This window comes from Hypanus sabinus, chromosome 16 (genome assembly GCF_030144855.1).
Source record: "Hypanus sabinus isolate sHypSab1 chromosome 16, sHypSab1.hap1, whole genome shotgun sequence".
In the NCBI taxonomy this organism is placed as follows: domain Eukaryota; kingdom Metazoa; phylum Chordata; class Chondrichthyes; order Myliobatiformes; family Dasyatidae; genus Hypanus; species Hypanus sabinus.
In genome coordinates, this window is record NC_082721.1 from 270,715 (window position 1) to 559,072 (window position 288,358).

At 42.9% G+C, this 288,358-nt stretch overlaps 1 protein-coding gene and 1 long non-coding RNA gene across 2 annotated transcripts; one reads left to right on the forward strand and one right to left on the reverse strand.

The window, feature by feature from the left end:
* Positions 1 to 39,537: 39,537 nt before the first annotated feature.
* LOC132405933 (tyrosine-protein kinase JAK2-like) lies at positions 39,538 to 233,661 on the reverse strand. The gene is made up of 24 exons (XM_059990935.1): positions 233,534 to 233,661; positions 196,765 to 196,982; positions 182,831 to 182,954; positions 181,874 to 181,991; positions 181,501 to 181,646; positions 171,998 to 172,295; positions 161,057 to 161,179; positions 149,443 to 149,600; positions 148,957 to 149,068; positions 135,684 to 135,864; positions 132,651 to 132,775; positions 115,140 to 115,271; positions 104,742 to 104,829; positions 102,766 to 102,899; positions 101,452 to 101,590; positions 92,960 to 93,111; positions 83,959 to 84,109; positions 66,472 to 66,611; positions 65,302 to 65,491; positions 63,289 to 63,413; positions 61,957 to 62,129; positions 59,908 to 60,025; positions 47,350 to 47,457; positions 39,538 to 40,685 (listed from the first exon to the last, which is right to left on the reverse strand). Exons 2-24 carry the CDS (start codon positions 196,928 to 196,930, stop codon positions 40,581 to 40,583), a joined length of 3,306 nt encoding a protein of 1,101 aa, XP_059846918.1. The 5' UTR covers positions 196,931 to 196,982; positions 233,534 to 233,661; the 3' UTR covers positions 39,538 to 40,580.
* LOC132405934 (uncharacterized) lies at positions 71,594 to 78,918 on the forward strand. The gene is made up of 2 exons (XR_009515997.1): positions 71,594 to 71,830; positions 75,881 to 78,918. It is a non-coding gene; the product is annotated as an uncharacterized LOC132405934 (long non-coding RNA).
* Positions 233,662 to 288,358: the final 54,697 nt, after the last annotated feature.

A 288,358-nucleotide genomic window follows, 5' to 3' on the forward strand; every position in this document is an offset into this window, starting at 1 on the left:
GGATGAGAGGAGATATGATAGAGGTATACAAAATTTTGAGAGGAATAGGTAGAGTGGACAGCCAGCACCTCTTCCCAGGGCACCACTGCACAATACAAGAGGTCATGGCTTTAAGGTAAGGGGTGGGAAGTTCAAGAGCGATAGTCAAGGAAGGTTTTTCACTCAGAGTAGTTGGTGTGTGGAATGCACTGCCTGAGTCTGTGGTAGAGGCAGATACTCTATTGAAATTTAAGAGAATACTAGCCAGGTATATGGAGGAATTTAAGGTGGGGGGGGGGATATATGGGAGGCAGGGTTTAAGAGTTGGCACAACATTGTGGGCCGAAGGGCCTGTACTGTGCTGTACTGTTCTATGTTTTATTATCTGGGTTGAACTCCATCTGTCACTTCTCAGATCAGTTTTGCATTCAATTGATGTCCTGCTGTAATCGCTGACAACCCTCCACACTATCCACAACACCTCCAACCTTTGTGTCATCAGAAATCTTACTAACACGTCCCTCCACTTCCACATCCAGGTCATTTATAATAATCACGAATAGTAAGGATCCCAGAACAGATCCCTGAGGCATTCCACTGGTGACCAACCTCCATGCAGACTATGAGCCGTCTACAACCACTCTTTGCCTTCTGTGGGCAAACCAGTTCTGGATCCACAAAGCAATGTCCCCTTGGATCCCAAGCCTCCTTCCTTTCTCAATAAGCCTTGCATAGGGTACCTTATCAAATGCCTTGCTGGAATCCATATACACTACATCTACTACTCTTCCTTCATCAATGTGTTTAGTCACATCCTCAAAAATTTCAATCAGGTTCATAAGGCATGACCTGCCCTTGACAAAGCCACATGTACTACATGCTGGAGGAACTCCGTGGAAATGAGCAGTCAATATTTCAGGCGGAGACCCTTTGTCAGGATGGAGCCATGTTGACTATTCCTAATCATATTATACCTCTCCAAATGTTCATAAATCCTGCCTCTCAGGATCTTCTCCATCAACCTACCAACCACTGAAGTAAGACTCACTGGTCTATAATTTCCTGGGCTATCTCTACTCCCTTTCCTGAATAAAGGAACCTCTCCTGTCCCCACTGATGATGCAAAGATGATTGCTAGATGCTCAGCAATCTCCTCCCTCACCTCCCACAGCAGCCTGAGGTACATCTTATCCGGTGCTGGCGATTTATCCAACTTGATGCTTTTCAAAAGCTCCAGCACATCTTCTTTTTTGATATCTACATGCTCAAGTCTTTCAGTCTGCTGCAAGTCACCACTACAATCACCAAGATCCTTTTCCCTAGTGAATACTGAAGTAGATTGTTTATTACCTCTGCTATTTCTACCGTTCCATGCACACTTCCCACTGTCACACTTGATCGTCCTACTCTTTCATGTCTTATCCTCTTGCTCTTCACATACTTGTGAAATGCCTTGGGGTTTTCTTTAATCCTGCCCACCAAGGCCTTATCGCTCCTTCTGGCTTTCCTGATTTCCTTAAGCTCCTTCCTGTTAGCCTTATAATCTTCTAAATCTCTAACATTACCTAGCTCTCTGAACCTTTTGTAAGCTTTTCTTTTCTTGACTATATTTATTACAACCTTTGTACACCATGGTTCCTGTACCATATGATAACTTCCCTATCTCATTGGAATGTACCTATGCAGAACTTCACACAAATATCCCCTGAACATTTGCCTCATTTCTTCCATACTTTTCCCTGAGAACATCTGTTCCCAATTTAAGCTTCCAATTTCCTGCCTGATAGCGTAATTAATACCCTTACTCCAAATAAATGCTTTTCTAACTAGTCTGGTCCTATCTCTCTGCAATACTATTGTAAAGGAGAAAGAATTATGATCACTATCTCCAAAATGCTCTCGCACTGAGAGATTTGACACCTGACCAGGTTCATTTCCTAATACCAAATCAAGTTCAGTCTCTCCTCTTGTAGTCTTATCTACATATTGTGTCAAGAAACCTTCCTGAGCACACCTAACAAACTCTACCCCATCTAAACCCCTTGCTTTATTGAAAATAGTGATCATAATTCTACCTACTGTTACAAATCAGCACAATGAATATATAATTGAGACAGGTTTTTTAATAACAAATAAAACATTTATTAAACACTGTAAAAAACCCAAAAGTAAACAAATGACTAACTTAACCAGAAGTCAGCTGCTGTGTGGCAGCTTGAACAGTTCTTAAAGCGAGAATGCGAAAACAGTTCCTAGAAGTAGTAATGCGAAAGTCCAAAGTTTGACCCAGTCGCTTGGGAGAGGCTTTCTTTCCTGTACTTAAATCCTTTCCACATTGTTACTGCTAATCCCAGCTGGAGTATGTTATTTCCCGGAGGATTTACGGTCGAATGAAATAAAACAACTTAAAGGCACTGACCTTTCCTTGGTGAAATTCTGCATCCAACTCTTTCTGCTCTCTTTTAGCAAAGCAGGAGTTAACATGGTAACATGGACACAGGCTACTAATTCCTCGTGAGAAGATTAAACAAAAGTCGAATTTGTTTCAGCGTCGACAATAACTTTCCCAATCCTTTGGGATTTCTGAACTCCTTTAAAATCTTCACTCTCCACGGACTGGACTGGCAGCATTGGAGCGGAACTGCCGGCAATAACCTTTGAGACTTAAGGCAGAAAATAAAACTCCACTTTAAAATAAAACTGCATCATACATCGAAATACGCAGAAATGCGGAGTCTCTAGTAAAATCAACCACTGACTGCCCTGCGTCACAGGGAGGGGTTCTCTTTTTATACCCTGTTGAAAAAACTATCACATTACCTCTCACTGGCAGGAAAATGATGTCACTCCTCCATCTCAAGACCATTACCTCATGTCCAGCATAGCCTCAATTACATCACAGTCATGTGACAGGTACAAGACACCCACAGATATGTAATACCTCCCTCCAAAAAAAAATTTGGTCTGTCAAGAACAGAATTTTAACAATTAACTATTTACAAAAAAAATACAAATGTATAAAATTATCAACATACACAGCATATATAGTATTATCATACATCAACTTACAAATTATTACACAGGAGTATTACAAATGTTAAAACATCACTCCATAAAAAATTATATTGTACATTCAACATCGAGATAGACAATCAGCAATCACGTTATCTTTACGTTTAATATGAGTTATCAAACTATTGTACTCTTGTAACTTTAAATTCCAATTTAATACTTTTGTTTTTGTTTTTGTTTTTCATCTTACTCAGAAACACTAATGGATTATGATCAGTGTAAATGATAAGTGGCTTTAGAGTTGTACCAACATATACATCGAAATGTTCTAAGGCTAACACAAGAGATAACAATTCCTTCTCTATTGTCGAATAGTTCCTTTGATGCTTATTAAATTTCTTAGAAAAGTAAGCCATGGGATGATCAACTTCATCACCCTCATTTCTTTGCAATAATACTACTCCTGCAGCCTCATCGCTAGCATCTACAGATAATGAAAAAGGTTTTTCAAAGTCAGGTGCCCTTGAGCATAGGTTGTTGACATATCATAGTTTTCAATTTCTCAAATGTTTCTTGACAAGGCACTGTCCACACAAGCTTTTCATTCTTCTTCAAGAGGTTAGTTAATGGAAGGGCCATATGAGCAAAATCCTTACAGAATTTTCGATAATACCCTACCATTCCCAGAAATCTTTTGAGAGATTTTTTTTTCACTTGGAGTGGGGATCTCTAAAATTGCCTGAACAGGAGCTACCTTACCTTGACCCATAACATAACCAAGTAAGTTACAGTGGCATGTCCGAATTCACTTTTAGCTAAATTAATAGTTAAGTTAGCTTTGGAAAGCCTTTCAAACAATTTCTCCACCGCAATAATGTGTGCTTCCCAAGTATCATTTCCTGTCACTAAATCATCAATATAAGCATCTGTATCTTTCAATCCCTGAATCACAGAGTTAATCATCCTCTGGAAAGTGCCTGGGGCATTCTTCATCCCAAATGGAAGAACATTATATTCATATAATCCAGATGGAGTTACGAATGCAGGTATCTCTCTACCTTTATCCGTTAATGGAACACACCAATACCCTTTCAATAAATCAATCTTTGTAAGGAACTTTGCTTTTCCCACTTTATCTACACAATCAACTACTCTAGGAATTGGATATGCATCTGTTTTTGTTACAGCATTCACCTTCCTATAGTCCGTACAAAACCTAATACTACCGTCTGGTTTTGGCACCATAAAACAAGGTGAACTCCAATTCGAGTTAGAAGGTCGAATAATATTATTCTCTAGCATATATTTAATTTCTCTCTCAATAAGTTCACATTTTTCCATGTTCATCCTATATGGATGTTGTTTAATGGGCTTGGCATCTCCAACATCTACATCATGTGAAGCTATGGTAGTTCTTCTAGGAACATCGGGAAACAAATCCTTATATTTAAAAATTAATTGTTTCATTTGCTGTTTCTGCTCTGGTCGTAAATGTGCTAATTTCTCATCAATATTTTCCAGAATGGTTGAGTTTGGTAACCTGACAGAAACAATGTTGGGTTTAGAATGAGTTTCAGATGAATTATCCATTATGTTCCTTGTGAGATCAGACTCATTATCATTAACCACAACAGTCATAGTAGCAGACTGTTTCTCATAATATGGCTTTATTATATTTATATGGCAAAGTTGTGTTGGCCTTCTATGATTTGGAGTTTTTAATCACGTAATCCACATCATTGATTTTAGACACAATTTCATAAGGACCATGACATCTAGCTTGTAAAAGATTCGTTTGCACTGGGAAAAGAACCAGCACCTTATCTCCAGGTTTAAACGTCCTCATCCTAGCTTCTTTATTGTACCAGGTTTTCATTTTCTCCTGAGACAATTTTAAATTTTCCCTAGCTAAGCTACAAGCTTTATGTAATTTGTTCTTAAATTTCAAAATATAATCTAACGAATTAGTGTGTACCTCTTTATTAATCCATTGTTCTTTTAATAAAGCTAAAGGTCCTCTAACTCTATGCCCAAATACAAGTTCAAATGGACTGAAATCTAAGGATTCATGTACCGATTCCCTCACTGCAAATAGAAGTAAGTGTATTGTTACGTATTCAGGCAACAATAAATATATAAGTTCGGCAAGGGTTTCTTATAACAAACAACACGTTTATTAAACACAGAAAACAAACCCCCCAAAAGTAAACAAACACTACCGTAACTGGAAACAGCTGCTGAGCGGCAGCCCAAACAGTTTTTAAAGTGATATTGCAAAAACAGTTCTTAAAAGTGGCATTGCCAAAAACAGTTCTTTAAAGTGGTATTGCCAAAAGTTCGATATGCTCACGGTCCATTTTAAAAAGGAGAGACTTTATAGGACGATTTAGGTTCTCTTTCACGTCGCTTGCTTCGATCCCCGACATCGAACTTCCCACAAAGAATTTACGAAACAGAACAGCTTAAAGGCACTGACCTTTCCTTCTCCACTACCTTCAATCCTTTCTAGTTAAACCCAGGGATTAACACGAAGATAGTCAACGAAATCCTTCCAAATAAGGATCAAACAAAGGTCGGCCTCGTTTCACCGTAGAAAGCGATTCTCCTCGATCTTTAACTTCCGAACTTCCAATCTTCACTCTCCACTAATTTCTCGAACTAGCAGAATCATAAAGAACCTGCTGGCAATGACCTCTTAAACTTTAGGCATTAAATAAAAACTTCATCCTTCAACTAAACTGCGTCATCACTTAAAACACGCAGTGGCATGAAGTCAACCTGGCAAATCCAGCCACGAACTGCCCCTCTTCACAGGGTGGGGTCTACCTTTTATAACCTGTAAAAAAACCGTCACATGATCTCTACTGGCGGGAAAATGACATCATTCCACAATCACAAGACCATCACCTCAAGACCAGTACAGCTTCAACCCCAGTCACATGACAAGGGCACCACTGTCATGTGTGACGAGTACGTAACAGTATACCCTTATCCCAATCACTTTCATTTTCCACACAATATGTCCTAATCATATTCTTGAGGGTAGAATGAAACCTTTCCAAGGCACCTTGCAATTCTGGATGGTATGCAGACTAAGTGAATTGCTTAGCTCCCAATTTATAAACTATCTGTTGAAACAACCCAGACATAAAGTTATTGCCCTGATCAGATTGTATTTCCTTCGGCAACCTAAAATAAGTAAAGAATTTTATAAGATCCTTTGTTACTGTTTTAGCTGTTATATTCCTAAGTGGTACTGCCTCTGGAAACCTAGATGCAGTGCACATGATAGTCAACAAGTACTGATGGCCAGTTTTTGCTTTTGGAATTGACCTACACAATCTATAATAATTTTAGAAAATGGTTCACCGAATGCTGGAATAGGTTGGAATGGAGCCACTGGCATAATTTGATTTGGTTTACCCACAATTTGACAAGTATGGCATGTTCTGCAAAACATCACCACATCTTTTCTTAAACCAGGCCAGTAAAAATGTTTTAAAATCTTGTCCACAGTTTTCCTTACCCCTTGCTGTCCACCTAAGGGCAATCTATGAGCTAAAGTTAAAATCTCATTTCGATAAACTTTAGGAATAACTACGTGGTAAACAATATTGCATTCATCATTTGCAGGAATTGTAGGTGATCTCCACTTCCTCATCAACACTCCTTTTTCAAAATAATATCCTACTGGCACCTTCTCAATTTCACTATCTGATAGAGCTTGTTCTTTTAATTTTATAATCTCAGGGTCTCTACTCTGCTCTGCTATCATCTCCTTCTGAGACGGAGACAAATCTTCATGGTCAGACTTACTCCAAGAATCTTGTTCAAACAATGAAGGTAAGAAAGTTTCTGACACATCCTCAAAACTCGAATCCTGAGTTGAACAGGCACGAGTAACAACCTCGTTCTGCACATCAATATTTTTAGCCATAGCTCGCGTTATCACAGAAGAATCTGTGTTAGAATCCATTTGTGGTTCTTCTAATTTTATTGTCAAATGCTCTTCAGGAAAAACTTGTCCACCTGCTAAGTCATTATCTAACAATAAAGAAATATCCTTCACAGGTAAGCTAGGCTGTAATCCTACTTTAACAAGTCCTGTAACTAACCCTGACTTTAAATTCACTTTATGCAGATGTACAGGCATAAGGGCACTCCCAACACCTTGTACATAATTTATCTCATCAGTATCAGACTCATCATTAAACTTTAACACACTGTCCAACATCAGTGATTGAGAAGCTCTAGTATCGCTAAGGATTTTTAGTGGCACTGGAGTAGATCCTTCTTTCAAGGATACAGATCCTTCAGTTATAAAATGATCATATCCCCTTTTAACTTGGTCAGACTCGAACAAAACTTCATTTGTGTTTATCAAATGCTGTGATTTTACAGGTGTTTCAGTATGTTGCACACAAGCATCTGGGACTGCTTCCTTCTCCTTTTTCATTGGGAAACAGTTTGCTATTATGTGACCAGGTTTCTGTGGTAAACTATGTATACCTGTCTGGACACACCCCTCTGCTGATTACTCCTGTGGCTCCTCCCACAGACCCCTATATAAAGGTGATTGGAGGCATTGCTCCTCGCTCAGTCTCTGAGATGCTGTGCTCCGTTTTACTGCTAATAAAAGCCTAGCGTTCACCTCCCGTCTCCAGAGTTATTGATGGTGCATCAGTTTCTTACAATAATTACAAATGGGACCAAATTGTCTTTCCTTCACAGGTTTTCCTTCCTCCTTACCCTTCTCACTAACTTCTGATTTAATTTCTGATTTACCTTGATTCACTATGTTATTTTTCCTTTTAAAAGTTCTACCCTGACAAAATTTATTCTTATGAATTAAAGCATACTCATCAGCTAATTTAACAGAGTCCTGCAATGTAGCAGTTTATTTTAGTATGTCCTTATCTCATCAGGAATACTCCTTTTAACTCCTCCCATAAAATCAGCTCTTTCAATTTATTATAGTCCCCATTTACAATTTTAGAGGAAACCCATCTCTCAAAACACACAGCTTTATCATAGGCAAATTCCACATACGTTTTCTCCACAGATTTCTTCAAATTTCTGAATCTTTCTCTATAAGTTTCTGTGACTAATTCATATGCCTTCAATATCTGCTGCTTCACAATATCATAATCAAATGCTTGCTCAGCAGTTAAAGCTGTATAAACCTGTTGTGCTTTGCCTTTAATTACATTCTGCAACAACACTGACCATTTCTCTTTTGGCCACTCTGAAATCAGAGCAATAGTTTCAAAATGTTGAAAATATTTTTCTACTTCTGTTTCACTCAATGGAGAAATCAATTTAATTTCCTGACTAACAAATGTTTTTCCTAGAACCAGGAGACTGATTCTCAGACCTTAATTCCACCATCGCAAATTCAGAGTCCTTCTTTTTATTTTCAGCTTCTAACCTATAATGCTCCAATTCCGCTTTACTTTGTACCAACTTCATTTGTTCAATTTTTATCTGCATCTCTAGAGTACATCAGAAATGAATCTAAAACCGATTCATCAAAATCACCCGAATCTGCATAGTGTGACGCGACTTTTCTCTGTATTAGAGCCTTTGATGTAGACCTCAAAATACCTTTAAGTTCCAACCTACTAGCAAACTCAAATACAACATTATTTTCGCCTTCGCTAATAACTCTGCATTTGGTGAAGCCAGCAAGTCATCAATATTCATTGTTGCCGAATACCACTCACTAGTCAATCAAACAAAAGAATCGAGTATTCCTCTTTTCCAAAACACCGATCAAAAATGAAACAAGCATTTAAACTCAAAAATTGATTTAGATCCCACAGGCCCCCATTTGTTACAAATCAGCAACAATGAATATATAATTGAGACAGGTTTTTTTTTATAACAAATAAAACATTTATTAAACACTGTAAAAACCGAAAAATAAACAAATCACTAACTTAACTGGAAGCATAAATTGTAAACGGAAGAAATGTGGCAAATGCTCAGAGGATATTTGTGTGGGGTTCTGCATAGGTACATTCCAATGAGACAGGGAAAGGATGGTAGGGAACAGGAAACATAGTGTACAAAGGCTATTGTAAATCTAGTCAAGAAGAAAAGAAGAGCTTATGAAAGGTTTAAATAACTACGTAATGATAGAGACCTAGAAGATTATAAGGCTAGCAGGAAGGGGCTTGAGAATGAAATTAGGAGAGTCAGAAGGGGCTATGAGAAGGCCTTGGCGGACAGGATTAAGGAAAACCTCAAGGCATTCTACAAGTTTGTGAAGAGCAAGAGGATAAGACGTAAGAGAACAGGACCAATCAAGTGTGACAGTGGAAAAGTGTGTATGGAACTGGAGGAGATAGCAGAGATACTTAATGAATACTTTGCTTCAGTATTCACTATGGAAAAGGATCCTGGCGAGTGTAAGGATGAGTTGCAGTGAACTGAAAAGCTTGAACATGTAGATATTAAAGAAGAGGATGTGCAGGAGCTTTTGGAAAGCATCAAGTTGGTTAAGTCTCTGGGACTGGATGGAATGTACCTCAGGCTACTGTGGGAAGCAAGGGGGGAGATTGCTGGGCCTCTGGCAATGATCTTTGCATCATCAGTGAGGACGGAACATGTTCTGGAGATTGGAGGGTCGCAGATGTTCCCTTATTCAAGAAAGGGAGTAGAGATAGCCCAGGAAATTATAGGTCATTGAGTCTTAATTCAGTGTTTGGTAAGTTGATGGATAAGATCCTGAGAGGCAGGATTTATGAACATTTGGAGAGGCATAACATGAATAGGAGTAGTCAGCATAGCTTTGTCAAAAGCAGGTCATGCCTTACAAGCCTGATTGAATTTTTTGAGGATGTGACTAAACACATTGATGAAGGTAGAGCCATAGATGTAGTGTATATGGATTTCAGCAAGGCATTTGATAAGGTACCTCATGCAAGGCTTATTGAGAAAGTAAGGAGGCAGGGGATCTAAGGGGACATCGCTTTGTGGATTCAGAAGTGGCTTGCCCACAGAAGGAAAAGAGTGGTTGTAGACGTGTAATATTCTGCATGGAGGTCTGTGACCAGTGGTGTGCCTCAGGGAACTATTCTGGGACCCCTTCTCTTTGTAATTTTTATAAATGACCTGGATGAGGAAGTGGAGGGATGAGTTGATTAATTTGCTGATGACACAAATGTTGGAGGTGTTGTGGATAGTGTGGAAGGCAGTCAGAAGTTACAGCAGGACAGTAGGATGCAAAACTGGGCTGAGAAGTGGCAGATGGAGTTCAACCAGGTAAGTGTGAGGTGGTTCATTTTGGTAGGTCAAATATGATGGCAGAATATAGTATTAATGGTAAGACTCTTGGCAATGTTGAGGTTCAGAGGGATCTTTGGGTCCGAGTCCATAGGACACTCTTTTTTTAAGTATATTTTTTATTCAATTTTGTTAAGATAATTACATAGAGTGAATAGTATAATAGAATAGTAGAGTATAATATTATCCCTCCCCCCTCAATATCCCCATCTGAAAAAAAAAGAAAAAAGAAAAAAGAAAAAGAAAGAAGAAAGAAAGAAAGATTGCCTGGATATCGGAAGATCTCCACATGCTCCATGGAGTTGAAAATAACTTTAATATATATATTTATTTCTTTCCCCAAATGGCTAATAACTTTATCTTCAAAGAGCTTAAATATTTAATCCTATCTTTTGTAAATAAGGATGCCAAATTTTCAGAAATATATCATATTCATTTCTTAAATTGTAAGTAATTTTTTCAAGCAGCTAAAAATTTCATTATTCCAATGGTCCATAGTTAAGTATTGTTATGAGTGCTGAACAGACCTGATGGAAATGGGGTGCAGAGTTAACCATTCCCCCCCCACTTTGAGAACTATGAACTATTGCTATTGCTATGCTGCTAATGAGAGAGAGAGATGAAGCACAGAGGTAGGGACATCTGCTACAGATAAGAGAGAGAGACACACATTTAATTTATGTACTGACTGGTTGCATTGAGCTGGTCAGCAGACCAATGAGGAGTTGCCCAGAGAGTAACTGGGAGGATCACGGGAACTTGGAATTTGAAAGAGGGACTGGTATTGAAAGCCTAGAAGAGGCAGATGTCCCCTTTGCTTGTGTTCAGGTTGTGGAAGTACCTGCGGAATCACAGGGTACTGAACCTAGTGTTGAAGCTCAGGAAATGTCTGAGGGGTCTGACTTAGTTAAAAAGGAATGCAGTCTTTTTGGGTCAGATGGACTTGGTTCAGTGAAGAAAGGATTAACCTTGGCACCAGTGGAAAGTGAGGATTGTCAGTCACTTGTGTTAAAAGTTAATGATGAGGTGAAAGCTGGTGAGATGGATATTATTGAAGATATTGAGGGGAAAAGTGTTTCTAAACTTTTGAATAAGGTAAATTTAAAGTTGGGTTTGGTTTCAGAACTGTTGATCAAAGTGAAGGGACGGTTAACTAAACAATGGTTTATTAACAAGGTGCCTGCGAATCAATTACAGTTTGTTTTGAAATTTAAAGATAAACAACTTGGTGATGTTGTTCAAGTATGTGATTTGAGGAGACAGAACTTGAAGTGTTGTTTTGACCAAGAGGGATCACCTGCAGGTATTAAACTGAAAACTAATAGAATTAAAGAATCTGAAGATAAAACTAATGATTTGCTTAAAATTAATGAGTGGTGTGGAAGTTCAGCAAATGGGCTTAGTTTGGAAAACATTAGTGATAAGCTAGCCCCTGTGAAAGGAGTCCGTGAAGGCCTATTCCACACTGGTGAGCAAGCTAACCACGTGAGAGTTAAGTGGAAAAAAGGCAAGGGTTGACCAAATGCCACTTTGAATAACAAGATCTGGTTTTGCGGGAATTTGACTTTTTTTTTAAACAAAGCATGTGAAAGATAAAATCACCATGGAAGATTGACTGACTGAATGTTAAATTTAAAAATGAAATAGAGATTAGTATTTGCACAAACTTTTGTAATGCACTACATTATAATCACACATGTATTGGTTCACACTTTGTAAAATATATCTAAGCTAAGAACACAACACCCTGGTATTTTTGGCTAACATGAAGAATAAAAATAGATGGTTATTAAGTTGGAGTCTGTTGTTACAAGAATTCGATATTAAAATACAACGTGTAAAGGGGAGTGACAATGTAATTGCTGATTGTTTATCCAGGTGTTAATTTGAAAGTATATCTGTATTATTCTTGTAGTTAATAACCACTTCTGTATTATATTAGACTCTGTAGTGTGCTTTACTAGTTAATTTTCACCCTGGTGAAAATTCCTTGATGGATTGGGGTGTTATGAGTGCTGAACAGACCTGATGGAAATGGGGTGCAGAGTTAACCATTTCCCCCCCTCCCTTTGAGAACTATGAACTATTGCTATTGCTATGCTGCTAATGAGAGAAAGAGACAAAGCACAGAGGTAGGGACATCTGCTCCAGATAAGAGAGAGAGAGACTCATTTGATTTATGTATTATGGCTTCTTCACTGATAGTTTACCTTTTGCTGCAAGGACGTTACTTTGCTTGTTAACGTTCCTGAGGAGACAGCAGGAGTGGCCTGATTTGATGGACATGGTCATTTTGAGTTGATGGATGGCTGATACCCCGTCAATGGGGATAAAAGACAGGTGTGGAGAGACACTCTCAGTCACACCAGTGGACACTGACTGAGTGTTGTGTACCCACAGGAAGGTGGGGGTTTCGAGGACTGAATCAGGAGATTGGTCACAAAGCTCACAGTGTGACGGCAGGACTGGTGGGGGCTTGTGTGTGTCCACTCATGCCAGAGTGACGAGTCTACCACATAAGAACGGTCTAGCCGAGAACGGAGGGTCATAACCGAATGACCACCACAGTACCACGGAACAAGAAGACAACAGGAAGGTTTACCCGCTGCAGCTGTTACATCTCGCTCGCTCTCTCTCTCTCTCCAACAAATTACAGTACAACAACTGCAACTACCTCAGCACACATGAACTGAACTGAACTCTATATTCTCTTACGACAATTCATTTACTCCTAGACATTGATAGAGCTTGTTTATTATTGTTGATTATTATTCCTACACTTCTATGTTTATTATTGCTAACATGTTTTATATGTATATTTGCATTTTTGATAATGTATTGCTTAGTTTACTAAAAAACACCTTTAGTTTTTGGTACCACCAGACTCCAACGGATTCTTCTATTTCTGCTGGTCTGTAAACCCAGTTACGGGGTACATAACAGTATGAATCTGATTTCCAAGTAACTGCAATAGCCTTTTTGGCTACTGCCAATGCAATTTTTATATATTTTTTCTGGTATTTGTTCAATTTAAGTTTAGGTTTTATTCCTTCAATATCACCTAGTAAAAATAATGTTGGATTATGTGGAAGTTGTATTCCAATGATTTGTTCCAATAAAACTCTTAAACTTATCCAGAAAGGCTGAATTTTAAAACAAGGCCAAGTAGAATGTAAAAAAGTACCAATTTCTTGATTACATCGAAAACATTGATCAGATAAATTTGGGTTTGATCTATTTATTTTTTGTGGTGTAATATATAATTGATGTAAAAATTATATTGTACTAATCTAAGTCAGACATTTATTGTATTTGTCATACTGTCAAGGCATAGTCTTGACTAACTTATTTCATCAATTTTAATATACAAATTATTTTCCCATTTTTGTCTTGACTTATGAATTCCTTGTTTAATTGTCTGTTTTTGAATCAAATTGTACATACAAGAAGTAATTTTTTTAATTTTTCCTTTTTGAATTAAAAAGGACACTCGAAGCTGCTACGAAGGTTGACTCCGGTTAGGAAGGCATATGGTGCATTGGCCTTCATCAACCGTGGGTTTGAGTTGAAGAGCCAAGAGGTAATGTTGTAGCTATGTAGGACCCTGGTCAGAACCCATTTGAAGTACTGTGCTCAATTTTGGTCACCTCACGACAGGAAGGATGTGGAAACCATAGGAAGGGTGCAGAGGAGATTTACAAAGATGTTGCCTGAATTGGGGAGCATGCCTTATGAGAATAGGTTGAGTGAACTCGGCCTTTTCTCCTTAGAGTGACAGAGGATGATAGGTGACCTGATAGAGGTGTATAAGACAATGAGAGGCATTGGTCATGTGGATAGTCAGAGACTTTTTCCCAGGGTTGAAATGGTTAGCATGAGAGGGCATAGTTTTAAGGTGCAGGTACAGAGGAGATGTCAAGGGTAAGTTTTTTTACGCAGAGAGTGGTGAGTGCATGGAATGGGCTGCCAGCAGCAGTGGTGGAGGCAGAAATGATAGGGTCTTTTAAGAGGCTCCTGGATAGGCTCATGGAGCTTAGAAAAATAGAGGGCTATGGGTAAGCCTTGGCAGTTCTATGGTAAGGACATGTTCGGCACAGCTTTGTGGGCCGAAGGGCCTGTTTGTGCTGTAGGTTTTTTATGTTTCTATGTAAGTTTTTCACACAGAGTAGTGGCTGCGTGGAATGCACTGCCTGCAGCGGTGGTGGAAGTGGATACAATAGGATCTTTTAAGAGACCCTTAAATAAATGCATGGATCTTTGAAAAATAGAGGGCTATGTGGTAGGATAATTCTAGGCAATTTCTAGTGTAGGTTACATGTTCAGTGTGACACTGTGGGCCAAATGGCCTGTAGTGTGCTGTAGATTTCTATGTTCTATATTCTATGTGTGAAGAATGGCAAAAAAATGGCATCAGATGTGGACCTGTGGTTCTAGTAGGAAAATTGGATTGGATCCTAACCATCTCTTAAGACAGGATTTAATTTTTATCATCACTTTCTCAAAATCCTTCATCACAGTGGATGTAAATGGAACTGGGTGATTGCCATTGAGGCAGGTCACTATGCTCTTCTTGGGCACCGATATAATTGAAACCTACCTGAAGCAGGTGAGAATCCTATATTGCCGAGGCAAGAGGTTAAAGATCTTGGTAAACACATTAGCCAGTTGTCAGCACAGGCCTTTAGTGTGTAGCCAGGCACCCGTGCGGTCTGGATGCTTCATGTGGATTCACCTTCCTGAAGGTAGCTCGCAACTCAATTTCAGTGACTGAGATCATAGGATCATCAGGGGATGTGGGAGTATGCGATGATGCCTCCATGTTCTGACAGTCAAAGTGAGCATATGAGGGGGGATAAGATTGTGGCCTAAGGTAGAAGGAGTCAATTTTAGAAAACCCAGCACATTTATTTTCCAACATGGTACCTTCCTACATTTACACACTTAGACCAACAGTCATGGAGCATAAGGATCTTGGACCTCCAGAAAATGTCCACAGATGGGTGATTGATAAGTTCATGGCCTAAGGTAGAAGGAGATGAGTTATACAGCTCTTGTTACATGCACATGTAGGTCAACTATTTGAGTGATTATGCAGGAAGTTTGAAGTAATAACTCATCTCCTACCTTAGGCCACAAACTTATCAATCACCTCTGATGAGTTAACTGATGAGTTATTAACTTCAAACTTTCTGCATAATCACTCAAAGAGTTGAACTGCATGTGCATGTAACAAGAGCTGTAAACGCATCTCCTTCTACCTTAGGCCATGAACTTATTAATCAGCCCTGCTGTGAACACTTTCTTGATGTCCAAGATCTGTATGCTCCATGACTGCTGGACGAAGTGTGTAAATGTAGGAGGGGACTATGTTGAAAAATAAATGTGCTAGGTTTTCTAAAATTGACTCCTTCTATCTTAGGCCACAAACTTATCAATCACCCCTCGTAGAATACATTGAACTTATTTGGAAGCTGAGCCCTACTGTCTCTCATGTAATTTGATTTAACTTTGTAAGAGGTCACTGAATTCAAGCCCTGCCACTGCTGACAAGCATCCCTTATTGCTTCAAGTTTGGTCCAGAGTTTGGTAAGTTTTCTGATGATGCTATCGTTGGCGATGTAGTTGCCAGTGAAGAGGATTGTCTATGTTTAGAAAAGGATTTTGACCAGCTTGAAAGTGGGCGAGAGAATGGCATCTGGAACTTAACTTGGACAATTATGTTTTGTTGGATGTTGGGAAGTTAAACCAGGACAACACCTGCACAGTAAATAGTATGGCCCTGGAAATGTTATACAATACAGAGATCAAGGGGTCGAAGTAAAAGGTTGTCTGAAAGAAGACACAAGGAGACAGGACAGTGAAGAAGGTGTGTAGCATATTTGCTTTCCTTGGTCACGGCACCAAGTAGGAGAGTCCCGATTCATATTGCAAATATACAAGTCATTGGGTGTAACCACACTTGGAGTATTGTGTACATTTCTACTCACTTTGAAGTAGGAGGGATGTCACCTGCCACAATAACTTCCACTGTCAGCTCATTCAATATACTGGCCACTCTCTGGATGAAAATGTTTCGCTGTAGGTTCCTAATAAATCTCTCACCTTAAAATTATGTCCATTAAATCTTGATTACCAAACCCTGGGAAAAAAGACTGTGTATTCAGCCTGTCTATTCCCTTCATCATTTCATACACCTCAATAAGATCATGTCATTCTCCTTTCCTCCATTGAAAAACATCCCAGGCTGCTCAACCTCTCTCCATAACTCAGTCCCTTGAACCCTGGCAATATAGTTGGAAATCTCCTTTGGACTCTTTCCAGCTTAATGGCATTATTCCTATAAAACAGTGATCAAGACTACACAATATTCTAGAGTAACACATATAAAATGTTGGAGGAATTCAGTAGGTCAGGCATCATCTAGGGAAAGGAATAAACAGTCATGTTTTGGGCCAATAGCCTTTATCAGTACTGAACACACTTTTGACACTTTAAGTCCCAGTCTATGCTAAGAAAGTTAAAATGCCCTCCTGTGACCACCCTATAATTCTTGCAACTTACTGCAGCCTCACTGCATATTTATTCCTCTGATTCATATTGACTAGTAGAGGGTCGATGGTACAATCCCAACAAGTCTATATTTCTCAGCTTTACCCATAAAGCCTCAGTGGATTGCCCCTCAGCAATTTCATCTCATACTACTGCTACAATGTTCTCCTTCATCAGAAATGCATTTCCTCCTCCTCTCTTTCCTCCACCTCTATCCTGCCTGTATCACCTCTACCCTGGAACATTTAGCTGCCAGTTCTGTCCTTCCCTTAGCCATGTTCCTGTAATGGCTATAAAATCCTAATTCCACATAGCTATCCATGCTCCGAGTCCAACTGGCTTACCTAGCAGGCCTCTTGCATTGAAATAAATGCAACTTAATTCACCAGTCATAGACTGTTAAGGTATGGAAACAAGCCCTTTATTTCAGCTGGTCCGTGCCAATTGTGTTGCCTAGTGAGCTGGTCCACACTTGACTCATAGCCCTCTAACCCTCTCCTATCCATGCCTATCGATCACAGCAAGACGACTTTTAAATATTGCTAATGTATCTGTGTCAACCACTATTTCTGGCAGCTCATTCCAAAAATGCACTACACTTTGAATGAAGAATCTGCCCCTTTTAAATCTTTCCCCAGACCCTGCCTGTCTTGTCTACTGACTTACTATCTTTGAATTCTATTGCAGCTTCCAGCCTCCCACCTGCTTCACCCCTGCTTTAGATTCCACACCCCTCCCTTTCCAATCTAGTATAAACACTCCCTAGTAGCATTAGCAAATCTGTCTGTTAGTAAATTGCTCCCCCTCCTGTTCTAGTGTGTTCTGCTCCAGCTCCAGCTCCTTAGTGTGGTCAGCTAGGAGTGAAAATGAACACACTTCCCAAAAGTGTAGTCCTCATGGACACTAAGAGTCTCCCTGACTTCTCACATCCTGCAAGATAAGCCTACTGCCCTACCTTCCATCCTAACTCACCAAGTGTGAAGATTAAACTTGAAAGACCTTGTCTGTGCTTATCTTGACTCTTATCTCTGCTCAGCTTCTTTGCAGAAGCCTCTCAGCCAAGGCCTCAGCACTTTGACCTCAAACACTGCAGTTAGAGCTCATAGTCTCTCTCAAAATAGTTACTTCATAATAGACATTCCATGGGAGCCTGACTTCCTGTTATACCTGCAAGGCAAATTTAAATCTCTGCAGGGTTCCCTCCTCTGCAGCTAAGGCTGCATGGCCTCAGAAAACAACAAGTAAGGAAGATGCTTTTATGGTGCAACTGGTAATTGTCTTAAGCAGAAAGTGAAGAAATTGGGGGAGATAAGGCAAGAAATGAAGAGGAAATGGCAAAGAAAAGGACCAAAATAGAAAGAAACATAGAAATCTGCAGCACATTACAAGCCCTTTGGCTCACAATGTTGTGCCGACAATATAACCTACTCCAGAGACTACCTAGAACTTCTTGACTGTATAACCCTCTATTTTTCTATGGAAGAAAAGTCAAAGGAAGATGAGAGATGAAAAGAAGGAAGAAGGGTATGAATAAAAGAAGTTCAAGGTTCAAAGTATGTTGATTTTCAAAGCATGTATACTACATGTAACTTTGAGGTTTGTCTCCTTACAAGCAGCCACAAAATAAAGGAACTCAATAGGACCAATTAAAATAAGACCATCAAATAGCCAATGTCCCACACGGAAGGTTAGTTAGGAAGATTCAGTTGCTAGGTATACATGGTGAGGTAGTAAATTGGATTAGACATTGGCTCAATGGGAGAAGTCAGAGAGTGGTAGTGGTGGATTGTTTCTCTGAGTGGAAGCCTGTGACTAGTGGTGTCCCACAGGGATCAGTGCTGGGTCCATTGTTATGTGTCATCTGTATCAATGATCTGGATGATAATGTGGTAAATTGGATCAGCAAATTTGCTGATGATACAAAGATTGGAGGTGTAGTGGACAATGAGGAAGGTTTTCAAAGCTTGCAGAGGGATTTGGACCAGCTGGAAAAATGGCAGATGGAGTTTAATACAGACAAATGTGAGGTATTGCACTTTGGAAGGACAAACCAAGGTAGAACATACAAGGTAAATGGTAGGACACTGAAGAGTGCAGTAGAACAGAGGGATGTGGGAGTACAGATGCATAATTCTCTAAAAGTGGCGTCACAAGTAAATAGGGTCATGAAGAGAGCTTTTGGTACATTGACCTTTATAAATCAGAGTATTGAGAATAAGAGTTGGAATGTAATGGTGAGGTTGTATAAGACATTGGTGAGACTGAATTTGGAGTATTGTGTGCAGTTTTGGTCACCTAATTACAGGAAGGATATTAATAAGCTTGAAAGAGTGCAGAGAAGGTCTACAAGGATGTTGCCGGGACTTGAGAAACTGAGTTACAGAGAAAGGTTGAATAGGTTAGGACTTTATTCCCTGGAGCATAGAAGAATGAGGGGAGATTTGATAGAGGTATATAAAATTATGATGGGTATAGATAGTGAATGCAAGCAGGCTTTTTCCACTGAGGCTAGGGGAGAAAAAAAAAGAGGTCATGGGTTAAGGGTGAAGGGGGAAAAGTTTAAAGGGAACATTAGGGGGGGGCTTCTTCACACAGAGAGTGGTGGGAGTGTGGAATGAGCTGCCAGATGAAGTAGTAAATGTGGACTCACTTTTAACATTTAAGAAAAACTTGGACTGGTACATGGGTAAGAGGTGTGTGGAGGGATGTGGTCCAGGTGCAGGTCAGTGGGACTAGGCAGAAAAATGGTTTGGCACAGCCAAGAAGGGCCAAAAGGCCTATTTCTGTGCTGTAATGTTCTATGGTTCTATGTGCAAAAAAGTACAACAAATCATGGAAACAATAAAAAGCAAGCAAATAACATTCAAAACTAAAGTTCACTTAAGTGAGTTTATGGCTACAAACCCAGTTATCACTGCTCGAGGAACTCAGGCTCAAGGGTGATGACCTGCAGTCTGAGCTTCAAACACTGCAGCACATCAGGGAGTGGGAGAGTTACCTGGATTCTCTGTTTCAGGAGGTGGTCACACCAATTAGATTAGCTGCCACAAATTCAGTCTGTGATTAGGGACAAGAGGGTGTGACTGTGAGTGAGGCAGGTAGTGGGATCCAAGAGACAGTGCTGGAGGAGACCTAGCCCTTGAGATTGTCCAACAGGTCTGAGATTCTTGCTCCCTGTGTGTATGAGACTGGGGGCCATAGGAAGGATGAGCAACCTAACTGTGACACTGTAGTTCAGGGAGTCATTCAAGAGGGGGGGAGACAAGGGAAATGTGGTAATTGGGGATGGTATAGTCAGGGGAATAGACAGAGTTCTCTGTCACGAGCATAGAGTGTCCTGAAGGCTATGTTGTCTCCTTGGTGCCTGGGTTCAGGACATCTTATCTGACTTACAGGGGAATTTGCAGTGGGAGAGGAAAGATCCAGTTGCCATGGTCCATGTGGGTACCAATGACATGGGTAGAATGAGGAAAGAGGTTCTGTTGAGGGAATTTGAGCTGCTAGCAACTAAATTAAAAAGCAGAACCAAAAAGGTGGTCATCTCTGGATTACTACCTGAGCCACGTGCAAATTGGCATTGAGTCAAGAAGATTAGAGTCTATTGTATTCATAACCTATTCATTATTATGTTATGTTTTTTTATATTTATATGAAACTCAATAAAAAGATTGAAAAAAAAAGAAAAAGAAAACAAGGTCAGTGAACTTGAGCCACAAATCAGTACAAAAGGGTATGATTTGGTGGCCATTACAGAGACGTGTTTGCAGGGTGGAGAGGATTGGGAATTAAGTATCCAAGGATATCAGGTAATACAGGAGGATAGGTAGGAAGGTAAGGGAGGTGGGGTAGTGCTCTTAATTAGGAATGAGATCAGGATGATAGGGAGAGACAATATAAGATCTAAGGAGCAGAATGCTGAATCTATCTGTGTAAAGTATTAAAGGGGAAAAAGTCACTGGGTGGGAGCTGTCTATCGGCTACCAAAAAATAACATTACAATGACATAGACAATAAACAGAGGAATATCTAAGATGTGTAAGAATGGAACAGCAGTTATCATGGGGGACTTTAACTTGCAAATAGATTGGGTGAATCAAGTTAGTTGAGGCAGACTTGAGATGGACTTCATAGAATGCATCCATGATGGCTTTTGTGAACAGCATGTTACTGAACCTACAAGGGAATGTGTTATCTTAGATCTTGTCCTATGCAGTGAGACAGGTAAAATTAGTGATATTGTAGTTATGGATTCTCTTGGAAAGAGTGATCACAATATGACTGGATTTCTCATACAAATGGAGGGTGCAATAGTTGAATCTTAAACCAGTGTATTATGCCTAAACAATGGAGACTATGACGGGATGAGGAAGGATTTGGCTAGTGTAGACTGGGAACACAGGCTTTATAGTGGGACAGTGGAAGACTTTCAAATAGATTTTTCACGGTGCTCAACAAAAGTATTTTCCAGTTAAAAGCAAGGACAGTAAGGATGGGGACAGCCAGCCTTCGATAACGAAGGAAATGCAAGAAGGCATCAACTAAAAGCTTGTGCATACAAATTTACCAAGTGTAGTGGAAAACTGGAAGATTGGGATAGCTTTAGAAACCAACGAAGAACCATTAAGTGAGCAATAAAGGAAGGGAAGCTCAATTATGAAAATAAACTAGCAGAAAAAATAAAAATAATTTTTTTAATGATTAAATAAAGTGGAACTGGGTGGCTAAAGTGAAGACCATAAGATATAGGAGCAGAAGTAGGCCATTTGACCCATCAAATCTGCTCTGCCATTCTATCACGGGTTAATCCAATTCCTCCAGTCATCCCCACTACCCTGCTTTCTCCCTATACTCTTTGATACCCTGGCAAAGATAGTTTCTTTAGAGGACAAGAAGGGGGAATTAATACTGGGTAATGAGGAAATGGCCAAGGCATTGAATGATTATTTTGTGTCCGTTTTACCATTGGAGGACACATCTAACAAGTCAAAGAGAGATGTTATGAATGTGATGGGAGGTGAGGACTCGATACAATAGTTATCACTAAAGAGGTAATGCTGAGCAAACTTGTGGGCCTGAAGATAGATAAGTCCCCTGATCCTGATGGAATGCACCCAGGGTGCTAAAAGAAATGGCTGAGTTTTTGTAGAGGCTTTGGTAATAATTTACCAAAATTTTCTGGACTTTGGGCATGCCCGGCAGATTGGAAGACAGTGAATATCACACCACTGTTCAAAAAATGATGTAGGCAGGTAAATATAGGAAAAATAAAGAAGAGATAGGAAGGTATCTGGAAAGAAATGGATCCATCAGACAGACATAGCATAGATTCAGCAAAAGCAGGTCCTGTTGGACAAACTTACTAGAGTTCTTTGAGGATATGACGAGTGCAGTAGATAGAGGGGAACAGATGGACATTATTTACTTGGATTTCAAGAAGGCATTCAATAGTAGAACATAGAACATAGAATAGTACTGCACATTACAGGCCCTTCAGTCCACAATGTTGTGCTGACCTTCAAACCCTGGCTCCCATATAACCCCCTCACCTAAAATTCCTCCATATATCTGTCTAGTAGTCTCTTAAACTTCACTAGTGTATCTACCTGCACCACTGAGTCAGGCAGTGCATTCCACGCACCAACCACTCTCTGAGTGAAAAACCTTCCTCTAATATCCCCCTTGAACTTCCCTCCCCTTAAAAAGATGCTAGCCAGAGGTTCAGCAATCTCTTCCCTTGCCTCGTGGAGCAGCCTGGGGAATATTCCGTTAGGCCCCAGGGACTTATCTGTCCTAATGTATTTTAACAACTCCAACACCTCCTCTCCCTTAATATTAACATGCTCCAGAACATCAACCTCACTCATGTTGTCCTCACCATCATCAAGTTCCCTCTCAGTGGTGAATACCGAAGAGAAGTGTTCATTGAGGACCTCAGTCACTTCCACAGCCTCCAGGCATATCTTCCCACTTTTATCTCTAATTGGTCCTACCTTCACTCCTATCATCCTTTTGTTCTTCACATAATTGAAGAATGCCTTGGGGTTTTCCTTTACCCTACTCACCAAGGCCTTCTCATGCCCCCTTCTTGCTCTTCTCAGCCCCTTCTTAAGCTCCTTCCTTGCTACCCTATAATAGGCCCATCTGATCCTTGCTTCCTAAACCTCGTGTATGCTGCCTTCTTCCACCTGACTAGATTTTCCACTTCACTTTTCACCCATGGTTCCTTCACTCTACCATTCTTTATCTTCCTCACTGGGACAAATTTATCCCTAACATCCTGCAAGATATCCCTAAACATCGACCACATGTCCATAGTACATTTCCCTGCAAAAACATCATCCCAATTCACACCTGCAAGTTCTAGCCTTATAGCCTCATAATTTGCCCTTCCCCAATTAAAAATTTTCCTGTCCTCTGTGATTCTATCCTTTTCCATGATAATGCTAAAGGTCAGGGAGTGGTGATCACTGTCCCCCAGATGCTCACCCACTGAGAGATCTGTGACCTGACCTGGTTCGTTACCTGATACTAGATCTAGTATGGCATTCCCCCTAGTCAGCCTGTCAACATACTGTGATAGGAATCCATCCTGGACACACTTAACAAACTCTGCCCCATTTAAACCCTTAGAACTAATCAAGTGCCAATCAATATTAGGGAAGTTAAAGTCACCCATGATAACAACACTGTTATTTTTGCACCTTTCCAAAATCTGCCTCCAAATCTGTTCCTCGGTATCTCTGCTGCTACCAGGGGGCCTATAGAATACCCCCAGTAGAGTAACTGCTCCCTTCCTGTTCCTGACTTCCATACTGACTCAAAAGAGGATCCTGCAACATTACTCACCCTTTCTGCAGCTGTAATAGTATCCCTGACCAGTAATGCCACCCCTCCTCCCCTTCCCCCTCCTCTCTATCCCTTTTAAAGCACTGAAATCCAGGAATATTGAGAATCCATTCCTGCCCTGGTGCCAGCCAAGTCTCCGTAATGGCCACTACATCATAATTCCATGTATGTATCCAAGCTCTCAGTTTATCACCTTTGTTCCTGATGCTTCCTGCATTGAAATACACGCACTTTAGACCTTCTACCTTACTACCTCTACACCCTTTATTCTGCCTCTTTTTCTTCAAAGCTTCTCTATTTATTGGATCTGGCTTTACTCCATGCACTTCTTTCACTGCTCTATCACTCCAGGTCCCATCCCCCTTGCAAATTAGTTTAAACCCTCCCGAATAAGGTGCTGCATAAAAGACTTATCCATATGATGAGGATGCATAGAGTTGGGGATGATGTATTCTCATGGATAGAGGATTGGTTAACCAATAGAAAGCAGAGAGTTGGGATACGTGGATGTTACTATGGTCAGTAATCAATGATGAGCAGTGTGCTGGTGGGCCCACAACTGTTCACAATATACATTAATGATCTGGAAGAAGGGTCTGAGTGTAGCGTATCTAAGTTTGCTGATGATACTAAATTGAGTGGCAAAGTAAATTGTGCAGACGATACGGAGAGTCTGCACTGAGATATAGATAGATTAAGTGAGTGGGCAAGGGTCTGGCAGGTGGAGTACAATGTTGGTAAATGCAAGCTCATCTACTTCGGAAGGAAAATTGAAAGAGCAGGTTATTATTTAAATGGTAAAAAATTGCAGCATGCTGCTGTGCAGAGGGACTTGGGAGTGTTTGTGTATAAATCATGAAAGGTTGGTTTTCACGTGCAGTAGGCTATCAAGAAGGCAAATGGACTGTTGGCTTTCATTGTGAGAGGGTTTGAATTTAAGAGCAGGGAGTTTATGCTGCAACTGTACAAGGTACTGGTGAGGCCAGACCTGGAGTACTGTGTGCCGTTCTGGTCTCCTTACTTGAGGAAGGATATAATGACTTTGGAGATGGTGCAGAGGAGGTTCACCAGGTTGATTCCAGAGATGAGGGGGTCAGGCTATGAGGAAAGATTGAGTTGCCTGGGTCTGTACTCGCTGGAATTCGGAAGAATCAGAGGAGATCTTATAGATACATATAAAAATATGAAAGGGATAGATAAGTTAGAGGCAGGAAAGTTGTTTTCACTGGTAAGTGAGACTAGAACGAAGGGACATAGCCTCAAAATTTGGGGGAGTAGATTTAGGATGGAGATGAGGAGGATCTGCTTTTCCCAGAGAATGGTGAATCTGTGTAATTTTCTGCTGAAACGAAGCAGTGGAGGCTACCTCAGTTAATATATTTAAGACATGGTTGGATAGATTTTTGCATAGTAGGGGAATTAATGTCTATGGGGAAAAGGCAGGTGGGTGGAGATATGTCCATGGCCAGATCAGCCATGTCTTATTGAATGGCGGAGCAGGCTTGAAGGGCCAGATGGCCTACTTCTGCTTCTATTTCTTATGGTCTTATGTTCTTATGTAGCTGGTCCAGGAGCCCATTAGTTGCAGAGATGAGTGAGCTGAAGACCACTCTGTCCCTTGCCTCCAGCTCTGACACCCTGACCTTTTTACAATCTGCCCTGACATATATTTGGCCAAACACCAGCTTGTTCCTTGCTCTTAGAAGAATAAAAAAAGTTGGAAGGAAGGTACAGAGGGGCTGAAGATTTGCAAAAGATTGCCTAATGCAATACACCCTTCACATTGCCAGGACACCAAAGCAGCAGGTGCAACTGAGGAGTGGAAACAACACACTATGTTTGAATTTGTAATATCTAAGGATACATCCATTCAGTTTGGAAATTGTAAAATGTATCAGGTCTGCAATTGACAACAGCAATCTTCAGTTTAAATCAGATGAAGGACTAGTCTAAGCAGGCTCAATTGTCATTTAAGCAAGAGCTGGGTCAGGTGCTGGACAATAAATTGCACAGAGCTCAAAGAGGAAGAGTGTGTGCAATGAAAGTAAAGGAAAACAAAATAAACAATGAGAAGGGATAAAGATAATGAATATAGTTTTCTGCCAAGGTAACGGGACAAAGAGGGCAATGCAGCTGGTGTTTGGGAGGAACATAATGTTTGTTAGAATATTTAAAAAAAAGTTGAGAACCTATGCATCACTCCTATGCAGTTACATTTCATATTGGCCCGCAAATGAACAGACATAGGGTTTTCCCATCTGTAAACATGTTAATTTGTTGCATCAGTGGCTGGATAGATTTCAAGAAATATGAGCCAAAACTCATAGGTGATTTCTATGTGTGAAGGTTCTCTAGGCCTGTTGAGAGCCATATGTACTGAAACTGTACATCACCAAACTTTATTACTTACCTTGCTTCTTTAAAACAGGAGGCAAGCCCAATCTTTTGAGATTCTGACATCTGGCCCAGTCCCGTTCTGTGGCAATGTCCAAATCTGAACATGAAATCACTTGGATCTTTCATGCAGGGATGATGCCAAAACAGATACATGTTAATCAGATATACTACCTCCCCCTTTCGGTGTCTTACCCGCCTCCATCTCTCTCCCCTTTTCTCTTCTGTACAAAGGAGAAGCCAGAGGATGGCATAGACACCATCCCTTCACTTATTGATGAGCCCAGAACTAATAAACTCTGTTAAGAATTCAACAAAAAGAGATTATTAAAAAATATTCACTTTCAATGGGAAGACAGAAATTTGTTGCCCATCTCCAGCTGACAAAGTAGTAGTTATCTGTCTTCTCGAACTGTTGCAGGTAATTTCAAAATTCTATTGCTCAGGGAGTTTCAAGATCAGACCTAGCAAAATGAAGGATATATTTCCAACTCAGGAAGGAACAGAATCTTCAGGTGCTACTGGTTTCATGCACTTATTGTCCTTGCTCTGTTTGGTTTTTGAGGTTGCATGTATCGGAGGGATAGGCAGGTAGGCAGAGGGGGTGGTGTGGCTTTACTGGTAAAGAATAGAATCAGATCAGTAGAAAGTTGCGACATAGGATTGGAAGATGTTGAATCCTTGTGGGTTGAGTTAAGAAACTGCAAGGGTAAAAGGACGTTGATGGCAGTTTTTTCAGCCCCAACAGTGGCTGGGAGGTGGACCACAGATTACAACAGGAAATAGGAAACGTGTGTCAAAAGGGCAAAGTTATGATAGTCATTGGAGATTTTAACATGCAGGTCAATTAGGAAAATTAATTTGGTAATGGATCTCAAGAGAGTGAGTTTGTTGAATGCCTAAGAGATGGCTTTTTAGAGCAGTTTGTCATTGAGCCTACTAGGGGATCAGTTATTCTGGATTGGGTGTTATGCAATGAACTGGAGGCAGTTAGGAAGCTTAAGGTAAAATAACACTTGGGAACTTGTGATCACAATATGAATGAGTTCAACTTGAAATTTGACAGGGAGAAAGTAAAATCAAACATAGCAGTATTTCAGCAAGGGAAATTACAGTGGTAAGAGAAAGAGTTGGCCAAAGTAAATTGGAAGGTGCTGCGAGCAGGGATGTCAGCAGAGCAGCAATGGCAAGCGACAGTGAGAATAGGAATAGGATGAGGTGGAGGATAAATGTGTGGCTGAGGGATTGGAGCGGAGGGCAGGGATTCAGATTTCTGGATCATTTGGACCTCTTTTGGGGCAGCTGTACAAAAAGGATGGGTTGCACTTGAATACCGGGGGACCAATATCTTGGCAGGAAGGTTTGCTAAGGCTACTGGGGAAGAGTTTAAACTAGAATTGTTAGGGGGTGGGAACTGAACTGAAGAGACTGGGGAAGAGGTGTTTGGCTCACAAATAGAGAAAGCTTGGAAACAGTGTGTGAGGTTGGATAGGCAAGTGATAGAGAAGGGACGCGCTCAAATGGACGGTTTGAAATGTGTCTATTTTAATGCAAGGTGTATTGCTGTTATGAATTAAAAAAATGACCTGTCACAGGAATATCATCTTTGAGTGGATACCACACAACATACCCAGGCAAGGGTTAACACATAAGTGGTTCCACAGGATATTCTAATAATCCACTCCTATGGATTATATGAAGTGACAGTCACTTTTCCGTTATGCACTGCGTGCCCGATAATCAACCCACCCTTGTGGCCATAGGAGAGTTCCAAGCCTCAGCTGCGACAAACTGAAGTTCGTTCCTTCCTTCCTTCCTCTCTCTCCCCCTCTTTCCCTTTCCCCCTCTCTCTCCCTCCCCCATCTCCCCCTCTCTATTTTTAATCTGCACAGACTGCGACAGCCTGTGACTGACGTCATAATCCCGCCTCACTTAAGCGCTCTGAAAGAAACAGTCTCAATAAACGACTGCAGGTCTGTAACGTTGTGAACAAAGTGGACGAGGTTAGAGCATGGACCAGTACTTGAGGCTATGATGTGGTGGCCATTACAGAGACTTGGATGGCTCAGGGACAGGAATGGTTACTTCAAGTGCTGGGTTTTAGATGTTTCAGAAAGGACAGGGAGAGAGGTAAAAGAGGTGGGGGCATGGCACTGTTGATCAGAGATAATGTCACGGCTGCAGAAAAGGTGGATGTCATGGAAGAATTGCCGATGGAGTCTCTGTGGGTGGAGGTTAGGAACAGGAAGGGGTCTGTAACTTTACTGGGTGTTTTTTTTATAGTAACAAGGATATTGAGGAACAGATAGGGAAACAGATCCTGGAAAGGTGTAATAATAACGAGTTGTCATGATGGGAGATTTTAATTTCCCAAATATCGATTGGCATCTCTCTAGAACAGGGGGTTTAGATGAGGTGGAGTTTGGGTGTGTTCAGGAAGGTTTCTTGACACAATATGTAGATAAACCTAAAAGAGGAGAGACTGTACTTGATTTGTTATTGGTAAATGAACCTGAATAACTATTTTTTCTTTTACATCCTTTTTTCTTCAGTGGAATATATTTTTCTTGATAGTTGTAAAATAACTCCTTAAGTATACACCACTGATCAAGTACCGATCTACCCTTTAATCTATTTTCCCAATCCATCTTAAGCAATTCCGCTCTCATACCATCATAGTCTCCTTTATTTAAGCTCAGTACGCTTGTTTGAGATCCAACCCTCTCATCCTCTAATTGAATATGGAATTCAACCATGTTATAGTCACTCATTCCAAGGGGATCCTTTACTAGGACATCTTTTATTAGTCCTGTCTCATTACACAGGACCAGATCTAAGACTGCTTGCCCCCTTGTCGGCTCAGTAACGTATTGTTCAAGGAACCCATCCCGAATACACTCAATAAACTCTTCTTCAAGGCTGCCGTGTCCGACTTGATTAGTCCAGTCAATATGAAAGTTAAAATCCCCCTTATTACAAGCCCCAACTATTTCCTGATTTATGCTCCGACCAACTGAGTTACAGCTGTTTGGAGGCCTCCCACCACTGCTTTTTTCCCTTTACTATTTCTTATTTCTACCCAAATTGTTTCGTTATCCTGATCCTTTGAGCCAATATCATTTCGCTTTATTGCAGTGATTTCTTGCTTTATTAACATAGCCACCCCACCTCCTTTTCCTTCTTGCCTGTCTCTCCTAATTGTCGAATACCCTTGTATGTTTAATTCCCAGTCCTGGTCACCCTGCAGCCATGTTTCCGTAATTGCCACAATATCATAACCATACGTAATTATTTGTACCGTCAACTCATCAATTTGATTCCTAATACTACATGCATTCAAATAAAGGACTTTCAAATATGTTTGACATTTATTTCCTACCTTTTCCTTTTGTACAACTTTACGCTTATCTCCGTATATACTTTCCCCTCCTGACACACTCTGTCTTTTTATTCCTCCACTTTTACCTACATCCATTACCTTCTCCATTGTCTTTTTAATTATTTGCTCTCTAGAATCCTTGCCCCCACTAGTTAGTTTAAAGACCTCTCTGCAGCCCTAGTTATATGATTCGCCAGGACACTAACCCCCGCCCGGTTCAGGTGAAGCCCGTCCCTCCGGAACAGTTCTCTCCTGTCCCAGTACTGGTGCCAGTGTCCCAAGAAGCAAAACCCACTTCTCCCACACCAGTCTTTGAGCCACACATTTAACTCCCTAATTTTATTTAACCTAGCTAAATTTGCTCGTGGCTCAGGTAATTATCCAGAGATTATTACCCTTGAGGTTCTGTTTTTTAATTTGACCCCTAGCTGCTCATATTCCTTTAACAGAACCTTCTTCCTTGTCCTATCAATGTCATTAGTACCGACGTGTACTAAGACAATTGGATCCTCGCCCTCCCACTGCAAGTTTCTCTCCAGCCCAGAAGAGATGTCCTTAACCCTGGCACCAGGCAGGCAACATAGCCTTCAGGACTCTCGCTCTCGGTTGCAGAGAACCCTATCTATCCTCTTGACGATATTGTCCCCTATTACTACAACATTTCTATTGACTCCCCCCTCTGGAATGGCCCCCCCCACTCCATGGTGCTATGGGCAGGTTGCTCATCCTCCCCACAGTCCCCGCTCCTGCCCTCACAGGGAGTTAAAGCCTCGAATCTGTTGGACAAGAGCAAGGCCTGCATCTCCTCCAGCCCTACCTCCTGGATTCCCCTACTTTCCTCACTCATAGCCACACCGTCCTGTGCTTGACTGCAATCTACATTAGTTAATCTATTAGGTGTGGCTATCTCTTGGTACACAGAGTCCAGGTAACTCTCCCCCTCCCTGATGTGTCGCAGTGTCTGAAGCTCGGATTGCAGCTCATCAATATGAAGCTGGAGTTCCTCGAGCAACAAACACTTACTGCAAATGTAGTCGCCGTGTCCCTCAATGGGGTCTGCTGGTTCCCACAGTTATATAACTGAAACAGTATCCTGCTTGATATTGGCTCATCTGCCCTCATATTTCATCTTTTCCCTTTTCACTATTTTAGTTGCCTTTTGTTGGATTTTTTAAAACTTCCCAATCATCCAACTCACTTTTGCTATCTTATATGCTCCTTCCTTCGCTTTTATGCATTCCTTAACTTTGTCTGTCAGCCATGGTCGTCTATCCCTGCTATTTGAGAACTTCTTTCTCTGTGGGACATATCTTTCCTGTGTCTTGTGAACTATTCACAGAAATTTCAGTCATATCTGCTGTCATCCCCCCCAGTATCCTCTGCTAATCCACCTGGGCAAGCTCCTCTCTCATGCCTCTGTAATTCCCTTTATTCCATTGCGATACTGATACAAGTGAGTTATGCTTCTCCCTCTCGAACTGTAGTATGAATTCAATCATATGATCACTGCTCACTAAGGTTTCCTTTATGTTAAGCTCCATAATAAGATCTGGGTTATTACACAATACCAAATCTAAGATAGCCTTTCCCTGAGTAGGCTCAGGCGCAAGCTGCTCTAAAAAGCCATCTCGTAGGCATTCAACAAATTCCTTCTCTAGCGATTCGACACCAACTTGATTTTTCCAATCTCCTTGCATATTACAATCTCCTCCATTACAATTGTGACATTACCCTTATTACATGCATTTTTCAGTTCCCTTTGCAAACTCAACCCCACATCCTGGCTACTATTTGGAGACCTATATAAGATCCCCATAATGTCTTTTTAACCCTTGCAATTTCTTAACTCCACCCACAATGATTCAACATACTTTGATCCTATGACTCCTCTTTCTAAAAATGTAATTCCATCTCTTACCAACAGAGCCACACCACTGCCTATCCTGCACTGCCTGTCCTTTTGATACAAAGTATACCTTTGAAGTTATGCTCCCAACAATGGCCTTTCAGCCAGGACTCAGTGAGAATAGAATTTGGAGAGCCAGGTAGAAAGCTGAGAAGCAGGACCAATTGGGTAGTAATTTCTGGATTGCTGCCTGTGCCATGTGCTAGTGAGGGTAAAAAAAGGATGATTTGCAGATAAATGCATGGCTGAGAAGTTGGTGCAGGGGGCAGGGCTTCAGGTTCTTGGATCATTGTGATCTCTTATGGGCAGGTATGACCTGTTCAAAAGTGATGGGTTGCACCTGAACATGAGAGGGAACGATATACTTGTGGGCAGGTTTGTTAGAGCTGTTGGGGAGGGTTTAAACTAACTTGGCAGGGGAATGGCAGTGGAACTAACTTGGCAGGTGAAGGGGCTCAGGATAAGATAGATGGTAAAGAGATAAAGATAGTGTGTAGTCAGACTGTCGGGAAGGGCAAGCAGGTGATGGGACTTAGCTGCAGCCAACAGGCAGAGTATCAAATCATTAGGGATGCAGAGTCAGAAAGGACAGCAAATACCATACTCAAGGTGTTGTATTTAAATGCCTATAGTATAAGAAATAAGGTGGATGAACTTGTTGCAATATTACAGATTGTTGGATATGATGTGTGGCTATCACCGAATCGTTACTGAAGGATGGTTGTAAGTTGGGAGCTGGATATCCAAGGTTACACGTTATAACAGAGGGATAGGAAGGTAGGCAGAGGGGGTGGTGTGGCTCTACTGGTAAAGCATGGCATTAAATCAGTAGAAATATGTGACATAGGGTCGGAAAATCTATCTTTGTTGGTTGAGTTAAGAAACTGCAAGGGTAAAAGGATGTTGATGGCAGTAATATACAGGCCTCCCAACAGTGACTGGGATGTGGACCACAGGTTACAACAGGAAATAGAAAAGGCGAGTCAAAAGAAGCAATGTTATGATAGTCATGGGAGATTTTAACATGCAGGTCAATTGGGGAAAATCAGGTTGGTAATGGGTCTCAAGAGAGTGAGTTTGTTGAATGCTAAAGACAGCTTTTTATTAAACCCTTTTGATAAGGATTTAAGCCTAAAATTTCTTTTTAGGCTTAAACAACTAAAAAACTAAAAAAAATTAGAAGGGAAAAGATGAAATATGAAAGCAAGTTAGCAAATAATATCAAAGTGGATAGTAAAAGTTTTTTTCAAGTATGTTAAAAATAAAAGAGAAGCAAGAGTGGATATAGGACCACAAGAAACTGAGGCAGGAGAAATAATGGGGGACAAGGAGATGGCTGATGAAATAAATATTTTACGTCAGTCTTCACAGTGGAAGACACTAGCAGTAAGCCTGATGTTGTAGTGTGTGAAGGAAGAGAAGTTGGTGTAGTTACTGTTACAGGAGAGAAGGTGCTCAAAAAGTTAAAAGACCTAAGGTACATAAGTCACCTGGACCAGATGAACTGCACCCTAGAATCCTGAAAAAGGTAGTGTTAGAAATTGTGGTGGCATTAGAAATGATCTTTCAAACATCATTGGACTCTGGCATGGTGACAGAGGACTGGAAAATTGCAAATGTTACTCCACTCTTTAAGAAAGGTGGAAGGCAGCAGAAAGGATATTATAGACCAGTTAGCCTGACCTCAATGGTTGGGAAGATATTGGAGTCAATTGTTAAGGATAAGGTTAAAGAGTACTTGGTGACACAGGACAAGATAGTACAAAGTCAGCATGGTTTCCTTCAGGGAAAATCCTGCCTGATGAACCTGTTGGAATTCTTTGAGGAGATCACAAATAGGATAGATAAAGGGGATGCAGTGGATGTTGTATATTTGGACTTTCAGAAGGCCTTTGACAAGGTGCCACACACGAGGCTGCTTACCAAGTTAAAAGCCCATGGTATTACAGGAAAGTTACTAACATGGTTAGAGCATTGACAGATTGGTAGGATGCAGCGATTGGGAGTAAAAGTATCTTTTTCTGGTTGGTGCCAATGACTAGTGGTGTTCCGCAGGGGTCAGTGTTGGGATCATTTCTTTATATGCTGTATATAAATGATTTAGATGATGGAATAGGTGGCTTTGTCACCAAGTTTGCAGATGATATAAAGATTGGTGGAGGGGCAGGTAGTGTTGAGGAAACAGGCAGGATGCAGAAGGACAGACAGATTTGGAGAACGGGCAAGAAAGTGGCAAATAAAATACAATGGAAAATCTATGGTCATGCACTTTGAAAGTAGAAATAAATGTGTGGACTATTTTCTAAATGGGGAGAAAATCCAGGACTCTGAAATGCAGAGGGACTTGGGAGTCCTTGTGCAGAACACCCTGAAAGTTAACTTGCAGGTTGAGTCATTGGGTGAGGAAGGCAAATGCCATGTTTGCATTCATTTCAAGAGGACTAGAATGCAAAAGCAAGGATGTGATGCTGAAGGCTTATGAGGCACTGGTGAGGCTTCACCTTGAGTATTGTGAACAGTTGTGGGCTCCTCATCTTAGAAAAGATGTGCTGGCATTGGAGAGAGTCCAGAGGAGATTCACAAAGATGATTCCAGGAATGAAAGGGTCATCATACGAGGAATGTTTGATGGCTCTGGGTCTGCACTCGCTGGAAATTAGAAGTATGAGGGGGGATCTCATTGAAAACTTTCTAATATTGAAAGGTCTAGAAAGAGTAGATGTGGAAAGGATGTTTCCCATGGTGAGAGAGTCTAGGACAAGAGTGTACAGCCTCAGGATAGAGGGGAGCTCTTTCAAAACAGAGATGCGGAGAAATTTCTTTAGCCAAAGGGTGGTGAATTTGTAGGATTTGTTGCCACATGCAGCTATGAAGGCCAGGTCATTGAGTGTATCTAAGGCATTGATAGGTTCTTGATTGGACGTGGCATCAAATATTACGGGGAGAAGGGAGGGAACTGGGTTTCAGGAGGAGGAAAAAAAACATCAGCCATGATTGAATGGCGGAGCAGACTTGATGGTCCAGATGGCCTAATTCTTCTCCTATGTCTTATTGTCTTACCTCCATCTTAAATCTACTCCCCCAAATCTTGAGGTCATGCCCACTAGTTCTAGTCTCACCTACCAGTGGGAACAAATTTCTTGTCTCTATCTTATCTGTCCCTTTCATGTCTCTATAAGATCTCCTGTCATTCTTCTGAATTCCAGCGAGGGCAGTCCCAGATGATGCAATCTCTCCTAATAGTCTAACTCCATCTCTGGAATCAACCTGGTGAGCCTCCTCTGCACCACCTCCAAAGCCAATATGTCCTTCTCCAAGTAAGGAGACCAGAACTGCACCCAGTACTCCAGGTGCGACCTCACCAGTACCCTGTACAGTTGCAGCATCACCTCCCTGCTCTTAAAATTCACTTCCTCTAGCAATGAAGGACAACATTCCACTTGCTTTCTTGATGGCCTGCTGCACCTGCAAACCAACCTTTTGCGAGTCATGCACAAGCACTCCCAAATCCCTCTGCGCAGCAGTATGCTATGATTTTTTACCATTTAAATGATAATCCACTCTTACATTTTTCCTTCCAAAGTAGATGACCTCACATTTACCAGCATTGTACTCCATCTGCCAGACCCTTGCCTATCTATAACCTATCTATATCTCTCTTCAGACTCTCCGTATCTTCTGCACAATTTGCTTTTCTACTCAATTTAGTATCATCAGCAAACTTAGATATGCTACACTCAGTCTCCTTTCCAGACCGTTAATGTGTATCGTGAACAGTTGCAGGCCCAGCACTGAACTCTGCAGCACACCATTCACCACTGATTGCCAGCCATAGTAACACCCATGTATCCCAACTCTCTGCTTTCTATTAGTTAACCAATCCTCTATCCATGCTAATACATCTCCCCTACCTCTATGCATCCTGAACAAGGGGGACTACAACAGGATGAGGGAGGGGTTGGCTAATGTGGATTGGGACCGCAGGCTATTTGGTAGGACAGTTGAGGAACAGTGGAATACTTTCAAAGAGATTTTTCACAGTGCCCAACAAAAGTATATTCCAGTCAAAAGAAAGGACAGTAAGTGTGGGGAAAACCAGCCTTGGACAACTAAAGAAATAAAAGATAGTATCAAATTAAAAGCTCATGTGTACAAAGTTGTAAAGAGTAGTGGGAGACTGGAGGATTGGGAAAACTTTAAAATGGTCCCTTGGAAGATGAGAAGGGGAAATTGATATTGGGTATTAAGGAAATAGCTGAGGCATTGAACAACTATTTTGTGTCAGTCTTCACGGTGGAGGACACATCTAATATGCCAAAGAATGATGTTATGGACGAAATGGGAGGTGAGGATCTCAATAAAATTACTGTCACTAAAGAGAGAGTGATGAGCAAACTAGAGGGCATGAAGGGAGATAAGTTCCCTGGTCCTGATGGGGTGCATCCCAGGGTGCTGAGGGAATAGGTGGTGGTTATAGTAGACGTGTTGGTAATCATTTACCAAAATTCTCTGGACTCTGGACAGGTCTCAGCAGATTGAAAGACAGCAAATGTCACGTCACTTTTTTTAAAAAAGGATGTAGGCATAAGACTGGAAACTATAGCCAGTTAGCTTTACATCTGTAGTCAGAAAAATGCTTGAAGCTGTCATTAAGGAAGAAATAGCAAAACATATAGAAAGGAGTGGTTCCATTAGACAGATGCAGCATGGATTCAGAAAGGACAGGTCCTGTTTGACAAACTTACTGGAGTTCTTTGAGGACATAATGAGTGCAGTGGATAGAAGGGAACAGGTGGATGTCATATACTTGGATTTCCAGAAGGCGTTTGATAAGGTACTGCACAAGAGACTTATAAATAAGATACGACTGCATGGAGTTGGAGGAAGTATAGTGGCATGGATAGTGGATTGGTTAAGCAATAGAAGGCAGAGAGTTGGTATAAATGGGTGTTTCTCCGGTTGGCAGTCAGTGGAGAGTGGGGTGTCGCAGGGGTTGGTGCTGGGCCCACAGCTGTTTACCATTTACATTGATGATTTGGAAGAGGGGACTGAGTGTAGTGTAGCAAAATTTGCTGATGACACTAAACTTAGTTGAAAAGTAAATTGTACAGAGGATGGGGAGAGTCTGCAGAGGGATATAGATAGGTTAAGTGAGTGGGCCAAGGTTTGGCAGATGGAATACAATGTTGGTAAATGTGAAATCATCCATTTTGGAAGGAATAATAGAAGAGCAGATTATTATTTAAATGGTGAGATTGCAGCATGCTGTTGTGCAGAGGGACTTGGGAGTACTTGTGCATGAATTGCAAAAAGTTGGTTTGCAGGTACAACAGGTTGTTAACGGGTTGCAAACGGAATGTTGGCCTTCATTGCTAGAGGAATTGAATTCAAAAGCGGGGAGGCCATGCCGCAACTATACAGGGTACTGGTGAGGCTGCACCTGGAGTACTGTGTGCAGTTCTGGTCTCCATTCTTGAGGAAGGATATACTGGCTTTGGAGGCAGTGCAGAGGAGGTTCTCCAGGTTGATTCTAGAGATGAAGTGGTTAACCTATAAGGAGAGATTGAGTTGCCTGGGACTATACTCTCTGGAATTCAGAAGAATGAGAGGGGATTTTACAGAAACATACAACATTTTGAAAGGGATAGATAAGATTGAAGTAGGAAAGTTGTTTCCATTGGTAGGTGAGACTAGAACTAGGGGACATTGCCTCAAGAGTCAGGGGAGAAGATTTTGGATGAAGATGAAGAGAAAATGTTTTTCACAAAGAGTAGTAAATCTGTGGAATTCTCTGCCCAGGGAAGCAATTAAGGCTTCTTCATTAAATATATTTAAGATACAGTTAGATAGATTTTTACATTGGGGAATTAAGGGTTATGGGGAAAAGACAGGTAGATGGAGCTGAGTTTACGGACAGATCAGCTATGATCTTATTGAATGGCGGGGCAGGCTTGATGGGTCGGATTGTCTACTCCTGCTCCTATTTCTTATGTTCTTATGGATAAGATCTTATTTTATCTATGCATCCTTATCTGTATTGAGGTCTTCACCTCCCATTGCATCCACAACATCTCTCTTTGGCATGTTAGATGTGTCCTCCACTATAAAGACCGACACAAAATAGTTATTCAAAGCTTCAGTCATTTCCTCATTAACCAACATCAATTCCCCTTTTTTTTCCTCCAAGAGACCTACATTCACTTTAGTCACCCTTTTCCGCTTTATATAATTCTAAAAACTTCTACTATTTGCTTTTATATTTTGTGCTAGTTTATTTTCATAATCTAGCTTCCCTTTCTTTATTGCTCACTTAGAGGCACTTTGTTGCTTTTTAAACTTTTCCCAATCTTCCAGTTTCCCACTACTCTTGCTGACTTTGTATGCACAAATGTTTAGTTTGATGCCTTCTTTTATTTCCTTAGTTATCCAAGGCTGGCTCTCCCCACCCTTACCGTCCTTGTTTTTACCAGGAATATACATTTGTTGAGCACTGTGAAAAATCTCATTGAAAGTCTTCCACTGTTCCTCAACTGTTCCACCATATAGCCTGTGTTCCCAATCTACACTAGCCAAATTCTCCCTCATCCCATTGTAGTCTCTATTGTTTAGGCATAATACACTGGTTTTAGATTGAACTATTGCACCCTCCATTTGTATGAGAAATCCAGTCATATTGTGATCATTCTTTCCAAGAGGATCCCTAACTACAAGATCACTAATCTTACCTGTCTCATTGCACAGGACCAGATCTAAGACAGCACATTCCCTTGTAGGTTCAGTAACATGCTGTTCACGAAAGCCATCATGGATGCATTCTATGAAGTTCTTCTCAAGACTGCCTTGACCAACTTTATTCACCCAACCTATGTGCAAGTTAAAGACCCCCATGATAACTGTTGTTCCATTCTTACATGCTTCAGACATTTCTCAGTTTATTGCCTGTGCCACTGTAATGTTATTATTTGGTGACCTATAGACAACTCCCACCCAGTGATTTTTCTCCCTTTAATATTTTAATCTTTACCCATGTAAAGGGGGTTTCTTCTTTTTTCTTTGTTACTGTTAGGAAAGGGTTTCTTTGTTTTGCTAAAAGAAGGAATGTTTCTTTGTTGCGAGAGAGTGCTGGTAGCTTGTTTGTTAAAATTTAATGGTATTCCTTTGTAAACCAAATGGGGATTAATGTTCTTTCTTCTGAGTCTGTAACCTTTTGTTGACGGGCTTTTGGGCAGATCGGCACGAGGGGGTCGAGAGAGAGGACGCAATGCTGTAAGCTGGGCGAGGATCGGACCCCAAGCAGGGGGTCCGAGGCAGGGAGGTACTCCGAGGAGGGGGGATGAAGCTAGATGTGCTTGGTTGACCACTCGGAGGGCCCTGAGCTGCGAGTCGAGGAGTTCAGAGGGTCCTGAGCTGCGAGTCAAGGAGTTCGGAGGGGATCGAATGGTAGCCAGAAGACTTCCGAAATTGAGCTCCAATGGTTGTGCATGAAGTGGTTTGGCGCCTTTTCTTTATTTTTTCTCTTCATATATACTGTATCGTTATTAATCAGTTAGTTATAGTAACCTTTATAAATTGTACTCATTTAATCGCATATGGTGTACTGTCTGTTTTTGGGCGAGGCGGGGACATCACACAGCATCCACACCAGCTGATTACCGAGTTTGGCGGGGCCGAAGGCTGCTCCCCCTAGACGAGAATGAGTGTGAGCGAGCCTGAGGTGACCCAGGGGGTTACACCCAGATGGATTCAACATTCTGCTCCTTAGATCTTATATCGTCTCTCACTATTGCCCTGATCTCATCTTGAATTAAGAGGCTACCCCACCTCCCTTAACTTTCCTGCCTCTCCTTTCATATTACCTGATATCCTTGGATATTTCATTCCCAATCCTCTCCTCCCTGCAAGCACGTCTCTGTAATGGCCCTTTGTACTGACTTGTGCCATAAGTTCACTGACCTTGTTTCAAATAACACAGACATTCAAATAAAGTGCCCTTACATTCATTGTGCTTTTAAAATCTTGTAATCTTTTACTCTTTTGCACTTGACGCCACTTCACTCCACTCTTATTTTTCTTTTTTATCTTTTGCTTTATCTTTATCCACACTTTTTAAATTTATCCATACTTTGACGATCTGTTTCCTCTCTTTTTTCTACTGTCTATCTCCCCTTTCCACTCAGATGTAGGATCTCTGTTGACAACTTCTTTCTTCCCCTTCTTGAGTTCCTCCAGTGCTTCGTATTGCTCCGTATTCTAGCATCTGCAAGTCTCTACATTTTCATTCAGGCTACATTTGGTCAAATACTGCCTTAATACAACTGGTATTTGGTTGGACAACATTTTATTAACCAGTGCCATCACAATGGAACAAATTGTCTCCTTCTGAATTATGGAGTTTCTATTATTCTATGCATGCAAGTCAATATTTGAATGATGGCTATTGACCTAGAAACTATAACTAAATTTATTTACCTCTGTGAAAACCACTTCTTGCTTAAAAATATACCTCCTGGGTTCAGTTTCTAATTTAAATTGTTTGAATAGAATATATCAGCTATTTCAGAACTAAATAGATGTCATATCATATTTGGGAATAATGATTGCATATTGCATTAAAGATCTGCCTTCACCTTATAATATTACAAGGTCAGGGCCCATGCTGCCAACAGTTTGCATTTTAATAAGACTCCCATTTTTGACTGAAGAATGACTGATCTCAAAATCCCCTGTCAACATTACTTATAATAAGAGGAATTCCCTCATCCCACCCTCAGCACCCTCTTGTTCTTTCCAAGCATAGTGCCATTGCCCTTCCAGTTCCCAGCTTTTGTGCCTAGGAAGGTATCGCCAGGTTTTGCAACATAGGACAAATTCTAAAAATTCATGTTGCCATTACTGCTCTCCAATCTCTTGCTGCTGTTTCTTAGTGGGTGAATTCAACTATTTCAAAGTCATAGAAGCAATGTAAAAGCCTGAAAAGAGACAAGATGATATAGTCCCAGGTCTAACACCTCCAGAAGTCAGTTTTGATCTGAAGTTTCCATTTGAAGAACTGAGCAACCTGATGATCACAGGCTGCACTGCTTAGCAATACTGGTGTGGCACCTGAGACAGTCCATCAGTTTCGCAAACAAAACACTGTTTCTTTTGAGCCATTCTGTGTTGATTCTAAGCTGTAGGGAGACAGGATTCCATAGGCTCAGAAGTGAATTCTTTATGAAGGTAGCACTGGTCAGCAAAGAGCAGCTTGCATTTCTTCTATCTTGTGCAGAAGTTCTACAAAGGTTGGTCTTTGAGCAGGATTGTGGCTCCAGCAGTTCAACATAACATTGTAGATCTAAATTAAAAATGTGACAAAGAGAAGGTTCTCATTGTAGTGCCCAGTATATTGAAATAAACACCATAGGAAGTATCAACAAAAATTGATGTGTTGCAGGCAGCTTTGAAAATGCATTAGGTATAACAGAAGGATGCAGCCATACTGCTCTTGTGCCATCCAGTCCATCTTTCCATGGTAACTTTACCCTCCAATTTTTTAAGTCCTTTTAGAAAGTTCCTTTGGATTTGCTATCACTAGTCTTTCATGCAGTAGATTGATAATAACTCACTGCATGCAGAATTTTACCTCACCTTCTCTCATAACTTTATACATCTCATTCTTGTCACCTCTCAACATTATTTGTTCCCAGGGATACGAACAAACCAATCCCACTTCTCCTGATAACTCAAGCCCTCCAATCCAAAAAACAAACCTTTTCTGCACTCACTTGGCTTATCAACATCCTGTGTACAGTAGGTGACTCCTTTGCTTGCATCTTTGGAATCTATTTCTATCTATTTGCATCTATTTCTATCTTTGATGTTTTTTTTTTCCTTTTCAAGGTTCTTTTGAAGACCCTGACCTGGAGTCACACTCTGACTTTGACTTTGTTTCTTTGTGGGAATGGGACCCACTCTCAGGGCCTCATGACCGGCCACTTTTTGATGTCAAGGATGCAGCCTGGATGACTAGTGCACCACCCTCAGAGTGTCGGATTTTTGTGGCTCTGGAGATAGACAATAGACAATAGATGCAGAAGTAGACCATTCGGCCCCTCGAGTCTGCACTGCCATTCTGAGATCATGGCTGATCATTCACTATCAATACCCAGTCCCTGCCTTGTCCCCATATCCCTTGATTCCCCTATCCATCAGATATCTATCTAGCTCCTTCTTGAAAGCATCCAGAGAATTGGCCTCCACCGTCTTCCGAGGCAGTGCATTCCACACCTCCACAACTCTCTGGGAGAAGAAGCTCTTCCTCAACTCTGTTTTAAATAACTGACCTCTTATTCTCAATCCATGCCCTCTTTAAATTGTTGATTTGGGCTGATTCAAGGCCGGTGCCCCTGACTGAAGCGTCATGGGAGAACACGGAACACTGGGGCAGTGGGTTAGCTGCCGGCTGTGTGTCCAGAGACCTGAGCATTTCCGGGGTCAATTCTCTGGGCGCAGAGCTTGGAAAAAGTGACACAACAGACTTTTAACATCATAAATCAGTGAGCTGTTTGTTATGTCTCCCCTCTTGCTGTGAAACGAGAACATGTCTCTTTCTCCTATTTGGGGGAGAGAGAGAGAAAGAGAGAGCCTGTGGTATGTCGAATTACTGGGTGAATGACTATTCTTTGGGGTACTGCAAGTCTGACTTAATTGATGCTTTGCTGCACACTTGAGTGTGGAGGGTGTCAATGCTTTTTTGCTGCTGGGGGAGGGGGTTCTTTGCCTTGTTGCTGCTTGTGTGTGTGAGGGGGAATATGGAGGTGGGGTTTTGGGGTTCTAACGTTTAACTGTCTTTCATTCTTTGGGGCACTCCTCTGTTTTCATGGATGTTTACGAAGGAAAAGAATTTCAGGATGTATATTATATACACATCTCTGACATTAAAACATACCTATTTAGATAGCAAACATGAGGAAATCTGCAGATGCTGGAAATTCAAACAACACACACAAAATGCTGGTGGAACACAAGCAGGCCAGGCAGCATCTATAAGGAGAAACACTGTCGATGTTTTGGGCTGAGACCCTTCATCAGGACTAACTGAAAGGAAAGATATTAAGAGATTTCCTTAGTATATAATAATCTCTTAGTATCTTGCCTTTCAGTTAGTCTTGAAGAAGGGTCTCAGCCCAAACATCGACAGTACTTCTCCTTATAGATGCTGCCTGGTCTGCTGTGTTCCACCAGCATTTTGTGTGTGTTATACTTATTTAGATGTTGAGTTCCTTCACCAGTTTGGTATTTGCTCCAGATCTCAGCTGCTACACTTGCTTGTGTCTCAATGTAGATAACGTTTAATCATTCTGCCTTCATCATTGCTCTCTGCTACTTCAGTGAGGAGGAATTTTGTCAAAACCTAAAGAGCTGTTGATGTATTGCAAATATTTAGTTTGGAGTCTAATAGACATTCAAAGAACAAAAGAATAAAGGGCAGGGCAAGAAACAAATAGGGAATTGGAGTAGAAGCTAAGACCAGATCAGCCCTGATCCAGTGGTGAAGTAGGCTTGATGAGCTTATTAGCCTGCTTACTGTTTACTTCCTTCGGAGAGAAGCTAGGTGATAGTTAGAACTTCTGTTGAGGTTACTTTAGAAAGGGAGCAGAATCCCTAACTATTTCTAAAATGGACACCAAGCATTAGTCTTGAGCAGCAACACTTTATGTGAAACCTTCATAAGTCATCCATAACCCTACTGCTCATATAATCTTTTCATGGCATCATTTCTATAACTTCTTCCATCCCTGCAACCTTATGGGATATCAAAACGTACTGCTCTCTTACAATTCTAATTCATTAGAGCTGTGCCTTTAGTTCCCTCATCGTTCTGGAATTCCTTCATAAACCCTTCCTCTTAATATCTCTCTTCCTCAAATTTTTCATTTTAATGTTTTTCATCAACCAAAATATGATGTAGAGAGTTCCTCATATCTGAATTGATGAAAAAATATTGAATCTTGAGAGGAATTTGGATAGGCACATGGATGGAAGGAATACGGAGGGCTGAACCATATGTGCGTCAATGAGAATAGGCAGTATAGGGTCAGCATGGACTCGAGGGACTGAATGGATTGTTTCTGATCTGTAGAGCTCTATGACTAAGTAATGAGTAGGAACATGAATAGATCATTACTGATTTCAATCTCAGTTTCATTTTCCAACAGTCTTCCCATAGTCCTGGTTTTTGTTAAAACCAAACAAAAACTATTGAATGGACTTAATGACTGAGCCACCACAACATACTAAGTTAGAGAATCCCTAAGATATATTGCCACTGAGTGAAAGATATCATCAACTTTACTTTGAACCAGTGTCCCCTGGCCTCCACCCCTCATACGGGCAGAGCTGGTGTCCCCTGGCCCTGCACCCCTCTAACAGGGGGAGCCGGTTACCCAATGCCCAGCCCCTCAGATGAGGGGGGGAACCTGGTGCCTCCCTCCAGTTCCCCACCATGTCAATGAGGGAATCTGGTAGCCCCGCTATTCCCCACCATACAGACAGGGAAGCTTGGTGTCCCCTTTGTTCTCCGCTCCTCAGACAGGGAAAATTTGTCCCTGAATCCTGCCTGTACAAGTTTCCAAGTGGCATTGAGCTTGTCCTTATTTTTCTGTACCCAGCAGAATGTTTCCCCAAATCACCTGTACTCTTTGTTCAGCTAACCTTCATCCTAGTGAAATAATCTGCAGAATTTTCACTGCACTCCATGCCACCTAAATATGCTAGTCTTTGATAGACTCATAGTTATAGAACAGTACAATACAGGGTGTCCATGCTGAACTATTAATTTGTCTTGTCCCAACGACCTATTGATCATATTGATGCAGTTATAAAGAAGGCAAAACAGTGGCTATATTACATTAGGAGTTTGAGAGTCTACCAATGTACGATGGACAGCACTCTGACTGGCTGCATCACTGTCTAATATGGGGGGCTGCTGCACAAGATCGAAATTTATTGCAGAAATTTGTAAAATTAGTCAGCTCTATTATGGGTACCAGCCTCTGTGATATCCAATACATCTTCAAGGAGCAGTGCCTCAGGAAGACAGTATCCATCATTAAGGATCCCCACCACCCAGGACATACCCTCTTCACACTGTTACCCTTGAGAACGAGGTACAGAAGCCTGAAGACACACACTCAGTGATTCATGAACAGCTTCTTTCCCTCTGCCATCCAATTTCTAAATGGACATTGCACCCATGAACACTAACTCAATGCTTTTTTTATTTCTGTTATTTTGCACTACTTATTTTAACTTAACTATTTAATAGAAATATAACTTTAAAAACAAACATAATGTAACTCCATTTTTTCTCTATTTATATAATCATGTTCTTCATTGTACTGCTGCCATAAAGTTAACAAATTTCATGACATATGCTGGTGATATTAAATCTTATTCTGACCTGACCTCAGACCATAGGCCTCCATACCACTTCCATCCATGTACTTATCCAAATTTCACTTAAATACTGAAAATGAACCTGAATTCATGACTTTCTCTGGCAGCTTATTCAACACTCTCACCACCCACTGAAGAAGTTCACCCTCACATTCCCCTTAAATATTTCACCTTTCACCCTTAAACTATGATCTCAAGTTCTACTCTCATCTAACCTCTTGGGGGAAAAAAAGATGCTTGCATTTACCCTATCACAATTTTGTATATAGTCAGGGTGGTTGTAGAGAATGCTTCAGGTACTGTTAATCGCAGGTAACTTGGCCCCTTTACATATTTTTAATTGCTGTCATTTTTGTATGGTAACTCTTCTTGTGATACAAAGGTAACTTTTAATATATCAAAAATGAATTATGGAATAAGAGTCTGTTATTTTGCGTTCTGCTGAAAATTTAGTTCTAGCTTTAACGCATCAGAATGAACTTTTCTTACACTTTTCTAAGTCCAAAGTACAAGTGGAGATTCAAACAAGAGGACATGATTTGAGAGTTAGGGGGCAGAAGTTTAAGGGAAACACGAGGGGGTATTTCTTTACTCAGAGAGTGATAGCTGTGTGGAATGAGCTTCCTGTAGAAGTAGTAGAGGCCAGTTCAGTTGTGTCATTTAAGGTAAAATTGGATAGGTATATGGACAGGAAAGGAGTGGAGGGTTATGGGCTGAGTGAGGGTAGGTGGGACTAAGTGAGATTAAGAGTTCGGCACGGACTAGGAGGGCCGAGATGGCCTGCTTCCATGCTGTGATTGTTATATGGTTATATGTCACCATATGCAATCCTGAGATTCATTTTCTTGCAGGCATTCACAGTATATAGAAAGAAACATGATAAATGAAAAACATATACAACAGAGGTGGATAAACAAACTGTATGCAATAGGTAACAAATTGGGCAAATACAAAAAGAAAGGAAAAAGAAAATAATAATAATAATAAATAAGCAAGCAATAAATATCAAGAACACGAGTTATACAGTCCTTAAAAGTGAGTCCATATGTTATGGAATCAGTTCAATGCTGGGGAGTCTGCGTGTTGAAGAGGAATGGAGGCCGGTGACTAGTGGTGTGCCTCAGGGATCTGTTCTGGGACCCTTACTCTTTGTGATTTTTATAAATGACCTGGATGAGGAAGTGGAGGGATGGGTTAGTAAATTTGCTGATGACACAAAAGTTGGGTATGTTGTGGATAGTGTGGAGGGCTGTCAGAGGTTACAACAAGACATTGATAGGGTACAAAACTGGGCTTAGAAGTGGCAGATGGAGTTCAACACTGTGTGAACAAGTGTGAGGTGACAACACCCACAAAATGCTGGTGGAACACAGTAGGCCAGGCAGCATCTATAGGGAGTAGCGCTGTCGACGTTTCAGGCTGAGACCCTTTGTCCTGACGAAGGATTGTTCCACCAGCATTTTGTATGTTGTTGTTGTTTGAATTTCCAGCATCTGCAGATTTCCTTGTGTTTGGTGGTTCACTTTGGTAGGTTAAATATAATGGCAGAATATAGTACTAATGGTAAGACTCTTGGCAGTGTGGAGGATCAGAGGGATCTTGGGGTCTAAGTCCATAGGACACTCAAAGCTGCTGCGCAGGTTGACTCTGTGGTTAAGAAGGCATACGGTGCATTGGCCTTCATCAATTGTGGGATTGAGTTTAAGAGCCGAGAGGTAATGTTGCAGCTATATAGCACCTGGTCAGACCCCACTTGGAATACTGTGCTCAATTCTGGTCGCCTCAGTATAGGAAGGATGTGGAAGCGATAGAAAGGGTGCAGAGGAGATCGACAAGGATGTTACCTGGATTGGGGAGCATGCCTTATGAGAATAAGTTGAGTGAACTCGGCCTTTTCTCCTTAGAGTGACGGAGGATGAGTGGTGACTTGATAGAGGTGTACAAGATAATGAGTCATTGATCATGTGGATAGTCAGAGTCTTTTCCCCAGGGAAAAGCATGGCTAGCATGAGAGGGTTTTAAGGTACTTGGAAGTAGGTACACAGGAGATGTCAGGTGCAAGTTTTTTTATGCAGGGAGTGTTGAGTGCGTGGAATGAGCTGCTGGTGGCGGTGGAGGCGGAAATTATAGGGTCTTTTAAGAGACTCCTGGATGGTTATATGGAGCTTAGAAAAATAGAGGGCTATGGGTAAAGCCTAGGTCGTTCTAAGGTAGGGCACGTTTGGCACAGCTTTGTGGGCTGAAGGTATGTATTGTGCTGTATTTTTTTCTATGTTTCTATGTTGCTACCCAACATTTAAGAGAAGTTTGGATAGTTAAATAGATGGTGGGGCATCGAGGGCTGTGATCCTGGTGCAGGTCAATTGAAGAAGGCAGTTTAAATAGCTCAGTTTGGACCACATGGGCTGAAGGCCTAGTTTCTGGGCTGTACTTTTCTTTAACTCTAAGTGATCTCAAGAAACTCAATTACAATCTTTCCATGGATTCAGTTTTCACATGTTCCTCCCCACCCAATACAAAGAACCAGATTTAGACATTTGTTCTACTATACAGCTGCTTACCTCTCTTGGACAGTCTTGGGGTGCTGGTAAGCGTCTGGTTTTTAGGACTTCAAGCATCTGGAAGACCATGTGTCCTTGTTTATCTGGACCAATCATTCTTTGATACTCCTTTAAAAAAAAGGAAAGGATGATTGTGCCTCCTGAGGCTTCTCCCTTGTTCATACTGGGTGGAGCAAGCAGACACATGCTACTTCTTCATCCAAATGCAAATCTGATTTAATCAGTCTCCTAATCCAGCTCATTCTTTCCCAGTACTTGATGATTATTCATACTTTCCTGACCAAACACCCAGAAATGTAACCCAACCACTTTCTATTGACCATCCTAGCTACTCTGCATTGTCTTTCTGTATGTTTAAAATTGATTTTCAAGTCATCTTTCACATTTTTAAAGTTATTAATGGTCTGGGACTGCAGAACATCACAGAAGCACTTTTGATTTACAATCCTGCTGGAGCTCTCAAATCTTCTTCTGATGGTTTATTTAAATTTAAGCAATTTCTGTCAATAGGTAATTGGCAGGTCAGCTTGTTTGAACTATGCAACTAAACTGTGGACTGCAATATCTTAAACTATAATGGATGCAGTCTCAGTTGACACTTTTAAACACTAGCTCAAAACCCATTTATTTCACCTTGCTTTGAACTGACATCTGTTTGTCTTTTATTTTCATGTTTATTTTTATTTTCATGTTTGCACTTTATGTAAAATATTTTGAACTACATTGCCTGCTCAAAAAGTGCTCTATGAATAAGTTATTATTATCTATGTTGCTCTTAAAACTGCCCCACTGAAGACAATTTGGCTCTTCCGTTGGTTTCCTCAGTCATCTGAGGAGTCAATAAACTGAAGACTCAGCAGACTACAGATGCTAGAACCTGGAGCAAAATACAATCTTCTGAAAGAACTCAGTGAGCAGCACCTATTGGATGAAAGCGGGTGGGTGAGGAGAGGAATTAAATGGATATTGGGGATTCCAAGGCTCTATTTTAAAAATAAGTTGTGAATTAGACCATAAGATATAGGAGCAGAATTAGACCATTTGGCCCATCGTCTGCTCTGCCATTTTACCATGACTGATCCAATTTTCCTTGCAGCACCAATCTCCTGCCTTCTCATATCCCTTCATGTCCTGGCCAATCAAGAATCTATCAAATACTGCCTGAAATATACATTAAGACTTGGCCTGCACAACTACCTGTGGCAAAGAATTCCATGGATTCACCATCCTCTGGAAAAAAAAATTCCTCCTCACCTCCATTCTAAAAGGACATCCCTCTATTTTGAGGTTGTGTCCGCTAGTCTTAGACTCTACCACCATAGGCAACATCCTCTCCATATCCACTCTAAAGAATTTCACTGTTCAATAGGTCTCAATTAGGTTATCCCTCATTCTTCTTAATTCTTCTGAACAGAGGCTCAGAGTCATTAAATGCACTTCATATGAAAAGCTATTCAATCCTGGACTCATTTTCATCAACCTCCTTTGAACCCTCCCCTGTTTCAGCACATCCTTTCTAAGATAAGAATCCAAAAACTGCTTACAATACTCTGGCTTACCAGTACTCTATCAAGTCTCAACATTACATCCTTGCTTTTATATCCTAGCCATCTTGAAACAAATGTCAACTTTGTATTTGCCTTCCTTATCACAACTCAGCCTGCAAATTACTGTAACCTTTATGGAATCCTGCACAAGGACTTCTAAGTCCCTTTGCACCTCAGTTTTTTTTTTGTATTTTCTCTCCATTTAGAAAATAGTTAATCCTTTCATTTCTTCTTCCAAAGTGTATAACCATACACACTTCCCAACACTACTCTATCTGCTATTTCTTTGCCAATTCTCTTAATCTAAGTCCTTCTGTAGCTTCTCCACATCCTGAAATCTACCTGCCCCAACACCTATCTTCATATTGTCTGCAAACTTTGCAACAAATCCAATGATTTCATCATCCAAATCATTGACAAACAACACAAAAACAATTGGTCCTAAAACAGACCCCTGTGGAACACTACTTGTCACCAACAGCCAAAAAGAAAAGGCTCCCTTTAGTCGCACTATTTACCTCCTACCAGTAAGCCACTGTTTTCTCCATGATAGAATCTTTCCTGAAATACCATGGGATCATAGCTGGTTAAGCTGCCTGAAGCATGGCACCTTGTCAAAAGCCTTCTCAAAATCCCAGGATACAACATTAAGCAATTCTTTGTCTATGATGCTTGTTATTTCCTTAAAGATTTGTCAGGCAAGAGTTTCCCTTGAGGAAACTATGCTGACTATGGTCTATTTTATCAGCTGTCTCTAAGCCCCTGAGACTTCATCCTTTTATAATCAACTCCAACATCTTCCCAACCACCGAGATCAGACTAACTGGCCTATAGTTTCCTTTTTTCTGCCTCACTCCCTTCTTGAAGAGTGGAGTGACATTTGTAATTTTCCATTTTTCCAGATTCATTTTTGAATCAATTGGTTCTCGAAAGATTATTACTAAGGCCTCCACAATCTTTTCAGCCCCCTCTATCAGAACTCTGGGGTGTACACCATCTGCTCCAGATGACTGATCTACCTTCAGATCTTTCAGTTTCCCAAGAAACTTTCCTCTAGTTGTGGTAATTTCACACACTTCACAACCCAGCATCTGAAACTTCTACAATACAGCTAGTCCTTTCCACAGTGAAAACTGATGCAAAATACTTATTCAGTACATCTGTCATTTCCTTGTCTCCCATCACTACTTCTCCAGCATCATTTTTCAGTGGTCCAATATCCATTCTCATCACTCTTTTCACTTTATGCAAGTTTAATATTATTGGCTAGCTTACATTTGTATTCGAACTTTACCTTCTTAATGACTTTTTTAGTTGCCTTCTGTTGTGTTTATTTCCCAATCCTCTAACTTCCCACCAATTTTTGTTCAATTATGCACCCTCTCTTTGGCTTTTATGTTCTCTTGTTATCTTGTTATCCATGATTGTGCCATCTTTCCTTTAGAATACTTCTTCCTCTTTGGAATGTACGTATCCTGTGACTTCCGAATTGCTTCCAGAAATTCCAGCCATTGCTGCTCTGCTGTCATCCCTGCTGTGTTCTTTTCCAATCGATTCTGGCCCAATCCTCTCTCATGCCTGTGTAATTCCCTTTACTGCACTGTAATACTGATTCATCTAAATTTAGCTTCTCCCTCTCAAATTTTAGGGTAAATCTGATCATATTATCATCTCTTTTCCATCAGGTTTCTTTTACCTTAAGCTCTCTAATCAATTTTGGTCCATTACACAACACCCAATCCAGAGTATCTGATCTTCTAAGTTGGTCAATCATGAGCTGATCTTAAAAGCTATTTGTTAGGCATTCTACAAATTCCCCCCTCTTGACATCCAGCACCAACCAGATTTTCCCAATTTGCCCTCATATTGAAATCTCCCATAACTGTAACATTGCCCTTCTAATTTGTAGACCACATCTTTGCTACTGTTTGGAAGTCTGTACTGTAAATAACTCCCACCAGGGTCTTTTTAACCCTTTTAGATTTTAGGTACTAGTTAGGAACCAAGTTAAAGGATGGGGCCTCCAGGGTAAGTCCTCTGGAAGATGAGAGTAGTAATCAATGCATTGAGCCAAAAGTGATGGGGAGATTTTAAGTGGATATTTGCATCTGTATTTACTTGGTAGATGGACAGAGTCTATAGAAATGAGGCAAAGCAGCAGTGAGGTTATGGACCCTATACAAGTTACAGCGATGGAGGTGTTTGCTGTCTGAAGCCAGTTAGGGTGGATAAATTCACAAGGTTTGACAAGCTGTTCCTTCAGACTCTGTGGGAGGCTAGTGTAGAAATGGTAGGGACCCTAGCAGAGATACTTAAAAGATCCTTTGTCACAGATGAAATACCAATGGATTGGAAGATAACTAGTTATTCCATTGTTTAAGAAAGGCTCTAAGTATAAACCAGGAAACTATAGGCTTCTGAGCCTGACATCACTGGTGGGAATGTTATTGGGAGGTACCCTAAGTGACCAGATATGAGTATTGGGATAGCATGGACTAATGAGAGATAATCAACATGGCTTTATGTGTGATAGGTCGTGTCTAACCTTTGATTTTTTTTGAGGAAGTTACCAGGAAAGTTAATTAAGGTAAGACAGTAAATGTTATCTACATGGTCTTTAGCAAGGCCTTTGACAAGGTCCCTCATGGGAGGTTAGTCAAGGAGGTGCAGTTGCTTGGCATTCAAGCTGAGGTAGTAAATGCAATGGACATTGCTGCAGGTGGCTACAGCAAAAAAGAGCTTTAAGTCATTAAGAAGGTAAAGATGGAACATAAAAGTAAGCTAGCCAATAATATTAAGGAGGATACAAAAGTTTCTTCAGATACATAAAGTGTAAAAGAGGTGTGAGAGTGGACATCAGACCACTGGAGAGGTAGTAATGGGGGACAACAAAATGGTGGACGAACTGAATAAGTATTTTCCATCAGTCTTCATGATGGAAGGCACTAGCAGCATGAGGGGTTATGTACAATCATAGTAATGTATAATAATTTATAATAAATTGAACAGTCAATATAATATAGAGTACACTCAAATCAGTGTGAGTTCATCTGTCTGATGGTCTGGTAGAAGAAACTGTCCTAGAACCTGTTGGTCCTGGCTTTAATGTTGCGGTACCAATTCCTGGATGGTAGCAGCTGGAATAGATTGTGGTTGGGATAGCTTAGGTCCCTAATGATCCTATGGGCCCTTTTTACACACCTGTCCTTGTAAATGTCCTGAATCATGAGAAGTTCACATCTACAGATGCGCTGGGCTGACCACACCACTCTCTGCAGAGTCCTGCGATTAAGGGAGGTACAGTTTACATACCAGTCAGGATGCTCTCAATTGTGCCCCTGTTGAAAGTTCTTAGGATCTAAGGGCCCATGTCTTTTTCACCACACAGCTGGTGTGCACAGACCATGTGAGGTCCTCGGTGATATGACTGCTGAGGAACTTGAAACTATTTAACCTCTCAACCCTAGATCCATTGATGTCAACACGAGGAAATCTGCAGATGCTGGAAATTCAAGCAACACATGCAAAATGCTGGTGGAACGCAGCAGGCCAGGCAGCATCTATAGGGAGAAGTACTGTCGACATTTCGGGCCGAGACCCTTCGTCCTGATGAAGGGTCTCAGCCCGAAACGTCAACAGTGCTTCTCCCTATAGATGCTGCCTGGCCTGTTGCGTTCCACCAGCATTTTGTGTGTGTGTTGTTCCATTGATGTCAATAGGGGTTAGCCTGTCTCCATTGCTCCTGTAATCCACAACAAGCTCCTCTGTTTTTGCGATATTGAGGGAGAGGTTGTTTTCTTGACACCACTATTTTAGAGAGGTGACTGGTTCCGTGTAGGCCACTTTGTTATTGTTTGAGGTAAGGCCAATCAATGAAGTATCGCCAGCAAATTTAGTTAGCAGATTGGAACTGTGGGTGGTGATACCGTTATGGGTATACAGGGAGTAAAGGATTTTGGAAAGATGCAACAATAACAGGGTTGTTATCTTGGGTGATTTTAACTTCCCTAATATTGATTGGCACTGATTAGTTCCAACTGTTTAGACGGGGCAGAGTTTAAGTGTGTCCAAGACGGATTCCTGTCACAGTATGTTGACAGGCCGACTAGGGGGAATGCCATACTAGATCTAGTATTAGGTAACGAACTGGGTCAGGTCACAGATCTGTCAGTGGGTAAGCATCTGGGGGACAGTGTCTATCACTCCCTGGCCTTTAGCATTATCATGGAAAAGGAGAGAATCAAAGTGAACAGGAAAATTTTTAATTGGGGAAGGGAAGATTGTGAGGCTATAAGGCTAGAACTTGCAGGTGTGAATTGGGATGATGTTTTTGCAGGAAAATGTACTATGGACATGTGGTTGATGTTTAGGGATCTTTTACAGGATGTTAGGGATAAATTCGTCCTAGTGAGGAAGATAAAGAATGGTAGGGTGAAGGAACCATGGGTGCCAAGTGAGGTGGAAAATCTAGTCAGGTGGAAGAAGGCAGCATACATGAGGTTTAGGAAGCAAGGATCAGATGGGTCTATTGAGAAATATAGGGTAGCAAGAAAGGAGCTTAAGAAGGGGCTGAGCAGTGCAAGAAGGGGGCATGAGAAGGCCTTGGCGAGTAGGGTAAAGGAAAACCCCAAACCATTCTTCAATTATGTGAAGAACAAAAGGATGACAGGAGTGAAGGTAGGACCGATTAGAGATAAAGGTAGGGAGATGTGCCTGAAGGCTGTGGAAGTGAGTGAGATCCTCAATGAATACTTCTCTTTGGTATTCACCAATGAGAGGGAACTTGATGACGGTGAGGAAAATATGAGTGAGGTTGAAGTTCGGGAGCCTGTTGATATTAAGGGAGAGGAGGTGTAGGAGTTACATTAGCACAGATAAGTCCCTGGGGACTGACGGAATATTCCCCCAGGCTGCTCCACAAGGCAAGGGAAGAGACTGCTGAGCCTCTGGCTAGGATCTTTATGTCCTCGTTGTCCAAATGGTACCGGAGAATTGGAGGGAGGCAAATGTTATCCCCTTGTTCAAAAAAGGTAGTAGGGATAGTCCAGGTAATTATAGACCAGTAAGCCTTATGTCTGTGGTGGGAAATCTGTTGGATAAGATTCTTAGAGATAGGATCTATAGGCATTTAGAGAATCATGGTCTGATCAGGGACAGTCAGCATGGCTTTGTGAAGGGCAGATCATGCCTAACAAGCCTGTTAGAGTTCTTTGAGGAGGTGACCAGGCATATAGATTAGGGTACTGCAGTGGAGGTGATCTACATGGATTTTAGTAAGGCATTTGATAAGGTTCCACAGAGTAAGCTTATTCAGAAAGTCAGAAGGCATGGGATCCAGGGAAGTTTGGCCAGGTGGATTCAGAACTGGCTTGCCTGCAGAAGGCAGAGGGTCGTGGTGGAGGGAGTACATTCAGATTGGAGGGTTGTGACTAGTGGTGTCCCCCAAGGATCAGTTTTGGGACCTTTGCTTTTCATGATTTTTATTAATGACCTGGATGTGGGGCTAGAAGGGTGGGTTGGCAAATTTGCAGATGACACATATGTTGGTGGTGTTATGGATAGTGTAGAGGATTGTTGAAGATTGCTGAGAGATATTGTTAGGATGCAGAAGTGGGCTGAGAAGTGGCAGATGGAGTTCAACCCGGAGAAGTGTGAGGTAGTATAGTTTGGAAGGACAAACTCCAAGGCAGAGTACAAAGTAAATGGCAGGATACTTGATAGTGTGGAGGAACAGAGGGATCAGGGGGTGGATGTCCACAGATCCATGAAAGTTGCCTCACGGGTAGATAGGGTAGTTAAAAAAGCTTATGGGGTGTTAAGACATACAAACAAGCTGGATCAACTCAGCAGGTTGGGCAGCTTAGCTTTCATAAGTCGAGGGATAGAGTTAAGAGTCACGAGGTAATGATGCAGCTCTATAAAACTCTGGTTAGGCCACAGTTGGAGTACTGTGTCCAGTTCTGGTTGCCTAACTATAGGAAGAATGTGGAAGCATTGGAAAGGGTACAGAGGAGATTTGCCTGGTTTAGAGAGTATGCATTATGCTTTTTCCACTGAGGGAAAAAAAACAGAGGACCTGGGTTAAGGGTGAAGGGAAAAAAGTTTAAAGGGAACATGGGGGGGGGGGGAGGGGGAGCTTCTTCACATAGAGAGTGGTGGGAGTGTGGAATGAGCTGCCAGATGAAGTGGTAAATACGGGCTCAGTTTTAACATTTGAGAAAAACTTGGACAGGTACATGGTTGAGAGGTGTATGGAGGGATATGGGCCAGGTGCAGGTCAGTGGACTAGGCAGATAAATGTTTCGGCACAGCTAAGAAGGGTCAAAAGGCCTGTTTCTGTGCAGTAATGTTCTATTGTTCTATGATCATATGTTAAGGGAGCTAGGGCTTTACTCTTTGGAGAGAAAGAGAATGAGAGGAGATATGATGAGGTGTGCAAGATATTAAGAGGAATAGATAGGCAGCCAGCGCCTCTTCCCTAGGGCAGCTCTGTTCAACACAAGATGACATGGCTTTAAGGCAAGGGGTGGGAAGTTCAAGGGGGATATTAGAGGAAGGTTTTTTTTACTCGGAGAGTGGTTGGTGTGTGGAATGCACTGCCTGAGTCAGTGGTGGAGGCAGATACACTAGTGAAATTTAAGAGACTACTAGACAGGTACATAGAGGATTTTAAGGTGGTGGGGTTATATGGGAGGCAGGATTTCAGGGTCATCATAGCATTGTGGGCTGAAGGGCCTGTACTGTGCTGTAATATTCTATGTTCCTTCAACAGAACCTCTTTCTTCATTCTACCTTAGTCATTGCTACCCACGTGGACCATGACAATTGGATCTTTCCCCTCCCACTGTAAATTCCTCCACAGGTAAGATAAAATGTCCTGAACCTGGGCACCAGGGAGGCAACACAGCCTTTAGGATACTCTAAGCCTGCAACAGAGAACTCTGTCTATTCTCCTGACTATACTATCCCAAATAACACTACATTTCTCTTCTCTTCCCCCCTTTTGAATTGCTGCTTGAACTACAGTACCAACAGTTAGGTTTCTCATCTTTCCTACAGCCCCCACTCTCAGCCACACAGGGAACAAGAATCTCAGACCTGTTAGACAATCTCAAGGACTGACGCTCCTCCAGCACTGTCTCTTAGATCCCACTACCCGTCTCACTCACAGTCACAGCCTTTTGTCCCAGACCACAGATCAAATTTGAGGCAGCTAATCCAAAGGGTGTGACTACCTCCTGATACACGAATCTAGTTAACTCTCCCACTCCCTGACGTGCCACAATGTTTGAAGCTCAGATTCCAGATAATCAACTTTGAGTCTGAGTTCCCCGAGCAGACAACACTTGCTTCAGATGTGGTCACCAGGAACCACAATGGGGTCCACCAGCTCCCACATGATGCAGCTACAGAACATCACCTGATCCTGAATCAACCCTTTATTTAATTAGCTGTAATTTAGTGACTTTTCATTCAACCACTATAAAGCCTTACTTGCTACTTACCTGTGCCTCCTTGCCAAAGCCTCAAGTTCTCACTTCTTCACTGGTCCCCTCACACAATGGCTGCCCTGCTTTGACCCTGTTTTACTTAAATTTTCTCTTGCTAATGAATCGCGAACTGATTGGTCCGCTGTTAATGCACTGAGCCCTGTGAAATGCTCCTTTTTTAAACTCTTCTCCCCGACGTGTGCAGAGCTCTCTCTCTCATCGTCAATTGGCCTGTCGCTAATGCTTTTCTGCACCCTTTCCAAAGCCTCTACTTCCTTCCTGCAATGGGGTAACCAAAACTGAAAACAATATTTGGGATGTAACCTAACTAAAGTTTTACTGAGCTGCGACGTAACAACCTGACTCTTCAGCTCATTCCTCAACTAATAAAAACAAGCGTGCCATGTGCTTTCTTTATACCTTATCAACCTGTGCAGCCACTTTCAGGAAGCTATGAACTTGGACCCAAGGTCTCTCTATAAATCAACACCATTATGGATCCTGTCACTAACTGTTTACACTGTCCCTTCACATTTGATTTCTCAAAGTACAACACTTCATTTGCTCAGATTATACTCCCTCTGCTCATATCTGTAACTGATCGATATCCCATTGTGTCTCTTGGAAATCTTGTAAACCAGAATTTCCCAATCATTTTTATGCCATGGACCCCTACCATTAAGCAAGAGACCTTTGTTTTATAACATCCACAAAACGATTCTTTGTATCATCTGTGAATTTACTAACCCACCCATAAACATTTTCATTCAAGTCATTTATATCTTTCACAAATGGCAGAATATATCTATCCCAGTATGGATTTCTGGAGAAGACTACAAGTCACAAACCTCCAGCTTGAATAAGCCCTATTGACCATTTTGGATTCTGTGGCTCTCCAAATACTAAAATCTTATTTCTATGAATCTTCTCCAATAACTTCCCTGCCACTTATATGAGACACACCAGTGTATAGATACCAGGATTATTCCTATTTTCCTCCTTCAATGAGGGGGGATCTTATTTAAACCTGTCGAATATTGAAAGGTCTAGATAGAGTGGACTAGGAGAGGATGTTTCCAATAATGGGGGAGTCTAGGACCAGTGGGTACAGCTTCAGAACAGAGAAAAGGATGTCTAATTAGAACAATCCTGTCCTGTCTCCCTTTCTCTTCACCATCTACACCTCGGACTTCAGTTACAACACAGAGTCTTGCCATCTTCAGAAGTTTTCTGATGACTCTGCCATAGTTGGATGCATCAGCAAGGGAGATGAGGCTGAGTACAGAGCTACGGTGGGAAACTTTGTCACATGGTACAAGCAGAATCATCTGCAGCTTAACGTAAAAAAGCCTAAGGAGATGGTGGCGGATCTGAGGAAGGCTAAGGCACCAGTAACCCCTGTTTCCATCCAAGGGGTCAGTGTGGACATGGTGGAGGATTACAAATACCTGGGGATACGAATGGACAATAAACTGGACTGGTCAAAGAACACTGAGGCTGCCTTTAAGAAGGGGCAGAGCCGTCTCTATTTCCTTAGGAGACTGAAGTCCTTTAACATCTGCTGGACAATGTTGAGGATGTTCTACAAGGCTGTGGTGGCCAGTGCTATCATGTTTGCTGTTGTGTGCAGGGGCAGCAGGCTGAGGGTAGTAGACACCAACAGAATCAACAAATTTATTTGTAAGGCCAGTGATGTTGTGGGGCTGGAACTGGACTCTCTGACGGTGGTGTCTGAAAAGAGGGTGCTGTCAAAATTGCATGCCATCTTGGACAATGACTCCCATCCACTCCATAATGTACTGGTTAGGCACAGGAGTACATTCAGCCAGAGACTCATTCCACCGAGATGTAACGCTGAGCATCATAGGAAGTCATTCCTGCCTATGGCCATCAAACTTTACAACTCCTCCCTCGGAGTGTCAGACACCCCGTGCCAATAGGTTGGTCCTGGTCTTATTTCCACTTGGCATGATTAACTTATTATTATTTAATTATTTATGGTTTATATTGCTATATTTCTTCACTATTCTTAATTGGTGCAGCTGTAATGAAACCCAATTTCCCTCAGGATCAATAAAGTATGTCTATCTGTCTGTCAAAGATGAAGAAGAATTTATTTATTGAGATACAGTGTGAAATAGGCCCTTCCAGCTGTGCTGCCCAGCAACCCGAAATTTAACCCTAGACTAATCACCGGACAATTTCCAATGTCCATTTAACATACTAACCAGTACATTCTTGGGAGGGGAAGCTGATGTATCCAGAGAAAACCCATAAATTCCACAGAAAGGACAGACTGGATCCTTACAGATGTTGTTGGAATTGAACTCCAAACTCTGATGACCCAAGCTGTAATAATGCACTAACAGCTATGCTACCATGGCACCCTCTTTAACCAGAGGGTGGTGAATCAGTGGAATTCATTGCCACAAATGGCTGTGGAAGTCAAGTCATTGGGTAGAGTTAAAGTGGAGAATGATAGGTTTTTTATTAGTCAGTGTGACAAAGGTTACGGGGAGAAAGCCGGAGAATTGGGTTGAGAAGGATGATAAATCAGCCATAATGGAATGGCACAGCAGATCCGATGGACTGATTGACCAAATTCTGCTTCTGTGTCTTAAGTTCTGCTTGAATGTCTTATGGGCTTCAACAATAAAACAGTTGATACTCACCAAGATTTTGTGTGCAATTAGAGAGGACACTAAGATCTTAATCATGCAGCAGCAGTCTTAACTCTTGCCTCTCTCAGTAACCTAGTGTATATTCCATCAGATATTGGGGACTTTTTCACCTTCATATTCTTCAATAGTTCTAACTCTTCCTCTTCCTTTATGTCAAAATGTCCTAATATCTTAGCATATTTCACAGTGATCTCACTGTCTTCCACTTCTCCTTGATAAATATCAATTCAAAATACCCATCTAGGATCTTGTTCACAGTCTCTGTTTCCAAGTACATCTTCTCACCTTTATCTTTGAGGTCCTACATTCTCTTGCTCTTAGTGGAAGTTTAGAATGCCTAGGATTTATCTTTAATCGTACATGCCAATGACATTTCATGGTTCCTCTTGTCTCTCCTGTTTTGAGTATTTCTAGAAGTTCAAAATATTCCTCATGCTCATATTCCTCTATGGCTGTAGAGGATATTCCAATGTTCCCAGTAGGTTAATAGAGAAAGCCTCTTTGCAACCAATAGTCAAAGGATAAAATGTGTATATGTTATCACAGGGTGGAGAGTCTGTAATCCCTTCCAAAATGCCCTTAATTTGAAGTTCTGTGGTATCAATAGTAAAATAACTTGTGGGGGAAGCAGAACCAGTGGCCAGTTCTCTCTCACTTGACATAGTGAGAGTCAGCTTATCCTCAGGCCTGTGATTTGTAAGAGAAGGCTGTCTAAGAAGGGATTTCTACATTGAGATCTTGGAACAGTCTCAGTTTTGTTTCCAGAGGCTGTCAAATAGAAAGCTGGCAGCAAGTAAGTTGAACAAGAGGAGTTTGGTTCTTCATAATGTTTCTACTCACCGTTGGTGGACTCCTGCTATGGTCGCCATATGTAAATAATTCATAAAGCACAACACCAAAACTCCAAACATCTGACTCTCTAGAGAATTTGCTGTCAGATAGAGATTCAATTGCATACCTAAGCACAAAGAGAATTTGATTAAAATTTTAGTCTAGACTTCCCACTTGGTACCATCAACATATTGGTAAAACTTCCACTGACCTGAAGGGTTAGCAGTGTACATCAACAAAATATACCAAAGTGCACCATTTATTAAATTTGTAATTTTTTTCAGTCTGTATCCATGTTCTGCAGTGGGGAGTTCCTGACATGGGCCTTGGTTTAATGATGCTGGAGTTACCGATGAACACTGATGACTTTGCCCAGTGGTCTTTTCTGTTTGCTGGACAACGTTATCAACCCTGGTCATGATGGACTGTAAATGGGGAGCAAATATGTATAAAATGGTGTTCCTATGTGCCTTCTGGGTTGTAGAACTTATTGGCTTAGAAGGTGCATATCCACCATGCATAGTACACTGGATGTGGAGGGAGTGAATGATTAGTGAGGTAAATATACTGTGGATTAAGTGGGGTAGATTGTCCTCAAGATCAAGTTTCAGCTGTGCCAGTATTCCCACAGGTGCAGCACAGCCATCACTTCTATCCTTGGTATCACTATCCTTCAACAGCAGAGATGTGCAGGAACTCACTGAGCCAACAGAGGAGGCCCTCGTTGTTGATTAAATGCAGTGACAGGTAGTGACAGATGTACAAGGAATGAGGAGGAGGCTATTGACAGAAAGAGCTGCAAAATCAAACATCGACAAGGCAATGAATCATTCTGGCCAGCTAGGCACACTGGTCTCCCTAATGGTTTTGATAAGAAAGATTGAATTTACAAAAGATACAGAAGCGATGTAATTGAAAAATGGCACTGGAGTTTCTCAGTGTCCTGTGACTGAGGGAAACCAGCTTATCTGCCACCTACTTGGCCTTTTCTCCTTGGAGTGACGGAGGATGAGAGGTGACCTGATAGAGGTGTATAAGATGATGAGAGGCATTGATTGTGTGGATAATAGACAATAGACAATAGGTGCAGAAGTAGACCATTCGGCCCCTCGAGTCTGCACCGCCATTCTGAGATCATGGCTGATCATTCACTATCAATACCCAGTCCCTGCCTTGTCCCCATATCCCTTGATTCCCCTATCCATCAGATATCTATCCAGCTCCTTCTTGAAAGCATCCAGAGAATTGGCCTCCACCGTCTTCTGAGGCAGTGCATTCCACACCTCCACAACTCTCTGGGAGAAGAAGCTCTTCCTCAACTCTGTTTTTAATTAACTGACCTCTTATTCTCAATCCATGCCCTCTGGTACTGGACTCTCCCAACATCTGGAACATATTTCCTGCCTCAATCCTATCAAATCCTTTAATTATCTTAAACGTTTCAATCAGATCCCCTCTCAATCTCAGAGGCTTTTTCCCAGAGCTGAAATGGCTAACACGAGAGGGCACAGTTTTAAGGTGCTTGGAAAGTAGGTACAGATAAGATGTCGGGGCAAGTTTTTTTATGCAGAGTGGAGAGTGTGTGGAATGGGCAACCAGCGACGGTGGTGGAGGCGGATACAAAGGGGTCTTTTAAGAGACTCTTGGATAAGTGGAGCTTGGAAAAATAGAGGGATATAGGTAACCCTAGATGATTTCTAAAGTAAGTAGATGTTCGGCACAGCATTGTGGGCCAAAAGGCCTGTAATGTGCTGTAGGTTTTCTATGTTTCTATGTTACTTTTTTTTTTACGTGAGACCATGACCTCCTCAAACTGAAACATCTGTATTTTGGATGTTATACAGCCAGACAGCAGAACTGAGAGGATATTTGGTGGGTAAAAAAACAAAGAAGCAGAACAAAGAACAAGGCAATGAACGATAGATATGAGTGGGGGTGTGGAGAGCCATATTGTGGTTTGCACCAGCTTCAATACATAATTGACAATGGGTTGCTTTGGAAAGAAATGAACATGAGTTTCCAGGAGTGGATACTAACCAACCAATGGACCGCTCTTACCAAAAGATTGGACTCTCTCCTGCCTCCAAAACTTTATAGTAATCCTTGTCTCCAGGCAGAATCTTGGTTAGACCAAAATCACCTATTTTTACACAGGTGCCACTTTTTACAAGGATGTTCCGAGTTGCCAGATCCCTGTGTACATATCGTTTTGAGCCGAGGTATTCCATTCCCTTTCAATAAGAACAGAAATGATTAGCACCAGGTTGTAGGCAGCAACACTCTTTTTCCAGCAGTCTCATTAATGCTTTGGCTAAACCATGTCTAAGAGAAATTTTTCAATCTTTATCCAGTTATCAGTTTGAAGAATAACTCAGAAACTCTGAGATTCAACAGCTGGACACTGATTCAAAATCTGAAAATAAAACTCACAATAGTTAAAAATTGAGAGTTCAAAAAAGTGAACACTTGGCATAAAGTCCAATTTCTGACAATGATGGCAATGTGATTGGCAGATTTAGGGATTGGGTAAGGTCTCTATGATTAACTGTCAGAAATCATTCTTTGGAGAAATGGAGAACTTTTCAAACAAATGGAAGACTTGATATTATCAAATTGTACTTGTCAGATGTACTTGTTTGATGGCAAATTCTACATCAATGAGATGGGCTGCAATGGCCTAGGTAAGTAGCCAAGAATGTGTCCAGAGTTAGAAACAAGAGAAGTATCTCCAAATAGCACAACATGAGACATTCATGGTGAGAGCTGCTACTTTAGGCTTTGTCAGGGTTCTAGTGTAAGATCAACAGTAACCAGTATGCAGCATTATCATTGATGTTAAATGTGTTGTTTTGCAGCAGTAGTTCCGCAGGTTTCCATACTGGGACCTCTGAAGTTTGTGAAGAGGGCGTGCTTGGATGGGGAGGGTCTTACAATAAACAGCCAGGTAATTTTTTTTCTTTCATAGACACGATCATCTGCTCTTTAATACTCAGAGAAAGTAAAAGGAGCCTCTGTTTATTTCCTCGGCTAAAAGGCTGTACCTGTGACAATGTTGCAGTCCTTCAGTACTGCAGAGAGAATCATTTGAATGAAGCTGATTAAAGCCCTGAAGTGGGGCTGGAGTCTATAACCTTCCTCTCAGAAGGGACAGTGCACTCTTGGAATAAGAGCAGACATCTGGGCTAACAGGGAGCTTTACATGGAGCTATGTGCAAACAGTTTATCTTGCATCAATTTATATTTGTGCTTGGGGTTTAGTTGGGGTGATACAAGGACCATGTTGACATTGTTCTGTTTACATGAGCTCACATATGCCACTTGACCTTTGTGAAGAAATATGTTTCTCAGCTGTGAAGCCACACACTGCCTCTCTGCTCTGACATACAGTACCTTGCATATTTGTGAGGCATACAACAGGAGCTTCTTGTGATCCAACCTATGCCGGTTCTTCTGCAGGTAATCTCGTAGACTTCCATGTGGCAGGTACTCCATGATCAACCTCAAGTTCCTGCGCCCTGTGGAAATAAACCAATATCTACTTTCTCAGTGGGTAAGTTAGACCATAAGACACAGGAACAGAATTATGCCATTCAGCCCATCCAGTCCGCTCCACCATTCTATTCAGGCTGATCCCGGATCCTACTCAACTCCATACACCTGCCTTCTCACAATATCCTTTGATGCCCTGACTGATCAGGAAACAATCAACTTCCGCCTTAAATATACCCACAGACTTGCTTCCACCACAGTCTGAAGCAGAGCATTCCACAGATTTACTACTCTCTACCTAAAAAAAAGTAGGAGGGAGATTGAAAATCTGGCTGAGTGGAGATGTAACAATGACCTCGTACTCAATGTCAGCAAGATCAAGGAGCCGATTATTAGCATCAGGAGAAGAAAACCAGTTGTCCATCAGCCAATCCTCATCAGAGATGGAGAGGGTCAGCAGCATTAAATTCCTCAGTGTTATCATTTTGGAGGACCTGTCCTGGACCTAGCACACATGTGCTATTATGAAGAAAGCTCAGAAGTGCCTCTACTTCCTTAGGAATTTGCAAAAATTCAGCATGACATCCAAAATGTTGACAAACTTCCATAGGCATGGAGAGTATATTGACTGGTTGCATCATAAGCCTGGTATGCCCTTGAACAGAAAATCCAACAAAAATTAATGGATACAGCCTAGTCCATCACGATAAAGCCCTCCCAATGACTGACCACATCTATAGAAACTGCTGTCACAGGAAAGTAGGATCCATCATTAGGGATCCCTCCCCACCCTCCCCCAGCAACCCGGATTACGCTCTCTTCTTGATGCTACCATTAGGAAGATAGTTCAGGAGCTCCAGGACTCTCATTACCAGGTTCAGGGATAGCTATTATCCCTCATCCATCAGGCTTTTGAACCAAAGGGGATGACCTCTCTCATCCTCACTTGCCACATTATTAGAATGTTCCCACAACCTATGGGCTTACTTTCAAGGACTCTTCATCTTATGTTCTCAATATTAATTCTTCAATTACTTATTATTACTATTTCTTTCTTTTTATACTTGCACTTTGTTGTCTTTTGCACATTAATCGAACAACCAACTTGGTAAATTCTTTCATTGATTTATTTATTGTGGATTTATTGAGTATGCCTACAAGAAACTGATAATACTTTTACTTTAACTTTGAACTATCATTCCAAAGAGAAAAGCCCAATTCATTCTACCTATGAAAGGGTATATGGAAAGACAACCCAGTCAATGTTTCAAGTCAATAACTTCCTCAGAACTCATATGAAAAGGTGACTTTGTTTCTCTTAACAGAAGTATTATTTGGCTGATTGAATTTTTTCAGCACTTTTGTTTCAGATTCCTGAGTCTGCTGCTTTATTAGTTTTCCATTATGTTCAAAGTTAGTTGGCTTCTGCTCTTGACTAACACCAGAATCCTAACCAATTATCTTTCAGCCCAAATGTCAATAAGTTTTTAGAAGAAAACTCAAGAAAGGAGTCATCAATAGCTTTCTTAGAGAGAGCATTTGAAAAATTCACTACCCCTCTGAATGCCTCCTCAGCTGTAAATGTTCAAACAGAATCCTAATACAGGGGTTTGATCTGAAACATGGACAATCTGTTTGTTCCCACTACCCAGCCAGGGGAAGTGGACCGGCAAAGTGCTCAAGGAGATCACCTTTTGTTCTTCTAAACCTCACTAAAGTAGGTCTGTTTTCCATCTCTCTCCTGGAGTAGTTCTCTCATCACAGGATCAATCAAATGAACAAAGATCCCTGCTCTGTTACCTCAGTTGTCTCCTGCACATTGACTTCTTTATTAAAAGAAACAGTAAACATGATGTCACTGAGTATTAAAGCAAAAGGACAGAAATGAGGACCAGTTGGACCAATTACACTCACCGACACTATAACAAACTCCTTTGTATTTGACAATATATTCATTATGGAGATTCTTGACCACTGCAATCTCCCGCTCAAAGTCCCGAAGGTGTTCTCTTGTGGTATGTTGCAACTTTTTTACAGCCACCAGGTCCCCTGTGTTGTCTCCAAGGGGATCATATCGACACAGCTCCACACTGCCAAAATTTCCCTGTCAATGAATCAAGCAGCCAAATTGGAAAAGATTGTCAATATCTCTAAAATTACTCTGGAGTCTCATCTGCATCTTGATGAAATTTCCTTTCAGCACACTCTAATCCTGGACAAAATCTTATGTTTCAATAAGGGCATATCTCTTTTTTCTATACACTAAGTGTTGACCCCATATGTTCAATCTTTCATCATTCCCAGCGATCAATCCAGGGGGCCTTTACCATCCCAATGCAAGTATATCCTTCCTTAGGTAAGACTGAAAGTGCTCCAGGTGCAGTCTCCTAGTGGCCACGCATCAAAGATACATCGAAGTGCCCCTGCTGTTATATTCCACACCCTTTGTCGTAAAGCTCAATACTCTGTTGGTTTTTGTAATGAGATGCATGTTGGTTTATTGTGATTCAGAGAATCAGGGAATGGTTGTATGAGACAAGCTCAAAGTTATGGATCTGATTGATCATTTCCTCAATTTGCTCTGCACTTCCAATAGCTTATGTACACGTAGTTCTGGCCCTCTCTGCTCTTGTACCCCACTCAGACAATATGTTTTATTCTGTTTGCCTCTCATTATTCCTGCCCTAATGCATCACTTCACACTTATCCACATTAAGGCCTAATGTGCACACTTTGTTCTTCAAATAAATTAACTTGGAGCTTCAATAGCACGGCAATGTCCCCAAATGCTTGAGCCCAAATCCCCAACCAGAGATCTGAACCCAGCGTTCAGCCTAACAGCCCTAGTTAAACAATGAGATGGCTGCTGAATCCCCAACAAAGCCAATGGCATCTTGATAGGGATTGGATTCTAGACAGAGAGGAAGCCAATATTATTAACCAGTATTGATCTGTGAATGAACTGATCATCTCATTTTGCTGTGGACATCACTTTGAAGGCTACGTGTGAAAGATGAATCAAATCTCTGATATAACACGTTACACTGTCTGCCCTCTCCCACCTTCCCTACAATCCAGTTATACCTTGCCCAACATAGAGATGAATTTAAGGTGCCTCTCTTCAAAGAAATTTGGATCCTCCTGTTTTCTCACAGCAAAACAGTGCCAGAAGTCATTTGTAACTGCGAGGTCAGCTGGGGACAAGTCGCACAGTCTTTCGTAGTCTGTAAGAACACAGCAAAGATTGTGAAGTAAACGAGAACATTTGCAGATGCTGGAAATCCGAGCAACACACACAAAATGCCGGAGGAACTCAGCAGGTCAGGCAGCATCTATGGAAAAGAGTACAGTTGACATTTCAGGCCGAGACCCTTCAGTGGATTGTGAAGTACAGGGGGTGACTGCAGCAAGGTTTTGTAGTTAGAAAGCTGAGCATAGCTTATTGGCCTGAAACACTAGTCCTACTTTATTTTTCACAATCACTCCCTGACCATTTTATAATTTCCACCATTTTTTGTTTATATTTCAAATTTTAATTATCTGAAGTGTTTCACTCATGATTTATGGCATTGCCTGTGAATTGAATGTACCAAATACATTTGCATTGGCAGAGACACAGCGTACAACTCTGAAATGGCTAATAACGAGAATCTACAACTATGTTAAGAGCAAAAGTGTAACTAGACAACTTGGAGTATTGTGTACAGTTCTAGTTACTCTAGTACAGGGAGGATGTGGTAGCAATGGAGAGAATGTAGAAGAAATGCTGTCTGTAATGGAGGGGCTATGGAATGTTCTGCCACAGAGGAGGTTGGAGCTGGGTTTATTTTTACTTGGAAATAGGAAATCATAAGACATAGAACCATAGAACATTACAGCACAGTACAGGCCCTTCAGCCCTCCATGTTGTGCCAACTCATATAATCCTTAAATGAATATTAAACCCACACTACCACATAACCTATTTTTCTTTCATCCATGTGCCTGTCCAAGAGACTCTTAAATACCCCTAATGTTTTAGCCTCCACCACCATCCCTGGCAAGTCATTCCAGGCACTCACAACCCTCTGAGTAAAAAACTTACCCCTGATGTCTCCCCTAAAATTCCATCCCTTAATTTTGTACATATGCCCTCTGGTGTTTGCTATTGGTGCCCTGGGAAACAGGTACTGACTATCCACCCTATCTATGCCTCTCATAATCTTGTAGGCCTCTATCAAGTCCCCTCTCATTCTTCTACTCTCCAAAGAGAAAAGTCCCAGCTCTGCTAACCTTGCTTCATATGACTTGTTCTCCAAACCAGGCAACACCCTGGTAAATCTCCTCTGCACCCTCTCCATATCTTCCACATCCTTCCTATAATGAGGTGACCAGAATTGAACACAATACTCTAAGTGTGGTCTCACCAGAGATTTGTAGAGTTGCAACATGACCTCGCTACTCTTGAACTCAATCCCCCTTTAATGAAGCCTAGCATCCCACAGGCCTTCTTAACCACCCTATCAACCTGTGCAGTGACCTTGAGGGATGTATGGAATTGAACCCCAAGGTCCCTTCGTTCACTCTTAAGTAACTGTCCATTAATCCTGTACTCAGTCTTCTGGTTTGTCCTTCCAAAATGCATCTCCTCACACTTACCTGGATTGTACTCCATCTGCCATTTTTCTCCCCAACTCTGCAGCCTGTCTCTATCCTCTTGTAACCTTCGACAACCTGCAGCTCTGTCCACAACTCATCCAATCTTCTTGTCATCTGCAAACTTACTCACCCATCCTTCCACCTCTACATCCAGGTCATTTATAAAAATCACAAATAGCAGAGGTCGCAGGACAGATCCCTGCGGCACTCCACTAGTTACCGACCTCCAGCCAGAATACTTTCCTTCCACAACTACCTTCTGCTTTCTTCCATTAAGCCAATTTTTTATCCAAACAGACAAGGTTCCACTTACCCATGCCTCATGACTTTCTGGATGAGTCTCTCATGAGGGACCTTGTCAAATGCAGGGATCTTGTCATTTGACATAAGAACAGAATTAGGCCATTCAGCCCATCGAATCTATTCCACCATTCCAATATAACTGAACCTGGATACCACTCAACTCCACACACCTGCCTTCTTGCCATATCCTTCAAAACCCTGACCGATCAGAAAACGATCAACTTCCGCCGTAAATATACGCATGGGCGGCCTCCACTGCGGTCTATGGCAGAGCATTCCACAGATTTACTATACCCTAGCTAAAAATATTCCTCCTTATCTCTGTTCTAAGCGTTCACTCCTCATTTTGAAGCTGTGCCCAATAATCCTGGATACCCCCACCACAGGAAACATCCTCTCCACATCCACCCTATCCAGTGCTTTCAGCAGGTTTCAATGAGATCCCCACATATTCTTCTAAATTCCAGTGAACCCAGGCCCAAAGCTGCCAAATGCTCCTCATATGTTAACCCCTTCATTCTTGGTATAATTCTTTTGAACCTCCTCTGGACTCTCTCCAATGACAATACATCCTTTCTGACATGTGGGGCCCAAAACAGTTCACAATACTCCAAGCACAGCCTGACTAGTGTCTTATAAAGGCTCAGCATTATGTCCTTGCTAATGCACAGGCGCAGGGAGTATCAGAGATGTTGGCTACAGTGGAATGTAGGTAAAGTGCCACCAAATGTGGTGAGTTCATTCTCCTTGCCTGGGGTTTCTCTTAAAAACACTAGCCAGTGCACAGGTGTGTGAAGTTTCAGAGGCATAGGTAACAGTGGAAGGCAGATGGATCACCACCAATAGTGATGAGTTCTTTCTCCCTTTGTGTGGGTTTTTCTTATTTTTAAACCATAGCAGAGAGATAGAGTCTAGTGGAGCAGCCATCATTGGGTGGGGGTTAGAGTCAACTTGGGAACTTAGAAACTTTGACTCATGAAAGGCTGAGGGCAAACAAACAGGTAAGAAGGGAAGGTTTTTCCTTTAGTTATTGTTGATCTGGTCTTGGTTGCCCATTGTACAGTGCAGGCATGATGGCAGATATGTTAGTGGAATGCTCCTCCTGTAGGATGCGGGAATTCATGGAACCTAATTGTCTCCCTGATGACGACACCTGGGGGAAGTGTAGGCAACTTCAGCTCCTGAAAGAAAGCAGTAAGATGCTGGAGCTGGATGCACAATGGATCATCCAGGAGGCAGAGCAATTGTAAGTTAAGATACATCCAGAGTGCAGAATTCAGGGAGTAGATGGGTGAACACTGAGTGAGGTGGAGGGAGAAAGAAGTCATTGCAGGGTCCCCCTATGGCTATTCCCCTCAGCAACAGGTATACTCCTTCTGGATACTGCTGGGGGGATGACCTACCTAGGCAAGGCAGTAGCAGCCAGACCAATAACAGTGTGGTCGGCTCTGAACCTCAGAAGGTTAGGGTGAAGTCAGGTGGAGCAATAGTCATAGGGGACTTGACAGTTAGGGGGACAGACAGGAGATTCTGTGGCAGCAAAAGAGACTTTCAGGATAGTGTTGCCTCCTGGGTGCTAGGGTCCAGGATGTCTTTGAGCCATTGCAGAATATTCTTGAAGGGGAGGGTGAGCAGCCAGAGGTCGTGGAACATGTTTGTACCAATGACGTAGCAGGAGAGGGGTAGAGGTCCTGCACAGTAAGTTTAGGGAGTTAGGAAGGAAGCTGAAGAGTAGGACTTCCTAGGTGGTAATCTCTGAATTACTCCCAGTGCCACGAGCTAAGGATGATCAGAACGGGCAGATAGAGTAGACAAATGAGTGGCTGAGGAGATGGTGCAGGAGGCAGGGTTTCAAGTTATTGGACTGTTGGAACCTTTTCTGGGGAAGAGTTGACCTGTACAAGTGGGACAGGTTGCATTTGAACTGGAAGGGGACCAATATCCTGGAAGGGATGTTTGTTGATGCTATTGGGGAGGGTTTAAACTAAATTTTCAGGGGGATAGAAATTGAAGTGAAGAGGCAGAGTATGGGGCGATTGGCACATAAGTAGAGACAGCTTGTAGGGAGTTTGTGAGGAAGGACAGGCAGATATGATGGAGCAAAGATGCACCCAGTCGATGGTTTAAGATGTGTCCATTTTAATGCAAGGAGTATCATAAACAAGACATGGACAAGGCAAGAACTTACAGCATGGATCAATACATGGAACTATGATGTTGTAGCCATTACAGAGACTTGGATGTCTCAGCGGTAGGAAAGGCTGCTGATTATGCCGGGCTTTAGATGTTTCAAAAAAGGACAGGAAGGGAGGCAAGAGAGGTGGGGGAATGGTGTTGCTAATCAGGGATAGTATCACGGTTGCAGAAAGGGAGTAAGTCACGGTGGAATTGCCTACTGAGTCAGTGTGGGTGGAAGTCAGAAACAGGAAGGTAGCAATAACTCCACTGGGTGTTTTTTAAAGACCCCCCCCCCCCCCACCCCCGAGACATCAAGGAACAGATAGGGAGATAAATTCTGGAATTGTGCAATAATAATAGAGTTGTCATGGTGGGAGATTTAACTTTCCTAATACTGATTGGCATCTCCTTAGAAAAGAGGTTAAGATGGGGTGGAGTTTGTTAGGTGTGGTCAGGAAGATTTCCTGACACAATATGCAGATAAGCCAATTAGAGGAGAAACTGTACTTGATTTGGTATTGGGAAATGAACCCGGTCAGGAGTCAGATCTCTCAGTGAGAGAGCATTTTAGAGGTAGGGATCACAACTCTATTTCCTTCACCATAGCACTAGAGAGGGATAGAACAGATAATTTGGGAAACCATTGAATTGGGGTAGGGGGAAATATGATGCCATTAAGCAGAAACTTTGGAGCATAAATTGGGAGCAGATGTTCTCAGAAAAATGTACAACATAAATGTGGCAAATGTTCAGGAACATTTTTGTGGCATTCTGCATGGGTATGTTTTATTCAAGCAGGGAAAGGATAGTAGGGTAAAAGAACCATGGTGTACAAACGATGTTATATGTTATAGTGTTATATACCCCTAGGGTTCATTTTTTTTCCCTGTGGACTGTTACTTTAAAACACTGACATAATTGAGGCTGACTTTTGCTTTGTTGGATTTCCACTGACTACAGAATTGCTAGGTTGCCATGGTAAAAGAGAGGTGGAGTTATTTGACAGACAATGGATGTTTACACAAGTTCACAGCATGTTTATATTAAGCAAGGTCAGATGACTCTCTCACAGGCACACAGAGACACATGGTCAGAATCGAGATGGTTTCGATCATGGAAAGACACCAGTAAGTGGGGTTGCTGGTTTAATCTTTCAGTAGCCCAAAGGGGTGAGTTGAGATCGATCCAGAGTATTGATAAATGACTCTCACAGTTGCTGCATCTGGAGGCAGTTACAGAGAAGAGGGGAGAGAAAGATTTGAAACAGAAGAAACCAAGTGACAAAGAGGTCACTATTTGGACTTTCTCCATGTAGCCCGTAAGGGTGAGTTTGATTCCATTTGAATACAAAAGTGTGGTTATCACATAGTTAATTCACAGAAGTGGGTTCTGTGGTGAGGGAAAACCTTTGTGAATACCATGTGTGTGTGTTAACCCTTGTCTGGGTGTGGTAGTTCATTGAAGAGGACACCCCTGTGGCAAATCATTATTGGAGTTACTTTGTATGTCATGGAACTGCATAAGTGGCTATCACATTGTGTGATTGGGATAACCTGTGGGATCTACTTTTGTGTCTACCCTTGCCTGGGTGGTAGTTTTCTGTTGAAGATGGTCCCCTTTGTGATAAGCTACTGTTGCTGATACTTTGTGTGTGGATTCGGAGCTGACGACGGAAGGCCAATGGCAACTGTTAATTTGTTTTTCTCCTAGCATGGATTTTGCCTTTGGTTTACAAATATCTCTCTCATACCAACAATAACAACTCAGTGCATTGAACTGAACTTTGTTACATTACCATCATAAGACTTTAAACCTTGCCACATGAGTTTGGGAAGTATATTTACACACATATATGTGCATAAGACTGCTAACTTTTGATTTACCTGGTTTAAGTTACTATATTAAGTAGTTACTAAAACAAATGGTGGTTTTAACATCAAAACCAGACTCCAGGTGTGTTCTATTGCTGCTGATACTTTTACAGGGTTGTGTATACATAACAGTAGAAAATCTAGATTAGAAGAAAAGCTTACAAACAGTTTAAAAAACTAGGTACTGTTAGAGCTCTAGAAAATTACAATGTTGCTGGGAAGGAATTTAAGAATGAAATTAGGAGAGCCAGAAGGGGCCATGAGAATACCTTAGTTGGCAGGATTTAGGAAAACCCTAAGACATTCTACAAGTTATATGAAGAGCAGGAGGATAAGACATGAAAAAATAGGACCTATCAAGTGTGACAGTGGGAAAGTGTGTATGGAACCGAAGGAAATAGCAGAGGTACTTAATGAATACTTTGCTTCAGTATTCACTATGGAAAAGGATCTTGTTGCTAGTAGTGATGACTGGCAGCAGACTGAAAAGCTTGAGCATGTAGATATTAAGAAAGAGGATGTGCTAGAGCTTTTAGAAAGCATCAAGATGGATAAATCACAAGGACCAGATGAGATGTACCCCAGGCTACTATGGGAGGCAAAAGGAGGAGATTGCTGAGCCTCTGGCAGTGATCTTTGCATCATCAATGGGGATGGGAAAGGTTCCGCAGGTTTGGAAGGTTGCAGATGTTGTTCCTTTATTCAAGGAAGGGAGTAGAGATAGCCCAGGAAATTATAGACCAGTGAGTCTTACCTCGGTGGTTGGTAAGTTGATGGAGAAGATCCTGAGAGCCAGGATTTAAGAACATTTGGAGAGGTATAATATGATTAGGAATAGTCAGCATGGTTTTGTCAAGAGCAGGTCGTGCCTTACAAGCCTAATTGAACTTTTTGAGGATGTGACTAAACACATTGATGAAGGAAGAGCAGTAGATGTAGTGTATATGGATTTCAGCAAGGCAATTGATAAGGTACCCGATTCAAGGTTTATTGAGAAAGTAAGGAGGCATGGGATCCAAGGGGACATTGCTTTGTGGATCCAGAAGTGGCTTGCTCTCAAAGGCTGTAAATGGGTCATAATCTGCATGAAGGTTGGTCACCAGTGGTGTGCCTCAGGGATCTGTTCTGGAACCCTTACTCTTCGTGAGTTTTATAAATGACCTGGTTGAGGAAGTGGAGGGATGGGTTATTAAGTTTGCCGATGACACAACGGTTGGAGGTGTTATGGATAATGTGGAGGACTGTTAGAGGTTACAGCAGGACATTGATAGGATGCAAAACTGGGCTGAGAAGTGGCAGATGGAGTTCAACCCAGATAATTGTGAGGTGGTTCATTTTGGTAGGTGAAATATGATGGCAGAATATAGTAATAATGGTAAGACTCTTGGCAGTGTGAAGGATCAGAGGGATCTTGGGGTCTGAGTCCACTGGACGCTCAAAGCAGCTGCACAGGTTGACTAGGTGGTTAAGAAGGCATACGGTGTATTGGCCTTTAATTGTGGAATTGAGTTTAGGAGACGAGAGGTAATGTTGCAGCTATATAGGACCCTGGTCAGACCCCACTTGGAGTACTGTGCTCAGTTCTGGTCACCTCACTACAGGAAGGATACAGAGGAGATTGACAAGGATGTTGCCTGGATTGGGGAGCATGCCTTAGGAGAATAGGTTGAGTGAACTCGGCCTTTTCTTCTTAGAGCGACGGAGGATGAGAGGTGACCCATTAGATGTGTATAAGATGATGAGAGGCATTGATCATGTGGATAGTCAGAGGCTTTTTCCCAGGGCTGAAATGGTTGCAACAAAGAGATATAGGTTTAAGGTGCTGGAGAGTAGGTACAGAGGAGATGTCAGGGGTAAGTTTTTTTACGCAGAGAGCGGTGAGGCGTGGAATGGGCTGCTGGCAATGGTGGTGGAGGCGGATACAATAGGGTCTTTTAAGAGACTTTTGGATAGGTACATGGAGCTTAGAAAAATAGAGGGCTATGGGGATGTCTAGTAATTTCTATGGTAGGCACATGTTCGGCACAACTTTGTGGGCTGAAGGACCTGCATTGTGCTGTAGGTTTTCTATGTTTCTATGTTTCGAAGTGTGAAGTTTTTCATTTTGGAAGGTCCATTTTGAAGATAGAATATAATATAAATGGTAAGACTCTTGGCAATGTGGAGGATCTGAGAGATCTTGGGGTCTGTGTCCATAGGACAGTCAAAGCTGCTGCACAGGTTGACAGTATTGTTAAGAAGGCGTAAGGTGCATTGGCCCATCAATCATGGGATTGAGTTCAAGAGCCAAGAGGTAAAGTTACAGCTAAATAGGACTCTGGTCAGACCCCACTTAGAGCAATATGTTCAGTTCTGGTCACCTCACTACAAGAAGGATGTGGATATTATAGAGAGGGTGCAGAGATTTATAAGGATATTGCTTGGATTGGATAGTGTGACTTATGAGAATAGGTTGAGTGAACTTGGTTTTTTCTCCTTGGAGTGAAAGAGCATGAGCGGTGACCTGATAGAAGTGTACAAGATGATGAGAGGTATCGATTGAGTGGATAGCCAGAGGCTTTTTCCTAAGGCTGAAATAGCTAACACGAGGAGGCATAGTTTTAAGGTGCTTAGAAGTAGGTATGGAGTGGGGGTGTCGGAGGTAATTTTCTTACACAGTGTGGTGGGTGCATGGCACGTACTGCCTGCGATGGTGGTAGAGGCTGATACATTAGTCTTTTAAGAGAATCTTAGCAGTAGAGAAATTCTAGGCAGTTTATAGAGTAGGTTACATGGATGCCACAACATTGTGGGCCGAAGGGCCTGTCATGTACTGCAGATTTGTTCTCTGGTTTATGTTCTATTTTCTGTTCCCCCTTGAAATAAATGCCAACATTGCAATTGCCTTCTTTACCAAAAACTCAACCTCCAAATTACCCTTCTGTTAGTCTTGCACTAGGACTCCCAAGGTCTCTTGCACTTCTGATGTATGAACCTTTTAGATAAAAATCCTTACTTTTGTTCCTTTTACCAAAATGCATTATCATACATTTCCCGACAGTGTATTCCATCTGCCACTTTTTTGGCCATTCTTCCAATTTGTCTAAGTCCTGCTGCAATTGCATTGCTTCCTCAACACTACCTATCTCCTCCACCTATCTTTGTATCATCTGCAAACTTTGCCACAGGCCAACAATCCCTTTATCTAAATCATTGACAAACAATATGAAAAGAAGTGGTCCCATTACTGAAGCCTGAGGAACACCACCAGTTGCTGGCAGCCAACCAGAAAAGGCCCTTTTTATTTCGACATGTTGCCTCCTGCCTGTAGCTATTCTGCCATCCATGCCAGTATCTTTCCTATAACGCCATAGGATTTTATCTTGTTGAGCAGCCTCATGTATGGCACCTTATCAAATGATGTTGGAGGCAGAGTTAAGATGGTGCTAAGCGGCGACTCCTTTGCTTGCATCTTCGGAAACAGCTCTGTTTTTAACTTTAATATTTTTATTCTTCCCTTTCAGGATTCTTTTGAAGACCTTGACCTCGGTTCTTCGGTTCTTTGCGGGAATGGGACCCGTTCTCGGGGTTTTAGGACTGGCTGCGTTCGGCATACCAAAGGCTCAGTCTGAGAGGTGGCCTCGTGTTTGGAAGCCTAAGATCTCAGAGCTCTGGAGACGGGTGGATCGAGGGTCGCTGTCAAGGCAGGAGACTTGTGTTGTTGGGGAGGCCAGAAAGTCTTTCGCTGTGGGCCTGAAGACCCAAGATCTTTGCGATCTTTAGGCATAGAGCTTGTAAAAAGAGATGAAACTGACTTTTTAATATCATAAACCAGCAGGTTGTTGTTATGTCTCCCACTCGCTGTGAAAATGGAGGACACCTCCTTCTCTGGATCTCTTTATTGCTAATTGCCGACGGGACATCAACCATCTCGACTTCACACCATGTTCCAATTCCAACCTTACTCCTTCCAAACGCTCTGTTCTCCGCTCCCTCCGCACCAATCCCAACCTTACTATAAAACCCGCTGATAAGGGGGGAACTGTTGTAGTCTGGCGTACTGACCTCTACCTGGCTGAGGCACAACGACAACTCTCTGATACCTCCTCTTATTTACCCCTTGATCATGACCCCACGAAGGAGCACCAGGCCACTGTCCCCTATACCATCACCAATCTTATCAGCGCTGGGGATCTCCCATCCACTGACACCAACCTCATAGTTCCCACACCCCGCATTTCACGTTTCTACCTCCTACCCAAGATCCACAAACCTGCCTGTCCAGGTAGACCCATTGTCTCAGCTTGCTCCTGCCCCACCGAACTCATTTCTGCATACCTTGTTCAATCCCTTCCCACCTAAGTTTGTGACACTTTTCATGCTTTGAATTTTTTCAAGGATTTTAAGTTCCCTGGCCCCCACCGCCTTATTTTCACCATGGACGTCCAGTCCCTATATACCTCCATATCCCACCAGGAAGGTCTCAAAGCTCTCTGCTTCTTTTTGGATTCCAGACCTAACCAATTCCCCTCTACCACCACTCTCCTCCGACTAGCTGAATTAGTTCTTACTCTCAATAATTTCTCCTTTGGCTCCTCCTACTTCCTCCAAACCAAAGGTGTAGCCATGGGCACCCGCATGGGTTCTGGTTATGTCTGCCTTTTTGTTGGCTTTGTGGAACAGTCCATGTTCCAAGCCTATACGGGTATCCGTCTTCCTTCGCTACATCGATGACTGCATTGGCACTGCCTCCTGCACACATGCTGAGCTCGTTGACTTCATTAACTTTGCCTCCAACTTTCACCCTGCCCTCAAATTTACCTGGTCTATTTCTGACATCTCCGTCCCCTTTCTTGATCTGTCTGTCTCCATCTTTGGAGACGACCTATCTACTGATAGCTAATATAAGCCTACAGACTCTCACAACTACCTGGACTATTCCTCTTCCCACCCTCTCTAGCAAAAATGCTACCACCTTCTCAGAATTCCTCCGCCTCTGCCGCATCTGCTCTCAGGATGATGCTTTTCATTCCAGGATGAAGGAGATGTCTTCCTTTTTTAAACAAAGGGGCTTCCCTTCTTCCACCATCAACTCTGTTCTCAAACGCATCTCTCCCATTTCCTGCACATCTGCCCTCACCCCATCTGCCTGCCACCCCACTCGGGATAGGGTTCCCCTTGTCCTTACCTACAACCCCACCAGCCTCCAAGTCCAACGTATAATTCTGCGTAACTTCTGCCACCTCCATACGGGATCCCACATCAAGCACATCTTTCCCTGCAGAAAGCCGGGTGGGGGGGGGGGGGGGGGAGGGATCACTCCCTACGCGACTCCCTTGTCCATTCATCCCCCCCATCCCTTCCCACCGATCTCTCTCCTGGCACTTATCCTTGCAAGTGGAACAAATGCTACACCTGCCCTTACACTTCCTCCCTCACCACCATTCAGGGCCCCAGACAGTCCTTCCAGGTGAAGCAACACTTCACCTGTGAGTTGGTTGGTGTGGTATACTGCATCTGGTGCTCCTGGTGTGGCCTTCTATATATTGGTGAGACCCGACGCAGACTGGGAGACCATTTCATTGAACACCTACATTCTGTCCGCCAGAGAAAGCAGGATCTCCCAGTGGCCACACATTTTAATTCCATGTCCCATTCCCATTCTGATATGTCTATCCATGGCCTCCTCTACTGTCAAGATGAAACCACACTCAGGTTGGAGGAACAATACCTTATATACTAGCTGGGCAGCCTTCAACCTGATGGCATGAACATTGACTTCTCTAACTTCTGTTAATGCCCTTACCCTTCTTACCCCATCCCTGATATATTTAGTTTTTTTTCTCTCTCTGCCCATCACGCTGCCTGTTCTCCATCTCCCTCTGGTGCTGCCTTCCCCCTTTCTTTCTCCATAGGCCTCCCGTCCCATGATCCTTTCTCTTCTCTAGCTCTGTATCCCTTTTGCCAATCACCTGTCTGGCTCTCAGCTTCACCCCACCCCCTCTGGTCTTCAATCATTTTGCATTTTCCCCTCCCCCTCCTACTTGCAAATCTCTTACTATCTTTCCTTTCAGTTCGTCCTGACAAAGGGTCTCAGCCTGAAATATCAACAGTGCTTCTCCCTATAGATGCTGCCTAGCCTGCTGTGTTCCACCAGCATTTTGTGTGTTGCTTGAATTTCCAGCAACTGCAGACTTCCTTGTGTTTGCTGTGGACACCTCCTTCTCCCCTATTAGGGAGACAGAGAACTGTTGCCGATTGCCAGATGAATTGCAATAGGCTTTGGGGTAACTGCAAGTCTGTTTCTTTGCTATTGCCTAGCTCATACTTGTGCTCAGTAGCGGGTGCACTTTTTTTTGCTGGGAGGGGAGGGAGGATCGTTGCTTGCTGTTGCTTATGCACGGGAGCGGGGAACTGGAGGAGGACTTTGGAGCTCTCATGTTTAACTTTCGTTCATTCTTTGGGGCACTTCTCTGTTTTTGTGGATGTTTTGCAAAGAAAAATCATTCAGGATGTATATTGTATACATTTTTCTGACATTAAATTGAACCTTCGAACCTTTTGTAAATCCAAGTAAATGATATCCACTGCCTCTGCTTTGCCTACCCTGCTTGTTGCTTCCTCGAAGATCTCTTAACAAATTTGTTAGGAAACACTTCCCTTGACAGAAACCATGCTGTGTTTGACTTATTTTATCATTAGTCTCCAAGTATCCTGAAACCTCATCCAAACTTTCCCAACCACTAAGATTAGGCTAACTGGTTTATGATTTCCTTTCTTTTACCTTCCTCCCTTCTTAAAGAGTGGTGTGACATTTACAATCTTCCAGTCCTCCTGGACCATGTCAGAAACAAATGATTCTTGAAATATGAAACCAATGCATCTTCAGCAATCTCTCTCAGGGCTCTGGGATGTAGTCCATCTGGTCCAGGTGACTTATCCACCTTAAGACCTTTGAATTTACCAAGCCCTTTATCCTTTGTAATAGCAATAGCACTTATTCCCGCTCCCTGAAACTCAGAGACCTATGATACACTACTAGTATCTTCCACAGTAAAGACGGATGCAAAGTACTCATTAAGTTCATCTGCCATTTCTTTGTCCCCCATTACTACCTCAACAGCATAATTTTCCAGTGGTCCAATCTCAACTCTCACCTCCCTCTTGCTTTTTATACAACTGAGAAACAATTTGGTTTCCTGCTTTATATGATTGGCTAGATTGCCCACACATTTGGTAGACTCTACCATTGTTGGTAGAATCTCAGATGGTGACGAGAGGAGCGAGATATGCCAGCTGGCGGAGTGGTGTTACAGCAACAACCTGGCACTCAACATCAGTAAGACAAAGGAGTTGATTGTGTTCTTCAGGAAAGGTAAGATGAAGGAAAACATAACAATCCTCAGAGGGATCAGAAGTGGAGAGAGTGTGCAGTTTCAAGTTGCTGGATTTCAAGATCTCTGGTCCTGGTCCTAACATATCGATTCAGTTATAAAGAACGCAAGATAGTGACTATACTTCATTAGGAATTTGAAGAGATTTGGTATGTCAACAAATACACTCAGAAACTTTGATAGATGTACTGTGGAGGGTATTCTGACAGGCTGCATCACTGTCTGGTATGGGAGGAGGGCTACTGCACAAGATCAAAAGAAGCTGCAGAGGGCTGTAAATTTAGTCGGCTCCATCTTGGGCACTAGCCTACAAAGTACCCAGGACATCTTCAGGGAGCAGTGTCTCAGAAAGGCAGCGTCCATTATTAAGGACCTCCAGCACCCAGGGCATGCCTTTTTCTCACTGTTACCATCAGGCAGGAGGTACAGAAACCTGAAGGCACGCACTCAGTGATTCAGGAACAGCTTCTTCCCCTCTGCCATCTGATTCCTAAATGGACATTGAACCCTTGGACACTACCTCACTTTTTAAAATATAAATTTCTGTTTTTTTGCACAATTTTTAATCTATTCAATAAATGTATACTGTAATTGATTTACTTATTATATTTATTTTTTTCTTCTATATTATGTATTGCATTGAACTGCTGCTGCTAAGTTAACAAATTTCATGACACATGCCAATGATAATAAACCTGATTCTGATATTTCATGTTTTCCCTTCTTATAGCCTTTTCAGTTGCTTTTTGTTGGATTTTAAATGCTTTCCAATCATCCAACTTTCCACTCACTTTTGCAGCCTCATGCTTTTTCCTTGGCTTAATGCTGTCCTTAATTTCCCTGGTCAGCCAAGGTTGCCTATCCCTGCCATTTGAGAACTAGAGGACATGATTTGAGAGTTAGGGGGCAGAAGTTTAAGGGAAACACGAGGGGGTATTTCTTTACTCAAAGAGTGATAGCTGTGTGGAATGAGCTTCCTGTAGAAGTAGTAGAGGCCAGTTCAGTTGTGTCATTTAAGGTAAAATTGGATAGGTATATGGACAGGAAAGGAGTGGAGGGTTATGGGCTGAGTGCGGGTAGGTGGGACTAGGTGAGATTAAGGGTTCGGCACGGACTAGGAGGGCCAAGATGGCCTTTTTCCGTGCTGTGATTGTTATATGGTTATATGGTTCTTCCTCTGTGGGACATATCTATACTGTGCTTTGTGAACTATTCCCAGAAACTATTCAGCCATGTTACTCTTCTGTCATCCCTGCCAGTATCCTCCATTCCACCTGAGCAAGCTCCTCTCTAATGCCTCTGTATTTCCCTTTATACCATTGCAATACTGATACTTGTGACTTGTGCTTCTCCCTCTCCAATTTCAGTGTGAATTTAATCATATTGTGATCACTAAAGGTTCATTTACGTTAAGCTGTCTAATAAGATATGGGTAATACACAACGTCTGATCTAAGATAGCCTTTCCCCGAGCAGGCTCAAGCTCAATCTGCTCTAAAAAGCAATTTTGTAGGTAATCAACTAATTCCCTCTTTTGCAATCCGACACTAACCTGATTTTCCTAGTCCCTCATTACAATTGTGTCATTACCCTTATTACATGCCTTTTCTAGCTCCCTTTGCAATCTCAACCCCACATCTTGGCTACTATTTGGAGGCCTATATATGATTCCCATAATGGTTTTTTCACCCTTGCAATTTTTTTTTATCTCCACCCAGAAAGATTCAGCATTCTTTGACCCTCTGTCACCTCTTTCTAAAAATGTAATTCCATCTCTTACCAACAGAGCCACACCACTGCCTATGCCTTCCTAACTGTCCTTTAAATACAAAGTATATCCTTTGATGTTAATCTCTGAACTATGGCCTTCTTTCAGCCAAGGCTCAGTATGCCCACAATGTCACACTGACCAATCTCTAATTGTGCCATGAGTTTGTCCAGCTTCTTCCAAATGCTATGTGCATTTAAATACAGCACCTTCAGTCCTGCATTCATCATAGTTTTGAATTTTGCTTCTGTGGTACAATTTAACTCTTTGTTTTGTCTGTCTTTGTACCCAATCATTGGCTTGTCCTTCCTTTTATTGTACTTGTAAACCTGCGGCTCGTCTTCAGCTCTATCATACTGGTTCCCATCCCCTGGCATATTGGTTTAAACCACTCCCAACAGTTCTGGAATCAGAATCAGATTTATTATCACCAGCATGTGACGTGAAATTTGTTAACTTAGCAGCAGCAGTTCAATGTGTTTCTTCAGGCTTCTGTACCTTCTACCTGATGGAACCAGTGAGAAAAGGGCATGCCCTGGGTGATGGAGATACTTAATGGATGCTGCCTTTCTGAGACACCGCTCCTTGAAGATGTCCTGGGTACTTTGTAGGCTAGTACCCAAGATGGAGCTGACTAAATTTACAACCCCCTGCAGCTTCTTTTGGTCCTGTGCAGTAGCACCCCCCCCCGCACCCCATACCAGACAGTGATGCAGCCCATCAGAATGCTCTCCATGGTACATCTATAGAAGTTTTTGAGTGTGTTGACATGCCAGATCTCTTCAAATTCCTAATGAAGTATAAACACTGTTTTGCTTTCTTTATAACTATATCGATATGTTGGGACTAGGTTAGATCCTCAGAGATCTTGACACCCAGGAACTTGAAATTGTGCACTCTCTCCACTTCTGATCCCTCTAGGAGGATTGGTATGTGTTCCTTCATCTTACCCTTCCTGAAGTCCATAATCAGCTCTTTCATCTTACTGATGTTGAGTGCCAGGTTGTTGCTGCAGCACCACTCCACTAGTTGGCATACTCTTCTGTACTCTTTCTCGTCACCACCTGAGATACTACCAACAACGATTGTATTGTCAGCAAATTTATAGATGGTATTTGAGCTCTGCCTAGCCACACATTCATGTGCATATAGAGAGTAGAGCAGTGGGCTAAGCATACACCCCTGAGGTGCACCAGTACTAATCTAGTAAACCTGCCCTCAGGAATGTTGGTCCCTCTTGGATTCAAGTGCAACCTGTCCCTTTTGTTCAGGGCCCACCTGAGCCAAAGGAAGTCCCAATTATCCAGAAATCTGAATCCTTGCTCCTTACTCCAGTTCTTCAGTCACACATTTATCTGCCACCTCATTTATTCCTATCCTCACCATCGCGTGGCACAGGCAGCCATCCCAAGATTACTACGCTTGAGGTCCTGCTTCTCAGCTTCCTTCCCAACTCCTTAGATCCTTTTTTTGCAGGAACTTGTTCCTCTTTCTATTTATGTTGTTGGTACCAATATGCACCACGACCTCTGTGCGCTCACCCTCTCTTTCCAGGATATTGTGGACACGTTCGGAAACAGCGTGGCTCCTGGCACCTGTGAGCCAAGCTACCCTCCCTGTTTCCTTATCGTGTCCACAGAATTGCCAATCTGTCTCCCGATGATAGAGCCCCTATTACTGCTGCCATCCTCTTCAGTTCCCTATCCTACCCTTCTGAACCTCAGGGCCAGACTCCGTGCCAGAGGCATGGCTGCTGTTGTTCCTCAGGTAGGTTGTACCTTGGGGTGGGGGGGGGGGGGCGACATTATAGAAACATAGAAAACCTACAGCACAATATAGGCCCTTTGGCCCACAAAGTTGTGCCAAACATGTCCCTACCTTAGAAATTACTAGAAATTAATAAAATTATGAATGGCATAAGCAGGATAGGTAGTCAAAGTCTTTTTCCCTCTGCTAGGACTAGAGGGCACAGATTTAAGGTGAAAGGAGAGAAAATTAAAAGAGACCTGAGGGGTAGGGTTTTCATACAAGTGTGGTGAACACCTAGAATAGACTGCCACAGTCAGTGGTGGAGGCTGAATCTATTATAACATTTAGAAGATATTTAGACAAGTAGCTCAAAAGGAAAAGAGTGGAAGAAAATTGGCCTAATGGAGGCAAATGGGGTTAGTGTAGTTGTTGCAGTAGGCATGGAAGATATGGGTTGAATGGCCTTTTTCTGTGCTCTAATTGCATAGAGGGAGTTTTATGATTTAGTTTGAAACCCTTTGCGGGACAGTGTAGACTAGAGAAAGTGTTACTCTGCATGTAATTTGCTTAACAACACAATTATTGTGAAAATGATCTTAGAAGGTAAACAAACTAATTGCCCATCAACTTTTTTCCATTACCTCCCTTTCTCTGATACACCCTCCACAGAACTGCTTTGTACCCTTGGTTACCTGATGTGTTTAATCGGTTCAGCTCCCTGATGACGGCTCGGAAAGAAGGCCGCACCTCAGGCTGATAGTTCATACACTGATTGATGAGGCTTGCTAACTCAGTCCATCTGGGAGGAGGAAGCTGGAGGTGGTCTTCATAAAACTGGAGTTTCTGCATAATGAATGATGTCAAGACAAAGAAACTCATTTGTTGAAAGATGTTATTTGTAAAAATTTCATCCCCTTCCTTTAATTCCTTTGTTGCTGCTGCATCTGCTCTCAGGATGAGGCTTTTCATTCCAGAATGAAGGAGATGTCCTCCTTATTCAAAGAAAGGAGCTTCCCTTCCTCCACCATTAATGCTGCCCTCAACCACATCTCTTCCATTTTGTGCATGTCTACCCTCATGCCATCCTTCCTGCACCCCACCAGGAATAGGGTTCCACCTACCACCCTATCAGCCTCCATGTCCAGCATGTAATTCTCTGTAACTTTCACCACCTCCAATGGGATCCCACCACCAAACACATCTTTCCCTCCCCCCCCTCCACTTTCTGTTTTGCACGGGGATCTTACTGTTACTTACTTGTCCATTTGACCCTCCCCACTGATCTCCCTCCTGGCACTTATCCTTGCATGCAGAACAAATGCTACACCTGCCCTAACACCTCCCCCACTATCATACAGGTCCCAAACAGTCCTTCCAGGTGAGGTGATATTTCACCTGCGAGTTTGTTGGGGTCATATACTGTGTTCGGTGCTCCTGGTGTGGCCTCCTGTATATCTGAGACCCGACGTAGATTGGGAGACCGCTTCGCCGAGCACTTCTGCTCCGTCTGCCAGAAAAAGTGGCATCTTCCAGTGGCTTCCCATTTTAGTTCCACTTCCTATTCCCATTCCAATATGTCATTCCATAGCCTACTCTACTGTCACGATAGGTTGGAGGACCAACACCTTGTATTTCATCTGGGTAGTCTCCCTCCTGATGGTATGAACATTGATTTCCTGAACTTCTGATAATACTCTCCCACCCTTCACCATTCCCATTTCGCTCTCTCCTTCCCCATTTCTTCCATGGTTTTCTGTCCTCTCCTATCATATTCCCCTTTCTTCAGCCCTGTATCTCTTTCACCAATCAACTTCCCAGCTCTTTACTTCACCTCTCCCCACCTGGTTTCACCTATCACCTTGTATTCTTTATTCCCCTCCCCCCCACCTTCTTACTCTGGCTCATGTTGTTTTCCTCCAGTCCTGATGAAGGGTCTCAGCTCAAAACATCAACTGTACTTTTTCCCATAGATGCTACTTGGCTTGTTAAGTTCCTCCAGCATTTTGTGTGTGTTTGTTGAAAGATGTTTGTTTTGTTTTCCAGCAGACTTTAAATTGGACAAATTCCAATCCAATTTTCTTAAGATTCAATAAAGGCATGAATCTACTTCAAACGTCCAGCCCATAACTGCACCATCAGACAGGAGGCAGTTCATTTTGTTCTGCAATCAGTGTTCAACTGCTGAGTACAGTGTGTGGCTGCTGGAAGTTCATGCCTTGCTCTGAGCACACGACAACAACAATAGGTTGTCTTTAATGTGATATTGAGGATATAGCTCTGTTCAAGGTGTTCTGTATTGGAATTAACGCCCTTTCTGCCTCACGTATTGTTGACATTTCTATTTCAGTCCTAAACAACCTCCACTTTATTTTATTAGCTATAGTGACCTCCATTCTGTATCGCCTTGCTCTGGACATAATAACCAGAAAAAAAGAGTCATAGAAAAATACAGCACAGAAACAGGTCTGCCAGCCCATCTAGCTTCTACCAAACCATTTATACTGCCTACCCCATTGTCCTCCACTTGGACCGTAGATCCCATACCCCTATCCAAACTTCCTTTAAATATTGAAATCGAGCTCGCATTACCATGTATGCTGGCAGCTCATTCCATTCTCACAACACTGAATGAAGAAGCTTCCTCTCATGTTCCCCTTAAACTTTTCACCTTTCAACCTTAACCCATGACTTCTGGTTGTAGTCCTACCCAACCTCAGTAGAAAAAGCCTGCCTGCATTTAACCTATCTATACTTCTCATAATTCAACCTTTCTCTGTAACTCAGTTTCTCAAGTCCCAGCAACATCCCTGTAACCCTTCTCTGCACTCTTTCAAGCTTATTAATATCCTTCCCGTAATTAGGTGACCAAAACTGCACACAATACTCCAAATTCGGTCTCACCAATGTCTTATACAACCTCACCAGTACATTCTAACTCTTATACTCAATACTTTGATTTATAAAGGTCAATGTACCAAAAGCTCTCTTCATGACCCTATCTACTTGTGACGCCACTTTTAGAGAATTATGCATCTGTACTCCCACATCTCTCTGTTCTACTGCACTCCTCAGTGTCCTACCAATTACCTTGTATGTTCTACCTTGGTTTGACCTTCCAAAATGTAATACCTCACACTTGTCTGCATTAAACACCATCTGCCATTTTTCAGCCCATTCCTCCAACTGGTCCAAATCCCTCTGCAAGCTTTGAAAACCTTCCTCACTGTCCACTACACCTCCAATCTTTGTATCATCAGCAAATTTGCTGAACCAATTTGCCACATTATCATCCAGATCATTGACATAGATAACAAATAACAATGGACCCGGCAATGATCCCTGTGGCACACCTAGTCACAGGCCTCCACTCAGAGAAGCAATCCTCCACTACCACTCTCTGGCTTCTTCCATTGAGCCAATGTCTAATCCAATTTACTACCTCTCCATGTATACCTAGCGACTGAATCTTCCTAACTAACCTCCCATGCGGGATCTTGTCAAAGGCCTTACTGAAGTCCATGTAGACAACATTGACTGCCTTCCCTTCATCCACTTTCCTGGTAACCTCCTTGAAAAACTCTAATAGATTGGTTAAACATGACCTACCATGCCCAAAGCCATGCTGACTTTTTCTAATAAGTCCCTGACTATCCAAATACTTGTAGATCCTATATCTTAGTACTCCTTCCAATAATTTACCTACTACCAATGTCAAATTTACCAGCCTATAATTTCCTGGATTATTTTTAGAGCCTTTTTTAAACAATGGAACAAGATGAGCTATCTTCCAATCTTCTGGCAGCTCACCTGTAGATACCGACATTTTAAATACATCTGCCCGGGCCCCTACAATTTCAACACTAGTCTCCTTCAAGGCCCAAGGGAATACCCTGTCAGATCTTGGGGATTTATCTACTCTGATTTGCCTCAAAATAGCAAGCACCACCTCCTCTTCAATCTGTATAGGTTCCATGACCTCATTATTTGTTTGCCTTATTTCCATTGACTCCATGCCAGTTTCCTTAGTAAATACAGACGCAAAAAAACCACTTAAGATCTCCCCCATTTTTTTGGTTCCATACATAGCCGACCACTCTGATCTTCAGGAGGACCAATTTTATCCCTTACTATCTTTTTGCTCTTAATATACCTGTAGAAGTTCTTTGGATTATCCTTCACCTTGACTGCCAAAGCCCTCTTGACTTCTTTCTTAAGTATTTTTTTGCACTTTTTATACTCCTCATGCACCTTATTTGTTTCCTGTTGCCGATACCTGTCATACAATCCTCTTTTCTTCTTTATCAGAGTTCCAATATCCCTAGTGAACCAAGGTTCCTTAGTCTTATTCATTTTGCCTTTAATCCTGACAGGAACATACAAACTCTGCACTCTCAAAATTTCTCCTTTGAAGGTCTCCCATTTACCAATCACATCCTTGCCAGAGAACAACCTATCCCAATCCACACTTTTTAGATCCTTTCTTATTTCTTCAAATTTGGCCTTTTTTCAATTTAGAACCTCAACCCGAGATCTATCTTTATCCATGATCAAGTTGAAACTAATGGTGTTATGATCACTGGAACCAAAGTGTTCTCCTACACACACTTCTGTCACCTGTCCTAACTCATTTCCTAATAGGGGATCTAATATTGCATCCTCTCTAGTTGGTACCTCTATATATTGATTTAGAAAACTTTCCTGAACACATTTTACAAACTCTAACCCTTCTAGACCTTTAACAGTGTGAGAGTACCAATCAATATGTGGAAAATTAAAATCCCCAACTATCACAACTTTGTTTCCTGCAGTTGTCTGCTATCTCTCTGCAGATTTGCTCCTCCAATTCTTGCTGACTATTGGGTGGTCATTAATGTGGTCATACCTTCCTCGTTTCTGAGCTCCACCCATATGGCCTCAGTAGACAAACCCTCTAATCTGTCCTGTCTGAGCACTGCTGTAACATTTTCCCTGTCTAGCAATGCCACCCCACTACCCCTCATCCCTCTGCCTCTATGATAGCTGAAACATCAGAACCCTGGAACATTAAGCTTCCAGTCCTGCCCCTCCTGTAGCCAAGTTTCACTAATGGCTACAATGTCATAATTTCATGTGTCAATCCAGCTTGTCAGCCTTCCTAACAATACTCCTCGCATTGAAATAGACACACCTCAGAAGATTATTACCACCACACATAACCCTTTTATTTTGTGACTTTGCATGAACCTTTCATTTATTTTCACCCTCGCTCCACTCTCTGCTCTGGTACTCTGATTCCCATCCCCCTGCAAATCTAGTTTAAATCCCCCCTCCCGAATAGCCTTGTACAGGTCCCACCTGCCCCAGAAGAGGTCCCAATGATCCTGAAATCTGAAACCCTGCCCCATACACCAGTTCCTCAGCCACGTGTAAAGCCATTCCCTTTCACTCTGCTGCCGCTGTATATGGTGGTCTTTTTTTTAAACCTTTGGTGCTCTACATCACGAGCCTGCACAGTCTAACCTCTTTTCCCCAAGCAGTTTAAAAAAAATGAGTTCTCTCTGAGATGCCTTTACTCCTTCACTCTCAGCCTCTTACTTTGATTTAAAAAATCCTCTAGCCTTCACCTGTCACTAACAATGATTTAAGTATCTCTGCTAGGGTCCCAGCAATTTCTGCAGTTGCCTCCAGCAGGGTCTGAGGGATCATCTTGTCAGGCCCTGGGGATTTATCTTTGCCCTAGGCCACCTAAACCTCCTCTTCCTGTAATCTGTATAGGATGCATGTATGAACTCTGTGTTCATCTCCTGAGTAAATACAGATATGAAAAAATTCAATTAGCATCTCCCTCCTCACTTCTTTTGGCTCCACACATGGATTACCATTCTGATCTCCCAGTGGACCAATTATGTCCCTTGCAATCCCTTTGCTCTTACATATCTATAGAATCCCTTAGGATTCTTCTTCACCTTGTCTGCTAGGGCAACCTCATGCCTTCTTTTAGGGTTTATTTCTTAGATGTTCTCTCATATTTCTTATACTCCATAAGCACCTCACTTGTTCCTACCTGTCAATACCTACTATGCACCTCTTTTTTTCTTCACCAGGTCCTCAATATCTTTTGAAAACCAAGGTTTCCTACACCTGGTATCTTTACCTTCTTACAGCACATACAAGCTTAGTACTCTCAAAATTTCACTTTTGAAGGCCTCCCACTTACCAAGTACACCTTTGTCAGAAAACAGCCTGACCCAATCCATGCTTGCCAGATCCTTTCTGATACCATCAAAATTGGCCTTTCTCCAATCTAGTAACTCAACCCATGGACAGACCTATCTTTTTGTATATATACTTTGCAAAGATACCTTTGTGTTCATGAGATGTAAAGTGTACCCTAAGCAATCTTCTGTCACTTGCCCTGTCTCATTCCCTAATAGTAGACCAAGTATCACACACTCTCTTTGGGACTTCTTTGTACTGATTAAGGAAGCTTTTCTGAACACTTTTGACAAACTCTCTCCTATCTAATCCTTTTACAGTATGCAACTCCCACTCAAGAGAGTCCAGAGGAGTTTCACGAATATGATTTCAGGAATGCAGGGGTTAACATACAAGGAGATTTTGGCAGCTTTGGGTCTGTATTCACTGGAATTTAAAATAATGTGGCGGGGGAGGAATCTCATTAAAACTTACTGAATGCTGAAAGGACTAGATAGGGTGGATGTGGAGAGGATGTTTCCCATGGTGGGAGTATCCAGAATTAGAAGGCACAGGTTCAAAATTGAAAGGCGACCCTTTGGAACAGAGGTAAGGAGAAATTCTTTAGCCAGAAAGTAGTAAGTCTGAGGAATGCCCTGGCACAAACTGCAGTGGAGGCCAAGTCCATGTGTATATTTAAGGTGCAAGTTGATAATTTCCTGTACAGTCAGGGCATTAAAGGATATGGTGAGAAGGTAGGTGTATGGGGCTGAGTATGATCCGGGATCAGCCATGATGGAATGCTGGAGCAGAATTGATGGGCTGAATGGCTTAATTTTGCTCTTATGTCTTATGTCTTATGTGTTATCTCTTGGCTCAGCAACACTTTAAGGGTCTTGACCATAACAGTGTGTGGTGAACTACGTGTGCCTGTCTGGACACGCCCCCTGCTGACTGCTCCTGTGGCTCCTCCCACAGGCCCCTGTATAAAGGCGATCAAGGCCTGATGCTCGGCCTCAGTCTCCAGGATGTAGTATGATGGTCACTCACTGCTGGTTCCTTCTTCCAGTCAATAAAAGCTGATATCTTGCCTTTACGTCTCAGAGTGAGTTATTGATGGTGCATCACAGTGTACTGCCTCCTTGCATATGCCCTACGAAGATGCAACACTTCACATTTATTTGCATAAACTCTATCTGCCATTTCTCTGCCTATATCTGGAATTGATCTATATCATGCTGTATTTTTTGCCAGTCTTCTGCACTAACCATATCTCCACCAATCTTGGAATCATCTGCAAACTTACTAACCGACCCATCAACATTTTCATCCAGATCATTTATATACACCACAAGCAGCAGAGGTCTCAGCACAGATCCCTGTGGAACTCCACTAATTACTGATCTCCAGCTCGAAAAAGTCCCATCAACCACTACCCTTGGCCTATGTGCAAGCTAGTTCTGAATCCAAACAGCCAATTTGCCCCGGTTCCCATGCATCTTAATCTTCTGGATTAGCCTTCCATGAGAGACTTAATCAAATGCCTTACTCAAATCCATATACAACAACCACTGCCCTCTCCTCATCAATCTCTCTTGTTACCTTGTCAAAAAAACTCAAGTAAATAAGGTATGGCCTGCCACGCACAAAACCATACAGTTCCATAATTAGCTCATGGGATTCCAAATGCTCATATATCCTATCCCTCAAGAATTTTCTCTGGCAATTTCACTGAAACTGATGTGAAACTCACTGGTCTACATTTCCCAGGACTTTCCCTTGTTACTTTCTTAAATAGAGGTACAATATTAGCCACTCACCAGTCCTCCCGGGCCTCCCCAGTGGCTAGGGAAGACATGAAGATACTGATCAAGGGTCCAGAAATCTTGTCTCTTGCCTCTTTCAATAACATTGCATCAAGCACTGGGGACGTAACCATTTTAATACTCATTAGGAGGCCCAGCACTCCTCCTTTACCTATAAATGTACTAAAGCATTTGTACACTCAGAACTAATCTCCTGGTCCTCTGTATTGTTTTCCTTGGTAAGTAAGGAACCAGGCTAGTGAAAGTGCACTGCAATCTCTCCATGCAAGCAATGGGAACCAGGCTACTGAATGTACTTTGCCATCTCTCTGTTCAAGCATTAGGCATCAGATGAGTGAATATGCACTGCAATCTCTTCATGCAAACATTAGGAACCAGGCTCGTGAATGTTCACTGTAATGTCACCGTGTAAACATTGTGAACCAGGCTCTTGAATGTCACCATGTAAGCATTGCAAACCAGGCTCATGAATGGAATGTGCACTGCAATGTCACCGTGTAAGCATTGTGAACCAGGCTCATGAATATCACTGCAATCTCTTTATGCAAGAATTAGGAACCAGACCATTGAATGTGCACTGCAATCTCTCTGTGTAAATTTGAGACTTTTTACAAATGAAAAAATCAGATGTAGATGAAGAAAATTAAAGAGTAGTCAACGTTTCTGGCCGAGACCCTACGGCAGGTCTGGGATGCTGAAGGGTTTCGGCTCGAAATGTCGACTGTATTTTTTTCCCATAGATGCTGCCTGGCCTGCTGAATTCCTCCAGCATTTCGTGTGAGCCACATATAAAAGGTATCCTGTATGTTTTTTATCTGTATGATTTTATTCTTGGTAAAATTAATCTACAAATTTGATAAGTCACCTGTGTTGTTCAGGTAAGTTTCAGTGTTATTTCTCTCTCAACAACTCTACATGATGACATTATCAACTCTACACCACACCTGCAGATTTACAATGGGTGAAAATGTGACATGATGATTTCCTCACAGTTGAACAAGAAATATTTCATGAAGAATGTCCAGTATAAGTGATTTATAGAATTGCTGCTGGATATCATTTTGATATTGTGTTCTTAAAGCTAACTCATACAGCATAGAAACAGAACATACAGCCCACTGAACCATTGATAATGCTACACGGATCTCGTTTTGTATCCTCTCCCAGCTTCTCCCTCAGATTCTATCCTTTCCTTTGCACTGCTGACCTATACATATCCTTTACCTATACACTAAGGGCAATTTACAGTGGCTGATGAGCCTTGTGAGCTGCACATCTTTGAGATGTGGAAGGAAACTGGAACATCTTGAGAGAACACATACAGTCAGAGGGAGAAACTACACAAAGTGCCGGAGGTTATGATCAAACTGGAGTGACTCAGACTGTAGGCAACTACTCTATTGGTTGTAGCACATTCCCCTGAATGGATGGAAAGTCATCAAGGTGTAAGCTCAGATCAGTTCACTCTCTGCAGTTGCTGCCTGACTTGCCGAATATTTACAGCAATTCTGGGTTTTAATTTGAATTTCCAGAATCTATAGATACTTTTTTTTCTCAAATTGATCTTCATTGAATTCATTTATATTCATTGTATTGAAAGTGTTGTCATTTTTGCAAGCTTAATCAGCTGTAGGAGGAGCTTCCAGTGTGTGGGTGTACAATTGTAGAGCTGGCTGAAAGAGAACATCCTTACCTGTGTGGGTTCCATACTATTGAGTGGAAGGTCTCCTCCACTGAATATCTCCCAGAGGGTTGTACCAAAGCTCCACTTGTCTAATTCTGGTACTAGGTGTGTTGTTTTATCAAAGTATTCTGGAGCCAACCACGGTATCCGGTCAATGCATACTGTATCGAAAAAAAATTAAAGTTGTCATAAGAGAGGGTAGTGGAAAACAGAGTCATTGACAGTATGTAATTCTGACAACGTGTAGCGCTAACAAAGTCTAACGGTGTGTAATACTGACAATCTGTAACACTGAGAGAGTCTGTGACGGCATGTAACGCTGACAATACGTAACACTGACAGTCTGTGGCGGCATGTAACGCTGACAATACGTAACACTGGCAGTCTGTGATAGTGTGTAATGCTGATGAAGTGTAACACTGACAACTGTGACAGTGTGTAATACTGATGACGTGTAACACTGACGGGATGTGTGATGTGTAACGCTGACGATATGCGACACTGACAGGGTCAGTGACAGTGTGTAATGCTGATGATGTGTAACACTGATGGGGTGTGTGATGGTGTGTAATGTTGGCAACGTGCAACACTGACAGAGTCTGGCAGCGTGTTGTAATTCTGATGTGTGATGCTGATGACGTGTAACATTGGCAGAGTCTGTGACAGTGTGTAAGACTGCTGATGTGCAACACTAACAGTCTGTGACAGTGTGTAATGCTGACCATGTGTACCACTGACAGGGTGTGTGATGTTGTGTAATGCTGATGATGTGCAATACTGACAGGGTCTGTGACATTGTGTAATGCTGACGAAGTGTAACACTGACAGTATGTGTGATGGTGTGTATTGTTAGCAATGTGTAACACTGACAGAGTCTTTGGCAGCATGTTGTAATTCTGATGATGTGTAATGCTGACAACATGGCAGAGTCTGTGACAGTGTGTAATGCTGATGATGTGTAACACTGTCAGCTGTGATGACATGTGATACTGATGATGTGCAACACAGAGGCTGTGACAGTATGTATTCTGCTGATGTGTAACACTGACATGCTGTGTGATGTTGTGTAACACTGATGATGTGCAACGCTGACAGGGTCTGTGACAGTGTGTAATGCTGACAAAGTGTAACACTGACAGAGCCTGTGGCGGCATGTTGTAATTTTGATGATGTGTAACACTGGCCGAGTCTGTGACAGCGTGTAATGCTGACGATGTGTAACTCTGACAGAGGCTGTGACAGCATGTATTACTGCCAACGTGTAACACTGACAGGGTGTTTGATGTTGTGTAATGCTGACGATGTGTAACACTGAGGGTCTGTGGCAGTGTGTTGTAATTCTGATGATGTGTAATGCTGACAGTCTGTGGCAGTGTGTTGTAATTCTGATGTGTAATGCTGATGACATGTAACACTGACAGGATGTGCGATGTTGTGTAATGCTGACGATGGAAAACAGGAAAACAGATTATTATCTGAACGGTGGCCGATTAGGAAAAGGAGAGGTGCAACGAGACCTGGGTATCATTGTACACCAGTCATTGAAGGTGGGCATGCAGGTACAGCAGGCGGTGAAAAAGGCAAATGGTATGTTGGCATTCACAGCAAAAGGATTTGAGTACAGGAGCAGGGAGGTTCTACTGCAGTTGTACAAGGCCTTGGTGAGACTGCACCTGGAGTATTGTGTGCAGTTTTGGTCCCCTAATCTGAGGAAAGACATTCTTGTTATAGAGGGAGTACAAAGAAGGTTCACCAGATTGATTCCTGGGATGGCAGGACTTCCATATGAAGAAAGACTGGATCGACTAGGCTTATACTCACTGGAATTTAGAAGATTGAGGGGGGATCTTATTGAAACGTATAAAATTCTAAAGGGATTGGACAGGCTAGATGCAGGAAGATTGTTTCTGATGTTGGGGAAGTCCAGAATGAGGGGTCACAGTTTAAGGACAAAGGGGAAGCCTTTTAGGACCGAGATGAGGGAAAACTTCTTCACACAGAGAGTGGTGAATCTGTGGAATTTTCTGCCACAGGAAACAATTGAGGCCAGTTCATTGGCTATATTTAAGAGGAAGTTAGATGTGGCCCTTGTGGCTAAAGGGATCAGGGGGTATAGAGAGAAAGAAGGTATAGGGTTCTGAGTTGGATGATCAGCTATGATCATACTGAATGGCGGTGCAGGCTCGAAGGGCTGAATGGCCTACTCCTGCACCTATGTGCAACACTGACAGGGTGTGTGATGGTGTTTAATGTTGGCAATGTGTAACACTGACAAAGTCTGTGGCAGCGTGTTGTATTTCTGATGATGTGTAATGCTGACGAAGTGTAACACTGGCAGCTGTGGCGGTGTATAATACTGACGATGTGCAACACTGTCAGGTTCTGTGACAGTGTGTAATTCTGACGAAGTGTAACACTGACAGGGTGTGTGATTGTATGTAATGCTGGCAATGTGTAACACTGGCAGAGTCTGTAACAATGTGTAAGACTGCTGATGTGTAACACTGACAGAGTCTGTGACAGTGTGCAATGCTGACGAAGTGTAACACTGGCAGCTGTGACGGTGTATAATACTGATGATGTGTAACAATGACAGAGTCTGACAGTGTGTAATGCTGATGAGGTGTAACACTGACAGGGTGTGTGATGGTATGTAATGCTGGCAATGTGTAACACTGACAGTCTGGCGGTGTGTTGTAATTCTGATGATGTGTAACACTGACAGATTCTGTGGCAGTGTGTAATGCTGACAATGTGTAACACTGGCAGAGTCTGTGATGGCATGTAATGCTAATGATGTGTAACACTGGCGGAGTCTGTGATGGCGTAATGTAATTCTGATTATGTGTAAATCTGATTATGTGTAACATTGACAGGGTGTGTGGTGGAGTGTAATGCTGATGATATGTTACACTGACAGGGTGTGTAGCAGTGGGTAATGCTGATGATGTGTAATACTGACGGAGTCTCTGATGTTATGTAACACTAGTGGCATGTAAGTATCTAATGGAGAACTTACAATCCAACCATTATCCTCATAAATTTCTGAACTGCAGGTCACACTGCAGGCTTCCTTCTTTCAATAAGGCTGCCAGTGCAATACAGATTTCTTTCAGATTTGGATCAAATGCATCACCTCAGACTCCACATTAATGTCAATTGGATCTATATCCTTCTGTGGCCTTGGACAATCTTCATCTCTATCCATACCACCAACACTTACTTACATCTTATGAATGCTACCTGCTACATTTCTATGCAAGTTATTAGCATGTATCATCAAAAGCAAACTTCCCAGCACTGGGACCGATGTCATGTCCAGTTTAAGATGGTGGTGCTGAAAGTGAGCGACAACTTAATGGGGTTAACAAAACAAGAAATACAAGTAAACACGTTATTAATAACACTTCTTCTGTAAAAAAAAATTATGGTAAATGATCACCGCAGAAGATGAAGAGGCGAGTGAAGGTGAGGCTAGTCGAGGGTTGAAGTGTGCATGTGCGAGAAATCGGGGTGAAGTCAAGACATGTCCAGGGAGAAGTCAGGGTGAGGTCAAGGCATATTTGAGGCAAAATTGGGACAAGTGGAGTAGAGGAGAGGCATATTCAGGAGTCATCCTCCTAAACTGAGAGCAAAATTTGATTGATCTATGTCCTGAGCCAATTTGGAAAGATTGAGTCCAGGACCAGAACATAGAACATAGAAATCTACAGCACATTACAGACTCTTCAGCCCACGATGTTGTGCCGACCATGTAACCTACTCTAGAAACTGCCTAGAATTTCCCTGGTGCGTAACCCTCTATTTTTCTAAGCTCCATGTACCTATCTTAGGGGCTTTTAAAAGACCCTATTGTCACGGTCCTGACTGTTGATTCCTCATATTCTCCCAATTCCCTTTTCCCTATGTTCTTCCAGGCTCCTTGATTGCGGCACCTGATTCTCATCTAAACCTGCAGCATAAATACCCCAACTTTGCATCCACTCATCACCAGATCGTTGTTTTAGCCAGTGTGGTAATTCACGTTCCTGGCCACTTAGGATTGTGTATTTTAAGTTTTACTTCAGTACCGAGGTTTATCTGTGTAACTCTCTCTCTCTGTGTCAAGGTAAGTATTGCCTGCCGCTTGCCTTTCCTGTTTGCCATTCAAATCCAGCAACTCTACATGTCAAGATAAGAATTGCCGACCACCTGTCTCCTGTTTGCCATTCAGCTCCAGCAACGCCCTGTTTCAAGTTAAGTTTTGCCTTCTTCCTGCTGTTCTATTCACCCTCCAGTTTGCCGTTCATCTCCAGCCATGCTCACGCCCTCATCTGCATCCTAACTCTATCTCAATGTCAGTGTCCTGTGTTTGGGTTCGCCCGTTCCTTGCAACAGAACGATCTGGCCCAACATGGACCCAGCGGACACAAGCCCTCACCAGCCAGGGTTCTGTACTGGGACAGCACGACTGGCTTCTCTGGGAGGTCATGGAGAACCTCTGTTCCCTGTCCATTCATGTCACACATATCAGAAATCCAGTGGACCGTGTCTCCACTCGTATCACTCAACCTTCATCTGGAACTCCGCCCAGAGAGCTTCACATACCAGAGCTGCAGCACTGTGCTGGAGATGTGGGGAAGTGTTGGTGTTTCCTCCTTCAAAGCTCCTTGCTGTTTGAGCAGCTGTTGTCAACCTACTCCACAGACAAGTCTAAAGTCGCTTATGTCATTGGGTTGTTAGCATGAGCCACAGCAGTTTGCGACAACTAACCTGATATCTTCTCCTCTTTTGCCAGCTTCATTGCGGAGATAAAAAAGGTCTTTGATCACCCAGTCTGGGGTAAAGATGCCACTATTGCACCCACTCACTCTCTGCCAGGGCTCCCGCAGTGTTGCTGAATATTCAGCGGAGCTCTGGACATTAGCAGCCAACTTGGGGTGGAACGGTGAATCGCTCCAGTGGGTATTTCAGGGTGGACTTAGTGACCTGGTGAAGGACGAGTTGGCGGCGAGAGACGATTCCGACAGCCTGGATTCCCTGATCTCCCTGGCCACCAGGTTGAACAATCACCTCTGGGAGCGCCGTAGAGAGAGAACTGGTCATCCACCACCTTTGGACACTTCTCGGCTCTCTTTACTGCCCCTTGCCAGAACAAGCCTCTCTCCACCTCCTGCACTCCAAGTAGCTCCCAGCCCTGCCAATTCTACCGCCCCAGGAGAGGAACCCCTGCAGCTGGGACAGAACTGCCTTTCTCCCGCTGAACGACTCCAGAGAATGAGAACAGGTGAGTGCTTATATTGCGGTCAGTCCTGCCACTTCCTTGCCACCTGTCCCTTTTGGCCAAAAAGGGGGAGCTCACCAGTAGCTGTGGGGATCCTGGAGAGCCAGACCACCTTCTTTTTCGTCCCCCCGACCCTGGATGCAGCTTCAAGCCATTGTGTGTCATAATCAACAGTTCTTGTCTCTGCTAGCGATAGTGGACTCCGGCGCAGAGGGAAACTTCATGACAAAAACTTAGCTCTCCAAGCCAGTGTTCCTTGTGAGCCTCTGTGTATCCCCTGGGATGCCTGGGCACTAGATGGTAGACTCCTGGCCCGAGTCACACACTGCATGGATCCTCTGTTTCTCCTTCTCTCTAGAAACCATCGGGAACATGTACGATTCAATCTAATTTCCTCTCCTCAAGCCCCTTTAGTTCTTGGCCACCCTTGGCTAAGCCATCATAACCCCCACATTGACTGGTCCACTGGGAAGATAGTCAGCTGGAGCTGGTTCTGCCATTCCTCTTGTCTGCAATCAGCCCTTTTCCCAGTGGAGGTCACTACTACCTCATCCGCCTCTAAGCCCCCTGACTTGTCCACAGTTCCTGTAGAATATCACGATCTGGGAGAGGTGTTTAGTAAGCAATGGGCCCTTTCTCTGCCTCCACATCGCCATTACGATTGTGCGATTGGCCTTCTCCCTGGAGCCTCATTACCTACCAGTCGGCTGTATAGCCTGTTCTGTCCAGAAAGCATGCAAGCAAAGTCCAAAGATAAAGAAAGGAACTGAAGAGTGTAATTCTGAAACAACTTAGTCATGTTCTAAGAATAAAGTGCCAGATTTGCTTTGTAATAAGAAATCAGAAGAAAAAGATATCAAATTACACCAGCTGCTTTATCCAAGCCTAAAACAGATCATGAAGACGAACAAAGCAGAGACAAGAGTAATAAGCTGAAAACTGTGGCAGAGTATGTGGAGGAGGTGGAAATGACCAAAAGTAATGAAATTCAAGAGAGTCATAAAGTGGAGTAGGGTCAGTCAGGATCCAAAGCTGACCTCCATACAGAAATTCAAAATGAAGAAATTGTAGAAGGGAAAAAAGATATTGTACATTTCGAGTTAAAGGAATGGCATTTAGGAGAAAATGAAGCAAATAGTACAGAAGAAAAATCTGAAAATACATTCTCAAAGTCAAGTGAAAAATTTGAAAATGAAGGAACTGATATAGAAATTTCCCAGTTGCATTTAAAAGAAAGCAGATTGGATACCAAGGAAATTACATGTGCTTCTCCAGGAAACATGATGCAAATTGAAAATTTGATAAAATATGAAGACAAATTAGAGGAGAAATCTGCTGTAATGGATTAACCTGTTGAAGCCATTCCAGTTCAAGCACAAGAGGAGGAAAGTCCAATACAACTGCAAGAAAAGACTACAAAGGTTGAAGATAAAGCAAGAAACCTGACCAGTGATGTAAGTAGAAGAATAAACTAACCACTCACACAGCTAAGAAAGTAAGCAGTTCTGAGTAAGAAAAGCATTCACTGACTTTCACAAAAGAGAAACCAATAACTGATATAAAGTCGGGAAAATCTCCAGCACCAGTATCAGTTACAAGATCTAGAAATCAACCATCTCCTGTGATTAAAAAGGGCGTAAAAGAGAAACAAGTCCAGAACGCAAAACACGACAACATAAAACTCAAGCTACCCAAATCCATGCACATTATTCCCATGTTCCACGTCTCCCTATTGAAACCTGTGTCTGTCAGTCCTTTGTGCCCTCCTGCCGAACCCCCTCTATCCACACGGGTTGTCGACAATCTGGGCAAGCTTGCTGGTTCGCCTGGTGACTCCCGTTTGCGGGGGGGGGGGGGGTATTTTCACGGCCCTGACCGTTGATTCCTCATATTCTCCTAATTATTTTTTCGCTGTGTTCTTCCGGGCTCCTTGATTGCGGCACCTGATTCTCATCTAAACCTGCAGCGTTATTACCCCGGCTTTGCATCCATTCATTGCCAGATCATTATTTTAGCCAATGTGGTAATTCACATTCCCAGCCACTTAGGACTGTGTATTCTAAGTTTTACTTCAGTACCGAGGTTTACCTGTGTAACTCTGTCTCTCATTGTCAAGATAAGTATTGCCTGCCATTTGCCTTTCCATTTGCCATTTAGCTCCAGCAATGCTCTGTGTCAAGGAAGTGTTGCCTGCCGCCTGCCTTTTCTGTTTGCCATTCATCTCCAGCAATGCTCAATGTCAAGATAAGAATTGCCAGCCACCTGCTTCCTGTTTGCTGTATAGCTCCATCAACGCCCTGTTTCAAGTTAAGTTTTGCCTCCCTCCTGCTTTCACCCTCCTGTTTGCTGTTCAGCTCCAGCTACACTCACACCCTTGTCTTCATCCTAGCTCCATCTCCATGCCAGTGTACTGCGTTTGGGTTCGCTCGTTCCTTGTAACACCTATAGTATCCATTTCAGCCACTGCTGCTGGCAGTGCATTCTACGCACTCACCACTCCCTGTGTGAAAAAACTTGCCTCTAACATCCCCCTTGTACCTACTTCCAAGCACCTTAAAACTGTGCCCTCTTGTGTTAGCATTTCAGCCCTGGGAAAAAGCCTCTGGATAGCTATACAATCAATGCTTCTCATCTTATACACCTCTATCAGGTCACCTTTCATCGCTCCCAGGGGAAAAAAGCCAGGTTCACTCAACCTATTCTCATAAGGTACGCCTTCCAATCCAGGGGACATCCTTGTGAATCTCCCCTGCACCCTTTCTATAGTATTCACATCCTTCCTGTAGTGAGGTGACCAGAACTGAACACAGTACTCTAAGTGGGGTCCAACCAATAGACAATAGACAGTAGGTGCAGGAGTAGGCCATTCGGCCCTTCTAAGGTCTTGTATAGCTGTAATGCATATTGATTGACAGGGCTTGGCTCATAGAGTGAGGAATGACCCAATGTTTGGGCAATTTAAACACTGGGCCAGGTGGATTGAAAAGGCAGAGTGTCAGGACCAGAGGTGAGGGTTAGGTTGGTTATGCTCACTCCTCCACAAAGTTTACTCCACAAAGGTTTTATTATGTATGTATACTTTGGTAATAAATGTGTTTTGGACTTCTAACCAGAAGAGCATCCCTCCACCATTACTCTGCCTCCTATCACCCAACTGGTTTTGGATCTATTTGGCCACTTCAATAGCAGCAGAACTTGCTGATGTAAACAACTCAGTAGTGTCCCATGTCTCATTTACCTTCATTCGGTAGGATGGTCACGCTGATTCCGGGGTCACTCAGCTTGATAAATGGAGGACACCTGGCCACTGCATCTCCTTCTCGTGTCAGCAGGACATTCCTTGCACAGACATTGCCATGAACAATGTGCTTGTCCTCCTGCAAGGTGAAAGCCTGATGTTAAGACAACACACAGACTAGCACAAAAGATGATCAAGCCACTTGGCCCATATTGTCTGTGCTGATCATGATGGCAATTCAAACCAATTCTGTGAAGAAGCAGAAGCTGTTCATGGGAAGTTGGGTTTGTGCTGGATATTTCCCACAGTCTGACATAATAGGAGCTCTGCCATTAAACAGGGCCAATCAAGAACCTGGGATAGATCCTTTGAATATTCCTTGGCCACATGCCAAAATGGCATATATCTAAAAACATGCAGTAATTTCCAAGCACATGATGAATTGACACAAACAGTTATCAAAGAGGGGAAATAAGGCTTACAGTCCTGAGGATCTGACACTTCACATGGTCAAAGGGATGAAAAGTTTTATGTTCCTACTGTGACATGGAAAAGCTTTTTTACCTTGGTAACACTTTTCTCAAAAGAGAATAAATTCTACATTTTAAAGTAAATTCTCTCTAGAGTTGACAAAACCATATAGGAGACTCACTGTTCCAATTTGATGTTTACCTTTCATCTGGTGCCACGATCCTTGAGAAGGCTGAAGAGCAACAAGCTCTCAGTGGTCACTTGAGGATCATTGATTATTCTGATAGGTGTTCAATCTCTCTGCTGGAGCTCCTGTTTTATGTTAACATTGCTTCTTCTTTCTGCCTATTTCAATTTATTGTCTCCCAGAATTGCCCTGTGCTGGACCAGATAATGACAGTGACCCTCCCACATCTCAAAGGTGTCTGGGTTGGTAGGCTAATTAACCTATAAATTGCCTTCAATTAGTATAATCTGTGGAAATGGATAGGATGGGTTTCAGGCAAATTTTTGGGTGAAATGGGATTGCTCAGACAGCCAGCATTAATTTATGGACCAGGTGGCCTTCAGAGAAATAAACAAATACAAAAGATCTCACACATCAAGTTGCATGTTCCAGTTCTGAGGAAAGTTTCCAATTTGGAAATATTGGCTCTGCCTCATGCTTTCTACATGATTTGTTGAGAGATTCCAGCCCTTTTTATTTGAATTCTGCTCTAACTCCTAGTTCTTGGGAGTCATGTTGGTGAATTTGATCGTAGGTCATGTAACAGTGGCCCCAGATACATAAATTTGACAGCAAGTCATGTGACAGTGGCCCTGGATAAGGGTTGTGATGCTTACCAGGAAGTTCATGGCATATGCAAGCTGCTTTGCAACCTCAAGTTTCCAACTAATATTGACAGAATTATTGTTTTTATTCTTCTTTAGGTATGTGTCCAGGGCTCCATATTTCACAAACTCTTGAACCATGATGTCTGCAAGTGAAAAGGAATGAATCAGAGGTATTGTAGGCTAGTGATTAAATTATTAATTGAGGTTACCAGTTAAAGAGATATAGTAGCACTAATGTAGAGTGTTGGGCTGAAATATCGATTAATCCTTTCTCTCCACAGCTGCTGCTTTACCCTCTGGGTTCCTCTACCATTTTGGTTTTTGGTAGGTTAGTGACGAGGTTAACAGCTAAAGATATAGGCAGTGATGTGGTCTGCCTCAACAACTCCCCATACAATTGTAACAAAACTTCCCTTTTTTTCTAAACCCATGCCCTTTGTAACTAGGCTAAAATGCATTTTGTCATTATAACTACATGCTGCATCTGCCTGCCATCTTCTTGCGATTTGTGCACTGGAACATCTGGATCATTCTGTGCTTCACGCATTTTTGTAATTCATGCACAGGAACATCTGGATTGTTTTGTGATTCATGAACTGGAACCTGGATCGTTCTGTGCTTCACTCGTTTTGTGATTCGTACACTGGAATATCTGGGTTGTTCTGTGCTTCTTTTGTTTTTGTAATTTGTGCACTGGAACATCTCGATCTATGACCTGACCCAGTTTGTTATGTAATACTAGATCTAGTATGGCATTCCCCCTAGTCGGCCTGTCAACATACTGTGACTGGAATCCATCCTGGACACACAGAACAAACTCTGCCCCATCTAAACCCTTGGAACTAATCAAGTGCCAATCAATATTAGGGAAGTTAAAGTCACCCATGATAACAACCCCTTTATTTTTGCACCTTTCCAAAATCTGCCTCCCAATTTGCTCCTTGGTATCTCTGCTGTTACCAGGGGACTGAAAGAATACTCCCAATAGAGTAACTGCTCCCTTCCTGTTCCTGACTTCCACCCATAATGACTCAAAAGAGGATCCTGCTACATTACCCACCCTTTCTGTAGCTGTACTAGTATCCCTGACCAGTAATGCCACCCCTCCTCCCTTTTTGTCCCCCTCTTGATCCCTTTTAAAACACTGAAATTCAGAAATATCGAGAATCCATTCCTGCACTGGTGCTAGCCAAGTCTCTGTAATGGTACTATATAATAATTCCATTTATGTATCCAAGCTCTCACTCAGTTCATCACCTTTGTTTCTGAGAAGCTGAGAGGAAAATTGAATTAGCCATTATGAAATGGCGGAGTAGTCTTGATGGGCCAAATGGCCTAATTCTGCTCCTGTATTTTATGGTCTATATGGACTAAAATCTTCCAAGATAATTATAGTTCTCCTGAAACATGCTCGTGAATTTTCCCCATTTATATACCAATAAGGTCACAGACACATTGAGGTAGAGGCTCTGGTGAAATTTGTATGCCTTAGAGCATTAAGCACCAGTCCTGGCCACTCTGTAGCTCCATGCCTCTGAAGATGTGATTATCCTCACATCTATCCTGTCATTCAAATAATACTGCTTCCTGTAATCAAAGAAGGAATGTTAAGCTGTGATTACTGACTATTTGTACTTTGCTTTTCAGAGTGTCAGACACCCTGTGCCAATAGGCTGGTCCTGGACTTATTTCCACTTGGCATGAGTAACTTACTATTGAATTATTTATGGTTTTATATTGCTATATTTCTTCACTGTTCTTGGTTGATGTGGCTGTAACAAAACCCAATTTCCCTTGGGATCAATAAAATATGTCTGTCTGTCTGTCTGGCTCCACACATTTGTTCATAGACCTGTTGGGCTGAGTTTCTTAAGCTTTTTTTTTGTGTTGCTTTGTGTAATATTACAATGGAGCCATCTTAATAACTGACATTTTAAATAATTTTAAAACGGTTCTTAAAATATGTAGCAAGATTTAAGACTTACTCTCTTTGCTGATGGCGCAGATTCCATAAACCAGGATGAGATGCTTGTGGGAAACTTGGCTCATTACACTTGCTGCCTCAAAGAATGACTATAATGGTAAAAAGAGTTCAGAATTGAACTAAAATGCATCTCAAAATGGTAGCAATAAGAGATAGACTTTGTCAACCGCACCAGCAAAAGAGCTCTCTCAGATCCACAGATTCTCCAAGTCTAGATTAATTTGAATCCATCTGTTGTTCAATTGTCTACAAATTCTCTCTTACAATCTGGAATTTGTTTCCATAACTTGTGGCTCATCATTCTTTTTTTTAAAATACAACAGTTTGATTCTTTAGTGAAATGGAAATTATGTTGCAACAACCTTGGGGAAGCACTGTAGTATTAGTGCTTAGCACAACGCTTTGCAGTACCAGTGACCCGGGTTCAATTCTTGCCACTGTCTGTACGTTCTTCCCTTCACTGCATGAGTTTCTTCCCACATTCCAAAGACATGCCAGCTGATAGGTTAATTGGTCATTGTAAATCGTCCTGTGATTAGACTTGGATTCAATTGGGGGGTTGCCAGGCAGCGATGCTCAAAGGGCCGGAAGGGCCTGTTCCACACTGTATCTCAATAAACAAACAACTTATTAAAGTGTTTTCATAAAATAGTAAACTATTAATGATAGGGGACCTTTTGATATATGATACTTAAATCTCCATAAAACATTTGATAAGATAAAGCATCAAATATTATTAATAACTTCTTGTGATGTAGTTGCTAAGATATTGGTATGAACAGCGGATTGATTGGCTCACAAGAAGACATAATTTGTTTTTTTACTGGCTAACAAGATCATCAGCAAGTGGTAAGAGTAGGCTTCCTCACCCCCACCCCTCTGACTCTCAATATAGGAGCACCTCAGGGCTGCGTACTGGGTCCCCTCCTTTACTCTCTGTATACCCATGACTGTATCGCCACCCACAGCTCCAATCTGCTAATTAAATTTACTGATTGATTAGCCTTACTCCAAACAATAATGAGGTGGCCTACAGGGAAGAACTAATTTCTCTGACACAGTGGTATCAAGAAAACAACCTCTTCCTCAATATCGCAAAAAACAAAGAAGCCGGTTGTGGATTACAGGAGGAATGGAGACGGGCTAACCCCTATTGACATCAATGGATCTGGGGTTGAGAGGGTAAACAGCTTCAAGTTCCTCAGCATCCACATCGCTGAGGACCTCACGTGGTCTGTACACACCAGCTGTGTGGTGAAAAAGGCATAACAGTGCCTCTTTGGGCCCCCAAATCATAAGAATTTTATACAGGGGCACAATTGAGAGCATTGACTGGCTGCATCACTGCCTGTTATGGGAACTGTACTTCCCTCAATCGCATGACTCTGCAGAGAGTGGTGTGGACAGTCCAGCGCATCGGTAGATGTGAACTTGCCACAGTTCAGGATATTTATAAGGACAGGTGTGTAAAAAGGGCCTGAAATATCATTGGGGACCCGAGTCACCCCAATCACAATCTATTTCAGCTGTTACCATCTGGGAAACGGTACCGCAGCATAAAAGCCAGGACCAACAGGCTCTGGGACAGCTTCTTCCACCAGTCCGTCATACTGATTAACTCATGCTAATTTGAGTGTATTTCTATGTTACATTGACTGTTCTATTAATTATAAATTACTATGATTGCATATTCAGACAGAGCTGTAGTGCAAAGATTTTTACTCCGCATGTATGTGAAGGATATAAGAAATAAATTCAATTCAATTCAAACTGCAATGAATAGTGTGAGGACAATCTGGAGGGCAGAGCTTAGTCATGATGGCGCTAAATGATGACTCCTTTGCTTGCATCTTCAGAAACAGCTCTACTTCCAGCTTTAATTCTATTTTTCCCTTTCAGGCTTCTTTTGAAGACCCTGACCTGGAGTTACACGCTGACTTTGGTTCTCTGCCGGAATTGGACCTGCTCTTGGGGTTTCACGACAGGCTGTTATTTGACATGCCAAGGACGCAGCCTTAGAGATTCACTTGCTTTAGGAGGTCCGAGATCTCGTGGCTCTGGAGATGGGCAGATCAAAGGTTGGTGTCCCGGCTGGAGATTGGTGTGTCGTGGGAGTCAGAAGATCTACAGCTGTGTGCCCAGAGACCTGAGATCTTTGGACACAGAGTTCAGAAACAGCAATACAACAGACTTTTAACATCGTAAACCAGCAAGTTGTTTGTTATGTCTCCGCTCTCGCTGTGAAACTCTTTCTCTCTCTTATTAGGGAGAAAGAGAGAGAGAGAGCTTGTGGTATGTTGAATACTGGGTGAATAAGTAGTCTTTGGAGTATTGCAAGTCTGTGTGTTTATTGTTGCTTTGCTCATGCCTGAGTACTCAGTGGTGGGTTCCAATGCTTTTTTTTGCTAGTGGGGGTTAGGGGGGGATTGTTGCTTACTGTTGTTTACGCGCGGGAGGGAGGGAAGCTGGGGTGGCGGGTTCTAACATTTAACTGTCATTCATTCTTTGGGGGCACTTCTCTTTGTGGATGGTTGCAAAGAAAAAGCATTTCAGGATGTATATTGTATACATTTCTCTGACACTAAATGTACATTTGAACTTTTGGTGGCAGTTATTTTAAAAGGGAGCTTCGAGAGCATTTGTCCATTGTATGTGGCCTATCAGCAGCTATAACTGGAGCACCAAACATGAGTTAGATAGCAGGGAATGTTCAGGCATAAAAGGGAGACACTGCCTAACGGAGTGGTCATCAAAGGAGTGATCTGAAGCAGAGTGGTAGGGCTTTGGCTCATTTGGACTTCGGCAATAACGGGGTGAGGTGAGGTAAGTTACCTGTGATGAATAAAAACAGGAAGTACGTCTGTGGGGCTGGTGTTCTGTACTGGGTGTCAGATGTACTGGATGGGAGGCTCCCAGCCTCCCGGATGGCCACATCTGCACCAGATGCGTCGAGCTGCAGCTCCTCAGGGACTGTGTTAGGGAACGGAAGATGCAGCTCGTAAGTGAAAGTGAGGAGGTGAAAGAGAGGATCTATAGGCAAGTATTCACACCAGGAACTCGAGAGACAGATAAGTGGGTAACAGTCAGGAGAGGGAGGGACAAGTGTCAGATACTGGACAGCTGCTGCTGTCCCTGTTAACAATAAGTACTCTTGTTTGAGTACTGTTGACGGGGGGGGGGGGGGGTGGGACCTACCTGGGGGAAGCAACAGTGGCTGTGCCTCTGGCATAGAGTCTGGCCCTATGGCTCAGAAGGGTAGGGAAAGGAAGAAGGCAGCAGTAATAAGGACTCAATAGTTAGGGGTTCAGACAGGTGATTCTGTGGACACAGGAAAGAAACACAGATGGTAGCTTGCCTCCCAGGTGCCAGGGTCTGGCATATTCTGAGGTGGGAAGGTGAACAGCCAGAGGTTGTAGTACATAATGATATCAACAACATAGGTAGGAAAAGGGAGGAGGTCCTGAAAACAGATTACAGGGAGTTAGGAAGGAAGTCGAGAAGCAGGACCTCAAAGGTAATAATCTCGGGATTATTGCCTGTGCCATGCGACAGTAAGTATAGGAATAGAATGAGGTGGATAAATGCATGGCTGAGGGATTGGAGCAGAGGGCAGGGATTCCGATTTCAGGATCATTGGGACCTCTGAGGCTGTACAATGGAGTTTTTAATCCACAGCTTCAAACCTCTCCTTACAAATGAAAATATTAAATAGCTGCTTCTGTCCTATATATTTTTTGCCATACATTGATCTCAAAGAGAAAACATAGGACTGTTTTTCTCCTTGAATTTAGAGCCATACAGCATGGGAATAGGCCCATCATCCCAACTAATCCACTTAAGGGATTACCCCAACTAAGGGCCACTTGCCCAACTTTGAGCCATATTGTTCTAAACCTTTCCTATCCATGTACATATCCAAACGTCTTAAAATTCTGTTATTGTACCTGCTTTCTGAGGCAGCTGGTTCCAAATGCATCAAAGCTCACCTCTAAGGTCCCTTTAAATTCTTCCCCTCCCACCTTATTCATTTTCCCTAGTGGAATAGTGGAGATAGGCATCTTGGTTGGCAGAGACTGGCCTGTTTCCATGCTGAATGATTCTGTGGGTCTATAAATGTTCCTATATCCAGACATAGACTGCTCTATTGGCTGAGAATTCTTTAAAGGGTAAGTGCAGTGTTAGTGAAAATTTTTGGGCTAGGATATTGATGGGAATCCCAGTCTTTAGTCTGCTGCTGTTTGGTGGTAATTAGTTGGATTGGATTTGTCTGTGAATATTATGTAGTTGGGGTAACTTTACACATAATGGGGTAGATGCCAGTGATAAAAGTCTCCTGGTATTTCTTAGCTAGAAGCATGTCTAGTTATTGAATGCAAGTCTTCAGTAGTATAAGAACATATGAAATGGGCCAGGAGTAAGGCTATCTAGCCCATCCCGCTTGCTCCGCCATTTGATAAGATCATGGCTGATCTGACCATGGACTCATCTCCACTGACCTCCCTTTTCTCTATAACCCTTAATTCCCTTACTATGCAAAAATCTATCCAACTTTGTCTTAAATATATTTACTGAGGTAGCCTCCACTGCTTCATTGGGCAGAGAATTCCACAGATTCACCACTCTCTGGGAAAAGCAGTTCCTCCTCACCTCTGTTCTAAATTTATTCCCCCAAATCTTGAGGCCATGTCCCCTAGTTCTTATCTCACCTACCAGTGGAAACAACTGTCCTGCCTCTATCACTTTCCATATTTTATATGCTTCTATAAGAACTCATCTTATACTTCTGAATTCCAGTGAGTACAGCCCCAAGCAACTCAATCTCTCCTCATAGTCTAATCCCCTCATCTCTAAAATCAACCTGGTGAACCTCCTCTGCACTGCCTCCAAAACCAGTATTTCCTTCCTCAAGTAAGGAGACCAGAGCTGCATGCAGTAATCCAGGTGTGCCCTCACCAGTAAACTGTACAGTTGCAGCATAACCCCCACCCTGCTCTTAAATTCAATCCCTCTAGCAATGGCCAACATTCCATTTGCCTTCTTGACAGCTTACTGCACCTGCAAACCAACCTTTTGTGATTCATGCACAAGAACTCCCAAGTCCTTCTGCACAGCAGCATGCAGCAGTATTTTTCCATTTAAATAATAATCTGATCTTCCATTTTCCCTTCAAGGTAGATGACCTCACATTTACCAACATTGTACTCTATCTGCTGGACTCTTGCCCACTTCCTCTGCAGACTCTCCCTATCTTCTGCACAATCTGCTTGTCCACTCAATTTAGTGTAATCAGCAAACCTAGATACACTACTCTCAGTCCCCTCTTTCAGATTGTTAATGTATATCGTGCAGACCCATCACTGACTTCTGCAGCACTCCTCTCACCACTGATTGCCAACCAGACAAACCCCCATCTACCCCAACTCTGCTTTCTATTGGTTAACCAATCCTCTATCCATCCATATACTTTAGCCACCTTTTTCTGCTTTATATAATTATAAAAGCTTTTACTATATATTTTTATATTGTGTGCTAGCATATTTTTATGATCTATCTTCCCTTTCTTTTTTGCTTGCTTAGTGGTTCTTTGTTACTTTTTGAAGTTCTCCCAGTCTTCCAGTTTCCCACTACTCTTTGTGACTTTGTACACATAAACTTTCAGTTTGAGCCTTCTTTTATTTCCTTAGTTATCTGAGGCTGGATCTCCCCACCCTTACTGTCCTTGTTTTTAACTGGAATATACTTCTGCTGAGTAGTGTGAAAAAACATTTTGAAAGTCTTCCACTATTTCTAAACTATCCCACCATATAGCCTGTGTTCCCAGTCTACACTAACCAAATCCTCCCTCATCCTGTTGTAGTCTCCCTTGTTTAGGCATAATACACTGGTTTTAGATTGAACTATTGCACCCTCCATTTGTATGAGAAATTCAATCAAACTCTGATCACACTTTACAAGAGGATCCCTAACCAGAAGATACTAGTTTTGTCTCATTGCACAGGACCAGATCTAAGATAGCAGATTCCCTTGTAGGTTCAGTAACATGCTGTTTAAGAAAACTATCATGGATTCATTCTATGATGTCCTCCACAAGACTGGCTCGACCAACTTGATTCACCTAATCTATGTGCAAGTTAAAGACCCCATGATAACTTCTGTTCCATTCTTACATGCTTCAGATATTTCTCTGTTTATTGCCTGTGCCACTGTAATGTTATTATTTGGTGGCCTATAGACAACTCACACCAGTGATTTTTTCCCTTTACTATTCCTAATTTCTAACCATATGGATTCAACATTCTGCTTCTTACATCTTAGAGCGTTTCTCACCATTGCCCTGATCTCATTCCTAATTAAGAGCAGTACCCCACCTCTCTTACCTTCCTGCCTATTCTTCCATATTACCTGATACCCTTGGATATTTAATTCCCAATCTTTTCCACCCTGCAACCATGTCTCTGTAATGGCCACTAAATCATACCCCTTTGTACTGATTTGTCCCACAATTTCAGACCTTGTTTCGAATACTACAGGCATTCAGATAAAATGCCCTTACACTCATTGTGCTTTTAAAATCTTGTAATTTTTGTCTCTTTTGCACATGTCTTTTCTGCATTCCACCTTTCCTTTTCTCTTTCTTAACTTTTGCTTTTACTTTATCTTTATCTACACTTTTCTCCTTTGCTTTATCCATACTTCTCCAATCTGTTGAACACACTCCTCTGCTATTTAGTTTAAAGCCTTATCCATAGCCCTAGTTATGCAATTCTCCAGGATCCAGGTCCCTTCAGATATGATTACACTCAGCTTCTGGCTAATACAGATTTGAATCCAATGGGAACAAACGTCTTCATTTCTCTGTCTAACAAAAGTTTAGTTTTGACATTTCCAACTAGTCCCAAGTTCCAGATTTGAAAGATTGTTTTTGCTCTTGGGATAAGGAAGAATTTCCTGATATCATCTCAGTGCAGTATAGCCTTGAATTTCTACCCTTTCCTTAGACTTTACAAACAAAATAACTAAACTTGTCTCTTGCCTTTTATACTTTCTATACTTCTATTGCCAACCAATGAGAATCACTGTGGAGCAGAATGAGAAATTGAGGTGGTGTGTTGTGGGAGACAGCAGCAAGCTGGCTGCTGGCGGTGTGCCCAGAGACGCGAGTTCTTTGGGCACAGAGTTCAAAAGAGACTTTTAACATCGTAAATCAGCAAGTTGTTTGTTATGTCTCCTCTCTCGCTGAGAAATGGAGACATCTCTTTTTCCCTTATAAGGGAGAGACAAGAGAACCTGTGGTATGTCGAATTACTGGGTGAAGGAGTAGTCTTTGGGATCCTACAAGTCTGTGTCTTTATTGATGCTTTGCTGCATGCTTGAGTGCTCATGGGGGTGCTGTTTTTTTGCTGGTGGGGGGATCATTGCTTTGCTGCTGTTTATACTTGGGGGGGGTAGCTGGGAGGTGCAGAATCAGAAAGGATAGCAAATACGGTACTCAAGGTGTTGTATCTAAATGCACGTAGTATAAAAATAAGGTGGAGGATCTTGTTGCAATATTGCAGATTGTTGGATATGATGTTGTGGCCATCACTGAATCATAGCTGTAGGGTGGTTGTAGTTGGGAGCTGAACGTCCAAGGTTGCACGTTATATCGGAGGGATAGGAAGGTAGCAGATGAGTTGGTGTGGCTCTACTGGCAAAGAATGACATCAAATCAGCAGAAAGATGTGACACAGGACTGGAAGATGTTGAATCCTTGTGGGCTGAGTTAAGAAACTGCAAGGGTAAAAGGGCGATGATGGCAGTTATATCAAGGCCTCCCAACAGTGGCTGGGAGATGGACCACAGGTTACAACAGGAAATAGAAAAGGCAAGTCAGAAGGGCAATATTATGGTTGTCATGGGAGATTTTAACATGTACATGGATTAAGTTGGTAATGGATCTCAAGAATGAGTTTGTTGAATGCTTGAGATAGTTTTTTAGAGCAGTTTGTCATTGAACCTATTAGGGGATCAGCTATACTGGATTGGGTGTTATGTAGTGAACTGGAGACGATTAGGGAGCATAAGGTAAAAGAACTAGTGATCACAACATGATTTTGTTCAATCTGAAATTTGATAGGGAGAAAGTAAAGTCTGATGTAGCAGTATTTCAGTGAGGTAAGGGAAATTACAGTGATATGAGAGAGGAGTTGGCCAAAGTAAATTGGAAGGAGCTGCTGCAGGGATGTCAGCAGAACAGCAATGGAGTGCATTCCTGGGAAAAATGAGGAAGGTGCAGGACATGTATATTCTAGAAATTAAGAAATACTCAAATGGTAAAATAGTACAACCGTGGCTGACAGAGGAGGTCAAAGCTATTGTAAAAGCAAAAGAATGGTAATTTGTAAGGTGTGTTCAGGAAGATTTCCTGACACAATATGTAGATAAGCCTACAAGAGGCAGGGAAAGGATTATAGGGTACAGGAACCATGGTGTACAAAGACTGTTGAAAATCTAGTCAAGAAGAAAAGAAAAGCTTAAGAAAGGTTCAAAAATCTAGGTAATGACAGTGATCTAGAAGATTATAAGGCTAGCAGAAAGGAGTTTAAGAATGAAATTAGGAGAGCGAAAAGGGTCCATGAGAAGGCCTTGATGAGCAGGATTAAGGAAACTCCAAGACATTCTGTAAGCATGTGAAGAGCAAGAGGATAAGATGTGAGAGAATAGGACCAATCAAGTGTGACAGTGGAAGAGTGTGTATGGAACCAGAGGAGATAACAGAGGTACTTAATAAATACTTTGCTTCAGTATTCACTATGGAAAAGGATCTTGGCAATTGTAGGAATGACTTGCAGCGGACTAAAAAGCTTGAGCATATAGACAATAAGAAAGAGGATGTATTGGTGCTTTTGGAAAGCATCAAGTTGGGTAAGTCTCCAGGACCGGTCAAAATGTACCCCAGGCTACTGTGGGAAGTGAGGGAGGAGATTGCTGAGCCTCTGGCGATGATCTTGCATCATCAATGAGGATGGGAGATGTTCTGGAGGATTGGAGGGTTGCAGATGTTGTTCCTTTATTCAAGAAAGAGAGTAGAGATAGTGCAGGAAATTATAGACCAGTGAGAGCCCATGCTATATCAGGAAAGTTACTAACATGGTTAGAGCATTGGCTGATTGTTAGGAAGTGAGTGGGAATAAAAGGATCCTTTTCTCATTGGCTGCCAGTGACTAGTGGTGTTCCACAGGGGTTGGTGTTTGGACCACTTCTTTTTATGCTGTATATCAATGATTTAGATGATGGAATAGATAGCTTTTTTGCCAAATTTGCAAATGATACAAAGATTGGTGGAAGGACAGGTAGTGTTGACGAAACAGGTAGGATACAGAAGGACTTAGACAGATTAGGAGAATAGGCAACAAAGTGGCAGATGAAATACAATGTTGGAAAACACATGGTCATGCAGTTTGGTAGTAGAAGTAAATGTATGGCCTATTTTCTAAGTGGGTAGAAAAGGCAGGAATCTAGATGCAGAGCAACTTGGGCGTCCTTGTGCAGAACACCCTGAAGGTTAACTGCAGGTTGAGTTGGTGGTGAGGAAGGCAAATACAATGTTGGCATTCATTTCAAGAGGTCCAGAATGTAAGAGCAAGGATGTGATGCTGAGGCTTTATAAGGCACTGACGAGTCCTCACCTTGAGTATTGTGAACAGTTTTGGTGTTCTTATCTTAGAAAAGATGTGCTTGCATTGGAGAGGGTCCAGAGGGGGTTCACAAGGATGATTCCAGGAATCATACAAGGTTTATCCAGGAATCATCAGGGTATTCATATGAGAAACGTTTGATGTCTCTGGGCCTGTACTCACTGGAATTCAGAAGGATGAAGGGGATCTCATTGAAACCTTTCGAAAGTTGAAAGGCTTAGACAGAGTTGATGTGGAAAGGATGTTTCCCATGGTCAGGGAGTCTTGGACAAGAGGGCACAGCCTCAGGATAAAAGGGTGCCCTTTCAAAATAAAGATGCGGAGAAATTTCCTTAGCCAAGGGTAGTGAATTTGTGGAATTTGTTGCCACATGCAGCTGTGGAGGTCAGGTTGTTGGGTGTATTTAAGGCAGAGATTGATAGGTTCTTGATTGGACATAGCATCAAAGGTTATGGGGAGAAGTCTGGGAAACGGGGTTGAGGAGAGATTTAAAAGAAAAGGATCAGCCATGATTGAATGGCAGAGCAGACTTGATAGGCCAGATTGCCTAATTCTGTTCCTATGTCTTATGGACTTTGGTTCTAACATTTAACTGTGTCATTCTTTGGGGCACTCTTCTGTTTTTGTGGATCTTTGCAGAGAAAAATTATATCAAGATGTATATTGAATACATTTATCTGACATTAAATGTACCTTTGAAACTTTATAAACATTTGGATTACCTCAGAGTAGTTCCTGTGGGAAGGGTCCAATACTTTCAGTAAAACCTCCATCTGGAAAAATTCGTTGTTTGCATTCACCTCTCTTGCTCCTTTGAAGATCTTTGTAAAGGAGCCTTGACCCAGACTTTCACCCTGTTAGGAAAGAAGGAAAACATGAACATTAGCTCAGCTGCCTTGCATTCTCACCTTGACTTGGATAAGCTGGAAGTCACTGTATTCCTACTTCTGCAATTTCAATGCTATGGCAGTTATATGTTCTTGGGTCTAGATGACAGTAATCACAGGTTAAAAATGCAGGCAATTCACATCCATCTGTAGGGCATTCAGTCCATAAGATATAGAGGCTGAATTGGCCCATTGAGCCCATCGAGTCTGCACTACCAATTCACTATGGCTGATCCATTTCCCTCTTTGTCCAAATCTCCTGTCTTCTCCCCATATCCCTTCATGGCCTGACTAATCAAGAATCTATCAACCTCTGCCTTAAACATACCCAATAACTTGGCCTCCATAGTTGGCTGTGGCAACAAATCCACAGAATCACCACTCTCTGGCTAAATAAACACCTGTTCATCTCTATTGTAAATGGATATCTCTCTGTTCTGAGGCTGCATGCTCAGGCCTTAGAATCTCCCACCATAGGAAACATTCTCTCCACATCCACTCTACCAAGGTCTCTCAGCATTTGATAGGTTTCAATGAGTTGCCCCCTCATTCCTCTGAATTCTAGTGAGAAGAGGACCAGAGCCATCAAACACTTCTCATCTGATAAGCCTTTCAAACCCAGAATAACTTTCATGAATCTCCTTTGAACCCTCTCCAATGTCAGCACATCCTTTCTTAGATAAGGGGACCAAAACTGCTCAGGATACTCCAAGTGAGGCCTCACCATTGCTTTATAGAGCCTGAGAGATGGCATGGTAGCATAGTGATTAACAGAATGCTTTACAGTATAGGTGACACGGGTTCAATTCTGGCCTGTAAGGTATTTGTATGTTCTGCCCGTGACTGAGTGGGTTTCCACTGGATGCTCCAGTTTCCTCCCACAGTTCAAAGATATACTGGTTGGTAAGTTGATTGCTCATTATAAATTGTCCCGTGATTGGGCTATCATTAAATTGGGGGATTGCTCGGCAGTGTGACCAGAAGGGCTGAATGTTGCCAGGTCTGGAGGACCTGAGTTATAATGAAAGATTGAATAGGGTCAGATTTTATTCTTTAGAATGTAGAAGACTTATGAGGGGTGTAGATAAGGTAAATGCAAGCAGGCTTTTTCCACTGAGGTTGGGTGGGACTACAACTAGAGGTCATGGGTTAAGCGTGTAAGGTGAGAAGTTTAAGGGGAATATGAGGGGAAGCTTCTTCACTCAGAGGGTCATGAGAACGAGCTACTGGAACAAGTGGTGCCTGTGAGCATAATTTCAATGTTTAAGCAAAGTTTGAATATGTACATGGACATTAGTGGTATGGAGGGCTAAGGTCCCGGTGCAGATTGATGGGAGGAGGCATTTTTTATGACATCATAACCACCATCTCCACCTGCAAATTAACTTTTAGGGAATGCTGCATAAGGATTCTCAAATACCTTTGCAACTCAGATTTTTGAATTTTCTCTCCATTTAGAAAATATACTATTCTTTTACTTCTGCTACCAAAATGCAGAACCATACAGATCCCGACATTGTATTCCATCTGCCTAAGTCCTTCTGTAGCCTCGCTGCTTCCTCAACACTACCTGTTCCTGAAATTTGTGAAGCTAAAATCAGATGTATCAGTATTACAGTGGAGTAAAGGAAATTACAATGTCACATGAGAGGAGTTAGAAACATAGTGCCAAACATTTACGTACTTTAGAAATTACCTAGCGTTACCCATAGCCTTTTATTTTTCTAAGCTCCATGTACCTATCCAGGACTCTCTTAAAATACCCTATTGTATTGGCCTCCACCACTGTCACCGGCAGCCCATTCCATGCACTCAGTATTCTCTGTGTAAAAAAACTTACCCCTGACATCCCCTCTGTACCTAGTTCTAAGCACCTTAAAACTGTGCCCGCTCATGTAAGCCATTTCAGCCCTGGGAAAAGGTATTTGACTATCCACATGCTCAATGCCTCTCATCATTTTAAACACCTTTATTAGGTCACCTTACATCCTCCACCACTCTAAGGAGAAAAGGCCAAGTTCACTCAACCTATTCTCATATGGCATGCTTCCCAATCCAGGCAACATCCTTGTAAGTCACCTCTGCACCCGTTTTATATTTTCCACATCCTTCCTGTAGTGAGGTGACCAGAAATGAACACAGTGCTCCAAGTGGGGTCTGAGCAGGGTCCTATATAGCTGTTACATTATCCTTCAGCTCTTAAGCTCAATCCCATGGTTGATGAAGGCCAATGCACCGTATGCCTTCTTAACCAGAGTCAACCTGTGTAGCAGCTTTGAGTGTGCTATGGACTCGGACTCCAAGATCCCTCTGATCCTCCACACTGCTAAGAGTCTTACCATTAGTACTATATTCTGCCTTCAGATTTGACCTACCAAAATAAACCACCTCATACTTATCTGGGTTGAACTCCATCTGCCACCTCTCAGCCCAGTTTTACATCCTATCAATGTCCCGTTGTAACCTCTGACAGCCCTCCACACACTCTACAGCACCCCCAACCATTTTGTCATCAGCAAAATTACTAACCCATCCCTCCAATTCCTCAACCAGGTCATTTATAAAACTCATGGTGAGAAGATCCCTGAGTCACTGACCTCCATGCAGAATGTGACCCATCCACACCCTTTGCCTTCTGTGGGCAAGCCAATTCTGGATCCACAAAGCAAGGTCCCCTTGGACCCCAGGACTCCTTACTTTTTCAATAAGCCTTGCATGGGATACCTTATCAAATGCCTTGCTGAAATCCATATACACTACATCTACTGCTCTACTTCATCAATGTGTTTAGTCACATCCTCAAAAAATTCAATCAGGCTCGTAAGGCACGACCTGCCCTTGACAATTCCTAATCATATTATGACTCTCCAAATGTTCATAAATTCTGCCTCTCACGATCTTTTCCATCAACTTACCAACCACTGACGTAAGACTCACTGGTCTATAGTTTCCTGGACTATCTCTACTCCCTTTCTTGAACAAGGGAACAACATCTGCAACCCTCCAATCCTCCAGAACCTCTCCTGTCCCCATTGATGATGCAAAGATCATTGTGAGAGGCTCAGCAATCTCCTCCCTCACCTCCCACAGTAGCCTGGGGTACTTCTCGTTTGGTCCTGTTGACTTATCCAACTTGATGCTTTCCAAAAACTCCAGAACATCTTCTTTCTTAATGTCTAAATGCTCAAGCCTTTCAAACCGCCGTAAATCATCCCTACAATCGTCAAGGTTCTTTTCAGTAGTGAATACTGAAGCAAAGTATTAAGTATCTCAGCTATCTCCTCCAGTTCCATACACACTTTTCCACTGTCACATTTGATTGGTCCTACTTGCTCACGTCTTATTCTCTTGCTCCTCAATAGGTTAGGACCAATGCATGGGGAAAACAGAAATAATTCAAATATAGCATGCAACAGAGATGATAGAAAGGCCAGGCAGGAAATGCAGCATAATCATAGCCAGTGGGATGAGTTATAATGGGAATAGAGGCATGGTTCAGTTAAAACAGAAAGCAAAAAATATTGGACTGAAAGTGTTATGTTTGAATGCACACAGAATAAGGAATAAAATGGATGATCTTTGAATTCAGCTGCAGATTGGCAAGCATGATGATGTGGCCATCTCTGAAACTTGGCTAAAACTTGCCATTGGGAGCTAAACATCCACGGATATATGGTTTATTAGAAAGATAGGTTAGTAGGTAGAGGGGGTGCTGTGGCCCTGTGTATAAGAAATAATATTAAATCATTAGAAAGGGATGACATAGGATTGGAAGAATGTAGAGTCTCTATGGAGTGAGTTAAGAAACAGCAAGGGTAAAAGGACCCTAATGGCAGTTGTATTCAGGCCTCCAAACAGCATCTGGGATGTGGATTACAAATTACAAAAGGAGATAGAAAAGGTGTGCCATAAGGGCAACATTATGATAATCATTGGGGATTTTAACATGAAAGTGGATTGGGAAAACTAGGCCAGTACTGGACCTCAAGAGAGATAATTTGTAGAATGTCTAAGGGATAGCTTTTTAGAACTGCTTGATGTTGAGCCCACTAGTCCCAATAGTGCTGGATTTGGGGTTGTGCAATGATCCAGAGGTCATATGAAAGCTCAAGGTTAAGGAATCCTTAAGGAACAGTGATCACAATATGATCAAGATTACTTTGAAATTTGAGAAATAGAAACTAAAATCCAATGGAGTAAAGGAAATTACAATGGCATGAGAGAGGAATTGGCCAAAGTTGACTGGAAAGGGACACTTGCAGAGCAGCAATGGCTGGAGTTTCTGTGAAAAATGAGGGAAGTGCAAGACAGATATTTCAAATAATTAGAAATTTTAAAATGGAAGAAAGACACTACCATGGCTGAAAAGTAAAGTCAGAGCCAAAGTAAAACCAAAAGAGAGGGTCTACTAGAAAGCCAAAGCCAGTGGGAAGATAGAGGATTGGGAAATTTTTAAAAACTTGCAGAAGGAAGGGGTCATTAGAAAGGAAAAGATGAATTACAAAACGAAGCTGGTGACTAATATCGAAGAAGATGCTAAAAGCTTTTTTAAGTATTTAAAGGTTAAAAAGGAGTCGAGGGTAGATATAGGACCAATAGAAAATTACACTGGAGATATTGTAATGAGAGATGCAGAGATGGCAGAGGAACTGATTGCGTATTTTGCATTAGCCTTCACAGTGGAAGACATCTGCAGTATATTGGGAAATGAAGTATGTGCAGTGAAAATTACAACTGAGAAGGTGCTCAGAAAGCTTAATGGTCCGAGGGTGGATAAATCTCCTGGATCTGATGGAATGCATTCTCGGGTTCTGAAAGAAGTAGCTGGAGAGATTGCGATGGCATTAACAATGATCTTTCAAGAATCGCAATTTAAGAAGGGTGGGAGGCTGCAGAAAGGAAACTATAGACCCGTTAGTCTGACATCAGTAGTTGGGAAGTTGTTGTAAATGATTGTTAGGGATGAGATTATGGAGTACCTGGAGACACATGAGAAGATAGGACAAAGCCAGCATGGTTTCCTGAAAGGAAAATACTGCCTGACAAAACTACTGCAATTTTTTTGAGGAAATTACAAGCAGAGTAGACAAAGGAGATGCAGTGGATGTGGTATACTTGGATTTTCAGATGGCTTTTGACAAGGTGCTGCACATGAGACTGCTCAGCAAGTTAAGATCCCATGGAATTATAGGGTAGTTACTAGCATGGGTGGAGCATTGGCTGATCGACAGAAAACAAAGAATGGGAATAAATGGATCCTATTCTGGCTGGCTGCCGGTTACCAGTGGAGTTTCACAGGGGTCGGTGTTGGGACCATTGCTTTTTACAATGTATGTCAATGATTTGGAATATGGGATTAATGGATTTGTGGCTCAATCTGCCGATGATACAAAGATAAGTGGAGAAGCGGGCAGTGTTGAGCCCTTGGATAGTTAAGGGGAATAGACAAAGAAGTGGCAAATGAAATACAATGTTGGGAAGTGTATGGTCATGCATTTTGGTGAAATAAATAAATTGGTAGGCTATTATTTAGACGGGGAAAGAATACAAAATGAGGGATACAAAGGGACTTGGGAGTCCTTGTGCAGGATGCCCTAAAGATCAACCTCCAGGTAGAGTCAGTGTGAAGAAGGTGAATGCAATGTTGGCATTCATTTCTAGAGGTATAGAATATAGGAGCAAGGATGTGATGTTGAGGCTCTATAAGGCCCTCATGAGATCATATTTGGAGTATTGTGTGCAGTTTTGGGCTCCTTATTTTAGAAACGATATTCTGACATTGGAGAGGGTTCAGAGAAAATTCATGAGAATAATTCCAGGAATTAAAGGGTTACCGTATGAGGAATGTCTGGCAGCTCTTGGGCTGTATTCCTTGGAGTTCAGTTGAATGAAGGGGGATCTCATTGAAACATTCCGAAAGTTAAAAGGCCTGAACAGATTAGATATGGCAAAGTTATTTGCCATGGTAGGAGAGTCCAGGACAAGAGGGCATGTCATCGGAGGTGAAGTACGTCCATCTAGAACAGAGATGTGGAGAAATTACTTTAGTTAGAGGGTGGTAAATCTATAGAATTTGTTGCCACGAGCAGCTGTGGAGTCCAAGTCATTAGGTGGATTTAAGACAGAGATAGAAAGGTTCTTGATTAGCCAGGGCATCAAAGGGTATGGGATGAAAGCAGGGGAGTGGGGATAACTGGAAGAATTGGATCAGTTCATGATTGAATGGCAGAGAAGACTCAATAGGCTGAATAGCCTACTTCTGCTCCTATATCTTATGGACTTGATTGCTTGGAACATAGAAGACTGAGTGGAGATTTGATAGGGATATGCAAAATTATAAGGCATATAGAAAGGATAAATGCAAGCAGGCTTCTTCAACTGAGCAAGCAGGCCAGGCAGCATCTATAGGAAGAAGCGCTGTCGACGTTTCGGGCCAAGACCCTTCAACTGGACTAACCGAAAGGAAAGATAGTAAGAGATTTGAAAATAGTGGGGGGAGGGGGAAATGCAAAATGATAGGAGAAGACCAGAGGGGGTGGGATGAAGCTAAGAGCTGGAAAGGTGATTGGCGAAAGTGATACAGAGCTGGAGAAGGGAAAGGATCATGGGATGGGAGGCCTCAGGAGAAAGACAGGGGGGGGGGAGCACCAGAGGGAAATGGAGAACAGGCAAACAACTAAATATGCCAGGGATGGGGTAAGAAGGGGAGGAGGAGCATTAACGGAAGTTAGAGAAGTCAATGTTCATGCCATCAGGTTGGAGGCTACCCAGCCGGTATATAAGGTGTTGTTCCTCCAACCTGAGTTTGGATTTATAAGGTGTTGTTCCTCCAACCTGAGTTTGGATTTATAAGGTGTTGTTCCTCCAACCTGAGTTTGGAGGCCAAACACAGTAGTTAGAGCTGCATGTATTGAAAAATGGAGGCCCAGCTCTTTTTGGATGTGAATGGTTGAGAAAAAGCCAACTAGACTGGCACTCAATCAAAGCTCTCAGTGCAGTATCAACAGGCAACTACAGCCCAAGTGGCAGCACTAAGCAGAGGCTGTCATAGCTGCTTAATGCCAATCAGAAGCTGTTTGAGAAGGGAATAGATAAACAGATTAAAGACTGGGCCAAAAGCTGTTTGGGACGCCAAAAAGTTCAAAATGCACCCCCATATTACACCTGTGGGAGTGGCTATCTTCATCATGGTAAAAAGTACATATGACTTTGCTGGGCCAATTAATTACAAATATAAAACACAAAATAATTGATTGCTTTAATTTTCACCTCCCTTCAATATAACACACTAAATCATCACTAGTGTAGCCAACTGGTTTTAGAAGTCACATAATTAGTTAATTGGAGATCTGTTTTTTAGAAATCTGAAATCAAGGTGCTTCAATTGAATGTAGTATAATACACTATGAAGACCAAACAACACTCTAAACAACTCTGCAAAAAGGTTATTGAAAAGCACAAATACGAAAACTGCAGATGCTAGAAATTCAAGCAACACACACAAAATGCTGGTGGAACGCAGCAGGCCAGGCAGCATCTATAGGGAGAAGCGCTGTCGACGTTTCGGGCCAAGACCCTTCGTCAGGACTCAAAATGCACAAGTCAGGAGATGGATACAAGAACATTTCAAAGTCATGAAATATCCCTTGGTGTACTGTTAAGTCAATGATCAAGAAATGGAAAGACCATGGCACAGCTGTAATGTCCCTAGAGCAGGCCATCCTTGAAAACTGAGTGACCATGCAAGAGGGGGACTAGTGAGGGAGGCCACCAACAGACCTATAAAAACTCTAGAGGAGCTACAAGCTTCAGTGGCTGAGATGGGAGAGACTGCACATACGACATCTGTTGCCCAGGTGCTTTACCAGTCACAGCTTTATGGGAAAGTGGCAGAGAGAAAGCCACTGTTGAAAAAAAACTCATGTGAAATCTTGGCTAGAGTTTGCCAGAAGGCATGGGGAGACTCTCAGGTCAGCTGGAAGAAGGTTCTATAGTCTAATGAAACCAAAATTGAGCTTTTTGTCCATCAGACTAAATGCTATGTTTGTCATAAGCAAACACCTCACATCATCCAAGACATAACATCCCAACTGTGAAGCATAAAGGTGGCTGCATCATGCTGTGGGGATGCTTCACCGCAGCAGGGCCTGGAAGGCTTGTGAAGGTAGAGGGTAAAATAAATGCAGAAAAATACAGGGTAATCCTGGAGGAAAGCCTGATGCAGCCTGCAAGAGAACTGTGACTTGGGAGCAGATTTATTTTCCAGAAAGACAATGACCACAAGCATAAAGCCAAAGCTACACAGGAATGGCTTGAAAACAACAAAGTTAATGTCCTGGCATGGCCAAGTCAGAGTCCAGATCTCAATCCAATTAAGAATTTGTGGCTAAACTTGAAAAAAGCTGTTTACTCACGATCCTTGTGCAATTTGACAGAGCTTAAGCAGTTTTGTAAAGAAGAATGGGGAAAAATTGTGGCGTCTGGATGTGCAAAGCTGATAGAGACCTATCCACTCAATTACAAACTCAAGGCCATAATCGCTACAAACTTGCATCTACTAAATACTGTCTTGAAGGGGCTGAATACTTATACAATCAATTATTTTGTGTTTTATATCTGTAATTAATTTCTTTCACTTTGTAGAGATCTGTTTTCACTTTGACATGAGTCTTTTTCTGTTGATCAGTGTCAAAAAAGCCAGTTTAAGTAATTAAATCCGCTGTAATCCAATGTTGCAAAACAATAAAACATGAAAACTTCCGGGGGCGGGGGGAGTGGTGGTGGATACTTTTTATAAGCACTGTGTAGCTAGTTGTACACAGGAATTCAGGGCAGGAAGGGAGCTCAGGCTGGGATCCACTAAGTTCAATTGAACTTAGTTCATTGTGCCACATTGTGTGATGTGATAGCTGGAGTCAGAGGTCAGTTTAGAATAGTTTCTTAAAGGAGGAGAGAAATGTGTGAATGTCCAGCAGGGGAGTTGCTTCTTGTACAACTCATAGCACTGAAACTGATGTCCAGGGAGCACATAATAGTCAAACTATTCCTTAGTCCACTCTCACAATAGTGAAGCTGACATCTAGCAGTCACTAACACTGAGATGTGCCTAGGTCTGAACTTTACAGGGAAATATACAATCCAATTACGTCATCTCTGTTTGTGTGAAGTCAGGCAGTGCACATTAGGCTTTCACTTCTCTAGAGATCACTTAGGCCACTGAAGGTCAAGAAGTTTCTAGCCATTAATTTGAAATGGCACGGACTCTGTTTGCTTTCTGATGTAACTTCCTCATTGTGTGACGAGCTTGATGTCCATGTGACCACTCCTTATCATAACTCACCCCACCCTGACCTTCCTGCTCACAGACTCAGAAGAACCCTGCTGACCACTGGCTTCTTTGTCCCATCCCACAGCCTGATCCTGGTTGTGTGCTCCTTTGTGAAGGAATGGCTTCCCCTGTATCCTGTCTGCTCACATCTCAGGCCTTACATGCTGCTGAATTCAGACCTCCTCTAACAGGTTATTGACTCACCAAGGCTACAGATAATGGTACTCATTTCATTTTGTGGTAGAGAGTTAGATTAATTGGACAACCATGTCTGTGCTAACGCTTTGTGAGAATGCCCCAGAACTGATCACACTGTGTTTGAGTCTTACTCCCTCCATTGCTATCTAACTCTCATGAATTCTATCCCAAGTACTCTACAGGACAAACCATTCTCTGTCCAATAAAAGAACCCTCTCAATAAAACCCTTCTAGTCCTGACAATTTTTAATTAATGTCTAAACATTCTGATTTTCAGCACAGATTTCCTCCACAAAGACTTTTCACTGTTTGTACATTCCTGCCAAAGGCTGTGCTCTTCTACACAAACCTGTTCATCTATGTTCCTCATCGCAAAATCAATATTATTAATATGGCTCCAATCCATTCTTTTCAGAGGTCAACACTAGAGACCCTTTATCTTCCTGCCTTCCATTCCTCATTACAGCCAAGGCCTTATCTGCTGTCCTAAGTGATTGAGGAAGATTCAGGGGACTATTCATTCATTCAGAAGAAGAATATTGAGTTCTGCATGAAGTTTGGGTCAATAGTTACAACTTGGCCAATTTCACTATAAATAGATTCAATGGACACAGGAACACTGGTGGTTTGGGCAGGAAGTTTGTTCAAATTAGACCATAAGACTGTAAGACAAAGGAACAGAATTAGGCCATCTGGCTCATCAAACATTCTCTGCTATGGCAGAGGCATCTCAAACGCATCTCTTCCATTTCCCGCACATCTGCCCTCACCCCATCGTCCCACCACCCCACTCGGGATAGGGTTCCCCTTGTCCTTACCTACCACCCCACCAGCCACCTGGTCCAACGTGTAATTCTCGGTAACTTCCACCACCTCCAGCAGGATTCTACCACCAAGCACATCTTTCCCTCCCCCCCCCTTTTTCTGCTTTCTGCAGGGATCACTCCCTACGCGACTCATGTCCATTCGTCCCCCGCATCTCTTCCCACCGATCTCCCTCCTGGCACTTATCCTTGTAAGCAGAACAATTGCACACCTGCCCTTACACTTCCTCCCTCACCACCATTCAGGGCCCCAGACAGCCTTCCAGGTGAGGCAACACTTCACCTGTGAGTCGGCTGGTGTGGTATACTGCATCTGGTGCTCCCAGTGTGGCCTTTTATATATTGTTGAGACCCAACGCAGACTGGGAGACCATTTCGCTGAATACCTATGCTCTGTCCGCCAAAGAAAGCAGGATCTCCCAGTGGCCACACATTTTAATTCCACGTCCTATTCCCATTCTGATTTGTCTATCCATGGCCTCCTCTATTGTCAAGATGAAGCCACACTCAGGTTGGAGGAAAAACACCTCATATACCAGCTGGGTAGCCTCCAACCTGATGGCATGAACATTGACTTCTCTAACTTCCGTTAATACCCCTCCTCCCCTTCTTACCTCATCCCTGATATATTTAGTTCCCCCCCCTCTTTTTTTTCTCTCTTTCTGCCCATCACTCTGCCTGTTCTCCATCTCCCTCTGGTGCTCCCCTCCCCCTTTCTTTCTCCCTAGGCCTCCCATCGCATGATCCTTTCCCTTCTCCAGTTCTGTATCCCTTTTGCCAATTACCTTTCCGGCTCTCAGCTTCACTCCACCCCCTACGGTCTTCTCCTATCATTTCGCATTTTCCACTCCCCGTCCTACTTTCAAATCTCTTACTATCTTTCCTTTCAGTTAGTCCTGACGAAGGGTCTCAGCCCGAAACGTTGACAGCGCTACTCCCTATAGATGTTGCCTGGCCTGCTGTGTTCCACCAGCATTTTGTGTGTGTTGCTCTGCTATTCAATCATGGCTGACCCTATTTTCCCCTCCTCAACCCCATTCCCCGGCCTTCTCCACGTAACCATTGTTGCTGTGTCCAATTAAGAACCTATCAATCTCTACTTTAAATACACCCTACAACTTGACCTCCACAGCTGCCTATGGTAACAAATTCCACAAATTCATCCTCTCTGGCTAAATTTCTCTGCATCTCTGTTTTAAATGGACAGACTTCTATCCTGTGGCTGTACCCTCTTGTCCTAGACATCCCCACCATGGGAAACATCTCTTCCACATCTTCTCTGTCCAGGCATTCAAAATTCAAAATGTTTCAATGAGATCTCCCCTCATCCTTCTAAATTCCGGCGAGTACAGAGCCAGAGCTATCAAATGTTCTTTCATTCCCTGGATCATCCTTGTGAACCATCTCTGAACCCTTTCCAATGTCAGCAATTTTTTGCTGAGATGAAGAACACTAAACTTCACAATATTCAAGGTGAGGCCTCACCAGTGCCTTATAAAGCTTCAGCATCACATCCTTGCTCTTGTGTTCTAGACCTCTTGAAATGAATGCCAACATTGCATTTACCTTCCTTAACACCCACACAACATGCAAGTTAACCTTTAGGGTGTTCTGCACAAGGACTCCCAATTCCCTTTGCATTTTAGATTTTGGAATTTTCTCCCCATTTAGAAAATAGTCTACACATTTATTTCTACTACCAAAGTGCATGACCATGTATTTTCCAAAATTGTATTTCATTTGCCACTTTCTTGCCCATTCTCCCAGTCTAAATCGTTCTACATCCTACCTGTTTCCTCAACACTACCTGCCCCTCCACCAATCTTGGTATCATCTTCAAACTTGGCAACAAAGCCATCTATTTCACCATTTAAATCATTGATATACAGCATAAAAAGAAGCAGTCCCAACACTGACCCCTGTGAAACACCACTAGTCACTGGCAGCCAACCAGAAAAGGATCTTTTTATTCCCACTCACTGCCTCCTTCCAATTAGCCAGTGCTCTAACCATGCCAGTAACTTTCCTGTAATACCATGGGCTCTTCGCTTGGTAAGCAGCCTCATGTGTGGCACCTTGTCAATGGCCTTCTGAAAGTCCAAATATACAACATCCACTGCATTCCCTTTAACTATCCTACTTGTAATCTCCTCAAAGAATTCCAACAGGTTCGTCAGGCAGGTTGTTTGCTGAAGGCAACCATGCTGACTTTGTACTATCTTGTCCTTTGTCACCAAGTACTCCATGACCACATCCTTAACAATTGAGTCCAACATCTTCTCAACCACTGAGATCATGCTAACAGGTCTACAATTTCCTTTCTGCTGCCTTTCTCTTTTCTTAAAGAGTGGAGTAACATTTGCAATTTCCCAGTCCTCTGGCACTAGGCCAGAATCCAATGAATTTTGAAAGATTATTGCTAATGCCTCCACAATCTCTAACACAACTTCTTTCAGAACCCTAGTATGCAGTTTATCTGGTCCGGGTGACTTACATACCCTCAGGACTTACAGATTTTTGTGCACCTTCTCCATTGTAATCATAACTGCACCCACTTCTTGTCCTTCTCACACTACAACATCTGGCACAATACTAGTGTATTCCACAGTGAAGATTGTTGCAAAATACTCATTTAGTTCATTTGCCATCTCCTTGTCTCCCATTATTAGTTCTTCTGCCTCATTTTCTAAAGGTCCTATATCCACTCCCATATCTCTTATATTTTTACATGAAAAAACTTTTACTATCTACTTTGATATTCTTTGCTAGCTTGCTTTCATATTTCATCTTTTCCCTCCTAATGATTCTTTAGTTGCTCTCTGCAGGTTTTTAAAAGCTTCCCAATCCTCTATCTTTCCATTAATTTTTGCTTTGTTGTATGCCCTCTCTTTTGTTTTTACATTAGCTCTGACTTCCCTTGTCAGCCACAGTTGTACTATTTTGCCATTTGGGTATTTCTTCATTTTTGAAATACATCTGTCCTGTACCTTCCTCATTTGTTTCAGAAATTCATGCCATTGCTGTTCTGCTGGCATCCCTGTCAGCAGCTTCTTCCAGTTTACTTTGGCCAACTCCTCTCTCATACCACTGTATTTTCCTTCACTCCACTGAAATACTGCTACATCAGACTTTACTTTCTCCCTATCAAATTTCAAGTTGAACTCAATCATAATCACTAATCACCTCCGGTTCATAACATAACATTCAATCCAGTATAGCTGATCCCCTATTAGGCTCGACGACAAACTGCTCTACAAAGCTATCTCATAGCATTCAACAAACTCTTTCTTAACATCCATTACCAACCTGATTTTCCCAATTGACCTACATGTTAAAATCTTCCATGACTTTCATAACATTGCCCTTTTGACATGCCTTTTCTATTTTCAGTTGTAATCTGTGGTCCACATCCCAGCTACTGTTGGAAGGCCTGTATACAACTGCCTTCAGGGTCCTTTTACCCTCAGTTTCTTAACTCAACCCACAAGGGTTCAACATCTTCAGATGCTATGTCACATCTTTTTACTTATTTGATGTTATTCTTTACCAACAGAGCCACGCCACCCCCTCTGCCCACCTTCTTATCCCTCAGAGACAACATGTAACCTTGGACATTCAATTGCAAACTATAACTATCCTTCAGACACGATTCAGTGATGGTCACAACATTATACCTGACTATCTGTAAAAGTGCAACAAGATCATCCACCTTATTTCTTATACTCCGCGTATTGAGATATAACATTATGAGTGCTGTATTTGCTACCCTTTTTGATTTTGCACTGACACTTATCCTGCTGGATGCTCCTATCATCTGACAGTCTGGTTGCGTGCTATCTTTGCTTTTTTACCATCGGTCCTATCCTGAGTCCCTTCATTCTGGTTCCCACCCACTTGTCAAATTGATTCAAACCCTCTCCAACAGCTTTAACAAACCTGCCCGTGAGAATAAGATGTTTGATAAGGTATCACACATGAGACTGTTTAAAAAGATATAATCCTATGGCATTACAGGAAAGATGTTGGCATAGATAGCCAAATGGCTGACACACAGGAGGCAGTGAGTGGGAATTAAAGGGGCCTTTTCTGGTTGGCTGTTGGTGACTAGTGGTGTTCCTCAGGGGTCAGTATTGGGACTGCTGCTTTTCACATTGTTTGTCAATGATTTAGATAATGAAATTGATGGCGTTATGGCCAAGTTTGCATATGATATGAAGATAGGTGGAGGGGTAGGTAGTGCTGAGGAAGCAATGCGATTACAATTGGAAGAATGGGCAAAAAAGAGGCAGAAGGAATGCAGTGTTGGGAAATGTATGATAATACATTTTGGTAAAGGAACAATAGTGCAGACTATTATCTAAATGGACGGAAGTTTTAAACATCAGAGGAGCAGAGGGAATTAGGAGTCCTTGTGCAAGACTCTCAAAAGGTTAACATACAGGTTGAGTATGTGGTAAAAATGGCAAATGCAATGTTGGCATTTATTTCAAGGGGAATAGAATATAAAAGCAAGGAGATAATGTTGATGCTTTGTAAGACACTAGTCAGGCTGCACTTGGAGTATTGTCAACAGTTTTGGAGCCCATATCTCAGAAAGGATATATTGTGAGAAAAGAGGAGGTTCACGAGGATGATTCTGAGAATATGAGGAGCATTTGGTAGCTTTGGGCCTGTACTCACTGGAATTTAGGAAGATGCATGGGAATCTCATTGAAACCTACCAAATGTTGGAAGGACTAGATAGGGTGGATGTGGAGAGGATGTTTCCTATGGTGAGGGTATCTAGAACTATCAGGCACATCCTCAAAATTGAGGGGCAACCCCATAGAACAGAGATAAGGAAGAATATTTTTAGCAAGATAATAGTAAATCTGAGGAATGCTCTGCCACAGACTGTGGTGGAGGCCAAGTCTTTTTGTATATTTAAGGCAAAAGTTGATCACTTCTTGATCAGTCAGAGCATCAAAGGATATAGTGAGAAGGCAGATATAAGGGGTTGAGTGGGATCTGGGATTAGCCATGATAGAATGGCAGAGCAGACTTGATTGGCTGAATGGCCCAATTCTTCTCCTATGGTCCAGTGGTCTTAATATTGGTCCCCCTCAGGTTCAACTGCAACCTGACCCTTTCATACAGGTCATACCTCCCCCAGAAGAGATCCCAATAATCCAAGAACCTGAAGCCCAGTCCCCTGTGTCAGCTCCTCAGCCATGCATTTATCTGCCAAATCTACTCTGACTGGCACATAGCACAGGCAACAATATAGAAATTACTGCCCTTGAGATCCTACTGCTCAGCTTTCTGTCTAGCTCTCTGAATTCTCTCTTCAGGACCTCATTGCTTTTCCTTCCTATGACATTGGTACCAATATGTACCAAGACATTTGGCTGCTTTCCCTCTCTCTGTAAAATGCTGTGGACATGATCTGAGATGTCCCTGACCCTGGCCCCTGGGAGGCAACATACTATCTGGGTGTCCTGTTCATGTCCACAGAATGTCCTGTCTGTTCCTCTGACTACTGAGTCCCCTATAACTACTGCTCCCCTCTTCTCCCTGATTACTTTCTGTGCCAAGGACCCATGCTCAGTACCAATAACCTGGTCTCTAGGGCATTCCCCTGGGAGGTAATCCCCCACAACAGTATCCAAAACTGTAAAACCTATTTTTGATGGGAATGGACATAGGGTGCCCTGCGGTAACTGCCTATTCATATTTCTATTTGTTACAGTCACCCAGCTAACCACCCCCTGCAACTTCGGAGTGACTACTTCCCTGTAACTCTGATTGATTATCTCCTCACTCTCCCGTACAAGCTGAAGGTCATCCAGCTTCTGCTCCGGATCCCTAACATGGTCTTCAAGGAGCTGCAGCTGGATGCACTTCACACAGATGTAGTTCCTTGGGAGATTGCGTCTCCTAGGACTCCAACATCTGGCATGAACAATGCAGCATAGCCATTTACTACACTGAGTACAGCAAGAGATTGATAAAAAGGGGACCTTAACAGAAACTTACCCAGAGTTAACGCCTTTTCCGAGCCAAAGCCCGACACTCTTACCCTCACCACTGGCCTACTCCTAACAATGGTCACTCCTCTTGTCCCTTCTGTACTTTTAATTAATATGCTGTGTTCTGCTCCCACCACAGCTGTGCCTCCAGAATTGTCTGCTGTTTTCCCTGTATCATAGCAGTAACTACATTCAAGTGTACAGATACATAAGTAAAAATCTATCTCTTCTTTGACTTCATTTGACATGCATTTCTTGGGGCACCACAGCCATGATGGAATGGCAGAGCAGATGGGCCAAATGGCCTAATTCTGCTCCTATATCTTATGGAATGTCTGTGATTGGGTGGAGACTAAAAGAATCTAGATGGCACTGACAATATTGATGCCATCTGAGTTGATGGTGGTGATCACTGCTTATTGGTCTGGAAGAAATGTGAACAGAGATGATGAACGGGACTGAGAAGAGAAAATATAATGCTGGAAATAAGAACTGTAAAACTTGGTGATTTGATGAAAAAAAAAGAAATGAAAGAGAATGCTCATTTACTCAAAAGGCTAGGTAGCATCTGTGGAAAGTGAACCAGAGCTAATATTATATGACAAGAGGCTAGTTCTGATACAAGCAGGAAAAGCTAGTTATCAGAATGTTTGAATTCATGTGTTCTGCTTGGGTTTCAGATCTCTGGTATCAGTGCAGGTTCATTTGTCTGTAAATAGAATACTATTATTAAAAATGCAAGCACGAGGAAATCTGCAGATGCTGGAAATTCAAGCAACACACACAAAATGCTGGTGGAATGCAGCAGGCCAGACAGCATTTAAAGGAAGAAGTACAGTCAACGTCTCTGGCCGAACGTCGTTCTGACAAAGGGTCTCAGCCCGTAACGTCGACTGTACTTCTTCCTATAGATGCTGCCTGGCCTGCTGCATTCCACCAGCATTTTGTGTGTTTTGCTCCATTATTATATGCACTTTGACAGACTCACCCTAATCAATTCTTCCTTCTTTACTTTATGGAACATCATCTGATTGACATTCCTTCGCTGCATTACAGGTGAGACAAGGAGATCAGAGGACCAGTTGTTGCGAATGATAATCAAGTTGGACTTCTCTGGAAATGAAGGAGAAAGAAAGATAATGATCCAGTCTGGAGTAACAAGGGGTTACAGGAGCTCTGCTAGAAGAGTTTATCCATCACATGACATTCTTGAATCTCAATCATCAACAAGCGTACCTTGATTTTCTGTTTGTGCATTTCATGTTAAGAACACGTTAGTCTTGAATTCTTACATTTCATATTTATAAACTTAACACACAATTGTATATTTGCCTGTAAATGGCCTCAATGTACTTTGCATGTCCTGTCTTGTATTGAAACTAGCCCTCAACTGAATTCAGGACTTAATTTTCTAAAATTCTTTATCCCTTTCCATAACTACCTAGAAACTCAGAGGATTATGGTCACACAGGCCCAGATGGACTGAAAAGACAGGGTCAGCAAGCCAGTCAGCATCTATGGAAGTGAGTACAGTTGACATTTTGGGCTGAGATCCTTCATCAGGACTGGAGTAAAAAAGATGAGGAGTCAGAGTAACTTTCCCAGTGATGGCAATAACTTTCCCAGCTGCATTATATCAGGTTTTATATATATATATATATATCCAGGTCTTCCCCTCATCTAGTTGGAAAATCTACACACAGTATGGACTCAAAAACCTCTCTTGCACTTTAAACGCTTGTGCAGCTGAAATCCTTGAGTACGAACTCTTATGCCCTCATACCTCCTTGTGATTTGTTCACATTTTTGTTTCTCCCTTCCAGCTGCCTATTGGGATGTCTGCATATATACCCCTTCCAAAGTGATTGCCTACTTTTGTTCCTAGCTATTGCATGTGGGAGATGAGGGCCCTCCCTTGTGGGAGATGTGGGCAGGCAATCCCCAATGGGAGACATGGGTAGGGCCCCACCGTGGGAGATGTGGGCTGGGCCCCCTTGGGAGACATGGGTGTGGCCCTCCTGCCCCTCCCCCCACCCTGTGGGAGACATGGGTAAGACCCGGTGGGAGATATGGGGGCGGGGGGAAGGCGTGGCCTGGCCCAGCCCCTTGGGAAATGTAGGCTGGGCCCCACCAATAGAAGACATCGGTGGCCCTCCACCCTGTGGGAGATGTTCTGTGTGAACTTTCTTGCCAAACTGCAATATTTCGTTTGACCATAAGATATAGGAGTAGAATTAAGCCATTTGGCCCTTCAAATTTACTCCACCATTTCATCATAGCTGATCTATTTTCCTTTCCATCCCAATCTCCTGCCTTCTGCCCATATCCCTTCATTCCCTGATGATCAAGAATCTATCAACATGTGCCTTAAATATACCCAATGACTAGGGTCACAGATACACCACTCTCTGGCTGAAAATATACCAACTCATCTACATTCTAAATGGATGTCTCTCTATTCTGAGACTGTGTCCTCTAATCTTAGACTCCCTCTCCAAAGGAAACATCCTCTCCACATCCACTCATTCGAGGCCTTTTAACATTTGATAGGTTTCATTGAAATCCTCCCTTACTCTTTTGATCTCCAGATAGTACAGGCCCAAAGCCATTAAACCCTCCTCATATAATAAGCTTTTCAATCCCAGAATCATTTTTGTGAACCTCCTTTGAACCCTCGACAATGTCAGCAAATCCTTTCTTAGACTACTGACAATACTCCAAGTGAGGCCTCACCAGCGTCTTATTACATTCTTGCTAACATTGCATTTGCCTTCCTCAGCACCGACTCAACCTGCAAATTAACCTTTAGGGAATCTTGCATGAGGACGCCCAATTCCCTTTCCACCTCAGATTTTTGAATTTTCTCTCCATTTAGAAAATAGTCTATACTTTTACTTCTTATACCAAAGTGCATGACTATCTACTTCCCAACATTGTATACCATCATCTGCCACTTCTTTGCCCATTCTCCTAATCTGTCTAAGTGCTTCTGTAACCTCTGCTTCCTTAAAACTACCTGCCCTTCCACCTTCATACTGTCGGCAAACTTAGCTACAAAACCAACAATTCAATCATCTAAATCATTGACATATAATTTATAAAGACGTGGTCCCAACACAGACCCACGTGGCACACCAAAAGTCACTGGTAGCCAACCAAAAAAGGCTCCTTTTATTCCCACTCTTTGGCTCCTGCCAATCAGCCACTGCTTTATCCATGTGAGAATATTTCCTGTAATACCAGGGCTCATAACTTGCTAAGCAGCCTCATATGTGGCACCTTGTCAAAGGCCTTCTGAAAATCTGAGTACACAGCATCAACCAATTCTTCTTTGTCTATCCTGCTTGTTATGTATCCAAAGAATTCCAACATATTTCTCAGGCAAAATTTTCCCTTATGGAAACCATGCTACCTTCAGCCTATTTTATTATGTGCCTTGGAGGCACATAAGGAGTACTTGGAGTACTGTGAAACCACATCCTTAACAATCGACTTCAATACTGTCCCAACCACTAAGGTCAGATTAACTGGCCTATAATTTCCTGTCTTCTGCCCCTCTCTCTCCTGCTCTCTCCCTTCTTGACGAGCTCATATTAGGATTGTGTTCCTCAGTGAAGAAAAGGCAGAGTGAGAAATTGCCAAGGTGAGAATCCCATCCTTCTCACCTGTTGACTGATTTTTGGGATCACTGACACCTGGAGTCTTTTTTTCTTTCCTGGGCAGGTGGAACAAGTAATGCTGCTTTTTAATCTAGTCAAACACCCCAAAATACTTCACAGGATACAATTTACTCTTTGATACTGAACCTCCTGAAGGAGATGGGGACAAGGTAGGGACTGGGTATTGATAGTGAATGATCAGCCATGATCTCAGAATGGCGGTGCAGACTCGAGGGGCCGAATGGTCTACTTCTGCACCTATTGTCTATTGTTTTTAACAGCCAAATTGAGTAGGGTGAGGAAGAGGCAGAGAGCTGGAAAGAAATTCTAGGGGGCACACTATAAAGAGTATGGTCCATTACCTTTGGGTCTGGGTACGCAGCAGGTCTTGAGCTCAATGCTGACTCCCTCTGATACAAGGCCTGCACTCCGATAGTAGTTCAGCAGACTCTTCAAACTCTCGAACTGCCGAGGTACACCAGCCAGAGAGTAACTCTCCCCCTTGATAATCAGGCAGTCCTTGTAATCCTTCCCAAATTCTGTCTGTAGAAAATGAAAATTTATGAAAGATGTTGTCATTTGGTGCTTATAATTTGTAGGGTCTCCCTCGGACCAAGATTAGATCAGGGATCACTGGTTCTTTGTGAACTCTGACCCCAGAGTAAATTGCATGATTGTTTCCAACACAAATCACAGCAAATGTGAAATCTGTCAACACCACAGGGAATACTAGCTCATAAGATATAGGAGCAGAATTAGGTCATTTGGCCCATTGAATCTTCTCCTCCATCTATCAAACTTTGCCTTAAATATACATAAAGACTTGGCCTCCACAGCTGCCTGTGGTGAAGAATTCCACAGATTTACCACTCTCTGGCTAAAGAAATTCCACCTCATCTCCGATCTAAAAGACGCCTGGCTATTCTGAGGCAGCATCTTTTGGTCTTAGACTCCCCCATCATAGGAAATATCTTCTCCACATATGAAGCTGAGAAAATTAGAGGACTATGGGTAACCCTAGGTAATTTCTGAAGTAAGTACATGTACAGGGCAGCATTGTGGGTCAAAGGGCCTGTATTATGCTGTAGGTTTTCTATGTTTTTTCTATGTTTCTATCAATGCCTTTTATCATTGTTTCAATGAGGTTACCCCTTATGCTAGTCAGAGTAGAAATAGGAGGATATTTCAGATGAATATATGGCTTGAAAAATGGTGCAAGGTGGAGGGATTCAAATTTCTGGGGCATTGGAACCAGTTCTTAGATGAGGGAATTAAATGCAGCATCTCCAAGTTTGTGGATGACAAGAAGCTAGGCGGCGGCGTTAGCTGTGAGGAGGATGCTAAACAGATGCAGGGTGACTTGGATAGGTTAGGTGAGTGGGCAAATTCATGGCAGATGCAATTTAATGTGGATAAATGTGAGGTTATCCACTTTGGTTGCAAGAACAGGAAAACAGATTATTATCTGAATGGTGGTCAATTAGGAAAAGGGGAGATGCAACGAGACCTGGGTGTCATTGTACACCAGTCATTGAAGGTGGGCATGCAGGTACAGCAGGCGGTGAAAAAGGCAAATGGTATGTTGGCATTCATAGCAAAAGGATTAGAGTACAGGAGCAGGGAGGTTCTACTGCAGTTGTACAAGGCCTTGGTGAGACCGCACCTAGAATATTGTGTGCAGTTTTGGTCCCCTAATCCGAGGAAAGACATTCTTGCCATAGAGGGAGTACAGAGAAGGTTCACCAGATTGATTCCTGGGATGGCAGGACTTTCATATGAAGAAAGACTGGATCGACTAGGCTTATACTCACTGGAATTTAGAAGATTGAGGGGTGATCTAATAGAAACGTATAAAATTCTAAAGGGATTGGACAGACTAGATGCAGGAAGATTGTTTCTGATGTTGGGGAAGTCCAGAACGAGGGGTCACAGTTTAAGGACAAAGGGGAAGCCTTTTAGGACTGAGATGAGGAAAAACTTCTTCACACAGAGAGTGGTGAATCTGTAGAATTTTCTGCCACAGGAAACAGTTGAGGCAGGTTCATTGGCTATATTTAAGAGGAAGTTAGATATGCCTCTTGTGGCTAAAGGGATCAGGGGGTATGGTGAGAAAGCAGGTACAGGGTTCTGAGTTGGTTGATCAGCCATGATCACACTGAATGGCGGTGCAGGCTCGAAGGGCCGAATGGCCTACTCCTGTACCTATTTTCTATGTTTCTATTCTTCTGAATTCTAGTGAATATAGGCCCAAAGTCATCAAACAGACTTCATGACACAAGCCATTGAATCCTGGAATTATTTTCATGAACCTCCTTTGAACCCTCTCCAACTTCAGCACATCATTTCTAAAATAAGATGTCCAAAACTACTCCAAATGAAGCCTCACCAGTGTTTTATAAAGTCGCAACATTATATTCTTGCTTTTATATTCTAGTACTCTTGAAATGAATGCTAACATTGCTTTTGCCTTCCTCACAACAGACACAACCTGCAAATTAACCTTTAAGGAATCCTGCACAAGGACTCCCAAATCCCTTTGCATCTCAGTTTTTCTATTTTCTCTCCATTTAGAAAATAGTCAACTTTTCATTTCTTCTACCAAAGTGCATGACCATACATTGTGCTCCATCTGCCACTTCTTTGCCCTTTCTCCTAATCTTTCTAAGTTCTCCTGTAACCTCTCTATTTCTTCAATACTACTTGCCCCTCCACCTTATCTTCATATTATCTGCAAACTTTGCAACAAAGCCATCAATTGCATCATCCAATCCTTGACATATAATGTAAAAATAATTGGCTCCAACACAGACCCCTGTGGAACACCACTAGTCACCAGCAGCCAACCAGAGAAAACTCCCTTTATTCCCACTCTTTCCATCCTGCCAATCAGATACTGCTTTATCCATGTTAGAATCTTTCCTGTAATACCATAGGATTGTAGCTTGTTAAGCAGCCTCACATGAGGCAGCTTGTCAAAGGCCTTCTGAAAATGCAAGCACACATCAACTGATTCTCCTTTGTCTATCTTGTTTGTTATTTCTTCAAAGATTTCTTAGGCAAAATTTTCCCTTGAAGAAACCATGCTGACTACAACCTATTTTATCATGTGCCTCCAAGTACCCTGAGGCCTCATCCTTAATAATCGACTCCAACATCTTCCCAACCATCTACATCAGACTAATTGGCCTAAAGTTTCCTTTTTTCTGCCTCTCTCCCTTCTTGAAGAGTGGAGACACATTTGCAGTTTTCCAGAACCATTCCAGAATCCAGTGGTTCTTGAAAGATCATTACTAAAGCCTCCATAATCTCATCAGCCACCTCTTTCAGAACTCTGGGATGCGCACCATCTGGTCCAGGTGACTTATCTACCCTCAGATTTTTCAGTTTCCCAAGAGCTTTCTCTCTAGTTAGAAACATAGAAAATCTACAGCACAATACAGGCCTTTGGCCCACAAAGTTGTGTCGAACATGTCCCCACCTTAGAAATTACTAGGCTTACCCAAAACCCTCTATTCTTCTAAGCTCCATGTACCTATCCAAAAGTCTCTTAAAAGACCCTATCGTATCCGCCTCCACCACTGTTGCTGGCAGCCCATTCCACGCACTCACCACTCTCTACATAAGAAACTTACCCCTGACATCTCCTCTCTACCTCCTCCCCAGCACCTTAAACCTGTGTCCTCTTGTGGCATCATTTCAGCCCTGGGAAAAAACCTCTGACTATCCACATGTTCAATGCCTCTCATCATCTTATACACCTCTATCAGGTCACCTCTCATCCCCCGTCGCTCCAAGGAGAAAACATCCTTGTAAATCTCCTCTGCACCCTTTCTATGGTTTCCACATCCTTCCTGTAGTGAGGCAACCAGAACTGAGCATGGTGGTCCAAGTGGGGTCTGATCAGGGTAGTAACATCACACACACCTGAAACTTACACCATACTGCTAGAGTCTTTCACAGTGAAGACTAATGCAAAATACTTATTCAGTCCCACCTTAGTACCTCTCCAGCATAATTTTCCAGTCATCTGATATCTATTCTCCATTCTCTTTTACACTTTATATATCTGAAGAAACTTTTGGTATCCTCTTTAATATTATTGGTTAGCTTACTTCCATATCCATCTTTACTTTCTTAATTACTTTTTTCATTACCTTAGAACCATAGAACACTACAGCACAGTACAGGCCCTTCAGCCCTCCATGTTGTGTCGACCCATATAATCCTTAAAAAAAAGTACTAAACCCACACTATCCCATAACCCTCAATTTTCCTTTCATCCATGTGCCTGTCCAAGAGGCTCTTAAATAATCCTAATGTTTTAGCTTCCACCACCATTCAAGTCATTCCAGGCACACACAACCCTCTGTGTAAAAAACCCCTGATGTCTCCCCTAAGCTTCCCTCCCTTAATTTTGTACATATGCCCTCTGGTGTTTGCTATTGGTGCCCTGGGAAACAGGTACTGACTATTCACCCTATCTATGCCTCTCATAATCTTGTAGACCTCTATCAAGTCCCCTCTCATTCTTCTGCGCTCCAAAGAGAAAAGTCCCAGTTCTGCTAACCTTGCTTCATATGACTTGTTCTCCAAACCAGGCAACATCCTGGTAAATCTCCTCTGCACCCTCTCCATAGCTTCCACATCCTTCCTATAATGAGGTGACCAGAATTGAACACAATACTCTAAGTGCAGTCTCACCAGAGATTTGTAGAGTTGCAACATGACCTCTCTACTCTTGAACTCAATCCCCCTGTTTATGAAGCCTAGTATCCCACAGGCCTTCTTAACTACCCTATAAACCTGTGCAGCGACCTTGAGGGATGTATAGATTTGAACCCCAAGGTCCCTTTGTTTATCCACACTCTGAAGTAACTGACCATTAATCCTGCACTCAGTCTTCTGGTTTGTCCTTCCAAAATGCATCACCTCACACTTGTCCGGATTGAACTCCATCTGCCATTTTTCTGCCCAACTCTGCAGCCTGTCTATATCCTCTTGTAACATTCAACAACCTGTGGCGACCCTTTTCCTGGCACATCCGAACCGACTCACAATTAGATAGCCTACGGGGGTTTGCGAGCACAGAGCTTTGGAGCCTGTGCGCCATGGGGGGCAGGTTGAGGGAGGCTTAAAAGTGAGGCTGAAGATTTCGAATAAAGTTTTTTCCTTCGACTGCAGTTACCGACTCCGTGTCGTAATTTTAGCGCTGCGTGTAGCACACCGCTACAATTGGTGACCCCGACGGTCCAAACGATTTTTGGACCAGAAATGACCGACGCCGCCTCTGTTCATGCGGTTTCGTTGAAACTGCCGGGTTTCTGGACACAGCGCCCGAACCTATGGTTCCAGCAAGCCGAAGCCCAATTCCACGTTCGCCGGATCACCTCAGGAGACACCCGCTACTACTACGTGGTGAGCTCCCTCGACCAGGACACAGCGGCCCAGGTCGCGGAGTTTGTACAGTCGCCCCCGGCAGACGGCAAGTACACGGAATTCAAAGCCCTGCTCCTCAGGACTTTCGGACTCTCACGGCCCGAGCGGGCTGCCCGTTTACTGCACCTGGATGGCTTGGGAGACAGACCTCCATCGGCTTTAATGAATGAGATGTTGTCTCTCGCTGACGGACACACACCCTCCCTCATGTTTGAGCAGGCATTCCTGGAGCAGCTGCCCGAGGACATACTCCTGCTGCTGTCCGACGCGGATTTCAGTGACCCCCCCGGAAGGTGGCAGCCCGGGCAGACTTGCTGTGGAACGCCAAAAAGGTGAGCGGGGCGTCCAACGCACAGATCTCCCAGCCACGCTCCCGGCAGCAAACCAGTCCAGGCCCGGCCACAGAGCCCGCCAACCCCCGGCCCAATGAACACTGGTGCTTCTACCACCAGCGGTGGGGCGCAGAAGCCCGCCGTTGTCGCCCGCCCTACAAGTTCCCGGGAAACGCCAGGGCCAGCCGCCGCTGATGGCTACGGCGGCTGGCCATCGGGATAGCCTCCTGTATGTGTGGGATAGAAGGTCGGGACGCCGGTTTTTGGTCGATACTGGGGCTGAGATCAGCGTTTTACCTCCGGCGAGTTACGACACCCGCAGCAGGGCACCGGGTCCCCCCCTGAGGGCCGTGAATGGGCACAGTAAGGACCTATGGCACCCGTCAGGTGCAGCTACAGTTCGGCTCCAGCCAGTTCACGTGGGACTTCACACTGGCCGCCGTAGCCCAACCGCTTCTGGGTGCGGATTTTTTGCGAGCTCACAGCCTACTGGTCGACCTGCCCAGGAAGAGACTGGTACACGCCGAGACCTTTCAGACGTTCTCCCTGGGTGCAGCCCAGTTGCCAGCCCCTCACCTCGGCTCCATCACGCTGTCCGGCAACGACTTCACCAGGGTCCTGGCGGATTTCCCATCGGTTCTGGCACCGCAGTTCACAGCGGCCATGCCCAGGCACGGCGTACAGCACCACATCCCGACCCAGGGACCACCCCTCCACGCCCGCGCTCGGCGGCTTCCCCCGGACAAGCTCCGACTGGCGAAGGAGGAGTTCCAGAGGATGGAGGAATTGGGGATCATCCGGCAGTCTGACAGCCCATGGGCCTCCCCCCTGCACATGGTGCCCAAAGCGACGGGGGGCTGGAGACCATGCGGCGACTACCGCAGGCTGAACGAGGCTACCACACCGGACCGCTACCCTGTGCCGCACATTCAGGACTTTGCAGCAAACCTGCACGGCGCACGGATCTTCTCCAAGGTAGACCTCGTCCGAGGGTACCATCAAATCCTGATGCATCCTGACGACGTCCCCAAAACGGCTCTCATCACCCCGTTTGGCCTTTTCGAGTTCCTCCGCATGCCGTTCGGCCTGAAGAATGCCGCACAGATGTTCCAGCGGTTAATGGACGCGGTGGGACGGGACCTGGACTTCGCGTTCATCTATTTGGATGACATCCTCATAGCCAGCAGCAGTCGTCAGGAGCATCTGTCCCACCTCCGTCAACTCTGCGCCCGACTGAGTGAGTACGGTCTTACAATCAACCCCGCCAAATGCCAGTTCGGACTCGATACCACTGACTTCCTGGGCCAAAGGATTACTAAAGTCGGGGCAACCCCTCTGCCCGCTAAGGTAGATGCGGTCCGCCTCTTTCCCCGACCCACCACGATCAAAGGCCTTCAGGAATTCGTAGGTATGGTCAATTTCTACCGCCGCTTCCTCCCTTCAGCTGCCCGGATCATGCGCCCCCTGTTCGCCCTGATGTCGGGTCCGAGCAAGGACATTACCTGGGACGAGGAGTCCGCTGCCGCTTTCGTTCAAACGAAGGAAGCTTTGGCGGACGCCGCAATGCTAGTATGGACGCCCCTACCGCCCTCACAGTGGACGCATCAAACACGGCAGTCGGTGGGGTGCTGGAGCAACTCATCGCAGGTCGCTGGCAACCCCTGACGTTTTTCAGCAAACACCTGCGACCACCCGAGCTCAAATACAGTGCTTTCGACCGGGAACTGTTGGCGCTCTACCTGGCAATCCGGCATTTCAGGTACTTCCTAGAAGGTCGGCCCTTCACCGCGTTCACGGACCACAAACCGCTTACCTTTGCGTTTACAAAAGCGTCCGACCCCTGGTCGTCCCGCCAGCAACGCCACCTGTCCTACATCTCTGAATACACGACGGATGTCCGGCACGTCTCGGGTAAGGACAATGTCGTGGCGGATGCGCTCTCTCGCCCTACCGTTCATGCCCTTTCCCAAGGGGTAGACTTTGAGGCACTGGCAGAGGCGCAGCAGGCGGATGAGGAGATTCCGAGTTACAGAACCGCAGTGTCCAGTTTGCAGCTCCAGGACCTCCCCGTGGGCCCGGGTGAAAGGACCCTACTCTGTGACGTCGCCACTGGCCAGCCCCGTCCAGTCGTCCCGACAGCCTGACGGCGACGCGTTTTTGACTCCATTCATAACTTGGCGCATCCCTCCATCCGGACAACTGTCCGGATGGTTTCCAGCAGGTTCGTTTGGCACGGACTCCGCAAACAGGTCAGTGAATGGGCCAAAACGTGCATGCACTGCCAGATGGCCAAGGTGCAGCGGCACACCAAAGCCCCACCGCAGCAGTTCCATCCCGCCTACCGGTGTTTCGACCACATTCATGTGGATATCGTGGGCCCCCTGCCAGTGTCGCGCAGAGCGCGGCACCTCCTGACTATCGTGGACCGGTTCACAAGATGGCCAGAGGCGGTCCCGCTCACCTACACCACCTCCGAATCTTGCGCCCGAGCCCTGATCGCCACCTGGATATCTCGCTTTGGTGTACCAGCCCACATTACCTCCGACAGAGGCGCCCAGTTCACCTCCAGCCTGTGGTCAGCTATGGCCAGCCTTTTGGGGACTCAGCTGCACCACACCACTGCCTACCACCCACAGTCGAACGGGCTAGTGGAGCGTTTCCACCGTCACCTGAAGTCGGCCCTCATGGCCCGCCTGCGAGGAGCCAACTGGGCGGACGAGCTTCCCTGGGTCCTACTCGGCATCCGCACAGCGCCCAAGGACAACCTGCACGCCTCGTCGGCCGAGTTGGTATACGGCGCGCCCCTGGTCGTCCCCGGGGAGTTCCTACCAGCCCCAAGGGGGCAAGAGGAAGATCCCGCAGCAGTCCTGGGCAGACTACGCGAGAAGCTCGATAACCTGGCCCCCATACACACTTCACAGCACAGGCGGCACCCGACCTGCATACCCAAAGACCTACAGAACTGTAAGTTTGTGTTTGTACGAAGGGGCGGGCATCGGCCACCGCTGCAGCGGCCATACGAGGGGCCATTTATGGTGCTCTGGAACAACAGGTCCACGTTCGTGCTGGACGTTGGGGGGAAAGAGGAGGTTTTCACGGTGGACCGCCTCAAACCGGCCCATGTGGACCTGGCGCAACCGGCCGAGTTTCCGGCACCTCGGCGGAGAGGCCGACCTCCCAAGCAGGTTCTGGCCCAGACTGCGGACATTGGGGGGTGTATCGCCGGTTCTGGGGGGGGGTTATGTGGCGACCCTTTTCCTGGCACATCCGAACCGACTCACAATTAGATAGCCTATGGGGGTTTGCGAGCACAGAGCTTTGGAGCCTGTGCGCCATGGGGGGCAGGTTGAGGGAGGCTTAAAAGTGAGGCTGAAGATTTCGAATAAAGTTTTTTCCTTCGACTGCAGTTACCGACTCCGTGTCGTAATTTTAGCGCTGCGTGTAGCACACCGCTACAAACCTACAGCTCCATCCACAACTCCTCCGATCTTTGTGTCATCTGCAAATTATTCACCCATCCTTCTGCCTCCACATCCAGGGCATTTATAAAAATCACAAATAGCAGAGGTCCCAGGACAGATCCCTGCGGCACTCCACTAGTCACCGACCTTCAGCCAGAATACATTCCTTCCACAACTACCCTCTGCTTTCTTCCTTTAAGCCAATTTTTTATCCCGACAGACAAGATTCCACTTACCCCATGCCTCATGACTTTCTGGATGAGTCTCTCATGAGGGACCTTGTCAAATGCTTTGCTAAAGTCCATGTAGACCACATCCACTACCTACCCTCATCAATTTCTTTTGTTACCTCTTCAAAAAACTCAATCAGGGTTGTGAGGCACGATCTTCCCTTCACAAAGCCATGATGACTATCCATGAGTAGACTGTACTTCTCCAAATGCTCATAGATCCTATCCTTAAGAATCTTTTCCAGTAGTTTGCATACCACTGATGTAAGACTCACTGGTCTACAGTTCCCAGGTTTCTCCCTATTACCTTTTTTAAACAAGGGAACTACATTTGTCATTCTCCAGTCCTCTGGCACTTCCCCTGCAGCCAAAGAGGATTCAAAGATCATAGCTAATGCTACTGTGATCGCTTCTCTCAGTTCCCACAACAACCTGGGGTGTATCATATCTGGCCCTGGGGATTTATCAATCTTAATGTTTTTAAGAAGATCCAGCACTTTTTCTTCCTTAATCTCCACATTGCCCAGCACACAGGCCCGCTCTATTTCGACTGCATTCTGATCAAGATCCTTTTCACTTGTGAATACTGAAGCAAAGTATTCATTTAGGACCTCCCCAACCTCCTCTGCTTCCAGGCACATGTTGCCCTCTTTATCCTTTAGCAGTCCCACCTTCGTTCTCGTCATCCTCCTATTCTTCACATACTCATAAAATGCCTTGGGATTCTCCTTAATCCTACATGCCAAGGCCTTCTCATGTCCCCTTCGAGGTCTCCTTAGTCCTTTCTTTAGCTCCTTCCTGGAGACCCTATATTTTCATAAGCCCCTCCTACTTCCTGCTTCTTATATCTAACATATGGTTCCTTTTTCCTCTTGACGAGTTGTCTCACATGTTTTGTCAAATACAGTTCCCTTTTCCTACCATTTTTTTCCTTGCCTCAGTGGGACAAACCTATCCTGAACCCAGCTCAAGTGGTCCCTAAACTTCTCCCACATTACTTCTGTGCTTTCCCCTTTGAACATCTGTTTCCAATTTACTCTCGCTAGTTCCTGCCTCATTCCTTCAAAGTTAGCCCTTCCCCAGTTAAGCACTTTACCACTTCGTCTGATTTTATCCCTTTCTATAGCTATGTTGAAGCTAAGGGAGTTGTGGTCACTCTCACCAAAATGCAACCCCACCAAGCAGTCTGTCACCTGACCAGACACACTTGACAAATTCAGCCCCATTTATCCCCCTTGCACTCAGGAGGTGCCAGTCAATATGAGGGAAGTTGAAATCACCCATAACTACTACCTTGTATTTCCTGCGCCATTCTAAAATCTGTCTGCTTATCTGCTCCTACCTTCTGTTTGTTTTTAAAAGCTTCCCAGTTCTCTAACTTCCTGTTAATTTTTGCTCTATTACATGCCCTCTCTTTGGTTTTTATGTTGGCTTTGACTTTTCTTGTTTGCCACGGTTGTGTCATTTTTCCTTTAGAATACTTCATACTCTTTGGGATGTACACATCCTGTGACTTCTGAATTGCTTCCAGAAATTCCAGCCATTGCTGCTCTGTCGTCATCCCTGCCAGTGTTCTTTTCCAATCAACACTGGTTAACTCCTCTCTCACAGAAACATAGAAAATAGGTGCAGGAGTAGGCCCTTTGGCCCTTCGAGCCTGCACCGCCATTCAGTATGATCATGGCTGATCATCCAACTCAGAACCCTGTACCTGCTTTCTCTCCATACCCCCTGATCCCTTTAGCCACAAGGGCCATATCTAACTTCCTCTTAAATATAGCCAATGAACCAGCCTCAACTGTTTCCTGTGGCAGAGAATTCCACAGATTCACCACTCTCTGTGTGAAGAAGTTTTTCCTCATCTCGGTCCTAAAAGGCTTCCCCTTTACCTATAAACATGCCTCTATAATTCCCTTTATCCCAGTGTAGTACTGATACTTCTGACTTTAGCTTCTCCTCAAATTTTAGGGTGAATTTGATCACTTGCCCCTAAGGGTTCTTTTACCTCGTCTCTAATCAATTCTGGTTCATTGCACAGCACCCAATCTAGAATAGTTGATCCCCTAGTGGGCTCAACCACAAGCTGATCTAAAAAAGCCATCTTGAAGGAACTCTAGAAATTCTCCCTACTGGAATCTACCATCTATCCGATTTTCCCAATCTGCCTGCATATTGATGTCCCTCATGACTATTGTAACATTGCCCTCTTGGCATGCATTTTCTATCTCACATTGTAATTTGAAGGCCACATGCTTACTACTGTCTGTATACAACTCCAATCAGTGTCTTTTTACTCTTGCAGTTCCTTAGCTCTATCCTTAATGCTTCAACACTTTCTGACCCTATGTCACCTTTTAAATTTATGTGATATGACTTTTCGGTCAGCACCACGGGGATAGTAGTGCCCAATCCACATCTTTTCACAGCACTCAAACATGAAGAAGCATAGCACTGATCACCCAATACAAGCCTCTCCCTGTTCTACTCAACCATGCTCCTCTGTAGCCTATCTTCACCTGATCCCTGCTGTGTGAAGTGTCCTCCTGGTTCATGCCCTTCAAATTCCAGTTACTGCTTCCTCATCACCCCACATCAAAAAATTAAATAGCATAGAAACAGGACCTCTCAGTGAATCTCGTCCAAACCAACTGGAAGGCCTATCAGTGCTAATCCCATTTTCCTGCATTAGATCCTCTACTCTTTTCCAACCCAACTACCTGGTCAAATATATTTTCAATATTTTTTAAAATTGCTTCTGCCTCTACCACTGCCTCTGGCAGTTCATTCTGATAAGTGAACCCTCCGGACTCCTTTAAATTTCTCCCCTTAAACCTGTGCCCTCCAGTTGTAGATTCTCATGACTTGGGAAAAATGATTGTGACTATCTTATTTATGCCTTCATGTTCAATGGTCATGAACGTTGGTAGAAGGAATAAAGGTGTAGACTATTTTCTAAGCAGAAAGAAAATTCAGAAATTGGAGGCACAAAGGGACTTGGAGGTCATTGTGCAAGATTGTCTAAAAGTTAACTTGCAGGTTGGATTGGTGGTCAAGAAGGCAAATTTTAGTATTCATTTTAAGAGAAGTAGTATATGAGAGCAAGGATGTATTGCTGTGGTTTTATAAGGCATTGGTCAGACTGCCCTTGGAGTATTATGAGCAGTTTTGGGCCTCTTATTTAAGAAAGGATGTGCTGGCATTGGAGATAGTCCAGAGGAGGCTCACAAGACTGATTCTGGGAATGAAAGGGTTAGTGTATGAGGATAGTTTGTTTCTGGGCCTGTACTTGCTGGTGCTTGGAAGAATGGGGGTGGGGGGAAGGTATCATTGAAACCTATCAAATATTCAAAGACCTAGATAGAGTGGATGTGCAGAAGATGTTTTCAATAGTGAGTAAATCCAGGATAGAAGACATGCCCTCAGAACAGAAGAATGTCCCTTTGGAACAGAGATGAGGAAGAATTTCTTTAGCTGAGGGTGGTGAATATATGGAAGTCATTGCTAAAAAAGGGTGTGGAAGCCAAGGCAGTGGCCGTGTCTAAAGCAGGTTCTGCTGAAGGGTCTCAGCTGGAAGGGTCAACTGTACTCTTTTCCTTAGATGTTGCCTGACCTGCAGAAATCCTCCAGCATTTGTGAGTTGCTCAGATTTCCAGCATCTTCAAATTTTCTCTGTTTTGTGGGTATATATAACGTGGAGGTTGATACGTTCTTAGTAAGGGTGTCAAAGGTTACGGGGAGAAGGCAGGAAAATGGGGTTAAGAGAGACAATAAATCAGACATGATGGAATGATTGAGAAAATCAATAAGCCAAAGACCTAATTCTGCTCCTAATTCTTGTGGTCTAATAATGTCATCCTTCAGTCTTCTGTATTGCAGTGAGAATAAACTAGCATATTCAATCTCCCTTTAGCCCTGTATTTCCGGCAACATCCTGGTATATCTCCCTGTACTCTCAATATTGTTGCCTATCAGAGCAAAGCATTTCCTGTAGATCTAACTCAGTTGCTATGGTTACAGTGCTGACCAAATGGCAGTGATGTCCACAGGAGAAAGAAGTTCTACCAACATTGATGATAGAGCTAACTGGAAAAAAGAGTACATCATATACCAGTCACAGTGGATTAAGAATGTGCATGCATTGGGAAATATTAGTCTGATTTGTCTCAGTTGGCTTACTTCAACACAAACAGTCAGGAAGTACTTGTTGAAATCCTTGGGGCTGCAGCGTAGGATGTAAAGACCTTTCCTGTTTCGATGCTTCCTTAGCTTGGACACAGCAAAGTCGGAGCTGCCATGGAAGAAGAGAACTTAGAATTAAAAAAATAAAATAATTGCATGGACCCTCCAAGAGCCAAGGTGATGGACTTGATGTAGGGAGGTGAAGTGGAATTGTTACCACCAGACAGGCATAGTATGGCCACTTTTAATTGAGACAGAATGCAGTGAAGTTCAGATTCTCACATTACAAACTGCTTAAGCCTCATTAACTTATCCACCACTTCTGCTTTTCATCATTATCTGTTGCCAGAAACCAACAAGGGTTTAGTTGTCTGCTTGTTCTTTCAGAGGAGGAACATACAGCACACAGGCAGAAGAGAATGCAGACATCTTTTGGTCTAATGAGTTCTAAGAAACTGGAGCACTCTCATTCCCAGAACATACGTGATTGGTCCATGACAATTGTCCTCAATGTGTTGCAGCAGCTTCGGGGGAGCCACTTCTTTGCAGAGGTAATGGTGAGCATCAGCAGTCAGTCTGTAATAGCCATCAATCAGGGCGATGAAAGATAGAGCCTCTCTTAGGCTGGGAAACACTGCCTCCTGGAGGATTGGAAGAGTGAGGTAACCATTAGATAGATGTGACAGAGACAGGCTGCCAATAGTCTGGAACACAGGAGTGAAACACACAATGCATTTCTCTGGGTTTTTTTTGTTGCAGCATAAATATAGTCCAGATATTGTGAAGGGAAACTCCACCCCCCCCCCCCGACACAGACACTGTTGCATTACCCACCATTTCTCTAAGATTAACATCCAACACTTTCTCAACACCCACTGCTCTCACTCCTCACAAATAATTTCAAAAACAAGGTGACAGTAGCCAGCTTTTCAAAATCAAAAGAAATGCAAATGCTGCAAATCTGAAATTAAAGCAGAAAATGCAATAAATACTGAACAGACCAGGAAGCATTTGTGAAGAGAGGCAGATATACAAAGTAGAACTAAAGTTTCAGTTAATGTTCTCCCACTTCTTACCCCTTCACAATCAGTTTTGACCTGCTGAGTATTTCAAACACCCTTAGTTTCATTTCAAACCTTACCCTGGTGTCCTGAGGTCAATAATTATTTCTTAATCAATGTTCATTAGACAATATCTGATATTATTATATCAAATTTGTTTTGTAGAATCTTGCTGTGCCTGCTTTATCACAGGTAATATCTCTGTGTAATGTTCATAAGGTAGGAGAACAATAGTTTCTGGGCTGCAAACACCTTTCAGCAAAGAGTCACAGAAGATTATGCAGAGCAGACTCAATGGGCTGAATAGCCTAATCCTGCTCCTATGTCTTATGTCTTATGACAGCACAGAAACAGGCTCTTTTGCCCATGTAGACCATGCCAAACCATTAATCTGTCTTGTGCCATTGACCTGCACCCAGACCATAGTCCTCCATACCATCCCTTATCCACGTACCTATCCAAGCTTCTCTTAAATGTTGAAATTCAGCTTGCATGCACCACTTGCACTGGCAGCTCGTTCCAGAGTCTCACCAGCTTCTGAGTGAAGAAGATCCCCTCAGGTTCCCCTTAAACATTTCTCCTTTCACCCTTTACTTTTGGCCTCTAGTTCTAGTCTCACCCAACCTCAGTGGAAAAAACCTGCTTGCATTTACCCTACCTATATCTGGACGATTTTATATGCTTCTATCAAATCTTCTCTCAATTTTCTACATTCTAAGAAATAAAGTCCTAACCTATTCAATCTTTCCCTGTAACTCAAGTTCTCCAGTCCTGGCAACGTGCTTGTGAACTTTCTCTTTCAATCTTATTTACATCTTTCCGTTAGGTACTGTAGCTGTCCAAAACTGCACACAATGCTCTAAATTAGGCCTCACCAATATCTTATACAATTTCAACATAATGTCCCACCTCATGTACTTGCTACATTGATTTATGAATGTCAATGTGCCAAAAGCTTTCTTTATGATCCTATCTACCTATGGCTTCATTTTTTTAGGAATTATTAATATATATTCCCAGATCCCTCTGTTCTACTATACTCCTCAGTGCTCAGATGCTCACCATGTAAGACCCACCCTGGTTGGTTGGTTCTCACAAAGTGCAACACATCACATTTGCCTGCATTAAATTCCATCAGCCATTTTTCAGCCCATTTTTCCAGCTGATCCATATCTCACTGCAAGATACAACAGTCTTCTTTGCCATCCACTATGTCCCAAATCTTGGTGTCATCTGCAAATTTGCTATTCGGTTGACCACATTATCATACAAACCATTGATATGGATGAAGAACCAATGGGCGCAGCACCAATCCCTGCAGCATTCCCTAGTCAGAGAGGTAACCATCTACTACTGCTCTTTGGCTTCTCCCACAAAGTCAATGTCTAAACTGATTTACTACCTCAACCTGAATGCCAAGCAACTGAACCTTCTTGACCAACCTCCCATGTAAGACCTTGTCAAGGACATTGCTAAAGTCCATCCATACAACATCCACTAGCTTGCCTTCATCAATATTCCTGGTAACTTCCTTGAAAATCTCTATAAAATTGTTTAGACACAACATACCATTCATTAAGTTATGTTGATAGTCCCTAATCAGTCCCTGTCTATCTAAATATTTATATATCCGGTCCCTTAGAAAACCCTCCAATAACTTTCCCACTACTAATGTCAGGCTCACTGGTCTATAAATTCCCAGCTTCTTTTTAGAGCCTTTCTTATACAACAGACCATTAGTTATCCTCCAATCCTTTGGCACCTCACCCATGTCTTAGAAGGTTTTAAATATCTGTTCGAGCATCTGTAATTCCTGCACTATCCTACCACAGGGTCTGAGCAAACCCTTTGTCAGGCCCTGGGAATTTATCCGTCCTAATTTTCCTCAAGGCAGCAAACCCTCCTACTTTATAATCTGTACAGGTCCAAAACTCTGCTGCTGCTTTGCCTCACACCTGTAAACTCTGTGTCCATCTCCCAACTAAATACAGATGCAAAAAAAAATGTTTAAGATCTCCTCTATCTCTTTCAGCTCCATGTTTCGATTAACACTCTGATCTTCCAGAGAACCAATTTAATCTCCTGCTATCCATAAGGCCATAAGATTTAGGAGCAGAATTAGGGCATTCGGTCCATCACATCTGCTCCAACATTTCATCATGGGTTGTCCAATTTTCCTCTCAGCACCAGTCTCCTGCCTTTCTCCTCATATCCCTCATGCCCTGACCAATCAAGAATCTATCAGACTCTGCCTTAAATATACATAAAGTCAAACCTCACAGCTGCCTATGGCAAAGAATTCCACAGATTCGCACAATCTCTGGCTAAAGAAATTCTTCCTCATCTCCGTTGAAAAGGATGCCCCTCTATTCTGAGGCTGCATTCTCTAGTCTTAGACACTCCCATCAAAGGAAACATCCTATCCACATCCACTCTATCAAGGCTTTCACCATTCGATAGGTTTCAGTAAGTTCACCCCTAATTCTTCTGAATTCTAGTGAAAACAGGCCGAGAGCTATCAAGCACTTTTTATATGACAAGCCATTCAATTCTAGAATCATTTTCGTGGATCTCCTTTGAACCTTCTCCAGTTTCAGCACATCTTTTCTAAGATACTTTTGCTCTTAATATATCTGAAGAAGCCTTTAGGATTCTCCTTCACCTTGTCTTCTAGAACAACATCAATCCTTTGATCCCTCCCAATTTTATTTTTAAGTGTTCTCTTGGATTTCTTATACTCAAGATCCTCATTTATTTCTACCTACCTATACCCGCTATGTACCTCCTTACTTTTCTTAGCCAGGGTCTCAAAATTTCTTGAAAACTAGGGTTCCTAAACCTGTTACACTTGCCTTTTATTCTGACAAGAACACACTAGCACTGTGCTCTCTATATTTCACTTTTGAAGATCCACCACTTACCAAATACAACTTTGCCAGAAATTAACCTGTCCAACTCCACACTTACCAGACAGATCATTTCTCCAATTTAGAATTTCAACCCAAGGACCAGACCTATCCTTTCCTATCATAACATTGAAACTAATGGCATTATAATCACTAGATACAACATGTTCCCCTACATAAACTTCTGTTACCTTCCCTGTATCATTCCCAAGTAGGAGATCTAGTATCGTATTCACTCTAGTTGGGACTTCCATGTACTGAATAAGGAAACTTTCCTGAAAACATTTCACAAACCCTTCCCATCCAACACTTTCACAGTTTGGAAGTCCCAGTCAATATGTAGAAAGTTAAAATCACCTACTATCATAACAATAGGCAATAGACAATAGGTGCAGGAGTAAGCCATTTGGCCTTTTGAGCCAGCACCGCTATTCACTGTGATCATGGCTGATCATCCACAATCAGTACCCCTTTACTGCCTTCTCCCCATATCCCTTGACTCTGCTATCTTGAAGCGCTCTATCTAATTCTTTCTCGAAAGCATCCAGAAAATTGGCCTCCACTGCCTTTTGAGGCAGAGCATTCCACAGATCCACAACTCTCTCAGTGAAAAAGTTTCCTCAGCTCTGTTCTAAGTGGCCTACCCTTTATTCTTAAACTGTGGCCTCTGGTTCTGTTCTCCCCCAACATCGGGAACATGTTTCCTGCCTCTAGCATGTCCAATCCCTTAATAATTTTATATGTTTCAATCAGATCCCCTCTCATCCTTCCAAATTCCAGTGTATACAAGCCCAGTCGCTCCAATCTTTCAATATATGACAGTCCTGCTATCCCAGGAATTAACCTTGTGAACCTACGCTGCAATCCCTCAATAGCAAGAATGTCCTTCCTCAAATTTGGAGACTAAAACTGCACACAATACTCCAGGTGTAGTCTCACCAGGGTCCTGTACAACCGCAGAAGGACCTCTTTGCTTCTATACTCAACTCCCCTTGTTATGAAGGCCAACATGCCATTAGCTTTCTTCACTGCCTGCTGTACCTGCATGCTTACTTTCAGTGACTGATGAACAAGGACACCTAGATCTTGTTGTACTTCCTCTTTTCCTAACTTGACACCATTCAGATAGTAATTTGCCTTACTGTTCTTGCCACCAAAGTGGATAACCTCACATATGTCCACATTAAACTGCATCTACCATGTATCTGCCCACTCACCCAACCTGTCCAAGTTGCCCTGCATTCTCATAACATCCTCCTCACATTTCACACTGCCACCCAGCTTTGTGTCATCTGCAAATTTGCTAATATTATTTTTAATCCCTTCATCTAAATCACTAATGTATATTGTAAATAGCTGCGGTCCCAGCACTGAGCCTTGTGGTACCCCACTAGTCACTACCTGCCATTCTGAAAGGGATCCATTAATCCCTATTCTTTGTTTCCTGTCTGCCAACCAATTTTCTATCCATGTCAGTACCCTACCACCAATACCATGTGCTCTAATTTTGCCCACTAATCTCCAATGTGGGCCCTTATCAAAGACTTTCTGAAAGTCCAGGACACTACATCCATTGGCTCTCCCTTGTCCACTTTCATAGTTACATTCTCTAAAAATTCCAGAAGATTAGTCAAGCATGATTTCCCCTTTGTAAATCCATGCTGACTCAGACTAATCCTGTTACTGCTATCCAAATGTGCCGCTATTTCATCTTTTATAATTGACTCCAGCATGGTGGCACTGATGTCAGGCTAACTGGTCTATAATTCTCTGTTTTCTCTCTCCCTCCTTTCTTAAAAAGTAGGATAACATTAGCTACCCTCCAATCCATGGTAACTGATCCTGAATCTATAAAACATTGGAAAGTGATTACCAATGCATCCACAATTTCTAGAGCCACCTCCTTAAGTACCCTGGGATGCAGACCATCAGGCCCAGGGGACTTATCAGCCTTCAGTCCCATCAGTCTACCCAACACCCTTTTCTGCCTAATGTGAATTTCCTTCAGTTCCTCTGTTACCCTAGGTCATCTGGCCACTATTACATCTGAGAGATTGTTTGTGTCTTCCCTAGTGAAGGAACCTTACATTTCTTGAAAGTCTGCAACCTCTCTACAAATTTGTCCCATGGACTGTTGGGTGGTCTATAATATAATGCCATTCACATTGTCATACCTTTCTTATTCCTCATTTCTACCCATAAAGGCTCACTAGATGAGTTATCCAGTCTGTCCTGTCTGAGCATTGACATGACATTTTCCAGGACTAGTAATGCCACCATCAACCCCACCCCACCAACTTAATCCATCCCTCTCTATCAGGTCTAAAACACAGGAGCCCTGGAACAGTGAGCTGCCAGTACTGCTCCTCCTGCAACTAACTCTCACTACAATATCATCATTCCATGTGTTGATTCATACCCTGAGCTCAACTACCTTTTCTACAATACTCTTGCATTGAAATATACACAGCCCAGAAAATTAGTCCCACCATGTTCAACCCTTTGATTCGCTTTGACTCTTATTTAAACATCCCCACCACCCCCACCCCCATGCAACACTAACAAACCTTTCTGCTGGGATTTTAGTCCTCCAACAGTTCAGGTGAAACTGTCCCTTCTATACAGGTCCCACCTTCCCTGGAAGAGAGCCAAGTGATCCAAAATTCTGAATCCCTCCCTCCTACACTAACTCCTTAGTCATGTGTTAAACTGTATAATCTTCCTAGTTCTGGCTTCACTAGCACTTGGCATGGGTAGCAATCTTGAGATCACAATCCTGGTGGTCCTGTCCTTTAATTTAGCTCCTAACTTCTTGAACTCACTTTGCATGACCTTGTCACCCCTCTTACCCTTGGCGTTATTACCAAAGTACACCACAAGTTCTGGCTGCTCTCCCTCCCACTTAAGAGTGCTGTGGACTCAATCAGAGATGTCCCTAACCTTGGCATCCAGGAGGCAATATAGCATCCAGGAATCTCATTCTCATCTACAGAACCACCTTTCTGTTCCCCTACACAACAAATTCCGTATCATCACAGCTTGCCTCTTCTCCCCCTTCTCTTCTGAGTCAAAGAATCAGACCCATTGTCAGAAGCATGACCACTGCAGCTTTCCTCTTTTAGGTTATTCCCCCTCACCTCAAAAATATCCAAAATAGTACTCCTGATGGTTACCCACTTACCTGTGTCCTGCATCTTGGGTGTAACTACCTCCCTATATCTCCTGTCTATCAACCCCTCAGCCTCCTGAATGATCCAGAGTTGATCTAGTTTCAGCTCCAACTCCTTTACGTGGTCTGTTACAAGCTGTGGCTGAATGAACTTCTCGCAGGTGTCATCGGGGACACTGGAGGTCTCCCTACTTTCACACATCTTACATGAGGAGAATTCCACTATCCTGCCTAACGTCCCTACTGGTTGAAATGTGTAATAAGAAAGAAATAAAGTAAGAATAAATAACAAAAAAATTCTAACTATAGCCTATACCTTTCCTTGCTGAAGTCTCAATGAGCCATTGCCACAACTCTCCACACTAACTCTGGCCCACTCACTCAATGGCCATTCCATTTAAATCCAATTTCTTTCTATCGGATCTTCTCAAGTGCCTAGTTATGCACAATCCAATGTCTCCTTGGGAACTGTGGTGCTCAGAATGTGTTTTTGCCTGTATTATCCAGAAACTAACCTATTAGATTTGATTGTGTCTGACAAGGTATTCGCTACAATAGATCCAAAACCTTCAAGATGTTCTGCAGATTTTGGAACACATATGTTGATCCAGATTTCTGACATCTGCAGAACTTCTTCTGTTTCTATTATTTCTAACTTGATTCCTGGTTGGGACATTGAAGGTTTGAGTCTCCATTACCAAATACTTTGCCATTCAGAAAAACAAAGTGTTGACATTCCATGTTGAATAAATTTAGAAACATAGAAAACCTACAGCACAATACAGGCCCTTTGGCCCACAAAGTTGTGCCGAACCTGTCCCTACCTTACTAGACTTCCCCATAGCCCTCTATTTTTTTAAGCTCCATGTACCTATTGAAAAGTCTCTTAAAAGTCTCTATTGCATCCACCTCCACTACCGTTGCTGGCAGCCCATTTCACGCACTCACCACTTTCTGAGTAAAAAACTTACCCTTGACATCACAATAGACAATAGATGCAGAAGTAGACCATTCGGCCCTTCGAACCTGCACCGCCATTCTGAGATCATGGCTGATCATCTACTATCAATACCCGGCTCCTGCCTTGTCCCCATATCCCTTGATTTCCTTATCAATAAGATACCTAACTAGCTCCTTGAAAGCATCCAGAGAATTGGCTTCCACTGCCTTCTGAGGCAGTGCATTCCAGACCCCCACAACTCTCTGGGAGAAGAAGTTTTTCCTTAACTCTGTCCTAAATGACCTACCCCTTATTCTCAAACCATGCCCTCTGGTACTGGACTCTCCCAGCATCTGGAACATATTTCCTGCCTCTATCTTGTCCAATCCCTTAATAATCTTATAAATTGCAATCAGATCCCCTCTCAATCTCCTTAATCTCAATCACCTCTGAACCTACTTCCTAGCACCTCAAACCTGTGTCCTCTTGTGGCAACCATTTCAGCCCTGGGAAAAAGCCTCTGGCTATCCACACAATCAATGCCTCTCATCATCTTATACACCTCTATCAGGTCACCTTTCATCCTCCGTTGCTCCAAGGAGAAAAGGCCGAGTTCACTCAACCTGTTTTCATAAGGCATACTCCCCAATCCAGGAAACATCCATGTAAATCTCCTCTGCACCCTTTCTATGACTTCCACATCCATCCTGTAGTGAGGTGACCTGAACTGACCACGGTACTCCAAGTGGGGTCTGACCAGGGTCCTATATAGCTGCAGCATTATCTCTTGGCTCCTAAATTCAATTCCACGATTAATGAAAGTCAATACACTGTATGCCTTCTTAATCACAGCATCAACCTGCACAGTTGCTTTGAGCGTTCTATGGACTCGGACCTCAAGATCCCTCTGATCCTCCTCACTGCCAAGAGTCTTACCATTAATACTATATTCAGACATCATATTTGACCTACCAAAATGAACCACTTCACACTTATCTGGGTTGAACTCTATTTGCCACTTCTCAGCCCAGTTTTGTATCCTATCAATGTCCCACTGTAACCTCTGACAGCCCTCCACAATATCCACAACACCTTCAACCTTTGTGTCATCAGCAAACTTACTAACCCATCCCTCCACTTCCTCCAGATCATTTATAAAAACCGTGAAGAGTAAGGGTCCCACAACAGATTCCTGAGGCACACCACTGGTCACCGACATCCATGCAAGATATGATCTGTCTACAACTACTCTTTGCCTTCTGTGGGCAAGCCAGTTCTGGATCCACAAAGCAATGTCCCCTTGGATCCCATGCCTCCTTACTTTCTCAATAAACCTTGCATGGGGTACCTTACCAAATGCCTTGCTGAAATCCATATACATTACATCTACTGTTCTTCCTTCATTAATGTGTTTAGTCACATCCTCAAAAAATTCAGTCAGGCTCGTAAGGCAGGACCTACCCTTGACAAAGCCATGCTGACTATTCCTAATCATATTATACCTCTCCAAATGTTCATAAATCCTGCCTCTCAGGATCTTCTCCATCAATTTACCAACCACTGAAGTAAGACTCACTGGTCTATAATTTCCTGGGCTATTTTTACTCCCTTTCTTGATTAAAGGAACAACATCCACAATTTTCCAATCCTCTGGAACCTCTCCCATCCCCATTGATGATTCAAAGATCATTGCCAGAGGCTCAGCAATCTCCTCTCTTGCCTCCCACAGTCGCCTGGGGTACATCTCATCTGGTCCCAGCAATTTATCCAACTTGATGCTTTTCAAAAGCTCCAGCACATCCTCTTTCTTGATATCTACATACTCAAACTTTTCAGTCTGCTGCAAGTCTGCACTACAATCACCAAAATCCTTTTCTGTAGTGTATACTGAAGTAAAGTATTCATTAAGTACCTCCACAATTTCCTCTGGTTCCATAGACACTTTCCCACTGTCACACTTGATAGGTCCTATTCTTTCACATATTATCCTCTTGCACTTCACAAACTTGTAGAATGCCTTGGGGTTTTCCTTAATCCTGTCCACCAAGGCCTTCTCATGGCCCCTTCTGGCTCTCCTAATTTCCTTTTTAAGCTCCTTCCTGTTAGCCTTATAATCTTCTAAATCCCTAACATTATCCAACTCTCTGAACCTTTGGTAAGCTTTTCTTTTCTTATTGACTAGATTTATTACAGCCTTTGTACACCACAGTTCCTGTACCATACCATAACTTCCCTGTCTTATTAGAACGTACCTATGCAGAACTCGACACAAATATCCCCTGAACATTTGCCACATTTCTTCTGTACTTTTCCCTGAGAACATCTGTTCCCAATTGAAGCTTCCAATTTCCTGCATGATAGCCTCATAATTTCCCTTACTCCAATTAAACACTTTTCTAACTTGTCTGCTCCTATCTCTCTCCAATGCTATTGTAAAGGAGATAGAATTATGATCACTATCTTTATAATGCTCTCCCACTGTGAGATCTGACACCTGACCAGGTTCATTTCCCAATACCAAATCAAGTACAGTCTCTCCTCTTGTAGGCTTATCTACACATTGTGTTACAAAAACATCCTGAACACACCTAACAAACTCCACCCCATCTAAACCCCTTGCTCTAGGGAGATGCCAATCCATATTTGGGAAATTAAAATCTTCCACCTGCCTATAACTCCTTTCTATCACCTCCTCACTCTCCCTGACCAGATGAAGGTCATCGAGCTGCATCTCCAGTTCCCTAACATGGTCCCTTAGGAGCTGCAGCTCAACACACCGGGTGCAGAGATAGCCGTCCGGGAAGCTGAGAGACTCCAGGACCTCCTACATCTGACACCAAGCACAGAAAACCAGTCTCACACACATACTACTTCCTTTCTGCAATTAACTACCTCGTCCCGTTACTGTCTAAACCCGTTGAGCCAAAGCCTTATCACTCTGCTACCTCTCACTCTGCTGCCCACTGGATATGGCGGCCTTCTTTTTAAACTTTTCCTGCTTTACTGGCTGACATCATGAGCCTGCGCAGTCTTTCCTCTCTTTTACCCTGAGTAGTAAAACTGCCTTCGCTCCAGAAATCCTTAGCTGTTCATCCACAGCCTTCTTGCTCCAAATCAAAACACATTCTTTTTTATGCTTTTATGCCTTCAACCTTATCCAATATATTACTTTCACTGTAAAAACTTTTCAATGACCTCATAACTGGGAGACATATAATCTTCCCTCAACCTAATTTTTGAAACTAATTTTTGACATACATATTTTATTTACATACCTACAAACAATAGAGGTTGCTGCAGAGACTTCTGCTATTTGTGATATATATATAAATTACTTGAACACAAATATTGAGGGGCTGCAGGACAACATAGTGGATAGTGAGGATGGCTGTCAAAGCTATCGATCATTTGGAGGGATGGGTGGACACAAAAGTTGGAAGGTGATAGGTGGAGGCAACAAAAGGGTGGAGATCGGGGAATCTGTTAGGAATTGAAGGCGGAGCATGGAACCAAACAGGATAGGTGGGGAGCTGTCCTAGTGGGTCCCAGGTGTCCCAAGTACCCACTTTGTAGGTGATAGGCAGATGGAATAGCTGATGGAGGGGAGAGAAGCAATGTTATTAGGGGTATTAGGAGTGTTGGAAGAACTAAGTTGGTCAGGAGGAGGAATAAAACTCAACAGATGAGGAGCAGGTTGAACTATGCAGAGCTGAAACTCGAGAACTCCCTGCTCTTGATTCTGTAACATTACCTGTATTACATTACCAATGAAAAGCTCAGTTTAATGTCTAATGGAAAGGGCATCTTTGACAGTGTCATTCTCCCTCAGTGTTGCTTAAGGGCGTCAGTGTGATCCTAGGACTACAGACAGGACTTGTGGATTCCTAGGAGAGCATGTCATATACTATCAATACAGACATTCACAGCTTATTCTAAAATAACTATTCACTTGATCCTCTATTTAAATCTCTCAACAGTCTGAATTCAATATGGGAAAAAAAAAGATTTTATTTAAACTTACCAAAACCTCATTGTCTTGTTTAGTAAGTGTGACAATTCGACTTTCTTCTAAGACATAATCTCGGCTAGCCTGCTTGAGAGTGATGTCAACAATCTCTGGAAAGTCACAAAAGGGCTGCCATTGCTAAACAAGAAGGTAAATCAGAGAGAGAAGGTCTTTACACCTCTTTTCAGGCATAAATTAAAGCTGATGATAACAATTGTATTGAAAAAGCCACTTCACTGATAAATCTTAGATTAATTCTCAGCTAAGAATTTTTGTGCCACTTACTGAAACATTTGCATATCATTTATTCTTGTAACATTTGTGTCTTTAGAATGTTGGGTTCAAAATTTCTGTCTGAGAGGCTGCAGAATGCCATGGGGTGGGAGTACCAGGAGCCACACACTCACAAGTCCATCAAGGACTGAAATTCACCTCCGTTGGATGTTTCTAGATTTATATCTAACTCAAATCCTTCTACAGTCCTTAAGCATCAGTTCAAGTTATCACAAAATGTCAACTCAGTGTCCATCTCAGATGATGATCTCAGAGCCAGGGTGCTGAATCAGAGGGACATTAGGATCACATATGTACTTTGTTTCATGGAATCCTGGTTAATCCCTTCCATAACGGATGCAGCGATTCAGATCGACGGGTTTACTATACATAGTCAAGGTAGATCTATAAAGTCTCTCAAAAGCAGAGTTAGAGGATTATGCCCATAATCAACTCCTCTTAGTGCACAAATAGATCGGTGCTGATCCAATTCTGCTCACTAGACCTGGAATATCTAGCAGTTAAGTACCGTTCATCTTACCTACCATGGGAGATTTCCGGGATCATTTTGGTAACAGTATGCATTCCATATGAAGGTAGAGCCATAGATGTAGTGTATATGGATTTTAGCAAGGCATTTGATAAGGTACCCAAGCAAGGCTTATTGAGAAAGTAAAGAGGCATGGGATCCAAGGGGACATTGCCTTGTGGATCCAGAACTAGTTTGCCCACAGAAAGCAAAGAGTAGTTGTAGACGGATCACATTCTGCATGGATGTCAGTGACCAGTAGAGTGCCTCAGGGACGTTTTGTGGGACTCCTACTCTTCGGGATTTCTATAAGTGAGCTGGGTGAGGAAGTGGAGGGATGGGTTAGTAAATTTGCTAATGACACAAAGTTTGGGGGTGTTGTGGATACTGTGGATGGCTGTCAGAGGTTACAGTGAGACATTGATAGGATGCAAAACTGAGCCGAGAAATGGCAGATGGATTTCAATCCAGATAAATGCGTGGCTGAGGGATTAGAGCAAGGGGCAGGGATTCAAGTTTCTGGATCATTGGGACTTCTTTTGGGGCAGGTGTGATCTGTACAAAAAGGATGGGTTGCACTTGAATCCTAGGGGGACCAATATCCTGGCGGGGAGATTTGCTAAGGCTACTGGAGAGACTTTAAACTAGAATGGTTAGGGGGTGGGAATCAAATTGAAGAGACTAAGAGAGAGGAGGTTAGTTAACAAATAGAGAAAGCTTGTAGACAGTGTGTGAGGGAGGATAGGTAGGTGATAGAGAAGGGGAGCGCTCAGACTGATGATGTAGGGGAGAAGGAAGAAAAAGAAGATAATAGACAATAGACAATAGACAATAGGTGCAGAAATAGACCATTCAGCCCCTCGAGTCTGCACCGCCATTCTGAGATCATGGCTGATCATTCACTATCAATACCCAGTCCCTGCCTTGTCCCCATATCCCTTGATTCCCCTATCCATCAGATATCTATCTAGCTCCTTCTTGAAAGCATCCAGAGAATTGGCCTCCACCGTCTTCCGAGGCAGTGCATTCCACACCTCCACAACTCTCTGGGAGAAGAAGCTCTTCCTCAACTCTGTTTTAAATAATTGACCTCTTATTCTCAATCCATGCCCTCTGGTACTGGACTCTCCCAACATCGGGAACATATTTCCTGCCTCAATCCTATCAAATCCTTTAATTATCTTAAACGCTTCAATCAGATCCCCTCTCAATCTCTTCAATTCCAGCGTGTACAAGCCCAATCTCTCCAATCTCTCTGCGTAAGACAGCCCTGCCATCCCAGGAATCAACCTAGTGAATCTACGCTGCACTTCCTCAATTGCCAGAATGTCCTTCCTTAAACCTGGAGACCAAAACTGTACACAATATTCCAGGTGTGGTCTCACCAGGGCCCTGTACAAATGCAAAAGAACATCCTTGCTCTTGTATTCAATTCCCCTTGTAACAAAGGCCAACATTCCATTTGCCCTCTTCACTGCCTGTTGCACTTGCTCATTCACCTTCATTGACTGGTGAACTAGGACTCCTAGGTCTCTTTGCATTTCTCCCTTACCTAACTCTACACCGTCAGACAATACTCTGCCCTCTTGTTCCTGCTTCCAAAGTGGCTAACTTCATATTTATTCACATTGAATGACATCTGCCAAGTATCTGCCCACTCACCCAGCCTATCCAAGTCTCCCTGTATTCTCCTAACGTCCTCTTTGCACGTCACACTGCCACCCAGTTCAGTATCGTCAGCAAACTTGCTGATATAGTTTTCAACGCCCTCATCTAAATCATTGACATAAATCGTAAAGAGCTGTGGTCCCAATACAGAGCCCTGTGGTACCCCACTAGTCACCTCCAGCCAGTCCGAGAAACACCCATTCACTGCTACCCTTCGCTTTCTATCTGCCAACCAGTTTTCTATCCATGTTGAAACCCTTTGCACCATTAGGGATAAACAGAGAGTAAGAGGTAGAGAATTTCTTAAATGCATTTATTTTAATGCTAGGAGCATTGTAAGAAAGGTGAATGAGCTTAGAGCATGGATTGATACCTGGAAATACAATGTTGTAGCTATTAGTGAAACTTGGTTGCAGGAGGGGTGTAATTGGCAATTAAATATTCCTGGATTTCGTTGCTTCAGGTGTGATAGAATTGGAGGGGCAAGAGGGGGAGGTGTTGCATTGCTTGTCAGAGAAAATATTACAGCGGTGCTTTGACAGAATAGATTAGAGGGCTCATCTAGGGAGACTATTTGGGTGGAATTGAGGAATGGGAAAGGTGTAGTAGCACTTATAGGGGTGTATTATAGACCACCTAATGGGGAGCAAGAATTGGAGGAGCAAATTTGTAAGGAAATAGCAGGTATTTCTAGTAAGCACAAGGTTGTGATTGTAGGAGATTTTAATTTTCCACACATAGACTGGGAATCCCATTCTGTAAAAGGGCTGGATGGTTTGGAGTTAGTTTGTAAAATGTGTGCAGGATAGTTTTTTGCAGCAATACATAGAGGTACCAATTAGAGAAGGGGCAGTGGTGGATCTCCTGTTAGGGAATGAGATAGCTCAGGAGACGGAGGTATGTGTTGGGGAGCACTTTGGGTCCAGTGATCACAATGCCATTAGTTTCAATATATTTATGAAGAAGGATAGGTCTGGACCCAGGGTTGAGATTTTTGATTGGAGAGAGGCTAACTTTGAGGAGATGTGAAAGGATTTAGAAGGAGTGGATTGGGACAATTGGTTTTAAGGATGTAATAGAGAAATGGAGGTCATTTAAAGATGAAATTTTGAGGGAACAGAATCTTTATGTTCCTGTTAGCTTGAAAGGAAAGGTTAAAAGTTTGAGAGAGCCATGGTTTTCAAGGGATATTGGAAACTTAGTTCGGAAAAAGAGAAAGATCAACAATAAATATAGGCAGCATGGAGTAAATGAAGTGCTCGAGGAATATAAAGAATGTAAAAAGAATCTTAAGAAAGAAATTAGAAAAGCTAAAAGAAGATATGAGGTTGCTTTGGCAAGTAAGGTGAAAATAAATCCAAAGGGTTTCTACAGCTATTATATTAATAGCAAAAGGATAGTGAGGGATAAAATTGGTCCCTTAGAGAATCAGAGTGGACAGCTATGTATGGAGCCAAAAGAGATGGGGGAGATTTTGAACTATTTCTTTTCTTTGGTATTCACTAAGGAGAAGGATATTGAATTGTGTAAGGTAAGGGAAACAAGTAGGGTAGCTATGGAAACTATGATGGTTACAGAGGAAGAAGGACTGGCACTTTTAAAGAATATAAAAGTCGATAAGTCTCTGGGTCCTGACAGGATATTCCCTAGGACCTTGAGGGAAGTTATTGTGGAAATAGCAGATGCTCTGACAGAAATATTTCAAATGTCCTTAGAAACAGGGATGGTGCCGGAGGATTGGCATATTGCTCATGAGGTTCCATTGTTAAAAATGGGTTCTAAGAGTAAAACTAGCAATTAGCAGCCTGTGATTTTGACATCAGTGGTGGGTAAATTAATGGAAAGTATTCTTAGAGATGGTATATATATAATTATCTGGATAGACAGAGTCTGATTAGGAACAGTCAACATGGATTTGTGCGTGGAAGGTCATGTTTGACAAATCTTATTGAATTTTTTGAAAAGGTTATTAGGAAAGTTGACGAGGGTAAAGCAGTGGATGTTGGCTATATAGACTTCAGTAAGGCCTTTGACAAGGTTCCACATGGAAGGTTAGTTAGGAAGGTTCAATCGTTAGGTATTAATATTGAAGTAGTAAAATGGATTCAGCAGTGGCTGGATGGGAGATGCCGGAGAGTAGTGGTGGATAACTGCTTATCAGGTTGGAGGCCTAGTGCTGTGACTAGTGCTGTGCCTCAGGGATCTGTACTGGGTCCAATGTTGTTTGTCATATGCTTTAATGATCTGGATGATGGGGTGGTAAATTGCATTAGTAAGTATGCAGATGATATTAAGGTAGTGGTGTTATAGATAATGAAGTAGGATTTCAAAGCTTGCAGAGAGATTTAGGCCAGTTAGAAGAGTGGGCTGAAAGATGGCAGATGGAGTTTAATGCTGTTAAGTGTGAGGTGCTACATTTTGGTAGGACTAATCAAAATAGGACATACATGGTAAATGGTAGGGCATTGAAGAATGCAGTAGAACAGAGTGATCTAGGAATAATGGTGCATAGTTTCCTGAAGGTGGAATCTCATGTGGATAGGGTGGTGAAGAAAGCATTTGGTATGCTGGCCTTTATAAATCAGAGTATTGAGTATAGGAGTTGGGATGTAATGTTAAAATTGTATAAGGCATTGGTGAGGCCAAATTTGGAGTATTGTGTACAGTTCTGGTCACTGAATTATAGGAAGGATGTCAACAAAACAGAGAGAGTCCAGAGGAGATTTACTAGAATGTTACCTGGGTTTCAGCACCTAAGTTACAGAGAAATGTTGAACAAGGTAGATCTTTATTCTTTGGAGTGTAGAAGGTTGAGGGAGGACTTAATAGAGGTATTTAAAATTACGAGGGGTATAGCTATAGTTGACATGGATAGGCTTTTTCCATTGAGAGTAGGGGAGATTCAAACAAGAGGACATGAATTGAGAGTTCGGGGGCAAAAGTTTAGGGGTAACACAGAGGGAACTTCTTTACTCAGAGAGTGGTAGCTGTGTGGAATGAGCTTCCTGTAGAAGTGGTAGAGGCAGGTTTGATATTGTCTTTAAAAAGAAATTGGATAGGTATATTGTCAGGAAAGGAATGGAGGGTTATGGGCTGAGCGCAGGTCGATGGGACTAGGTGAGATTAAGTGTTCGGCACAGACTAGAAGGGCTGAGATGGCCTGTTTCCGTGCTGTAATTGTTATATGGTTATAAGTGTGAGGTGATTCATTTTGGTAGATCAAATATGATGGCAGAATATAGTATTAATGGTGAGACTCTTGGCAGTTTATAGGATCAGAGGGGTCTTGGGGTCCGAGACCATAGGACACTCAAAGCTGCTGCACAGGTTGACTCTATGGTTAAGAAGGCATACGGTGCATTAGCTTTCATCAATCGTGGGATTGAATTTAAGAGCCGAAGGTAACGTTACAGCTGTATAGGACACTGGTCAGACCCCACTTTGAGGAGCGTGCTCAATTCTGGTCGCCTCACTACAGGAAGGATGTGCAAACCATAGAAAGGGTGCAGTGGAGATTTACAAGGATGTTGCCTAGATTGGGAAGCATGCTTTATGAGAATAAGTTGAGTGAACTCGGCCTTTTCTCCTTGGAGCAATGGAGGATGAGAGGTGACCTGATAGAGGTGTACAAAACAATGAGAGGCATTGATCATGTGGATAGTCGGAGGCTTTTTCCCAGAACTGAAATGACTAGCACGAGAGGGCATATTTTTAACGTGCTTGTAAATAGGTACACAGGAGATGGCAGGGGTAAGTTTTTTTATGCAGAGAATTGTGAGTGTGTGGAATGAACTGCCAGCAGCGGTGGTGAAAGTGGATACAATAGCCATCCCCTTTTTTCAATTCCTCCATCTCAGCCGCATCTGCTCCCAGGATGAAGCTTTTCATTCCAGAACTAAAGAGATGTTCTCCTTCTTCAAAGAAAGGAGTGTCCCTTCCTCCAACATCAACGCTGCCCTCTACTGCATCTCTCTCATTTCACGCATGTCTGCCCTCACCCCAATCCTTCTATCATCCCATCAGGGATAGGGTTCCTCGTGCCCTCACCTACCACCCCACCAGCCTCCACGTCCCGCACATAAGTCATTGTCCCAACACTGACCCCTGTGGAACTCCACAGGTAACTGGCAGCCAGCCAGAATAGGATCCCTTTATTCCCGCTCTCTGTTATCTGCCAATCCATGCTACACCCATGCTAGTAACTTAACTGTAATTTCACGGGCTCTTATCTTACTAAGCATCCTCATGTGCAGCACCTTGTCAAAAGCATTCTGAAAATCCAAGTACACCACATCCTCTGCATCTCCTTTGTCCACCCTGCTTGTAATTTCCTCAAAAAATTGCAGTAGGTTTGTCAGGCAGGGTTTTCCTTTCAGGAAACCCTGCTGGCTTTGGCCTACCTTGTCGTGTGCCTCCAGGTACTCTGTAATCTCATCCCTAACAATCGATTCCAACAACTTCCCAACCACTGATGTCAGACTGATGGGTCTATACTTTCATTTCTGCTGCCTCCCACCCTTCTTAAATAGCAGAGTAACATTTGCAATTTCGTAGTCATCCGGTACAATGCCAGAATCTATCAATTCTTGAAAGATCATTGTTAATGCCTCCGCAATCTCTCCAGCTGATTCCTTCAGAACCGAAGGGTGCATCCATCAGATCCAGGGGATTTATCCATCCTCAGACCATTAAGCATCTCAGTTATAATTTTCACTGCACAAGTTATGCTGCAACTGTATAGGGTACTGGTGAGACTGCACGTGGAGTACTGTGTGCAGTTCTGGTCTCCTTACTTGAAGAGGATATACTGGCTTTGGAGGCGGTACAGAGGAGTTTAACCAGGTTGATTCTTGAGATGAGTGGGGTTAGACTTTGAGGAGAGATTGAGTCACCTGGGACTGTACTCATTTTAATTCAGAAGAATGAGAAGAGATCTTATGGAAACATAAAATTATGAAAGGGATAGATAAGACAGAGACAGGAAAGTTGCTTCCACTGGTAGGTGAAATAAGAACTAGAGGATATGACCTCAAAATTCAGGGGAGTTGATTTAGGATGGAGATGAGGAGGAACTATTTTTCCCAGAGAGTGGTGAATCTGTAGAATTCTCTGCCCAATGAAGCAATGGAGGCTACCTCGGTAGATATATTTAAGACAAGGTTGGATAGAATTTTGCAAAGTATGGGAATTAAGGGTTATGTGTAAAAGGCAGGAAGGTGGAGATAAGTCCATGGCCAGATCAGCCATGATCTTATTGAATAGTGGAGCAGGCCCAAGGCCAGATGGCCGACCCCTACTGCTATTTCTTATGCTCTTATGTTGCCTCCCCCCACTTTCTGCTTTCTGCAGGGATTGCTCCCTATGCAACTTCCTTGTCCATTCATCCCTTCCCACTGATATCCCTCCTGGCACTCACCCTTGCAAGCAGAACAGGTGCCACACCTACTCCTACACCTCCTCCCTTACTACCATTCAAGGCCCCAAACTGTCCTTCCAGGTAAGGCGACACTTCACCTGTGAGTCTGTTGGGGTTATCTACTGTATCCAGTGCTCCCAGTGAATATCGGTGAGACCCGATGTAGATTGGGAGACTGCTTTGCCAAGCACTTGTTCTCCATCCACCAAAAAATCCTAATGGCCACCCATTTTAATTCTACTTCTCATTCCCATTCTGACAAGTCAGTCCATGCCCTCTTCTGCTGTCATGATGAGGCCACACTTGGGTTGGAGAAGCCACACCTTGTATTCCATTTAGGTAGCCTCCAACCTGATGATGGCATGAACATTGATTTCTCAAACTTCTGGTAATGCCTCCACTCCTTCACCATTCCTCATTTCCCATTCCCATTTCTCTATCTCACCTTATCTTTTTACTTGCCCATCACCTCCCTCTGGTGCTCCTTCCCCCTTCCCCTTTTTTTTCCTTCTATGGCTTTCTGTGCTCTCTTATCAGATTCCCCCTTCTCTAGCCCTGTATCCCTTTCACCAATCAACTTCACAGCTCTTAACTTCAGCCCTCCTCCCCTCCTGGTTTCACCTATTGCTTTGTGTTTCTTCCTCCCCTTCCCCCTGCAACCTTCTTACTCTGACTATTCATCTTTTTTTTTTTCTCCAGTCTTGATGAAGGGTCTTGACCAATACATTAACTGTACACTTTTCCATACATGCTGCCTGGCCTGCTGAGTTCCTCCAGGATTTTGTGGTTTATTTACATTTTCTATTGACTCCGCTTCTATTCCTTGTTCCAATGAGCTTCTGTTCATCCAGAACTATCATCCCAGTTGTATCAAATTTCCACTGCCTTAAGCTTCCTCTATGTTCCTCCCTCCTCAGTCCCCCTCTCTATGTCTCAGGTCCCATTGATCTCTGGAGGGTGCAAGTGCAGGAAAAAGATGGACCATCTCAATCATTTTCTCTGATTCTCTCATCACAGATGCTGTCCCGTAGAGAATTCCAAAATTTCCTGTTTGATTTTTCCAAATGTTTGAACTCTAAATTTGCATTTCATCTTTCAGTCAAGTTATAGGCTTTGGTGTATGTAGTACAGCTGTTTGAACCCCAAACTAGTTATATCATGCTTATACTAAAGGTTTCACTCTCTATTGTGGGCACTAAACCTCCATTGTTTTCGTGCAAATATGAGGAACAAAATGCGGTGTAACTTACAAGAGAAAATCTGCAGATGCTGGAAATCTGAGCAACAAACACAAAATACTGGAGGAACTCAGCAGGCCAGACAGCATGAGAAGAGTACAGTCGATGTTTCGGGCTGAAACCCTTCGGCAGGACTGTAACTTAACACACAACTAGATTTCCTCTGACCCTGTTCCAAGTTCACAGAATTGGGAAAGTGACATACCCATGAATATCTAAAGAAATTAAAAATAAGTAAATAAAAGCAGAAAGTGCTTGAAACACTCAGCAGGTTAGGCAGCCCCTGTGGAGGGAGGAACATTTTGATGTGAAATACTAGCTTTGTTCCTCTTTCTCCACAAATATTGCCTAACCTACTGAATATTTCAAACACCTTCTGATTTTTGTTTTGAATTATATTTTCTGCCAATTCTGTTTTTGATTTTTAAGTTAAGAATGATGTTTGATTGTGAAGATATTGTGGGGGAATTTTCAAGATCAATGAAGAGTGAGGTAGAAACAGATGTAAAGGGATCAAATAGAATGTGAAGGTAAGAAATATAAGGGCAGATTCTAAAACAGAAGATATCAAACTAAATATTGCTCTTTGGAAATTGGCAGGAATATAATTATTAATAGTGAATAATGAAATATCAGTCATCAAGAATTTTGCAGTAGGATTGTGATTGGGAATTTAAGTGAAGGATACAGGAATTCAGATTTACTCTTGCAAACTGAATTGAGTTGTTCTGTAAGACAGTCGCAGATTTGCATTTGGCTTATACATTGTAGAGGAAATCTTATAATTAGAAATGTAAAGCAATCAATTAGGACTTGATACTTCACTTAGAAAAACTGTTTGGATCACTGGATACTGAGTGGTAAAAGGACAGATTTTATTTAGAAATGTCAAGATGAGTATTTGAATTGCTTGGACATGGAAGGCTATGGATCAAGTGGTGGGAGATGGACCAGTACAGTTGGGAGCCCACTGGTGAGTGTAGATTTGTGGCTGAATAGCCCATTTCCAAGCTGCACAATTCTGATTCTATGTTTGGTCCCTCTCCTGTGCTTGCAAGAAAGAAGGTGAGTGGTTGGTGGAGATGGAAGAGTGGACCAGGGAGTCATAAATGGAACAATCTCTTTGGAAACCTGAATACAGAGGGGAGGAAAAGATATATCTTGTAGAGGATTTTTTGAAGTAGACCTTAAATATAGTATTGTGTCCACTTTCAATGTAGTCCATGTCAGAAAGATTATCAGTGCCCTGAACAGGGTGGAGAGATTTACCAGAAGAGTCCAAGCTGAAGACAGTAGCATTAGGGCAGAAAAAGTGGTTAATGAGAATGTTTAAAGTTATGAAGGATTGTCACAAAGTAAACAACCCCCTTAGAAGGAAGATTAGCAGCCACAAATTAAAGATAATTGGTGAAAAGAACACTAAGTACCGGTGTGGTGAAGATGAAGAGATATATTTGCACGCAGCAAACTGCTATTATCTGGAATATATTTCCTGAAAGATTGGTGGAAACTGATTAAAAAGGTTTGAAATGCAAATTTTACTTTTTCCTTAACCATTAAGTGAACTGGTATCAGTACAATGGGTCAAATGATTTTTCATTCACTGAGATAAAGCCAACACTATTTAATGAGTCACCTGCTGCAGCATATACTAGCCCCTAACATCATGGTATATAGGTAACTGGTCCTTATTTGTTTCTTGTCAGTGTTGTCTCTCCCTGCGGCTTTAGCCAGCCCAAGGATCTGATGGTTACATTATGAGTCATCTGATCTAATTAAAGACAGAATCCCTCTTAGCAACGATGACTACATTACACAGAAAATGAACAAACCTCATCTTCTTTGGTATTCCACTGGACTCCATGTTCTCCAGAGATACAGATGAACTTGTATGTTGGGAGCACTTGATGATCCCATGTTTGATCTTTCACACAAAAGATTTCCTGAATGGGCATTATTTTCAAGTTTCCCATATCCAGGAGGTATTTCAATTTCAGGCACCTGAGGTCAGTTTCGCAGTGGCTGATTTTCTTCAGAAACTTGAAAAACTTCCTTCTGATTCTCTTTCTCGTTACAAAGTTTTGTTGCTGGATTTGTTGACGGAGAGATGCTGGAATGCAGGACTTGTAACTTTAAATAGAATGAGAATGATTTGATTAGCATGGGGTTCAACCACTGTTGTGTTAGAGTTAGCCTTCTATCCCTTCTGATAGGAGACTCATAGAATCACTGAATACTACAGCATGGAATTGGGTCCTTTCTGCCCACTGAATGTGATGCCTATCTATGCTAACCCTATCTGCTTGCATGAATCCCACATCCCTTTACACCTTTCTAATTTACACACTGTATACCAAGTGCAAACGAGACTCACTTGGCTGTTGCCTGGAATGAATAGTTGTAGTTATAAGGAGAGGTCGAATAAACTGGGTTTATTCTCACTGGGCATAGGAGACTAAGGGGAGATATTAGGGAGGTTTACAAGTTTATAAGGAGCATAGATAGGAAGTCAGATTTTTTTTTGAGGACAGGGGTGTCAAGAACTAGAGAGAAGAGTGTTTAAGGTGAGAGGAGGGACACTTGAAGGAAATTTGAGGGTTGAGTTTTGTACAGAAGGAGGTGGATAAGCTGCCTGAGGCAGAGGGAGGTGGAGGCAGATAAGTTTATAATGTTACTTTTACTACACTATTTGGACAGATAGTTAAATTGAAAAGACATTGAGGCATAAGGGCTTAATGAAAGCAAATAGGTTCATCATAGATAGACAACACAGTCAACATGGAGAAGATGGGCTGAAGGGCCACTGTCAACGTTGTATGATTTTATGATTCTATTTGTCCAACCCTACTGCATCCACCTGCATTGCAGTTTTTGGGCAGCTACATACTTGTACTCTGAAGTTCTTCTGTATATCAACACTCCTAAAGTTCCTACCATTTATTCAATATGCTCTACAATAATTTAACTCCCCCGAGTGTATTACCTCACTTTGAGAAAGTCCACCTGCCATTGCTCTCCACAACTTCCAGGTGGGCCTTCAGCAGGTCTCTGCCCAAAACATCAACTGTACTCTTTTCCATATATGCTGCCTGACCTGTTGAGTTCCTCCAGCACTTTGTGTGTGTTGCTCAGATTTCCAGCATCTGCAGATTTTCTCTTGTTTGTGAGAAAATACATCAACACCATTTAGCTACTGAGCCCTTGAGGTGCAAGAGGGTAATGGTTGGGGTGCGTGTGAGAGGTACAGAGAGTAGCATGATGGGGGAGTTGGGATTAGTTCAAAGAGAGGTGATACTCTGGATAATATGTATAAAACATCTGCTTAATTCGGCCACAATTGCATTTGAAATTGTCCCTGACAATAGCGATGAGGCAGTGCCCTGGCAGTCACCTTCCTGCAGCTGACATTCTGCCAGTGGTGGAAAGTGGGTTGAATCTTGATAGAGAATAGAGAAGGAAGAGAGCTAAAAACAAGAATAGGTAATTCAGCCCAAGCAATGCATGCTGATATAAGCCTCTTTCCACATTGAATTGAGGTACAGGTAGGAGAAGGATAGCTTAACAATAACCTTTCCCTTAATGTCAGCAAAACAGAAGAGCTGGTTATTGACTTTGGGAAGAGGGGCAGAGCCCATGCTCCTATCTGCATCAACGGTGCTGAGATTGAGAGGGCTGAGAGCTTCAAGCTCCTAAGTGTGAACATCACCAATAGGCTGCCCTGGTCCAGCCAAGAAAGCGAACCAAAGCTTCTATTTCCTCAAGATGTAAAGAAATTCAGATGTCCCCACCTCCCACTTACCAATTTTTATCTATGCACCTTGCACTCAACTTCAGCAAGACAAAGGAACTTATTGCTGATTTCAGCAAAGGAAGTCACACCAGTCATCATTCGGGGGTCAGTGCTAGAAAGGGTGGGTAGCTTCAAGTTCTTGGACATCAACATCTCAGAGGATCCATCTAGGCCCAACAATCCAGTGAGTCACTCCAGTGACTCTGCTTCATTAGAGTTTGAGATGATTTCATATATCAGCAAATAGTATACAGCAGATTCCTACAAATATACTACAGAGAGCATTTTGACTGGTTACATCACTATCTGGTATGGAGGTTACAATGTACATGATTGAAAGAGGTTGAACTGGGTTGTAGACTTAGCCAGCTCCATCAATTACACAACCTTCTTTACCTTTGAGGACATCTTCAACAGGTGGTGTCTCAAGAAGGCAGCATCCAGCACTAAGGACTCTGACCATCCAGGACATGTCCTCTTCTTAATCAAATATACCATTGCTCAAGAAGAGCAGGTTGAGTTGTCTCAACAACTATCACCCAGATGCAGTCACGTCTACTGTAAAGAAGTGCTTTGAGAGGTTGGTGATTAGACAATAGACAATAGACAATAGGTGCAGAAGTAGACCATTCGGCCCCTCGAGTCTGCACCGCCATTCTGAGATCATGGCTGATCATTCACTATCAATACCCAGTCCCTGCCTTGTCCCCATATCCCTTGATTCCCCTATCCATCAGATATCTATCCAGCTCCTTCTTGAAAGCATCCAGAGAATTGGCCTCCACCGTCTTCCGAGGCAGTGCATTCCACACCTCCACAACTCTCTGGGAGAAGAAGCTCTTCCTCAACTCTGTTTTAAATAACTGACCTCTTATTCTCAATCCATGCCCTCTGGTACTGGACTCTCCCAACATCTGGGACATATTTCCTGCCTCAATCCTATCAAATCCTTTAATTATCTTAAACGTTTCAATCAGATCCCCTCTCAATCTCCTCAATTCCAGCGTGTACAAGCCCAATCTCTCCAATCTCTCTGCGTAAGACAGCCCTGCCATCCCAGGAATCAACCTAGTGAATCTACGCTGCACTTCCTCAATTGCCAGAATGTCCTTCCTTAAACCTGGAGACCAAAACTGTACACAATATTCCAGGTGTGGTCTCACCAGGGCCCTGTACAAATGCAAAAGAACATCCTTGCTCTTGTATTCAATTCCCCTTGTAACAAAGGCCAACATTCCATTTGCCCTCTTCACTGCCTGTTGCACTTGCTCATTCACCTTCATTGACTTCATTGACTTGATTGCCAGGATCAAATCCTGTCTGAGCAAGTACCTGGATCTATTGCAATTTGCCTACTGCCACATCAGGTCTACAGTGGACACAATCTCACTGGCTCTCCACTTGGTCTTGGCTCACCTGGACAGCACAAATAGATAGATAGATACTATATTAACCTATCAAGCATTGCCTTAATTACATCCAACAACCTAAATTCCACAATTCATCACCATCTAGCTGAAGGTATTTCTCCATCTCTGTTTTAAATGGACACCCCCCTATCCTGAGGCTGTGCTCACTTGTCCTAGATCCCCCCCCCCCCCCACCATGGGAACATCCTTTCCTCATCTACTCTGTCTAGGCTTTTCAACATTTGAAAGGTTTCAATGAGATCTCCCTCAACCTTCTAATTACCAGCTACTACATCCCAGAGTGATCAAACATTCCTCGTATGATAACCCTTCCATTCTCGGAATCATCCTTGTGAACCTCCTTTGAACCCTCTCCAATGTCAGCACATCTTTTCTTGGATGAGGAGCCCAAAAATGTTCACAATATTCAAGGTGAGGCCTCATGAATGTCTTATAAAGCCTCACCATTACGTCCCTGCTCTTATATTCTAGATCTCTTGAAATGAATGCTAACATTGCATTTGTTTTCCTCATCACTGACTCTGCGTGCAAGATAACCTTTAGCTTGTTCTGCACAAGGACCCTCAAGTTCCTTTGCATCTCAGATTGTTGGATTTTCTCCTCGTTTTAAAAATAGTCTGCCATTTATTTCTACTACAAGAGTGCATGACCCTCGTATTCAACATTGTATTTCATTTGCCACTTCCTTGCCCATTCTCTTAATCTAAAGTCCTTCTACATCCTATCTGTTTCCTCAACACCACCTGCCCCTCCACCAATCGTCATATCATCTGCAAACTTGGCAACAAAGCCATCTATTCCATCATCTAAATCATTGATATACAGCATAAAAAGAAGCAGTCCCAACACTGACCCCTGAGGAACACCACTAGTCATTGGCAGCCAACCAGAAAAGGATCCTTTTATTTCCACCTGCTACCTCCTACCAATCAGCCAATGCTCTAGCCATATTAGAAATTTCCTGTAATACCGTGGCCTCTTAACTTGGTAAGCAGCTTCATGTGTAGCACCTTGTCAAAGGCATTCTAGAAGTCCAAATATACAACATCCACTGCATCCCTTTTATCTATCCTACTTGTAATCTCCTCAAAGAATTCCAATTGGTTTGTCAGGCAAGATTTTCCCTTAAGAAACCTATGCTGCCCTTATCCTATCTCGTCCTGTGTCACCAAGTACTCCATCACCTCATCCTTAACAATTGATTCCAACATCTTCCCAACCACTGAGATCAGGCTAACAGGTCTGTAATTTCCTTTCTGCTGTCTTCCTCCTTTCTTAAAGAAAGGAGTGACATTTGCCGTTTTCCAGTCCTTTGGCACCATGCCAGAGTCCAATGATTTTATCTCCTCAATCTCTACCGCTATCTCTTTCAGAACTTTAGGGTGAAGTTCATCTGATCTGGGTGACTTATGTATTCTTAGGTCTTTCAGTTTTTTGAGCACCTTCTCTCCTGTAGTAATAACTGCACTCACTTCTCTTCCTTCCCACTCTTCAACACCTGGCACACTGCTAGTGGCTTCCTCAATGAAGACTGATGCAATATATTCATTTAGTTCATCTTCCATCTCCTTGGTGCCCATTATTATTTCTCTGACTTCATTTTCTTGCAGTCCTACATCCACTATCATCTTTTATTTTTTACACAGTTGAAAAAGCTATCACTATCTACTTTGATATTGTCTGCTAGCTTGCTTTTGTATTTCTTCTTCTCCCTCCTAATGATTATTTTATTTGTTCTCTGTAGGTTTTTAAAAGCTTCCCAATCCTCTTTCTTCCCACTAAATTTTGCTTTGTTGTATGCCCTCTCTTTTGCTTTTACATTAGCTTTGACCTCCCTTGTCAGCCACAGTTGTACTATTTCGCCATATGAGTATTTATTTGTTTTTGGAATACATATGTCCTGCACTTCCCTCATTTTCCCCTGAAATACACAACATTGCTGCTCTGCTGTGATCCCTGCTAGCATCTCCTTCCAATTTACTTTGGTGAAGTGCTCTCTCATACCACTATAATTTCCTTTACTCCACTGAAATACTGCTATGTCAAACTTCACTTTTTCCCCTATCAAATTTCAAGTTGAACTCGGTCACATTGTGATCACTGTCTCCTAAAGGTTCCTTTACTTTAAGCTCCCTTATCACCTCTGGTTCATTATATAACATCCAATCCCCTAATAGACTCAACAATAAACTGCTCTAAATTGCCATCTCATAGGTATTCAACAAACTCTTGAGATCCATTTCCAACCCGATTTTCCTAATCAACAAACACGTTGAAATCTCCCAAGACTATCATAACACTACCCTTTCGACATGCCTTTTCTTTTTCCAGTTGTAATCTGTGGTCCCTATCCCAGCTACTGTTGTAGCTGCACAAACTCTAGCCATGTCTGACACATAGTGGGTGGAAGTCTGGGAGGAAGTCAGAAATAGGAAGGAATCAATCACTGTGCTGGGAGTAGTCTAAAGGCCCCCAAATAGCCCTCGGGACACCGAGGAGCAGATAAGCAGGGAGATTTTAGAATGGTGCAGGGAATACAGGGTAGTAGTTATGGGTGATTTCAACTTCCCTCATATTGACTGGCACCTCCTGAGTACAAGGGGGATAGATGGGGCTGAATTTTTCAGGTGTGTTCAAGAGGGATTCCTGACACAGTATGTGGACCGGCCGACGAGAGGAGAGGCTATACTGGATCTAGTTCTGGGTAATGAACCTGGTCAGGTGACAGACCTCTTGGTGGGGGAGCATTTTGGTGAGAGTAACTCCCTTAGCTTCAACATAGCTATGGAAAGGGATAAAATCAGACAAAATGGTAAAGTGCTTTAACTGGGGAAGGGCTAACTTTGAAGGGATGAGGCAGGAACTAGCGAGAGTAAATTGGAAACAGATGTTCAAAGGGGAAAGCACAGAAGTAATGTGGGAGAAGTTTAGGGACCACTTGAGCTTGGTTCAGGATAGGTTTGTATTGTAACAAAAGTATTCTGCCTGGAGGTCGGTGACTAGTGGGGTGCTGCAGGGATCTGTCCTGGGACCCCTGCTATTTGTGATTTTTATAAATGACCTGGATGTAGAGGCAGAAGGATGGGTGAGTAAGTTTGCGGATGACATGAAGATTGGAGGAGTTGTGGACGGAGCTGCAGGTTGTCGAAGGTTACAAGAGGATATAGACAGGCTGCAGAGTTGGGCAGAAGAATGGCAGGTGGAGTTCAATCCGGACAAGTGTGAGGTGATGCATTTTGGAGGGACAAACCAGAAGACTGAGTACAAGATTAATGGTCAGTTACTTAAAAGTGTGGATGAACAAAGGGACCTTGGGGTTCAAATCCATACATCCCTCAAGGTCGCAATGCAGGTTGATAGGGTAGTTAAGAAGGCCTATGGGATGCCAGGCTTCAGAAACAGGGGGATTGAGTTCAAGAGTAGCGAGGTCATGTTGCAACTCTACAAATCTCTGGTGAGACCACACTTAGAGTACTGTGTTCAATTCTGGTCACCTCATTATAGGAAGGACGTGGAAGCTATGGAGAGGGTGCAGAGGAGATTTACCAGGATGTTTAAAGAGCAAACATGAGGAAATCTGCAGATGCTGGAAATTCAAACAACACACACAAAATGCTGGTGGAACGCAGCAGGCCAAGCGGCATCAACAGGGAGAAGCACTGTCGACGTTTCGGGCCGAGACCCTTCGTCAGGACTAACTAAAAAGAGAGATACTAAAGAGATTTGAAAGTAGTGGGGGGAAGGGGAAATGCGAAATGATGGAAGAAGACCGGAGGGTGTGGGATGAAGCTAAGAGCTGGAAAGGTGATTGGCGAAAGTGATACAGAGCTGGAGAAGGGAAAGGATCATGGGACGGGAGGCCTCAGGAGAAAGAAAGAGGGAGGGGGGGAGCACCTGGTCTGCTCCCGGTGTGGCCTTTTATATATTGGTGAGACCCGATGCAGACTGGGAGACCGTTTCGCTGAACATCTACGCTCGGTCTGCCAGAGAAAGCAGGATCTCCTAGTGGCCACACATTTTAATTCCATGTTCCATTCCCATTCTGATATGTCTATCCATGGCTTCCTCTACTGTCAAGATGAATCCACACTCAGGTTGGAGGAACAACTCCTTATATACCGGCTGGGTAGCCTCCAACCTGATGGCATGAACATTGACTTCTCTAACTTCTGTTAATGCCTCTCCTCCCCTTCTTACCCCATCCCTGACATATTTAGTTGTTTGTTTTTTTTCTTTCTCTCTGCTCATAACCCTGCCTGTTCTCCATCTCCCTCTGGTGCTCCCCCCATCACCCTTTCTTTCTCCTGAGGCCTCCAGTCCCATGATCCTTTCCCTTCTCCAGCTCTGTATCACTTTTGCCAATCACCTTTCCAGCTCTTAGCTTCATCCCACCCCCTCTCGTCTTCTCCTATCATTTTGCATTTCCCCCTCCCAGACTCAGACTGAAGATGTGAAGAACTCTTCAAAACTGCTCGGCATCCTCCTTCAGAATCTTGGAGTTCACACCATCTATCCCAATGCTTTGCCGTGTCTGAATTTCCCCAGAGCCTTTCTCACCTGCTCAGTAGTGAAGGTGAGTCCATGATGATTGAGGAGATGGTGGAAGATGTGGGCTGGGGAGGTGAAGATTAGGATGATAGCAATTGGTATATGGAGGTGTGGATAGTAGGTGCAAGGCAAAGAAGGGATGTGGACAGTGGTAGCTTGTGTTGTTCATCCACGTGTTAAATAGGAGGGGGGAGAATGAAGGAGGGGATGTGTTGGTGCTGAGGGAGATTTGGGTGCCTCTGCACCTGGACTGGTGTGCTGAGGAGGGTGTGAACAGGAGAGCAATTGTCAATCTTATTGAAGAACTGGTTTAAGTCACTAGCCTGTTCATGACTGTATTCCACGGCTCTACAGCTAGGCTGATTGAAGCCAGTGATGTTCTTTATGCCTCTCCACACCTCCTGTATGCTACTCTTCTGAAGCTACGTCAGGCTGTTTATCATTTACAGCTCATTTACAACACCATCGACCCCTTAGTACTAATCAACAAGTTCCAAAACCTGGGACTCTATACCTTCCTCTGCAATTGGATTCTTGACTTCTTCATTAGGAGACCACAGTCAGTAGTGAGGGTTGCTGAGTTCCATCATAGGCCTCCCCAAGGATTGAAGACATCTTCAGAAAATGGTGTCTCAAGAAGGTGATATTCATCATTAAGTACCCCCATCGTCCATAAAATGCCCTCTTCACATTGTCACTATCAAGGGGGAGGTACAGGAGTCTGAAAACCCATACTCAATGTTTTGTAGAACAGCTTCTTCCCAGCTCCGATCAGATTTCTGAACAGCCATGAACCATTAAGCACTACATCATTATTTCAGTTTTTGCAATATTTATTTATTTTGCACATAGTAATTTTATGTCTTTACACTGTATGAACCCATGAACAGTACCTCACTCTTCCTCTTTTACACTATTTATTTATCTGTGTATATATGTAGTTACTTGTCTGTCTTTCTATCTATTTGTTTAGCAACTTATTGTAATTTGTTATGCCTGCATTGTACAGTTGCTATAAAGAGACGAATTTCACAACTAAAGTTAGTGACAATAAACCTGATTGATTCTAATTCTAATTTTGAAAGCACCTTATCCTGCCTGGATGCATCCTGGCTTGGTATGACAACTGCTGTGCCCCGGACTGCAAGAAACTGCAGAGAGCTGTGAACACAGCTCAGCACACCATGGAAACCAGCCTTCCCTCCGTGGACTCTATCTATACTTCTTGCTACTTAAACAAAACAACCAGCATATTTAAAGACCCTGCCCATTCCAAACATTCTCTCTTCACCCTTCTTCCATTAAACAAAAGATAAATAATCCTGAAAACATGTTCCACCAGCTTCTACCTTACTTTTATGAGATTATTGAATGGTTCCCTAGTAAAATTGAAGCTTATTGTCCTTTATCTGTAACTGTTACACTTTATTCTGCATTCTGTTATTGTTTTACCTTGTACTATGTGAATGGGAGGGAGGCTGAAATTGACACTATAGACTATAAGACATTGGAGCAGAATTAGGCCAATTTATCCATATCGAGTCTGCTCCGCACAATCACACCTCACCTGATACGATTACGGATTTGTTCCAGACTCCACTTCCTCTCCTTTGAAATCCGCATTATGTCCAGTACAGCCATTCCCAAACATTCCTCCTGCATCTGCAGGTCCAGTGGGACTTCAATGAGTCCAGTGACAAAGTCAGAGCGTGACTGAGGACGAAGCAGAGGAAGGTGTGATGAACAAAAGCAGTGGTTCCTGAGCCTGTGTGACATCCTGATTTCAGTAATGTTGATAATATTTCATTTCTTCAATCTGTATCTGACTATAGAGTTTTAAATACAGGGTGTAAGGTGCAGCCTTTATTATATTTGCATCCAACTCAAATACTTTTCTTTTCAAATGTTCACCCTGCTAAGGCCATTAAAGTGGTCATTACCTGAGCAAAGAGGTAGTCTATGACAGAGTAATCCAAAACGGTGCTGGTACATTCCTTCATAAGACCATAGCGGTAGGATTTCTTGCTGCCTTGGCCAAGCCAGTTGGGAAAGAAAAATCTAGGCAAGCAGAAAGAGAAACTGCCTATTATTATAACTGTGATAAAAAGTCAAATTTCAGAACAAAATGGTGATGGTGTCTTGTGATCCTATTGGTGCCTTTCAAAAGACACAAAAGTGGTCCTCGGTTTAAGATTCTTATGCTGGAGAAAGGCCAATTTTGATGACGTCAGAATGAATTTGACAAAGGTGTATTAGGATAGGTTGCTTTCTGGCAAAGATATGTTTGGAAAGATAGGCCTTCTAAAGTGAAATACTGAGAGAAGAGAACCTATATGTTCCTGTTAGACTAAAAGGCAGGGATAACAGGTTTAGGAAACCTTGGTTATTGAGGGATATTGAGGCCCTTGTGAAGGAAAAGGATGTGCTTATCAGGTACAGACAGTAGAGATCAAATGGGGCACTTGAGGGGGTAGAAGAAATGGAAGGAACACTTAACAGAATGGCTAAGACTTTGCTCTGGCAAACAAAGTGAAAAAGAGTCCCAAGAGCTTTTGTTTGTTATATTAAAAGCAAAATGAAAGCAAAAGACAAAATTGGGATCCTTGATGATCAGCTGAGTCATTTAAATTTTTTTTGCATCTGCATTTACTTGGGAGATAGAGGTGGAGTCTATAGAACTGAGGAAAAAGAGTAGTGAGACAATGGAATATGAAAGAGGATGTGTTTACTGTCTTGATGTGAATTAGGGTGGATAAGTTCTCAGACCTTGTAGAGGCTAGTGCAGAAATTGCAGGGGTGCAGGAACAGAGGATTGCTAATGTTATTCTTTTGTTTAAGAAAGGCTGAAAGAATAAGCCGGGAAATTTTGGGCTGGTGAATCTGATGTCACAACTTACCTGAGGCGATATAGAAGGACCTGTTGTGTGCAGCCATCAACTTGGAAGATGTGGCTTGGAGGAAACCAGACTTTTATGTCTTCAGTTGCAAGGGCAAAGAGACTGTTGTAGACTGGTAGAATTCCTGGGAAAACAGACACATTCAACTGTCAGTGAAAGAGAGAGAACTAAGCATTAACACTTTGCTGCTAGAAGCAAGGGGAAGGTTCAAACTTCAAAGTGTATGACTCTATGCTTCAATGAAAGGTGGACAGAAGAATGCAAGAGCAGGAGTAGACCACTTGTCCCCTGAAACCTGACCATTCTCAGCATGATCATGGCTGATCTATTCTACAGCCCTCAATCGCCTGTATTTTCACTAATGTATTTACTTCCACTTTAAATGAGCTAGCTTTCATGACTTTCTGGGAAAGAGATCAACAGAGATATGTTACCCTTTGCAAGAGGAAATATCTCAATTTTAAATGATTGGCTTGTTACTCAAAACCATGTCCCCCTGTTTGAGATTTTCCCTGTAGTGAAACAGCTCAGTCTCTACCCTGTCACATCCTCTTGGGATTTTAAATTCAACCCCTAATTTCCACCATAGCACTGGTGAATCAGATGACATGCTGTGGGCTGCTAACAAAACTTCAAAATATACTTCTTCTGAATTACTCTCACTGTCATCTGCAGCCTGTAATTTCCCTTTAAATGACATACTTTTGAACCATCTTAACGAATTATTAATTTCACAATCTTCTGAAGGACTTGGCATGCTTAACTCTCAAGCATGCAGGTACAGCACCTTTAAGCCATGCCAGGAGGTGGGGGGAGGTCTCCAAACCAGTCTCAATAACTGAAAAATGAAACTTCTTCTGCCCAGCGTCTTGTTAGCAAATGTACAGTGCCAGAGAACAAGATTGAGCACCCAAGGACAGGATTACTGTATTGACAGTAAATGAGGAATTGCTGTGTTCTCTGTTTCATAGAGAATTGGCTCACAGACATTGGTAAGATCTGAAAGCTTCTCAATACACTGGATGGATGGGACTACTGATTTAGAGAGGGCAAAAGATGTCTGTGTTTCATGATAAATTCTTCGTGGTGTTTGGATGCAGTGGTCTTGTCACACTCTTGTTCCTCCGACCTGGAACATCTGATGATGAAGTGCCAAACTTACCAAGAGAGTTCTCCTCCTGATCTAGACCAGTTTACATACCATCAAAGGTAAATGCTAAACAAACATACAATGTGTTGAATGGCACAATTAACAAACCAGAAACACCCATACTGATGCCTTTCAAGTCATTGTTGGGAACGTCAATTGGGCTGGTTTGAAGAAAACTCTACCCAATTATCATAAACATATAACCTGCAGCACCAGGAGCCCCAAAACACTCGAACACTGTTACACTACAATTAGAAATGCCTACCATTTTATGCCCTGACCACATTTCAGGAAATCTGATCATTTAGCTCTACTCCTCTTACCCGCATACAGGCAGAGGCTAAAGAGCAAGGCCCAAATATAACAACAACAAAGAAGTTGCAATGGGAGGCAGAGAAGCGGCTATGGGATTGCTCCAAATCAATAGACTTGGTGGTGTTTATAGATCAATAAGACTTACTTCAGTGGTTGGTAAGTTGTTAGAGAAGATCCTGAGAGGTAGGATTTATGAATATTTGGAGAGGCATAACATGATTAGGAATAGTCAGCATGGCTTTGTCAAAGGCAGGTTGTGCCTTACGAGCCTGATTGAATTTTTTGAGGATTTGACTAAACACATTGATGAAGGAAGAGCAGTAGATGTAGTGTATATGGATTTCAGCAAGGCATTTGATAAGGTACCCTATGCAAGGCTTATTGAGAAAGTAAGGAGGCATGAGATCTAAAGGGACCTTGCCCACAGAAGGCAAAGAGTAGTTGTAGACAGGTCATATTCTGTATGGAGGTTGGTGACCAGTGGTGCACCTCAGGGATCTGTTTTGGAACCTCTTTTCTTTGTGATTTTTATAAATGACCTGAATGAGGAAGTAGAGGGATGGGTTAGTAAATTTGCTGATGACAGAAAGGTTGGAGGTGTTGTGGATAGTGTGGAGGGCTGTCAGAAGTTGCAGCAGGACATTGATAGGATGAAAAACTGGGCTGAGAAGTGGCAGATGGAGTTCAACCCAGATAAGAGTGAGATGGTTCATTTTGGTAGGTGAAAAATGATGGCAAAATACAGTATTAAAGGTAAGACTCTTGGCAGTGTGAAGAATCAGAGGGATCTTGGGGTCTGTGTCCATAGGACACTCAAAGCTTCTGCGCAGGTTGACTGTGTGGTTATGAAGTCATACGGTTCATTGGCCTTCAACGACTGTGAAATTGAGTTCAAAAGCTGAGAGGTAATGTTACAACTGTATAGAACCCAGGTCAGACTCCACTTAGTGTACTGTGCTCAGTTCTGGTCACCTCACTACAGGACAGATGTGGAAACCATAGGAAGGGTACACAGGAGACTTACAAGGATGTTGCCTGGATTTGGAAACATGCTTTATGAGAATAGGTTGAGTGAACTTGGAGAAATGGAGGATGAGAGGTAACCTGATAGAGGTGTATAAGATGATGAAAGATATTGATCATGTGGATAGTCAGAGGGTTTTTTCCAGGGCTGAAATGGCTAACACGAGAGGGCACAGTTTTAAGGTGCTTGGAAGTAGGTACAGAGGAGATGTCAGGAATAAGTTTTTTTACGCCGAGAATGGTGAGTGCATGGAATGGGCTGCCAGCAACTGTGGTGGAGGCAGATACAATAGGGTCTTTTAAGAGACTCCTGGACAGATACATGGAGCTTAGAAAAATTGAGGGCAATTTTAGGTAATTTCTAAAGTAAGTACATGTTCGACACAGCATTGTGCCAAAAGGCCTGTATTGAGTTGTAGGTTTTCTATGTTTCTATGCCTCATCAGAGTATCTGAATGAATATTCCACAATTGTCATGGATTTATATAAACTGTCATGGGTGAGTGTGTCCTCACAAAATCTTGCAGTGTCTTCCCCAACCAGAAGCCTTGGATGAACCATGAGAGGCACAAACTGCTGAGGGCCAGATCAGTGGTTTGCAGGTCTATCAATCGTTAAATACAAGAGAACCAGTTACGATCTCCAGAAAGCCATCTCACATGCAGAGTGGAAATTCTGGACTGAACTTGAATCACTGAAGGATACTTGATAGCTGGTACAGGGCTTGAATGCTATCATCTTCTACAAATTGAAACTAAGCGACAAATGTGACAACAAAGCTTTACTCCCAGATGAGCTCAATGCCTTTTATGCTTGCTTTAACTATCAAAAACTAGAGGAACCATCACGAACTTCCACTGCCCCCAATGACCCTGTGATTTCAGCCTCTGAGTCCAATGTGAAAACATCCTTCAGGAGATCAAACACATTGAAAGTGTCCGGCCCAGGCAGAGCGGCTGAGTACTAAAGACATGCGCTGATCAACTGGCTGGAGTATTCACCAATATCTTTAACCTCATGCTTCGGTGGCCTGAGGTACCCACCTGCTTCATGCAGGTTTCAATTATATTGGTGCCTAAGAAGGATGTGGTAACCTGCTTCAAGGACAATCATGCAGTAACATCTATGTCCACCGTGGTGAAGTGCTTTGAGAGGTTGTTGGTGAAACATAACAATTTCTGCCTGAGACTTGACTTGGATCCACTCCAATTTGCCCATTGTCATTGTAGGTCAACAGCAGATGCCATTTCTTTGGCTCTTCACTCAATGCTGGATCATCTGGACAGTGAAGATGCATACATCAGGATGCTCTTCATTGACTACAGTTCAGCATCCAATTCCCTCAAAATGAATCATTAAGCTTCAAGTCCTCGGCCTCAATACTTCCTTGTACAACCAGATCCTGTCTTCCTCACGTGCAGATCCCAGTCATTTCAGATTAGCAACAACATCTCCTCCACAATCTCTCTCAGCACAGGTGTACCACAAGTTGTGTGCTTAGCCCCCTGCTCTACTTTCTTCATATTGTGAGGCTAAGCACAGCTCTAATGCTATATTTAAGCATGCCAATGACACCACTGTCATTGGCTAAATCAAAGGTGGTGACGAATATGCTTATAGGAGGGAGATTGAAACTCAGGCTGAATGGTGCCACAACAACAACCTCTCACTTGACATCAGTAAGACCAAGGAGATAATTATTGACTTCAGGAGGAGGAAATCAGGGGTCCATGAGCTAGTCCTCATCGGGGGATCACAAGTGGAGAGGATCAGCAATGTTAAATTTCTTGGTGTTACATTTCAGAGAACCTGTCCTAGGCCCAGCACATAAGTGCAATTATGAAGAAATGACTCTACTTTCCTAGGATTTTGTGTAGATTTGGCATGACATGTAAAACTTTGACAAACTTCGAAAGATGTGTAGTGGAAAATATATTGACTGGTTGCATTACAAATATAGCCCAGCCCAAAATGGGAAAGCCAACTTCACCATTGAGCACGTCTACACAGAGTGCTGTAGCAGGAAAGCAGCATCCGCCATCAAGGACCCCCCACCATCCAGCCATACTCTCTTCTCACTTCTGCCATCATGAAGAAGGTATAGGAGCCTCAGGGCCCACAACACCGTTCAGTAGCAGTTATTACCCTTCAACCATCAGGCTCTTCAACCAGAAAGGATAACTTTACTTGCCCATCACTGGCCTGGGCTCACTTTCAAGGACAATTTATCTTATGTTCTTGATATTTATTGCTTGCTTGTTTGTTTTTTTTATTTCTCTTTTTTTCTCTTTCTTTTTGTATTTGTACAGTTTGTTGTTTTGTTTTGTACTTTGGTTGTTGTCCTCCTAGTTGTGTGTGGTCTTTCTTTATTCTATTGAGTTTCTTGTATTTACTGTGATTGCCCACAAAAAATGGATCTCAGGATTGTGTATGGTGACATAAATATACTTTGATAATAAATTTACTTTGAACTTTAAACTTCTAACCTCCAATGAGTACAGGTTCAATCTGGTAGCTCTGTTTAATACACCAACATCAACAACTTTTATGCCCATTTTGAAAGGGAGAATAAAACCACACCTGTATGAATCCTTGCAGCATTCAGTGACCCTGTGATCTTTGTCTCAAACGCTTATGTCAGAACATCTTTCAAGAAGGTTAACACTCAACAAGCCATCAGGTATAATGGTATACCTGGTATGGATATGAATACCTGTGCTAACTAACTGGCTGGAGTGTTCAAGGATATCTTTAGTCTCTCACTGCTGCAATAGGAGGTTTCCACTAGTTTCAAATGGGTGACAATCATACTAGTGCCCAAGAAGAGCAGGGTGAACTGTCTTAAGTGCCCAAGTGGCACTCACGCCTACTACATTGAAGTCCTTTGAGAGATTGCTCATGACCAGAACCACCTCCTGCCCAAGCAAGGACTGGGACTTGCCGAAACTTGCCCATCACAATAAGTCTACAGTGAATGCAATCTCACTGGCTCTCCACTCCACCTCAGATCACTTGGACAATAGTAATATTAATGTCAGGCTGCTGTTTATTACAGCTCAGCATTCAAAACAATTATACCCTCATTTCTAATCAATAGCTCCAAAACCTGTGCCTCTGTACCTTCCTCTGCAACTAAATCCTTGACTTCTTCAGAGGTCACAGTCAGTGCAGATCAGAAATAACATCTCCTAATTGCCAATCAGCACTGGTGTACCCCAGGGATATGTGCTTAGCCGATTGTTCTAATCTCTCTAAACCCATGACAGAATGGCTAGGCCCAGGTTACATGCCGCCTATAAATTTCCAGATGACACAACTATTAGCAGAATTTCAGATGGTGACAAGGAGGCACACAGGAGTGAGATCAATCAGCTGGTTCAGTGGTGTTGCAACAACATAGCACTCAACATGAGTAAGATGAAGGAATTGATTGTGGACTTCAAGAAGGGGAAGTTGAGGAAGCACACACCAGTCCTTGTCAAGGGATCAGCAGTAGAAAGGGTGAGCACTTTCAATTTCCAACGTGTTGACATCCCTGAAGATCTTTCCTGGGCCCATATGTTGATGCAGTTACAAAAATGGTACCACAGCAGCTATATTTCATTGGGAGTTTGAGGAGACTTAGTAAGTCACCAAAGACTTGTAAATTTCTTCAGATATAAAATGGAGAACATTCTAACTGGTTGCATCACTGTCTGTATGGAGGGGCCACTGCACAGGATCGGAAACAGCTGCAGAAAGTTGTAAATTCAGCCAACTACATTATGGGCACTAGACTCCCCAGCATTGAGGACACCTTCAAAAAGCAATGACTCAAAAAAGGCATCATCCTTCATTAAGGACCCCCCTCATGCAAGACATGCCCTCTTCTCATTGATACCATCAGGGAGGAGGTACAGGAGCCTGAAGACACACTCAACATTTTAGGAACAGTTTGTTCTCCTCTGCCATCAGATTTCTGGATGGACAATGAGCTTATAAATACTACCTCAATATTTTCTGTTCTCTTTTTGCATCACTTATATAATTAAATTATAAATATTGTCAATTGTATTGTCATTTACCTATATACAATATATGTATATAATGTATATATAAATGAGACATTTCTCTGAACCAGGGTGTAAAACACTAGCTCACATAACACGATAACTTACGAAAGTAAGGATAAAATCTACAGCTGAATCACGCATAAGTAACAAACTAATGACCTGGGGAAGAAATTGTTTCTCATCCTGACCGTTCCTGTTTTTATGCATCATAGTCTCTTGTCTGATGGTAGAAAGTCAAGGAGGATGCTGGATGGATGGGTGGGATCCTTAATAATATTAAGGGCCCTGCATACGCAGCGGTCCTGATAAATGTCCCCCATGGAAGGTAGGGAGACCCCTATGATCCTCTCAGCTATTCTCACGGTCCTTTGTTGGGACTTCTGGTCCAACGCTCGACTGCTCCCATACCAGATGGAGATGCAACAATGCTCCTCAATGCTCCTCAATTGAGAGCATTGAGGATGCTCTCAATGGTGCTCCTGTAAAATGCAGTTAAGATGGCGGGGTGGGGAGGGAGCCTTGCTTGTGTCAATCATCTTAGGAAGTGCTGTGCCTCTTTGTTTAGGAAGGTGATATTAAGGTACCAGGTGAGGTCATTTATAGCTTTTTTTATTATTACTGTAGCTATTGTACTGTTCTGCTGCCACAAAACATCTAATTTCATGACATATGCCGGTGATATTAAATCTGATTCTAATTGTATTTCTGACAGCCTCTCAGCCCAAGGAATTAACCTAATGAATGTCTCTTGAATATTTTTGATTTGGATACATTCTTCCTTTGGTAAGGAACTAAAACTCACAAACACCCTGTACAATTATAACTTATCCTTGTAAGTGGAACAAGTGCTACACATGCCCTTACACTTCCTCCCTCACCACCATTCAGGGCCCCAGACACTCCTTCCAAGTGATGTGACACTTCACCTGCGAGTCGGCTGGGGTGATATACTGCGTCTGGTGCTCCCAATGCGGCCTTCTTTATATTGGTGAGATCTGACGCAGGCTGAGAGACCATTTCACTGAACGCCTACACTCTGCCGCCAGAGAAAGCAGTGGTCACACATTTTAATTCCACGTCCCATTCCCATTCTGATATGTGTATCCTCGGCCTTTTCTACTGTCAAGATGAAGCCACACTCAGGTTGGAGGAACAACTCCTTATATCCCGTCTGGGTAGCCTCCAACCTGCTGGCATGAACATTGATTTCTCTAACTTCTGTTAATGGCCCCCTCCCCTTCGTACCCCATCCCTTATTTATTTATCTATCTATCTATCTATCTATCTATCTATTTATTTATCTATTTATCTATTTATTTATTTATCTATTTATCCATTTATTTATTTATTTATCTATCTATCTATCTATCTATCTATTTATTTATCTATTTATCTATTTATTTATCTATTTATTTATCTATTTATCTATCTATCTATCTATTTATTATTATTGTGATTTTTCCCCTTTCACTCTCTCTCTCTCTCTCTTCTCCCTCTGTCCCTCTCACTATAACTCCTTGCCCATCCTCTGGGCTCCCCTCCCCCTTTCTTTCTCCCTAGGACTCCCATCCCATGATTCTCTCCTTTCTCCAGCTGTGTACCTTTTGCCATCACCTTTCCAGCTCTTAGCTTTATCCCTCCCCCTCCTATCTTCTCCTATCATTTTGGATCTCCCCCTCCCCCTCACAAATCTCTTACTACCTCTTTCAGTTAGTCCTGATGAAAGGTCTCAGCCCAAAACGTCGACTGTATCTCTTCCTATAGATGCTGCTTGGCCTGCTGCATTCACCAGCACTTTTTGTGTGTGTTGTACAATTATAACAATTGCTCTTCAAATGAGACCAATGTCCCAGTTACCTTCTTTATATTGTACCTGCCTGTCACTGTTTTGTGTGTCATGACCAGAACATCTAGATCCATCTGACCTGAACTCACTTGCAGTCTCTCTTTGGATTCCTTTCACTGAAGTGCAAAACCTCACACTTTAAAGAGCAAAAAGATAACCACGTTCTGTAAAGTTTGAAAATCAAACAGATTTAGCAGAAGGTGTGAAGGAAGAGGGGTGCTAAAATGAGCTGCTAGAGGAACTCAATGAATCAAGTAGAACTACAGAGAGGAACATTAATGTTTTAGGTTGAAACCTTGATTTGGTTTGAAAGAATTGAAGGTGGGGTGGGTCAGGCAAGAACTGGCAAGCAATAGGTAGATCTATGTGTGGAGGGATTGACTGGTAGATGGAGTTAGGTGGGAGAAGGAAGAGTGGAGGAAGTGACAGAGGTTGAGGAGGATAGTTGGAGGCAATGCAGGCTGCAGATAGTGGAACATGATAAGAAAGGGAAAGTAGAGCATGGAACCAACAGGGAAGGGGATGCGAAAATGGGACATTAGGGGTAAGATGTGATGAAGGGCAGATGGAATGGGTAGGGAGGGAAAAGAAACTGGGTGACAAGGGCTGAAGGTGGGGTTATAAACAATGATGTTAGAATCAGAACCAAAATTAAGTTTAATATCACTGACATATGTCATGAAATTTGTTGACTTTGCAGCAGCAACAGCACAATGCAATACATCGTAATATAGAAAAAAACTAAGTTACAGTAAGTAAATAAATATATAATAGTTAAGTTAAATAAGTAAATTAAATAAGTAGTGCGAAAGGATGACAGAGACCTGACGGAGGATGAAAGGTGACCTGATAGAGGTGTACAAAATAATGAGAGGCATTGATCGTGTGGATAGTCAGAGGCTTTTTCCCAGGGCTGAAATGGCTAACGCAAGACGACACAGTTTTAAGGTGCTTGGAAGCAGGTATAGAGGAGATGTCAATTGTAGGTTTTTTTACGCAGAGAGTGGTGAGTGCGTGTGTGGAATAGGCTGCTGGCGATGGTGGTGGAGGCAGATATGATAGGGTCTTTTAAGAGACTCCTGGATAGGTACATGGAGCTTAGTGAAATAGAGGGCTATGGATAACCATAGGTAATTTCTAAAGTACATGTTCAGCACAGTATTGTGGGCTGAAAGGCCTGTATTGTGCTCTAGGTTTTCTATGTTTCTATGAAAATAGGAAGTTGTACCTTAATGCTTCTATACTTCCTGATGGTAATACTGAGAACAGTGCATGAGCTGGGTGATGAGGATCCTTAACGATGATGCCAACTTTTTGAGGCATTACTCCTGGAAGGAGTCCTGGATTCTACGGAGGCTAGTGCACATGATGGAGCTGAATAAGTTTTGCAGCTCTCTGCAGCTTACCTCAACCCTGTGCGGTTGTCCCCGTACCAGACAGTAATGCTGTCATGGTCCCGACCGTTAATTCCTCTTATTATCCTAATTCCCTTTTCCCCGTGTTGTCCTGGGCTCTGTGACTGGGGCACCTGATTCTCTTCTAAATCTGCTGCATAAAACCCTCGGCTCATGGCCAGACCGTTGCTTCAGCCAGTGCTGTAATTCATGTTCCCAGCTGCTTAAAATGGTGTATTCTAAGTTATACTTCAGAACCGAGGTTTACCTGTGAAACTCTGTCTCTCCATGTCAAGATTAGTATACTAAGCTTTACTTCAGCACGGTTTACCCGTGTAACTCCGCCTCTCCATGTTAAGAAAAGTATTGTCTGCTGTTTGCCTTTCTACGCTCTGTGTCAAGATATGTTTTGCCTGCCGTCTGTCTCCTGTTTGCCGTTCAGCTCCAGCAATGCCCTGTGTCAAGAAAAGTTTTGCCTGCCTCCTGCTCCTTTGTTCACCCGTACTGTTCGCCTGTGTTAATTCTGTCTCTCGACCGCTTAGAATTGTGTATTCTAAGTTCTGTTACCGCGTTGTTTGCCTGTGTTAACTCTCTCTCCTTGTTAATAGGAGCATTGCATACCACCTGTCTTCCTGTTCGTCCTGCTACCTGTTGTTCTCCTCAAGCCACGCCCGCATCCCTGGTCTGCCTCATTCCGCCGCATGCCTACACTCTCCGTTGGGTCGGTGGTTAAATGCCAGGTTCCCACCGTAGCGATCCGGGTTGGATCCATGGTCAAGCCTTCCTCGCTTCTCGGCTTTCCTCTGCCTAATCCTTGCTCCCCAGCCTTCTCTGTAACCGGTAATAAACACTTTAGATTACTCGACCTCTATGTCCTGCGTTTGGGTTCGCCCTGTTCCCTTGCAACACAATGGTCTGGCCACGGGAGGATGCAAAGTCGGGTTTTTTTGCAGCAGGGTTAGGAGAGAATCAGGTGCCGCAATCAAGAAGCCCAGGAGAACATAGGGAAAAGGGAATTAGGATAATAAGACGAATTAACAGTCGGGACCGTGACAGATGCAGCCAGTTAGAATGCTCTCCATACAGAAATGTCTATAGAAATTTTTGAGTGTTTTTGGAGACATACCAAATCTGCTCAAACAAATCAGGGCCACATCAAAGAAAATAGAACACTTACGTCCAAAGCAGTGAAGTGCAACAACAGAAGTGAAGCACTGGACATTGTTCAATACAAGTAGTAGCTTGTAGTTCTGTGTTCAGGCCCTACTTAGACACAGATTTGGAAAGGTTGACCCATAACATCACAGCCACAGTGAGGGCACCAATCCAAGTATGCAGTGGTGCAGATTCATTCCAGTGAGTCACATATTCAAGAAATGAAAGGGCAAATACTTGGTGTTAGTTTCAGCCTTTTGGAACAGACCCCAATGCTTTTGTAAAGCACCCATTGTTATGAACTACCACTCAGCTTATGATTTTAAAAACTCATCCCTTTTCATGCCATGTGATCCACCTCATGAGATTAGATGAGAGATGGTTCTTCAATCATTTCTACTTGAGCAGTTTGTGAGATAAGAAATCAACACTGCTTCATATTATTCAGCCTCAAATAACGAGGCCAACAACAACTGTTTAAAAAGCATGAAAAGACAAATAAATCATGCAAGAAATGAACTATTGACTTAGAGATTTTCTTCAGAGATAAAACAGACGTCATGCACTTCAGAAGGTTTGCTCCATCTGAAACGCTGATGCAATGAATATTGAGGACACATCTGAAGCGGCATCTGTAAAAAGGGAAGGTGCTCATATTTTATAAGATCATGTGCTGACTTCAGCAGGGAGGCCAGAGATCAGAAAATGGGATATGAGTGAGGGTATGGAGAGTAACACACACAAAATGCTGGAGGAACTCAGCAGGTCAGACAACATTCATGAAAAGGAATAAACCACCAACATTTTAAGACAAGGCCCTTTATAAGGGCTTGATTCTAAGACTTAAAAGAAATTCAAAAAGGTTCATGTGGACGACTTGATCTATCTTCCAATGCTTTCTGTCCCCAATTATTATATTCCTCCTTCTTCAGCCTTGTATCTCTTTCACCAATCTACTTCCAGCTCTTTACTTCACCCTTCCTTCATCCAGTTTCACCTAACACCTTGTATTTCTCCCTCGCCTCCCCCCACCTTTTAAATCTACTCTCATCTCTTGATTTTCCCAGTCCTGCTGAAAGGTTTCGACCTGAAACGTCGACTGTACTCTTCTATAGAGCTTGCCTGGCCTGCTGAGTTCCTCCAGCATTTTGCATATGTTGCTTAGATTTCCAGCATCTGCAGATTTTCTCTTGTTTGTGAATCGATAGGTGGGTAGCAAAGAGTGGGAATAAAGGTATCCATTTCTGGTTGGCTGCCGGTGACTAGTGGTGTTCCACAGGGGTCTGTGTTGGGACTGCTTCTTTTTACATTATCTGTCGGTGATTTGGATAATGGAATTGATGTCTTTTTAGGCCATGTTTGTGGACAATACAAAAATAGGTGGAGGAGCAAGTAGAGATGATGAAACAGAGAGGCTAGAGAAGGACTTAGACAGATTAGGAGAATGGGAAAAGTAGAGGCAGATGGAATACAGTGTCAGGAATAGATGGTAATGCACTTTGGTAGAGAAATTAAAATGGTAGACTATTTTCTAAATGGAGACAAAATTCAAAAATCTGAGGTGCAAAGGAACTTGGGAGTCCTGAAGGTTCTAAAGGTTAATTTGCAGGTTGAGTTGGTGATGAGGAAGGCAAATGCAATGTTAGCGTTCATTTTGAGAGGGTTAGAATATAAAAGCAAGGATGTAATATTGAGAATTCATAATGCACTGATGAGGCTTCACTTGCAATATCGTGAGCAGTTTTGTGCCCCTTCTCCAAGAAAGGATGTGCTGACATTGGAGAGGGTTCAAAAGAAGTTCACAAAAATGATTCTGGGAATAAAAGGCTTCCAGGCTTGAAAGGGAGTGTTTGATGGCTCTGGAACTGTACTCAATGGAATTCAGAAGAATGAGATAATGAATATTGAAAGGCCTTGATAGAGTAGATATAGAGAGGATGTTTCATATGGTGGAAGAGTCTAATACCTGAGGACACAGCCTTAGAATAGGGGGTTTTCCATTTAGAATGGAGGTGAGGTGGAATTTCTTTAGCCAGAGAGTGGTGGATCTGTGAATTTTATTACTATGTCAGTTGTGGAGGTCGAGTCATTTGGTTTATTTAAGGCAGAAGTTGATAGATCAAACACAAGGAAATCTGCAGATGCTGGAAATTCAAACAACACACACAAAATGCTGGTGGAACACAGCAGACAAAGGCAGCATCTATAAGGAGAGGTTGATAGATTCTTGGTTAGAAACATTAAAAAGAAACATAAAAAATCTACAGCACATTACAGGCCTTTCAGCCCACAATGTTGTGCTGACCATGTAACCTACTCTAAAAGTTACCTAGAATTTCCCTACTGCATAGCCCTCTATTTTTCTAAGCTCCATGTATCTATCAAAGAGTCTCTTAAAAGACCCTATTGTATCCGCCTCTACCACTGTTGCCAGCACCGCCTTCCACACACTCACCACTCTCTGTGTGAAAAACTTACCTCTGACACCCCCCTTGTACCTACTTCCAAGCACCTTAAAACTATGCCCCTTCATGTTAGCCATTTCAGCTCTTGGAAAAAGCCTCTGATGACCCACACGATCAGTGCCTTTCATCATCTTATACACCTCTATCAGGTCACCTCTAATCTTCTGTCACTCCAAGGAGAAAAGTCCAAGTTCACTCAACTTATTCTCATAAGGCACACTCTCCAATCTAGGCAACATCCTTATCAATCTCCTCTACATTCTTCCTATAGTATCCACATCCTTCCTGTAGTGAGGTGACCGGAATTGAACACAGTACTCCAAGTGGAGTCAGACAAAGGTCTTATATAGCTGTAACATTACAGAGATGCCTCTCCCCTGCCCCTCCCCTATTAGAAAACTTTGCATGGCTGTGGAGAGGAGCAGATGAGTGGGATGGCTTGACTGGTCCCTTTCTGTGTTGTAACATTCTGTAATCCTGAGCCTTGATTGAAAAATGTTAAAATGGCAGATCAGTAAGAAATTGAATCCTTACCACTAGCCCGTGCAGCAAAAATGCAAAGTTCCTCTGCTGTGTACTGTCCAGCACAGAACTCCAGGGTGTTTTCACCTTGCTCTCTGGTAGCATGATAGAGTTTAATCTTGAGATTGGAGCCTTCTGATGCCTTGTGTTCACACACTGTATCTTCGGCAGCAGGCATTTTTTAAAAGCTGTGTAATGCCGGCACTGAGAAATTAAATGTTTCCTTCCAGCTAAAGAGAAACAAGAAAAAATATTTCACTTTAAGTCTATTAATTTATCAGTTGTTCCATTATCAACATAAATATCTGATTGACAGTCAATATGGCTTTGAGAAGGCAGGTTGTGTCTCATGAGCCTGTCTGATTTTTTCAAGGAAATGACAAAACAAACTGGTGAAGGTCGAGTAATAGATGTGGTGCATATGCATCTTAGTAAGTTCCCCATGATAGGCTCATTCAGAAAGTCAGGAGGCACTAGATCCACTGAAACCTCATTACATGGATTTGGAATAAGTTGCTATTACTAAGAAAAAGGTGATTGGGAAGGTAGATAAGTCACCTGGACCAGACGGATTACAGTACAGGGTTCAGAAAGAGGTGGCTGAAGAGATTGTGGAGGTGATTGTGGAACCTGTACAAAAGGAATGGGTAGCACCTGAACCCGAGCGGACCAATATTCTGGTGGGCAGGTCTGTTAGAGCTTTTGGAGAGGATTTAAACTAATTTGGCAGGGGGATGTGAAATGGAATGAAGAGACTCAGGACAGGAAAAGAATATTGGTCCACCTTTGGATCAGGTACAACCTGTCCCTTTTGTACAGATCATACCTCCTGCAGAACAGATGCCAATGATCCAAGAACCGTAACTCCTGCCTCCTGCATCAGATTCTCAGCCATGCATTAATATGCTAAATCATCCTGTTTCTACCCTCTGTAGCACGTGGCACAGGTAGCAATCCAGAAATTACCATCCTGGAGATCCTGTTTCTCAGTCTTGTTCGACTGTGTCCATGTATGGTCTGAATGATAATTAAACTTGAGTAACACACACAAAATGGCCGAAGTGTTGACTGTGCTCTTTTCCTAGATGCTGCCTGTCTGCTGAGTTCCTCCAGCATTTTGTGTGTGTTGCAAGGATTTCCAGCATCTGCAGATTTTCTCTTGTTTTAGATTTGATTTGATTTTGATTTGATATGGCCAGCAAAGAAGCAAGACGGGTTATATGGGTTAACAATAGACTAAACTGCCCTTAATAATACCATGGGAAGATTGCATTCCATTGTGGTGAGCCTTTTCACAATTTTAAATGGCCTGTCTCCAGAACATAATATTTCCTCAGTCCTGTGCATTGCAAATGGATTTTGGGGACTCCTATTAGCAATTGAATCCTAAGACAGTTTTGCTTTTACTCTGGGTGGGCAGAAGTATATGCTTAACATAAGACCATAGGACATAGGAGCAGAACTATCTTCACATCATTCGCAAACTTTGCCACAAAGTCATCAAATCCTTTATCTAAGTCATTGACAAACAATGTGAAAAGCAGTGGTCTCAATACTGACCCCTGAAGAACACCACTATTCACTGGCAGCCAACCAGAAAAGGCCCCTTTTATTCTCATTGGCTGCGTCCTGCCTGCCAGTATCTTTCTTGTAATGCCATAGGATTTTATCTTGTTAAACAGCTGCGTGTGTGGCACCTTATTAAATGCCTTTTGAAAATCCAAGTAAATGACATCCACTGCCTCTCCTTTGTCCACTCTTCTTGTTACTTCCTTGAAGAACTCTTAACAGATTTGTCAGGTAAATTTCCCTTCAGAGAAACCATGCTGACTTTGACTTACTTTATCATTAGTCTCCAAATGACCTTATCTAAGAAAAGATGTGCTGGTATTGGAGAGCGTTCAGAAGATGTTCACAACGATGATAACAGAAATGAAAGGGTTATCATATGAGGAATGTTTGATGGCTCTGGGTCTGCACTTGCTGGAATTTAGAAGGATGGGGGGGGGGATCTCATTGAAACCTTTCAAATGTTGAAAGGCCTCGACAGGGTAGGTATGTAAAGAGTGTTTGCCGTGATGGGAAGTGTCTATAACAAGAAGGCACAGCCTCAGGATAGAGATCAGGGTGTCAAATATCACACGAAGAAGACAGGAGAATAGGTCTGAGAGGGTTAATAAATCAGCCATAATGGAATGGCAGAGCAGCTTCAATGGGCCAAATGGACTAATTTTGCTCCTATGTCTTATGGTCTTATTCCAGCACCTGCTATCTTTTGTGTGATAATGATTTGAATATTTGTATCCATTCATCCTATACTCTGTTAAAAATTAACATGTAACCATCTAACTTCCACTTTGTATTCTTTTAGCATATTAGCCTCTTGCTGATAGTTCCAATATCCATTGCCCATTGTTATTTGGCACCACTTTCTTGAACCACAGTAGCTATTCTGGTGAAGGCTTCAATGCTCTTGAGGAGGAATTCTGAGTGTTTGATTCAATGATGATGAGAGTTCATGGTTGGGATGATATGGGACTTGCTGCTGAACCTGCAGTGGGTGCTCTTTCCAAGCACCATCATTATGTTGAAGCTCCCCCTTTTATAAAGTTATTGGTAGGGTTACCTCGGCAAGTAACTGTGAATCATTTGTGGATGGTCATGACATGCTGGTGGAGAGGGATAGAGTCGTAGAAAAGTAAAACACAGAAACAAACCCTTCAGCTCATCTAGTGTATGCTGAACCATTTAAACTGCCTACTCCCATTGATGTGCACTGAGACCATAGCCCTCCATACCCCTACCAACCATGTACCTACCCAATCTTCTCTTAAACATGGAATGTACTTAGATGCACCACTTGTGCTGATAACTCATTCCATACTCTCACGTCCTTCTGAGTGAAAAAAATTTCCCCTCATGTTACACTTCAATTTTTCACCTTTCACACTTAACCCATGACCTCTATTTGTAGTCCCACCCAACCTTAGGGCAAAAAGCCTGCTTGCGTTTACCCTATCTATAGCCTCATAATTTCGTATACCTCTATCAAATCTCTCCTCAATCTGCTCTACTCTTTCAACCTCATTTACATCTTTCCTGTAGGTAGGTGACCAAAACTGCACACTATACTCCGAATTAGGCCTCACCAATGTCTTATACAACTTCAACATAACATCCCATCACCTGTACTCATCTGTGCTTAGATTTATAGAAACATAGAAATTAGGTGCAGGAGTAGGCCCTTTGGCCCTTCGAGCCTGCACCACCATTCAGTATGATCATGGCTGACTATCCAACTCAGAACCCTGTAGCTGCTTTCTCTCCATACCCCCTGATCGCTTTAGCCACAAGGGCCATGTCTAACTTCCTCTTAAATATAGCCAATGAACTGGCCTGAACTGTTTCCTGTGGCAGAGAATCCCACAGATTCACCACTCTCTGTGTGAAGAAGTTTTTCTTCATCTTGTTCCTAAAAGGCTTCCCCTTTATCCTTAAACTGTGACCCCTCGTTCTGGACTTCCCCAACATCGGAAACAATCTTCCTGCATCTAGCCTGTCCAATCCCTTTAGAATTTTATAAGTTTCTATTAGATCACCCCTCAATCTTCTAAATTCCAGTGAGTATAAACCTAGTTGATCCAGTCTTTCTTCATATGAAAGTCCTGCCATCCCAGGAATCAATCTGGTGAACCTTCTCTGTACTCCCTCTATGGCAAGAATGTCTTTCCTCAGATTAGGGGACCAAAACTGCACACAATATTCTAGATGTGGTCTCACCAAGGCCTTGTACAACTGCAGTAGAACCTCCCTGCTCCTGTACTCAAATCCTTTTGCTATGAATGCCAACATACCATTTGCCTTTTTCACCGCCTGCTGTACCTGCATGCCCACCTTCAATGACTGGTGTACAATGACACCCAGGTCTCGTTGCACCTCTCCTTTTCCTAATCGGCCACCATTCAGATAATAATCTGTTTTCCTGTTCTTGCAACCAAAGTGGATAACCTTACATTTATCCACATTAAATTGCATCTGCCATGAATTTGCCCACTCACCTAACCTATCCAAGTCACCCTGCATCCTCTTAACATCCTCCTCACAGCTAACACCACCGCCCAGCTTCATGTCATCCGCAAACTTGGAGATGCTGCATTTAATTCCCTCATCTAAATCATTAATATATATTGTAAACAACTGGGGTCCCAACACTGAGCCTTGCGGTACCCCACTAGTCACTGCCTGCCATTCTGAAAAGGTCCCGTTTACTCCCATTCTTTGCTTCCTGTCTGCCAACCAATTCTCTATCCACATCAATACCATACCCCCAATACCATGTGCTTTAAGTTTGCACACTAATCTCCTGTGTGGGACCTTGTCAAAAGCCTTTTGAAAATCTAAATATACCACATCCACTGGCTCTCCCCTATCCACTCTACTAGTTACATCCTCAAAATAATTCTATAAGATTTGTCAGACATGATTTTCCTTTCACAAATCCATGCTGACTTTGTCTGATGATTTCACCTCTTTCCAAATGTGCTGTTATCACATCTTTGATAACCGACTCTAACATTTTCCCCACCACCGATGTCAGACTAACTGGTCTATAATTCCCCGGTTTCTCTCTCCCTCCTTTTTTAAAAAGTGGGGTTACATTAGCCACCCTCCAATCCTCAGGAACTACTCCAGAATCTAAGGAGTTTTGAAAAATTATCACTAATGCATCCACTATTTCTTGGGCTACTTCCTTAAGCACTCTGGAATGCAGACCATCTGGCCGTGGGGATTTATCTGCCTTTAATCCTTTCAATTTACCTAACACTGCTTCCCTACTAACATGTATTTTCCTCAGTTCCTCCACCTCACTAGACCCTTGGTCCCTTACAATTTCCAGAAGATTATTTATGTCCTCCTTAGTGAAGACAGAACTAAAGTAATTATTCAATTGGTCTGCCATGTCTTTGTTCCCTATGGTCAATTCACCTGTTTCTGACTGTAAAGGACCTACATTTGTCTTGACCAATCTTTTTCTTTTCACGTATCTATAAAAGCTGTTACAGTCAGTTTTTATGTTCCCTGCCAGCTTTCTCTCATAATCTTTTTTCCCTTTCCTAATTAAGCCCTTTGTCCTCCTCTGCAGGTCTCTGAATTTCTCCCAGTCCTCAGGTGTGCCACTCTTTTTTGCTAATTTATATGTTTCTTCTTTGGACTTATGAAGGCCAACGTGCCAAAAACTTTCTTTATGACCCTATCTACTTGCGACAGTACTTTCAATGAATTATGGAGCTGTATTGCCAGATCCCTTTGCTCTACCAGACTCCTCAGTGTCCTACCATTAACTGGGTAAGACCTACCCTTATTGATCCTAATGAAGTGCTATCCATTGAATTTGTCTGATTAAATTTCATCTGCCATTTTCAGCCCATTTTTCCAACATGTCCAGATCCTGTTGCCAGCTCTATTCCTCGCTGTTCACGATACCCTCCAATCTTGGTGTCATCTGTAAATTTGCTAATCCAGTTAATGACATTATCATACTGATTTTTAATATAGGTGGAAAACAATAATGGACCCAACACTGATCCCTGTGGCACTCCACTAGTCACAGGCCTCCAGTCAGAGGGGCAATCATCTGCTACCATTCTCTGGTTTCTCCTACATGCCAATGTCTAATCCAATTTACTATCTTACCTTGAATGTTGAGTGACTGAACCTTCTTGACCAACTTCCCATACGTGACCATATCAAATGCTTTGCTAAAGCTCATGTAGATAACATCTACAGCTTCGTCTTCATCAGCTTTCCTAGTAACTTCTTTGAAAAACTCTGGAAGATTGATTAGATGCAAACTACCATGCACAAAGCCATGTTATCTAATGGGTGCATGACTACCCAAGTACTTATATATCTGCTCCCTTAGAATATCTTCCAATAACTTTCCCACCTCTGATATCAGGCATCTTGGACTATAATTTCCTGGTTTGTTTTCAGAGCCTTTCTTAAACAGCAGAACAACATTAGCTGTCCTCCAATGCTCCGGTACCTCGCCTGTTGTGGTATTTCTGCTAGGGTCCCTGCAATTTCCAGGTATGGAGGCAAGACAGATTATTAATATATACTCAGATATCATTTACCACTGAATGCTGTACAGTGGTTCACAGAAGGAGGAATTAGCCCAATTCCATTGAACAATAGCTCCTCCAGGTACCAACAAATGGAAATTAGGAAAAGGTTAATAACAAGTCACCACATATCTGTCAACATTCATTTTCAAAGCACACACAGTGGGGTGGGAGGAGGAGGAAAGGTAACTGGAAGACAACACTAAAGGACACCAAACATTTGCAGAATTATACTCCAAAAATGAGTTAAAAGGACAGAACCAGCATCATGTATCAAGATAGTAATCTCTTTCCTCCACAGCACTTCAAGAATTCAATTTTAATTTAACCTTCAATTCCTGGTGTCCACCTTTCCCTCTAGAAGTAGCAATTTAGCACACTACTAGTAATAATGAAATTAATGATATACTATTGCATTACAAGAATTATGGAGGATTCATCATTATGCGTTTAAATAAACTCATGTACACAAGACATTACATCTGCACAGAGCTAAAGTCAATTCCATACAACAGATTATAACTGAAATAAAATGGTCCTTTTGCTTCTCTGTGGACCTGCCTCCCACTGGGTCTGAGGGATCACCTTATCAGGCCCATGGAATTTAATTTGCCTCAAGACAGCAAACACTTCCTCCTCTGTAATCTATATAGGGTCCATGATCTTGCTACTGCTTTGCCTCTATTCTATATATTTGGTGACCATCTCCTGAGTAAATATAGATTCAAATATTCTGTTTAAGATCTTCCCCATCTTTTTTTCTCCATGCATTGATTACTAATCTAAGCTTCCAGAGACAAACAAGAGAAAGTTGCAGAATCTGGAAATCCAAGCAACACACACAAAATGCTGGAGGAACTCAATAGGCCAGGTAGCATCAATTTTGCTAATCTTCCAGAGGATCAATTTTGTCCCTTGAAAACTTTTTGTTCCTTTTGTTCTTTAGAGGGCACAGTTTTAAGGTGCTTGGAAGAAGGTACAGAGGAGATGTCAGGGGTAAGTTTTTTTTTTTACACAGAGAGTGGTGAGTGCATGGAATGGGCTGCCGGTGACGGTGGTGGAGGTAGATATGATAGGGTCTTTTAAGAGACTCCTGGATAGGTACATGGAGCATCGAAAAATAGAGGGCTATTGGTAACCCTAAGTAAATTCTAAGAAAGTACATGTTCTGCACAGCATTGTGGGCTGAAGGGCCTGTATTGTGCTGTAGGTTTTCTATGTTTCTACATAACTTAGGAATTTCCTTTACCTTGTCTGCTAGGGCAATCTCATGTCTTCCTTTAGCCTTCCTGGTTTCTTTCTTAAATATCTCCTTGGATTTTTTATATTCCATTTGTAGTTAATTTGTTCCTGCCTGCCTATATCTGCTATGTACCTTGTTTTTCTTCTTAACCAGGGCCTCAATATCTCTTGAAAACCAAGAGATTATTCAGACAGGTCATACAAGCTTTGTACTCTCAAAATTTCACTTTTGAAGGCCTCCCACTTCCCAAGTACACCTTTGCCAGGAAACAGCCCGTACTAATCTACACTTGCCGAACCCTTTCTGATACCATCAAAACTGGCCTTTCTCCAATTAGAATCTCAACACCTGCCTTGACCTATCTTTTTGCCATATTTACTTTTAGTGGAATTATGTTCATTAGATGCAAAGTGCTCTCACTGGAAAACGGAAATAAAAACAGAATATGCTGAAAACTCTTGGCAGTTCAGCCAACATCTATGGAAAGATAAACAGATAATGTCTTGGATCCTTCTAGAGTGTTAACTGAAATTCATTTACTGTAGAATGGCTCACCCTCTGGCCCATTTTAGAACTGGGTGAGAAAGTTTTGATTTGGCTTTGTAATGCTTACACATTGCTTGTTCTTAATGAAGCACTGCCAGTGTGGTGTGTGGTGAGTTACTATTTGAATGTTCTGTCCTATGTGTGCTGTGGTTCTATGTAATGATGTCAAAGCCAGCCACTGAGACATTGCAGGAAATAGAGCACTTTTTTTTACCAGAAGTGTGCCCTGGCCTTGTTTAAGGGGCTCAGATACTGAAACATTTCGAAATAGGCTTTCATCATAGCTCACAGTTGTGAAAAAGAGGAAAGCAAAACTGCAGTGACACAAAACAGCCAGTGACAGCATCTCTCCCCAGATACAGAAATACTCCACAAATACTCTTGGGCTTTGTAAAAAAGCAAGACGTTCTTACGCATGATTGAGTGGAGAATCTGCCATGAATTTTCATTCCCAAAGTAAAGTATTTTCCATTTGCCATTTACAGTTATTCACAGGCATCTCTGGAAAAGCCAGCAATTCTTGTCCATCCCTAACTGTCCTTAAGTGGGGATGAGTAGCCAGCCTGACAGGTTGCAGGCCCACTGGTCAGGTTTCTCCCATGGTACTTTAAAGTTTCAGGATTAAGAGCCACCCACAAAGGGATGAATCAGGACAGTGGCTTATTTTATTCCTCTTAGTGAGACCTGCTGCTTAAGTAACCTCGTCAAGTAAGCTCATTGCATCTTGTAGATGGTGTACAATGCAACCACGGTGCAGCAATGGTATTGGGATGGACTGGCTGCCAATCAAATACTTTTTTTGTCCTGTGTGTTTAAGCTTCCTACATTATCCTGCCTTCTCCCTGTAAATTTTGACACCCTGATTAATCAAGAACCTATCAAGCTCTGTTTGAAATATACCCAATGATTTGACCTACACAGCTGTTTGTGGCAATGAATTCCATAGATTTACCATCATCCAGCTAAAGAAAGTTCTCTTCATCACTGTTTTTAACGAGTGTCCCTCAATTCTGAGGCAGTACACTCTGGTCCTAGACTCTCCCACTATAGGAATTATCTTCTCTGTGACGAGAGACCGAGGCAGGGGTGGTTAGGATCCTAGTGTCGGAGTATCCGAGACTAGAATTCAGACACAATACATGACTGAAACAAATTTAGGGTTCTAAACTAGACGATAGATGAGAATCCAAAGTTGAGATGCCAATTAAGCACTAAACCTTAGTTGAGGTGCTCTTTAAATATAAAAATCCTGGCACCAAAACATGGCTGCCAATTGGCAGGATGGGCTAGAATCTTTAAAGGAGCTGCACCAGCTATTCATTTTATGGAGAGTTAGAGCATCTAAATCTCAGATGCTCGCGGAGTCAGGTGCACGTCATAACAGTCTCCAGACTTTTCAATATTCAATAGATTGCAATGAGTTCCCCCTTATACTTCTAAACTCCACCAAGTACAGGTGCAGAGCTATCAAATGCTTCTTATGTGTTAACCCTTTTATTCCTGGGCTTATTCTTGTGAACCTCCTCTGAATGCTCTCTGATGCTAGCACATCTTTTCTTAGATAATGAGTCCAAAACTCTCACAATACTCCAAGTATGATCTGACCAATTCCTTATAAACCCTCAGCATTACATTACAAACAAGAGAAAATCTGCAGATGCTGGAAATCCGAGCAACACACATAAAATGCTGGACGAACTCAGCAGGCTAGGCAGCATCTATGGAAAAAAAGCTATAGTTGATGTTTCGGGCCAAAATCCTTCAGCAGGACTGGAGTTAAAAAAACTGGGGAGTAGATTTGAAAGGTGGGGCGAGAGGAGAGAGAAACACCAGGTTATGGGTGAAATCTGGAGGGGGGGGCGAGGAAGTTGATTGGTGAAACAGACAAAAGGCAATGGAAGAAAGAAAAGGGGGGAGGAGCACCCGAGGGAGGCATTGGGCAGAGAAGGAAATAACATGAGAGAGGGAAAAGGGGATAGGAAATGGTGAAAGGGGGAGGCATTACTGGAAGTTTGAGAAATCAATACTCATACCATCAGGTTGGAGGTTACCCAAACAGAATATAAGTGTGGCCTTATCACAACATGGATGGACATATCAGACTGGGAATGGGAAGTGCAATTAAAATGGGTGGCCACTGGGAGACCCCCTTGTTCTGGCGGACAGAGTGTAGATGTTCAGTGAAGCAGTCTCCCAATCTATGTCGGGTCTCACCAATATTCAAGAGGCCACACTGGGACATCGAACACAATATATGATCCCCACAGACTCACAGGTGAAATGTCACCTCACCTGGAAGGACAGTTTGAGGCCCTGAATGGTAGTGAGAGAGGAGGTGTAGGGGCAAGTGTAACATTTGTTCCACTTGCAAGTGTCAGGAGGGAGATCAATGGGGAAGGATGAATTGACAAGGGAGTCAAATAGGAAATGATCCCTGTTGAAAGCAGAAAGTGGAGGGGGAAAGAAAGATGTGTTTGGTGGTGGGATCCAGTTGGAGGTGGCGGAAATTTCGGAGAATTATGTGCTGGACATGAGGCTGGTAGGTGGTAGGTAAGGACAAGAGGAATCCTATCCTCGGTGGGGTGGTGGGAGGATGGGGTAAGAGCAGACATGTGTGAAATGGAAGAGATGTGGTTGAGAGCAGTGTTGATGATGGAGGAAGGGAAACCTCTTCCTTTGAAAAAGGAGGACATCTCCTTTGTTCTAGAATGAAAAGCCTCATCCTGAGAGCAGAGGTGGTGGAGAAGGAGGAACTGAGAGAAGGGGTAAAAGGGAAACATCACCCTTCTTTCTCATCACTACTTGTCCCTCCATCTATCTTCATATCATCTGCAAACATGGCTACAAAGCCATCAATTCCTTCATCTAAATCATTGACATATAACACGAAAAGTAGTGGTACCAAGACCAACCCTGGCAGCCAACAAGATAAGGCTTTCTTTCTTCCTTCTCTTTGCCTCCTGCCAGTTGGCCAATCCTCCATCCATGCTAGTACCTTTCCTATAATACCATGAACTCTTATCTTGTTAAGCAGCCTCATGTGTGGCACCTTGTCAAAAGTCTTCTGAAGTTCCAAATAAACAACATCCACTGTCTTTGCTTAGTCTATCCTGCCTGGTTACTTCCTCAAAAAATTCCAGTAGGTATGTAAGGCAATATTTCCCCTTAAGGAAACCATGCTGACTTTGACCTATTTTATCATATGGCTCCAAGTACCCCAAAACCTCATCCTTAACAATCAACTGCAATATCTTACCATCCATTGACATCAGGCTAACTGGCCTATAATTTCCTTTCTTCTGCCTCCCTCCCTTCTGAAAGAGTAAAGTGACATTTGTAATGTTCTGGTCCTCCGGAACCTTTTCAGAAGCTAGTGATTCTTGAAGGATTATTACTAATGCCTCTACAATCTCTTCAGCTACGTTTTTTGAACCTCAAGATGTTGTCCATCTGGTCCAGGTGGCTTAACTATCTTCAGGCTTTCCACTTCCAAAGCACTTTCTCCTTAGTATTAGCAACAATACTCACTTCTGTCCCCTTTTGTTGTTGGAGTTGCATTCATCCAGGCAAAAGAGAGAATGCCATCATGCTCCTGATGTGCTTCATAAATGGTGAAAAGGCTCTGTGGTATCAGGAGGTGAGTCATTCACTACAGGATACATAGCTTCCTTACTTCTGATAAAGGACACACCCACGATATATCACAACTTGTTGCTTTTCTCAGTTGCTGGTTGTACACAGTAATCAGCTCTTCCTGCGCCATTCAGCTCACCACTTTCCATCATTAACTGCATCATATTCAGGAGACTGAAGCACACTGGCAACAACAGCATTGTTAAAATCTAATCTCAGTTGCTTAAGCTGTTAATTTGCTGAATGAAGGGTTTGTCTTTTGCTTTCACATGAGTCTGATGCCATCTGTTTCTGTTCAGTTAGTGATCATCAGGCATTTGCTTTTGCCAGTAACTTCCTCAGTACTTCCGGAACCTGTGCATATTTACCACAGTCAAACAATAACTACCATACCCTGCACCATGCTGTTAATCCTTCCTGATCTGCCCTGTTACTGGTTCTTATGTTCCTGGTTTTTACTTTTTAGATCAGACTAAAGATTTACCTGAAATCTTTCATCTTTTATCTTTAGAGATGTTTATTCAATTGAAAGTACAGGACAAGATAACACTCTACTACATGGAAGTGTGTGTACTGTATGCAAGCCTCTTCCCATCTCTCTCTGTCTTCAACCAGTTCATACCTCACCCTCCTTCCTTACACACATTCTCAATTTCTACAGCTTCAACTTATTCTTTATAGTTTAATTTTGTTTTTGAAACTGTTGGAACTTGGGACTTACAGTCTGTAGTTCAATCGAGTGAGCTAACACTCTGCTGTTCCCAAAAAAACACCTATACCTTCGGGATCCATGCTCAGATTACCCCCGTCCCTAATGGGCCCTGCCCCCTCCTTGGTTATTCCTCAGCCCTTAATATGCTCATACGATGCCTTCAGATTTACCTTATTCTTGTCTGCCAATAATTTGTTGTGACCCACCCTTGCCTTCCTTGTTTCCTTGTGTTCTTTACAGATGCCCCCATCAGTAGACCCCTGTAGCTGGGATATGCTTCCTCTTTTCTCTTTCTCCAGTCCTCATCATCCAGAGTTCCCTCTACTTGTTGCTCTGGGCTTTCATCCCTACATGAACATGTTGACCTTGAACTCTCTGTCGTTTCCCTTTGAAAGCATCCTACTGTCCAGATGAAGACCTAGCTGCCATAAAGTATGCCCAATCTGCCTTTGTTAGGTCCTGTCTATGTTAATGAAATTGGCCTTCCCCCAATTTAAGACCTTTATTTCTAATCCATTCCTCTTTTTCCAAAAAAAAACCGCATACAAAGGGTATGTGAATGTCTCTTGCAACTCACAATGAATAAAGAAAGGCTATTTCCAAAATGCTCCTCCACTGATAGTCCTTCCACCTGGCCAGGTCAGTCCCTCCACTAACAGTCTCTCCACCTGACCAGCTACATTCTCCAAGACAAAGTCCAGTGATGCTCCTTCAATTGGTGCTCAATTTACACAGCTCTCCTGAATGCACCTGGAGGTTTCTACCCTCTCTGAATCTCCTACACTAAGGCAATCCCAGGTAATATTCTGGACATAGAAATCCCTTGTACTTTGGAACTATTCTTATTCAATCTTCCGGATACCTGTCTTCATATCTGTCCTCTATCTCCTAGTGAATGACAGGTGGTCTGTTTTAGACCCCCAGCAAAGTAACAACACCCTCTTTAACCACATGGCATATGAGGAGCCTTCTCAGATCTTCACCTTCATTGTTGAACTAACAGTCACTGACTGACAGTACAATGCCACCTCATTTACATCCCCTCTGTCTCATTCAAAAATTCTAACCCAAGATACTGAGTTCCAGTCCTGCTCCTCTTTCGACCACATTGCAGCGATGACATTAACATCGTGGTCCCGTGTATTAATTCAAGGCTTGAGTTCATCAGCCTCATCAGTTAGACTCCCGGCATTACAAAATTTAGCTTATTATTACCCCCATGTGCCATTCTGTACTCAGGTGTAATCAGTCCCACTTATACAGATCCCAACTTCCTCAGAGATGGTGCCAGTGGTCCAAGGACCTAAAGGCTATCCACTGTGCTACCTCTTCAGCCACATGTTCATCAAATCATTCCTTCTGGTCCTATAATACTCACTGGCATATGACACCAGATCAGTTCATCAATCCCTAGCTCCCTAAACTTATGTTGAAAAAGATCATCCTTTCTACCTACATCACTGATACCCAAGTTTGTCATCAGCTCAGGCTCTTCAAACTCCTCTTTCAGAATGTCCTGCAGCCACTCTGTAAAAACTTGTCCTCTGAAAATAAACCAAACTGAAATTCTTCATCAGCCAAGCAAGAAAGTGGAGGTGCCTGCATCCACAGAACAACGATGGAACTGGGATTGGGTGATTTAAATAACAATGTGTAGATGCTAGAAGATTTACACCCCATGAGAAGTGATCATGAACTGAGACTCAGATATTCTGTTCTGGGGTCTGTGGAGAAGTGGACTCCTAGTAAATGTTCCAACGACTGGCTACTGCACCTCCCAGTGTACAATTGAAACTCCCTGTTGCCTAGCAGGAAACAGATGACCCCAGCAGTCTGCCTCTGTGTTACTCTGGGGTTATGGCACAACCCACGAGCCATGGTTCTGTCCATGGGTAAACCCTCCTGCGGACCATCCCTTATGTATGACTGTACACAGCAATTGAGTCTTGGCAATGGTGAGAAACAGCCATCATTGCTACACAAGCAGGAGCTAGGGGACTGGAGCAGAATCTCATGATAATTTTCATTCAGCTCTGCCCTCTCCACTCTCAGTTCTGATGAAGAATTATGACACAAAATGTTGACAGTTCCTTTCCCCCACATGCTGCTCAGCCTGCTGAGTTCTTCCTGTAGCCTGTTGCCTTGAATAATTCCTCCCTCAACAAAGCCCAACCTCTCAAATTAACCCAATACAGGCAAGCCCCGATGGTCTTTTCCATGAAGTACAAGCTGCCTCTGGAAAGCTACTGAGGCAAATAAGCTGATCCTATCAGTCCAGCAAACATTTCACTGCTCATCACTCCACAGCAAGAAGGCAAGACAGCACCGGCGAAACATTGTGACACATTGCCTGCAGCTTACTTTTACACTTTGAACATCTCGTCACACTGTATATATTGATGCAGGAAGCACAGTCCTCACCATGACGCTGCTTTATCAGAACACGTATACCATTTCTGGAAACTACCTTTGTGCAAGAAATAGGATCTTGCCTCACTTTGAATTTCTCTGAAATATATGGCAAAAATACCCTGCAAAAATTTAGCAACAGCTGTGATAATGAGTCATTATTCAGTTGCTTAGTTCATTACTCAGAGTTCAGAGGAGCTTCACAAGAATGATCCCAAGAATGAAGGGTTAATATATGAGGACCATTTGATGGGTCTAGGCCTATACTTGCTGGAGTTTAAACGAATGTGGGGGGGATCTCATTGAAACCTATCGAATATGGAAAGCCCTAGATAGAATGGGTGTGGAGAGGATGTTTCCTATAGTGGGTGAGTCTGTGACCAGAGGTGAGGAGAGATTTCTTTAGCAAGAAGGTGGTGAATCTGTAGAATTTATTCCCACAAACGACTGTGGGGGACTAAGTCATTGGGTACATTTAAAGTGGAGGTTGATAAGTTCGTGATTAGTAAGGGCATCAAAGGTTACAGAAGATGGGAGACTAGGGTTGAGAGGGGTAATAAATCAGCCATGATGGATGGCAGAGCATACTTAATGGGCTGAAAGACCTAGTTCAGCTCCTATGTCTAATGGTTTTACATGGATGCCCTAATCCTAGATACCAGTTTACCAGAAGTTATCAATTCCATCAGTGGGATCTTGACTCTTGCACTCCATGGCTCCTACAAAAACTATAGCTCCAGTTCAAGGAAATATTCCTTGGCCTTCTAGTACTTGCAACCTGTTAAAACAGTACACTGATTTAGAGATGCAGCCTCTGTCCAAGGCATAGCTTGAAGATTATAGTATTGTTCAATTAGCCAATGGGGTTATAGAAATAATAATGGAAGAAGCCATGTTCCACTCCGAGTTTCATCTAAACACACAGAACTCCAATACTGCAATCACTACTGGATAGGATCTCCTCAGGAAGTCTGGAATATAGAACAGGTCTCCTGGAGATATTGAACCCAAAGAATAGAGTTCACTGTAGATACTAGGCCTTGGTGATATGAATATTCTCAAGGAAATTTTCAGCTGAAATTCTGGTGCAAATAGGATCTAATGTGCCTCTATAATTCGAGTATGAGGAATAAGTGCCATGGTAGCGTAGTGAATAGCACAGCGCTATTTAGGTTTGGGGTGTTGGGGTCAGAGTTTAATCCCAGAGTTGTCTGAAAAGAGCTCATACATGCTCCATGTAAGAAGTTTCTGTGTACTCTGCATGGAATCTGTGGGTTTCTTCCTGGTGCTCTGGTTTCCTTCCACAGTCCAAAGACACACGAGTTAGTAAGTAAATTGTAGGTTAATAATCAAGCACTTGAGATACTGCATGATGCCATCTCCAGAAAAGAAACTTTCCATCCTGACGTATTTTATATCATAATCAGGGAATCCAATCAGGTTTGTTTAAGAAATCTCCACCCGATTACCATCAGTATATAACCTGTAGCACCAAAGGTCCCAACACACCAGACCACTATAATACAAGATAATGGATGCTATCATTCCATGTCCAGACTGCACTTTGGAAAATCTGATCATCTGGCTGTCCTTCTCCTACCTACATATAGACAGAGGCTAAAGGGCAAGGCTCCAGACATTAGGACAAAGAAGAGGTGGTTATAAGAGGAGGAGAAGTGGCTACAGGATTGCTTTGAGTCAGTAGACTGGGCCGTTCAAGGACACATCTGTGGATCTGAGTGACTTACACCATGGTTGTCACAGACTTTATAAAAACAGTTGTAAATGATGAGCTCAATGTCTTCTATGCTTGTCTCGACCATCAAAACATGGATGAACCTTCTCAAGCCCCACAGACTCTGATAATCCTCTGATTTCAGTCTCTGAGGCTGATGTGTGGGCATCCTTCAGGAGGGTGAACCCATGGGAAGCATCCAGAAGCAGGTAGTGTACCTGCCTGTGTACTAAAGAGCTGTGCTGGTCAGTTGGCTGGAATGTTGAGATTGTTAACCTCTCACTTTGGCGGTCTGAAATACCCACCCGCTTCAAGCAGGCTTCAGTTATAATGGTGTATAAGAAGAATGTGGTTACCTACCTCAATGACTATAATCCAGTAGCACTTACATCCATGGTGATGAGGTGTTTTGAGAGGTTGGTGATGAAATACATCAACTCCTGAATGTGATACTTCAGCTTGGCCTTTATTGACTACAGCCTGGCATTCAATACCATCATCTCCTCATCATTGGCCCTTGTAGACCCCAATCTGTTTGGACTGGCAACAACATCTCCTCCACGATCTCCATCAGCACAGGTTCACCAAAAGGTTGGGTGCTTAGCCCCCTGCTCTACTCACTTTACTCTTACAACTGTGTGGCTAAGCAAGCTCCAATGCCATATTCAAGTTTGCAAATGACACAGCTGTCATTGGCTCAGTGATGCCACAACAACAACCTTATGTTACGTCAGAAAGACCAAGGAGCTGATTATTGACTTCAGGAGGAGGAAACCAGAGTCCATGAGCCAGTTCTCAGCAGGGGATCAGAGGTTTAGAGGGTTAGTAACTTTAAATTCGACTGTGTTATCATTTCAGAGGATGTTGTGGGGCCCAGCATGTAAGTGCAATTACAAAGAAAGGATGGCAGCATCTCTGCTTTCTTAGAAGTTTGCAAAGATTAAACATGACATCTAAAACTTTGATAACCTTCCATAAATAAGTGGGATAGGTGGTGGAGAGTGTATTGACTACCTACACCACAGCCTGGTATGGAAACACCAATGCCCTTGAATGCAAAAACATACAAAAAATGGTGGATACGGCCCATGGTAAAGCCCTCCTCATCACTGAATACATTTACACAAACCTGTTGCAGGAAAGCAGCATCTATCATCAGGGATCCCCACCACCCAGGCCATGCAGGTGCATCAGGAAGAAGGTACAGGAGCTTCAGGACTCACACCATCCATTCAGGAACAATTATTACCCCTCAATCATCAGGCTCTTGAACCAAAGGGGATAACTTCACTCACCCCAACAGTAAACACCCCACAACCTATGGAGTCACTTTAGACCATAAAACATAGGAACAGAATTAGGCCATTCAGCTCATCGAATCTCTTCCATCATGGCTGATCCTGGATTCCACTCAACCCCATACACCTGCCTTCTCACCATGTCCTTTGATTCCCTGACTGATCAGGAAATGATCAACTTCCACCTTAAATATACCCACAGACTTGGTTTCCACCACAGTCTGTGGCAGAGCATTCTGCAGGTTCACTACTCTGGCTAAAAAAATTCTTCTTTACCCTCAATAGTGTCTTATAAAAGCTTAGCATTTTCTCCTTGCTTTTATATTCCTTTCCCCTTGAAATAAATGCCAACATTGCATTTACCTTCTCTACCACAGACTCAACCTGTAAATTAATCTTCTGAGAGTCTGCATGAGGACTCCTAAGACCCTTTGCACCTGATGTTTGACCCTTCTCCCCATTTAGATAATGGTCCCAACTATTGTTCCATTAAACAAAATGCATTATCATACATTGCTGAACACTGTATTCCATTTGCCACTGTTTATGCCCATTCTTTCAATTTGTTTAATTCCCGCTGCAATCGTATTACTTCCTCAACACTACTTACCCCTCCACTTGTCTTTGTATCATCCTCAAACTTCGCCACAAAACTGTCAGTTCCATTCTCTAAATCACTGACAAACACTGTGAAAAGTAGCAGTCCCAATACTGACTTCTGAGGAACACCACGAGTCACTGGCAGCCAACTAGAAAAGGACCCCTTTATTTCCACTTGCTGCCTCCTGACCGTCAGCCATTCCTCTACCCATGCCAGGACTCTCCTGTAATACCATAGGAAGTCAAAGCTATTGTAAAAGCAAAAGAAAGCTCATGCAACAAAGCAAAAATTAGTGGGAAGATAGAGGTTTGGAAAGTTATTAAAAACCTATAGAACAACTAAAAAAATCATTAAAAGGGAAAAGATGAAATCTGAAAACAAGCTAGCAAATTATATTAAAGTGGATGGTAAAAGTTTTTTCAAGTATGTTAAAAATAAAAGAGAGATGATAGTGGATATAGGACCGCTAGAAAATGAGGCAGGAGAAATAATAACAGGGGACAAGGAGATGGCTGATGAACTAAATGAGTATTTTGCATCTGTCTTCACTGTGGAAGACACTAGCAGTATGCCTGATGTAGTAGGTGAAGGAAGAGCAGTGGGTGCAGTTACTGTTACAAGTTAAAACTGTCCATTTGGTCCGACTGATCAGCCTCCATGCTACAGAACTGCTTTCTTTGATGATGTCGACTGGAATGTCTTCCATGATAAGGATGTCTCTGAGTTCACGGAAGGGGTCACAAGTTTCATCTGGAAGTACATTGAGGATGTTGTCCCCCAGAAATCAGTCAGGGTCTTTCCAAACCAGATACCCTGGCTCAACAGTTCTGTGCAAGCTGCACTTAGCATGTGACACAGAGCTTACATTGCTGGTAATCAGCAGGAGTTCAAGAAATACAGCTACGATCTGCCCAAAGTCATTAAGGCAGTGGAACAACAATACAAAGACAAGATCCAGGCACAGCTCTCCAACAATACATGCAGTTTATGGGAAAGTCTGCGCAATCACAGAGTTCAAAGCTAAACACAGTGGAGTTTCCAACATCGCTGCATCTCTCCCAGATGAGCTAAATCTCTTTTACGCTCAATTCGATGTTGCCAACACCGATCCCCTGAGGAGACTTGCAGATGGTGTAACTGGCAGCTTGGTCATCTCTGTGGCTGAAGTATAGCCGCAGGGCTGCGAGACCAGATGGCATCCCAGGGCGAATACTCAGGATGTGTGCGGTAAGACTGGCTGGTATGTTTGCAGACATTTATAATCTCTCCCTCTCCCAATGTAGAGTGCCCTCCTGTTTCAAAAATTCACCATTGTTCTGGTACCTAAAAAGACCAATGTAACATTTCTGACTGTGACTATTGTGGCACCCTGTCACACTTACCTCAATTATAAGAAAATGCCTTGAGAGGATGGTCATGGACTACATCTGCAGCAATCTTCCCACCCACGCTGGACCCACTACAATTTGCCTACCAACATAACCGATCGACAGACAACGCAATAGCCAACGCTTTACACACTATTCTTACACATCTGGAGAAGAGGGATGATTATGTGAGAATGTTGTTTTTGGACTACAGTTCAGTATTATACACCATAAGTTCCTCTAGGTTCCACAAGAAGCTCAGGGATCTTGGCCTTCACCCTGCCTTGTGTAGCTGGATCCTGGACTTCCTGTCAGATCACTGGCAGGTAGTAAGAGTGGGCTCCCTCTCCTCTGCTCCTCTGACCCTCAACACAGGTGCCCCTCAAGGCTGTGTACTAAGACCCTCCTTTACTCTGTGTGTCTATGACAGTGTCACCATCCACAGCTCCAATCCGCTGATTAAATTTGCTGATGACTCTACACTGATTGACGTAATCTCAAGTAATAATGAGGCAGTCTACAGAGAAGAAGTCATCACCCTGACACAGTGGTGTTAAAAAAAACAACCTCTCCCTCAATGTCGCAAAACAAAGGAGCTGGTTGTGGATTACAGGAGGAATAGAGACAGGCTAACCCATATTGACATCAATGGATCTGGGGTTGAGAGGGTGAACAGCTTTAAGTTCCTCGGCATAAATATCACCAAAGATCTCACATGGACTGTACATACCGGCTGTGTATGTACAAAAAAGCACAACAGTGCCTCTTTTCACCTCAGACTGTTGAAGAAGTTTGGTATGAGACTCAAACTTTTAAGAACTTTCTGTAGGGACACAATTGAGAGCATCCTGACTGGCAGCATTACTGCCTGGTATGGGAACTGTACTTCCCTCAGCTGCAGGACTCTGCAGAGAGTGGTGTGGACAGCCCAGCGGATCTGTAGATGTGAACTTCCCCACTACTCCGGACATTTACAAAGACAGGTAAGAAAGGTCCAAAGGATCATTTGAGACCTAAGTCACCCCAGCCACAAGCTATTCCAGCTGCTACCATCTGGGAAATGGTACTGCAGCATAAAAACCAGGACCAACCGTGACAGCTTCTTCCACCAGGCTATCAGCCTGATTAATTTCTGCTGACACAACTGTATACCTATGTTATATTGACTCTCCTGTTGTACATAATAGTTATTATAACTTACTATAATTGCACATTTAGATGGAGATGTAATGTAAAGATTTTTACTCCTTGTGTATATAAAGAATGTAAATAATAAAATCAATTCAATTCAGTTCAAGAGAGAAGGTGCTCAAAGAGTTGAAAGACCTAAAGGTACATAAGTCACCAGGATCAGATGAACAGCATTCTAGGGTTCTGAAAGAGGCAGCATTAGAGATTGTGGTGGCATTAGAAATGATTTTTCAAAAATCATTGGACTCTGGCATGGTGCCAGAGGACTGTAAAATTGCAAATGTCACTCCACTCTTCAAGAAAGGAGGAAGGCAGTAGAAATTAAATTATAGACCAGTTAGCTTGACCTCAGTGGTTGGGAAGATGTTGGAGTTAATTGTTAAGGATGAGGTGATAAAGTACTTGGTGACACAGGACAAGATAGCACAAAGTCAGCATGGTTTCCTTCAGGAAAATCCTGCCTGACAAGCCTGTTGGAATTCTTTGAGGAGATTATAAGTAGGATAGGTAAATGGGACGCAGTGAATGTTGTATATTTGGACTTTCAGAAGGTCTTTGACAAGGTGCTACACATGAGGCTGCTAACAAAGTTAAGAACCTGTGGTATTACAGGAAGGTTACTAACATGGTTAGAGCATTGGCTGATTGGTAGGAGGCAACAAGTGGGAATAAAAGGATCCTTTTCTGACTGGCTACCAGTGAAAAGTGGTGTTCCACAGGGGTCGGTGTTGGGACCACTTTTTATGTTGTTTTTACTTTTTTTAAATTTCTTTTTATGTTGTGTATAAATGATTTAGATGATGGAATAGATGGCTTTGTTGCCAAGTTTGCAGATGATATGAAGATTGGTGGAGGGGCAGGTGGCGTTGAGGAAACATGGGATGCAGAAGGACTTAAATAGATTAAGAGAATGGGCAAAGAAGTGGCAAATGAAATACAATGTTGGAAAATGAATGGGCATGCACCTTGGTTGTAGAAATAAATGTGTGGACTGTTTTCTAAATGGGGAAAAAATCCAGGAATCTGTGATGTAAAGGGTCTTGGGAGTACTTGTGCTGAACACCTTAAAGGTTAACTTGCAGGTCGAGTTGGTGATGAGGAAGGCAAATGCCATGTTAGCATTAATTTCAAGATGTCTAGAATACAAAAGGATGTGATCTGAGGCTTTATAAGGCATCGGTGAGGCCTCACCTTGAGTATTGTGAACAGTTTTGGGCCCCTCATCTTAGAAAAGATGTGCTAGCATTGGAAAGAGTCCAGAGGAGGTTCACAAGGATGATTCCAGAAATGAAATTGTTATCATATGAGGAATGTTTGATGGCTCTGGGTCTATACTTGCTGGAATTCAGAAAGATGATGGGGGATCTCATTGAAACCTTTTGAATGTTGAAAGGCTTAGAGAGAGTAGATGTGGAAAGAATGTTTCCCATGGTGGGAGAGTCTAGGACAAGAGGGCACAGCCTCAAGATAAAGGGTGCCCTTTCAAAACAGAGATGCGGAGAAATTCCTTTAGCCAAAGAGTAGTAAATTTGTGGAATTAGTTGCCAATTGCATCTGTGGAGGCCAGGTCATTGAGAGTATTTAGGACAGAGATTGATAGGTTCTTGATTGGATATGGCATCAAAGGTTATGGGAACTGGGGTTGAGGAGGAGAAAAAAAGAGGTACAGCCATGATTGAATGGCGGAGCAGACTTGATGGCCAGATGGCCTAATCCTGCTCCTATGTCTTATGGTTTATGATTTTACCTTGTTAAGCAGCCATAGTATGGCACCTCCTGAAATGCCTTCTGAAAATCCAAGTAGGTGACATCCATGCCCTCTCCATTGTCTACCCTCCTTGTTAATTCTTCAAAGAAGTGATTTGTCAGGCAGGATTTCCCCTTGGAGAAACCATGCTGACTTTGACATATTTTATGTCAAAATTCCCAGGAAGCTGCCGGAAGAATGTTCAATGACGTCCAGCCGCCTTAGGGGCTTCACTCCGGATTTGCTGTCTGGGTTTACTCCCATAAGTTTCATCTCTCGCAAGGCTGCCCACAAGGCAGTGGGGCTATTTACCCATAGCTGGGGATCTGGTTCATGAGCACCAGTGTGTGGATACACACTGGTGAGTTTGGGAGCCAAGTGTGCAGGGGACAGACTAAATTAAAATAGAAGTGCAAAATGGAAATAAAAAAGTTAGTGATGTAGTGTCTATGGGCTCAGTGTCCATTCAGAAATCAGATGGCAGAGGTGAAGAAGCTGTTCCTGAATTATTCCATGTGTGTCTTCATATTTCTGTACCTCCTTTATGATGGTAGCAATGAGAACAAGGTATGACATAGTTGTTATGGGTCCTTAATGATGGACGCCACCTTCTTGAGGCATCGCTTCTTAAAGGTGTCTTGGATACTGCAGAAGCTAGTGCCCATGATGGAGCTGATTACTCTTTCCAGCTTACCTTGATCTTGTGCAGTAGCCCCCCCCCCACCCCCCATACTTGATGGCAATGCATCCAGTAAGAATGCTCTCCACAGTACAACTGTATCCATTTAAAAATGTTTTTGGAGATGTACCAAATCTCCTCAAACTCCTCATGAAATATAGCTGATGTCATGCCTTCCTTGTAGCTGCATCAATATGTTGGGTTACAGCCTCAGAGATATTAAAACCAAAGGAACTTGAAATTGCTCACTCTTTCCACTTCTGATCCCTCTATGGGGACTAGCATGTGTTTCTCAGCTCACCCTTTCTGAAGTCCACAATCAGTTCTTTGGTCTTATTGACGTCAACACCACTCAACTAACTAGCTGATATATCTGACTCCTGTACACCCTCTCATCACCATCTGAAATTCTGCCAACAATATCATCAGCACAGTTATAGATGATATTTGGGCTGTGCCTAGCCACACAGTCATGGACATAGAGAGAGTAGAGCAGTGGGCCGCATCACTGTCTGGTATGGGAGGGGCTACTGCACAGGACTGAAAGAATCTGTAGAAGGTTGTAAATCTAGTCAGCTTCATCTTGGGCACTAGCCTACAAAATGCCCAGGACATCTTTAGGGAGCTGTGTCTCAGAAAGGCAGCGCCCTTTATTAAGGATCTCCAGCACCCAGGGCATGACCTTTTCTCAATGTTACCATCAGCTAAGAGGTACAGAAGCCTGAAGGCACACACTCAGCGATTCAGGAACAGCTTCTTCCCCTCTGCATTATGATTCCTAAATGGACATTGAAGCTTTGGGCACTACCTCACTTTTTTTTAATGTACAGTATTTCTATTTTTGCACATTTTAAAAATCTATTCAATATATGTAATTTATTTACTTGTTTATTCATTATTATGTTTTACTTTCTTTATTATTATTATTATTATTTTTCTCTGCTAGATTATGTATTGCTTTGAACTGCTGCTGCTAAGTTAACAAATTTCAAGTCACATGCTGGTGATAATAAACCTGATTCTAATTCTGACATCCTGAGGTTTGCCAGTGTTGAATGTCAGCGAGGTGGAGATGTTATTTCTGATCCATACAGATTGCAGTCTTTTGGGAGGAAGTTAAGGATCCAGTTGTGGAGGGAGGTACAAAAGCCCAGAATCTGGAGCTTTTTGATCAGAACTGTGGGGTTGACTGCATTAACTGCTGAGCTGTAGTCAACAAACAGCAAGCTGACACAGGTAAACACACACAAAATGCTGGAGGAACCCAACAGGCAAGGCAGCATCTATGGAAAAGAATACGGTCCACGTTTCAGGCTGAAACACTTTGACAGGACTGGAAAAAATACTGAGGAGTAGATTTAAAAGGTGGGTGTGGATAGTGAGAGAGAGAAACTCAAGATGATAAGTGAAACCTGGAGTGGGAGGGATGAAATAAAGAGTTGGGAAGTTGATTGGTGAAAGATACAGAAGGCCATAGAAGAAAGAAAAGTGGGGAGGAGCACCAGAAGGAGGCAATAGGTGAATAAGGAGATAAGGTGAGAAAGGGAAAAGGGGATAGGGAATAGTGAAGAAGGGATAGTGGTTGGGGGCATTACCGGTAATTTGAGAAATCTGTGGTCATGCCATCAGGTTGGAAGCCACCCAAACAGAATATAAGGTGTTGTTCCTCCAACCAAAGTGTGGGCTTGTCACGACAGTGGAGAAGGCCATGGATGGATATATTGGAATGGGAATAGGAAGTGGAATTAAAGTGGATGGCTGCAGGGAGATCCTGCTTGTTCTGGTGGATGGAGCATGGGTGCCTGGGGAAGTGATCTCCCAATCTACATCTAGCCTCACCGATATACAGGAAGCCACACTGGGAGCACTGAACTCAGTATATGTCCCCAACAGACTCATAGGTGAAGTGTTGTCTCACCTGGCTGAACTGTTTAGGGCCCTGAATGGTAGTAAGGGCGAAGGTGTAGGGGTAGATGAAGCACTTGATCAGCGTGCAAGGATAAGTGCCAGAAGGGAGATCAGTGGGAAGGGACGAATGGACAAGGGAGTTACATAGGGAGCAATCCCTGCAGAAAGCAGAAATGGGGGAAGGGAAAGTTGCATTTGGTGGTGGGATCCAGTTGAAGGTGGTGGAAGTTTCAGAGAATTATGTGCTAGACACGAAGGCTGGTGGGGTGATAGGTGAGAACAAGAGGAAACCTAGCCCTGGTAGGGTGGTGGGAGAATGGGGTTGAGGGCAGCATTGATAGTGGAGGAGGGGAAGCCCCTTTCTTTGAAAAAGGAGATATAGATACTAGTATTGTCCAGGTGATCCACGCCATGTGAAGAGCCAATGAGTTGGCATCTGGCTTAGACCTACAGTGGAGACAGGCAAATTGCTGTGGATCCAGGTCCTTGCTGAGACAACAGTCTAACCATAACCTATCTCTCTCAAAGCACTTCATCACCATAGATGTGAGTACTACTGAACTATAAGGCAGCTCACTCTGCTCTTCATGGGCACTGGTATAATTGTTGCCCTTTTGAAGCAGGTGGGAACTTCTGACTGTAGCGCTGAGAGACTGAAAATGTCTTTGAACACCCTCGCCTGTTGGCTGGCACAGGTTTTCAGAGCCCTACCAGGTACTCCATCTGGTTCCTGTTGTCTTGCGAGAGTTTGCTCTCTTGCCTCTCAAGTCAAGTCAAGTCAAATCACTTCTATTGTCATTTTGACCATAACTGCTGGTACAGTATATAGTAAAAATGAGAATGTTTTTCAGGATCATGGTGTTACATGACACATTACAAAAACTAGGCTGAACAACGTAAAAAAAACAACACAGAGAAAAAAAAAACGCACACAACAACTATATTAGACTACAGACCTACCCAGGACTGCATAAAGTGCACAAAACAGTGCAGGCATTACAATAAAAAATAAACAGGACAATAGGGCAAGGTGTCAGGCCAGGGGCTGGATATTGAGGAGTCTGATAGCTTGGGGCAAGAAACTATTACATAATCTGGTCGTGAGAGCCCAAATGCTTTGGAGCCTTTTGCCAGATGGCAGGAGGGAGAAGAGATTGTATGAGGGGTGCAAGGGGTCCTTCATAATGCTGTTTGCTTTGCGGATGCAGCATGTAGTGTAAATGTCCGTGATGGCTGGAAGAGAGACCCTGATGATCTTCTCAGCTGACCTCACTATCCGCTGCAGGGTCTTGCGATCTGAGACAGTGCAATTTCCGAACCAGACAGTGATGCAGCTGCTCAGGATGCTCTCAATAGAATGTGATGACAATGGGGGATGGGAGATGGACTTTCCTCAGCCTTCACAGAAAGTAGAGATGCTGCTGGGCTTTCTTTGCTATGGAAATGGTGTTGAGAGACCAGGTGAGATTCTCTGCCAGGTGAACACCAAGAAATTTGGTGCTCTTAACGATTTCTACCAAGGAGACTTTGATGTTCAGCGGGGAATGGTCGCTCCGTGCCCTCCTGAAGTCAATAACCATCTCTTTTGGTTTGTTCACATTCAGAGACAGGTTGTTGGCTCTGCACCAGTCTGTTAGCTGCTGCATCTCCTCTCTGTAAGCTGACTTGTCATTCTTGCTGATGAGACCCACCACAGTCGTGTCATCGGTGAACTTGATGATGTGGTTTGAGCTGTGAGTTGCAGCACAGTCGTGGGTCAGCAGAGTGAACAGCAGTGGACTGAGAACGCAGCCCTGGGGGGCCCCCATGCTCAGTGTGATGGTGTTGGAGATGCTGCTCCCGATCCGGACTGATTGAGGTCTCCCAGTCAGGAAGTCTAGGATCCAGTTGCAGAGGGAGGTGTTCAGGCCCAGTAGGCTCAGCTTTCCAATCAGTTTCTGAGGGATGATTGTGTTGAATGCTGAACTGAAGTCTATGAACAGCATCCGAACGTATGTGTCTTTTTTGTCCAGGTGGGTCAGGGCCAGGTGGAGGTTGGTGGCAATGATGTCATCTGTTCAGCGGTTGGGACAGTACGCAAACTGCATGGGGTCCAGTGAGGGGGGCAGCAGGGTCTTGATATGCCTCATGACGAGCCTCTCAAAGCACTTCATGATGATGGATGTGAGTGCAATGGGACAGTAGTCATTTAGGCAGGACACTGAAGACTTCTTCGACACGGGGACGATGGTGGCGGCCTTGAAGCACGTTGGAAAGGTGGCGTTGCTCAGGGAGATGTTGAAGATGTCAGTGAAGACATCTGCTAGCTGGTCTGCACATCCTCTGAGCACTCTACCAGGAATGTTGTCTGGTCCAGCAGCCTTCCGTGGGTTGACCCTGCACAAGGTTCTTCTCACGTCGGCCATGGTGAGACACAGCACCTGGTCATTTGTAGGAGGGGTGGACTTCCTTGCCGCCACATCATTTTCCGCCTCAAAATGGGTGTAGAAGTTATTCAGCGCATCTGGGAGGGAGGCATCACTTGCACAGTCAGATGATGTTGTCCTATAATTGGTGATGTCCTGGATGTCCTTCCACATGCGCCGCGTGTCGCCGCTGTCTTGGAAGTGGCTGTGGATTTGCTGGGCGTGTGCACACTTTGCTCCTCTGATGGCCCGGGACAGTTTGGTCCTCGCTGTTGTTAGGGATGCCTTGTCGCCTGCTCTGAAGGCGGAGTTGCGGGTCCTCAGTAGTGCACACACCTCCGCGGTCATTCATGGCTTCTGGTTAGCTTGTATACTGATGGTCTTGGACAGAGTAACATCATTAATGCACTTGCTGATGTAGCTGGTCACTGATGCTGTGTACTCTTCTAAGTTGGTAGAGTCGTCATCGGTTGCAGCCTCCCTGGACATGTGCCAGTCAGTGTGCTCAAAGCAGTCTGGAAGAGCAGAGATGGCTCCTGCTGGCCAGGTTTTCACGTGGTTCTGAACTGGTCTGGAGTGCTTGATGAGCGGTCTGTATGCTGGGATTAACATAACAGAGATGTGGTCTGAGTGGGATCAGGGATCTGCCCGGTACGCGTCAGGAATGTTTGTGTAAACCAGGTCCAACGCGTTCTCCCTCCAGTTTGCAAAGTCCACATACTTACGGAATTTGGGGAGCACTGACTTAAGGTTCGCGTGGTTAAAATCACTGTCGACAATAAACAGTCCATCAGGGTGTGCGTTACAGAGACAGAGATCACAGGTCACTGGGTGCTGTAGGGATCTTCACAGCTGTAATTTCATTCTCCCTTTCAAAGTAAGCATAAAAGTTGTTGAACTTGTCTGAAAGTGAAGCATCACAGCCATTTATGATGTTAGGTTTTGCTTTGTAGGAGGTAATGGCCTGCAAACCCTGCCAGAGTTGACATGCATCCGATTTCGCCTCCAACCTTACCCAGAATTGCTCCATAGCTCTTGAAATAGCCCACCACAAGTCATACCTGGTTTTATTGTGCAGATGTAGGTTGCCAGGCTTGAATGCCACAGATCTAGCCCTAAGCAGACTATAAACCTCTCGATTCATCCACGGCTTTTGATTTGGGTATGTAAGGTAAGTTCTTGTAGACATGGAACATAGAATGTAGAAGAGTAAAGCACAGGAACAGGCTATTCAGCCCACAATAGTGTGCTGAATCAGCTAAAAAGAAAATCAGAAATACCCAAACACTAATCCTTTCTACCATGTCCATATCCCTCCATCTTCCTTATATCTCTTAAAAACCTTTGATGTATTTACCTTGTACGCACACATTCATCCACACAAGTTTTAATGATGTCAGTGACAGCTGTGGTGTACTCATTCAAACTCAAAGATAATCCCTGAATATAGTCTAGTCCACTGATTCAAAGCAGTCCTGTAAGCATTCCTGTGCCTACCTCCCTTGTACATACCTTCCTGGTCTTCAGAGCTGGTGCTGCAATCTTCAGTCTCTGCCTATACACAGGGAGTAGAAGTACAGCCAGGTGATCAGACTTCCCGAAGTGTGGGTGTGGGATAGCACAATAAACACTCAACAGCGCTCCGGTGCTACAAGTGATTTGTTGGTAATAGTTATTTAGACCTTTCAAACTGACCTGGTTAAAATCCCCCAGAATGATGGGGAAAGCATCAGGATGTGCTGTTTCATCTTTGTTGATTACATTGCTCAGTTCATCTAGAGCCTAATTTGCACTAGTCTGAGGTGCAATGTACACCTCTACCAAAATGATTGCTGAATTCTACCACGACCCTTGATCCCAAGATGTTCCAGGTTAGGTGAACAGGACTGGGATAGAACTGTCACATTTGTACACCACGAGCATATTCCACCTCCTCTGCCTTGGAAAGACTCAGCAGTCTTACCTTGGTGGTGAATTGTGAAGCCACCAGTCTGTATTACTTCATCTGGAATGGAGAAAGTTAACTAAGATTCTGTGAAACAAAAAAGTGCTACTGGTCCTAACTTCCCTCTGGTACAGCACTCTGGCTTCAAGATCTTCAATATTATTTACCAGCGACTATACATTTGCCAGCAAGATGGTCGGTATTGGTACTCAAAAAGCCACGCTTCCTCAGACAAGCTTTTAAACCAGCTTGGCATCCCCTCTTCTGCTGTCTTAAAGGGGCACTGTAACCAGAGTCTGTTCAAGTCCCATCGGTTTGAAGCAGAAATAGATTTTTTTTAACCACATTAAAATGATGTTACTAACTGTACAGACCTGAGATGTTGTTGTGGTTGTCAGCTGTAGCAGACAGAAATGGGAGTATTTTGGTGATTTCCATCAGAGCTCCTCACATGATTTACCTTCTTGATGGTGCTCTGGAATCCACAGGCTTCTTTCTTCAGGCCAATAAAGGAAGCAGCTTGTGTGGGCAGCGTGGGGACAGCACACTCTCTCACTGAAGGGTTGTTGTCAAATACTGAATTTTATTGTCAGTCTCTGTTGACACAGCCCACAGGCGGGATAAAATATGATGGTTTGACACACTGGGTCTGGACCCACTCCCCCAGACTTTTGGTTTCCAGCTCAGTCCATTGATGAGTACTCTGCCATTATAATACTGTCAGTAAAAATGAGGTCATTGTGGGGTTTACTGTATCTGACCCATATTTAGCTGAAATAACATGACTAAAGATATAGTCACCACCTCCCATAATGTATGTGTTAATGAAACTCTGACAATAGTGGCTCAGTCTTCAGACTCTATCACCAAGGACAGCAGATACATGCAGCTCAGCTCAGAAGGTCCATCCTGTGAGCCACAATAGGATTAGAGGGAGAACCCTGTTGTGTCTGTGCACAACTACATATCAATGAAATGAAAGCACATATGCAGGAGATAGCTTTAACTGGTGTATTCACATTGCAGTGTGAGAGAGCAAGATAGAGCAATGCTGATGCATAGACAACACTGCATGCACAGACAACAGATCAATATGTAGTGCTAAGGGGTGGGGGGAGTCATTGCTCTAAAAGAAATAGGTCCATACATTACAAACTCTGTTCTTTATCTTGCTATTTCTCTTTCTCCTTTGCCGTCAGTAGAAGGAAGAGTAGATGAATTGGAAATAAATACTTCATATCTATTCAGCTGATTTTATGATGCTGCTATGTAGGCACACATATAATTTATATTACGGTGAATGGTTGGCTTGTTACAGGGTAAAGATCATAGCACAGATGTTTCATGGTGTTGCAGGACAGTGTTTATTCTTGAAAGACTGTGACAATGTGATTGGAACAGCTTTCTGTGGGTGTGAAACACCAATATGGACTTGATGGACTGGTGATTGGTCTAATTCCTTCATGTAATGATGATAACATCTCACATGTCCCTTCAGTCTACCAGCAGAAGTATTTCTTCCAACTTGTCACTACTCAAGTTTTCAAAGCGATGTCATCACACCAGTGAGTGGTTCAGTACTCTTAACTTCTCATGACTGGGAAATCAATCAACATTTTGCAAACTCCAGCTACACTTCAGATGAGTCATACACTGACATTTGTAAGTTTGGTTTGATCTGGACCTCAATCAATCCGCTATCCACAGCCAAACATAACAACCTTCTGGTGCTTCTGGTCACCTTTGATGGGCATCCTTCCATCTGCATGAGATGTGGACCTTTCAGACTTCAACTAGGCTTCATTAAGTTCTGTCTCTCTACAATGTCCAAATTGTTTTTGTCATATGTGCCAAATCTGAGACTGCCATTGGCTTATGGTGTAAGGTCATCTACAGCTCTTTAGCCTGGATTGCTATGAAGCTACTGAAACCAGTGACTGTCACGTTGACATGTTCTACAATGGCTAATGATGTCATTCACTCTGCCTTCAGTTGTAGTTATTTATATGCATATTGGCTGTTCCAATTGACCCAGAATATCTGACCACAGGTGGAAAATACTCCTTAACCATACCATTGTTTTATTGACACCACAGTGAGAGAGAACGTGGTCCATGTAGAGGAAAGGTGTTCAATAAACAGCTTATTCCAACCCAAGGGACTTACTGTGCAGGTTTAGATTCATACTAATTGAGAAGCTTTGTGTTTCTTTGCATGTAGTGCATCTTCACTATCTTTTACACAGTAAAACACAATAAGGAGAAAATCCATTGTGGACTAGACTGGTCACTCCTGGCTTCCTCCTTTCTTTTCCAGTCCTGATGAAGGGTCTCTGAACTGTCAACTCATTGAAAAAAATGACTTTTTATTCCTCTTCATAGATACTGTCTGAGCTGCTTAGTTCCTCCTGCATTTTGGGTTTGTTTGTTCACCTTAAGAATGCTTGCTCTGCCATTCCTGCTCCATCTTCAGAATGGATAACATTGTAGTAAACCTAAAATAAAGACCTGTTGGCTGTTACGATGGGCCAAAATCCTTCTCATCGATATTACTGTATTTTTAACCAAAGAACAAGCAAAATCTCTTGCTATTTAATTCTCTCTCCCAAATCTTCAGTCAGCCATGGTTAAGTAGCTCAGGGCAGCATTGTTACAAAGCAAACCTTTGTAGAGAACTGAATCGAAATGTGTCTTATTGTGACGAGAGTCTTTGACCCAAAAGTTGGAGTATCCAAGGCTAAGAGCGAGTTGCAGTTTCAAACTGGATTGAGAATCAGAACACCAAACAGACACTAGACGAAATCACGAATAGACTTACAATTGAGCACCGAATCTCATCTCAGATGCTCCTTAAATGCTCAATCCTTGGCGCCCAAAACATGTTTGCCAATTAGCAGGACTATCCTGAATCTTTAAAGAGTTCGCGCCAGCTATCCATAATCTGAGGAGTTAGAGTATCTGAACCTCAGAAGCTGTCATGCATGGGTGCATGTGGTAACAGGACCCCCTTCCCTATGGCCAACTCCTGACAGGCCTGGCTGTTTGGAGAGACAATGATTGTAGTCATGGATGAGAACCTTATCCAAGATGTCCCTTTCAGGCACCCAGCATCTCTCCTCCCAGTCCATGAGATATTGCTGACTCCCTCAAACAGTATGCAAGTCCAAAATTTTCCTTATGGTGAAAACCTGTTCCCCATCAACAAACCTGGGTGGTGTTGCGGCCAATGGTGATGGAACTCACGGGTTGGTGTAAAATGGAAACGTGGAAAGTGGGATTGATCTTGAGGGTCTTGGGAAGATGCAAGATGTAGGTCACTGGGTTAACTTTCCTGAGTCCAATGAACTCAGAAACCAATTTCCTGGACTCTACTCAGAGGCAGATCATGAGTTGACAGCCAGAACTGTTGCCTGAACTGTAAAGCAGGGTCCTGTCTTCTCTTTTGGTTTACCTTGGTTTCCTCTTTCTGGGAAAATCTCTTACTCTAATCCATTTTTGCTATCAGCATTGGACGAGGTTGCAAGGACCCCAACCTCAGCCTCTTGTTCCAGAAAGAATGGTGGAGAATACCCAAATTGGCATTTGAAAGGGAACATCTCATGCACCAAATGCTGTAAAGTATTGGGGACAAGCTCAGGCCATATCAAATGATTGCTCCACTCATTCAGAGTTTCAGAGGCTAGGCACCTTCAACTTCTTTCCAGATCTTGGTCCACCAGCTCCATTTGGCCTTTGGTCTGTGGGTGAAATCCAAAGAAAAGTCTGGCTGTTGCCCCAATCAGTTTGCAAGACACTCTCCAGAAATGGGATGTGAATTGTGATTCACGATTCAACACAATGTCCACTGGTAAACCATGTGTCCTGAAGACTTGGTGCAGGGCAACTTTGGCCATCTCCACTGCAGATGGCAGTTTGACCAATGTGATGAATTTGCAGACCTTCGAAAAATAATCCATTATTACCATAACGTCTTCCTCTTAGAAGGAGGAAGACCTGTGACAAAGTCCATGGAGATACGTGTCCAGAGCAGGTAGGGAGTGGAGAGATCAGCTACAAGGCTCTTTGCACCGGGCGCATACCTTGCACGCCTGCATGTAAAGCTAAACTTTCTTTTGTCATGCTGGGCCACCAATACCTCCTCTTGATGAACTCGAGGGCCCTGGCAATCCCTGGATGAGTGGTGATTCTCAATGAATGTCCCCATTGGAGTACCTGGGACCAGATGGAACTAAGGACAAACAGCAGACCCAGAGGACTGTTCTTAGGAATCTCCCAGTGTGCTTGGGCCCTGCGAACATGTGCATTGATTCCCCAACAAATTGGCACTACCATCTTGGCTTGAGGCAAAATGGTGGTTGGCTGTAGTTCTCATTCTGTTTCATCAAAATGACAGGACAAGGCATCTGGTTCTCTGACCTGAGGCCAAGTCACAGTCCAAATCCTCGTCTGTCTCCTCAGAAGTTGGCAGTGAGGTGTGACAAATGGTCCCTGTGCTCCTGGGACCTGGCTCCAAGATCTCTGTTTTGGAGCCCTGCTCTTAAATGGGACCTGGCAACTAGATGCCCATGGTGCTTGGGCACCCATTTGGTTTTCTGCTGAGTTAGATATCTAGTGGACACCGAATGGTTTGAACAGTTTTCCTACAGCTGCAGCTTCGGGTCTTCAGCCCCCATGTGACCTGCTTCCCCTCAGTAATGGCAGTAATCTTAACTCCGATGTGGGAACCACTCTTGGGTAGAGATTCTATTTGTATGGGCTCATCGGGATCCTGAGCAGGAGAGTGGCTGGTCATGGTTTGAGTTTGGGGCGGGGGTGTGGAACAATGATGTGTTGAGTCTCTGGTCATGCTAGCCCTTTCGATCTCTAGATGTTGTCCCACTTACGTGCTGCCAGAGTACTATCGAGTTGAATGGATTTGTTGATCAGAACCTTTATGTCCTCAGCTGGTTCTCCCAAGGCAAGGGCATCCTTTTCATCTTGGAGTCCATGGCAGTATAGCGTGGTCAAGTCCTCCCCATTCCAGCCACTTTCTTGGGCCAAGGTTGGAAATTCAATCACATAGTCGGCTGCTGACCTTCCACCTGTCGAATCTTCATCAGGAATACTAAGGCTTGGCTGGCTCCAATGGTGTGATAGAATACCTTGCTCATGGCAGCTATAAATTCCTCCAAATACAAGCAAATCTCTGACCTCTGTTCCCCATGCGCAGTGGCTCAGGCCAGGGCTCTTACAGTCAGAAGTGAGATAATAAAGGTCACCTTTTCACACTCCAAAGGAAACCAGGATGGCTGGAGTTCAAATACTAATGAGCATTGCATGAAGATACTGTTGCAAGAACCTGGATCACAGTTGAATCTCTCTGGGGTTGGAAGATGGACTGGCTCTGCAGACTGATCAACCTTGGCTTCTTCCCTGCAGAAGTCTTGAAATTTTTTCGCTTTGTCTGGCCATAACTGACAAAAGGCTCCGATACCCCACTGGATCCACATTGACTCAATCATACTGTGATGACGAGGTTGGCTTGCAACACATTTCTCTGGAATTACCTTTAGAATTGCTTTCACTCTGCTTCTGTGGACCCTAAAACAATTTCTGAAGATGTTATGGGACCTGTGGTCTCTGCCATAAATGGAGCAGGCGGTGCCTGATGTGTGGGTAAGTTGGTAGTGTGCAAGATGCTGTGACTTCTGCCTTTCTGTGTAGCCTCCATGCTCTCCTGATGCATGGGTTCATGCCCCTAACTGCCATCCCAGATGCTTCCTCTTCACCTTGAGTGGTCATGGGTCAGTGGTTCAGGAGCTTGTGGGGATATTACAATTTTCAAGGATGTTTTAAAGAAGATTCTCAATTACTTTCCTTTTTTCTCCTTCTCTCTGTCTATGACAGAGTTTTAAACAAAATGTTCGGAACGCTACCTGGGAGAGTATACTAGCACTAGTCTTGTTTTCATTCAAGTGACTTGGGGGAACTCTTCAGTGCTTTGAGGTTCTGCAGTAAGCAGTCCAAATCTTAAATTGGACCATACAGGAGAAGAGAAATCAATGTTGCCAAGTACAGGAATTTTATGCCAGGTTTGGGATCTCATTCAAGTTCAAATTTATTGTTGTTCTACCTCACATATGTAAATGAAACAACATTCCTCTGAAACCAAGGTGAAAAACACTGCACATATACCTCTCAACGCACATAAAATAATATTAACAGGTAATTCAAAATGTAAGTTGACATAAAGTATATTTATGACCTATAGTTAAATATATAACAGAATAAAGCTACTGATGTTGTCATAAATAGTATGTATTGGATGGTAGCAGGATGTCCAAAAGTCTTGCAGCCTGGGGGAAGAAGCTGTCACTCAGTTGTTCCTGCACTGCAGTGCCTTCTGTCTGATGACAGGAGATCAAAGAGATTGAGGGGTGGATAGGAGGGGTTCTTGATAACACTGGGGCCCTACGCGAGATGAAATTTAGTTATTCCAGGTATAATCGGAGAGGAATTATTCTCCTCTGCATCTACTCACAAAGGCCCCTGAGGGATTAAAACAATTTAACTTTTTCAGTGCTAAAATCATAACACAAGCATCAACATAAGAGTATCAAACATACACTAGGAGCAGAATTAGGCCATTTGGACCAACAAGTCTGCTCCACTATTCAATCATGACTAATTTATTATTCCTCTCAACTATATTTCCCTGCCTTTTCCCTGTAAATGTTGATGCCCTGACTAATCAAGACTAATCCTGTTTTAAATATACTCAGTGACTTGGACTCCACGGCCGTCTGTGGCAATGAATTCCACAGATTCACTATCATCTGGATAAAGAAATTCCTTCTCATCTTTGTTCTAAAGACACATACAGTACCTACATATTGACATATACACACACACACACACTTACTTCAGATGAGCAAAATGGAGGCTTGTAGGTCCATTTTCACCCAGTGATGTGTTATCCGATTAAGCATTATAGGAGGTGGAGCTTTTAAATCTGTCCATGCCCCTGGAATTTGAAAGGCAGCCACAGAATAAAGTCCCAGGTCAGTGCTCCTTGAGTTCACAGGATGCTCTACAAACACGCGTTAATATGAAAGAAACAGTACAAATTTCTGTCTGAGTGACTGTGGGGAACACATGCCTGTGTCTGGAACTGTGACCGTGTGAGGCGTGAGTGTGCGCGTACACATCAACGTGAAGAACAGTCAATTACTTCTACAAAAACATCATAAATTGTAAACCTGGTCAGTAAAGATCCTTTTCACTGAACGTTGTTTCTTCTACTGATCGAGGCGTTCCACATTGGAGGTTCAGGCAATGGAAAGCTGAAGCCTACTCCATGGTGTTCGGTTGCTCTGCTTTCTCATCAGCTGTGTCTGCAGCACACATCCTCTACTTCCTGCCTTGCTTGATGAGAAATAGATTACTGAACAGTTTCCTGCTTTATGCTGCCTTCCCCCCTCCTTTAACTCAGAGAAGTCATTTCCTGCAGTCCATCACCTACTCACAGAATGGATGTGTGATACATTGAAGATATCTGTTATTGTTGATGTTATTCTTCAGCATGAAGTTATGCCAGTCTATCTATATCAGCAAGTTGACATTTTTTATCATATTCCAAATATTTGATCAAAATCAGGCTGTTAGACTTGCTGGAATGCATCAAAGACTCATATTCCCAAAACATGCCGCACAATCTCAGAGCATCCAAAAGGATGTTTGAACCAATAAATTATGTTGTGATTAGTCATTAATGTAATGTACAAACTTTGACTGACAAACTTGCAGAGCAAATTTTCACAAACAGCACAGAAAAGGGCCTTTTAGCCCATTGAGATGATGCTGACTAACAACCACCCATTTACACTAATCCCCATTAATCATAAGGTGGGGTGGCCCTATTGGTGAGGAATGAGATTCAGTCCTTTGCAAGGGGGGACATAGGATCAGGATAAGTAGAGTCTGTGTGGATAGAACTGAGGAACAGTAAGGGCAAAAAGACCCTAATGGGTGTTGTCTATAGGCCATCAAACAGTAGCATGGCTATTGGGTGCAAGTTGAATAGGGAGTTAACATCAGCATGTGGCAAAGGCAATGTCGCAGTAGTTATGGGGGATTTCAACATGCAGGTGAACTGGGAGAATCAGGTTGGTGCTGGACCCCAGGATATGGAGTTTGTAGAGTGCCTTCGGGATGCATTCTTGGAACAGCTTGTACGAGAGCCGACCAGGGACAAGGCTATTCTGGATTTAGTGTTGTGTAATGAACACGATTTGATAAGCGATCTTGAAGTAAAGGAGCCATTAGGAGGTAGTGACCATAATATGATAAGCTTTTATCTGCAATTTGAGAAGGATAAGGGCAGATCGGAGGTGTCAGTGTTGCAGTTGAACAAAGGAGACTATGGAGCCATGAGGGAGGAGCTGACCAAAGTTAAATGGACAGATATCCTAGCAGAAAAGACAGTGGAACAGCAATGGCAGGTATTCTTGGGAATAATGCACAAGGTGCAAAATCAGTTCATGCCCTGGAGAAGGAAGGATTCAAAGGGGGGAAAGGGGCCACAGTGGTTGACAAAGGAAGTCAGGGATTGCATAGCATTAAAAAAAAAAGAAGTATGACAGAGCTAAGGTGAGTGGGAAGACAGATGATTGGGAAATTTTTAAGGAACAACAGAACTTAACTAAAAAGGCAATACGGGGAGAAAAAAATGAGGTACGAACGCAAGCTAGCCAGGAATATAAAGGAGGATAGCAAAAGCTTTTTTAGGTATGTGAAGAGAAAGACAATAGTTAAGAACAATGTTGGGCCCTTGAAGAATGAATTGGGTGAAATTGTTATGGGAAACAGAGAAATGGCAGAAGAATTTAATAAGTACTTTAGATCTGTCTTCACTAAGGAAGACACAAGCAATCTCCCAGATGTATGGATGGGCCAAGGACATAGGGTAACAGAGGAAATGAAACAGATTGACATTAGGAAGGAAACGGTGATGAGTAGACTGATGGAACTGAAGGGTAACAAATCCCCAGGTCCAGATGGTCTGCATCCTAGGGTACTAAAGGAGGTGGCTCTGGAAATTGCGGATGCATTGGTAATCATTTTCCAATGTTCCTTAGATTCAGGATCAGTTCCTGAGGATTGGAGAATGGCTAATGTTATCCACTTTTTAAGAAAGGAGGGAGGGAGAAAACAGAGAACTATCATCCTGTCAGCCTAACATCAGTAGTGGGGAAGATGTTAGTGTCCATTATTAAAGATGAAATAGTGGCATATCTAGATAGCAGTGATAGGATTGGGCCTAGCCAGCATGGATTTACCAAGGGCAAATCATGCTTGACTAATCTATTGGAGTTGTTCGAGGATGTAACCAGGAAGTTAGACAAGGGAGATCCAGTGGATGTAGTGTACCTCGATTTTCAGAAGACATTTGATAAGGTCCCACATAGGAGATTGGTGGGTAAAATCAGAGCTCATGGCATTGAGGGGAAGATATTGACATGGATAGAAAACTGGTTGGCAGATAGAAAGCAAAGGGTAGCGGTGAATGGGTGTTTCTCGGAATGGCAGGTGGTGACTAGTGGGGTGCCACAGGGCTCGGTATTGGGACCACAGCTGTTTACGATTTACATCAATGATTTAGATGAAGGCATTGAGAATAACATCAGCAAGTTTGCTGATGATACTAAGCTGGGTGGCAGTGTGACATGTGATGAGGGTGTTAGGAGAATTCAGGGTGACTTGGATAGGCTGGGTGAGTGGGCAGATACTTAGCAGATGACGGTTAATGTGAATAAGTGTGAGGTTATCCACTTTGGGAGTAAGAACAGGAAGGCAGATTATTATCTGAATGGTGTAGAGTTAGGTAAGGGAGAAATACAAAGAGATCTAGGAGTCCTTGTTCATCAGTCACTGAAGGTGAATGAGCAAGTGCAGCAGGCAGTGAAGAAGGCTAATGGAATGTTAGCCTTTATTACAAGAGGAATTGAGTACAAGAGCAAGGAAATCCTTTTGCATTTGTACAGGGCCCTGGTGAGACCACACCTGGAGTATTGTGTACAGTTTTGGTCTCCAGGGTTAAGGAAGGACATCCGGGCTGTAGAGGAAGTGCAGCGTAGATTCACGAGGTTAATTCCTGGGATGTCTGGACTGTCTTACACAGAGAGGTTAGAGAGACTGGGCTTGTACACGCTGGAATTAAGGAGATTAAGAGGGGATCTGATTGCAACATATAAGGTTATTAAGGGATTGGACAAGATAGAGGCAGGAAATATGTTCCAGATGCTGGGAGAGTCCAGTACCAGAGGGCATGGTTTAAGAATAAGGGGTAGGTCATTTAGGACAGAGTTAAGGAAAAACTTCTTCTCCAAGAGAGTTATGGGGGTGTGGAATGCACTGCCTCAGAAGGTAGTGGAGGCCAATTCTCTGGATGCTTTCAAGAAGGAACTAGATAAGTATGTTATGGATAGGGGAATCAAGGGATATGGGGACAAGGCAGGAACCGGGTATTGATAGTAGATGATCAGCCATGATCTCAGAATGGTGGTGCAGGCTTGAAGGGCTGAATGGTCTACTTCTGCACCTATTGTTGTCTATCTGTTCTCCCCACATTCTCATCAATTCCACCAGATTCTACCAGCAATCAATTAACTGAGAAACCCATGTTTCCTTAGGAATTGAGATGAAACTGCAGCACCAGAGGAAAAGTCATGCAGTCATAGAGAGAAAGTCCAGACTCCACACAGACAGCAGCAGAAGTTGGGATCAAACCCATGCGTTTAGTGTAGTGAGGCAGTGGTTCTACCCACTGTACCACAGGGTTCACATGGTCACAAGGAGAACGTACAAACTGCACACAGACAGCCCGGAGGTTGGGATTGAACTGGATCTTTTGAGGCAGTGTCTCTACCTGCTATACCTTGGTGATGGTGGGGGGGGGGTGTCACATGGTCACAGGGGGAACGTGTAAGCACCACACAGTGTCAGAGGTCAGGATCAAATCCAGGTATCTGACACAGTGCACAGTGACTTGACCATTTGTGCTGTGCAAAGCAACATCATTGATCATAGAAAAAATGGGCCTCAGTACTGGGGATATTGGTTTGGAACATGGGCCTCAGTACTGGGGATATTGGATTGGAATGTGGGCCTCAGTACTGGGGATATTGGTTTGGAATGTGGGGCACAGTACTAGGGATATTGTTTAGGGAAAAGACACTGTCATAGCTTCACTTATTTTTCCACTGAAGATTGAAGATTTGAGTACGTCAGCATTGGTAGTATTTTCCCAGTGCCCTTAGTAGTTGGTTCAAGTTTAAAAAGGATTCTAGAGGGCATCATCTGACAGACCATGGTTAATTTGCCAAGTCTAAGGTCTTGATCTTCAAACATCCCTTCCTTCAGATGCCCAGATAGTGTGCTGGTGCACTAAGGGTGATGGTGAACATCAAAACTGACTTTAGTCTTTGCTGTAAGTTGGGTCCAAGATATGGGAAGGGGTTCATGTTTTCCAAAATTACGCATGGTGAGCCACATTAGCAAAGTGTATTGAAGTTGATCCTTTCATATGCTTCCATTGTGCCTTGGAGATGATGACCCAACAACAGAACATTGCAATGGACCTTTTCTCCCCAGCTCAAAGTTCAAAGTAAAGTTTATTATCAGATACATACATGTCACCACATGCAACCCTGAGATTCTTATTCTGGGGGCATACTTAGCAAATCTATAAAACGGTAACTTTAAGACCATAAGACCATAAGATATAGGAGCAGAATTAGGCCATTTAGCCCATTGAGTCTGTTCTGATTGATCCAATTTTCCTCTCAGCCCCAATCTTCTGCCTTCACTCCATATCCCATCATGCCCTGACGAATCAAGAATCTATCAACCTCTGCCTTAAATATACATACACAGATTCACCACTTCCTGGCTAAAGAATTTCCTCCTCATCTCCATTCTAAAATGATGCCCTTCCATTCTGAGCCTGTGTCCTCTGCTCTTAGACTCTCCCACCACAGGAAACATCCTCTGCACATCCATTCTATCAAGGCCTTTCACCATTTGACAGGTTTCAATCATGTCACCCCTCATTCTTCTGAATTTGAATGAATACAGGCCCAGAGCCATCAAATGCTCTTCATATGACAAGCCATTCAATCCTGGAATCATTTTCATGAACCTCCTTTGAACCTGCTCCAGTTTCAGCACATCCTTTCTAAGATAAGGGGCCCAAACCTGCTCACAATACTCCAAGTGAGCCCTCACTAGTGCTTTATAAAGTTTCATCATTACATCCTTACATTTATATCCTAGTCCTCTTGAAATGAATGCTATATTGTATTTGCTTCCCTCAACATAGACTCAACTTGCAAATTAACCTTTAGGAAATCCTGCACAAGGATTTTGTATTTTTTTCCCCATTCAGAATATGTCAAACCTTTCAATTCTTCTACCAAGTGCATAACCATACACTTCCCAACACTATTTTTCATGTGCCACTTTGCCCATTGTCCTAATCTGTATGTCCTTCTGTAGCCTCAACACTTTCTGAAACCTACCTGCCCCTCTGCCTATCTTCATATCATCTGCAAACTTTGCAAAAAAAAAACTATCATTTCCATCATCCAAATCATTGATATATAGTGTAAAAAGAATTCGTACTAACACAGACCCTAGTGCAGGGGTTGGCAACGTTTACCACTGAAAGAGCCAATATGGACCCATTTCCCACAGAAAAGAAAACACTGGGAGCCACAAAACCCGTTTGATATTTAAAATGAAATAACACTGCATACAACATTTTTTTTTGCCTTTATGCTATGTATAAACAAACTATAATGTGTTGCATTTATGAAATTGATGAACTCCTGCAGAGAAAACGAAATTACATTTCTGCATGCAACAAAAACATTTTGAACTCCGAAAAAAAGACATTGGGTTGAAGGTTACTCCATAGTTAGCCTACCTTGGATCGAAGAATTAAAAGAAAGAGCGCACTGGCGGGTGTCAAGCATTGGCAGTGGTGATGTATATTAATAGCGATAAAAAACACGTTGTAGCGGTGTGCTACACGCAGCGCTAAAATAAAGACACTGCAGTCAAAGGTAGCTTTATTCGAACTAAACAGCCTTGCTTTAAAGCCTCCCTCAACCCGTCCCCGTGGGCGCGGATGCTCCAAAAGACACGTACTCACAAACCCCCATAGGCTATCTCCCTTAGCCAGAACGGTGGCTAATTGTGAGCCGGTTCAGATGTGCCAGGAAATGGGGTCTCCACAAAGTTTTTAGATTGTACAAGATTACCATAATCTTCAAATTTCGAATTACATTTCAAAAACTAACAAACTACGGGGAGCTGCAGCACAGAGATGAAAGAGTCGCATGCGGCTCCGGAGCCGCGGGTTGCCGACCTCTGCCCTAGTGGAACACCACTGGTCACTGGCAGCTAGTCTGAAAAGGCACCCTTTATTCACACTCTTTGCCTCCTGTCAATCAGCGAATGCTTTATCCATGCTAGAATCTTTCCTGTAATACCATGAGCTTGTAGCATATTAAGCGACCTCATGTATGGCACCTTGTCAAAAGCCTTATGAAAATCCAAATACACAACATCAAGCAATTTGCCTTTGTCTATTCTGAGTATATCCAGGGGCTCTGTTATGGTAAGAGATTAGCAGGCAGGAAGAGGGAAAGAGCATGTGCACAAAGCCATCTTGAAATCATGCAACATCCCAATGACCACATAAAGTGGAGAAGGGGCAGTCAGGGTGGTCACAGAAACCAAGAGTACACACGCACCTGAGCACACAGCTGCCCTGCATTAATCAGTGGAAGAAGCACCTGATGAATTGGAGAGGCAGATCTTGCCCCATCTGTTCATCTCACAAAGGCTTCACTTGTCACTAGTTACAAGAGGTTACCTGAGAAGGAAGGAGGCTGAAAATTCTAGAAGAAGAGGAAACACTCATAGGTCAGAGAGAAAAATCGTATCTCCCATCAGCGCTGTGAAATGGTTACACACTGACTTGAGAAAATCTACACACAAAATGCTGCAGGAACTCAGCAGGCCAGGCAGCACCTATGGAAAAGAGTAAACAGTTGAGACCCTTCATCATGTCTCTAAACACCGGCCAGTCAACATCTCCTGACTTCCTGTGTGGGGGTACAAGAGTTGTTCTGATGTGCTGGCTGATGAAATATGAAGATCAGCTACCTAAAAATATCAATGAGGATACCAAAAGTTCTTTTTCAGAGTAAAAGAGAGGTGAAAGTGGATATTGGACCACTGGAAAATGACACTGGAGAGGTAGTAATGGGCATGAAGAAATGGTGGACAAATTTAATGAGTATTAAGTATTTTGTGTCAGTTTTCACTATGGAAGACACGAGCTGTTTGTGTATCACTAGATGATTGAAAGATCATTACTATTACTGTCTGGAATGGTTTTGGAGGAAAGGAAAATTGCAAATGCCAATCCACTCTTCAGGAAGGGAGGGAGGCAGAAGATAGGAAATTATAGGCCAGTTAGCCAGACTTCAGTGGCTGGGGACGTGTTGGATTTGATTATTAAGGATGAGGTTTCAAGGTACTTGGAAGTGCATGATGAAGTAGGCTAAAGTCAGCCTGTTTCTTTAAGAGGAAATCTTGCCTGAAAAATCTGTTGCAATTCTTTGAAGAAATAACAGGTAGGATAACAGTAGAATTAGTGGATGTTGTCCACTTGGATTTTCAGAAGTCTATTGACAAGGTGCTGCACACCTTGAGGCTGCTTAACAAGATAAGAGATCATGGTAGTACAAGAAAGATACCACCATGGATATGAGATTGGCTGATTGGCAGGAGGCAAAGAGTCTGAATAAGAGGGACATTTTCTGGTTGGTTGCCACTGACAAGGGGTGTTCCACGGAAGTTGGTATTGGGGCCACTTCTTTTCAAGTTATATATCAATGATTTTGATGATGAGATTGATTGGCTTTGTGCCCAAGTTTTCAGTTGATCTAAAGATAGGTGGAAGGGCAGGTAGTATTGAGGAAGCAAGGAAGCTGCAAAAGGAATTGGACAAATTGGGAGATGGGATACCGTGTAGAGAAATTTATGGTCATGGATTTTGTTTGAAGGGATAAAGGTGAAAAAGGAAGTGAGTGTTGATATTGGGCCACTGGAAATGATGCTGGTGAGGTAGCAATGGGGCGACAAAGAAATGACAGGTGAACTTAATGCGTACTTTGTATCCTTTTTCACTGTGGAAGACATTAGCAGTGTGCCAGAGGTCTGTGAGTGCCAGGGAACAGGAGTGAGTGCCATTGCTATTACAAAGGAAAACGTTCTAGGCAAATTCAAAGATCTTAATGTGGATAAGTCACCTGGACCAGATGGACTACATCCCAGAGTCCTGAGAGAGGTTGCTGAAGGGATAACAGATGCATTGGTCATGATTTTTCAAGAATTACTTGATCCTGGTAAAGACCTGGAGGACTGGAAGATTGCAAATCCCACTGCTGTCTTTAAGAAGGGAGGAAGGCAAAAGAAAGGAAATTATAGGCCAGCAAGTCTAATCTCAGTGGTCAAGAAAGTGTTGGCATTTATTATTAAGGATGAGATTTCAGAGTTTTATGATAAAATAAGTCAAAGTCAGCATGGTTTCCATAAAGGGAAATCTCAGAGGTTCGGAAAGTGTTGGAGTGCATTATGAAGGATGAGGTTTTAGAGACTAATGATAAAAGAAGTCAAAGTCTGCATGGTTTCTCTGAAGGGAAGTCTTGCCTGACAAATCTGTTAGAGTTCTTCATGGAAGTAACAAGCAGAGTGGACAAAGGAGAGGCAGTGGATGTTATTTACTTGGATTTTCAAAGGCATTTGATAAAGTGCCATGCACAAGGATGCTTAACAAGATAAAATCCTATGGTGGTACAGCAAAGATACTGGCATGGATAGAGGAATGGCTGACAGGCAGGAGGTAGCGAGTGGGAATAAAGGGTCCTTTTCTGGCTGGCTGCCAGTGACTAGAGGTGTTTCTCAGGGATCAGTATTGGGGCCGCTACTTTTCACATTGTTTGTCAAATGATTTGGATAATGGAATTGATGGCTTTGTGGCAAAGTTTGCGGATGGTACATAGATAAGTGCAGTGGTGGGTAGTGCTGAGGAAGCAATGCAATTGAAGCAGAAATTGGACAACTTGGATGAATGGGCAAATAAGTGGCAGATGGAATACAGTGTTGGGAAATGCATTTTGGTAAAAGGAACAATACTGCGGACTATTATCTAAATGGTGAGAAGGTTCAAACATCAGAGGTGTGGAGGGACTTTGGAATCTTCATGCAGGACTCCCAGAAGGTTAATTTGCAGGTTGAGTCTGTGGTAAAGAAGGTAAATGCAATGTTGGCACTTATTTCAAGGAAAATAGAATATAAAAACAAGGAGATAATGCTGAGCCTTTACAAGACACTATTCAGGCTGCACTTGGAATACTGTCAACAGTTCTGGGCCCCATATCTCGGAAAGAATGTGTTGTCATTGGAGAGAGTCCACGGGGGTTCACGAGGATGATTCCAAGAATAATGAGGGTTAACATATAAGGACTGTTTGGCAGATTTGAGCCTGTACTCACTGGAATTTAGAAGAATGTGGGGGTGGGGGGATTTCATTGAAACCTACCGAATGTTAAAAGGGCTATATAGGGTGGATGTGGAGAGGTTGTTTTCTATGGCAGGGTATCCAGAACTAGAGGGCACAGCCTCAAAATTGAGAGGTGACCTTTTAGAACAGAGATAGGAAGGATTATTTTTAAGCCGGAGGGTAGTGGATCTGTGGAATGCTCTGCCACAGTCTGTGATGGAGGCCAAGTCCGTAGGTATGCTTAAGGTGGAAGATGATCGTTTCCTGATCAGCAAGGTCATCAATGCATATTGTGAGAAGGCAGGTGTATGTGGTTGAATGGGATCTAGTATCAACCTTGATGGAATGGCGGAGCAGACCTGATGGACTGAATGGCCTAATTCTGCTCCTAAGTCTTATGTCTTCTGGACTATTTACTAAATGTTGAGAAAATGCAAAACTCAGAGGTGCAAAAGGACTTGGAAGTCCTTGTGTAGTATTCCCTAAATGTTAACTTGTAGGTGGAGTCTGTGGTAAGGAAAGTAAGTGCAATGTTAACATTCATTTCGAGAGGACTACAATATGAGTAAGGATGTAGTGATGAGGCTTTATAAGGCATTTATTAGACTGTACTTGTAGTATTGTGAGCCTCTTTGAGCCCCATGTAAGGAAAGATGAACTGACATTGCAGGGGGTCCAGAGGAGGTCCACAAGAATAATGAAAAGGTTAATATATGAGGAGTGTTTGATGGCTCCGGGCCTGTATTCACTGAAGTTTAGACGAATGAGAAGGTATCTCATTGAATGGTCGATTATTGAAAGGCCTGGATAGAATGGATTCCTATCATGAGTGAGCCTAGGATCAGAGGGTGCAGCCTGAGGAGGGTGGTGAGTCTGTAAGAATTCCTTGCCATGGACAGCTGTGGAGGCCAAGTCACAGAGTATATTTAAAGCAGAGGTTGATAGATTCTTGATTAGTAAGGGTGTCAAGTGTTATGGGGAAAAGGCAGGAGAATGGGGTTGAGAGGGGTAATAAATCAGCCATGATGGAATGGCGGAGCAGACTTGATGGGCCAAGAGGCCTAATTCTGCTCCTATTGTCTTATGGCAATAAAGTTCTATATCGTTCTTTTGGACATTTCTGAGAAATACATTCTGGATCGACAATTTAGAAATGTATCTGCCTGAACCCTCTTCTGGCTCGAGCAAATGTACCGATTGTTACCATGGCACGAACAGCTAGAGACTTCACTCCTACAAAATGTCCTCTGATATGTTTTCACTTGTTTCCCTTTTCCCTTGCAGAATCTCTGTGCTTCTCCTCCTTCACATAAGCCACTTGTTGATTCTGTTGAGAGGTATTTTTTTGTGCAAGTGGCATTTCACCAAGATCATATTGTGGAAATTCAGCTGAGGGGTTCATATCATTATTTAGGAAGATGCTGCTATTGTCCAGTTGTGTGCACTTGTGCAGATAATTCCTGTCCATGAACCTATAACTTAATGACAGACACTCTTAAAGCTGACCCCAGGGAACCACTGACTCCTGCCCCCACCCATGCTTCCTGTCAATGTTGTGCTGGAGTGAGGCAGCATTGCTCTGTGGTATAAGCAGTGAGCTTGCTAAACAAGCAAGTCATGCATAACATTGAGGCACTGAACAATCTAAGGCCCGGAAGTGTAGAGCCTCTGTGGCTTTAGTGTGTTATTGTCAGAGAATAACTTGGCTGCAAGAACTGCCATAGATTAACGGCCTAAGCCTGGACCTGTTTAATGGGAACTCAGCTTCACTGTGCCTCTCTGGTGGACACTGAGACATGGCTCCTGACAACCACATTTGTTTGTGATACGAACAAGAAGTTTCTGTGCATGTACCTGTATGTTAGGGCTGATAAGATTCTTTTTAGTGCTCAATTTGGTTATATAGAGTCAGAGAGAGAGACACAGCAGAGAAGGCCCACCAGCTCACTGTCCATACCAGTGACCCATTCATAGTATTCCTACCTGAATTCCAGTGCTTATTCTCCTCACATTCCCATCAACTTCCCTCAGATTCTACCATTGCCTACCATGCCCAGGGTGAGAACTTAATCTACCAGCCATTGTGGGAGGAAACTGGAACACCTATGGAGAACACCTATGGAGCGTCAGGGAGAACTTGCAAACTCCATACAGACAGCCCTCCAATTTTAGACTATCTTATTCTGGGGAAAAAAGACTGATCATTCACTTTATACATCCCCTTATGATTTAACAAACCTCTAAAACAGGGTTTTTAGATAAACCTTAAACTTTTTTTATGCCATGGACCCCTACCACTAACCTGAGCTCCAGGTTAAAACCCCCAACTCTATGAGGTCATTGCGCAGGAAAATATCCCTGTCTATCCAGCTTTTCCTTGTAACTGAACACTTCCAGTTCTGTTAATATACTTGAGTCCTTTTTCATCCTTTCCAGTTTAATTCTATCCTTCCTAGAAATGGGAAACCAGAACTGCCTGCAATGCTTCTAGTGCATTTTCACCAGTAATTTGTACAGTCAATGTACATGATGATCCAACTTCTCTACTCAGGGTCCTGAATGATAAAGACTATCATGCCAAAAGCTTCCTTCACTGCCCTGTCTATCTAGATAATAGAAGCAGCTTCTATCAGGTTTTCTGTTCTCCACCCCTCTGACCCTGGAATAAAATCTAGAAGATGCCAGAAATTTGCCAGTCCACATCTCCAACAAGCTCAGTGCAATTGTCCTGGTGACTTTAATATTCCCAAGTTTCACCTTCCTTTCCAGCTCCTGATGTGCATCTATTTCTGGGATGTTGCTGCCGAAAGCAAATGAAAGTATCTGTTGAGCTCATTTGGAGCAACACACACAAATATCTGTTGGATGCATTTGCCTTTTTATGGTCCATTATCAATTGCTCAGACTTGTGTTCTAAGGGAACAATGATCTCTTTGTTAACACATAGTCTTTAAATAGTTTAAGAAATTCTCACTACTTGTTTTTACGTTTCTGCCTATCTTTATCTTGCACTCTCATTTTCTTTCCATATTTTTAAATTGTTGTTTGCCATTATTTCATATTCTGTTCAATCTTTTGGTCTGCTATAGTCTGTGCAAATCTATACTTTCTCTTTACATTTGATATTATCCTTAACTTTACAGGAGTTTTATTGTGTTCTTTATGATTACTGAAATATTTGTCACTGCATCTTGATTGACTTATCCTCATTTTGGCTTCCTTTGCCTAATCGCCATCTATATCAGATTACAGATGCAGCTTCAATGTGATTGGGAAGATACTTGGATGGGAAAGGCATGTGGCAAGCTCTTAGGGTTGGTGCAGGTTGGCCTCACCATGGGCATGGACAAGGTGGCTGAAAGGACTGTGCTGACTGATTCAATGGATCTAAAATATCTCATCATTATCATTGGACGTCAGACAAGGTATGAGAAGTTGCTTTCACCCTGTCTGTCTGGGTGGTTACAGTTAGGGGGTGCATATATATTTTCACAAATAGCTTCTTGCTTTCATTCTGGCTATGGGCTGATTTAGCTCACAACAGGTGCCTTTATCTCTCAAAGTCTGTCCTGTACATCAGATTCAGATTCAAATTCAGATCCAGACTCAGATTCAGATTTATTTATTGCATGTACATCGAAACATACAGTGAAATGTACTGTCTGACCATAAGAGATAGGAGCAGAATTAGCACATTGGGCCCATTGAGTGGGAAGTTGGAAGATTGGGAAGCTTTTAAAATCCAACAAAAGGCAGCTGAAAAAGCTATAAGAAGAGAAAAGATGAAATATGAGGGCAAATTAGATGATAATATAAATCAGGATACTAAAAGTTCTTTCAGTAATATAAAGAATAAAAGGGAGGTGAGAGTTAACATTGGACCACTGAAAAATAATGCTGGTGAGGTACTAATAGGGGGGCAAAGAAATAGCAGATGAACTTAATGGGTACTTTGCATCTGTCTTCACTGCGGAAGACACTAACTGTATGCCAGAGTTCTGTGAATGTCAGGGAGCAGGAGTGAGTGCCATTGCTATTACAAAGGAAAAAGTGCTCAGCAAACTCAAAGGTCTTAAGGTAGATAAGTCACCTGGACCAGGTGGTCTACATCCCAGAGTCCTGAAAGAGATTGCTGAAGAGATAACGATGCATCTTTTCACCATCTTTCAAAAATCATTGATTCTGGCATGGTCCCAGAGGACTGGAAAATTGCAAATGTCAGTTCACTCTTTAAGAAATGAGGAAGATTAAAGAGAAAAAAATAGAAGCCAGTTAGTCTAACCTCAGTGGTTAGGAAAGTGTTGGGGTCTTTTATTAAGGATGAAGTTTCATGGGAACTTGGAGACTAATGATAAAAATAAGTCAGTCAGTATGATTCTGTAAATGGAAGTTTTGAATGTCAAATCTGATAGAATTCTTTGAGGAAGTGGCAAGCAGGGTGGACAAAGGAGAGGCAGTGGATGCCATGGATTTTCATAAGGCATTTCATAAGGTCCATCACACAAGGCTGCTTAACAAGGTAAAATCCTATGGTGTTACAGGCAAGATACTGGCATGGATAGCAGAATGGCTGACAGGCAGGAGGCAGTGAGTTGAGAATAAAAGAAGCCTTTACTGCTTGGCGGCCAGTGACTAGTGTTATCCCTCAGTTGTCAGTATTGGGACCACTACTCTTCATATGTTTGTCAATGATTTAGATAATGGAATTCATGGCTTTGTGGCAAAATTTAGGGACAACATAAAGATAGGTCGAACGGTAGGTAGTACTGAGAAAACAATATGATTGCAGCAGGACTTACACAGATAGGAAAAATGGGCAAAAGAGTGGCAGATGGAATACAGTGTTAGGAAATGTAGGGTAATACATTTTGGTAAAAGGAACGATAGTACGGACAATTATCTAAAAGGGCAATTGGTTCAGACATCAGAAGTACAGAGGGACTTAGGAGTCCTCGTGCAAGAATTCCAAAAGGTTAATTCACAGGTAGAGTCTGTTAAAGAAGGCAAATGCAATGTTAGAAACATAGAAAAGCTACAGCACAATACAGGCCCTTCGGCCCACAAGGTTGTGCTGAACATGTCCCTACCTTAGAAGTTATTAGGCTTACCTATAGCCCTCTATTTTCCTAAGTGCCATGTATCTATCCAAAAGTCTCTTAAAAGACCCTATCGTATCCACCTCCACCACTTTTGCCAGCAGGCCATTCCACACACTCACCACTCTCTCAGTAAAAAACTTACCCTTGTCATCTCCTCTGTACCTACTCCCCAACACCTTAAACCTGTGACCTCTTGTGGCAATCACTTCAGCCCTGGGAAAAAGCCTCTGACTATCCACACAATCAATGTCTCTCAATATCTTATACACATCTATCAGGTCACCTCTCATCTTCTGTTGCTCCAAGGAGAAAAGGCTGAGTTCACTCAACCTATCCTCATAAGACATGCTCCCCAATCCAGGCAACATCCTTGTAAATCTCCTCTGCACCCTTTCTATGGCTTCCACATCCTTCCTGTAGTGAGGCAACCAAAACTGAGCACAGTACTCCAAGTGGGATCTGAACAAGGTCCTATATGGCTGCAACATTACATGATGGCTCCTAAATTCAATTCCATGATTGATGAAGGCCAATACACCGTATGCCTTAACCACTGAGTCAACCTGCATAGCTACTTTGAGCATCCTATGCACTCGGACCCCAAGATCCCTCTGATTCTCATCACTGCCAAGAGTCTTACCATTAATTCTGACCTCCCAAAATTTTGACCTGCCATCATATTTGACCTCCCAAAATGAACCACTTCACATTTATCTGGGTTGAACTCCATCTGCCACTTCTCAGCCCAGTTTTGCATCCTATCAATGCCCCACTGTAACCTCTGACAGCCCTCCACACTATCCACAACACCTCCAACCTTAGTGTCATCAGCAAACTTACTAACCCATCCTTCTACTTCCTCATCCAGGTTATTTATAAAAATCATGAATAGTAAGGGTCCCAGAACAGATCCCTGAGGCATTCCACTGGTGACTGACCTCCATGCAGAATATGACCTGTCTACAACCACTCTTTGCCTTCTGTGAGCAAGCCAGTTCTGGATCCACAAAGCAATGTCCCTTTGGATCCCATGCCTCCTTACTTTCTCAATAAGCCTTGCATGGGGTGCCTTATCAAAAGCCTTGCTGAAGTCCATATACACTGCATCTACTGCTCTTCCTTCATCAATATGTTTAGTCACATCCTCAAAAAATTCAATCAGGCTTGTAAGGCATGACCTGCCTTTGACAAAGTGGTGTTGACTATTCCTAATCATATTATACCTCTCCAAATGTTCTTAAATCCTGCTTCTCAGGATCTTCTCCGTCAACTTACCAACCACTGAAGTAAGACTCACTGGTCTATCTCTACTCCCTTTCTTGAATAAAGGAACAACATTAGCAACCCTCCAATCCTCTGGAACCTCTCCCATCCCCATTGATGATTCAAAGATCATCGTCAGAGGTTCAGCAATCTCTCCCTCGCTTCCCACAGTAGACTGGGGTACATCTCATCCAGTCCTTGCGACTTATCCAACCTGATGCTTTCCAAAAGCTCCAGCACATCCTCTTTCTTAATATCTACATGCTCAAGCTTTTCATTCTGCTGAAAGTTATCACTACAATCACCAACATCCTTTTCTATAGTTAATACTGAAGTAACGTATTCATTAAGTACCTCTGCTATTTCATCCGGTTCCATACACACTTTCCCACTGTCACACTTGATAGGTCCTATTCTTTCATGTCTTATGCTCTTGCTCTTCACATACTTGTAGAATACCTTGGAGTTTTCCTTAATCCTACCCACCAAAGCCTTCTCATGGTCCCTTCTGGCTCTCCTAATTTCCTTCTTAAGCTCCTTCCTATTAGCCTTATAATCGTCAAGATCTCTAACATTACCTAGCTCTCTGAACCTTTTGTAAACTTTTCTTTTCTTCTTGACTAGCTTTATTACAGCCTTTGTACACCACGGTTCCTGTACCCTACCATAACTTCCCTGTCTCATTGGAACACACCCATACAGAACTTCACACAAATATATCCAGAATATTTACTACATTTCTTCCATACTTTTCCCTGAGAACATCTGTTTCCGATTTAAGCCTCCAGTTTCCTGCTTGATGGCCTCATAATTTCCCTTACTCCAATTAAACATTTTTTGAACTTATCTGTTCCTATCCCTCTCCAATGCTATGGTAAAGGAGATAGAATTATGATCACTATCTCCAAAATGCTCTCCCACTGAGAGATCTGCACCTGACCAGGTTCATTTCCCAATACCAAATCAAGTATAGCTTCTCCTCTTGTAGGCTTATCTACATATTGTGTCAAGAAACCTTCCTGAGCACACCTAACAAACTCCACCCCATCTAAACCCCTTGCTCTAGGGTGATGCCAATCCATATTTGGGAAATTAAAATCTCCCATCACGACATGTTATTATTACACCTTTCCAGGATTTGTTTCCCTATCTGCACCTCGATATCCCTGTTACTATTGAGCAGCCTATAAAAAGCACCCAGTAAAGTTATTGACCCCTTCCTGTTCCTAATCTCCATCCACAGAGACTCCGTAGACAATCCCTCCACGATGTCCACCTTTTCTGCAGCCGTGATACTATCTCTGATCAACAGTGCCATGCCCCACCTCTTTTGCCTCCCTCCCTGTCTTTTCTGAAACATCTAAAACCTGGCACTTGAAGTAACCATTCCTGTCCCTGTGCCATCCAAGTCTCTGTAATGGCCACCACATCATAGCTCCAAGTACTGATCCATGCACTAAGCTCATCCTTGTTCACAACACTCCTTGCATTAAAATAGATACACCTCAAACCCTTGGTCTGAGCACATCCCTTCTCTATCACCTGTCTATGCTTCCTCACAGGCTGTCTCCCATCTTTCTCTATTTGACAGTCAGACACCTCTTCCTCAGTCTCTTCGGTTTGGCACCTGAGAACTTTTCTATCACATACAAACATTCGATTTCTGTCCACACAAGCAGTTCTCGCATGACCTTTATCCTCCTCCACCTCACTATCTGCTCTAACGCACTAGTTCCCCTCCCCCTGCAAATCTAGATCAAACCTCCCAGAGCAGTACTAATTAACCTACCCGCAAGGATTTTAGTCCCCTTCCAGTTCAGGTGCAAATCGTCCCGTCGGAACAGGTCCCACATTCCCTGAAACAAAGCCTAATTGTCCAGAAACATGAAGCCCTCCCTCCTGCACCAACTCCTTAGCCACATATTTAGCTGCATTATCTTCCTATTTCTAGCCACACTAGCACGTGGCATGGGGAGAAATCCTGAGATTGCAACCCTAGAGGTCCTCTCCTTCAACTTTGCTCCTAGCTCCCTTAACTCTCTTTGCAGGACCTCCTCCTCCTTCCTATCCACGTCATGTGTCCCTACATGGACCACGACATCTGGCTGCTCACCCTCCGTCCTGACAATACCAAGAACTCGATCCAAGATATCGTGGACCCCGGTTTGTCAGGAGCTGCAGCTGGATGCACCTTTTACAGGTGTAGTCATCAGGGACAATTGTGTTGTCCTTGACTTCCCACATCCTGCATATGGAGCACTCGACTGCCCTAACTGCTGCCTCCATTCTCCACTCTTAAGTTAATTAACTTACCTGGCCTTACCTCACTTGGACCAAGCTTGTCCTCAGCCTCTGCTCGCCAAAGCCTCAAAGCTCTACTCCTACCTTGAGCCACTCACACCACTGGCTGCTCCTCACTGGCCACTCCTCTTCAGGTACCTGTCCTTTTATTTGTTCATGCCAATTACCTCACAAGCCCTTCGCTCCTCCTCTTCCTGCTGCAACAGTTTCTCGATCACACTCAAAATAAATGTTGGCATTTTGAAATAACAGAGGGAGAGAATATAAAAATAAGGAGATAATGCTGAGTCTTTATAAGACACTAGTCAGGCCACACTTGGAGTATTGTCAACAGTTTAGGGCCCCATATCTCAGAAACAATGTGATGTTATTGGAGAGAGTCCAGAGGAGGATCACACGGATAATTGCAGGAATGAAGGGGTTAATATATAAGGGGCATTTTGCGGCTTTGGGCCTGTACTCTCTGGAATTTAGAAGAATGTGGGGATCTCATTGAAAGGACTAGATAAGGTGCATATGGAAGCAATGTTTCCTCTGGTGGGGGTATCCAGAACTAAAGGGCACTGCCTCAAAACTGAGGGGTGATCTTTTCAAACAGAGGTAAGGAGGAATTTTTTTTAGCTAAAGAGTCATGAATCTGTGGAATGCTCTGCCCAGACTGCAATGGAGGCTAAATCCATGGGTATATTCAAAATGAAAGTTGATAGATTCCTCATTGGTCAGGGCATCAAGGGATATGGTGAGAGCGCAGATGATTGGGGGTGAATGGGATCCGGGATCAGCCATGATGAAATGGTGGAACAGTCTTGATGGATTGAATGGCCTAATTCTGCTCTAATGTCTTATGGAAATATGGAGTCTGCTCTGCCATTCATTCATAACTGATTGGAAAGTGGCCAGTGAGTGAGTGGGACCAGTTCCCAGTTAGTCTTTACAATGCTTCCTGAGATGGTGATGTACCTCTCCTGTGAGATGGGGCAGTCTTGGGGGAACTCCCCTCTCCCGCAGAGTCACATCTGCCATAAGTGCATGTGGCTGGGCGATCTGGAAGACCGTGTAAGGAATCTAGAGCAGTAGCTGGATGACCTTCGACTCATAAGGGAAAATGAGGCAGCCATAGATGAGAGCTACAGGGAGGTAGTCACACCTAGGCTGCCGGAAACAGGTCGTTGGGTGACAGTCAGAGGGAGGAAAGCAAAGGTGAGTAGACAGGTAGTGCAGAGCACCCCTGTAGCCATTCCCCTGAATAATAAGTTTACCATCCTGGATATTGTTGGCAAGGACGACCGACCAGGTGTGAGCCATGGTGGCAGGGCCTCTGGCACTGAGTCTGACTCTGTGGTGCAGAAGGTTGGGACATAGAAGAGGAGAGCTGTCATCATTGGAGACTATAGTCAGGGGAGCAGACAGGAGATTTTGTGGATATGAGAAGGACACCCGCATGGTTTGTTGCCTCCTGGGTGCCAGGGTCTTTTGGTGATTTTTATTAACGACCTGGATGTGGGGGTAGAAGGGTGGGTTGGCAAGTTTGCAGATGACACAAAGGTTGGTGGTGTTGTAGATAGTGTAGAGAATTGTCAAAGGTTGCAGAGAGACATTGATAGGATGCAGAAGTGGGCTGAGAAGTGGCAGATGGAGTTCAACCCGGAGAAGTGTGAGGTGGTACACTTTGGAAGGACAAACTCCAAGGCAGAGTACAAAGTAAATGGCAGGAAACTTGGTAGTGTGGAGGAGCAGAGGGATCTGGGGGTACATGTCCACAGATCCCTGAAAGTTGCCTACAGGTAGATAGGGTAGTTAAAGCTTATGGGGTGTTAGCTTTCATAAGTCAAGGGATAGAGTTTAAGAGATGCGATGTAATGATGCAGCTCTATAAAATTCTGGTTAGGCCACACTTGGAGTACTGTGTCCAGTTCTGGTCACCTCACTATAGGAAGGATGTGGAAGCATTGGAAAGGGTACAGAAGAGATTTACTAGGATGCTGCCTGGTTTAGAGAGTATGTATTATGATCAGAGATTAAGGGAGCCAGGGCTTTATTCTTTGGAGAGAAGGAGGATGAGAGGAGACATGATAGAGGTATACAAGATATTAAGAGGAATAGACAGAGTGGACAGCCAGTGCCTCTTCCCCAGGGCACCACTGCTCAGTACAAGAGGACATGGGTTTAAGGTAAGGGGAGGGAAGTTCAAGGGGGATATTAGAGGAAGGTCTTTCACTCAGAGTGGTTGGTGCGGGGAATGCACTACCTGAGTCAGTGGTGGAGGTGGATACACTAGTGAAGTTTAAGAGACTACTAGACAGGTATATGGAGGAATTTAAGGTATGGGGTTATATGGAAGGCAGGGATTGAGGGTCAGCACAACATTGAAGGTCCTGTACTGTGCTGTATTATTCTATGTTCTATCCGTCTCAAACCCATTGTTCTGCCTTCTCCCTGTAACCTTTGAGGTCCTGACTAACTAATAACCTATCAACCTCCACTTTCAATATACCCAATGATCTGGCCTTCAGTTGTATGTGGCAATGAATTCCATAGATTCACCACCCTCTGGCTTCCTTATCTCTATTCTAAATGGATGTCCCTCTATTCTGAGGTTGTACCCTCTGGTCCTAGACTCCCCCATTATAAGAAACTTCCTTTCCATATTCACTATATCTAGGTCTTTCAATACTTGATGGGCTTTATTGAGATCTTCTCTCATTCTTCTAAACTTCAGTGAGTACAGACCCAGAGCTATCAAATGGACTTCATCCCTTAACCCTTTCATTCCCAGGACCATTCTTGTGAATCTCCTCTGGATGCTAGCACATCCTGTCTTTGATAAGTGGCCCAAAATTTGTGCATGATATTCCAAGTGCAGACTGACTAGTGCCTTAAAAAGCTTCAATTACATCCTTGCTGTTATATTCCAGTCCTCTCAAAGTGTATTTATTTATTTATTCATTCATTAAGATGCTGCCTCCCAGGTGCCATGTAAAGGGATGTTTCAGATGAGGTCCAAGGCATTCACAAGGGGTAGGTCTTGGTACATATTGGCACCAATGACATACTGTAGGTAAACAAGGTGAGGAGGTCTTGAAGAGAGATTTTAAGGAAATAGGTAGAAAGCTGACAAGCAGGGGCCTACAACGTTGTAATCTCTGGATTGCTGCCCATGTCACACACCATTGAGGGTAAGAACAGGATGACTTGGCAGTTCAATGTGTCCCTGAAAAACTGTTGCAGGGGGCAAGGCTTCATGTTTATTTATCATTGGGATCTCTTCTGGGGAAGGTAGACCTGTTTAAAAAAAAGAGGACAGCTTATATCTGAACTTTAAGGGACCAATATCCTTGCAGTCAGGTTTGCTAGAGTCGTTCAGGAGTGGTTAAATTAATTTGGCAGGGGCAAGGGAACCTGAGTGGTAATATTGAGGAAGATGTAGTTGGATTACAAATAGAGAGTGTGTAGTGAGACTCCTAACAAGGAGAGTCTGATGATAGGGCAAAATTGCTGTCAGACAGGCAGGAAAGCAGAGGGAATGGCTTTGCTCTGTTGGTAAAAAATGAAATCAAATCGTTAGAAAGAGGTGACATAGGGTCAGAATGTGTTGAATCATCGTGGATAAGGTTAAATAACTGCAAGGGTAAAAAGTCTCTAATGGGAGTTCTATACAGATTTCGAAATGGTAGTGGAAGTAAGGATGTGGTCTACAATGGTAAAGGTGTGGTCTACAAATTACGGTGAGAGATTTAAAATGCATGCCAAAAGGGCAATGTTACAATAGTCATGAGGGATTCAATATGCAGGTAGATTGGGAAAATCAGGTGGTGCTGGATCCCAAGAGGAGACATTTTGAGGATGCCTATGTAAGGTCTGGGTCGCCTCAGGCTCGCTCAGCTCATTCTCGTCTAGGGGGAGCAGCCTTTGGCCCTGCCAAACTGGGTAATCAGCTGGTGTAGATGCTGTGTGATGTCCCCGCCTTGCCCAAAAACAGACAGTACACCATATGCGATTAAATGAGTACAATTTATAAAGGTTACTATAACTAAGCGATTAATAATGATACAGTATATATGAAGGAAAAAAAATAAAGAAAAGGCGCCAAACTTATCAAAGTCCAAACCACTTCGTGCATAACCGTTGGTGCTCAATTACTGAAGTCACCATTCGATCCCCTCCGAACTCCTCGACTCACAGCTTAGGACGATCCGAAGTGGTCAACCAAGCACATCTAGCTTCATCTCCTCTCCTTGACCTCCTCGCCTTGGACCCCTGCTTGGGGTCCGTTCCTCGCCCAGTTTACAGCATCGCGTCCTCTCTCTCACCCCCTCGCGCCGACTCCCCAAAAGCCTGCCAACAATAGCTTACAGACTCAGAAGAAAGAACAACATTAATCCCAATTGGTTTACAAAGGAATACAATTCTCGTTATCAGTAAATTTTAACCCAAACAAGCTTCCAGCACTGTCTCGCAACAAAGAAGCATTCCTACTTTTAACAAAACAAAGGCGGCACTTTGATTTCTTACACAGTAACAAAGAAAAAGAAGAAATCCCCTTTACACCTATTAGATGGCTTTTTTAGAGCAGCTCATAGTTGAGATCACTGAGGGATAAGACCCTAGGAACAGAACTAGGCCATCTGGCCCATGGAGTTTGTTCCACCATTCAATCATGGCTGATCCATTTTTTTTAATCTCCTCCTCAACCCCTGATCTCAGCCTTCTCCCCATAACCTTTAATGACATGTCCAATCAAGAACTCTTCAATTTCTGCCTTAAATACACCCAACAACCTGGCCTCCACAACTGCATGTGGCAACAAATTCACCACACTTTGTCTAAAGAAATTTCTCCACATCTGTTTTGAAAGAGTGTCCCTCTATGCAGAGGCTGTGCCCTCTTGTCCTTGACATCCTTTCCACATCTACTATGACTTAGCCTTTCAACATTCAAAAGATTTCTGGAGCTGATTATCTGTTATTTGTGAAGCAGGTGCCGTGCACAATCATAATCGGATGAAAAACAGACATGGGAGTACAGAGGAACATCTGGAAATCTCCAGGAAGACCTTTTTCGTTGCTGCTGCTGTGAGGTCCATGTCTCTGCTGGGAAGAACAGGCCCCCAGTCCTCGAGGTTGCATTACTGATGGCCATTGGTGGGGGTGTCTTAATATGCTCGGCAGAGGATGGTGTTTGGAGAAGCTGTGCCAGAGGGGATGGTCGGAGACTCGACGGACTCCGAGTCAGCTGCGGTCGGAGTGCTTTCATTGCGTGCTGCGTCTGCGAGGCTGGGTTTGATGAAGCTTTCATTGTGTGCTTAGTCTACGAGGCTGAGTCAGGCGGTGCTGTGGAAGTCTATAGCAGGGGTATTCCCTTCTGCCACCTGTGTGGGATGACAAGTCTATCGGGACCCTGGGGACTTGCGGAAACTGTGGGTGGTTTCTTTTGAACTTAGTCTTTTAGCATCTTTGGACTATTTTTACTGCGCCCATGGTCTGTTTTTTTTAAATCAATTATGCTATTGTTTGCACTGTTGTAACTATGTTGTTTTGTGCAGGTCTTGTAGCTTTAGTTTTTGGTCTTGTTTTGTCTGGTGGGATTGGAACTCCTTGGGCGAACACACTAAGATGGTAGCACGATATTAATACGCAGCAGCCTCTCCGGACTCTGGATTGCGGATCACCAAACATTATGTGGATTTTCTGGTGTAGTCTGTTTTGTCATGTGCTTTTGTGATATCATTCTGGAGGAACATTGTCTCATTTTTTTAAACTGCATTACATTTGTGGTTTTTAAAGTGACAATAAACTGAATCTGAATCCGATTTCAATGAGATCCCCCCTCATTCTTCTGAATTCCAGAAAGTGTAGACCTAAAGTCATCAAACATTCCTTGTATGGTAACCCTTTCATTCCTGGAGTCATCCTTGTAAACCTCCTCTGGACCCCCTCCAATACCAGCATATCTTTTCTGAGATGAGGGGCACAAAATTGTACAAAATATTCAAGGTGAGACCTCACCAGTGCCTTAAAAGCCTCAGCATCACATTGTTGCTCTTGTATTCCTGACCTCTTGAAATGAATGCTATCATGGCATTTGCCTTCTTCACCACCAACTCAACCTGCAAGTTAGCCTTTAGGATGTTCTGCAGAAGGACTCCAAAGCCCCTCTCTCTGCATCTCAGATTTTTGGATTTTCTCCCTGTTTAGAAAATAGTCTACACATTTATTTCTACTACCAAAGTGCATGACCAAGCATTTTCCAACATTGTATTTCATTTGCCACTTTGTTGCCCATTCTCCTAATCTGTCTAAGAACTTCTGCATCCTACCCATTTCCTCAATCTTCATATCATCTGCAATCTTGATCAGCTATTCTGGATTGGGTGTTGTGCAATGAACAGGACTTGTTGAGAGATTATGGCAAAATAATTCTCTGGAGAAAGTGATCATAATTTGATCAAATTCACCCTGAAATTTGAGAAGATAAAGTCAGATGGATCAATCAGCATAGTTTCCTAAATGGAAAATCTTGCTGATGAACATTGAAATTCTTTGAGGAGATTTCACACAGGATAGATAAAGGGAATATAGTGGATGTTGAATATTTGGACTTTCAGAAGGCCTTTGTCAAGGTGCCTCACATGAGGCTGCTTACTAAGTTGAGGGCCCATGGTATTACGGGACAGTTACTGGCATGGTTAGAGCATTAGCTGATTGACAGGAGACAGCAGTGGGAATAAAAGGATCATTTTCCCCACAGGTTGGTGTTGGGACATTCTTTTTATGCTGTATGTAAATGATCTAGATGATGGAATAGGTTACTTTGTTGCTAAGTTTGCTGCTGATACAAAGATTGGTGGAGGGACAGCTAGTGTTGCAGAAACAGGTAAGCTGCAGAAGGACTTATGAGAATGGGCAAGAAAGTGGCAACTGAAATACAATGTTGGAAAAAGCATGGTAATGCACTTTGGTAGTAGAAATAAATGTGTAGACAATTTTCTAAACAGGGAGAAAATCCAAAAATCTGAGATGTAAAGAGACTTGGGAGTCCTTGTGTAGAACACCCACAAGGTTAACTTGCAGGTGGAGTCAGTGATGAGCAAGGCAAATGCAATGTTAGCATTACTTCAAGAGGTCTAGAATACAAGAGCAGGGATGTGATGCTAAGGCTTTCTAAGGCATTTTATAATGCCTCACCTTGAATATCGTGAACAATTTTGGGCTCCTGATCCAAGAAAAGATGTGTTGGTATTGTAGAGGGTTCAGAGGAGGTTCACAAGGATGATTCCACAAATGAAAGGGTTATCAAATGAGGAGCATTTGATAACTCTAGGTCTGTACTTGCTGGAATTTAGAAAGATGAGGGGGGATCTCATTGAAGCCTTTCAAGTGTTGAAAGGCCTAGACATTAGATGTGGAAAGGATGTTTCCCATGGTGAGGGAGTCTAGGACAAGAGGTCACAGCATCAGAATAGAGGAATGTCTACTTAAAAGGAGATGCAGGGATATTTCTTTAGCCAGAGGCCAGTGAATTTGTGAAATTTATTACCACATGGAGGAGCCCAGGTCACAGAGCTTAATAGGTTCTTGATTGGGCAAAGGTTACAGGGAGAAGATGGGGAGTGGGTTGAGGAGGGTAAAAAGGTTTACATGAGAAAAGTTGTGCTGGATTGAATAACTTGTCATATGGAGAATGAATCGACTAGGCTTATACTTGCTGGAATTTAGAAGATTGGGGGGTCTTATTGAAACGTATAAAAGTCTAAAGGGATTGGACAGGCTAGATGCAGGAAGATTGTTCCTGATGTTGGGGAAGTCCAGAACAAGGGGTCACAGTTTAAGGATAAAGGGGAAGCTTTTTAGGATTGACATGAGGAAAAACTTCTTCACACAGAGTGGTGAATCTGTGGAATTCTGTGCCACAGGAAACAGTTGAGGCCAGTTCATTGACTATATTTAAGAGGAAGTTAGATATGGCCCTTGTGGCTAAAGGGAACGGGGGTATGGAGAGAAAGCAGGTACAGGGTTCTGAGTTGGATGCTCAGCCATGATCATACTGAATGGCGGTGCAGGCTCAAAGGGCTGAATGGCCTACTCCTGCACCTATTTTCTATGTTGCTATGAAGTGCATTTAATGGCACTGGGCCTGTATTCACTACAATTCAGCAGAATGGGCGTCTCCTTTTAGAACAGAACAGGAGGAATTTTTATTAGCTAGCTAATGGTGAATCTGTGGAATTCTTTGTCACAGTCAGCTGTGGAGGCCAAGTATTTATGTATATTTAAAGTAGAGTTTTATGGATTCTTGATCAGTCAGGACATGAAGGGACTTGAGGAAAAGGCAGGAGATTGGGAATGAGAGGAAAATTGGATCAGACCATAAGACCACAAGTCCATAAAACATAGGAGCAAAATTAGGCCATTCAGCTCATCAAGTCTGCTACAACATTCCATCATGGCTGATCCAGGATCCCACTCAAAGTCATACACTTGCCTTCTCACAATATCCTTTGATGCCCTGACTGATCAGGAAACGATTAACTTCCACCTAAAATATGCCCATGGACTTGGCCTCCACCATAATCTATTGCAGAGCATTCCATAAATTTACTACTCTGGCTAAAAAAAATTCCTCCTTACCACTGTTCTAAAGGGTCATCTCTCAATTTTGAGGCTGTCTCCTCTAGTTCTGCCTACCCCCACTATAGGAAACTTCCTTTCCACATCCACCCTATCTAGTCCTTTCAACATTCAGTAGGTTTCAATGAGATATCCCAGCATTCTTCTAAATTCTAGTGAGTACAGGCCCAATACTGGCAAACGCTTCTCATATATTAACTCCTTCATTTGCAGAATCATCCTGGTAAACCTCCTCCAGATTCTCTGCAAAGGCAATACATCCTTTCTGAGAAATGGGGCACAAAACTGTTGACAATACTCCAAGTACAGGCTGACTAGCATATTATAAAGGCTCATAGAAACATAGAAAATAGGTGCAGGAGTAGGCCATTCGATCCTTCGAGCCAGCTCCGCCATTCAGTATGATCATGGCTGATCATCCAACTCAGAACCCTGTACCTGCTTTCTCTCCATACCCCCTGATCCATTTAGCCATAAGGGCCATATCTAACTCCCTCTTAAATATAGCCAATGAACCAGCCTCAACTGTTTCCTGTGGCAGAGAATTCCACAGATTCACCACTCTCTGTGTGAAGAAGTTTTTCCTCATGTCAATCCTAAAAGGCTTCCCCTTTATCCTTAATCTGTGACCCCTCGTTCTGGACTCGAACATTGGAAACATGTATCTAGCCTGTCCAATACCTTTAGAATTTTATAAGTTTCTATAAGATCACCCCTCAATCTTCTAAATTCCAGTGAGTATAAGCCTAGTCGATCCAGTCTTTCTTCATATAAAAGTCCTGCCATCCCAGGAATCAATCTGGTGAACGTTCTTTGTACTCCCTCTATGGCAGTAATGTCTTTCCTCAGATTAAGGGACCAAAACTGCACACAATACTCTAGCTGTGGTCTCACCAAGGCCTTGTACAACTGCAGTAGAACCTCCCTGCTCCTGTACTTGAATCCTCTTGTTATGAATGCCAACATACCATTTGCCTTTTTCACCGCCTGCTGTACCTGCATGTCCACTTTCAATGACTGGTGTACAATGACACCCAGGTCTAGTTGCACCTCCCCTTTTCCTAATCTGCCACTATTCAGATAATAATGTTTTCCTGTTTTTGCAACCAAAGTGGATGACCTCACATTTATCCACATTAAATTGCATCTGCCATGAATTTGCCCACTCACCTGACCTATCCAAGTCACCCCATATCCTCTAAGCATCCTCCTCACAGCTAACACTACCACCCAGCTTTGTGTCATCTGCAAACTTGGTGCTGCTGCATTCAATTCCCTATATTAATAATTTAGATGAGAGAATTAAATGCAGCACCTCCAAGTAAATGACTATAGTAAATAACAGGTCCCAGCACTGAGCCTTGCAGTACCCCACTAGTCACTGCCTGCCATTCTGAAAAGGTCCTGTTTATTCCCACTCTTTGCTTCCTGTTTGCCAACCAATTCTCTGTCCACATCAATACCAGACCCCCAATACAGTGTGCTTTAAGTTTGCACACTAATCTCCTGTGTGGGACCTTGTCAAAAGCCTTTTGAAAATCCAAATACACCACATCCACTGGTTCTCCCCTATCCACTCTACTAGTTACATCCTCAAAAAAATTCTATAAGATTTGTCAGACATGATTTTCCTTTCACAAATCCATGCTGACTTTGTCCGATGATTTCCCCTCTTTCCAAATGGGCTGCTATCTTATCTTTGATAACTGACTCTGGCATTTTCCCCACCGATGTCAGGCTAACTGTTCTACAATTCCCCTGGTTTCTCTCTCCCTCCTCTTTTAAAAGGTGGGTTACATTAGCCACCCTCCAATCCTCAGGAACTAATCCAGAATCTAAGGAGTTTTGAAAAATTATCACTAATGCATCCACTATTTCTTGGGCTACTTCCTTAAGCACTCTGGGATGCAGACCATCTGGCCCTGGGGATTTATCTGCCTTTAATCCCTTCAATTTACCCAACACCACTTCTCTACTAACATGCATTTCCCTCAGTTCCCTACTATTTCTGGAAGATTATTTATGTCCTCCTTAATGAAGTCAGAACCAAAGTAGTTATTCAATTGTTCTGCCATGTCCTTGTTCCCCATGATCAAATCACCTGTTTCTGACTGTAAGGGACCTACATTTGTCTTAACCAATCTTTTTCTTTTCACATATCTATAAAAGCTTTTACAGTCAGTTTATGTTCCCTGCCAGCTTTTTCTGATAATCTTTTTTTCCTTTCCTAATCAAGCCCTTTGTCCTCCTCTGCTGGACTGAATTTCTCCCAGTCCTCAGGCGTGCCGCTTTTTCTGGCTAATTTGTACGTTTCTTCCTTGGAATTGATAGTACCCCTAATTTCCCTTGTCAGCCATGGGTGCACTACCTTCCCTGGTTTATTCCTTTGCCAAACTGGGATGAACACTAGTTGTAGTTCATCCATGCAATCTTTAAATGGTTGCCATTGCATATCCACCATCAACTCCAAGTATCATTTGCCAGTCTATCTTAGCTAATTCATGTTTCATACCTTCAAAGTTTCAGAACCTTTGTTTCTGACTTAACTATGTCACTCTCCATCTTAATGAAGAATTCCACGATATTATGGTCACTCTTACCCAAGCGGCCTCACATGACAAGATTGCCAACTAACCCTTCCTCATTGCTCAATACCCAACCTAGAATGGCCTGCTCTTTAGTTGGTTCCTTGACATTTTGGTTCAGAAAATCATCCTGCATACATTCCAAGAAATCCTCTTCCTCAGCACCCTTACCAATTTGGTTCACCCAATCTATGTAGATTGAAGTCACCCATTATAACTACTGTTCTTTTATTGCACGCATTTCTAATTTCCTGTTTAATGCCATCCCCAACCTCACTACTACTGTTAGGTGGCCTGTACACAACTCCCACCAGCGTTTTCTGCCCCTTAGTGTTATGCAGCTCTACCCATATCGATTCCACATCCTCCAGGCTAATGTTCTTCCTTTCTATTGTGTTAATCTCCTCTCCAACCAGCAATACTACCCCACTTCCTTTTCTTTCCTGTCTATCCCTCCTGAATATTGAATATCCCTGGATGTTGAGCTCCCATCCTTGGTCACTCTGGAGCCATGTCTCTGTGATCCCAACTATATTATATTCATTAATAACTATCTGCACATTCAATTCATCCACCTTGTTATGAATGCTCCTCGCATTGACACAAAGCCTTCAGGCTTGTTTTTACAACATTCTTAGCCCTTATACAATTATGTTGAAAAGTGGTCCTTTCTGATTTTTTGCCTTGGATTTGCCTGCCTGCCACTTTTACTTTTCACCTTACTACTTTTTGCTTCTACCCTCATTTTACACCCCTCTGTCTCTCTGCACTTGTTCCCATCCCCCTGCCACATTAGTTTAAAGCCTCCTGAACAGCAGTAGCAAATGCTCCCCCTAGGACATTGGTTCCAGTCCAGCCCAGGTACAGACTGTCCTGTTTGTGTGGGTCCCACCTCCCCCAGAACTGGTTCCAATGCCCCAGAAATTTGAATCCCTCCCTCTTGCACCATTTTTCAAGCCACGTATTCATCTGTAATATCCTCCTTTTTCTACTCTGACTAGCACATGGCATTGGTAGTAATCCAGAGATTATTTCCTTTGTGGTCCTACTTTTTAAGTTTATCTCCTAACTCCCTAAATTCACCTTGTAGGACCTCAATCTGTTTTTTTTAAAACTTATTTCATTGGTACCTATGTGCACCACAGCCATTGGCTGTTCACCCTCCCACTCCAGAATGTCCTGCAGCCACTCAGAAACATCCTTGACCCTTGCACCAGGGAGGCAACATACCATCCTGGAGTCTCATTTGCAGCCACAGAAACACCTATCTATTCCCCTTACAATTGAATCCCCTATCACTATAGCTCTCCCACTCCTTTTCCTTCCCTCCTGTGCTGCAGAGCCACCCATGGTACCATGAATTTGGCTGCCGTTGCCTTCCCCTGATGAGACATCTCCAACAGTATATCTCTTTAGGAGCGAGATGATCTCAGGGGACTCCTGCACTACCTGCCTACTGCTATGCTGTCTAGTGGCCACCCATTCTCTTTTTGCCTGCGTAGCCTTTACCTGTGGTGTGGCCAACTCACTGGATGTGCTATTCACGACTTTCTCAGCATTGCAGATGCTTCAGTATGAATCCAATCGCGGCTCCAGCCGTTCAATGCGGTCTGCCAGAAGCTGCAGCTGGACACACTTCCTGCACACAGTCATCAGGGACACTGGAAGTATCCCTGATTTCCCATATGCTGCAGGATGAACAAACTATGGGGCTGATCTCAGCTGACATGACCTACCCAATACATTGCCTCAACTTTTGAAATGCTCTCCATGGAGGCCATCATTATGTATATTTAAAGCAGAAATTGATTGATTCTTGATTGGTCAGGGCATGAAGGGATATGGGGAGAAGGCAGGTGATTTGGGCTGAATGGAAAATTGAATCAGACATGATGAAATGGTGGAGAATCAATGGTCCAAATTGCCTAATTATGCTCCTATATCTTATGTTTATCATGGTTGTGCACAAAGAACATGAGCACACAAAAAATGGACTGCACAGGGAAGAAAAAAGGTAAAAGTCAAGTTGCAGTTTCAAAAGGAGCATTAATTTGTGTACTGTGGATGAAAAGGCTGATAATGGAGAGTGGCACAGAACTAAGTGGCCTGAAGATATATAATGTGTAAACTGATAATAGACAAGCAATATGGCTACCAAATTAATTAAAATGGAATTGGGCACTGGCTAGGCTGTTTCAGTCATTCCACAAAAAGATTTGAACAGTATTTCAAAGATACTCATCTGAACCCTGCAGATATCAAACTGAGAACTTATTTTGGAAAAAAGGTAACTGCTCTGGGAATGACATTCATAACAGTGAAATTGTAATAGTTCTTCAGACCTATGTGGGGTGCCAGAGAGCACTGGCTCCAAGATTTTAACAGAATCACTTGGCAGGATCAGGTTTAATAACACCAGCAAATGTCACTGAACTTGATAGATTTGGAGCAGCAGTACAATGCAATACATGATAAATATAGAAAAATGTAATTTTAGTAAGTATACATATGAATATTAAATAGTTAAATTAAATAAGTGCAAAAACAGAAATAAAATGTAGTGAGGTAGTTTTCATAGGTTCAGTGTCCATTTAGAAATTGGATGGTGATGGGAAGCTACTCCTGAATTACTAAGTGCATCACTTCAGGCTTTTGTATCTTTTTCTTGATGATAATAATGAGAAGACAGCACATCCTGTGTGGTGTGTGTCCCTAATGATGGATATTGTACAACTTCTTGAAGATGCCTTGGACAGAGGATAGTACCCATGATCAGCTGACTAATTTTACAACTTTCTGCAATTTATTTTGTTCTTGTGCAGTTGAACACCCAAACTGGATGGTGATGCAGTCAGTCAGAATGCTCTCCACAGTACATCTGTAGAAGTTTTCAAGTGTTTTAGGTGACAAATCTCCTCACTCTAATGAAATATAGTTGCTGTCTTGCCTTCTTTATAGCTGCATCAACATATTGCATCCAGATTAGATCCTCAGATCTTGACACCCAGGAACTTGAAATTGCTCACTCTCTATTTCTGATCCCTCAATGAGGATTGGCTAATTTTCCTTTGTCTTACCTTTCAGAAGTCCACAATCAGCTCTTTGGTCTTGCTGACATTGTCAGGCTGTTTCTACGACACCATTCAACAAGCTGGTATACCTCACTACTATACGCCCTCTCGTCACCATTTGAGATTCTACCAATACTGGTTGGCAGAACACCTTAATTGATTACTCACTGTTTAATTAGTTAATACATGGATTTCAGTAAGGTGTTTGATAAAGTCCTCATGGGGGGCTAATCCAGAAGATTAGGATTCAACGTGTCTACAGTGAATTGGCTGTTTGGATTGGTAAAAGAACCCATAGGAAGAAGTGATATTAATGTGATCAAATTCACCTTAAAATTTAAGGAAAAGCTAAAGCCAAATGTATCAGTATTACAGCAGAGTAAAGGAAATTACAGAGGGATGAGAGAGGAGTTTTCCAGAACTGATTGGGAAAGAACACTGGCAGAGCAGCAATGGCCGAAATTTTGGGAAGAAATTTGGAAGGCACAGAACATATACATCCAAACAATGAAGAAGTCTTCTAAAGGCAAGATGACACACCCATGGCCAACAAGGGAAGTCAAAACCAACTCAAAAGCCAAAGGGCATATAATCCAACAAAAATTAGTGGGAAGTTAGAAGATTGGGAAACTTTTAAAAACTACCAGAAGGCAATGAATAAAGACATTAAGATGGTAAAGATGGAATACAAAAGTAAGCTAGCCAATAATATTGAAAAGGATACCAAAAGTTTCTTCAGACATATAAAGTCTAAAACAGAGGCAAGAGTGTATACCAGACTGCTAGAAAATAATGCTGGAGGGGGAGTAATGGGGATAAGGAAATTGCAGATGAACTGAATAAGTATTTTGTATCAGTCTTCACTGTGGAAGACACAAGGCAATATGGTGGAAGCTCCAAGTGTCAAAGGTCATGAGGTGTGACAAGTTACCATTACTAGGGAGAAGGTTCTTGGGAAACTGAAAGGTCTGAAGGTAGGTGTCACCTGGATCAGATGTATACCCAAAGGTTCAGAAAGAGGTGGCTGAAGAGATTGTGGACACATTAAAGATCATTCAAGAATTACTAGATTCTAGAATGGTACCAGAAGACTGGAAAATTACAAATGTCACTCCAGTCTTCAAGGAGGAATACAGGCAAAAGAAAGGAAACTATTGGCCAGGTGGCATGACCTGTTGTTGGGAAGATGTGAGAGTTGATTGTTAAGGATGTGGTTTCACAGTACTTGGAGGCTTATGGTTTTCCTCAAGGGAAGATTTTGTCTGACAAAGCTGTTGGAATTCTTTGAAGAAATATCAAGTAGGCTAGATGAAGGAAAATCAGTTGATTTTGTGTACTTAAATTTTCAGACAGTCTTTGACAAGGTGCCCCACACAAGGTTGCTCAACAAGCTATGAGCCCAAGATATTACAGGAAAGAAACTAGCACAAGTAGTAACTGATTGGCAGGAGGCAAAGAGTGAAAATAAAGGGAGCCTTTTCTGGTTGGATGCCAGTGACTAGTGATGTTCCACAGGGGTCTGTGTTAGGACCAATTCTTTTTATGTTGTATATCAATGATATGGATGGATTACAAACAGGAGAAAATTTGCAGATACTGGAAATCTGAGCATTCTTATCCAATCCACTCAGACAAATTCCTCTCTCATACCTCCAATTCCATTTATTACATTGCAATACTGATATTTGAGTTATGCTTCTACCTCAAACTGCAGTACAAATTCATTATGATCTACATCTCCTAAGGATTGCTTTACATTAAGCTCCCTAATAAGATCTGGGTTATTACACAACACCAAATCTAAGATAACCTTTCCCCAAGTAGGTTCAAGCACAAGCTGCTCTAAAAAGTCATCTCATAGGCATTCAACAAATTCCCTCTCTTTCAACCAGACATTAATTTATTTTTTTCTAATTCCTTACATATTAAAGTCCCCCATTACAATTATGATATTACCCTTATTACATGCCTTTTCCAGCTCCCTTTGCAATCTCAACCCCACATCTTAGCTTCTTTTTGGAGACCTATGTATGATTCCCATAATGTTTTTTCTTACCTTTGCAGTTTAACTTGTCTGGATAATGGAGCAGGGATCCATTTGCAGACCCAGTACTGTGCACACAGTGATATTAATTGAGTAACAAATCCCAAGGTGCAAATAAAGTCAACATCAAAGTTCAGGCAGAGATCAAAACATCCAGAGAAATCCAAATACAGGCAGAGTCAATATTCAGACAGCATACAGATACAAAGGCTCAGGAAAATTCACTGGCACAATCTAACAACAAACAGGTGAAAACACAGGTCTGAAATACACTGAGCAATAAACAGAGAGGCAGATGATAGGTGGAGCACAATGAGATACAGGTGGCAGCAATACAGGTAATAACAAAACAGATAAGAGACAGAGTACTCAGTAATACAGGGGCCAAAGTAGAGCTGGAGTGCACAGACTGACAGCTAGGGGAAATCACATAAAAAGACAGAGTTCAACTGGAGGTACTGACATAACTCTACCCACAAAGATTCAACATTCCTTACATTCATGTTACATCTTTGTCCCTATGTCGCCTCTTTCTAAAGCTGTAATTTCATCTTTACTAACACTTGCTGTGCGTGGTGGTAGTAGAATTGGTTGAAACAGGGCCGCGATGTGAATGCTTCCTCCTTGGCCTTGCACCACTGCTGTACAACATCTACAAAAATGACCAACCTGTAGATGATGTCACATGCTGTTTTATATATGCTGATGACTTATGCATCACTGCCAAAAGCACTGATATTAACACTGTGGAGAAAATGCTTTCTGAGGCCTTGGAGGGACTAACATCCTACTGTGAAGAAAATCACCTTTGTGCAAACTCATCAAAGACGCAAGTTTGTGCTTTCTACCTCAGGAACCGTGAAGCCAACTGACAGTGTAAAGTAAGCTGGTGTGGTGCAACGCTGACGCATTGCGAGCACCCTACTTACTTAGGAGTCACCCTTGACAGATGCTTCACTTTCAAGAACCACATCAATAAGACAGGCAAATGTGAGCACACGAAAACAACATCCTGAATAAGCTCACTAACACAAAAAGCGGAGCAAGCTTGAAAACATTGCAAGCCAGAGCACTTGCCCTTTGCTATTCCACTGCCGAATATGCCTGCCCTGCATGGGAAGGATCTACTCATACTATGAAGATGGATGTTGTTCTGAATGCAAGCTGCCAACTTATCACAGGTTGTTTAAAACCAACAAACGCCAACAGCCTATACATCCTGATGGGTATCGCTCTCCCTGATAGAAGAAGAATGGTAGCCAGCAAGAAAGAACCGCTCCATCAAACATCAGATGAGAGGCACCCTCTACATGGTCATGCACCCACACCCAGCCACCTAAAGTCAAGGAAGTGCTTCATGAATGGTGTTGTTCCATTAAATCCACCTCATCTGAAGCTCGTATCACCTTGCTGAAAGCCAGTCTCAAACAACCCCCAACAATGGAAATTCCATCGGATGAAAGCTTCCCCCAGGAGCTAATTGCAACCGGGCAACCCGGAAGTACCCTAACAAACTAAGGACTGGTGTAGGTTGTTGAAAGGTAACACTAAGCAAATGGGGATATACAACCAGCCCAACAACTTGTGAATGTGGAAATGAGCCACAAACTATGCAACATCTCCTGCAATGCCTATCGCTAGAGGAACCCTGTACTGTTGCAGATCTTGCTGAATTCAACAACAAGGCACAAAAATGTGTCCAGTTCTGGCTGGACCATGTATAAACTGTCTGTGGATATGATAAGAAGAAAGAGACACCACTACCTCTGCTTCTTGCTTGTCCTTTTGATACAAAGTAGATCCTTTGGTTAAGCTCCCAATTATGGTCTTCTTGGAGCCATAACTCAGTGATGCCCACAATGTCATACAGACCAATCTCTAATTGCGCCTCAAGTTCATCCACCTTATTCTAAATGCCACTCACATTTAAGTACAGCACCTCAGTCCTGCATTCTTCACCATTTATATTTTGCCTCTGTGGTACAATCTAACTCTCTGCTCTATCTACTTTTGTACCCAATCATTGGCTTGACCTTCCTCACATTCATGTTACATCCATCATCTCTTTGTAATCCAGCTGGGTCTTCCTCAGCTCCTTAACAAACAAAGGAAAACCTCCAGATGTTGGAAATCCAAGCAACACACAAATGCTAGGATGGCAAAGTGAGAGTGAGCAAATTTGTAAGGCTGTTATCTTTGACCTACCAGGTAATAAAATTCCTGAACTCATTCAGTAAAGTAAACTGATCAAAGCTCACAAAACAGTACAATTCAAGTTATTTTAATAGCTCATTGCACCTAAAAAAATAATCTGCTCTCTGTTCAGCACAATGGTCCTTTTAATTTTTAACATTCCTCAAATTGATGTCAGATGAATTTCAAGCCATCTTGCACTGACCACAGCCATTGTAACCTGCCCACCGGTCTCTTGTAAACTGTTCCATTCTGTCCTATGCCTTCCTTGTTTATAAACAAACTTCCCCTATAGGACTTGTGATAGCCTAGTTCAAGCAAAAACATCTTCACCTTAATCTTATGGAGCTTAGAAAAAAAATTAGAAAAATAGAGGGCTATTGGTAACCCTACATAGTTTCTATAGTAAATACATGTTTGGCTGAAGGGCCTGCATTGTGCTGCAGGTTTTCTATGTTTCTATGTTGGTCTCTGAAATAGATCCACAGAACATTACAGCACAAAAACAGGCCTTTTGGCCCTTTTTGTCTGTGCCAAACCATTTCTCTGCCTAGTCACACTGACCTGCATCTAGACTATATCCCTCCATACCCCTCTCATCCATGTACCTGTCCCAAGTTTTTCTTAAATGTTAAAAGTGAGCCTGCATTCACCAATTCAACTGACAGGTCAGTCCACACTCCCACTACTCTCTGTATGAAGAAGCTCCCCCTAATGTTTCCTTTAAACTTTTCCCTTTTCACCCTTAACCCATGTCCTCTGTATTTTTTCTCCCCTAGCCTCAGTGGAAAAAGCCTGCTTGCATTTACTTTATCTATACACATCATAATTTTATACACCACTATCAAATCTCCCCTCATTCTTCTATGCTCTAGGGAATAAAGTCCTAACCTATTCAACCTTTCTCTGTAACTCAGTTTTTCAAGTCTCGGCAACATCCTTGTAAACCTTCTCTGCACTCTTTCAACCTTATTAATATGCTTCCTGTAATTAGGTGACCAAAACTGCACACGATACTCCAAATTCGGCCTTACCAATGTCTTATACAACCTCACCATTACATTCCAACTCTTATGCTCAGTACTTTGATTTATAAAGGCCAATATACCAAAAGCTCTCTTTACGACCCTATCTACTTGTGACCACTTTTAGGGAATTTTATATCTGTATTCCCAGATCCCTCTCTGTTACTGCACTCCTCAGTGTCCTACCATTTACCTTGTATGTTCCACCTTGGTTTTTCCTTCCAAAGTGCAATACCTCATACTTGTCTGTATTAAACTCCATCTGCCATTTGTCAGCACATTTCTTTAGCTGGTCCAAATCCCTCTGCAAGCTTTGAAAACCTTCCTCACCGTCCACTACACCTCCAATCTTTGTATCATCAGCAAATTTGCTGATCCAATTTACCACATTATCATCCAGATCATTGATATAGATGACAAATAACAATGGACCCAGCACAGATCCCTGTGGCACACCACTAGAAACAGGCCTCCACTCAGAGAAGCAATCCTCCACTACCACTCTCTGACTTCTCCCATTGAGGCAATGTCAAATCCAATTTACTACCTCACCCTGTATAGCTAGCGACTGAATCTACCTAACTAACCTCCCATGCGGGACCTTGTCAAACGCCTTACTGAAGTCTATGTAGACAATATCACTGCCTTCTCTTCATCCACTTTCTTGGTAACCTCCTTGAAAAACTCTAATAGTTTGGTTAAACATGACCTACCACGCACAAAGCCATGTTGACTCTCCCTAATAAGTTCCTGTCTATCCAAATACTTGTAGATCCTACTCTTAGTACTCCTTCCAATAATTTACCTACTACTGATGTCAAACTTACCAGCCTATAATTTTCCAGGTTACTTTTAGAGCCTTTTTAAAACCATGGAACAACATGAGCTATCCTCCAAACCTCCGGCACCTCACCCGTGTATACCGACATTTTAAATATATCTGCCAAATATATCTGACTCTAATCTCCTTCAAGGTCTGAGGGAATACCCTGTCAGGTTCTGGGGATTTATCTACTCTGATTTGCCTCAAGACAGCAAGCACCTCCTCCTCTTTAATCTGTAAGGGGTTCCATGACCTCACTACTTGTTTGCTTTATTTCCATAGACTCCTTGCCAGTTTCCTTAGTAAATACAGATGCAAAAAACCCATTTAAGATCTCCCCCATTGCTTTTGGTTCCATACATAGCCAAACACTCTGATCTTCAAGAGGACCAGTTTTATCCCTTACTATCCTTTTGCTCTTAACATACCTGTAGAAGCTCTTAGGATTATCCTTCACCTTGACTGTCAAAACAACCTCATGTCTTCTTTTAGCCCTCCTGATTTCTTTCTTAAGTATTTTCTTGCACGTTTTATACTCCTCAAGCACTTTATTTGCTCCTTGTTGCCAATACCTGTCATACATCTCTCTATTCTTCTTTATCAGTTCCAATATCCCTTGAAAACCAAGGTTCCTTATTCTTGTTTACTTTGCCTTTAATCCTGACAGAAACATACAAACTCTGCACTCTCAAAATTTCTCCTTTGAAGGCCTCCCACTTACCAATCACATCCTTGCCAGAGAACAACCTGTCCCAATCCACACTTTTTAGATCCTTTCTCTTCAAATTTTTCCAGTTTAATACCTCAACCTGAGGACCAGATCTATCTTTATCCATGATCAAGTTGAAACTAATGGCGTTATGATCACTAGACCCAAAGTGATCAGCTACACACACTTCTGTCACTTGTCCTAACTCGTTTCCTAATAGGAGATCTAATATTGCATCCTTTCTATTTGGTACCTCTATATGTTGATTTAGAAAACTTTCCTGAACACATTTTACAAACTCTAACCCTTCTAGACCTTTAACAGTGTGAGAGTACCAATCAATATGTGGAGAATTAAAATCCCCTACTATCAGAACTTTATGTTTCCTGCAGTTGTCTGCTATCTCTCTGCAGATTTGCTCCTCCAATTCTCACTGACTACTATTGGATGGTCTATAATACAACCCCATTAATGTGGTCATACCTTTCCTGTTTCTCAGCTCCATCCATATGGCCTCAGTAGACAAGCCCTCTAATCTGTCCTGCCTGAGCACTGCTGTAACATTTTCCCTGACTAGCAATGCCAACCTCCCCCCCCCCCCCCACCCTTCATCCCTCTGCCTCTATCACGTCTGAAACATCAGAACCCTGGTCATTAAGCAGCCAGTCCTGGCCCTCCTGTAGCCAAGTTTCACTAATGGCTATAATGTCATAATTCCATTTGTCAATCCATGCCCTCAGCTCATCAGTCTTCCCCACAATACTCCTCGCATTGAAATAGACACACCTCAGAATATTATTACCACCACACACAACCCTTCTAATTCTGACTTTGCATGAACTTTTAAGATAATTTATTTTCACCCCTGCTCCACTATATGCTCTGGCACTCTGGTTCCCATCCTCCTGCAAATCTAGTTTAGATCCCCTCCCAATAGAACTAGCAAACCTCCCTGCAAGGATATTGGTCCCCCTGTAGTTCAGGTGTAACCCATCTCTCTTGTACAGGTCCCACCTGCCCCAGAAGAGGACCCAATGATCCAAAAATCTGAAATCCTGCCCTTTACACCAGTTCCTCAGCCACAAGTTCATCCTCCAGAGCATCCTACACTTACCCTCATTGGCACGTGGCACAGGCAGCAATCCTGAGATTACTACACTCGAGGTCCTGCTTTTTAACTTCCTACCAAGCTCTCTATGCTCATTCTTCAGGACCTCCTCACTCTTTCTTCCTACGTCATTGGTACCGATTTGTATCATGACATCTGGTTGCTCACCCTCCCACTTTAGCACGCTGTGCATGCAATCAGAGGCATCCCTGAATCTGGCATTCGGGAGGAAACAAACAATCCAGGAGTCTCTGTCATGACCACAGAACCTCCTGTCTGTACCTCTAACTATCTCCTCTTCTTCCACTCTCTCTTCTGCACTGCAGAACCAGACTCAGTGCCAGAGATCCAGCTGCCTCAGATTGTCCCAGGTAAGTCATCCCCCCCCCCACAATATCCAAATCAGTATACTTGTCGTTGAGGGAAATAACCACAGGGGAACCCTGCTCTGCCAGCCCTCTCCCCTTCCCTCACCTGACGGTAACCCAATTACCTGTTCCCTGCTCCTTTGATGTAGCTACCTCCCTGAAACTACTATCTATAAACTCCTCATTCTCCCGAATGATCCAGAGGTCATCCAGCTCCTGCTCCAGTTCCCTAACACAGTTTGTTAGGAGCTGCAGCTGGATGCACTTCTTGCAGGTGTCGTTTTCAAGGAGATTGGAGGTCTCCCTGGCTTCCCACATCCTGCAAGAGGAGCATTCCAACATCCTGCCTGGCATTAGCTAAACTTACTAGTTAAAAAAAGAAATCAAGTGAGAAAAAAGCTTAACAACAACAACTTACCACCATTTTCTCAGAAGGTCATGTGACTTGATATTTCATTATATCTAATGATATAACCAGATATATTGATGATTTATCAGAATTTTGTAAGGCTTCCAAGTAAGTTTCAGTCAAGGAGCTATTGAGAATCAGAATCAGGTTTAATATCACCAGCACCTGTCATGAAATTTGTTAACTTTGCACAGCAGTACAATGCAATACACGCTAATAGAGAGAATAAAAGAAAACTGTGAATCACAGTAAGTGGAAATAAAAGTAGTGAGGTTGTGTCCATGGGTTCAATGTTTATTTAGGAATTGTATGGCAGAGGGGAAAAAAACTGTCCCTGAATCGCTGAGTGTGTGCCTTCAAGTTTCTGTACCTTAGGCTGTAGTTCAGTCTATGTCATAAAACCATGAGACCATAAGATATAGGAGCAGAAGTAGGCCATTCAGCCCATCAAGTATGCTCCACCATTCAATCATGGGCTGATCCAAATCTCTGCCTTCTGACCATACCCTTTTGATTCCCTGGCTAATCAAGAACCTATCCATCTCTGTCTTAAATGCACCCAATTATTTGGCCTCCACAGCCACGTGTGGCAACAAATTTCACAGATTTACCATCCTCTGACTGAAACAATTTCTCCATATTTCTGTTCTAAATAGATGTCCTTCAATCCTGGAGTCGTGCCTTCTTGTCCTAGACTCCCCTACCATGGAAAATAACTTTGCCGTATCTAATCTGTTCAGGCCTTTTAACATTCAGAATGTTTCTATGAGATCCCTCTTACTCTCCTGAACTCCAGGGAATACAGACCAAGAGTTGCCAGTCATACCTCATACAGTAACCCTTTCATTCCTGGAATCATTCTCATGAATCTTCTCTGAACCCTCTCCAATGTCAGTAAACCCTTTCAAAAATGATGAGCTCAAAACTGCACACAATACTCCAAGGCTGGTCTCACGAGTGCCTTATAGAGCCTCAACATCACATCCCCACTCTTAGATTCTTTATCTCTGGAAATGAGTGCCAACATTGCATTTGTCTTCTTCACCACCAACTCAACCTTTAGGGTATCCTGCACAAGGACCCCCAAGCCCCTTTGCATCTCTGCACTTTGAACGCTCTCCCAATCTAAATAATAGTCTGCCCTTTTATTTCTTCCATCAAAGTGCAAGACCATATACATTCCAACATTGTATTTATGTGTCACTTCTTTGCCCATTCCCCTAAACTATTTAAGTCTCTTTGCAGGCTCTCTGTTTCCTCAACGCTACCCACTCCTCCACCTACCTTTGTATTATCGGCAAGTTTAGCCACAAACCCATTAATCGCATAGTCCAAATCATTCCCATAACAGGCAGTGATGCAGCCAGTCAAGATACTCTCAATTGTGCTCCTGTAGAAAGTTAACATAGAACATAGAACAATACAGCACAGTACAGGCCCTTTGGCCCACAATGTCGTGCTGACCCTTAAACCCATATAACCCCCCCCACCTTAAATTCCACCATGTTCCTGTCTAGTAGACTCTTAAATTTCACTACTGTATCTGCCTCCACCACTGACTCAGGCAGTGCATTCCATGCACCGACCACTGTCTGAGTAAAAAACCTTCCTCTAATATTCCCCTTGAACTTTCTACCTCTTACGTTAAGGCCATGTCCTCTTGTATTGAGTAGTGGTGCCCTGGGGAAGAGGCGCTAACTGTCTACTCTGTCTATTCCTCTTAATTTCTTGTATATCTCTATCATGTCTCCTCTCATCCTCCTCCTCTCCAGAGAGTAAAGCCCTAGCTCTCTTAATCTCTGATCATAATCCAAAATCTCTAAACCAGGCAGCATCCTGGTAAGTCCCCTCTGTGCCCTTTCCAGTGCATCCACATCCTTCCTAAAGTGGGGCGAACAGAACTGGACATAATACTCCAACTGTGGCCTAACCAGAGTTTTATAGAGCTGCATCATTACCCCGCGACTCTTAAACTCTATCCCTCCACTTATGAAAGCTAACACTTCATAAGCTTTCTTAACTATGCTATCTACCTGTGAGGCAGCTTTCAGCGATCTGTAGATATAAACCCCCAGAACCCGCTGCTCCTCCACACTTCCAAATTTCCCGCCATTTACTTTGTACTCTGCCTTGGAGTTTGTCCTTCCAAAGTTTACCACCTCACACTTCTCCAGGTTGAACTCCATCTGCCACTTCTCAGCCCACTTCTGCATCCTATCAATGTCTCTCTGTAATCTTCAACAATCCTCAACACTATCCACAACACCACCAACCTTTGTGTCGTCTGCAAACTTGCCAACTCAACCTTCTACCCCCACATCCAGGTTGTTAATAAAAATCACGAAAAGTAGAAGTTCCCAGAACTGATCCTTGTGGGACACCACTAGTCACAACTGTCCAGTCCAAAAGAACTCCCTCCACCACAACCCTCTGCTTTCTGCAGGAAAGCCAATTCTGAATCCACCTGGCCAAACTTCCCTGGATCCCATGCTTTCTGACTTTCTGAATAAGCCTACTATGTGGAACCTTGTCAAATGCCTTACTAAAATCCTTGTAGATCACATCCACTGCACTACCCTCATCTATATGCCTGGTCACCTCCTCAAAGAACTCTATCAGGCTTGTTAGACATGACCTGCCCTTCACAAAGCCATGCTGACTGTCCCTGATCAGACCATGATTCTCTAAATGCCCATAGATTGTATCTCAAAGAATCTTTTCCAACAGCTTTCCCACCACAGACATAAGGCCCACTGGCCTATAATTACCCAGACTATCCCTACTACCTTTTTTGAACAAGGGGACAACATTGGCCTCCCTCCAATCCTCCGGTACCATTCCCGTGGATAATGAGGACATAAAGATCCTGGCCAGAGTCTCAGCAATCGCTTCCGTCGCCTCATGGAGCAGCCTGGGAAATATTGTATCAGGCACTGGGGACTTATCAGTCCTAACGTATTTTAAAAATCCAACACTTCTTCTCCCTTCATATCAAAATGCTCCAGAACATCAACCTCACTCATATTGCCCTCACCGACATCAAGTGGTGAATACCGAAGAGAAATATTCATTGAGGACCTTGCTCACTTCCACAGTCTCCAGGCACATCTTCCCACCTTTATCTCTAGACAGTCCTACCTTCACTCCTGTCATCCTTTTGTTCTTCACATAATTGAAGAATGCCTTGGGGTTTTCCTTTACCCTGCTCGCCAAGGCCTTTTCATGTCCCCTTCTTGCTCTTCTCAGCCCCTTCTTAAGCTCCTTTCTTGCTACCCTATATTCCTCAATAGACTCATCTGATCCTTGCTTCCTAAATCTTACATATGCTGCCTTCTTCCATCTGACTAGATTCTCCACCTCACTTCACCCTACCATTCTTTATCTTCCTCACCAGGACAAATTTATGCCTAACATCCTGCAAGACATCCCTAAACATCGTCCACATGTCCATAGTACATTTCCCTGCAAAAGCATCATCCCAATTGACACGCACAAGTTCTAGCCTTATAGCCTCATAATTTGCCCTTCCCCAATTAAAAATTTTCCTGTCCTCTCAGATTCTCTCCTTTCCCATGATAATGTTAAAGGCCAGGGAGTGGTGATCACTGTCCCCCAGATGCTCACCCACTGAGAGATTTGTGACCTGACCCGGTTCGTGACCTAATACTAGATCTAGTATGGCATTCCCCCTAGTCGGCCAGTCAACATACTGTAACAGGAATCCATCCTGGACACACTTAACAAACTCTGCCCCGTCTAAATCATTGGAACTGATCAGGTGCCAATCAATATTAGGGAAGTTAAAGTCACCCATGATAACAACCTTGTTATTTTTGCACCTTTCCAAAATCTGCCTCCCAATTTGCTCCTCGGTATCTCTGTTGCTACCAGGGGGCCTATAGAATACTCCCAATAGAGAAACTGGTCCCTTCCTGTTCCTGACTTCCACCCATACTGGCTCAAAAGAGAATCCTGCTACATTACCCACCCTTTCTGTAGCTGTAATAGTATCCCTGACAAGTAATGCCACCCCTCCTCCCCTTCCCCCCCCCATCCCTTTTAAAGCACTGAAATCCAGGAATATTGAGAATCTATTCCTGCTCTGGTGCCATCCAAGTCTCTGTAATGGCCACTACATCATAATTCCATGTGTGTATCCAAGCTTTTAGTTCATCACATTTGTTCCTGATGCTTCTTGCATTGAAGTACATGCATTTTAGCCTTTCAACCTTTCTATCTTTAGACCCTTTATTCTGTTTCTCTTTCTTCAAAGCCTCTTTATATGTTAGATCTGGCTTTACTCCATGCACTATACTTGCAGCTCTTGCATGACCTTTATCCTCCTCCACCTCACTATCTGCTCTAACATTATGGTTCCCCTCCCCCTGCAAATCTAGTTTAAACCCCCTGGAGCAGCACTAGCAAACCTTCCCGCAAGGATGTTAGTCCCTCTCCAGTTCAGCTGCAGCCCGTCCTGTCAGAACAGGTCCCACCTTCCCTGGAACAAAATCCAATTGTCCAGAAACATGAAGCCCTCCCTCCTGCACCAACTCCTTAGTCACGTATTTAGCTGCATTATCTTCCTATTTCTAGCCTCACTAGCACATGGCACAGGGAGCAATCCTGAGATTGCAACCCTAGAGGTCCTGTCCTTCAACTTTGCACCTAACTCCCTAATTTCTCTTTGCAGGACCTACATGGATCACGACATCTGGCTGCTCACCCTCCCTTTTGAGAATACTGAGAACTCGATCCGAGGTATCGCAGACCCTGGCACCAGGGAGGCAACAGACCATCCGGGATTCTTGATCTCTTCCACAGAACCTCTTATCTGTCCCCCTAACTATCAAATCCCCTATCACTACTGCTCTCGTCTTTTCCCTCCTTCCCTTCTGAGCTGAGGGTCCAGTCTCGGTGCCAGAGACGCGACCACTACAACTTGTCCCTGGTAGGTCGTCCCCACCAACAGTATCCAAAACGGTATACTTATTATTGATGGGAACAGCCACAGGGGTGCTCTGCTCATTCTGTCTATTCCGCTTCCCTCTCCTGAATGTCACCCAGCTACCTGCCTCCTATTTATTTCTGCCTCTGTCTCCTGAATGATCCAAAGTTCATCCAGCTCCAGCTCCAGTTCCCTAGCATGGTTTGTCAGGAGCTGCAAATTTCTTAGGATTTGGATGCCCATACCAAACTTCCTCAACCATCTAAAGTGAAAGAGGCACTGTTGTACCTTTTTCACCACACAGCTGGTGTGTACAGACCTTGTGATGTCCTCGGTGATGTGGGTGCTGAGGAACTTAAAATTGTTTACCCTCTCAAACCCAGATCCATTGATGTCAATAGAGCCTGTCTCCATTCCTCCTGTAATCCACAACTCCTTTGTTTTTGAGACATTGAGGGAGAGATTGTTTTCTTGACACCACTATGTCAGGGTGATGACTTCTTCCCTGTAGGCCACCTTGTTATTGTTTGAGATAAGGCTAATGAATGTAGTGTCCTCTGCAAATATAATTAGCAGATGAGAGCTGTGGCCTATTTTGTCACCAGATACTCAGTAATCTCATCCCTAACAATTGATTCTAACAACTTCCCAACCACTGATGCCAGGCTAACAGGTCTATAGTTTCCTTTCTGCTGCCTCCCACCCTTCTTAAATACCAGAGTAACATTTGCAATTTTCCAGTCATCCAGTACAATGCCAGAATCTATCAATTCTTGAAACATCAATGATAAGGCCTCCACAGTGTCTCCAACTACTTCCTTCAGAACCTGAGGTTGCATTCCATCAGGTCCTGGGGGTTTATCCACCCTCAGACCATGTCTTAAAACCAATACAAAAAAGATGAATGACAACAAAAAGAAACACAAAATAAGCTCAGGAAGTTTACTGAGAAAGGGTCTTTGACCTAAAGCAAATAAACTGGGGCAACTCCAAGGATACTTTGCAACTGAAATATACAACATTATGAAGGTCTCAGAGAGAGTAAATAAGAACAAGGAGCAGGAGTAGGCCCGTCAAGCTTATTCCCCATTCTATAAGGTCATGGCTGATCTGGCAGTGGACTCAGCTTCACCTGCATGCCTTTTCCCAAGAGCCCTTTTATGCAAGAATCTATCTAACTATGACTAAATACATTTAATGTGGTAGCTTCTACTGTTTCCCTGGGAAGAGAATCCCACAGATTCACTACTCTCTGGGAAATGGAGTTCAACCCAGAAAATTTGAAGTAATTCACTCTTGAAGGTCAAACTTGAAGGCAGAGCACAAGATTAGTGGTAATATTCTCAGCAGTATGGAAGATCGGAGGGATCTTGGGGTTCACGTCCATAGATACCTTAACTTTGCCTCCTAAGCTAATAGGGTGGCTAAGAAGGTATATGGTATATTAGCCTTCATTAGTTGGGGGATTGAATTCAAGAGCTGCAAAGTTGCACGGTTAGACCACAATTGGAGTATTGTGTTCAGTTTTGGTCTCCTCATTATAGGAAGGATTTGGAAGCTTTAGAGAGGGTGCAGAGGAAATTTATCTGGATACAGCTAGGATTAGAGAATGTGTTTTATGAGGATAGGTTGAGCGAGCTAAGGCTTTTCTCTTTGGAGTAAAGGAGAATAAGAGGTGACCTGATAGAGAGGTATAATATTATAAGAGGCATAGATCGAGTGGACAGCCAGCACCTCTTTCCCAGGACAGCAATGGCTAATAAGTGAGGACATAATATTAAGGTGATTGGAAGAAAGTATAAAGGGGGGATGTCAGAGGTAGGTTTTTTTTTACACAGAGGCTGCAAAGTGCCTGCAGTGCATTGCCAGGTGTGGTAGTACAGGCAGATGCATTAGGGACAGTAAAGCAGTCTCCAGATAGAGTGAAAGTGAGCTAATGAAATAATGGGAAGCTCGGGGTCGGTCCTGGGGTCTGAGTACAGTTACAAAGTGATTTTTCCTGTCTGTAACCCTTTATCCAAACTGAAGAAGAGTTTTTTTACGTATGTCATCAGTGAACAACACAACCAAGGATGGCATTCTTCAGATGATTCACAAAACTACTCTTCACTTTGTTTCACAAGCAAAAGAAAATCTGCAGATGCTAGAAATCCAAGCAACACACACAAAATGCTGGAAGAACTCAGCAAGCCAGGCAGCATTATGGAAAAGAGTAAACAGTTGACATTTCAGGCCAAGACTGGGAAAGGTCTTGGCCCAAAACAATGACTCTATTGTTTTCCATAAATGCTGTCTGGCTTGCTGAGTTCTTCAGCATTGTGTGTGTGTTGCTTTCATTTTTGTAACAATTACCCAACAGGCTGGTATATGTCTAGGGGAAAAGGAGATCCAGCCATTCACCAACCCCACCTCCCGTACACACTGGTGCTGTGGGAATCAAGTTTATGTCGCGCGTACACACACAATATCAAACTCACACCAGATACCGATACGGAATACACTTTAAAGAGTTTACTAAAACTAAAAGAGTACCAGGCAATACTATATATATATGAAAGAAGAGAAAAAACAAAAAAGGCGCCAAACTTATCAAAGTCCAAACCACTGTGCACAACTGTTGGAGCTTAATTACTGAAGTCTTCTGGCCACCATTCGATCCCCTCCGAACTCCTTGACTCGCAGCTCAGGGCCACCCGAAGTGGTCAACCAAGCACATCTATCGTCGTCTCCTCTCCTCAGGGTACCTCCTGGCCTTGGACCCCCGCTTAGGGTCTGTTCCTCGCCCAGTTTACAACATAGTGTCCTCTCTCTCTCACCCCCTCGCGCCGACTCCCCAAAAGCCCGCCAACAATAGTTTACAGACTCAGAAGAAAGAACAACATTAATCCTAATTGGTTAACAAAGGAATACAATTCTCCTTATCAGTAAATTTTAACCCAAACAAGCTTCCCGCACTCTCTGGCAACAAAGAAGCATTCCTACTTTTAACAAAACAAAAAAGCCATTCTGAATAACATACACAGTAACAATGAAAAAAAAGGTACCCCTTTTACAATTTGTTTACATCATCTTTTTCTTTCAGATGTGGCTCTGCTACTGTTGGAGCTTGTGAGCTATATTCACATTGTGTGTTTTCGGGCCAATTAAGTGATTTGGTGCTTTGCTGTCCTTGAGTGAGATCAGCCAGGTTTCAAGTGAAGTGTGATTGCATTTCTCACCAGACCCTCTAGTTAAAGTGTTGAGGAAGACAGAAATTAGCGAGGACAAGAACAGAGGGTAGGCAGTTGTTCAATGCCGTAAAGTATTGAGGAAGACAGAAATTAGTGAAGACAAGAGCAGGGTTGGGCGGCTGTTCAATGCCGTAAAGTGTTGAGGAAGACTGAAATTAGTGAGAACAAGAGCAGGGGTGGGCAGCTGTTCAATGCTGTAAAGTGTTGAGGAAGACTGAAATTAGTGAGGACAAGAGCAGGGGTGGGCAGCTGTTCAATGCTGTAAAGTGTTGAGGAAGACTGAAATTAGTGAGGACAAGAGCAGGGGTGGGCTCTTGCATGTCTACCTGCATGTGAATGGTCTTTCTTGCCTTCTCACTTGGTGCTGCCAGAGGATAGTGCTGGAGTCATGAGTCTTGAGCACAGTTTAGTCAGCATGGTTTGTGGCTTTCATTCTGCAGTTCACATTATGATGTGTTTCTGGTGCTGTTTTGAGTGTGTTTGATCGGGGGTGGGGGGGTGGGTGGATGGTTAGTGGACTAGTGCTGTGGCCTGCAGGTAGCAAGCAACACAGAAATGGATTGAATTGAATATGCCAGGACACTTTTGATGTCTTTGTGAGTTGATGCTTTGTATTCTGTGCTTTTCACTTTTTTTTTTGCCTTTTGGGTGGTTCATTCTTTTTTGTGTGTGTTGTGGGTTTGATGTTTTTCTTTAAATGAGTTCCTTGGTTTTCTTTGTTTTGTGGCTGTCTGTGGGAAGATAAATCTTAGGGTTGTACACTACATACATACTTTGACAATAAATATACTTTGAACTTGAACTTGTCTAAATTAAATTCTTGGGAAGTGTAGGTTCTTCAAGAGTGAAATTTTGAGAGTATGATGCTTATATGTGACTATCAGAATAAAAGGCAAAGATAACAGGTATAGGGAACCTTGGTTTTCAAGAGACATTGAGACCTTGGTTAAGAAAAAAAAGAAGGTGCATTGCAGGAAGAGGCAGGCAGGAACAAATGAGGTGCTGCTTATGGAGAATAAGATATGCAATAGGACACTTAAGAAAGAAATCAAGAGGGCTAAAAGAAGGCATAAGGTTGTCTTAGCAGACAAGGTGAGTGAAAATCCCAAGGGATTCTACATATACCTTAAGAGTAAAAGGATTGCAAAAGACAAAATTGGTCTTCTGGAAGATCAGAATGATAATCCATTGAATCATTCAGTCTGTGCTTGTGCTCCCAGAGTAGAGTGAACCACATTGTGAACACTTGATCAGATGAAGTACAAGTGGATTGCTTTTTCACCTAGAAAGACTGTATATATTAATGGATGGTGGAGGTGAAAGGGCAAGTGTTGCACTTCCAACAGTTACATGGGAAAATTCCACAGTTTGTGGTGTGACAGATGGGGAGAGAAGACCAGGCCAGGGAATTGTGAAGAGAGTCATCCTTCAAATTGTTGAAAATGGAGGGGAGGGAATATGTATGTGTTGGTTCAATCTTGATGAGCACGTGGAAACTGCAGAGGACGAGCCATGCAAAGGTAAGAATGCAGAGAATTCTGCCCTGGAGGAGAAGACTAAGAGCAGAGGTGCAGGAGGTAGGTGATGGAGAGGATTCTCAACCACACAGAAAGGAAGAGTTCATGTTTCAGGTCACTCTCCCTGATTTGGAAGCCCAGCAATAGTTGGGTGAATAAAGGGAGGATGGGAGGATGAATAGAGGGCCCTGATAGAGAACTTAGTCCAATGGTGCAAGCTGAATCATCTGCAGCTCAACATCAGTAAAACAAAGGAGATGGTGATGGAGTTTAGGAAGACTAAGCCTGCACTGCTCCCTGTTAGCATTGATAGTGAGGATGTGTATGTGGTGAGGACCTATAAGTACCTGGCAGTGCACCTTGATGACAGACTTAGAAACATAGAAACATAGAAAATCTACAGCAAAATACAGGCCCTTTGACTCACAAAGCTGTGCCGAACATGTCCTTCCCTTAGAAATCATCTAGGGTTACCCATAGCCCTCTATTTTTCTGAGATCCTTGTACCTGTCCAGGAATCTCCTAAATGACCCTATTGTTTCCGCCTCCACCACTGTCACCGACACCCATTCCATGCACTCACCACTCTCTGATTAAAAAACTTACCCCTGACATCTCTTCTGTATCTACTTCCAAGCACCTTAAAACTGTGCCCTCTCATGCTAGCCATTTCAGCCCTGGTAAAAAGCCTCTGACTATCCACATGATCAGTGCCCCTCATCATCTTACACACCTCTATCAGGTCACCTCTCATGCTCTGTTGCTCCAAGGGGAAAAGGCTGAATTTACTCAATTTATTCTCATAAGGTATGTGCCTCAATCCAGGCAATATCCTTGTAGATATCCTCTGCACACTTTCTATGATTTCCACATCCTTCCTATAGTGAGGAGACCAGAACTGAGCACAGTACTTCAAGTGGGGTCTGACCAGGGCCCTATATAGCTGCAACATTACCTCTTCACTCCTAAACTCACTCCCAGGGTTGATGAAGGCCAATGCACCATATGCGTTCTTAACCACAGAGTCAACCTGCGCAGCAGCTTTGAGTGTCTTGTGGACTCAGATCCCAAGATCCCTCTGATCCTCCAACCTGCCAAGAGTCTTACCATTAATAATATATTCTGCCATCATATTTGACCTACCAAAATGAACCACCTCACACTTATCTGGGTTGAACTCCATCTGCCACTTCTCTTTGCTGAGAAGTAATTGATAGTTTTGCATCCTATCAATGTCCCACTGTAAACTCTGACAGCCCTCCACACTATCCACAACACCTCCAACCTTTGTGTCATCAGCAACTTACTAACCCATCTCTCCACTTCCTCATCCAGGTCATTTATAAAAATCACGAAGGGTCCCAGAACAGATCCCTGAGGCTCACCACTGGTCATTGACCTCCATGCAGAATATGACCCATCTACAACCACTCTTTGCTTTCTGTGGGCAAGCCAATTCTGGATCCACAAAGCAATGTCCCCTTGGATCCCATGTCTCCTTACTTTCTCAATAAGCCTTGCATGGGGTACCTTATCAAATGCCTTGCTGAAATCCATATACACTACATCTACTACTACTCTATCTTCATTAATGTATTTAGTAACATCCTCAAAAAATTCAATCATCTTCGTAAGGCATGACCTGCCTTTCGTAAAGCCATGCTGACTATTCCTAATCATATTATGCCTCTCCAAATGTTCATAAATCCTGCCTCTCAGGATCTTCTCCATCAACTTACCAGCCACTGAAGTAAGACTCACTGGTCTATAATTTCCTGGGCTATCTATACTCTCTTTCTTGAATAATGCAACAACATCCGCAACCCTCCAATCTTTCGGAACCTCTCCCATCCCCATTGATGATGCAAAGATCATCACCAGAGGCTCAGCAATCTCCTCCCTTGCCTCCCACAATAGCCTAGGGTACACCTTGTCCTGTCCTGGTGACTTATTCAACTTGATACTTTTCAGAAGTTTTAGCACATCCGCTTTCTTAATATCTACATGCTCAAGCTTTTCAGCTTGCAGTAAGTCATCCCTACAGCAGACTTGAGTGGAGCACCAACACAGAGGCTGTGTACAAGAAGGGCCGGAGTCGCCTGTACTTCCTGAGGAGACTGAGCTCCTTTGTAGTACACAGGCCTCTCCTTCACTGTTCTACCTGTCTGTTGTCGCCAGTATAATCTTATATGAGGTGATGTGCTGGGGCAATGGCATCAACATGGGTGATACCAACAGGCTCAATGAACTGATTAGAAAGGCTGGCTCTGTTATAGGAGTCAAACTGGACACTCTCGAGGCTGTGGTAGAACAAAGGACCCTACGGAAAATCCTGGCAATTCTGGATGATGTTTCCCACCCTCTGTGTGCCAATTTGGTTAAACAGAGTACCACTTTCAGTAATAGACTAAGAAAACTGCACAGCTCCAATGAACACTATAGGAGGTCATTCTTACGCTCGACCATAAGGCTCTATAATGAGTTAATCTATAGCCGGGGAAGTGATGACCCCCTTCCATTAGACTTTAAGATAATTTATGTAGGGCTCTTAGTACCAGTAACTGTGGTGTTAACTGTTCAGGCTAACAAAATGGCTTCTCTGTATAGTTATAATGAAATGGCTTCTCTGTAATGTTACCTAATGCTGTAATGGGTTTCTGTGTTTGGAATGTTTGGGTTATAACTGCAGATAAGGGGGGAACTGACCAATGGAGAATTGTTATGCTATCTTGTATGTGTGGGCTGAGCGGGAGTTTGCGGTCTTTTTCGGGAGGAGTGTGAGGAGGACAGGCATGCGAGGAGCAGACAGTGGTTCCAGGGTGGTGGATACTGGACCTCAGCGGTTCGGATGGTGTCTAAAGTCTCGGAAGGTCGTTGTGGATGGAACCGGAGGCGTGAGCTCCAATGTATTAAAATATTATGTGCACAAACTGATAAACTTACTGATTTGGTGTCTTTAGGTTATCTGTTAATACTAACCCATCATTAAGAAATACCTATAAAGTTGCAATTATTTACTCACCCTTGGTGTATTGTCTGGTATTTGTATTGCGAGTGTGTACTGGGGGGGGGGCATTACTTTGTATTTACACCGAAGTATTGCACTATTGGCGGGGTGATGGCGGTTCACCCTAGGCAAATGGGGGTAAATTGGGGGCATGGATGCTACACTTATTTTTATTTATTCTTCTTACTTCTTTTCTAATATTGTATATGTGAACTTGCAATGCTACTGTGACTCCATAATTTCCATTGGGATCAATAAAGTATCTATCAGTATCTCTCTCCACAATGCTGCCTGGCCCAATGAGTGTTTCCAACATTTTCTGCTTTATTATATGGCTGATTTACACAAAATTTTATTTTGCAATACAAAAACAATGTTCACCAAATATTGTTTGGCTGATAAACAGTGTAGGAATATCAAAAGATGCAGATAAAGCCTTATCAAAGGATTGATTTATCAGATTAGTTTCATTTGCAGGTGGCCTTGGCAAGCTGCCAACATACATCCTTGCTGCTGAGTTGCAGCTTCTATTGAGGTCAAGAGGAAGCCACTGGTTGCTTATGCTGTCACAAGGGATCATGTGTGGTTGGACCAGGACATGGTGCAAAACGAGAGTAGTACCTCTCAGTGAGAGAGCATTCATGTCATGTCTCAGCAAGCAAGTGTTGGCCTAGGTATCTTGTTACCTGTTCATGGGCAGATGCTGTGATGTCACTTGCTTGCTATGTTGTAAAATCATCAGAAATATTCAAAGGCCACAATGAGAATGTCTGTGCCTGCTCTTGACTCTCTGATCCTCAGAAAAAGAGAGGCTCAAAGACCCACCCCTACTGTGAGAGACCCATCCACAACACTGCCCCTCAAAAGTGTGTTCCTCAGTACTGCCCCTCAACAGTGTGTCCCTCAGTATTGCCTCTTAACAGTGTGTCCTTCCTTCAATACTGCCCCTCAGCAGTCAGTCCCTTCCTCAGTACTGCCCCTCCGCTGTGTGAGTGTCCCTCAGTACTGTCCCTCCACAGTGTGATTGCCCTCAGTACTGTCCCTCCACAGACTGTCCCTCAGTACTGCCCCTCCATAGAATGTGCCTCCCTCAGTACTCCCCCTCCATAGTGCATCCTTCCCTC

Coding starts and splice junctions, on each gene's coding strand:
- LOC132405933 (XM_059990935.1), bottom strand. CDS start 196,930: ATGCCTGCTGCCGAAGATACAGTGTGTGAACACAAGGCATCAGAAGGC. Junction 149,601..161,056: donor AACAAGACAATGAGGTTTTG/GTAAGTTTAAAT, acceptor CCAATCCTCCAG/GAGGCAGTGTTTCCCAGCCT. Junction 62,130..63,288: donor ATGCCTCACAAATATGCAAG/GTACTGTATGTC, acceptor TCTTATTGAAAG/GGAATGGAATACCTCGGCTC.